General features: G+C 40.3%; 4 protein-coding genes across 10 annotated transcripts; 3 read left to right on the top strand and 1 right to left on the bottom strand.

Moving 5' to 3' along the window:
- Positions 1–4,730: 4,730 nt before the first annotated feature.
- LOC124170936 (protein transport protein sft2) lies at positions 4,731–81,291 on the top strand. Of its 3 annotated transcripts, none has more exons than XM_046550005.1 (4): positions 4,731–5,081; positions 5,152–5,303; positions 5,373–5,532; positions 81,224–81,291. In XM_046550005.1, the coding sequence occupies exons 1-4, from the start codon at positions 4,899–4,901 to the stop codon at positions 81,242–81,244; spliced, it is 516 nt and encodes a 171-aa protein (XP_046405961.1). In that variant the 5' UTR covers positions 4,731–4,898; the 3' UTR covers positions 81,245–81,291. The 3 variants fall into 3 exon arrangements, with proteins under 3 accessions (XP_046405961.1, XP_046405962.1, XP_046405960.1); XM_046550004.1 differs by lacking the exon at positions 81,224–81,291 and adding an exon at positions 22,875–23,301 and having other exon boundaries at positions 4,742–5,081; XM_046550006.1 differs by lacking the exons at positions 5,152–5,303; positions 5,373–5,532; positions 81,224–81,291 and adding an exon at positions 22,875–23,301 and having other exon boundaries at positions 4,733–5,081.
- Positions 81,262–97,018, top strand: LOC124170934 (5-hydroxytryptamine receptor 1A). Of its 2 annotated transcripts, none has more exons than XM_046550002.1 (3): positions 81,262–81,341; positions 88,960–89,149; positions 95,348–97,018. In XM_046550002.1, exons 1-3 carry the CDS (start codon positions 81,315–81,317, stop codon positions 96,265–96,267), a joined length of 1,137 nt encoding a protein of 378 aa, XP_046405958.1. In that variant the 5' UTR covers positions 81,262–81,314; the 3' UTR covers positions 96,268–97,018. The 2 variants fall into 2 exon arrangements, with proteins under 2 accessions (XP_046405958.1, XP_046405959.1); XM_046550003.1 differs by lacking the exon at positions 81,262–81,341 and adding an exon at positions 88,144–88,744.
- LOC124170932 (SET domain-containing protein SmydA-8-like) lies at positions 96,853–108,556 on the bottom strand. Of its 2 annotated transcripts, none has more exons than XM_046549996.1 (4): positions 108,354–108,556; positions 107,783–107,941; positions 104,772–105,098; positions 96,853–98,279 (listed from the first exon to the last, which is right to left on the bottom strand). In XM_046549996.1, the coding sequence occupies exons 1-4, from the start codon at positions 108,549–108,551 to the stop codon at positions 97,080–97,082; spliced, it is 1,884 nt and encodes a 627-aa protein (XP_046405952.1). In that variant the 5' UTR covers positions 108,552–108,556; the 3' UTR covers positions 96,853–97,079. The 2 variants fall into 2 exon arrangements, with proteins under 2 accessions (XP_046405952.1, XP_046405953.1); XM_046549997.1 differs by lacking the exon at positions 108,354–108,556 and adding an exon at positions 108,030–108,323.
- On the top strand, positions 108,524–207,330 carry LOC124170933 (SET domain-containing protein SmydA-8-like). 3 transcript variants are annotated; one of them, XM_046550000.1, is made up of 6 exons: positions 108,524–108,606; positions 173,544–174,341; positions 188,011–188,245; positions 189,205–189,531; positions 201,968–202,152; positions 205,169–207,330. In XM_046550000.1, exons 1-6 carry the CDS (start codon positions 108,604–108,606, stop codon positions 205,253–205,255), a joined length of 1,635 nt encoding a protein of 544 aa, XP_046405956.1. In that variant the 5' UTR covers positions 108,524–108,603; the 3' UTR covers positions 205,256–207,330. The 3 variants fall into 3 exon arrangements, with proteins under 3 accessions (XP_046405956.1, XP_046405954.1, XP_046405957.1); XM_046549998.1 differs by having other exon boundaries at positions 189,202–189,531; XM_046550001.1 differs by lacking the exon at positions 108,524–108,606 and adding an exon at positions 170,424–170,499 and having other exon boundaries at positions 189,202–189,531.
- Positions 207,331–207,533: the final 203 nt, after the last annotated feature.

The raw sequence follows: 207,533 nt of genomic DNA, 5'->3' as shown, positions 1-207,533 counted from the left end.
GAAAATGGGCGCAACCTTTAAAATTTTGACTGGTGTTTTGTGTTTGCATAGGGTGTTTACACGACTATATTGTGCTTCTATTATCGTAGGAAAGAGTTTAAGGAGTTATAGATATTAGTTTTTGAAATAATTAGTCCATATAAAATTGAAAATGGGAAAATGTATATCCGTTGCGTTGAAGTGTGCGTGTATGTAACTTGTTTACAACCGTTATTAATTTAATTGGTGGTAAAAAATGCAAAATACGATCTATAATTTCACACATTAATATGCAGGCGTGGTAGTTTTAACGGTATTTTTGCTTCTGTACACTAACTTGTGGAAATTTTCGACACTCTAACGTTATATGGTGAAAAGATAAGTTGAAAAGCTACATCAGGGAGTGTTTATAGCATAGAGACTGTGGTTTATAGTATAATAGTATCTAAGACTTTGTTCGTCGGAATATTAGAATTGCTTACTCTTTGCATAATCTCACTGGTCTATCATTTTAAGGCATATATGTTGCAAATTATTGCCATTTTGCCAAACGTTTATTAGCTATTTAATGTGCGAAACTATACATTCATTGCAAGTGAATTTGCTCGGTAGGTACTAAAATTATTTTCCCCTGCTAAAGAGATCAGTTCACGTTATGGTACCACAAGTAAAGGGACATTCAGGGTAGTGATGCCGTGATAAATAACATCATCAATTAATTAATTTATGCAAGGATCATGGATGTGTGCTTGATTTACATGTACACTGCAGTGCTGTGTGCTTGAAGAACCCCATCGAGTTGATTGAGTATTCAGTGCAATTGTTTTGTTCATACCGTGTGATTTGGTAAGCCCGGATAAATACGTATTGCAGTACTGCAGTTAGTTTATAAATTGGCTCCAAATACTCTTTAATCGACGCATTGATGACGCGGCCAACTTATTTTCAGTGTCCTCCTAAATGCTATCCAACTAAAGGCACACTTCTATCAATGTTTTCAAAAGTAATGGGTTTCCAAAATGGTTCTCAGTTGAACTTGGGTATTTGTCTTAAGAAGCTGAATCATATGATATCAAACATTGAAAAGTAAACAAAAACATTGAAAATCGGAAATCGCCATAATTATAGTGATTACCGGTTTTCAATGTTTACGTTCAATTTTCAGTCATAATTACACCGTATAAAATTTTGTAAAATCAGGAGGAAATGCTAAATTCTATTTGATGAATGCCACTCTAAGTAAATGGACAATGCCCAACTATCCAATCCCCAAAATGTACTTAATTTTATTGTGATTTAGGCTTTTTATGCACTCGGAACAGTAAAATATGTACCTATGTTGAAAAATGAGACATTGACCTACACTCCAAGAACTATTTTAACATGTTGTAGCTATTTATTTCTTAACTTTGCAACTAGGTTACAAGCACAAAAACCTCCCTTCAACCAGTTGCTTCCAACAGCTAAAAAATTCTATTCATTAATGCAGTTCAAATGCTTACCATTGTTAAGCCCATTTGGAAGCACATTTGCTACCATATTTTGTAAACATGTAATCAGCAATTATTTTTTCCTTTGGCAACAGAGTTTTTAACAAAATGATGTCTAACCTCTGTTCTTTGACCTTCCATGCAGTGCCAAGTTTTTTTTTGCTCCAGCTGCCTAACTTACATACTCGCCTTCTATTGTATACATAGCCACTGCACAGCACTGCTTTTTGTTTTCCCAAGCTACTGCTCCATTAACTAACTTAAGTGATTAACTAACTTAAGTGACATAAACTAACAATTGTCATCTGTTCAATCTATTTTGTCAATGGCAAAGTCAGCATTTTTGTATCCCTCCAGAAACTTTCCTGACTAAGAATAAGATAATTTATAGTTCCCATTAAAATATCTTAATATACTCTTTGCATATGCCCAGTATTGCATTGTAAAATCATCAATAAACCTTCTTAAGTTTGACACTGCAAAGACGCGATCTGGCCTTGTACAAATCATTGCATACATAAGAAAACCAATCAAAATTAGAAATGGAGCATCAGGAAAAGTTTTTGGGTCACTGCAGGAGCTACATTCAAACCTGCTTCTATGAGACAAAGGTTGATTGCAGGTCAAGTTAGTAGATGACAAGGAGATTATGTGATCTGGTAATTTTCGAGCCATTCCATTTTTTAAAGAAAACGTCTCTTCTGCTTCCTCGCTTCCGAACACTGACTCATTTTCTTGATTACTCTCAAAACTACTGTCTACATTAGTTGGAACTTTGTCATTACCCTCACAACTTGATTCAGGGATGGAGTCTTCATTACTTGATATTCTGATATTCCCCTCACTACTTGGGTACCTTTGTGAGTTCAGCTCTGCCATTCTCTCCACTGCCAGGTTGAGGCTAGTACCTAATTATCCCTTATCCCCTAAGAGCCTAGGTAGAATGAAAGAGTTACCAAGAGATATTTGGACTGGTTTAAGCTCCCTAAACATATTTACAAAGAATACTATATCACATGCTTCAATGAATCTTCCCGCAATATCAGGGTCAGTCAAAAAATACCATTTTTGACTCCTCACAATTGCCAATACTTTTTGCATTTGGCATCCAGCATCTTTCATTGCTCTGTAGCCACATAAGCATAGAAAATACATCCAAATACTTTTAGATGTCTTCGATTAAATTTTCGTTCAGACCATCTCTCCTCAGGTAATGCATTCCCTCCTGCTTTGGATGTTACTGTTTCGAGATATACAGCTTCTCAACAAGCTTCAACCCAATAATATTTTAGTAAATTGATGCCAGAGAGTTTGTACCTAGCTTTCTATTTGCTCAGCGAATCATTTCTGCTTGAAGATTATAAGATTTTGTAGTTTAATCTTTTATCACACATGCCCTTAACCTCCCCTGTTATGCCTGTCCCATATATTCACCCCCATAATCTGTATGCAGGCATTTCATATTGTCCCCTGTCTCATTCTCCATGCTTGCCTCAAAAATTGTATAGCATTGAAGGAGTAAATGAGACTCCTTACTTTTAATAAAGAAAACAAAAACCTTTCTTGTGCAGTCATCAGTTAAGGTGAGCATACATTGTCCTCGTCCTTTTTCTATTCCATGTTCCTATCCCTTTCTTTCCTTACCCCTGAATTTATATGTATATTTTGCATAAATAATATAAATATATTTTCACCTATAATACCATCAGACCACACAATTCTGAGAGGATCAGACTTAATGTATTACATACAGCTTCCATTCTAGCACTTATCTCGAATCATTTCTTTGCTAACATGCCATAAACATATGCTATACAAGGCTGCAATTTATTAAATATTAGGGGGACAATCCACACCACTGACAACCACATTATAACCTGCATGTTACTCTGTCACAAGTCTGCTACTCTTGTGCCACAGACTTAGTAAACAGTCCTCTACTGCTTTGACAGTCAATCCTACGTAACAAGTTGCATAACTTTTACTTTATGAATTATATTGTTTCAAATCTTGACAACATATGCCATTTTCTTCATAACTAGTGGCTAGATCACTCCTTTTACTTCCAAAGATCTGGCATCAAATAAGCTGTACCCAGATTCATTAAACAAGACAGCTGTGTCTTTTTAACTAGCTTGCTTACAGACAGTACATTGGTTGATAAATTTGTAACATTTTGATCTGGAGTATAGCACTTTACAGTGTGGGAACATGGGCACTTAGGGAGGAGAATGGGAGAGGCTGGAGGTGTTCGAGATGTGGGTAAGGAGAAAGTGAAGTGGACTGAGAGAAGAAGGAAAGACAAAGTGCGAGACATGTTGTGTGAGGAGAGGCAGCTTCTGGATGGAATTCGAAGGAGACAGGAGGTATGGATTAGGCAAGTACTGAGCTGGGAGTGGATGTTGAAAACACTATTAGGGGATAGAATGTTGGGTAAACAAAGGAGAGAATAGGATTTTTAGATAGCATGAAAAGGGTGAAGTTGTGAATTCAGGAGGGAAGTCAATGAGGGCAAGGGGGACTTTTGGAATGCTCCATGCAAACCTACCTTAATACCAAGCGGTAGAATACGTAAATAAAAATATCTTGGAGTTAATTTTTAAGCATTATATATGCAGTATGACAAAGTGTTTGTGAAAATTTTATCGAGGTATTAAGTATTCCTTCCCGATTTTTATGAAAAAAATTTGTTTTCAAGTCGTATATCTTGTCGGAAAGCCATAAATTGATGTCTAGCAGCTAAATCTGCGTACTATTGATCGTAAAAATCGTCTCTTCAAAACGATTTGACCCGTAAAACTCACTGATGGCTGAGATATACTATACACTACGCTTCCTTATTGACCGTTTTTCGAGTTAGCTGCAAAAATTCCCGTCAATTCACTCAGTCTATCACTATTTTAAGTAAATATGAGTGGCAAGTTACGGCTTGGAACTTTCGATCGACCGTAATGAATATAATTAAGTTTTAACATACGCATCAATAAACGTTTTTCGTCATCATAAGTACTATGCACATTAAATTTCGGCATATCAATCATTGTGTTATCGCTTAACCCGAACTATCTTCCAGCACGGGTGCCTGCGGGTATTTTGAACGGGGAATACTTCCCGCTCATATCGCATCAAGCCGTTCCGAATCACGCATCAGCATAAGCGCATCAATGCCTTGATGCAATTTCGGAACGGCTGCATCAAGGTCATGCGTTGATGCGCATGATGCGTGATTCGGAACGCACCCCCGCTCAGTGAGCGGAGCTCCCCTGGATGCACCCAATCTCGGAGACCCTGGTCACATGATTCGATCGTTCATGACCGACCCATCACTAGATCGTAGGGCGGTTGGGCCCTGGCTGAATATTTTGCGAATGTTGGAGCTGGTGGTTGTTGAAATTTAGTCATATAGTGTATTAATATTAGTGTGTAAATATGGCAAGTTTGAAGAAAGAACTAGACGAATATTTGTCAGCAAAAGATAAGTCATCTGTTGAAATAAACATTCCATTCAAACTGAATGCTCTTCCACTGGAGAGGTGGTACAAATCGAAAGGCTCGGGAACTACAACAAATGGTCTCGATTCAGCTGTTCAAAGTAGTTGGTTTCCGGCAATGGTAGGTGTTAATTATTCAGAATCAGCTCTGCCACGCAATAGCAGCGCACTAATAGATGCTTTTTTTCCAGAGTCGTTTACAGCGCCTAATAGCATTTTGTGTGTTTATCTGCTTGGGTATATTTTGCTTCACTGTTGCGTCGTTTTATATACCTGTATTAATCTTCAAAGCAAGGAAGTTCGCTCTGCTCTATACTCTCGGTAGCTTCTTCATGGTGTGTAGGTAAGGACTCACTTCTTGTGAATATATTGTCAAGTTGAATAGCTCATTTACTGTTAACCATTACTTTAGTTTCGTAGTTCTGTGGGGGCCAATGGCTTGCGTGCAGCAAATGTTCTCCACTGAAAGACTGCCATTTACGTCGGCCTACCTGGGAACTTTGTTGGCGACCTTATATTCAGCATTGTCCTTACAGAGCACATTTTTAACATGCATTTCAGCATCTGGTCAGGTATGTTCATCTACCTTGGCATCGTGTACTCCATTGAATGAAGTAGTGTTAGTTTATGGTTTGAGTCATGTCATTCTCTATTTTACATAATATTTATATTGTAGTGTGTTGTAATCGGGACGTTCCATGTCAAATCAACACGCGCGATTTACCTCACCACTTTAGATTTTACTAAAATTCGGTGTACTCATAGTATGTGTTGAGGTTACCAAAAGTATAAAATTTTAATCTTATTAATTTCAAGCCCTTTCCGAAGTATGATTAGATTTGATTAAAAATGGTCGTAAAAGCATAAAAGGAACTTTTCCAAATTGCCCTTATGGCTTTCCTTATATAGTATGAGCTGGGTAAGGTATTTTGCAGAGTTTGAAATGCTCTTTGGGTTAATATACCACAAAACATCAGTTCTTAAGAGAACTTTTTTAAAGAAAATGAACGTTTAAACTTTAATTTAGTATTTTTCCAAAGTTTACATGATTTTAACATTTCCATTACCAATTAGTTATATAAGAAATCAAATGGTAAGATATGAAAATGGAATGATTGTGGGTTTGTTGTAAAAAAATATTCCTGATGTTCTGTTTTCAATAACAACTACTTCCCATTACCTTATTGCTATTTCATCAAATTATCCAGATAGGTTACAAAAAAATATAGTTGAAATATCATTTTCTTGAAGCACAAGTATTGAGCGCAGGACCTATAATTACAAATTTCACGGTGAATTACAAGGTATTGAGAATAAGTGATGCTAAGACCGGACATACTAGGTACAAAAAGTGTACATATTCCTGATGCTTGTTTTTTAAAAATAATATGCATCAATATACCGTTAAATGTTAAAAATTATGGCACTATTGATCATTTCAAACAACTATCCATAAAATATAAATTGGCATTAACATATCTGAGGAAAAGTTAACATTTAAGCATGAAGCAGTTTCCCAAAATATTATCTTGAACTTACACAGATACGTTAAAAAAAAACAATTTGGCTTGGGATACATGGTTTTCCAAGTTTCCCTCAGTCAGAGTAAAATGAATGACGTATGTGATAACATTTACAATCGGCACCCAAAGAACACGTGGATTTGTAGGGTTGGAGAATGATGCAACTGGTCCACCCTGGTTATTGTCTCTTCATCAAGTTCTGCATTTTTTGGTAAAATGCATCCAAGGTATCAATTTTAGTCCTTCACTGTGGAGATTTCACGTAATTTTGTCCTGATGCAATTTTCTTTCTGTCTCCCATATTTCTCTCTCCTAACCCTGCACATCATCTGGAAAGTGTTTCTCTCTGGACTTTAATTCATTTTTTGGAATAAATAAGTGAAAATGGTGTATTCATTTCATTTTTATGCTGTTTCAAGGGACATTTCAAACAATTCGGAGCCATAGTAATCTTAATGAGTGGAGTAGGAAAAGTCAATTTTTATTATCCATTGTCCACTCAAATAGATCATGTTAGATTTGGATCTGGATGCAAAATGTCTTCTGCATACTTGCATGAGCTGTCAGCCTGTAAATAGAATCCATTGCAAGGACTTCCCCATTAGCTTCAGCTGATAAATGCCGCATAACTTTCAAGCTGGTATGTTTCTTACAGAGACAAAACCTCAGGAAGTGTTTCTTAATTTTAAATATAGCATTAGAACCACATGAATAATAGTTTTACCATAATCGTGAAATTCTTTCTGCATATTTGTTACCATGTATTCATAAAACTAACAGAATAGAGGTGGGTTCGTTGAGATGAACCATTCCTTTTCATCCTGTTCAATAGAGAAAACACTCCTAAATGTCTGTTCTTGATGAGCAGTGAGGGTATATCGCTACTGCTTGGTGATGGACGTTGATTCTATTGTGATATTTTATTGTGATGTGGAGTATGATAATGTTCCTCCCTGAATGTTTTCCATATTTTGTTCTGGAAATTTAAAGTCCAGTTCCTATTGCTCTAAATAGTATATGCCTCTCAAATTCGTGGTTCTTACATGTTCCACGATGTCGAGTTCTACATTTTTTCATAGCATCAATTTTGCAAAGAAAATGAATTTTCATTACTCTGTGGGGTATAATATAATTTCCTTTAAACTGCATTGCGAAGGTTGGTGTGTAAGAACGGCATAAGTCTGAAGGTGTCGTTAAAATTCCTAAATAACTGACATAATGTTAGACCAATACTAAGTTGAGCTTTGAAACATTATTTTGTAATAAGGTGCTGTGAGAGCATAAGGGTATATGGTGGTTTGATATATGCCAGCGAAAAACAATGGTTGGGAATATTTTTTTAACGATGAACCCATCCTGATGCTATGTTCACATTTTGTCATTTGATTTCCAACAATGTGTACTTAATATCTATGGAAACAATTTGAAGATTTTAAAGATTTACTTTTGGAAAAATATTCATTACTTAAAGTTTTGATAAAAAATTTCTTGTTAGAATCTAGAATATGTTGCATATCAATCCTAAGAGAATTTCAAATTCTGCTAAGTGATACCTTTCCCATATCTATAGCTCAATGAGGACAGCTCGTAGGGGGATTTGAAAAAAGTGCTGTTCATCTTTTGTTTTGAAAATTTTACTTGGCCATATTTGGGAAATGCCTGGAAATGAAAAGTTAAAGTTTGTTTCTTTTCTTTGTCAACACACACTATAAGTGTGCCAAATTTTAGCAAAATCTAAAATAGTGAGAGATAATTTTAATTCCAACTGTGCTGTTTTGAAATGGGAACACTCAATCTTGCTCATTTTTCTGGAGACCCTAAATTTGAAGAGAAAATACTGATTTACAACAGCATTGGAATTAAGATGCAATTTCATGGGTCATTTTCAAGGGTATGTTTATTTATTTAAAGGAACAGTTAAGAATTGTTTTAATTGTAAATTTTCTATTACATAGTTTAATGTGCTGGAAATTTATCAAATCTGTGGGGCTATTGTGAAAAAAGGGCCCTATATATGGCTGGCCGTAGGTTTTGTACCTGAAATTACAGCCTATATCGATTCGTCTCTCTAGGGGCCATATCATATGGCCTGGCCATAAATCTTAATGCCCTTTCTACTGGGGAGTATGAAATTATAATTGGTACTATAAGTTCAGTTCTCTTTTTTAAAACTCTGGTAAATTTTTGAGATGCTTGTTTGTTCCAATGTGGAGAAAACAATTAATTGTCTGGTCCATAGTTGAAATGGATTTATACTAAGAATAAAATTGGATTTTATTTAAACACTAGTGTTGAAGCAGATGCTGGAAATATAGAAAATATTAACAGTGAAAATCACGGGCGAGAAGAAGCAGAATAACCATTTATTCCTTACAGTAATTAAAATATTCGCAAATTGTACCTACATGTAATTAAAAAAATGAGAACATGAAAACCCCATGTAGTTCTATCCTCCTTCCTCTCCTTTCAATTATGTATGTCACTATTGTCTCATAGGAACAATATATGCCTCTAAAACCCTGGAAATCCAACCATTGCATGTAATATAAAGATATAGTTAAAACTTTGAGGTTCATTTAAGGATTTAATTGTCAGAGGCTTAAGCTAAGGTATGTAGCTGTGTAAAATTATAACCTAAATATAAAATTATCATTCTTTTCTTGATTTGTAGATGGCATATTTACCCATAATTTGTACAAGTGGCTACAAATGGCCCTAGTGACATTATTTACATATGGACGTACTTAAGGTTGTCTTACTGCCAAAATATGTCTTGCCCTACAAGTCTGAGACATTTGTTAGTAAATACAGTCAGCAAGAATTCAAAGTCCGTTTCTCCATTCACTTCAAAAGAGCATTCATTTAAAAAGAATTGTTAATGTTTTCTTCAAATATTGGCAATGTAATCGATGGCACTTTGTGAATTCCTTTTATAAATCATTGGATTTGGAATGCTATTTTGTATGGCCCGTCTTATGATGGTCTGGTCATAATGTTACGGCCTTGAGGCCTTAGCTACCTCCCAACTTATGGCTTTTTGCTCAGATGAGAATAACTTGTAGCCATACGTATGTCCCGAGGCCTTAGTTATGGTTGATTTTGACTTATGGCCCGGCCATACGATTGGTAGAATAATACTGCAAAGGTTCATTATTAAGAAGTCCAGTAAATCAAGAAAATATGTTTAATTTTATCCTTTAATTTGGTTTCTATCATTATGGATATGAGATACCATGTTTGAAACATAAATAATGACCTCTAAGAGTATTCCCTAGTGTCATCTGATTAGACCAAAGTTGTTGGTCATGTGGTAACCAAAGTACAGTGGTCTATGGAAGACACAGAAATTATCTTTTTTAATTAGAGTATCCTTATGTATATTTGTATGTTTTTATGTACATCACAAATTGAGAAATTAACTGAAAAGTGCACGATTAATGCATCATCTGGGATATAAGATTAATTATGACCTTGGTTGATGCATTTTACTTTTGAATTAGTAGTTCTTATCAAATGAACTTGTACAAATGGTAATCTAGTATGTATAATGAAACAAATTTGTGCAGGTTCTATTTTTTGTTCATGCTCATTCTATTATGGCCATTTTATGTGGTGAATGAACATTCACAAGATCATTCAAATGAAATTCATTGGTCTGATCATTTGAAATGCCTGTTTTACTTGGTGAATGATTTCAGCAAATTTTCAGCACAGAAACGATGCGCACTGGTATGACTATCAATAGTATATATTGATTCTAATGATATTTCCAATAGCATAGTTGTTTTGAAAGTCGCAGGTAACGCAATGCTTCATAGCATGTGAGCTTGAATAATAATTTGTATTATCATGACCAATTTGGTGGGGCATGACATACAAAGTAATGAGAGGGATTTGTATACACTGATAGTTTTTTATTGTACAAATGATATGTTGTTTCTCACTCAGAAAAATCCTACTCTTGGGAGACAATATTTTTCTTTTTGAAGTCCCGGATTGACACTGAAGTGTCCACACTGAAAGTCTTAAGTAAAAAAGATGCTGATAATAAGCATAGAGCAAAGGCTGTGAACGGGTCAAGGCCAATCAACAAGGAGTTTTGTATGTCTGGGGTGTATATCAGGTGCATGGCCTCTACAAAGCTGTTGAGCAAAGGTCATTCCTATGCAAGAGGAGACAGGTACTGAGAAGATGAAAAAGAGAGGGGCGTGCTCTATTTCGGAAGTAGTCGGCTTCAGCATCCTTACCCTTTCTACCATGATGGTTGCTCAATGTTATCTCAATGCTTAAAAATTCCTAGTTTCCTAGCAAAAAGTTAAGTATGCAAGGCCCTAAATGCTCTTAAGTTGGGATGTGCGAGTAGTACTTTTTGATCTCGAGTCGAGTTGAAAACAACACGCAAGTATCGATTTAAGTATGGTAATTTCTGGACCAAGCAATTTAACGATGCATGATCCAACATAATCTCATTTTACAAATCCCCTTATGATGTTTCTCTTCTGAATGATTGGCTTTCTATAAAAAGGAAAAGATAATGAGGAACGTTGATGGTAATTGTGTCAGAATTAGGATATGAATGAAAATTAATGTCTTCAACAGTTTCATTAGGAGAATTGAAATGAATTAACTTCTGGTAATGTGTAATCAATTTAATATATGTATATCATGCATGTATCCAAACAGCTTGGAAGAGCCCTGAGTAAAGGCATTTGCACAATTTTAATAATACAGTAAAACTTCTTTACATCGTAATGGAGGGGACCAAAATTTGGGCAATTTGATGTATGGAGGTTCACTATAGAGAGGTTTTTGAGATAGGCACCATTTTATTAATAAACCATAATATTAATATATTTAAACATGTATGCATGCATTAGTGAACATATATTTACAATTTAATGATTACACAAAGGTAAAAGTAACTTGTTCAAGAGGGCTTTTTAGGAAAGAAATTAGTTATTGGGTTTGCTTAAACCTTTTTTGAAACTCTTTCGGAATAATTTTATTGAATACAATCATCTTATGATCGCATTCCTCCATGCTTAATAAAAACCATTCAATTACGTTCAATGAATCCTCAACCTTTTTTTTGGTCGGAACTGTAACTGATTCCTCATTACCAACATCTTCCTCTAAATCCATCTCTTCCTGTATCCTGCAATATATATATATATATGCATCTCCTTCACCTCTATCTTCCAACTCATGTGGGGAACATATGAATAAATCATTATCAACATTTACAAAGTCTTCAAATGTTGAATTTGTGTCAACTATTTTGTTGATTTTATCGTACTCTGTAGGTTCATTCTCAAATATCTCACTTTCCTCCTGTTTGCTACCACCCGTAATCCCAGCCTTGATGAAGCATTTCTCAAAAATTGAAGATATTAATTCCTTCCACGAAAGGCACAGCCTGTGCATGGTCTGAAGGATGTTCCATGAGCACTTTTAATGTCGTTTTCACTATTCACTCTCCATAAAAAATAAATCACTAGCTGTTTTCGATAATGCCTTTTGACCAAAGAAATAATTCCCTGGTCTAAGGGTTGTATTTTACTAGTAGTGTTTGGAGGGGAGTACACAACTTTTATATTTCTTTATAGTTCACAACTTTTATATGGCTCGGAAAATTCCTCAGAATGTGGTAATGTCAAGCAGCCACCTTGTTTCATTTGTCGAATCCATCATCAGCTTATAATTAATTAAGTAATTTTCGTATGTTTTCATATTTTATGGCAAATAATTGAAAATACTCCTTATTATATATTTTAGAAAATTAATTTATCATTCTTATAACGTATGACTTGTTATAGATTATAAAAAATAAATAAACACGTGACTATTGGAAAAAATAAACAAAAAATTGAGCGTAATTTTGAAAGTTTCGTCGAATTCCCTTTCTCTAAAATACAATGCTCGTAGAGTTCCATAGAAAAGCCCAGTCGAGGGCACAAGTAAACGTTAGGTCTGCAAAACGACGTGATTTTCCAGGGAGAATGCTGGGCGAACTACTTCAGAATGCGGCGGCGACGGTAAAAAATTTCATTGCTCTACCGCGTATCAGCTAATTAGCTGTCCCCTTCACCTAACATTGTCACGCATGGAGTGATGTTCGTTCAGTATTGCTAGAAATTGACGCCCCGGACTCCCGATGGAAGAGTTAGATTTCGCGGCATAAATACGCACGCAAGACATATGACTGTCGCTAAGCGCAATAAATTGTAAACTATGATCGTTCACGAAAGCATCGAAAAAATTACCAAGGTGGCAGTGAGAAAGTGCTACACCGGGAAGTATGGGAATAAAATAATTGCAAAACTGTATTTGATTTATTTCGAGTCGCAGTAAATTCATGAAATATTTTCATTTTAGAAACAGAATTAGCAATGCGGTTGAGTAATTCTGTCTCCATGAATGGGAGTGAAGTTAGTTGAAATATTTCCGCGGGCAAGGGATTATAGGCTGCGCTGGTCGCCTCTTTTATTAACTGAACATAGTATGTAAGCACTTACAGGAAAATAAAGCCATAAGTAACAGAAAGCGAGTGCTATCACGCAATTTTTACCATGATTCGAGAGAAAACGATGCGTTCTGTCATCATTTACTATCACTTAAAATGATTAGGATAGTTCGTTGCCTTTTTCTTATTAACTGTTAGGTATGCTCTCATATGGAAAAAAATGGCCCAAGCTAATGGTTAACGTGAAAATTACAGTATAGTAAAGGTGTAAAAGAAAAGAATAAGCGTGATACATTTATCGCTGAAAATGTCATTCCATGTTCGTTATCGTGGCTGCATTAATGGTCTCTAGTTGTCTCGGTACGAAATGCGGAGGTAGTTAGGCCGTCTCGGGGGTGTCTCGTTGCTATGATATATAGAGGTTTTACGATATAATGAGGTTCACTATAGAGAGGTTTGCCTATAAATTTACATGTAAATCTGACGGGACCAGAGGGTTGGTACGATGTATAGAGGTTTACGATGTAAAGAGGTTCACTACATAGAGGTTTTACTGTATATGTAAATGAATCATTCGATTCGTGTCCAATATGGCGTCGTGCACCAACGCATTATCGTGTCGATCCTGCAATATTAAGGTCGATTCGCGTGAAAAAGTTGTCTCGTGCCACTCCTGCGCATTTATTTTACATTATAAATGCTCAAATCTTAGTGAGATTGTATTAAAAGCCCTGAGTGAATCCAGGGAAATATTCTGGGCGTGTTTTTCCTGCCGCTCGGGTCAATCTCTTGTCAGCAAGTTGGCGGCGGACATTGAAGTTCTTAAAAGAGAAGTGAACGCGCTAAAATGCAACAATATTGTTACTGATATTCATACTGATACTTGTGCTACCAGTCTGTCCAACGGGATTACGTTACATGCTGACCAAACCAATAATCGAGTGAAAATGTACGCCAAGTCTGTTTCCGCCTCCGTGCAACCCCAAATAGTCGAAACTGAGAATACATTCGGCCCCGGGATACAACGGGCAAACTCACCCACAAAGGAGTCCCAACGTCAGCGAGTGAAAGATTCTACGGATTCTCGTCGCCCAAGTCATCACCCTGATCACCCGGCGGAAGCTGAGAGGAGTTCTAGCACTACGAGCTCGTCAAGTATGCCCCAAAACAACGCTGTTGACGACGCCTATCGCACAGTCATCAACAAGCCTCGAGGAAAGAAGCCCATCACCGGCACTGCGGATTCATCCGACGACTCGATCATCGGAATTCCGAAAAAGGTACATCTACACGTGTGGCGGTTCAAGAAAGGCGTCACTACCGATGATCTATCGTGTTATTTGAAAAATAAAACATCTATTGTGGCCGAAGTAGTTGAACTTGAAGCCAAAGGAGATTACGCGTCCTTTCGTGTGTCTGCCGATGCAGTTCATCTGCAGAAGCTTTCAGATCCCGCAACATGGCCAAAAAATGTTTCTGTGAACAAATTTATTTTTTTGAATAAGAAACTCATACATAGTGCTAATCGCACCAATCAACAAACCATGGTCGACGGGGTGATACCCAGCAATGATGTGTCGTGCACATCCTTGGAGCAGGAAGGTAACAATGGTAATGTTGGTTCTCAGGCATCCCCTATACTAACGAGGGCTAGAAACGGTGTAATGAAAGGGAAACAAAAATGACTACATGGTAGTCATCCCAGAGAATCGAGTGTTAACTCACTAACTGTATACAGCCATAATGTGCAGTGCTTACGAAACAAAGTACATTTACTACCTCTCGTGACAGAACGATCACTTTCCGTGCTGCATTTAAATATACAGTGCCTACGAAACAAACTTCTCGAACTTGAAGCCTTATTAGATACCTTTCATCCTGATGTGCTGTGTCTTTGTGAACATTGGCTGACCTTACAAGAACTTCCTACTATCTCACTTCATGGGTATATCGTTGCAGATGCGTATGCCCGTACTCATCATAAAAACGGCGGCGTCATCATATTCGTCAAAACTAATCTAACAATTGTGTCAAACCAATTTTCTAGTCTGCAACTAAATGAAGAGCGAACTTTTGAGTGCTGTGTTACTTGTTTAGCTTTAAATAATCATAAGAAGCTGTATATATTAAGTGTGTACAGATCTCCACTTGGTAACTTCACAGTGTTTCTAGATAAACTTGGCTATTTATTAGATGAACTTTATAATGTTGGTAACAACGTCCACATCATTCTAACCGGTGATTTTAATTGCAATTTACTAGTTGATGATAATTCATCTAAAGATTTTTTGAGATTGCTTAAATCCTATAATTTAATGCCTACGATTACAGCTACACCCACCAGAATTACACCAAATTCGCAATCACTGTTGGATAATATTGTTTCTAATATACACTTAAATAATGTAAATACTAAAGTTCTCAACTCCACCATATCTGATCACTTTCCCGTATTATCTTATTTAAACGTAGACCCACGTACACATTGTCAACATTCACATCTCACCAGAGTTTATTCGCAAGAAAACATTGACACATTTATATCCCTATTGGAATCCTCTGACTGGTCTGTTATATATAATAGCCATTCATTTGAAGCAAGTTTTCAATACTTTCATGACTGTCTTCAACACTCATTCGATGTTGCCTTCCCCCTCCGTCCTATGAGAAGAGCTGCTTTATCGCATAAAAAACCTTGGGTTACTGACCAAATTCGCCACTTTTCTGTCATGCTCAAAAATCTTTCTGCCAGAGTTAAATGCTCAAATTGTCCTCTCCTTCATGATGAATACAGGGCCAAAAAAAAGAATTATCGGAGATTATTGGAACTTTCCAAAAAATCCTATAACAATGAGAGGGTAATTTCATCTAGTAATAAGTCCAAAACATCTTGGGATATTATTCGAGAGTCAACGGGAAAGTTGCATCAGCACATTCTCCCTAGAATAGCTCAATCCAGTGATAATGCACACATTGATATCACAAATTTAGCAAATGAATTCAGTAACCTTTTTACAATTACACCACCATTACCCACCTCTCTTACCTCTTCTGCAAACTTGCTCCATAGTCCAGAGTCTAGTGCTTTTTCAATTTTTATTCATCCTTGTACGGAATCGGATTTACAAGCTATAATTTCAACCCTAGCTAACAAAAACTTTTCGGGCCCTGATCACATCCCAGGGAGAATATTATATCTCTCTTATAGATGCATAAAGGAACCTCTTCTATTTCTGATTAATGAATCCCTTACTCAAGGGATTTTCCCATCTTCTCTCAAGCATTCCATTATTAACCCTTTATATAAAAATAAAGGCTGCCCCAATAATTTGGATAACTATAGGCCAATTGCTAAACAAAATGTCTTATCTAAAGTATTTGAAAAAGTATTCTACAACCAATTAATGTCTTTTCTGGATAAATATGCCTTAATCTCCTCAAATCAACACGGCTTCCGTAAAAATCGCTCTACTACATCTGCTCTATTCCATGCCACCGACTTTATTTTGTCATCACTTGACAACAATCAAAAAACTGTAGGAATCTTTTATGATTTCTCCAAGGCATTCGATTTTGTGGATCACTCTCGGCTACTTCGTAAACTTAATTATTTTGGAGTGAGAGGCATTGCCAATAAATGGCTTCAGTCATACCTCAGCAATCGGACACAGGCTGTCTCACTGTCTGTAAATGGCAGTATATACTCCTCCAAAAGTACTTCTACCACCGTAGGAGTTCCTCAGGGTTCAATCTTAGGCCCAATCTTATTTTTAATCTACATAAATGATTTAGCTCATTCCCTCAGTAATATTCCAGCTTCTAAAGTCATATTATATGCTGATGATACGAATATTTTACTTTCTTCTCCAACTCAAAATGACATTATTATGAGCTCTAAAAATGCAAATGATAGTATTTTAAGCTGGTGTACAGCTAACAAATTGATTTTAAACACACAAAAGACACACACTGTTCAATTTTGTGGTAATAGCAATGTTCTCGAGAGCATCCTAATTAGATTGGATAAAAAGTCTATTGAGAATGTGTCCCACACAAAATTCCTTGGTGCATACTTATGTAGTAATATGTCCTATGAGATGAACATTGACTTCTTAGCCAACAAACTAAGTTCAATCTGCTATCTATTAAGACACCTTAGGAACTCTGTTGATTTAAATATTCTTCTTACATTGTATTACGGTATCTTTTATTCTCGAATGTCATACAATATAATTTTTTGGGGCTCATCCCCTCATGCCTCCAAGGTGTTCACATTACAAAAACGTGCAATTAGAATCATTGCAAAAAAACCTTTTGATGCTCCCTCCAAGCCTATTTTTAAAGCACTTAACATTCTTCCACTCCCGTGTGTATATTTATTATCAATTTTAATTTTTGTACGTTATAATCTTGATTTGTTTATGCTCAATTGTGATGTTCACAAATATGAAACTAGGAATTGTAATAACCTTCATTATCATTCCATTAGGACTAACAGATCAAAGCTGGGCCCACGCGAGCTAGGCCTCAGAATTTATAATAAACTTCCTGCGCATTTGAAATCAATTCAGTCGATGGAGTCATTCAAAAGGAAGTTAAAATCTTTTCTTCACGAGAAGAATTATTATTCTGTTAACGAATACCTATTTCATTCCTCCTGTTAAGCATTAATATCCTGTGAGCATACAATTATTTATAATCTATTATATATATATATATGCATTTTTTTCCTTTTATGACGTGTCTTATATCTTTTGCTGTAAGGTCTCTAGACAAAATAAATTATTATTATTATTATTATCATACAATATTTAATCTTTTCAAATTCTCGTGCAGAAAACCAATTATTTTACATGCTCTGGCAGCAGGTTTTGATGTCTCCATGTTACAGTAGTGCTGCCTACAGAAAGTTAAGACAAAAAATGGCTGGAATATCACTTTGCTGTAAAGTGCTCAACCGGAGCTCGCTTTAAGAATAAAGTCTGCTTTACAGATAAATGAATTTGGCTGCACAGGCTGTTATTGAAGTTGAAATATGATTTGAATGTTGTAAATCGCCCTGAATATGGCTGTAGTTGTGGGAAATGACACCACTTGAAGATATTTTGGTCCCCTGAAAGTAGAGCTCGTAGCAGGATGGAGAATCCTGTCCAGATCCGATGACTCTGCATCAGTGGTAACCATGAGGGGTGGAGAATCTGTTGGGAGTGAGATGAGGGACACCTTAGGAATTGGAGGCTTCTAAGGGAGAGGCCACAGGAAGTAAAGGAGGAGAACAATACCTCCTACAGATGTATACATATATGTTGAAGAAAATCCTGCACAATTTTAATGAGGGATCATTTGAGTTAATCACACTCACTTGAGTAACAGGACACACCAAAATGAGGAAAAACACTGCTGATAAAGTAGAAACTATTGGGGCGCTATAAACATGTGTTCTGTCACTGGCAGCCATCTTGCCTTACAATGCCCTCATATGTCAGTAGAACAGGCCCCTCTGCAACTCTTCTTGAGTGGATGATTTGCAGATGAGGACTCCCAAGTGAACCACTCATCATATGAAGCGTTCCACATTTACTTGACTATAGTGGCGGTACAGGACTTACAGGAAACAGTGTTGCCAAATCTCAACCCTATCCTGGTGATTTAGGCCGCTATACAACACATGGCTCCTTAACAAAATAAATTTCAGTAAGCCGTTGGTTCGCATTGTTATGTTTGTATGGCGTTGTAAATGGCGTACAGTAAACTCAAAAATTCAATGATTAAAAGGAATGATCACAATTTTAATGTCTTCACGCTATTATTATTATTATAGTATTCTACCGATTTAGGTAGGTTTTCATGGAGTATCTCCTTTTCCTTCCAGCACTGCCTTCTTTAATTCACTGTAAGGCCTACTCTCCTTCAATCTATCCAAAAATCCTATTCTTTTCCTTCCCCTCCCTCGTTTACCTAACATTCTACTCTCTAACACCATTTTCAACATCCCCTCCCCGCTAAGCTCTAACTCCATCCATACCTTCTGTCTCCTGCGTATCTCATCTAAAAGCTGCCTCTCCTCACCCACCATATCCAGCACTTCGTCGTTCCTTTTCCTCTCCGTCCATTTCACCCTCTCCATTCTTCTCCATACCCACATCTCGAATGCCTCCAATCTCCTCTCGTCTTCTTTCCTCAGTGTCCACGTTTCCGCACCGTAGAGAGTTACGCTCCAAATCAAACTCTTCACTAACCTTTTCTTTGAACTCTTACACAACGATCCTCTCAGAAGCTCCTTCCTGTTCATGAACGCCTCCTTCGCTAATGCTATTCTCTTCCTGATGTCCTTACTACTGTATCCGTTTTCCTCTAACGTACTGCCTAAATAGTTGAATTGTTCAACCTGCTCAAGTTTTTCACCACCCACCTTTATCTTGAGTCTCACATTCCTCGCTCGTGATGCTTTACAAAACCGCATAACTTTAGTTTTCTTGTGATTAATCCTCATCCCATACTCCTCGCAACGTTCGTATAACGCATCCACTAGAGCCTGAAGCCCCCTCGCTGACTGGCTGATCAACGCTTGGTCATCCGCGAATCTCACTGATTTGAACATCACTCCTTCCACTTTTATCCCAGCTTCTAACTCATCCCACGCTTCCCTTACCATCTCCTCAGCGTACACATTAAAGAGCAGCGGCGATAGAGGACAGCCTTGCCTCACACCTCGGCCAATGCTTGCCCACCCAGATTCTCCGTCCGCTACCCTCACTTGCGCCATCTGGGCCATATAAAGATTACGAATCAGTCGTCTATCCCTCCAATCTACACCTATTCTCTTGAGAATATCCATCAACTTTACCCAGTTCACCCTATCAAACGCTTTCTCAAAATCCACGAAACACGCATATACGTCCTGGTCATATTCTAGGTTCCCCTCCACGAGGGACCACATTATTGCTATTGCATCACGAGTTGACTTCCCTTTTCTGAAACCAAATTGATCTTCGCCCAAATACTCGTTTGCCCTCGCCTCCATTCGTCTGTTCAATATCCTCAGCACCACTTTCGCCGCATGCAATATTAAGCTGATAGTCCTATAATCTCCGCATTCCACAGCTTTCGTCTTTTTCGGAAGCGGAATTAAAACCGTCTTCACGAAATCTTCCGGCCAACATCCCTCCTCATAGATCCTGCGCACTAGTTCGAAAAACCTTTTCTTACTATCCTTACCTAGATTCTTCAAAAGCTCACACGGGATATTGTCCACGCCTACTGCTTTCCTAGCCTTCATATCACAAAGTGCTCTCTCTATTTCCGAATCTAATATCTCTGGCCCAAGATTATCCTCCTCCACTGCCCTTTCCTCCTCTAGAGGCAATCTCTCTGGTCTGTTCATTCCGTCATACAGGTCCTCCACGTATTCCTCCCATCTTCTCGGTACCTCTTCCCGCTCGGTTAGCATCCTCCCATCTTTAGCCTTAATTTTAGACATGGCTTGTCCTCTTATGCCACCCGATAGCGATTTAACTTTGGCGTACAACGTACCTTATTATAACTTCTCCATCCTTCTGGAACTTTTCCATTTCCTCGCACTGTCCTTCCCACCAAGCCTCCCTTGCCCTCTTAGTTTCACGTCGTAATCGATTATTCAGTTCCCTGTACATTCTTTTTCCCTGTTCTGTGTCCACGTTCTTCCACTTCCTCCTCTCCTCCATTTCCCTTATCATGTTCTCCGTTATCCACAGCTTCTTTATCCTTCTACTCTCAACATAACCAATTGACTTCTCCGCCGCTTTGACTATTCCCGTTTTAATTTTTTCCCGTCTTTCCTCAACAGTCTTAGTACTTTCAATCTCTCGTATACTAATGTCCACTAGTTCCTGATATTCTCTCTTCATACTCCCCCTCAGGGCTTCTGCGTTCCATTTCTTCGCCTTTCTAACTTTCATGAGTCTTTTGAATCTTACGTTGCATTTCATGAGCACTAGATTGTGGTCCGAATCCGCATCCGCTGCGGGGAAGCTGCGCGAGTTTTTCACACTATTCCTAAACCTCTGTCTCACCATAATGTAGTCTATTTGATATCTCCCCACATCCCCTGGACTTTTCTATGTGTAATTTCGCCCTTTATGATGATTGAACCACGTGTTTGTGATGTATAATTTGTTTCTCCTACAAAATTCTGCTGCTTTCTCACCCCTGTGGTTTCGTGTTCCTAGACCAAAATCTCCTATTTCGTGCCCATCCCTCCCTTCCCCGACAGAGGCATTCCAGTCCCCCATCACTACCAGATTTTTCTTACCCGGCGTGTCTCTAATTATTTCCTCGAGCTGTTCATACACCTCATCTACTTCTTCTTCCCAATGATTGCTTGTGGGCATGTAAACTTGGACCACCACAAGGTTGAAGGCCGCGCCTCAATTTCTACCACCAGAATCCTATCGCTTACCTGGTCTATACCTACCACCTTTACCCATCTTCCCGTTTAGTACTAAAGCTACCCGCTGGCTTTCTTCCCCTCCACTATATATAACCCTATACCCATCACTCCAATAGTCCCCGCCATCCCTCCACCTCACCTCACATAATCCTAAGATATCTATCCTCCCTTTATCCATTTCCCTTTTGATATTTTCTAACTTCCCCGCCCTCATCATAGTTTTCACATTCCGTGTCCCTATATTCATCGATGCCTTATTCTTCTCCATCCTCTTGGTCTTCTTGTCCTGCTCCTGGGATGCTACTGCTGATGCTGAAAAAGATGATGATGATGATATGTCTCTGCAAGGATTTCGCATTATACGGACCCCGAGGACCTTGCCGATCTCGTTGCCACCTACGACACCCGCCCTTAAGGGCTGGGTCTCGCGATTCCATCCGAGGCTAGTTTGATCAAACTCCATGTTTTCAGGGAAGAGATAGTTGGTAGGGTTTCCCACTTCCATTCCAACAGTGTTTTTTACGTGACACCATCACGTGGACTACCTTTCGTCTGGCTCCTACCCTTAGACCTCTCTGGCATGGGTGGCCCTACAGGGAATAATTGCGAATTAATCCCGCCAGCGCAGCTCTTAGGGTCATAGGAACGCACACGCCTTTCCACCGCGACAAGGTTGTAGCCCAAAGGAAAGGGTCACGCTATTAGTTACTGAAAAAAGGAATAATAACAATGCGGGAATCAACCATTCAGCCTCTGCTATATAGTTGACAATATATCTCTCTTTCAAGTTGTTTTGACTCATATTGCACATCCTCGGCATGCATCTCTGATGTCAATCGGGAATTGGGCTCCTTGATTGATAGTAAAGAGGAATGAAGAATAATGACTTTTTTGAATCATTCATGAATATCATATTTTATTTATATGCAACATGTTTACACTTGGTCGTGAAATTAAAAAAAAAAATTTTATTCAGTTTCATTACTAGAATTTAATGAGCCTTAATCGATGGACAGGTTTATGTAGTGGACCTCCTATCATTTGTGCATTTTCATGAACCATTGGAAATATTTATTGAAGCTTGAGGAGTACTTTCTCGTGAATCATAGAATACCTACTCTCAAACTCTTTCATCAGAAACCACAGGTCTTGGTAGTCTATATTTTTTGATTGCAGCTTATGCACTATTACATATTTCCTTCCTAATTTTATGCACTTGTTAGCGCTGAGGATGATGAGTGTGTTCTTCTTGTACTGCTAATCTTTTTCATTCTCTTGAGTGCTGATTTCACTTTTATTATGTGTGTAGATTCTTCTTTAGATTTAACTAACTGCTCTGTGTTCCCTCATAATGCATTTATAATCCTTGATTTTACCATTTACTTGCTGTATTTATGCTTGAACCTCGCTTTCAGCTTTCATCTTTCTTTCCTATTCAAACGTTTCATTTAATGAATTTGTACTTAAGAATTTATTTTTATTCCATTTTCTAATGCCTAGATTTTGGTGTTAATATGGTTCCTCAGCCGTAACCTTCCTGGAGGCCAGGCAGGAATGAGGTTCTTGAGTCAGTTATGCTGTTGGGCATCATCAAATTCTGCCTCCCTGTTGTCATCTATGTCAGGATCTTCTACCTCACTGGTATCATCTTCAGTATCATCAGCAGCAAATGCAGTCTCCAAAACATTGCCGGTTTGAAGTGGACTTGAGTATTTGTGACCACCAAATGTGATATTAAAAAACAGCCCACAAGTCATGGACACACCTCAGCATGTGTGGTTGGTGTGGTGTTGTTGATGGTGTTGGATTCATCCATTAACAGAGACAAATAGAAGGTAGCTTTTACTATTTTATTCCTTATTGTAATTATGTAGATGTTTTGAACATATTATTTATTGTTTTTAATAAAATTTTATTTCTAATTTTATTTGTTCATGGTCTTACAGTGTGTCTGATGTTGTGTGTTTTTTGAGGTGAATGAATAGTCAGTCTAAATTGATATTGCAATGTATGAAATTATGAAGGCATATATTTAGGCTTTGAAGTTTTCCTAATACATAGTGCTAAAGGTTTTTGTTGAGTTGGGAGTACATAGTGTGAACATTTATTTACTAGAAAATGACTGTCAAAAAGCATTTATTTGGTGCAGAATGAAATTTTTATATGTGGTAAGCAGAGAAGGTGCCATACTAATGGTTGTTCCTGTGACTGAAGATCTAATGTCTTGCAATTTCCTTTTTTCATTAAGTACTGCGAAAATGAACTGAAGTATGTGGATTGAACTTCTTTTTTTACTGGCTGTCTAACAAGGTGGTGGTTTAGTGTGTAGTAATGAGGATTAGGATAGGTGTTAACCTGATGTTGCTGAGTTTGGTTTTTCCTCTTTAGCATTTGACTTGCATTCCAAAAAATCCTCTTTTATTCATCCTCACATATGTTTGGCAAGAATAAAGTGTGTGTGGATTAAAATCTAGTGTGGAAGCTGTGTTGAAATTGGTACTTAAACCTGATCATCATCATCATCACTGGTCAACAATCCTAGGATTAGTTTGACGCAGCTCTCCACTCAGTTCTCCTATCAGCTAATCTTTTCACTCCTACGTATTTCTTCTCTTTCACATCTCTCTTTACTTGTTCCATATATTTTGTTCGAGGTCTTCCTTTTCCATTCTTGCCTTCCACCTGTCCTTTGACGATTGTCTTCATCAGGCCATCATGTCTCAAGATGTGGCCTATAAGCTTGTTCCGTCTTCTTATTAAGGTTTTCATGAGGCTTCTCTTCTCTCCTACCCTTCTTAGGACTTCCTCGTTACTAACTTGGTCGATCCATTTGATTTTCATCATTCTTCTGTAGTACCACATTTCAAAGGCCTCTATCCTTGCTTTCTCCGCTGCGGTCATTGTCCATGCCTCACTTCCGTATAGGAGCATACTCCAGATGTAGGTTCTTATAAATTGTTTCTTTACTTCTATATTTAAGTTTCCCGGTGTAAGCAGGTCTCTCTTTTGGTGGAATGCTCTCTTTGCCTGGGCTATTCTGCTGATAATTTCTTTCTTGCTTCTCCCGTCACTAGTTATCTTGCTTCCCAAATAACAGAATTCATCCACCTCTATCAGTTTTTGCCTCCCTATTTTAATGTTGGTCTTGACTTCTTCTCTTCTGCTGCATACTAAGATCTTGGTTTTCTTCGTACTTATTTTCAGTTGATATCTACTCATTACCCTACCCATATTAACCAGAATATTTTTCAAATCCTTCTCTGTTTCTGCTATAACGGCTATGTCATCGGCAAATCTTAGCATGCTAATTTTTTCTCCATGGATATTCACTCCCAATTCCTTTTCTTTGATTTCATTAATGGCTTTTTCAATGTAAACGTTGAAAATTACGGGTGACAATGTACAGCCTTGTCGCACTCCTTTCTTAATTCTTGCTTCTTCACAGCTGGGCCCTGATTTTATCACGGCTACTTGGTTTTTGTATAAACTGTGGATGATTCTTCTGTCATTATAAAGAACCCCAATTTCCTTTAGGACTCCAAGCATTGTGCTCCAATCCACGTTGTCAAATGCTTTCTCTAAGTCCACAAACGCAAACCTGGTTTGTGAAATACAGAGTTTCTTTTTTAATTTTGTCTGTGTTTTTTGAATGCGAAGAAACTGTAGTCACTAGAGTATGATCAGAGAATTTCAACCAGGTGAATGATGGTATCATAGGTGGAAGTCATTGGCTTACTTTAGTTATTTCTCTGGTTTGGCTGAAAAAGTTACTTGAATACTTAAAAAAATAGTTTGCCATAGTGTTTAATTTGAAAATTAGTGCCTCCTAAAGAGAGATATGCCAACCCAATTATGTGTCTAGTAGGATTATACTTTTTTCCGAAATTGTTTCACACAGTGATGAACCTAATTCTGGTAATTGTCAATACTTACTAGGGGAGACCATGTACCTTGCTCTGCCTTTTCCAGTGCCATATCTATTGTGGCATTCAGGATGGCGAACACATCTTTGGACTGGTAGTGGTTCCATTGAATGGACCTTAGTTTGGCTGTAATTAATTTTCATGTGCGCAGTTTTCATTTTTCGTATAACAAGCCATATATATTTCCAAAATAGCACACTTTCCTGCAGATCAGTCAGTTGGGGTAATAGTTAGCATAGTCGACTCTCACCTTGGGGGCCAGGGTTCGAGCCTGTGTCATGGCGGTATATTTTGTAGTCTTCAAGCTAGAAGCTACTAACAAGCAGCAATACCTTCACTACAATAGCTGCCATTCGCCACAACCCAGCGTTCCATTCCTTATTCTCTCTCCATCCATGGACATAGCATTTGCAACAACTCGGATGATCTTCAGAAGTTCCTCTCCAAACTATACTCCAATCTTCTTTGCCATGGGTTCCCCGAAAAACTTTTAACTAATATAATAAGAAAGAAACCATCCTTTAACACATTCCGTATAGAAGACTTCTTAAGCAGTCTTACCACCTTCCAGCCCATGGCAAAACACTGCTTATACCATCACCTTATGTGATGGTCATTTCGATTCCACTGCCATGGCTGTCATTGCTGGGTCCTTTCGGTCCCTCGTCATCAATTGAACTAGTGTCGTTCTTGGATCCATCACTTTTTTGTTGCACACTTAAAAAATTTGAAGGAAATATTTCTCAGCAATTTTCGAAGTGCTCTAAAATACTCAGTTTTTCAATTTTAATTTTGTGTGTGTTTTTTAATTTCAAATTGTAGTGCTGTTAATATAAGTTCGTTATTAAATCTGAAATCGTCATATTTAAACCGACTTTGGCACCCTCTAAAACCTATGGTTGGACACGTTGGTTGTCTTGATGGCCCGACGTTTAACTCTATGACCTTTGACCCCCATTATGACTTTCGGAGGTCAAAAAAATTTGTTATATGGATTTATGAACTGAAAAACCGACTTTGGCACCCTTCAAAACCTATGGTTCGACACGTTTGCTGTCACGATGGCCGGATGTTTACCTCTATGACCTTTGACCTCCATATTAGCCTTGGAGGTCAATTAGTGAATAATACGGGTATTTGGGAAATACCAATGACTTGGGCACCCAATAAAACCCATAGATCGACACCTTTGTTGGAATGCTATTCTTTTTGCCACCCTTATGACCTTGACGGTGACCTTACTGGGTCAACGGGTGAATTTTCGTAAATAAAAGTGCTATTTTCGGGTTTCTCGTGTCCAAAAACCTAAGAATTGACTTCTTGGTCAATGAAATGTAGACTTTTTTCTATCTTGATTTTTTTTAACATTGAAACCCCATTTTGGTTTGGACCCACATTGTGAGGTCAAAATTGTAAAAATTTTCTTTCACTCAACAAAACTTAGGACCTTTCCCGATAAGTGTGCCAATTTTCATGAATATTGCTCACTGCAAAGATACTAAAATTACAGATAAAAAATGACGTACAACCCTTGGGACAGTCTGTATAATTAGAGTCCATTGTAATTAAAGCTGGCTTAAAATATTTATTGGTTGCCCTCAAAAACTTTTTTGTGATCGAAATCAATAATATTTTGCAAAAAATAACTTGAGAGCAAGACATCTAATGAAATAAACTATTCTTGTTGCCTGTTGCCTAAGTAATCATATAAGCTATGGCGAATGACTGCTTAACACGTTGCATAGTGGGGTATTTAAATTCATTTTAACCCTCTGTTCCGGCGGTTTTTTAAACATCACTCACTGAGCAAACCTTCCATTCGAAAAAATGCCATAACTTATTTAAAAATTAAAATTTTTTCATGCAATTTTGAATGTAATACTCACAAATAATTTCAGAATCTTTTTCTGGTGTGATTCTCCATCAAACATTTTCCCTTGTGGAGTGGAATGCCGCAAGTTGAGCACACATACCTTGTTTCTTTTCTAATTTTTCTCGTAGCGCACATTTTGCATCTTCTTGTGTGATATTTTTTCGTCCCCTTCCCCACAATAGGAACGAGGTGGTGTTTGCTAAGGTCTCTCAATAAGCGCTGTGGGTGATCTCTTGAAGGGGCCCATCCTGTTGGCTTATCATCGCAGTCATCGTCCGAGGATGATTCACTCGACTCCTGCCTACTCGCTGCCCACTCTTTGGCGGTCTGGAGCAAAAAGCCTTTGAATCGAATGCCATTATTTTTGTTTAGAGTTTTATAAACTCTGAAAGCATTAAAAAGAGCGCAATTTATTAGCCAAAGCACGACTTTCTTCGACCACTTCATTGTTTTTCTCATGATGGAGTAATAGGATAAGTACCTATCCGCCCTGTCAACACCTTTAATGCACTCATTGTATTTTAGAATACAAGTGGGTTTTTTTGATTGCATGTCCTGTAACCCAATCTTTTACCTTTGAGTTACCCATGCTGGCGTTATGAACAGTGCTAATCATTCTTACTTCCCTCTTGTCTTTCCAAACCACTAGTAACACCTCACCTTTACGAGAGAACGTGTTCTATCCCTTTTTCAAAGTTTTTGCCTCGCTCTTCAACGCGAGAGGGAGTCCCCGATTTAGTCTTATGGTTCCACACACTCTTACTTTGTTATCTAAGAGCATTTCTGCAATTTTCACACTATTATAATAGTTGTCTTGGTAGACATGATGCCAAAGATTGAGATGTGGCTTCAAAAGAGACAAGATGGTTTGTTCTAATTTTTTCCCCTCGGCTGAATAAATTTCTAAATTACTAATGTAGCCAGAATCACTTTCACAAACCATTCGAACTAGTGACCCATATTTTACAATTTTTGCAGGATTATAGGTCTTGATGTTCAATCTTCCTCTCCATGGAATCATGGCTTCATCAAGTGACAATTCCTGATTTGGTTTATACACATTTTGAAAATTTTCAACTAAGTATTCCACGGTGGGTCTTATTTTATATAGTCTATCCAAAGTATCTAAGAATGCTTCGTTATCACTAAAATGCCACGCTTTCCATATCTGCTCAAATCTGTTTCGCGTCAGTAGCTCTCTAAATATTTTTGTTTCGATGAAAGGATCTGTACTCCAATACTCCTTCAGTGTATCTTTCCTCACTTGACCCATCAGAATCAAAATAGAAAAGAATTTTTCATTTCAGCCATGGTTATGTTTGACCACTTCCCTGTTTTTGGCGATTCTTTGTATTTATGCTTATTTTGACAGTAATTCAAATTGGATTGATGGCACATCATTTCAAAAAAATCATTACCAAGAAATAATGAGGCTACGTCAAGGATGTTAGTGGAATTTTCTGGTAATCACTTCACTCCAGGTTGGCCCAAAAATTGCTCTAAATGTCTCTCAAAATCTATTTTTTCCCATGAAGTAGAACTTCCTGCCAAAGCATTGTCTTCATTTTCACTGGCATCGGAGTCACTTTCACTGATAACTAGGGGAATAGGTTTTCTAGTTTTCATATTCACCACAACATCAGAATCGCTTTCACTTTTGTCATTATATTCGTCATACCCTAATGGTACATCTGACAAATCATCAGCACACAAGTCTAACAAAATTTCTTCTTCATCCAAAGTGTTGTCCTTCCGATGTGATGCCATAGTATGGAATATTCTTATGAGTGGTTTTTAGAGCACAAATGCGAGCAAACCTTCAAGCGATAAAAACTTGACACCAAATGTTCTATTCACTTGGACTCAGGGAAACACCAACTGCTCTAGACACATTGGGAGAGGAAACTAACCCAGAGGCAAGAAACAAGTAAGAGAGCATCATCTTCCTCCATGGCATGGACGAAAAGAACTGGGGGCCTCATTGTGAGTCTCCCAGTTCCTTTTGTCGAGAATGTTTATGTTGACGGAGCAGAGCAGTCCACTTGCTGAGAGTGCATCTCGAAGAAGCAGCGATGAAGATAAGGGTCAAACTCGCTAGATAAAACAAGGCCATGTGGATAAACTCTTTGGAAATAATGAGCCAAGTGTGTGGGGTAACTCAAGGAAAAAGATAAATAAGATGCTAACTCTGGTAAGAAGAGGAACTACGATTCTGGGTGGAGGTGTTGAGAATGGAAATATGTGCCTATTCGGGCGTAATGCCTTTGGTTTAAACATGATTAAAAAGCTAATGTTTAGAATATAACTTTACCCAATCAAACGTTATGATGCATCAATTCGTTATGAATAACGAACAACAACTGAAAACCTACTAACGAATACAGATTGCACGCTTTAAAATTGTTTTGGTTGACGCGCCTAGATGACGAGAATCTTCGTCATCCGTCCGGAACGTTCGGGAAAAAAATGACGAGAATTCTCGCCATCCGTACGCAACGTGTTAAGAAGTCAAGAAATTATTTTTAAGAAAAATTTTTTTTTCGTAGAAATATTGTAGTATGACATAATTGTATGGTAATCAATCTTATAAACATGAAATTAGCGAACTAATAGATTCGCTATTAACATGAACTCCAAATTTAAACCCGCAAGTGCCTTTAAGCCTTCATTTATAACTAAAAACCATCAGTCACGTTTGGCAAAGTTTTTCGCCATTTAGTCAGATTTTGGAATTGATGGGAAACATTTCTTGGACCTTCTATTCCAAAAATTGCACCCCATTTGTCTCAAAAGTAGGGATGTGCGAATAGTATCCGCGAATACTCTAATACTAGATAGTATTCGATATTCGAGATCTCGAATAGTTATGCCAAAGGTGCCGTCTCGAATACCTCGAATACTTTGAATTTCGCGTCATACACTCGCTCGCACGTCGTTGGTAGTTGACTCGGAAAAATGAGGAGAACTCTAGTCGTTTACAGAGTCCTCTAGATTGCTCTCTCAACACTACTCTCTCATCATGTCGAGTCGTCGCATAGGCTTCCACTATGGCAACCACGACGTCCGCCATTTTCAGTGTAAATACTCCGTTTTCCCATAAGGAGATGTGGTAAAATTTCTTCGTTTTTTTGGTAAGCGAAGAATGTTGGTAATTTTCGGATAGGTGATATTGATTTTCGAAACCTTCAGTAACATAAGTACAAATTTTCTAGGCATGACAACAATGTAAACGGCGAAAATAAAGGTAAAACCAGGGCAAAGGCTAAACGTATTACGACCTGATCGAACCCTTGTTTTAATGGGTTGACACCCAATGGCGCTAAATAATCACTGAAAATATTATTAACGGAAACTCTTACCCTCAATAAAAAGGCTCTTTGCAAAATATGTACTGACACAAGCAATTCCGCCGCGAGTTTAATGACTGAAATCTGATAGTAGGACAGCGGGTAGATGGGCGTAACCAGCTGGAGACGGCCTTTCAGCGGCGTAGTGCGGTGGGATAGGACCCCCCTGTCCCCCGGAGAATATGAAAACACAGTTACTTTGATTAATTTAAAAAACAAAATATTGAGAAATGACGAGTTTACAAAAGATTTCTTTGACAAATAGTTTTTTCGATCATCAACCCGAACGAAATTCCTGGCTACCCCCCCCCCCCCCCCCCTTAGAAGGGAAAAGAAATTAAGCTCGTAACGAAAATTTTAAAGAAATTATTTAAAAACTTATATTCGCATAAGACATGTAACAAATTTAAGTCATTCTCTTCATTGTATAGACCAATGAAACGCTGTCATAATTTACTTACAATTTTGACTTCTTCATTCTTTGCAAAAATGTTACTACTTGAAAGACCACGACATGTCCTCCTTGCTTTGATCCTGGGTACCAATGGAGCAGCGAGGGTGGTTATGGGGGATAAATTCCTCCCCCAGAGATCAGAGAAATTTTTAATTTTAATCCATTTTACTTAATTAGATTAATATTACTAATAGAATAGTGTAAGGACTAATAAAATATCCCTCAGAAAGCCATAAAACTCACCATTTATCTTAAAATTCGCCAATTTACTAATCTCGCACTGACCGCTTATCCTGGAGGGTATTCCGTTCCCCCACACACCCTGGTATTAGTTGCACCTAAACCCACCCCCCCAGTCTTAAGTACTACCTGGGCCCCTGCAGGGTACTCACATGGATGGATCTGCTCAATACCAAATGCCAATGATAGAAACAGACAAGAGGGCATATCTGTTCCAATGATAGTAGTATCCAGCGGTCTGGGGTCCTGATGGGGGGAATTCAGAGGTCTTCCTTGGAAAATTTTAGGGAACTGCGTGCCCGAAAATGGATTTTGACAATTTTCTCGCTCTTAAATAGTAGATAAAGTTAATAAAAAATACTATGAAAATTGAGAAAACTAATAATTTATTATGGAGCTGGTATCTCTTTAATGAATTTGTCCCAGAAACAGCACTGAAATCTAAAAAAAAGAAACTAAATACAATCTTTCCAAATGACCATTCCAAATAAGCACTTGCAGTTTTTTTTTTTACCTTCTGGACACCTAACTCACTTCATTTAATTTACAATGAGTATGCAGTAAAGAAAGCAACCAATGAACACAAAACTTTTTATAATTACAAAAAATATTGGTGCAAGTAACCTAAGTAATGAATATCTTTTTTTAATTACACCTTTAATATCCCCTCAAGATGGAGCAGGGCCCCCCTAAGCTTGGGTGACTCAGAGATTGCCAACCTGGCCAGTCCGCCCTTGTACCCAAATAGCAATGCGAGCCGGAATCAGGCTTGCAGCAACCTAGAAAAAACAAACTTGAATCACGGTTTAACAACTTGCTTATTATCATCCCTATGCAAGCCCTTCCACTGTTTACTGCATTACTAATTGAAAAAAAAATTAATAACTACAAGCCTAGGTGAACCACTGGGGTCTTTTCCTGGGAAATACACCCATGTCTCGTATAGCGCAAGGGATGCGTTCCTTGGGGTCTTTGCGCTATACGAATTTGCGTTATACGAGAGCGTTTTAACATAGGGAAGATAGGGATGCGTTCCTGGTAGCATAGGTCTTGGGTATTGAATTTCCTCTAAAACATCTATATTCCCATAAAAAGCCTTAGAAAACATTATTTCTATAAATATTTATAGTTTAAAACATCTTTAAAGATAGTATTCACGCATTCAAAGACTTTTATTCACGTTAAAAAAAATTCTTACGTGCTTTCGAAATTCCGTCCTGTCGTGCGGGTGGGCTAACATCTGCTATCTCAGGGGATCGTAATGCGTTGCCGGCAGTTGATGATTTTTCAAACTAGTCTAAAAACAACTATTGTGTCACCCAGGCCCTTTTGTCGCTCATCGAAATGACAGGAAAATGCTACTTTAAATGCCATTTCATAGCTAGCGGAGTTTATGAATGATAAATCATTTTAATTTGAAGTCCTCCGAGTCATTAGCAGCTACGTGAAACAGTCTTTAAATGCCTTGAAACCTGACCCAGGTTTTCCTTCCCTGAAAATGAATGAACGAGAATGCATTCTTTTCCAAAAGAATATCGTCTCATCAACACTAAAAACTAGTTGAGGGGGAAAGGAGCCACTTTCAATAACAGCTTGGAGTTCATCAGAAAATGTTGTGGTGACTGCGCTATCAACACTTGCAGATTCACCTGATATCGCCGCACTGAAAATACCTGCTTGCCGTTTAAATTCTGGAACCAACCGGAGCTTCCACTTAATGTCTCGGAGCGATTACCACTCTCGTCTTTTTGTACTGATTCACCATGAACTTTCCGTATGTGTAGACCGCTTGGTTGAAGTTGGTGCGGCTGAGGTCACTGATATTTTAGCTTCGTCTTTATTCAGAATAAGGCATCGTGAGTTTAAACTTCCGCGCAATATCGCTTTGACGCTCTCCACTTTCAAAGCAATTGACCTCTCTCAAGTCCTCTTCCAGGTTAATGGTTTTTCTTGATAAATTCTTGATTTTTCTACACGCATTCCTATTTTTTGCCATATTCTCTTGGTGTTTACCCTGTATGGCTCTATCTAAATCACCTTCTTCTGCTGAACTGTATTCCTGAGACGCAGAAGGGCTATGACTGCGGGGAGGGAACGAAGCCATTGTGTTTAAGACTCTATAGCGGACCCTTTTATGTGTTGATGCTATTCATGCTCAACTCGGTCACCGCTCCATTTCTCCCCCGTGAATACCGATGACCTTGAAGGCTTTAGCGTAGACTCTCTACCTGGAAGTCAATCGCCCGGTAACCTACGACGGCAAAAATACGTCTCAAACCGTATTGCTGAAAAAAACTCATATCCACTAGCCCCACGCTTAATTAACGATCTAAATTATTTATTATCATTCTGTTAAGGAGACGAGATAAATCTTCGGTAGGCCGGCTATCTAGACCCAATGACGAGTAATACTTTTGGCAATTGCGCAGCAATGAATTTCGATTAATATATGTATAAACAAAAAAGAAGATTTGAGGCAAGAAATAATATTAATATGCGTAAATTGATAGAAATTTCGTGTGTACTTAGCGCAAGTTCACGTTTTATCACGAGAGCGTTTAAGATTTTTGATTAGGCTACACTGCGTTGCAATGTTTCCCCGAGGAACGAATTTGCGCTATATCGAAATTGCGCTAATCGAAATTGCGCTATACGAGACATGGGTGTAGGTCCTTGGAATAGAGAACACATAGCAAAAGAAAACAATTCTAAAATGAACATCCATACAATTCCTTGAAAAGTAAAAGTAGAACAAAATCTAACAGGGGATCATGTCAGACCATTCTCAAAAAACCTAGTACGTACACTAAGACGCACTCCTGCAATTAAATCAACATAAAAAATTTGTGGGATACAATGAATGAACGCCTAATAACACAACATAGCTCCGTGAACAGTTAATTGTGATTAATAACAGCAGTAGGTAATACTTAACTAGACATATAAAATTAACTTCTACAATCTGAGTTGACACAAGGGTACTAACTTTCAAATTCCAAGCAGACGCATTTGGTAAAACATTTATTTATGACTGAAAAAGAGATCATTTCTCCCATAATATCCCAATCCCAGATAATATATTCGTGATTATAAGCAATTCCCATCTCTGCTTAAGGTGAAATGAAGTGAAACATAAGATAAATAAAGAAGAACCAAAGTGCTCATATTAAGGCCAAAATGCCTAATTTATACCGGGGCACTAATGTAGGAATAAAATTCAATCTATATATGACATGAACTATTTTGCTATTAATCCAAAAAAGATTACTGAAGTCTTTTATGACCAGGACACAACTCCTGTAATGGCATGCCCATGCATTTTGTAACAAAACACTCAAAAGTATATGATAAGAAATGGAAATAAGTCTTCCTTCTTAGTTAGCTTCAAGTCAGCTAGATTGATGTGACTTTTGTCAACAGCAGGCTCCTCATTTAGTCCACTCTTGTCTCAATTCAATTCCGTGAAAGATTTAAAACAGGACATCTCTGTTAGCCTACTGAAATATGCCATGGAATAAAATACAATTTCCATACACTTAGGTATCAATATCCTTAAATTGGAGATTAATGTGAATGACATCCATATCTTAGTAGTCATTTTTTACATCCTCATCATATGCTTAGGATAATTAACATAATTATAGAATGATTTCCATACGTCTGCATAATAGTTACAAAAATTTAACATGCATGAATCACCTAAGTTTATTCATGAGTCCTTTGATGTGATCTCATGTGTTCTCTCTAAACAAGTGGACTAGTAGTAGTACTATATGGGAATAAATGTGAAAAATGGCTCTTAATCTTGACAATATCCCACACAGCACACTCAAAATTTATACCGTATAAAAGTTGCATAAATGGATAGGTATAATATGCAAATAATATTCCGTCGATTATGCACATAATATGCGAATAATATGCACATTATATTTAAATATTATGCCGCCGTAAACTATTACTATAATATTGACATAATATGTATATTATTACATTGTTAGTAACATTTCATCGTTAATTATGATTCATATAAGAATCATAAATCAGCAGCCACCCAGCAAACTCAAAAATCCTCTTCAGTATAAAAGTTACATAAATGGATAGGCATAATATGCAAATAATATTCCGTCGATTATGCACATAATATGCGAATAATATGCACATTATATTTAAATATTATGCCGCCGTAAACTATTAATAATATTGACATTGTATGCATATTATTTCGTTGTTAGTAACATTTTATCATTAATTATGATTCTAATAAGAATCATTAGTTAACGGCCACCCAGCAAACTCAAAATCTATTCAGTATAAAAGTTGCATAAATGGATACGCATAAAATGCAAATAATATTCCGTCGATTATGCACATAATATGCGAATAATATGCACATTATATTTAAATATTATGCCGCCGTAAACTATTAATAATATTGACATAATATGTATATTATTTCGTTGTTAGTAACATTTCATCGTTAATTATGATTCTTATAAGAATCATTAATTAACGGCCACCCAGCAAACTCAAAATTCTTTTCAGTATAAAAGTTGCATAAATGGATACGCATAAAATGCAAATAATATTCCGTCGATTATGCACATAATATGCGAATAATATGCACATAATATTTAAATATTATGCCGTCGTAAACTGTGATTGTATCCGTAAAAATCGATGATCATACATCCTCTGTATAAAAAAATGTGAAAAATTATGTTTTAATATATCACTAACAATTTCGTATCGTTCGCAGAATACTCCGCAATTATTATTATTGTTTTATTTTCCACACCGGCATACTCCGGTCTGGCGAGGTAGGCAGCTTGGTAGCCATATTGCCGTTGCGTCACGTTGCGTCGTTGTTAGCCTTAGTCGTTGTTGTTCGCATTGTTAACAGTTGTTAGTCATTGTTAGTTGTTGCCGTAGCCATATTGCCGTAGTTGGGTGAATTGAACGTATGTATATTGAAAAATCTAAGATTAATGAGGAAAAGATGGGTTTACGGAGCTATTTTATGTCACAGTACTATTCTGGTAACGCATGTACGATAAGGAAAAATAAACTTCATGGTATGAAGAACAGGACTTTATTTAAAATCAAAGTAAGTACACGTGAGTCGTTGTCGTTTGTCATAGGGTTTGCAAGCAAATCTGAAATTATTACGCTCCTAATTTTGAGAGTTATTCCCAGTTTTTAATTACCTAAATGTATATATTATGACGGTACTTTTTCAGTCAGAGTCCCAGCTTGAAAAGTGAAGGAAGGCTATTCCAAGGAAAGACGATGTTTTGGCACTTAGGTACTGATCCAGGTTGTGAGCTGCACTTTCGCCCTGAAGATATCACATACTTGATGATACATGCATATAATTATTTTAATTTGTGATTATTAGTGACAATGTCATCTTTATTGTTTCCGAGTGTATTTTCAAGAACGGCTTGCTTACATCGTTTGCGTGATTGCTCGCCACAACTCTATGACTTACAGAGACAATTATGCGATTAGAAGACCTTTTTGTGGTTTGGAATCACATTTTGGACCATTTATAATACATTCGTTAAGAAAAGACCGTAGATGTTCAACCATGCGGATGTCATGGAAGGAATCATCGCGAGTGTTGTGATTGTGAATTCGTGTGACATACTTCGTGCTTTTTAATCTCAATTTCATGAGTAACGATTATGGAAGGGTGAATGTTTGCCTTTAGATATCATTTATATGTTATTTCAACCAAATTTGCGATGATATAGGACTCCTAACTGAATGTTTGAAAATTTGTGATACAACGCTGAAGGTATGAGGATTGTGCCCTGTTTTAGTGCAATGTACCTATGGTGTCTCTAGATGAATGATTATTAAATTTCTCCTCGTTTCCAGAAATCACTTTTTATTTATGTAATTTTCGAATATAATGTAACTGCATATTATCACACATCAACGGTATAAAATGTGCATAAAAGGTACGTAGATATGGTATATATGTGCATAATATGCAACTATATGGCAGCCCACATCAATGGTATAAATCATGCATAAAATGTACATAAAAGGAGCATATAAATGGTATATATGGGTATAATATGTGCATATATATAGCCACATCAACGGTATAAATTGTGCATAATATGTACATAATATGTGCATATAAATGGTATAATGTCCGCATAAATTGCGATATATGCGCATAATATGCGGAATATATGCACTGATGGAATGGCATAATGTTTGCATATATACGGAATATATGCACCTTTTATGTACATAAAAGGTGCATATAAATGGTATAATGTCTTCATATATTCCGTATATATGCAAACATTATGCCATTCCATCAGTGCATATATTCCGCATATTATGCGCATATATCGCAATTTATGCGGACATTATACCATTTATATGCACATATTATGTACATATTATGCACGTTTTATACCATTGTGGTGGCATAATATTCGCATAATATTTGAATATTATGTGCATATTATTCACTTTGTGCTGTGTGGGATGTTAAGCAAAGGTAAATAAATTTTTTAAAGACCGAACCATGCACCTTTTAGAAGTGATGTAAGAATCTTTCTCTTACTTGAAAATTCATTAAAATCTTAGGTAAGAAGTGTTCTTGGAAATCACTCCTGCAAATTAAGGACTTCTAAGGATATTTAAACCAGAAAGCTCTGATACTAGGTGGTAAATTATAATAAACTTTGCTCTTTTTATGCCAAAATAATGAAATATCTGATATAACAGTTGATTTTATATCTCTATATAAGACAACTTAATGCAAACATGTTTCACTAGAATGTGTAAAGCCGTCAACAATCCACATTAACCACGACTCAACTGGTAGATAACCAAGTATTCATGGTATAAACATTATACATATTGGTAATGATAAAATGTGTATATGCCAAAGAGGGATATATGCAATAAGAACTGATTAGTCATCGTATCAACACACAAACAAACAAAGAGGGAAAAACCACTTAACCAGGCCAAATATACCTATGTCAGAGCATTAGAATAAAGGTGCTTCCATGCTATTGAATAGATTGAGAATTCCATATCAGCAACTCATCTTCAAATTTGATGTAAAGAACTCAAAAATGTAACCACTTATTTGAATTACCAGAGTAAAGCAATGGAATAGGTAGTTAAGAGGTAATCATATAAAAAATTACTCTTGTATAAAATACATCAAGGCCAGGTAAACACTGACAGAGGTGATGCTCTAATAACTAGCTATGTGGAGCAACATCAAACACTTGCTCATAAATAAATAATATAGATGACACCCTATGGAATCAGTTTTAACATAATAGAAGTTCAATATGATTTATACTGAGCGTTGAACTTGAATATAGAAAAAACAGACAACAAGTTAGAAAATTTATGAAAAAATACATTTTGCTACTCCAGATATATTCTCTCATTAAGCAAAATACATGGTGACACCACAATGCCAATGCAGAAGATGATTGCTGTGAATATAACGCTGCACATGCTTCTTCTGCTTAGGTTATTTGGACATGAAATGCAGTAATTGTATCTTATCGTTGTAGAAGTCGTTCCATTATATAGCCATCAATTCATAACAAACATGATACAACAGGCAGCATTGAATCTGGAACAAAGGAATAATCTTGGTGACATCAACTGAGTGAACTTGAGTAACATATAAGAATAAAACAAATCACCACTGGTATTCACATAACATGCATTTCAATTTAATGCACAATATATGCACTGCAGAACACCTTGGTAAGAGGACTATCCACTTAGAAAATAAAAAAAGCTAATCCATACAATATTATGGGCCAAATTCAGTACCAAAATATTCTTAAGCACTCTATTTAGGAGGATCTGAATTCAAGATATTGCCCACCCTGTTCTCTAAATGATGCAACAAGATGATGAGCCCAGATATGAAGAAACATTTATGCACATTATTGAATAAGACACTCAAGTTAAATGCAATAGAAGCATAATTATAATAGCATCCAAAGTATATTAATCAAGAAACGATACTGAATTTCAAAGTGTCAGAATGACTTTAGCAAACACGATGGTAGTTCTCAAATCAGACAGTCACCAAAACAGCTTAACATAAGAGCAACCAGTGACTCCATTTAATTACTCCAGAAGTATTTTGAAAACACTTTTTCAATGTAAAGAAGCAATTTGGATGCTATGGAAGTAATGAAAAATGGTATAACTGAAAAATTGTCCCAATATAAGCAAAGGCAATGTGAAAAAGAACTTGCAATAGATATAGTTTAATCTTACATTCAAGAAAACTTGTCAATTTGAGAAGCTACCTTATTTGATAGATGATAAGCATTAGCAAAGACTGCATGCTTATTTTACAATAAATGTGCTGATTTCTCAAAATATAATAGATGAATGAGAATGTTAACAAATACGTCATTTAAAAATATACACATGTAGTCATATCTCAGCAAAATACCAAGTCCAGGTGACATGTATGGAAGATAGGAAAGAATTGACTTACACCACCTAAAGACAATAAAATGAGGCATAATAGAAACAGACAAACTATGTACAAGAGATTTTAGAAGTCCATGACTCAGGGTAATATATGTGCTTATGACATGAATAAACACACAAATAAAGACATGCTCATTATCTCCAGCTCATAAGAATGCATGTAGTCTTTAAAAAACACATAACCTATCCTAGAAACAAGACCTTGGATTCATCCAGCCTTTGACTATGCCAAACATGAATTACACACATGTGATTTTTTCCAAGGAAAACTATTGAGAAACCACTGGTCAATGATTTTGGTGTCAAACAAAAAATTTGCATCATTTCACATTTTAATATAGCATTGAAGTACTCTCTCAAAGAAGTAAACAAATGGGACTTTAACAATGAAAATAGCAATGAGGTACTTCTTAATTAATTACTAAAAAGTCCTCTTTATTTTCTTCCTTTAGCCGCAGTAAGTTCAAATATGGTATCACAAAATGAAGGTAGATTCAAAATCATTTGAATTGTCAATATCAGCAATGTTTTTGATTTGTAAATTAGTTCACAGACCCCAAGAATACAATGAAGCTACGAAGGGAAAGTAGAGATATCACTTGCTTGTGCATGCTTGCCACTTCTTACTTTGTACAAAAGTGAACCAATAATTAAAGAGTATGTTTAATTACCACTTCCTTTTAATAATAATACTTCAGGCAGCGCCTGACACTGAGAACCTAAACTATTGAATGGACGATGAGGATACATAAATGCTTTGTTGATGCCATTCCCTAATAAATGCCCTGGCATCACTATCAATCCACCAGTTGTTTGTAAGAAACATTTCCAATGAACCCATTTATAAAGGGATCGATAGTACTTGTACAATCATATTTTTACAGCCTAGAGCTAATCGGTAATTGTCTCTCAGGCTGGTTAATAATCTAAACAGGACAGCCGTTAGCGCTACTTTTGAATAATTTCATAATTTAATCGTCATAAGAAGAGATAAGTGGGCAGTGAAACTTGTGCTATCTGTTGAGCGTAGGTATGTGGGTGACAGCGAAGGACGATGGAATTGAAAATGCTACTCAAGATGAACAAAAGAAAACAAAGCCCAACAACCAGATGACTGATAGACAATAACCCAATTGAACGGTGCCACAATACTTCGTTATCACCAATAATAATACCATTCATCACAATGCACTGACACTGATAACATCATAAACACACTCTCTCAGCAAATGCCAATAGCATGAATAACAGAACAACCTTAATACGTACATACCACACTCGATGGCTCTTCAACTTCAGCATAGGAAAAGACTTTCAATTCAAGACCGGCAATCGAATATTAGAGGTCTCCTCTTGGTGTAATAGGCTTCGGACGATTCGCGACGTCGAAAATCGTCGGAACATCATTGGGCTTTTAATATTTTCCAGCCTCTCTTCCGAGCGGATTCAAATTTTGATTCGTATAAGTGCACCTGTGGCAAGGAAAACTCGCAGGAAAATGTTTTCATAATGATTAAATGGCTAAATAAATACATGCATGTAATATATGTTGACTATAGTATTAATTAAGGAAGGTTTCGCGGCTTATAAATCGCATGTAATTACAAGGTGTAAAATCCAACATGGATTCGAATGCAATTACCTACAAACATACGTTACCAACAACATAGTTTCAAAAGGGAAATGAATATTACATGATTTCAGTAAGTCTTTAATAAAAACTGGTATCATTGATTGTATCACACGTGAATTTCCTCATGATATTTCAAACGTGAAAGCACTTATATGTTACAGGTATAACTTTCAAGGACACAAGTACAACTTTCACGCGACGAAATAATAACAACTTACCACATTCCATCATGTGAATAAGTTGCGTATTCTAGTTTATTGTTTAAATTAATCAATTGAATGTAGCACCGGTTACTTGTATCAGTATTACGACACTATCAAAGTTTAAAAACCATTGACACAAATAACCTTATACCTATACATGAAAAATCTCAACAATAGCAGGAATTATCATTCAATCTTTTCTGTTTACATTACGCACAACGTTTAACTGATTGGCAAAGGTATTAATATTTGAAGTAAATCACAGCCTTTCATCAAATTAAGCCGAAACTAAGTCAGAATTTGATCTACATATGAATACTTACCCAATACATTGAATTACATCAACTTCTAACTCACCTCACAAATAGTGGAAGACGGCTATGGTTGCCACTAATCCATCCCCCACATTTGTAGCCATTTAGCCCTTACCTGAGGATTACCAGGAAAAATAAAAGCGCGGAACACATCCCTACAACTAATGGAACAGTTTGGTGCAGAAGAACCGCCCATCTCTCTTATTTATCAATTACAAAAATGGAAAAAACTGCACCAACTCGACGTTACGCCTATGCTACAACACAGACCGCCATTAATGATGAGAGTGAAGATGGCCGACTGCGACGACTCAACTTCGTAGTTATTATATGGCAATATCTATAGTCTGGTCGTTTAGTGCATGCAGCGCCGTTTTAGGCAAGCTGACGAACTACATCAAATTCGCGGGTTAGAGCGGTGAAAAGAGTTCGACGTGGGGAACCGAAATTGATCGGGTGAAAAAAATCCGAAAATCCCAGGTGTACCTCAGGAGATCAGGAGAACCTCAGTGCCGTGGGATAGTGACATTGGCGGATTTCCCACGATCTGCTATTCCCTCCATTCAGCATTCACCCCACCCAATCTGACGATTTCCTCTTCTCCGAAATCAAACATAAGGTCCCAGCTCGTGCAGGGATCGTATTACGAAGACCTTAGCTTCGAAAAAATATGAAGTTACCGGAAAATAATAGAATCGCGTTTCACCCTTCCCTCTTTCTCCCTCACTGACCATTTTCCCGCATCCATTTTTTGATAAAAATAAGACGAGGTGTTTGCCATGTGTCCTTTGTGGCTAATAACGACAGGCACTTATTTTGAATCTTCCTCAGGCGATGAAACCACCATAGTGAGAAACTCAGTGCTGTGGGATAGTGACATTGGCCCATTTCCCACGATCCGCTATCCCCCTCCATTCAGCGTTCGCTCCACCCCCTCCGACGATTTCCTCTTCTCCGAAATCAAACAAAAGGTCCCGGCTCGCGCAGGGATCGTATTACGAAGACCTCAGCTTCGAAAAAAATATCAAGTTACACGAGAACCATAAAACGCCCCCCCCCCCTCTACTCACCCACTGGCCTTTTTCTGCTTACCTGCTTCGAAGTTCCCCATTTCTGGAGGTCAACTGCTGCATGAGTCATCTACTAGCCCAAAAGTTGTCTAACAATGACTTTCGGCAATTGATATTACACTTTTATTGGATTGAAATATTGGTAATATGCGCGTAATTTAAGAAAGAATAAGACCAAACACGACATATTTCTGACTTTATTTAAGCATTTTACGCAGGAAAATAAATGCCGGAAAGACGAAGAAATACGACGGAGGCTTAGCATTTTGGCGTAATGCTCAAATAGGGTGCTTACTTATTTTTTTTTGGCCTAAATCGAAATATTAATACTCCTGGAGTACGTATTTCACGCTTTTAGACTATTACATGACGATATCTATTTTTCGCGATTAAATGAAAAGTGAACATTTTCAAGCGCGCGAAAACGCGACGGGTTAGTATGAAAAGTTAGCCGGGAAAAACTCCGCGTGACGTCGTTCTGCTTCCCGCTGCCGCGAGTGAGGTGACCTTGGGGCGAGGCTCTGAGCGCTAATACGACGCAGGATGCTAGCGCTTGGCTAAAATAAGGATTATTAATACCTTATCAAGCGAAGAAAACTTTCTGACCTTAGCCAGTTTTAATAAGTGATTATTAAGACATGTTTTCCTGAGCTTCGTGCCTCATGCATGCATTGGTAACCTCAGACGATGTAAAACTCCTATCCTCTCGTGTCGAAACTTGGTCCCTGTTGTCGCGTGGTTGGCGGTCGCAACATTATTTTGGTGTCAGGTGTTTTGGGGAGTTAAAAAAAAATATTGTAGTCTCGAGCCCGTACTAAAATTTATCATTTAAAACAGTGGTTAATTTAGAGACAATTTTGAAATTTATTTCCATTCAATAATGCTTGCATTGAACTAGTCGTGATGTCTAAACCTTCGCGTTGTTTGATTTTCGCATTCAGTCTCACTGGAATCTTGTTGCTTCCGCTTAACTTTCATGAACTAATTTTGCCATAGTTTGGGGCCCTTCCGAAATTTTGTTATTTTTTTACCGTTTGCCTCAATTTTCCGCCATGGCTTGGCCTAGTTATTCTTCCTCAAACCCCTTTTCCCCCTATTTTGAATCATCGTGCATGAGGGAATCCACTAACCTACTAGAATTTGACCCTTTTGTGAATACGATTAATCCTGCTCCCTCCTATGTTCCCCCTTCCCTTCAGTTTGCATCTGCTCCAAACACTTTAGGGAGTCATGTTTATTTCGTTCGATGATGACGTGTCTGTCGAAACATTTTTAGAAAGGTTAAAAATAACAAGCCACCTTAGTTCTTGGAATGAAACTCAAACCCTTTGCGTAGCCCGTTTGCGACTACATGGTTCCGCAGCAGAGTATGCTTTTGCTAATCCACATATGTTAGAAAATTTTGAAAGCTTTTCCAGCTGCTTACGCAAGAGATTCGCGTCTCACACCTCTCCCTAGAACGGATGTTTTCAAATTGCATTCAATTACCGCTTGAATCTGTAACTACTTACTCAACCAGGTTAAGAAAAATTGCGCGCCAATTGCGAGAATCTATGAAGGAACCAAATTCTGAGGCCGTAAAAGCAATGATAGAAACTAGGGTTTTGAGTCAGTTTCTCTTGGGCTTGAGAGAAGAGATTGGGCGTTTCGTGCTAGTCCGTCATCCCAAAAGCTTACTAGAAGCAGAAGAGCAGGCGTTAGAAGAGGAATCTAATGTAAGAAATTATGCTAGTAAGGTTGCTCAAATGTCATCCTTGCAAATGAATTCTCAACCCCCATGGTACCCCCCTCATGAAATTTCCGGAAGAACGCAGGGCGCGGGTTTCAATACTCTCCTATCACAGGGTAGCCACGTTAATGCAGTACAGAATTCTAGAAGCAGTGGCGTATCGCCGAATAGTAATTCCACGAATGTCCACACTCCTCCTCCAATTGGACCCAGATGGTCGCAAGCTAGAGCGGGAATAGCAAATCCCCGAAATTCCGAAAATTGCTTTTCTTGTGGGAGAGCGGGCCACTTAGCACGTAATTGCCGCACTAAGATTCGAACCTGTTTTCACTGCGGAGAGAAGGGACATATTTCACGTGACTGCTCTCTCCTGTGTTGTGGCATATGTAAAGACGTTGGTCACCGTCCTATCGACTGCCCACAGCGCGAAAACCGTACTCAATCGGGAAATGGGATAACCCCGACCATCGGGTCGGGGAAGACTTCATCCTAGCCGTCACACCGGCTAAGGGAATGACGATTAGCATGCAGATAATGTGAAGATCGCATCAATTTCTAGTGGAAACGGGTGCTGCAGTTACAATAATACACGAGCGAATCTTCCCTTTCGGAGAATTGGGCGTCTCTCCGTATCATCACGTAGTAAAAAGCGCGTCAGGTCACGCTTTACCAATCATTGGTCAGAGTAACATACCTTTTTGCATGGATAATCTTATATATTATCATGATGGGTTAATTATAAACTTAGGAAAAACGGACTATGACGGCATTCTCGGATTAGATTTCATGAAAAAGTACGGAAGTAAAATCTCCTTAGCAGATAACACCATGACGGTAGGAGCAGATCACAGGTTGCCTTTGGAACCTAAGGTCCTCGAACCATCCGAAATTGATTTGATTTCTTTTGATGATCCCGAGCTAGAATCAAGCGAAGAGGTCGGGAGACCGATGCAGTATGACACCTCATCTCATACCTTGAATGACGTTGTAGAGAATAGTGAGAGTGCTAGTCTTGAACAAACCGAAATTGATTTGATTTCTTTTGACGACCCCGAACTAGAATCAAGCGAAGAGGTCGAGAGACCGGTGCGGTACAATACTGCACTTCATAACTTGAATGACTTTGTAGAGAATAGTGAGGGAGTCAGTCAGCTAACTTCATGTGATCTTCGATTTGACCGAGTTGAGGGCGCGGAGACGCCGGTGCATCCCGTAGATGCATCCCATAACTTGAATGGCCTCGTAACTCAGGAAATATCCAGTGATCTCTCGTGCGTTAGCCATAGCGAAAGCAAATGGTCGAGCGAGGTTTCATCTGGCCTTAAAGAGAAAAACGAAAGTTTAACGAAGATTTCAGAGCCTGCATTTAAGGAAGATTGCGATATTAGTAGAGATGCAACAGTGCGTTTAATGACTAAAGTAAAGATACCTTCCTTATCCTACACTCTGGCCCTTGCTCAGCAGAAAGACTTAAGTGGCAAAGACGTTTTGATAGAATGGGAAAACGGGGATGCAATTATACCTCGAATGCTAGCAAGAGTAAGAGAGAACGGAGAGATTCCGTTAATGTTGTGTAATATAGGAAACAGCGAGCAAGTACTTAGCAGGGCTAAGGAAATCAAAGTAGAGTTAGTGGAGGAGTGCATGATTCCGACAGTGAATAATATTTCGGGCGAGGACATAGAATTGTGGCCAGAAGAACCTCAACAGGTGGATCTATTGTCCCTGTTTAACTTTCAAGCCGTGCCACCAGAAGCACTAAAACCCTTAAAAAATTTAATCCTTGAATTTTGTGACATATTTATGCATGGAAACGCTTCCTTAGGCTGTACTAGTTTAGTTCGGCATACGATAGAAGTAGAAAATACCAAGCCCATTAAAAAACGGCCGTATCGTGTTCCATTTTTTCAGAGGGAGTTTCTCGATCAGGCGATAAAGGAAATGCTGCAGGCAGGAATAATATCACCCTCAAAAAGCCCCTGGTCTGCACCAATTATACTAGTCGGAAAGAAATCCGCGGACGGAGGTCCTATTAAGTAAAGACCTTGTATCGATTATCGCGCACTAAATAGCGTGACCAAGAAAGAAGTATTTCCTATGCCGAACATAGACGAGATATTGGGTGAACTGGGCGGTGCCCGTTATTTCTCCACTATGGATCTTTGCAGCGGATACTGGCAGATTGAGATGGATGACCGTAGCAAAGAGTACACAGCTTTCAGTACATTAGATGGCCATTTCCACTGCAATCGCCTGGCATTTGGCTTGGCGAACGCCCCATCCACCTTCATGCGCCTAATGTCAACGGTTTTAGACGGATTGACTCACCGTGGCTGTGTGTGCTATCTAGATGATATTCTTCGGTACGATTCGACTCTTAAAGAACACATAGCGGGTATTCGTGAGGTTTTCTCCCGACTCCGGGGTACAAGATTAAAACTGAAGCCACAAAAATGCAATTTCTTTCAGAAAGAAGTAAATTTCTTAGGCCATCTTGTCACTTGCGATGGGGTCAAACCAGACAAAGAAATAATTTCCTCTATTAGTAATTTCCCAATAACGGAGACTGTAAAGGCTGTGCAATCATTCCTCGGTTTAGTAGGGTATTATAGGCGGTTCATTCCAAACTTCGCCATGATTAGTTGCGTCCTAACACGACTAGTGAAGAAAGGAGAGAAATTTTTTTGGGGTACTGAGCAGCAAAATGCTTTCCAAAAATTAAAGCTGTGCTTAACAACGACACCTGTACTTAAATTTCCAGACTTCGAAAAGCCCTTCATCCTAACGACAGATGCATCTCAAACCGCCCTCGGAGGCATACTCTCGCAAGAGTTCGAGGACGGAGAACACCCAATTGCCTATGCGAGCCGACAACTGAGAAAGGGTGAAAACTCCTACTCTGCTACAGAGCTTGAGTGCCTTGCAGTAGTAGAAATGGTAAAAAAATTTAGAATCTACCTACTCGGACGTCAATTTACCTTGTACGTGGACCACAAACCCTTGCGTTGGCTATTAACTCTGAAAGAACCTAAACCCCGACTCTCAAGATGGATCATGGAGCTCAGCGAATTTACCTATACTATCATGCACAAACCAGGACCTAAAATACCACATGCAGATGCGCTTTCTAGAATGCCTCCCACCGTTAATTCTTTAAATTCAGAAATTATGGACTATGAACCCACATGGGATAAAGAGAGAATAGCACAGGAACAGTCCGATTGCCCTGATCTACAGCCATTGCACGCTTTGGCCCGGCAGAATGATCCACTCTATTTTTACGATGGAGACAACGTCCTATATTAGATTCAACCCGCGGAGATAGACCCAAAATTCACAATTTGTGCACCCAGAAGTATGCGGAAATCTATTCTGACTCGTTGCCACGATAATCCCTTATCGGGACATCGAGGGATCGAAAAAACATTTGAAATAGTTCAACGACATTTCAACTGGAAGGGTTGCTATTCAGACACCCTCACATATGTGCAGCATTGCATCGCGTGCCAGAAGAAAAAATTACGCTCGGCTAAGATTCCAATACAGATAGACACCTATCCGATAGAAAAATTAGCTTTAGACATTGTCGGTCCTTTTCGTGTCTCCTCACGAGGTAATAGATATATTCTAACTTGCCAAGACTATTTCACTAGATATCCCGAAGCTTTTGCAATCCCGGACCAATCAGCCAAAACAGTAGCGGAAATTTTTGTGGAACTTATAATTTGCCGTCACGGTGTACCAAAATATTTATTAACAGATAGAGGTGCAAATTTCACCTCCGAACTCATGAAAAATGTTTGCCAGAAACTGAATATAAAATCTATATTTACTTCTCCGTACAATCCCGCCGCAAACGGTCGCCTAGAGCGGGCACACCATTCCTTTGCCTCTGTGATCTCACACTATGTAGCTCAAGATCCCTCCGATTGGGACGAACAACTTGGCTTTGCGTTGTTTACTTATCGGAATAACCGACACAGAATCACGGGATTCTCCCCAGCTTACCTAATGCACGGTAGGGAACTAAATATGCCTTGGGATACTATTCTCTCCCCAATTCCCGTTTCCTACGCGGAAGACCCTCCCTATGAGTACGAAATACAGAGAAGGTTGCAATTCGCACACGAACTTGCCAATGAGTCTAATAAAATTTCCACAGAGTTGGAACATCATAAACATAACTTAGGCTTGACTCTTCCCACACTAGCTGAAGGACAACTCGTTCTTTTACGTAATCAGACTCTAGCGCGCGGACAAGTGCGAAAGTTAGCCTCTCACTGGCTAGGACCCTATAAAATAGTGAGGGTAAGAAGCCCTGTTACTGCAGACATACAGGACCTGAAGGATGGTAGACGACTTCTGGCTCATTCACGAAACCTTTTACCTCTCCCTGCAGATCCTGATCCTCCTTTACCCGTGTTCGTGGGAGACGGCTCCAACCAACAAAACGCTGAAAAATCTACTGCCCCCTCCCCTGCAGAAGAACCCACTCAAGCATCCCTACCGCCTTCCACAGCCAAGGATTTAGAAAAATCCGACAATCCCTCCCCTCCGTATAACCTCCGACCTCTCCCTGGAAGAATCCTCCCTTCCCAACCTACACCCCGCCCGTAAGCAGCGGCAGGGTAAGCTGTCTATAGGATGGCATCACTGAAGAGGCGGTTAATTGCTATCTTTGGGAGCGACCTCGCGGACTTGGATTGCGGGGACTCGCAGGAATGCAGTTCAGCCGCCGACGCGGAATGGAGTACCCCCGTCACGCCCGAGCGACCGCCCACCCCGGGAGGAGACTTGCATTTGGGACTGCCCATGTGTGTAGCCTCTATGGCTACAACCACATGTGCTTGGGAAGACGATGACCGGTTCCTGGACGGCGAAGACAGCAATTGGCGGCCTCGGACACCGGGTAGAGACATCGATTGGGCCTTGGTGACCCGCAATGGACCGGACCCTAACCGCCAAAATCCCCCTTCCGCAATCTATACTCACTCATACAATCCCATTTCCGCATTTCCTACCCCCTTGGACAACTCCCGGAAATCCAGAACCCTTTCCGGTCATCGCCGCCGCCGCGAGCACAATCGCCGGCGGAGGGCCATGAATGTCGCACGGCGCGCCCAGAAAACACAAGGACACCTTCTATGATTCCTTCTTCCCATCCTCTTATCTAAAAGTAACAGCCATGGCGAGTTTACAGTTGCAAGATCTCATGAAGACTTTCATTTCAGCCACCATGTTTCACTTGGCTTCAAGCATCCTGCGCTGCACCCTACTGGCCTTCGCAATTCCGCCGCTGGCCCACGCGCTCCTGTTTGTGCCGAAGCACCAGCTGCTCTTCACCCAAGGAGAGTGGCTAGTGCACATCGACCTACGGACCGGAAACCTGCGAGAGGCGCTGAACGACGTGCGAAACCAAGTTCTCCAATTCCATATGTTAGGGAACAAAATACTCCATTCCTCACCGTATGTGCAAGTGGAAGTTGAAAATATTCTACTCGAATACCTAAGTAGTTTAAATCTAAGTTTGTCACAGACATTGCTCAGACATGACAACCTTAATTTTCCTAAAGTTTCGCGATCCAATAGAGGGCTTTTTGATGCGCTAGGATATGGTCTGCACTACCTGGCCGGAACGGCCACCAATGATCAGATAAAAAAAATTCACGCCGAGATCAACAACGTCGCGCGAGATTCAATTACCCAATCGAATGCCAAGGTCACTCTCCTCAATGAAATATCCGGCACCCTAAAAAGGCACGATGAGATGCTCTCCCAAACGGTAAGGTCCTTAGATCTATTACAAAATAGGATTATCCATAGTAACAACGCCACAAGTAAATTAATTAACGATACCCGACATGATATGGATGTTTATTGGGCCATTCACCATGCATTTATTGTTGTTTCTCGTCATATTACTGAATTATCAAATGAAATATCTAGAGTTGACGAAATGTTGACGTTGGCAGAGCAAAACCACCTCTCTCCTTCGATCCTCCCCCCAAACCTTCTGTCCCAAATCGTGGCGGAGGCCCGACCGAAATTACCCCCAGGCCTGGATTTCGTCCGAACCCGAGAGAACAATGTCCACTCTCTCTATCGGTTCGCGGACGTTCGCGCAATTCGGCACGCAGAGAGTATCACCCTTTTGGTGATTTTGCCACTGTACCGCCCGAGACTGGTCTATCGACTGTATGAAGCGCACGCCTTTCCATCAAGGAGTGGCAAAGAAAAGCATGCAGTGATTCTGCAGCCTGATTCCCCCTACTTGGCGGTGGCCGAAAACGGAGGAACATTTGTCCCGCTTCAAGGCACGTACTGGCGAGCGTGTAAAAGAGGTGACGTTGAGGCCTGCCCCCCACCTTCCCCATACACAATAATTCCTCCAGCTCGTGCAACGTTGCAGCATTTCTTAATGATAGTTCGTCCATTCAAACAAACTGTAATATTCATCTCACAAACCCCAATTACGAAATATTTCTTGACGGAAGCAAACCGGGAAAATGGTATTACGCCGTAAGTCATGCTACTAAACTAACGATATGGTGTACGAGCGAACACTCTCACCTTACGTTAAGGGGCCGCGGGCTTCTCAGCGTGCCGGCAGGATGCTCGGCGGAGACTGACCACGTTTCACTCAAAGCGCCTTTGGACGGTTTTTTCAGCAATTTATCAATAGACGTTAAGGTGGCGATAGACCCACTCCCTGATATCCAATTACCGGTTCACTTAACGAATGACACTGATGTACTACAGTTCGCGGACGATCTCGTGCAGACAATTTCATCCATTAAAAAGATCAATACGCACGTTGTGCCGACCATATCCTTGCAGGAAGTCACCCGGCACATCAAGCTTCTGTCCCCCCTTCGTGAGCATGTTCGCCTCATCCAGTACTCAGCAATGCCTGTAGCAATTCTTTTTATCTTTATAATTTGTGTAGTGTGCCTGTGCCTAAAGTGTCACAAGAAAAACTTGTGTTTATGTAAAAACATGGCTGAAGATCCCACAATTCCAAATGAAATTTACCCTATCCAAATCGTCAACGCTCCACAAACGATAAATCAAAACTCGACGGCAGTGACCTTGAGTGAAACCCCCTTATTCCCGTCGCTAGCCGACTGTGTTTAAATATAGGAGTGCTGCGATACCTAAACCTGATTGCTTGTGTTAAAAAGACTGAATTACTATGCAGTGCAAAAAAAACATTATAGCAAGCTCTCAATTTTCCCAAATTGGGATTATGTGGTTTATGTGCATTTAACCCTTTAGGAAGTGATGACAATCTTATTTCATCTCTACATGTGTATATAAAGTGCTCAGGTTCTATCATGTATTTATAATTTTGGTGTATTCTATGTCTTTGAAATATTTCGGTCATGGCACAGCCCCTCCCTGTAGATATCATTAACGGCTTACGCATTCAGCACCCCGGGTCTGATTTGTCGCGAGGGAGATGTCGGAGTGACTCGCGGAACTTCGGTTTCGCGGAAAAGGGTGTCACCATTATCGCGAGCCAGCTATTCTCCTCCCCCTGTGACGAGGCCGACTAGTCACTCACTCAACCCCTCCCCCACCCCGGGCAATGACCTTCCTATCAATCCGAGCGGTACCTGCAACCTTTGCTCCTCAGGATTGACTTATATTGAGGCGCCGTCCTCCGGCCAGAACCTTGTTCCTTCCTTCCCTTACTCGGTCGCGGGTCGTCATCAGACTTCCTCCGAGCATCCTCCCTTCCTCGGTCGCGGGTCGCTATACCGACCTCCTCCGGGCATCCTCCCTTCCTCGGTCGCGGGTCGCTGTCCGACCTCCTCCGGACTTCCTTCCTGCCTTCGCAGCCTCGCCAGGAGCCGTCGTACCGTCCGCACCCGAGTCGCCGTCCGTCACAGGTCTCGTCTGCCGCTGAATTCATGTGAGTCCTCATTTCCCCGTCATCCGCTGTGCCTGATCGTCCAGTGTATCTGACTATTAAAAACCCATGAATTAATCCACTGTCTATTTATTGAGAATACGCTCCCCACCAATAATGTTGCGACCGCCAACCACGCGACATTATTTCCGCGAGTCACTCCGACACTGTGATGTCACGTGGAGTGGCATCGCATGGGCGCCAATCTGGCCTTTTTCAAATGAGGATAAAATTGGCCATTGCCATTGGTCTAAACCGGTATTTCTAGAACCAAATAATTTGTGTATTATGTATACAACAATGGTGGGTAACAAATCACAATCAATGCCTTTCGTTTTCTTTAATGAAGGAAACTACCCTATTGTTTACATAAAATTAAAATATTCCATTAATCAGCCAAATTCCTGTTTGAATCCTTTGAAGGCAATTGCAATTACTCGCCAAAATCTTAGGTTTCCTGCTGCATAGGCGACCTAGTCAAACATTTTCACATTCATCGTTTAGTATTCGAGGTATTCTAATATTCGAGCAATGATTTGATATTCGAATTCGAGAAATCTACTATTCGACCCATCCCTACTCAAAAGTTTGAATCTGTTTGACAGATCCGTTGGCCAGATTCTCGTCGTAGGCTAGAACTGCATCTCTTAGTCGACCACCCTCGCGAAGCATTCCAACCGTTTGTGGGAATTCGTTTTTCCCCCGAACCATAAAGGACTTTAATAAACGCTCGTCCCCACTTCGTTAGAGCGCTTCATTTTTTGTGTGTATATGGCTGGTGTCCTAATACCCCCTGCCACACGCCTTTTAGGCGGCTTGCGGGGTATTATGTAGACGCAGGTGAACTGCATCATAGAAAGGTCGAAGAGGTAGCAGGGATGAGGACCGCTTCAGTCATTTCCCAGGCATCACGGCTGCAAGTTCGTCTCGGAAGACTCGAATGTGCGCTCCTGATTACAGCTGTTGGGCACGTTCCTCGGGGGAGACGAACCCTTTGTGGCTCTTATTGTGAAATTGTGGCGCCATCTTAGACAAATGGACATGGCGTGTGACAGGCGCAGGAACGATGAAAATCTTTGGAATACCTCACCTGAGTTATGAAAGGAAGTTGCAGATTTGCTTACGGCAATCCGCATCGCCGATTCCGCATCACCTGATGCTTCGGGTTTCCCGCGACTCAACTCCACTCCGCTCTCGGCAGCACGTCAGGGCTGTCCACCAGGGTGGATCAGAAAATACGATTTTTTTCCAAATCCATCTGGCCCAATAAAAAAAAGTTGTGGGACTGATAAAAAATAAGGCCTGAAAAATTTGAGACCTCTAGGTGAACCCATAACCCTCGTTCAAATGCCATTCAAATGGGGGAGCGTCAAAAATCGAAAAATTTAATATTTTGTGGTCATTCCCTGTAGATTTTGCCGAGTTACTGCCCTCTTGGGCGAAAATTCTGTGCGTTTTGACGTATATGCCACGGTTAAGCCACAAAATGCTAAATTTGAGTGCGCGTCCGCGAAGAAAAAATTCCAACGCCCACGCAGCGTCGCGGATAGAGGCGCGGCAGGCTGCTCCCGTCCCCTCCCCGCACGCCACGGAGGAACAATCACGAAAGTATTACACAATTATCTGCTTTCCAGTCTTTTCTGTATTTCTTATGCCAGTGTCGTTCCTCGTCTTTCGCTGCCGTCAGCAAAGTTTCGGAGAACTTTTTCACGAATCTTTCGACCGCATGGGTTATGTAAGGAATATTTAGCTTCGAAGTTGAATCTTGCTCAAACGAATTTTGAATTTCCACAACGGTAAGGTCAGATATAGCTGAAGGTACCGTGGTCTCTCTCTAATTTATCATCAGCGGATAGCCCGTCGGAATTAAAAACTAGCATTTAAAACAATCTAGGGTTCGTAGCGAAACGCATGTTCTTGCGTACCTCTAATATTTTTACCTTCCAACCCGTCTCACTTACTCGCGCTCATCAGCTATTATATAGCAAGCAGCATTTTGTCAGGGTGACCGAAAAATCCGTCCCTTCGAATGACCGAATATACGCCTGCTTTCAGCTCTTCCGCCAGGGTTCTCAACCAGTTAAAGAGCCTCCTCAAATTTACAAACCATCGTGCATGAAATGATCCTGCTTTACTAAAAACCAGACGGGCGTATAAACATTTTGAATGAAAGTTATCATATGAATTTAATTGGTGCTTGGCTTTCTGATAGACACTTAGAGCCTCAGTTGCCCATTGGCCATTGTTAGACAGCGGGAATGGGCCTCTTCTCTCGGAGTTTTTTTTGCCAAATTTGTGGAGATATTCCTATGCACACAACATCGAAATTTTCCGAAAGATACTGCTTATCAGTTCTAAACGTATTTATGTCAATTTTGGGAGACATTTTGATGGTATGGGTTAAAACCTTTCAGCACCGTGGTTTGGTCATTCTTGGAGCTTTGGTCATAAGCATATAGGTCCTCGAATGCAGCCCAATTTTTATGTCGCAATGCAACTTAGTGCAATTAGCAAATTGACCATGGCAAGGGATGTTGGAATTGTGCATGTTGCAGAGGGATGATGCCTCCTTTCAGGGCGGTATTCACTTGGTACCATCATATCCAATTCATTTTGAATTTGATGTGTATACTTTATCTTTCGCAAAGAAACCGAGAATCACTGATTTTATAACGTTTGCTAAGCCTCTGACGGGGAGGCAATCCCCAAAAAGTGGGACCCCGGTCCTCAGCTAAACCACATGTTCCTCTCTAGACTTGGATTGTTAAGTCCTCTCGTCTGTTTTCGTCAGTATAAGAGTATAGTCTTACATTCCATATAAATGGAGCCCTTTGATGACACTCTTTGATTCCTTCCTTTTCGTTTTCACAGTAATTAGCATCTTTTTCTATCTACGTAAGTAATTCTGGTACACTACCGTGGATGTGTCTTACGAAGTTTCGATTTTTGCGGCAGCTTAAGTTGCGGGGACGATCATTGCTGATTTTTGGAGTGACACCCCGGTTCTTGCGTATACTATAAATATTGTTATATTTGGTGATTTCAATGCTGACCTCATACGAAATAATTATGATGGTAAATACATGCATAACTTTGTGCATTGCAACAATCTCCATCTTGTACCATATGCTGCAACGCATCACACAGGAAAAAGTCTTACCCTGTTAGATCTCTGTATCGTCGACGATCTGGAAAAAGTTTCAAAATACTCTCAGACTTCTGTCCCCTTCCTGTCGTCTCATGACTTGATTGAAATTACCTACAACTTCAGTTTATCTATGTCTGTCACACCCACCTCTTTCAGATTCCGTGACTTTCAAAACATTGATTCCCGGTGCCTTCATGATGCGCTTCTAGCGATGGATTGGAATGGTGTTTTTAACTCTAGTTCTATCGATGGAAAACTTGGTTGTTTCACGTCAAACATAGCTAGTTGCTCTGACACTTTTTTTCCCTTACGGGTATGTCGGCCTAAACGCCGAACACCTCCTTGGCTGAATGAGACGATAAAACTCATGATTAAAGAACGCAACCAAGCGCGATGTGCCTTTCGACGCATTGGTTGTTCCACTCTGCGACAAAAATACAAGGAACTTAGAAATCGCGTTAAATCAGCCATCAATGACAGTAAACGCCAGTTTTATTCCTCGAAGCTTTCCTCGCAGAGAGACCCGAAATTGATTTGGCGTGAGCTTCGAAATCTTGGGCTGGTTCGAAGACGGGACTCTTCTCTACCCCCAAATATAACTCTCGATCAGCTAAACTCCTACTTTTTGTCAACTACGATTAGTCATAATGATGCCCCAGCTAACTCCAGACTTGAGCGAGTTATACCATTCAGTGATAACAACTTTTACTTTAAGCACGTAACTCCTGAGACTCTGATCGAAGTATTGGAGTTCTCCAAGTCAAATGCCACTGGAGTTGACGACATTCCAGTAAAGATTATTCAACTTGCCAAATATGCCCTATTACCTTACATCCTTGAAATTTTCAACCATTCTCTCGATAATTCAGTATTTCCATCGGAGTGGAAAAAAGCACTTATTCGTCCGATAAAGAAGACAAAAAATGCAAAATTACCTTCTGACTTCCGGCCAATCTCTATTCTGTGCGCCCTGTCGAAAATGTTGGAGAGAATTGTTTTCAAGCAAGTTACAGAGTACCTAAATAACAATAACAAACTTGACGCTATGCAATCAGGTTTTCGGCATGGATACAGTACGCAGACGGCACTACTAAAGATAACCGATGACATTCGACTTCATATTGATAAGCGTATGGTTACAATACTAGTTCTTTTTGATTTCAGTAAAGCATTCGATCGAGTTGATCATAATCTACTAATCCATAAGATGGTGAAGCTTGGTTTCTCTTGTTCAGCTTTAAACTGGTTCTGCTCCTACCTATGCAATAGATTTCAAGCAGTCTTAGGACCTGAAAATAACTTATCCGCATGGGCTCCAGTATCTTTCGGAGTTCCTCAAGGATCTGTCCTGGGACCTCTGCTATTTTCTATATTTGTCAATGACATTTCAATTGCGATTAAAAATTGTAAATATATGATATATGCAGATGACCTTCAAATATACATCCATACTTCGATTAAAAACATAGCTGATAGTATTAATCTAGTGAATCATGACGTGAGAGAAATCACAAAATGGGTGGGTAAAAACCACCTCATACTGAACTGTTTGAAGACGAAAGCAATAATCATCGGTAGCTCAAGGATCCTAAACAAAATAGATTATAATCACCTTCCTCCAGTTGTAGTTGGTGACCATCAAATACCGTTCAGCGACTCTGTTCGCACTCTTGGACTAACCCTCACAAAAAATTTGTCTTGGAACCAACATGTGAACGAAATCTGTAATAAAGTCAATATCACACTGTATCAACTAAAACTGCACAAGCACTTACTTCCTATATCCACCCGAAAAATGTTAATTTCTACCCTGGTATTCCCTTCCTTTGACTATTGTAGTCTTGTTTATAATGACATGCCTAAAGAGCTGGATAAAAAGTTACAAAGGCTACTTAATTCATGTGTAAGATATGTATTCAATTTAAGAAAGGATGTTCATGTATCACAGTACAGAATCAGCCTTGGTTGGCTAAATCTTTGTAATCGAAGGAAATATCTACTCGGTGCTCTTCTTTTTAAGATTTTCAGAGAGAGAATCCCTAATTATCTCCGGGAAATCTTTATGAACAGATCAGTAACCACCCATATGTCATCTCGCAAAAATGACTATTTATGTTATCCTACTCCACGTACTAATATCTACCAGAAATCATTTCTGATAACGGGATCAAAATTCTGGAATTCTCTCCCTGAGGATCTTAGACAGAGGGGCTCCATCCATGCTTTTAAAATTAAATTGTACATGGACTTACTCAGTGGAGAGCTAAAATAAACTCCCACGAAAATACAGCCTATTATGTATCATTATTATGTATTATGTACTATATTCCGTCTGCCTATGATGTCAAATTTCAATCCTTGTTACGTGTTATTTCTTTTTTATAGGTGCGTATCAAACAACTTTACTTGACATTTTTCATGAACTTTTTGCTTTGATGAGCCATTATTTTTGTAAATTGTGTTTTTTGCTCCAAGGGTTTTTTTCCCAGAGCATAATAAATATCTATTCTATTCTATTCTATTCTATTCTATACCTCTACCAGAGTTGGCAGACGCATTTTCCCTGCAGAAGGCCCAGGCTTACTTCAGTCCGTAATGTTCATTTCATGATGAACGCAGAGAAGCAAATCGGCTGATTTCTCGTCAGTGTAATTTTCTTCGGATGAGTTGATGTTGATGATTCGAAAGAAAATTGTTGATAGTATATTCCCTTACAAGGATTGACGATGATGACTCTCCGACCAAAGCCATTACATCTCGTATATATTTCGTTTCGATCGCAGGTCTCTCTAAATGCTACTTCATTAGGGGGAACCTTGTGCTCCTTGCCCTTACACGCGCAAATATCGCATAATATCAAATATACCTTTAAAAGTGTTTGAGTTTTGTATTTTAATGTTACCTTTTTTACCTTTTCACATTTTTCCGTAGTACTTCCTATGGTACCGCAAAATCCATTTAGTCACAGCTCTCGGACGTTACCGGAAGAGAAGCGCGTCTTCATAGTTCGCACACCTTTCTAGCTACTCTAAGAGGCCTCTTCATAGACCGTAGGCTCCTTGCCTGCGTTCTTGGATCTAAAAATATCTTGGGCATTACCAGAATATTTCATCACTTCTCGAAAATTTGGAGACGTCGATTATTCACTTTCAGCCCCAAGGTAACAATTTTAACTTTGCCGTGATCCCAAAACTTTTATTTCGTTATTTTTGCTTAGAAGCGTTACATGTTATAAAAAATAAACGAAATAAGTCGTTATGCAAAAAAATGTTTATATTATTTAAGATTTTTTTGTCGTCATCTACAGCCGTATAAAACATATTCTTTGAAAACCCTCCGAATGGAAGAAAAAGAAGTGTTAATTGAGATTCTATAGCAGTTTTGTCAATGTAACTATTCATGAAACCACCGCACGAGGATAAAGTTGGCATTTTCAGAAAATATCGAAGATGGTCGTTTTTCTATAAAGTTGTTCAACTTTGACCTCAAATACATTGTAAACGTGAAGACACAGAAAGAAATAATCTGGTAAGTTATGGAAAATTTATTTGAAAATTTATGCGAAGTTCCAACTTTCTAGCTCAAAAAAATCGATTTTGAGGTTTTGGCCAGCTTTTTTCGATTCTAGCCCACTGTGCGACGGGTGGTGCGCTTCATTCTAAAATTAAAATACCCTGAATTTTAATTGCACGAGATAGCGAGTAAAATGTAGTTTAATTTTTAATCAATGAATAAATATTCGTTGCAAACAATAAAAAATATTATTGTAAAAAATTTGAAGCTCAAGGTAATAGAACTCACTTGTATTTAAAAAAATTCCTATCCAACTGTCCGGAGTTCAAAATAATAAAAAATTATTAGAAATTTTTTCCACTGCCTATTGAAATAGAGGATGATTTGCAATGAGTTAATAGATCAATATTGAAATCAAGAGAATAGAGAAATTATTTACTGCCCCAATAACACATTTAAGTGAAATTTACCTTGTAAAAAGTGCTCGAACTTGCCGAGGGCGCTCGAGACAAAGGAAAGGTCGAAACTAGAACATACGCGAACTGTAGATGCTTGATTACCTACTGCCGACGCACAGTGGGCTGAAGTCGAAAAATGCTGGCCAAAAATATAGACTTTTTCATTTCGAACCAATAATAGTATAACATCATTTTAGAATTTCCAGGGCATGTAAAACTGGAGTTAATTTTTTTTTTCAGAATAATTTGTTTAGTTTTTATAGCTGGCCTAAAATCAATTAAAATCTACGAAAACTCGATTGCGTGATTTTTGCGAAAAAGTTCGATGTTTTTTCCCCAAGCAATGGAATACAAGTATTAATTCGGAATTTACAGGATATTTATTTATAGTACTATTCCTTTGATTAATTAAAAGCGAACTTTTGTTGCAGCCAATTGTTTTTTATTGACTTCATGGTTTGTTTAAAATATCACCGTTTTTCGTAAATCTTGTACGTAATGTTAGGATTAAAGTAGTTACCGCCGCTTGCCGCTCCTGAGATATTTATAACAGGAGTTAGACTGAAGTCTATATTATTAGACAGAAAAGAAAAATCTTGCTCCAACTGGCACTCCTCGGAATTTTTTTTAGGCAAAGCACAAGGATGTCGGGCGGTTTCTCGCCCCGTGACCTGTTGGCACACGGGGAATTAGCGTGACATGCGTAGCAGTCTGTTTCAGAGACAGGATTTTCCCTGAAGCTTGAAGGCATTGCACTCAACTACTTGTTATTTGCGGTGTATGTATAGTTGGTACCCTCTTCTGACGGTTTTATCCTTGGGTCTTAGTGCGCAAGCTGCGTGCGTACGGCAATAAACCTAAGGGTTCGCGCGACCCACAAGCCCTTTTTTCTTGCTACCACTTTATGCACCCAGATTTTCTCTTTTAATATGAACACGTGCAAGTGTTTCCATTCTACAAATCATGTTTTCCCAAAATATACAGTCTGTGCGATTGGCACGCTCTTTTCTAGCCGAGAGCTCAATATTTATCTTCCTTCAGTATTCCTTGTTGAAGTGTGTTCCGAAGGACGTTTACAGTGATGTGTGATCTTGGCGAATAGAGCTGACAAAATCATTCGTTTTGGAGTTTTACGCAAAAACCATTTTTGGAAGGAGATGAGAAATAAAAAACAATTGCTTTAATTAAAAAACGTTTTTCATCAATAATTTCGAAAGTGGGATGAATGCTCCAGAATAAATAGTTGTTTTCTGACAAATTGTCAACTCAGTGGGTTTGTTATCGCTTGATTTGGTAAACCATTCGAAAATCCTAATAGATTGCCATTTACAATCCTTTTCTAGCGATTTCGGACGACCTAATTACCCGCTTCTCAGTAATTTTGAGAATTGTATCGGCTGGACTTTGAGTAAATGATACGGTTTTCTTAGCTTACTAACTTAAACCTAATAAACTGTATATTAAAATTTACCCATGGTGACATATTCAACCAACTATTCATAAATTTTTAATGCATGGAGCGGAAATTTTGAAAAATGTCATTTCCGAAGATGCGTTGGAAGCCCGCCACAAGGATACAAGAAGATATCGTGAGAAGCACAGCAGGGAAGTGATTTCTATGATTGCCCCTTCTGTCCACTCCATCAAAGAGGGGAGCACGTCAGTTCTTGAGGGGCTGTCATCCCACTAATAGCGGTATCAGCTGCGTTGACCTTGGTGCTGACGTAGAGCCCTCGGGCGCAACCTCTCCATCAATGAATGCTATGGGATTATTTCTATGGGCTTCATGTGAGATCATTTGAGTCTTTATCAAAGCTGAATAAAATTGTGAAACGAAAATTTTCATGAGTTATTGCAGGCATGGGAAACAAAATATTAATGCTGGTAATTTTTCCTGGTAAATTCTAACTCGTACTTTGTAATTGGATTCGCACGAAGGCCACAGAAATATAAATGCTTCTCCCAACTCGGAGTACAAAAATTAATTATCGCCCATATCTTACGAACGTCAACATACTTCAGAACATCAGTTCGTAAAAATAAAATAATATAGACTTAAAACAGATACGTTTAGAATGGCGAATGTTATTTCCGCAATAAGAACGGTCCACTAAATGCCCGTAATTCGATTCCAGGTCAGGGGAATTTTTTCTCATGGCAATTCATTATTATTTCACCGCCGTTTACGCGGCAGACTGCAAAATATTACATGACGTGAAAGATCTAATGATAAGGCTTTCTTTAAATGGTAACAAAGATGCCAAAAATATTTTAATGCGCTGCATACGGAGAACATATTTAAGAGATTTATTACTACGCGGAGAATTATTACCTAGTAAAACTCTTTGAGGCTCAGAAAATGGTCGGAATTTTAGTTTTTTGAAAAAATATTTATTTATTCGACTACAATGATGTTTGCGCCTTCAAAATAGTCCCCAATTTATTTATGTATTTGTGCCGATGCTTCTTCCAATCCTTGAAGCACTTCTCAAACACTATATTTGGATAGGCTTAACCTCTGTCAGCGATTTATTTTAATGCCATCTATGCATGTAAACCTTAAAGGTTGTCTTTATTTTTGGAAATGGGAATGAGTCACACAGAGCTGGCGAATATGGAGGCTGGGAAATTGTTACAGCATTGAATTTGGCCAAAAAATCACGACCGAGCAATGAAGTATGAGCCGCTCATAAAATATGTCTACTAACCTTAGGTGCTACTACAGGCAAATCAAACTATGAATAGAGCTGAAAATTTTATCATACTTAAGGGGCATGTACACGAACATATTAAAAAACACATTTTTGACGATCTCCAAACTCGCGAGAAATGTAAAGATTTAGTTCCCGTCATTTCCTGAGCACACCTCGTAATTATACTGCATCGTATCAAATCGTTATCTGCCGTCGAAAGACTTGATGATGCGTTTCCGGCGTCACAGCTAATTGAGGAGCGTGTGTGCGGGGCGGAGCGGTCCAACAAAAACATCCCCCTCTCCTCATCGATCCCTCCACTGATTAGCGCCACTCACCTCACCGACGGCGTCGCAGAGTGCTATGGCCGCCACGGGGCAAGTGTCGAGGGGTAGCGGCGGCACGGCGGTGCTGGAGCGCGACGCCACCAAGCTGAGCGCGGAGCAGCGGGCCGCGCTCGCCGCCCTCTTCGGCCTGGTGCTCGTGGGCGCCGTCGCGGGCAACCTGGCCTCCGTGAGGCGCGCCATGACGAGGTGCGTGCCATTCCAACCGTGGGAGACTCGAGCGATCGCTTTGACGTGTTATTGGGTGGGGGGAGCAATTGGCTGTTGATGAAGGGGTGCCGGGGTTATATCCCTTCGGACACCCCGAATCATAATCTTCAAAGTGCTTGGTGGCCCAGGGAAAGGAGCTGGCCCTCAAACGGTGAATGTATGATGTTCACTCGGCTGCGGTCTAGTCCTGGGTGAGCTGTATCCTCACCTAACCAAACCAACCTTTGAGTTGAATCATTGAGAGGGTGAGTGAGGCGTGTCGTTTTCGTTTGAAATTAAGAAGAGCTCCGCGTGGACGGTCCCTCACAACGTGTGAGAAATGCGTGTTTGGGAATTTCATTCAATTTGGAATTTTCAATGTTGAATTATGCTCACGAGTAATTTTCACCAATTGAAGTGACGATATATTTAAAAATATTATTGGTACTGTCTGTCTTGCTTTTTAGGTTTACAATTAGTACACTGGAAATTCACTTGTGTGGTGTTATAACTTCGTAAATGTAATTTATTTGTAAATAGTTAAGCATTAATTGAATTTATAAGTATGGGTGAGATTTTTAATGCGTAAGTCAAGCCCCTTAAACTACACTTCAGGGAAGTTCGTAAGGTAGCTAGAGCATTCCACTGAGGAAAATAGGGGCTTGATGTCAAAATCTGCGCACATTCTTATCGAAAATATCGTCATGGTGTAATTGTTGTCTCAGAGGAGTGAAGCGATTGGCCTGCGGGAAGGGATTGTCGACGAGCCTGAATATTGGCATGAGTGCATGAATGCCGATTAAATTATCCATTGGGTCAATTCACTCAATTAATAACTGATTTTTATGGATAACGGACAAACAAAAACTAATATAATATTGCCAACGTTACCACGAAAATTTGGCAGGTGCTTTGATGCATTTGGTCGCCATACGGAAATAAAATTATTGTACGTGCATCACAACAGTTTTTCCAAAAAAATATCGAGCTGAATCAGAAATCAAACAAAGCAGCCTCACCATTCCGTGTCGATGCTTTGGCTACCATGATTCCTGGCTGCTTAGTTGTCGCAATTTTTCAAGGAACTAATTGCTTACAGTAGTGGATCTTAAGGGTCAATTTTTGAAGCAAAATAGAAGCTTTAAAAGGAATAAAAGTGTTTGGCGTAGAATTCGTAATTCTCGAGCCAGAAAAATTAATATTTTTGAAATGCATTTCATTTTCACGCCCTATAAATAGCGCTGTTATTATCACGTTGGACTTTATGCGCTGAAAAATGAGTAATTATTACTTTTGGAATAAAAGTAACATTCCTACAGTTTAAAAACTGTAGGAATGTTACTTTATTCCAATAGAAACTGTAAATTTCACTTATGGTGAGGCAATCGTTAGGTAAAAAAGTTATTGACGCCAAAGGAGAGGCGGAGGAAATTTATGCTTGCTAAACTGGGAAAGCAATCGTCTTACAAGAGTATCATTCAATCCGCAAATCCGCTCTCTTCCAAGGTGACGTCCATTTCCCAATATTTCTGCACCTGAGTGAAGGACCAGGAATCTTTTTAACTTTTTACTCTGGACACATAAGTTTCCTTAGAGACTCATGCACACAAATATTGGTTATTCCGTTTTAGAAATAGTTGAAAGACCATTAATGCGATTTTTTACAAAAAGGATACACTTAATGGAATACATCCTACAGTTAGCTTCAGCGCTGGTGTACGCACATAAAACTGTCTGAAAAACGCGAATAATTCTTTAATAAAAAATCACTCTCAAATCCAGGTATAAATTCTGTCTTTAATTTGCTCTAGACAACCAGTTGTCTTAGTGAGCCGAGCAGTCGATAGATAGTGTGAAGAGTCGAGAATAGGGGAAAACCGCCGAAAGAGCACGTTATAACTGATTGAGTTAATTTTTAATTTACTTTAATTTTTTGCGTGAGAAATAATTTTGTGTTTTCTGGATGATATTGAAAAGAGAGTCACACCCATAGTCCATTCTTCAAGAAATTCTTCAAAAAGATGTTAACATTACCCTTGGGACAGTAAATTCGTTTACTATGAGGCGTCTTCTTCCTTCTTTTCCTGTAAACCTATCGTAGAACCGTTCATCTCCTACCTAGCGTCCTCATGTAAACTCTCATAGGTTGAAGGCTGGCAGTATTGGGAGGAAAAAGGAAATCTATTCACTATCTCCATTAGTAATTGAGAGCATCTAGTAATTTAAATTATCTGTATTTGAAAGTTAGGCCAATCGAAGATCGACAGTTCCAAATTCCGGGTCAGCAATTTACGATGCCATTTTTGCATTAACAGATTGAGGTTTACAAAACTCTCGCAAAAATTAAATAAGACCGATAGAAGAGCATGTATAAGACATACACCAGTGGTTCCCAAAGTGGGCGCTACCGCCCCCTGGGGGCGTTGCTGTAATCTATGGGGTAGAAAAGTGCAAAGGGGGCGGCAGGGGGGCGCCGGAGGGTACTGACAATGTGACAAATGCGAAGGTTCCCTAACCTTCCTTTTGTCTTCGTTTCTAAAGTTTACTTTATTTCCCGCATCTGGAAGTAATTTAATCCATATGTTTTACTTCATTTTAAAGTAAGAACGGTTGAAAAATATTTCCAAGCCTTTCTTGCACAAGAGAAACGTTTGAAGGGGTTTATTCCGATTTGGTTTATCGATGGTATAACTTCATGACACAGAGAACTTCGGCAGTAAAGTTCAGTGTGAATAAAACAGTTGTGAATGCGGAGAGGAATCAGGTCATCTGATAGCTAGATTCGGTAGTTTTACACCAAATATTTACCAGAATAATCAAGGTGGTAGGACAAAAGTGCATGTGATAATTGAAACAGCAATAGTATTTTTCTACACTTTTTTATTCTTCCTCGACCGGTTTCAATGCTTACGCATCATTATCAAGAGATGTCTTGATAATATGTAATTAATTTTAGCAATAGAATCTTCTTAAATGACTTCTCGGCCATGGATAACTATACTTAAAAAAATTGTTAAACTCTAAAAAGCTTTCTTAAAATTAATTACTTTTATGTCAAAAGTATATTCTTAGTTAAGTTCCTTAGTTAGTTCCCTTAATTGTGTGTTAAATAATTTGCATAAATGATTTAAAAAACATTACATCCATTTGATTCTAAATAAACATTTAATTAGTCATTGTTTTAAATTTAATTATTACAATGTTCCTCATTTGGTTAATTAGTATATGATTCTGATTATTATTTTAAAGATACCGATTAGGGGGGCGTTGAGTATAGGTTTATGAATCCAAGGGGGCGGTGACTCGAAAAAGTTTGGGAAACACTGACATACACGGTCTTACGTCTAAGAAGAATGTGACAACGCTATCGGTTGGAAAAACCGAAAAATCTCTCTACGCCGCTGAAAAGTCCTGTGACTGTTCTAAGAGAAGGGGAAATGAATCTTTCATCAGTCACTGTGGACAACTTTATGTTGCTAGAAAGAGCTGCCTGTCCTAACAGTAGGAAAAACAAATCTTTCATTAGTCACTGCAGGTAACTTTACATCGCTGGAATTCCATGTGGCTGCCTAATGGGAAGGGCTTGGCCTCGCATGGCTTCCTAATAAGAAGGAAAAATGAATCGTTCATCGCTGTAGGCATCTTTACGACGCTTAAAAGGCCTGTGACTTCCATAAGAGGAGGAAAAATGTATCAATCATCGGTCGATGTGGGCAACTTGGCATCGCTGAAAAGTCCTGTGACTGCCTTAAGAGAAGGTGAACTGAATCTTTCATCGGTCGCTGTGGGAAACTGACGTCGTTGCAAAGCCCTGTGACTGCCTTTACAGTAAGAAAAACAAATCTTTCATCCGTCGCTGTAGGCAACCTTACGTCGCTGGAATTCCATGTGGCTGCCTAAACAGAAGGGAAAATGAATCTTTCATTAGTCGCTGTAGGCAAATTAACGTCGCTGGACAGCCCTGTGACTGCCATAAGAGAAAGGGAATTGAACCTTTTATCAGTCGTTGTAGGCAAATTTACTTCGCTGGAATTCCCTTTTACTAAGGCTAGCTAACCAATTTTTTACCGACTCCGAACATAGTAGGAAGTAAACAATTTATAAAAATCTTATGCTTATCTGTAGTGATTATGTCGTTACGTACACTTAAATTCATCTTAAATGTATAATGCGTCGGTTTTTTCCAATGTTATTGAGAGCGCAGGTGAAATTATTTGAGGTAAATAAGTTTTTCGGGGAATATAGAGATTTTGTGGCGCATAGGTGTGTTCCAAATGTAATGGAAGACGTAGGTGACATAGCTGTTGAAAATTGGAGCAAAAATCATGGATCTCATAGTTGACGTCAGTATCTATGGCGGTATTTGTGTGTTATTAATATTTTTCTGCCTGTATTTTTTTGTCGGTTACATATTCAACGAGCGTTGCTCCATTTTTCGATGTAATCTATTCTGTTCAAGCGTGTATGTAAATATAAAACTAAGAAATGTTTCTATTAAATTATAAGTACCGTAAATCTGCTTTTGAAGTTTTATTATATTATCAAGTTCAACTTTTTATAATACATTCAGTGAAGCTGTATATTTTGCCCCATATGTGCTTAGTAATTCAATTGTGTATTCATAAAGCTCATGTCGTGAGCAAAGACGAAGGTATGTCAACATGACCGAACGGAATTCTCATTGCAGAATTGCTCCAATTTTCAAAGATGTTTGAAAGGGAATTCGAAAAATATTGCTTCAATGCTGCTGTTTGGCTGCATGCTGTATACTCAAGTCGCTCTAGATAATTATGCTTTGAGGGAGACTCATCGCTTCTGCTGTTTCGTTACAAATTTAAGTCATTTGAAACTTAAGTGAACACATTGAAATTTTTTTGTTGTAAAGTTGATATAATCCGTTTTTCACACGTTTTCTTTTAGCTGAAGATTTAACAATGGAAAAGGTAAAAAAATCTTTGGAAAATACGGACGAAGTTTTCTTTTACATTCCCAGAAAATTTCGTAGCAAGAGGTGGCGGGAGTTCCGTCCAAGTGCTTGGTGGCCGTTTCAAGGGGCGAGTGATTGAGAGGGTGGAGGGGTTTGGCGAGAGGAGATATTGCCTCGGGATTAGCCTCAGCGGAGCACACTAGGTATCCATGGGTTCGGAGATAAACGCGCTATCCCACGGATGAGTGTGCTGCTCATCGTGTGTGGAGTGGAGATTGGGCTCCACGATGATGTTGTCCCCACCAATACTAACTGCTTATGTTGGTCGAGTGGATACTCACTGGGTATTGCTCAGAAGTAAAATTTGCATAAATATATGCCGATGGCCAGGTTAGCTATTTACCAAAAATGAGGCTGTATATGGTGATTAGAGATTTCCTATTATTGTATTTTTTAAGGTTTAGCTGATGCATAGATTGAGGAATTTAAATATGCAAAGGATAATTTTATGTATAACTTTTTTCTACTTTGCTAAAGAAGCAAAAGTATGTTACGAAGTAAAACTGCAATTAAATATCAAGAATGCTACCCGCAATGCGTTACCTCTAGCCGATAAATGTATAGCAGTGGTCCATCATGGGGCATAATGATCGCGTTATTCTCAAATAACCGGATAATTATGCATTAAGAGTATTCATAATACTTATTAGCTCTGTATATCTGAAATCTGAATGGTTAACCTAATTTTGAAACTTTTGGTGTCCTGACTGCATGGCAGTGGAAGGAAGCGCGGAGGTTTCTTTGGTATTGAGACGCCCAGTAGCTTAAACGCGATGTAGAAATAAACGCCCGAAAAACGCCGAAACGCCCGAACGCAGCTGCTGAAAGACCATATTGGAGCTTAGGATAACTACAGGCATCCCCCGAGTTACGTATGTCTCGACTTACGTAAATCCGTACTTACGTAAGTGATAACCGTATTTCAAATGATTACGTTAATTTTCGAATGCGAGCGCGAAGAAGTAGATATTCGCTGGTACAACCTATGGTAGAAAAAATATCGAAAGGTTATCGAGTTTTTTACGTGCTAAAAATAACAAAGTGACCCATATTTGTCATTCCTCGAAGGAATTTTCATTAATTTCTGTAGAAAAATCGCTCATAAATCCCAAGTCAGCAATCAACGTGAAAATTTGCAGTTCTAGCGATGGATGTGGTTGCGCTCATTCCTGTACGATACAACATGTTATACAGCATGCACACCCGAACTCCGACTTTCACTTATTTAAAAATTGTATCCTTAAGTTTGGACATTTCCATCTGTGGAATTATAAGAAAATGAAGTTCAAGCAGAAATCTTTAATGCGGAAAAGAATTGTTTAGTACCCACGTAACGGCATTGAAATTTTGAGTGTTAGCAATGAACGCCGCGAAAAAGTTGAGAAAAAGTTGACACACGATGTTAATTGCGTAGTTGTTTACATGTTTCTGGCGGAAGATTTTATAGCTGCATTTTCTCGTTCTCTCATACTGTGTGCAGCTGTAAATGAATACTGCGTCATTGAAAGCTTTTCCCCACTAACTTTGTTGCACGTTAATGACGGAGTTGGCTGAATAAATTCTCACTTTTAATTAGTTTCGTGCTTCAGAAATACTCTTCGATGTTTCCAGCGAAGTAAATATTCAAATGATGATATTTTCACGTTATTTTATTGAGATATGAGAGAATGAAAGTATGTTTCCGTGCGTGAAAGATTGAGTGTATGTGTGTGTGAATGTATCTAAGAATATAGTAATTTACGGGTATTTTTTTGTGTGTCATTTGCTCGTAATCCTTGACAATCCTACGTGTATTAACTGTGACAGTGAAACCACCCGATTCGTCGATCAACGTAATATATAAAAGGCAGAAGATATAATGATTATAGGTAGGTAGACAATGCATTCTTCGGGCCCTTAGATCGCAGTATAACAAAGTGAATCAATTTAAGTATTCAGTTTAGTAATGCAGCGTTGAGATACCATACTTTCCCGAATCCACGCGATCGGTCAACTCTGAGATTAATATTACGCATTTTGATTGGCATTGCTCGAGATGCAACTCTTAACAGACTATATTAATGTTTATCGATTTTATATCTAATAACGTAAGAATACGCGGTAGAGTTCATGAATATCGCAGTGAATTGAATGAAACTTCACCGAGAATTTACAGCACATTTCTCCGCTGAGAATTTCACCATGCCGATTGAAATCTCTGAAGCACTAACGCAAATGTTCGACTTACGTAAATTTCGACTTACGCAGAGTCTGCCGGAACGCATCTCTTACGTAACTCGGGGGATGCCTGTATTTAAAAATTATATCTTGTCAAAATAACAAACCTTAGGATATATAAATCGATATTCATGCCTATATTATTATATGGCTCTGAAGTGTGGGCTTTTACAACAGAACCTCATAACTTTTGACAACAAAGTTTTGAGGAGAAAATTCGGTCCGATGATGGAAGGAGCATTAGGAAAAACAGAGATTTCAGAGACTTATACAAAGAACCAGATACCGTGGGAATCAATATAAGCAAGAGAATGAGAGGGCTGGGCCACCTCCATGGAAGAAGTGAGGATACAATTCGGAAAAAAAATTTTGGAAGAAAAACTCGAAGGCAAAGGACTGGTAGGAAGAGCGAGACTGCGATGAAATGGAGAAGGATGTGAGGAAGATGGGAGGCCAGCTGAGGGGCTGGTCGGCAATCTCCGAGGGCTCCCAACAACTCTCGAGTCTATCGTGAAGCGAATATAAAAGGTGTGATAAAATAGATTCAGATTACTTTACCCAAATTTTTTTCGCAATGATAAAATTATCAGTGTTCATTAATTTCCTTATTTACAACATACTTAGAGCAATCCATTTCCGGGTATGCAATGTCCAAACGTTTTCTGGGGAAGGACCCCCGCATCCCCTTGTAAGGAGGGCTGTGACCTGAGCCCCAGCCGAGGGTTCCCATTCGCCCCAGACCGCCCCTGGCCCAGCTGGATAAGACAGGTCACCGTAAAATGTGGAGGCGCTTCTAAAATAGTACCTTCTAGGTTTCGAGTGGCCACAGGAGTAAGGGTGAGTAAGTTTGTATCATGTTAATCTACCGAAACATATAAAAGATTATCCTACGCACTTCGTTTCCCATTCTTATTCTACTTTACCTGCACCTCGATTATGTAAATGTGACAGCGACGACGGCAATAGTTGACCATCACGTTCTCCTACCACGTCCCTCTGTATCGCGCGATCATGTAAGCCACCGTCATCGCGCGTATCATATAGGTACGAGCGCGTGAGGTTGGTATCATTGAGAAATCTGAAGAGCCAATGAAATCCTTCGACACATCTCTGTCCAAGAATGCGTCGTCTGCGGAGTCTTTGAAATAACAATAACAAACAACGAAAACATAAAATGGATGCAGTTCAAAGCTAAGTACTTCGCTTCGCCAATAGATAATAAAGTGCTCGTATTATGGTAAAGTTATGGGGAAAGTGTAGTATTACTTTTCGATGTGTGATAACGAAATCCATTATGCTAATGCTCGCCGGGAGATGCTGCAGTCATTATATTTACTATATCGTAGAGAATGGCCGAAAAGTCGTGACCTTAGATTGAAACTAATTAATGTTGAAATGATAATGGAAGTGTAATCGCGCTAGCGATTTGAATGTAAGTAGTTAATAGTTGATTTATGATGATTAAAAAATCGAAAAGGAGTTTAAAGATGTTCATGGCGAAACAAAACTCAGTACTATTCCACAAACTTTTATTTTAACAGTCTACTAGTTTCGACGTTTACACCGTCATTATCAAGTCTAACCTGACTGTTAAAATAAAAGTTTGTGGAATAGTTCTGAGTTTTGTTTCACCATGAACATTTCATCGTTCAAACAAGTAACGCCCAAATCAGTTGAGTTTAACGATGTTGACATGTTGGAAAACGTACTTGGCAAATGTTGATAATTAAACTTCGAAGTTTGAATTAATTGACGTTTGAATCACGGATGTACTTCAATTAGCAGTACTTTCCAATTTGCTGTGTGGAAATAAAGCAGCTCAATAGAATTCACTACCGTGCGCATATAACAATTGAACAACGTAGACAGCTAATAATGTCAAGAGAGCACTCAAGTAGAAATAATTAAGAGTTTTATTGGTTTTTAATCGATTATAGGGCATTTTTAAATTAAATAAACAATAATTTTTTGCTAATGTATGCATTTAGTGCTCGTTTTTATGTCAGCATATGCTTGTCACCATCGATTTCGAACGTGATAGGCCGATGACGCTCGCAACGTGATAAAGAGCGCGATCACGGTTTCATAATCGCTGCTATCACCTTCCGTCGTGGGAATCGCGTTGCCCCTAGCTACGACATCGCTCTCACCCTTCTCACAGTTACATAATCAGGGTGCTGGGATTGTACGTTTTCAAACGCATAATTTCTCCATTACAAGGTCTGACTTATCCTAGTGAAGGAGATGAAACCTCTTATTAAAAAAATCAAGTAACCAAGAATCACATTGGTATCTCTCTTACAAATTCTCACCTTGGAAATGTCGTTTTCGTCACTGTTGCTGTGAACGCTGACGTTCTACGATCAAATAGAAGTTTCTCTTTGTTCTTCGGCTCAACTAATTCTCTCCAAGTGGGCTGCCACGGGTGTCATTCGTGGGGAGTTCTTTCGACGGAATTGGACTGCACTCGGGCTTTCGTTTGCAAAAATCCTGAAAATATGAATTTTTAAAACATAGAAGCACTAATTTTTAGCATCAGTAATGGCTTTTTCTGTGCAGTTATTTTGTCGTATGGCAATTGTATTTTTAACTTTAAACGATAGTATTGGAATGAGGAGTAGATAGGATAGAAATGTTAACGTTACACTGGAAATTGGATCTTTGGCTTAGATCCTTTGCCTTATGCCTTTGAAAAATGAGCAATTTTCATAATGGGAAAGACTTTTGATTGTTATATATCCAAAAAATTGACGCTAAATTGTCGCCCTAATTAATATCAATTATCTTCATCATACCATAGGGTCTTTTCTGTTTATTTTTCTGTATTTCATGTGAAAATACATTTACCTTGATGCGCTATGCTCAGTGTACAGAATGTAGAAAACATTTTAAGGGAGTGGGAATCGTGTTACTTCTTGCGTTTGCATTATTCCGTTAGCGTTTCCTTTGGGTCATCAATAAAAAATGGTTGCTCAGAGTTCCAATATATGAGATATTTCTATTTGATATTTGTGTAGAATTTCATTCATTCTGCATATGCCAATGTTCAATTCCATAGTCTCGCGGGAAAAAAGGATATCTTGGGTACAAAATAAATCCATATTTCGGGCACAAGCCAAGAAGTTTGGATGGTCTTTCGATTCCGATAGTGAGCATCATAAACTATGCAACTTGTGTATTTTAAATTTCATGCATATATTAATTCATCGTTGATTTCCACAAAGCTTTCCGTTTTTGGAGTGATTACGGCTTATGTATTATCTTTATTTATGTCAAACATTTTTCCTTGCCTTTGGAAATTTCGCTCAAAGATTTGGGGCTCGAAAAACAATGGAAAATGTTCGTTAATATTGAAGAAAATGACAAATAAGGTGAAAATCAGTCATCTCTCAACTCAACTTCACAAGGAAAAGGGGGGAACCATTAATTACATGAGGCGTTTAGGGGGTGAGGTGGATTCTCACCATTCTCTCGAGAAGGAGGCAAGTATTAAAATTTTTTCCGCAAGAAACTGTTTAAAATGTGATTCTAGGCAACGATTTTAAATCTTAAATACCATTCTTAACTTATCTAAAAATAAAATAATTAAAGAATTTTATTATAAATCCGACGTAATGAAACATTAATTAACGTATGTTCACAGAAAATACGCATTTTGAACTATCTCATGTGAGATTGAAGGGAAGGTATCGAGCCGATCCTCACTAAATCTCACTAAGAGAGGGGGGATCCAAAAATCGCCAAAATCATCTCGCGTAATTAATGGACGATTCGAAAAAAGGCCTTTTCCGCATCAATGTTCATTTTTCTAGGTCAATGGGATGATGATGCGATTTTATACCAGCCATTTTATTTGATTCTCGTAATAATTACAGCGATAATATCAAGTAAAATATTTACACTCTCATTATTAATGTATGGTATACCACACTTCAGCAATTTTATTTTGTGACTTTATTATATGAAATAGATGGGGAAAATGTCATTTATCTTCTCACCACTGATATAAAGGTTTTTGTGAGAGTCAGTGTGTGTCAATGGTGAAAGTTTTCTCCACCCGAGGAGATGACATTTGAGCTGTAATGGTGGTGAATATAGATTCGGACTGCGTGTATTTCATCCATATTACTCTGCTTCCCCTCGTATCGTAAGGTGCTGCTGGGACGGATACTGAAATTCTAATTTCAACTCAGTGGAACAAATGAAAAAAATATTTGAGCAGTTTGAAGGAGCAAATACTAAGATGGATGACGTATTATAATGAATTTTCCAACTTCATCAAATCTAGTACCATGCTAAAATTGCTAAAATTTCCGTTGGAAACCAGAAACCTGGATAGTGAAGTGCAATAGCATAGTTCAATTGCTTGTACGCATGTTTGTGCTCCTTTCGGTTTAGGACGAACTTCGAAGCTTTGTAGCACTTAATAAGAATTAGAATTGGTACCTCAAGCAAATTAACGATGTTCAGGGGTTGAAAATACTTAGACTAAAACCGTTGGCTACCGAAGAGTGTTCCTATAGTTTTACGTCCTTTTACGCCAGCTGCCGACAGGGATTGAGCAGAAAATTATGATCTGAATGAGGGAATGACCTGCCTCTGTATCAGGTGCATCGGAATTCTAGCATTCTTTCTCGAAAGGTTGCCATTTTTTACTATGTAATTTTTTTGTGTAGAGTACCATACTGTATGGCGTTACTGCTCTCAATAAGATACCTAATTATTCCATCTGGAAATATTATTTCAAGACGTCTCCGCTGCTGCGATGTTGTTTCAAGGGCTGGTTGATGCCTTTTCCTTATCCATCTTGGGTTCCTCTCTCCTGTTCGGCCTTAGTCTCCCCGAAATATGCCTTGTCCGGAGGTTCTTTGTACGTGAATAAATTACATCGTTTTACAATTAGCTAATCTCGCGAAAATTAATTTTATAACTTCAACGCATTGCGAATAGAAATCGAGGGGAATAAAGACAGGGAGGCGTTGTAGAAAAGACATTTTTGATTGCATGAAGAAACGGTCAAGAATATACGTGCTCTTTATTACGCTAAAATTACAATATTGCGTATGATTTTAAGTATCCTGCGATAACCCTGTTAAAGGGTGATGAAGACGACCTTGCATTCTACCACTATTTCCATAAACGCTCCCTGAACATTGGAATTCATGCTTGATGGCAGTTAAATGCTTTTTCATCATGAATAAATTGCACTTAGAAGTAAAATGTGTTCATGCCGCTCAATAATTCACATCTAGCCGCATTTTAGGCTTTATGGCCGTTGATATTCTCTTCGTGGCTCTAAGAAATATGAATTGTGTGTCAATTAATTAATTACGTAGTATTCATCAAATTAATTTTCCGTTGCCAAGTCAATGCATGAGAAAATATGATTACGTGAAATTTTCCATGGCATTGTTATAGTGGATAGAATCTTAGAATCATTGCATAAATGAATCAGAAATTGTTGGAAACAATAATATATTTTCCCTCCAAAGCTCAAAGAAAAGTCAAAATTACTCCTTGTTATGTCATGGAAATAGGCAATTGAACATAAAGAATTTCCTGAGGGAGTTGAAACGATTTCGCTATTTAATAATTAAGCCAGGATATCTATCAAGGGAGCGTGTTTGAGCGTAAATCTTTGGATGGAGATGATTCGAGATCTTTTAGGCATCCCCTATTCCGTTCATAGGATCGAATTTTATTGTTAGATAGAGGTAATCGTTGCGCTTATTCTATCTGGCCTGAATATGATCAGGTGAGATCTTGAAGAGGCCATCTGCGGAAGTGAAGCGTTTGGAATCGTTTTCCTTTCTTAGAATTCAAATCCCACCCGGAAATTATCATCAGATCATTGATACAGTATTCAGAATTCAATTTAAATGATAGGCTTATAAAAAATATATGGATGAAGAGGGTGATTGAATAGCCTCGATTTCTGTATGTATCATACATTTTCGCGTGCAATAAAACAATTTTATGGAACTCGATATGACCGAAATGCCACACGTCGTGAGTGATGCACAATACGACATAACAGTGCTTCATGGGCTACTCCTAATCGATGGTACCCAGTTGCTATGACTTATGCGAAAGCAGAAGAAAAATTTCTCCTCAGACAATTATTTACCATCACGATTGGGTGAATCAGGTTCTGTCGTTACTTATGGAATTTTTCCATCATGAAGGCTGAGGAAATGAAACGTTGCCATTACATGTAAATATTTTTTGCATTACCCAGGTTTCACGACAGCCTATCAAAATGAGGTAATCATCTGATGATGCTGTGCTGCAGTGAAGCCCAATGATTGCAGCGTTTAATTTATTCTATCTCTATTATGTGATGCGGTTCAACAGGATGCGGTGGGAAAAACTGTAATTGCTAACACGGAATTTCTATTGACATGTGTTGATGGCATTTGATAAAAATATTCGTGTCAGGATATGATTGCTGACTCGCAGTTTCACTCATCCCTTCCCTAAATTCTCCATGTGTTAGCGTTCGTGGGGGGAGAGTTTGGTGGGCTTCAGTGCCATCATCATCATCCTCGGAGGGCAGTTGTGTCGAAGCTTCTGTCCGCTCTTTTCTCTTCTCCTCTCTCCTTCTCAAGTTTCAGTGGGGCTGGCGAGGCAGCTCAAGTGGCGCCCTCGTCAACGGACGTCAGCCGCCAATACTGCTCACACTCCTTCAAGCACCTACCAACCTCCATTTTTGAAGCATTTTTTAAGATGAGAATGACAGCTGGGGTCACATCGTCGTCCTCTGATTTTGAGCATATTTTACTAATCTCATGACTTGAGCTCTTGCTCTTCATCTACATACTACCCCGCAAGCCGCCTAAAAGGCGTGTGGCAGGGGGTGTTAGGACACCAGCCATTTGTACATAAAAAGAAAATGCTCTAACAAATTACGACTTGCACTTAATAAAGTCCTTTATGGTTCGAGTAAAAAGGAATTTGCATATCTATCCGTTCGGCATAATATCTCTCTTAATTTATCGCTTCTTTCGGACCTAGAAATATAGTGGGTCTCTAATATTATGTTCTCTATGTCGCTCTTAAAGAAATCCATTCTCAATTGTTCGAGCAATATAAGCCTAGCGCGCAGCCTCCGAGTCTCTAGCGGCTCCCAGCCTAATTCGCTTAAAATCTGAGTAACGCTGTCTGTTCGCCCGTGGCAGTTTTTGACGGACCGCGCAGCCTTCCTTAGCATTTTATTCAGTTCGCGGATTAATTCTTTCTGCACCGGGTCCCATACACTCGCTGCTAATTCAAGGTTCGGTCGGACGAGTGCGTAATAGCACCTTTCTTTTACTTTCTCATCCGAAAATCTTCCGACAATACGCTTGACGAATCCTGATTTCTTCTAGGCTATGCTGCAAATATTCCTTACATGCGTTCCCCATGAGAAGTTCGAGGTTATCGTAACTCCTAGGTACTTCACTTCGTCTGATGCCTTTATGTTAATACCATCCACAGCACAAACATGGTTATAGTTGGACGAACTCTACAAAAAATACACCGACATGCATTTGCTCTGATTCAGTTTGAGTCCCCACTCTTGGCTCCATAAATAAACGTTGTTTAAATCCGATGATAGAATTTCATAGCTGGAGTATTCACTAATTTCGCGATAGATGACAGCGTCGTCAGCAAATAAACGTATTTTACTACTACATAATTCGGGAGAAATTCTTATTGCAAGGCTCCCCCGAGCGCAACAGGCACCACACTTGCGAGGGCTTCCTTTCCAGATCTTCCGTAGGTGCTCGTGTGGCAGGTTGCCTTCGCCGCTCATGTCCGGCAATCGATCGACGGCCGAGAGAGATATCGAGGCGGGCGGGTGCGCCTTGCAAGTGCGTGGGCGAGCGCTCAGTGGAGCGAGCGGGGTTGGTTCCGCTCGGTTCACCCGATTTTGCCGGCCTCGGTGGCGCCGGGGTAAAGTCCCCGACTGCTAACCTAGAGGTCGCGGGTTCGAATCCCGCCTGGGTGGTTTGACCACCATCCAGGGCATGGATGTATGTGATTGTCAAACAAGTTAATTGTAAGAGAGGACTATTTAGTCCTAAATTCGCTTGTTAAATAAAAGACGACATTGTTATTATTATTATTATTATTTTATGACATTCGATGGCTTCCATGGAAGAGGACGAGGGGAGGAGAGCAGTTTTCTATCCTGAGCGCTTGGCTCGGCTTTTCACCGCGAGGGTCTGCGTTCCTGGTATCGTCTTACATATTCGTCTTCCATCCTGGTCAATTATTTGGTGCTGTTTGAGGGCTACTTGAGGGTCATCACTCCGCCTGTCGGATAGGACGTAAAGCTGTGAGAAGTTCCCTGAGAAGTTTTAGGCAAAATACTTACCAGGGCAAACTAACGTTGTGTCGTTCCCCTACTGAAGGGTTTCGTATGGAATAAACTCCAATTAAACGGTGGCTCGGGGAATCTTCCAAGGAATTTTTTAACTTTAAAATAGTGAGTTTTGAGTTACTGAGAAAGTGTGTTTACCATCACCTTTTTTGCATTCATTACAGTGTATGTTTTTCGTTAAAAAAAGTTATCGGAAAGTATTTCCCTGGGTTAAATGAAGGTTTTAATCCAAGTAGTTTAACGTAGACTTATATTTTACAAAAGCAAACTTATTACTGGTGACAGTGTTGTATGTTTAATGTATACATAGATAATAGCTATGATACTTAAAATGAAACTCATTTTCCGCAGTCTTCGATGATAGTCGTCCCTCTAGTAACGTCGCCCGGGTTCCCCGGCCCTTAAGCCGGCCCTGTCCCCAAGCGTCTGATTTTTAGAACATGTTGAGGTCGACGCCGGATTTCTCTCTACTATTTCTTGGCTACCCTTCCTTATATCACTAGCGACTTAAGTTTTCAGTCAACTGGAGTTCCCACATCGCTGAGTTGTGGGCTGAGCTTTACGTTGAACGCTCCCACTTAATGTGCACAAGAGCATTTGTTTTGACTCTGATCATGCGGACAAGATTGAAATGGAGGAAAGGCGATGAGCAGACCGTGGTCCACCGCCCTCCCACCTTTCTTGTATCCATCTGTGATTGGCCGATTCCGACGATTTCATTGATTGACTTGTAGCAGTGTGTTTGCTTACTTGCTATTCCGTTTGAAATTTTTGTTCCCATAAATCGGACAACGGCGCAGGAGGGTCATCGGGATTTTAATGTTAACTAGTTATGAATATTTGATTTACTAAATGTTAGTAAGTATTAGTATTGAGAGTTAGAATGTTGCGTATTGGATTGGTATGCTGCGCTTTGAGCAATCTGCTTCCATTGAATGCTTGGTTCCCTCGATTCCTATTGACCAAAATGGTCGGAACTTTATCCTAGGACTCCAAACAACGTGCGAGATGTCAAGTTGAGGAGAGCGTGTATACGCTCAGTTCGGTCAAAGTCAATTTTAGGTGACTGATAGCTCTTTCCCGTTTCCTCCAACCATTCTTTTGCTGAATTAGTACGAAATTACCAAACAGCCCAAAGTGAGTGCTACCAAAATTCTCTTTCCCACAGGAAGTCAACCAAACAGTCGGTATTCGTGTTTTCAAGAGCTCTGTCTTATGGGATAGTGGAAGAGTGTGGTGGGAATATTGGTTTTAGGATTACTTCATTGAAAAGACGTTTTTTTAACGGCACTATATCCTGCCAGATATAGCTATCGCTAACTTTCTAGCTTTCTCAAAATATTCTACTTGATGCGCCAAGCTAACCGTCTTAGAAATTAATATCAATAAAATTTATATGCTTAATATTCGTCACACGATGGAGTTGTGAGTGATGTGGTAGCATGAGGTGGCGGGGTGAGAGGGACGGACGGACGGAGTGGCACTCGGCCCTCGCCTGGAGGATCATGGCTGCTAAGAAAACCATGCGTTGATATTCCCTGAAACCGACTTGCCATTTGAGTCCTTACCGATTCCTTTTTGAAATAAAATTTTCCAATTCCTTATGCCTGGTAATACGTGACATTATTACACAAGGATTAATGTATCAAAATTGACATGATAACACAGTGTATCGTCAATGGGGGTGGTTAGGTACCACATAAAGGGTAATATATCTGTGTCTTAATGAAACAGAAAAAAGAAATAAAAATTATCAGTGCAACCAACAACACAAATACATGATCAGTAAAACGAACCTATTTTTACTTAGCTCTCCCGTTCATTTCTGTTCCATTCCGGTCCAACAAAATGGTTAATGTCGCACATGAGCTCCTGCATTTCAATGTATCGTGTTACCAAGACAGAAAACGACGAGTTTCATCAGGTGGGAAAGGAATGCTTGATCAGTTTATATGATGTTATGTTGAAATATCCTACTTTTTGTCAAAATTACTTTTGATCGTAGGCTGATGATCAATTCCTGCAAAAACGCCATATTGTTCAATTCTCGACGAAATAAAAATCTTGTATGGTAAATCATCATTTGACTTTCAATCCTCAACTTCCCGAAGGAGGACTTTGAGATGGACTCTGAGACGTTGAAGGCAGTCGGGTGCGAGGGCTGGAAGGTCAACACAATGTGCGGAGCGACCCACGTGATGGGAAATCTTTTATTTCTTTAGATAGCGGATCCAAACCAGTTTTATTTATTTCTTTATTTACGGGCTAACCCTATCAACTTATTCTTCCATTAAACTTCACAGATGATAGTAAGTAACAAAAACGCGCATATAATAAACCTATTAAAGTCGTTATATATAGGTTATATTTAAATTTACTGAACGAGAGTTTGTCTAAAAAGCTTACCTTTGACAACGCTCGAGTGCCCGGCATACGGGCCAAGAGTGAATGCATGTGAGAGTGGATTCTGATTTTGTGGTGAAAATTCTTATTAGTATAAGTTAGAAATTCCAGCTTATTGATTTATCTACTAAAATACTATTTCTATTTATTTACTAATTTATCTACTCTTTGGATATTTTCTCATTTCCCATTGAATGGAAGCACATGTGCTAAATGTTTCCTCTTGCGTTAGTTGGGACTGAACGGGTCAATGGTTGGACATGAGTCGTATCCAGCTTGTTAATCACTATTCTGTTTTTAAGCGTTAAACTCTTTCTTTTCAGGAAACAACGCCTATTTTATAGATGCTGCGTTGTGTCCCTGGCTTTTAGTGATCTTCTCCTGGCGGTGTCCACATGTACTTACTCCCTTTCAATGTTTTCACATCCTTGGGTTAATTGGGTACGTAACAATCTTGCATATTGCCTCTTATATTTTTTAGTCCATTTATCGAATTTATGGCTAGAGTTCACATGGCCCTGTGCATTGCTCGTTCATGAGAGCAACTTTCTTTGGATGGGCGACTTAGTGGCTGAAATGCTGAGAATATGACTTCCATGTGAGCGGTCTGGAGTTGCAGCTGGCCCTCGGCTCAAGCAACTCTCATCTTTTTAATGGCATCGATCAGAGGTGTCTCAACGGCCCTATTGGACCATAAACCTTAGATATAGTCAATGGAGCTTCTTGTCAAAGCTCGACGACGGTTGGTCGGTAAAGGCAGCGTGAGCCGCGCTGCAAAAGAACCTTGCCTTGCCTTGCTGCGCCTTGAGTCCGAGGTGCTCGCTTCGTCACGGGTCGTGGAGTGCACAAACTGAGAGCAAAAAACGCAAGTAATAAAGCCACCATACCACATGGCTACCTTCACTTCGACTCAAAGAACGTCCCGTCCCTTATAAAATTAGATTTTGACAAATATTTCCGCATGGGTTCGAAGCTACCTCAAACTCATATGTTCAGATTTTACGGATCCCAGAATGATAAAAACTAAAAATATTTCCAGCTGAGTCGATAGATTCATGAAAACTTGTTTTCCTATTTGAATATGAATCTTAGATTAGTTTTTTCTTAATCTTCGTCGCATAAAATTATCATTAGAGCGAACCTGGTAATGTTTTTGTAATGTCTGTTTTGATTCCTTTTAAGCCTACGAATATTTTCAGAAAAAATTAATATCAATAACCTCTATCTATGCCCTGCAAAGCCACTATAAGAAAATTGATGTTTAATATCACGACCCTAAGATAAACGCCTAAATTCCACTTTGCCTCGAGTATAAAGGATCCCTTGTATCGATAAACGATATCATCATTTGTTGTTGAATCTGAATTCAGGACCGATGAAAAGAACGCTAAAAAGATTTTCTGAAGGAGCTCTGGGATCCAATATATGGGGTCAACTCAATGCTAGAGCAATAAATGTTCCTAATGGCAACGCCAAAATTTAGACAATAATTTTAAGCCATTAAGACTAACATTTTATATACATTCGATATTCGTATTTCAATCAGTGTTGGGGCCATTCCTTTTACGAGATTTGAATAACTTCCCTGAATCCGTTGAAATTCGATGGGACTTCAAGGAATATTTTGGAGAGAAATAAAATGTAATAAACTTTGGAAATAAAAAGGGTTAATTTTAAACGAAATATTGACAACATTAATCTATGTCGGACATGAAACCAATCGCGATCAAAATCCTGCACGTAACGTTTTTGCTTTCTATCGTCGTTTTTTAAAATGGAGGTTATTTGAAACATTGGCTCCTATGGCAGGTCATGATCACATTCGACCGCCTGAAATGAGCAACATGGAATGGACGGATCGGAAAAATCGATTGTTTTCAAATCCATCTGGCTGAATGAAAAAAGTTGTGAGACTGATCAAAAATAAGGCCTAAAAATTTAAGACCTCAAGGTGAAACCCTGACCCTCGCTCAAATTCCATTAATGGGGGGGGGGGGGGTAGGCAGGGAGGTTCAAAAATCGGGAAACGTAAAACTTAATGATCATTCCCCTTCGATTTTTCCGAGTGGATAGAAAGTTGTGCGAACTTTGGAGACGCGCTTCTCTTTCGATGATGTCGGTCCCCCCCCCCCGCTCGCCTCTCCCCGCTCGCCTCTCCCCGCTCGCCTCTATCCGCTCGCCTCTCCCCGCTCGCCTCTCCCCGCTCGCCTCTCCCCGCTCGCCTCTATCCGCTCGCCTCTCCCCGCTCGCCTCTCCCCGCTCGCCTCTATCCGCTCGCCTCTCCCCGCTCGCCTCTATCCGCTCGCCTCTCCCCGCTCGCCTCTCCCCGCTCGCCTCTATCCGCTCGCCTCTCCCCGCTCGCCTCTCCCCGCTCGCCTCTCCCCGCTCGCCTCTATCCGCTCGCCTCTCCCCGCTCGCCTCTATCCGCTCGCCTCTCCCCGCTCGCCTCTATCCGCTCGCCTCTCCCCGCTCGCCTCTCCCCGCTCGCCTCTCCCCGCTCGCCTCTATCCGCTCGCCTCTCCCCGCTCGCCTCTATCCGCTCGCCTCTCCCCGCTCGCCTCTCCCCGCTCGCCTCTATCCGCTCGCCTCTCCCCGCTCGCCTCTCCCCGCTCGCCTCTCCCCGCTCGCCTCTATCCGCTCGCCTCTCCCCGCTCGCCTCTATCCGCTCGCCTCTCCCCGCTCGCCTCTCCCCGCTCGCCTCTCCCCGCTCGCCTCTATCCGCTCGCCTCTCCCCGCTCGCCTCTATCCGCTCGCCTCTCCCCGCTCGCCTCTCCCCGCTCGCCTCTATCCGCTCGCCTCTCCCCGCTCGCCTCTCCCCGCTCGCCTCTCCCCGCTCGCCTCTATCCGCTCGCCTCTCCCCGCTCGCCTCTCCCCGCTCGCCTCTCCCCGCTCGCCTCTATCCGCTCGCCTCTCCCCGCTCGCCTCTATCCGCTCGCCTCTCCCCGCTCGCCTCTCCCCGCTCGCCTCTATCCGCTCGCCTCTCCCCGCTCGCCTCTCCCCGCTCGCCTCTCCCCGCTCGCCTCTATCCGCTCGCCTCTCCCCGCTCGCCTCTATCCGCTCGCCTCTCCCCGCTCGCCTCTCCCCGCTCGCCTCTCCCCGCTCGCCTCTATCCGCTCGCCTCTCCCCGCTCGCCTCTATCCGCTCGCCTCTCCCCGCTCGCCTCTCCCCGCTCGCCTCTATCCGCTCGCCTCTCCCCGCTCGCCTCTCCCCGCTCGCCTCTCCCCGCTCGCCTCTATCCGCTCGCCTCTCCCCGCTCGCCTCTCCCCGCTCGCCTCTATCCGCTCGCCTCTCCCCGCTCGCCTCTATCCGCTCGCCTCTCCCCGCTCGCCTCTCCCCGCTCGCCTCTATCCGCTCGCCTCTCCCCGCTCGCCTCTCCCCGCTCGCCTCTCCCCGCTCGCCTCTATCCGCTCGCCTCTCCCCGCTCGCCTCTATCCGCTCGCCTCTCCCCGCTCGCCTCTATCCGCTCGCCTCTCCCCGCTCGCCTCTATCCGCTCGCCTCTCCCCGCTCGCCTCTATCCGCTCGCCTCTCCCCGCTCGCCTCTCCCCGCTCGCCTCTATCCGCTCGCCTCTCCCCGCTCGCCTCTATCCGCTCGCCTCTCCCCCTCCGACGCCCCAAACGCACCAAAATTCACACCGAGTGCGTCTTTCGTTGTTAGTGTAACTAATATTTGATATTTCAGCATCGTCTGCGGAGGAAAAATCTCAAAAGAATTATTCTTTTAGATGAATGTTAAAAACCATAATCAAAACCAAAGTAGGGAAAAAATTCCCTGATTGAGCGGAATTTAGCCTTTTTTTACAATTTCTCTCTTATAAGCAAAATAATGCAAAAATGGGTGTCGGAGATCACCACGTGGAAGTACCTGCATTTTGAGCTGCCCCACCTTCCTACCCATTGGTAAATAAAATTGAGGAACGCATTGCCTCTATCAGGTTAAAATATTTTCTAAAAAATTATCAAACGCTCATGATATGGTAGCAATGGGTTGAAAATAAAATAAGCTCATCTTTACGAGCGATTTATATTGGTGTATAAGGGTAATTTCCTATTTATTTATCATTTAAGCCAGGCATATTAATTAAAAACTTACTCACCGTACAACATTGAAGCATTAACTGAGACTTGGTTTCGAAGGTCGGCATTTTTTCTCTGCTTTCCTGTCTTTTCTGTATTTCTTACATTGGTTTCATTCCTCGTCTTTTGCTGCTGTTTATAAAGTTTGGGTGACCTCTATCACGAATCTTTCGACCGCTTGGGTAATGTAAGGAATATTTAACTTCAAAATTGAACGCTACCCAAACGATTTTTGAACTTCCACTGCGGTAAGGCTAGATATAACCTGAGGTATCGCGGTCTCTCCCCAGTTTATCATCAGCGGGTAGGCCTCTGTGTCGAAATTAAAATTTCGTGAGCAAAAAATTCTCCGGTCGTGCCACTAATGTTTTTCTGTCCATCCCGTCTCACTTCCTCGCGCTCATTAGCAATTATAGCTAGCAGTAAATTGTCAGGGTGGCCGGAAAATCTGTTCATTTGAATAATCGGATATATGACTGCGTTCAGCTCTTCCAGCAGCAGCAGGGATCTGAACCAGTTGATGAGCCTACACAAATTTACAAGACCATCGAGCATAAAATTATCGTAATTAATCTTACTATCGTAATTTGAAGCAGACTGACGATGCCTCCTTTCTGAGCGGTATTCACTTGGTGGTATCCAATTTCTTTTGAATTAGGAGTATCTACTTTTTTCGCAAAAAAAATCGATAATCACAGATTTTATAACTTTTCTTATTCTCCTGCGGGGTAGGAAAACCCCCAAAAGCGGGACACCGGTTCTTATACTAACACCACATGTTCCTCTCTAACCATTGATTGATAAGTCCTCTTCCTTGTATTCATCAGTTTAAGTCTTTCTTTCCAACAAAATGGGGCCCTTTGGTGACACTTTTTGATTCCTCTCTTTTTGTTTTCACAGTATCTACTCTCTTTTCTACGTAAATAAACCCAATTCACTGCCTTGGATATGTCTTACGATTTTTACGTCATTTTATGACGTTTGCATGAAAGCTAAAGTTGCGCGGACGATCATTGCTGCTGCTCGGAGTTACACGCCGTTTCTTACTTATACTTCAACCATAGGCGGATCCAGGGGGGGGCACGAGGGCACGTGCCCCCCCCCATACCCTCAATGATATGCATGATTTTTAATACAGTCCCGTTATGATTGCGTTCGTTTTGTATTACGAGGTATCGTTGTGCCCCACCCAGAACAAAATCCTGGATCCGCCCCTGACTTCAACCATAGTTGGCAGACCCATTTTCCCCACAGAAGGTCTAGGTTGCTTTTAGTTCCTAATGTTCATTTAATGAGGAACGCATAGATATAAACCGGCTGCTTTCTCGACTGTTTAATTTTCTTCGGATGAATTGACGAAGAAAATTCTTCTTACTATTTACCAACACAAATATTGAGGATGTTGACGCAACGCTCTCCGACGATTCCCTTTTTAGTTTTTTCCTCAATTATCATATTTCTGTAGGATTAAATCCAGCAGCCATCGTCTTTCGTTTCGTGCGGTGGTCTCTCAAAAATGCTTCTTCTTTGAGGGTAACTTAATGCTCCTTCTTGCACTTGTACGCGCAAATATCGCACGATATCAAAGGTACATTTAAAAATTATTAATTTTGTTTGCCAATGTTACCCTTCTTTTGGTCTATTCGTATTTTTCCGTAAGTTTTAGTACTTCCTATGATACCGCAAAATCCATTTGCTCACAGTCACTATGGAAGGGAAGCGCGTCTCCAAGGTTCGCTCACCTTTCTAGCCACTCGGGTGGTCATATAGACCGTAGGCTCCTTGTCTGCGTTCTCGGATCTAAAAATATCGTAAGCAGTACACTCAAGTACTTATTACTCCGGGAGCACTTATGACGAAGTTGAAATTGTAATTGGTATATTACTTCACCTCTGCATAACACTACTTTGTGTCTAACTTGGACTGAGAAATCTTGTAACTATTTCCTTGTAGCTATTTTTCTAATTCCAATGTTCAGCTCAGGTTTATCATAAGGCTCGTCCAAAGTATTTTTGAAGTGTATGGTTACAAATATTGGCGTCTCTGATGGTTTGTCATTGAAGGTATTAGTCATATTGCAATGGTCTGAAGCTAAATGCAAGCAGACACTGATTTTGCTTAATCAATTTTGCAATATTCGTTTCTTACGCACTTATAACCATTAAAATAAGCCATTAGTCGTGTCTCAACGACAAAAATTGAGATAAAGTTCTTTTGAAAAATGAGACAAACGTTTGTTGAATTGAAATGAAACGAGCACCTCGTATGCCACTTTTAAGAGCCAGTTTTATGACGTGTGACTCACAATCAGTTGTTGTGACTTGTTGCCGTGGCTTTTTGCCGTGCTCCCGGCCCACCGCCCTTCCCATTGTCGGCCTTTTATGCATATGCTCATGTTCCCTTAGGCTGGGCACCCTCTCATATTGCCCAACCGCACCTGCACGGGCGTACAAACAGTGTTACCCAGATGTTAAGCGAATTAGGCTGGGAGCCGTTGGAGACTTGGAGGCTGCGCGCTAGGCTTAGATTGCTTGAACAATTGAGAATGAATATCTTTAAGAGCGACACAGAGAACATAATATTAGAGCCACACTATATTTCCAGATCCGATAGAAGTGATAAATTAATAGATATGTTTTGCCGAACGGATATATATGGGAATTCGTTTTTCCCCTGAACCATAAAGGACTTTAATAAACGCTAGTCCCAACCATAGATCTTTTATATAGGATATCTTCTGTATAAAAGATCTATGGTCCCAACCTCGTTAGAGCCCTTCATTTTTTTAAAAGCTGTAAACGGCTGGTGTCCTAACACCCCCTGCCACACGCCTTTTAGGCGGCTTGCGGGGTATTATGTAGATGTAGATGCATGGTTTCAATGCTCATCCCACCATTCATGTGCCCGCGTACAATTTCGAAGGAATTGTAGCACGGCGTTTAAAGATATTCAGTTTCAATCACGTTTATTTTACTGTTTGATTTTGTTCTTGTTGCTTTTATTGGGATCACACACACTTATATTAACATAATTACTAATAGAATTTGAAAGAAAGGGACAGAAACATAAACATAGGGCGATGACACAGCGTGGCGAGGAGATGGAATGAAGGCCGAAAATACATGGAAAAATTTCACCTGGACCGGGAATCGAACCACGGACCTTCTGCTTTCCGGGAAGATGCTCAGACCACCAATATATCCATGCTAGTCTTATCTCCAGTGTTTTCGGCGGGGGTTTTATGCAACCATTTTCCCCAAGATGTAGCCCAATGAGTCGGCCAAGAGGTGGCTCTGGGCGTAGGTCCCGCCACGAAGGAAGAATTCAACGCACACAGAAGAAGAAATGGAATTGAAGATGGTCAAAGTCACACAAACAGTACGATGCACATAGCACATGCGTATTTCTGATTGATCCTTCCTTTGGAATAATCTCTGGGGTGAGGAAAACTGCGAAAGCTATAATAATAAAAAACATTGATTCATCCAAAATTACGCTTTAAGCCAGCAAGGGTACATAATTCCTTCATGAATTTGCGTCTCATGCAATCACAATGGCTTAATGTCTACTGAAGCAGAGTTCATAATGTGACCAAATGGTGGGCAAGTAACGCATCTGTTATGTTTGAGTGCTTGTAGTCCCTCCGAAACACGCAAAGATTAGTAAGCATCAGAGCGCTGGCGTAGGGTCTTTATTTATATGCCACCCTTATCCTGCGCGATGGCAATTAAAAGCCAAAGGCTTTCAATAGGGTGGGGAGTAATTGCATGTAAACATTTTGTCAAGTTTTTACTCAAGTTTAATGTTTATGATTTTCTAAAATGAGATTTGAAAATATTTTAATGCCTTATTTCAATTATCGTATTGTATTAGAGGATTCACTGCTGTAAAAGCAGAAAGATGATATTATAACTCAGTCCCGCTAATCAAACCCGCGGCGGGTTGAGAGTTCTAGGCTTTTAATGTGTTTGCATTTTTCCTTAGGTCCTTGGAGAGCTGCTGTGCCAGTTGATACCATACGCCCAGACCGTGGGCGTGCTAGCCAATTCGTTCACACTATCTGCCATTGCTCTGGATCGATACCATGGGATTATCAACGCTACAAGTTGTCGTTGGGAACCCAACCTACGGACCAGCTTAATAATGATTGGTGTCATCTGGATGGTTGCTAATGGTGAGACTCTTAATGATAGAGAACTCCGTCATTTCATTTCTTTTTTCTAATGCACCATGAATTTATCGTGATTCCTCTCCACTGGATAAAAGTAGAGACTCTTCTTTGCTGCATGTTGACCAGCAAAGTGAAGCCAGTTTACAGGCTAGCCAATAATGAAATTTCTATTATAATCGATGCATTTATAATTTGTCCAGAGGAGAAAGCAACGCACGGTAATATTTGAAAGTTGCAGAAGAGGATAACTTCGTACCAAAAGATGTACAGTCATTTTTAAAAGTCGGTCCACATACCGGGCGTAGCCGTCTCCGTTATTCTCAAAAGTCGAGCGTCGCGTATTGCTTGCTCGTTCCTTGGCATTGATTTGACATGATCGGGTCGAGAAAATGGTGCAACCTTACTACTTAAACCCTCGCTAAGAGCGACAAGCTAGATTTGAGAGGTAGGAAGGTCCCGTGAACCCTCCCAACAGCCAAACAATTCCATCATCGAAGAAAGCGGAGAAGAATCAAAGGATTTATCAAAGGCGGGTAACTCATCGCGCGACGCAGTGAGGGGCGCATTTGGCGTCGTTTGGCACAGCGCTTAAGGCGCAAAGAAAATTTTCGGCATAGTACTCCAATATTTTTTCTCCGTACCATTTTGTGAAAAATACTTAAATATATACGCCAATGTCAATATTGCCGTTTGCGTCACGGTTATCGCCAATGATCGCGTTCACCTGTGTAGGCGGCGAAGAGTTTTCAGTCATTTTTCAATGGTTACAAGTGAAATAGCGTTACTATCCAAGTTTAAGCTTATTCGGAATATAAGTGGTGCCTACAATTTGAATACTGCTACTTATTACCATCTTGTAAATAGAAAATAAGAAGAAGAATTCGAATTTTTTACCTGGCAAAAACTACCGGTATGGCAATTGTTTTATGAGAGAGGATAATTCATAAAGCATTATTTTTTTCAGATGAAAATTCGGATTGCCTTGAATTGTTTTTAAAAGTAATATAATTTTCACTAAAAGAAGTAGCGAAATATTTATGGCCATTGATTAAATGGCAGGCTTTTAGACCATAATGCGTTGTAGGAAGTGTTGTCCTTTTTTTTCTGAGGAACAATCGTAAATATTATTGTTCAGCATTTTTTAAGAAAAATAGTGCAAGTAACATAAGTGTGGCATGATGATTATAATACAACTATTTATTGTGGTTCTGGAATAAAATAATTTACCTGTCCTTCTGAAATGAAAAACGGAACATATTTGATTATTACTACAGGTATCCTGATACTCTTGAATTACATGGAAAATATAAGACACGGTCTCCGACGTTACTTTGTGGAACCGATTCATCATAAAATAAAAATACTTTGTTCTATTCCAGGCTTTATTTTAAATAGTACGACCCGGGTGTCTGCATCGAATGCTATCATCAGGCACCTTATGATAGCATGATATGCAGAAATCCGGGTCGTACTATTTAAAATAAAGTGTGGAATAGAACAAAGTATTTTTATTTTATGATACATGGAAAATTTTGCGAGTCACCCCACCTGAGCCTCTCCCGACTTTAATTTACCACTTTAATTAACATAAACGCCCATTTGCATTAGAACCTTTCATTCTATCCATATCCTTACTTTCGCATCTCCCCTCTCCCTTACCTCAAATCTCTCCACTGTGGATAGCAGTTCTTCATTTTTTTCTCACCTTTACCCTTCTTTCTCTTTTGTACTCCCATTTCGGATGCCTCCATTCTTTTTATCTCCCATTCTTTTGGTCATCTAAATTTCCTCGCCATGAAGCACTGTATCTAAAGCAGTATATGTGGTAGCTAATAAATATAGTTTGTATTAATTGCGCAGATATAGTCATCAGTTACCCAACACGTTATATTTTTATCGGATGAAAATTATGTATGCGTAGTTTTGTGTTGGTAGGAATATGATCAGTATTTGTTCACCCGTATGACTGACTAAAGGTGTTTATTACGTGAGTGTAAGCTCTATTATTACTGTGAAACCACTTGTATATATTAAAGAGAAGGATATTTCCATGCATGCTATCACCAGGCGTCAATTACGACTGACTCAAGCAGAAAAAAGAAACAAAAAAGAGGTAAGACTTAGTTTGACCTCTCAATGAAAGGGCGAAGATAGAAGATGTACTGTATGTATCTTAAATGGCAAGAAATAGGCAAGCAAGTCATATATTTAATGCTTTCGATGATTATTTTAACTATCGAAAATACATTTATGATAACTATCGTATTAATACATTCGAACTTTCGATGAATATGAAGAAGTGGGTTAATTACTTACTGATACCTGTAACATTTTGGGAGTTATTTAAATATTTGTTTAGGGACTTGTTAGTAACGACTGGAATAAATAAAATGCCGAATTAAACATAAACATTTATCGCACATTAGTATTTTTGATTTCTCGTTCCATTAGGCGCATAAAAAACTGTAGGATATTTTATATCCCAAGAAAATGCTTAGAAATAATGAATTCGCCTATCAGAGTGCCGTTAAAGAGTGTCCAAATTACTTCAAAATATAGCAATATGCATTGACGGTGTATGATAATCATGTGTTAAAAGCATAATCTAGTAGGCTGTTTTGTAAACAACTTTTATAATCCTCTTTCGGATGTAAACTCCGATTTTCGTTTCTTCCTAATATGTGCGCTGCGATGCAAACACGTCCGTGTATTTTTTAGTAGAAGCCAGACTACTCAGACCATCTATCTTAGCAAACTATCAGGGTGAGAATCGTATGACTAAGAACTTATGCTTCGCCTTGTGTTCTGGCACCGGGAGTCGGAAGTAGCGAAGAATTAGGGAATGGAGAAGAATGCCTCGGTAAGACTTTCGCGGACGGTGGAAGTAGGTCAAACTAGCCCTTTCAAGGCACAGTATACATAGGTAATACCTGAAGTTTAAGCTTAGTGGAAAACGTAGTTTCTCGCGCTGGCCGTGCGGAACGACTTTTGAAAGTGACTGTACCTTGGCACTTTGTATATTTCATAGAAATATTTTAAATAATATGGAGTAGTGGTGATATTTTTTTTTTTTTGCAAGTACCCTAAAGAGACGTTTACAGAGCCACAGTAAAAACTCGTTTGATTCTATAGTCTGTTGAAGTTGTGTTCATAATACAACTAAATTGTGGGCAAGAAACACATCTGTTACACATATTTAAGTGCTTGTAGTCCCTCCGAAACACGCAAAGATTGGTAAGCATCAGAGCGCTGGCGTAGGGTCATCATTTATCTGCCACCCTTATCCTGCGCAATGGCTATCAAAAGCCAAAGGCTCTCAATAGGGTGGGGAGTAATTGTACGTAATCATTTTGTCAAGTTTTTGCTCAAGTTCTGTCTTTTACAATCAAAACGTCTAAGTCACAGATTCGAATTTCCATTTCTTTCCCAATCATCGATAAACAAAAAGTTTCATTGCTCGTATCCTTCGACTCTTCGAGTGGACACTTTTCTGCTGTCTTTTTTTGGGAATAAAAATGGCGTCTTTCTCAAAGTCATCCGGTACATTTTATGGTAAGTAAATTTTACAGTCAGTTTTGTTGAGCTTGGTTGAAGTCGTCTTTCCGGCATTTTAAGTTTACTCGGCTGGAATTTCATCTATTAGCGGTGCCTTATTCCTTCGTATATCTTTTATTCCTGCGTCCAATTCCGATTTTAAGATGATGGCTCCAATGTCAACCTCATTTACTTCACTTTCTTCCTCCATTATTTTTGCTCCCAGTTTTCTTCCGCTGTATTACTCAACCTGATATTCTTTCCATCTCGTATTGTTCTGTGTACTTAGTGAAGGATATTCGAGGGCAGAGTGATGTCATTCGGTGTGCACGACAAAAATATATCTCTTCCATGTACTAATTACATTGTGAAATTAGTCTCAGAACTCAAAGTCACGTATTGTCCCAGATTAATTAAAAAAGGTAACATTATTTCTAGAGATGGGCAACTTGAAGGGTCATGGACACGAGTACTTAACATTTTTTATTTATCGATGATTGAGGAAGAAATGGAAATGTTGCGTCGAATCTGTGACTTTGAAACTTTGATAGTTATAGACATCACTTGATGAGCTAGAATTTATACGCAGCTATTGATGAAATTTCATGTTTCCACAAAATGTACTCAGGTGATATAACAAGACTTAAGTATTCATCCAAATCATACTATAAAAGGTTTATCATCATCGATCGTAAGATTGGTTTGACGCCGCTGTCCTCTCATCGCCTCCCAGCTGCTCCTGCTTCACATCCTCCCTCCCTCCCTTTGAATCCACGTGCCTCCCTCTGCCCTTCCATCTCTCCCCCAAAGATAATTTTTCATGAGACCCTGGTGTCTCATGCTGTGGCCGATTTCCCCGTCTTCTGCCCAGGGTTTTCAAAAGACCATTTCCGTTCTATCCTAATCTTCTAATAGCTTTGGATGGATGAGGCAGATACTTTGTGGAGATCCATTATGAGATATGAAGTGAAACACTTTGCACTTTCCACATAAACATTTTTTTAATGTGGAAAGTGCAAAGGCTGACACCGGGCTGACTTCATCCCAGAAATGCTGCAACGGGTTAATAAAGGGAAAAAAATGGATATTTGGGAACAGTTGTGCATCGTTTCTGCCATTAGTAGGTAAGATGTTGTTACTAATGACCATGTTTTTCCCTTCCATTCTCCGAACCTTGATTTCTCCGCGACTGTCATCGTTCATGCCTCTCTACCATGCGAAAAGGATGCTCCAAAATTTAGGAACAAATAAAATACTTACTCGCTTCAACGTTTATATTTCCAGCAGTAAGACGACTCCTCTTTTTGGAGAATTCTGTCTTCTTTTGGGCCATCCAGACTTTTTCCTTCTTGCTTCCTCATTTGCTGGCCACTCGACTAGCACATCTCCTTCACCTCCTCAAGTTTATGGTTTTCTAGTTTCATGCTGCTCTTCACCTCTTCCATCCCACTGCAGACCAATGCCTTTGTTTTCTGTGCTTTGGTTTTCAACTTGTATCTTCACATTATGTTTTCAATAAGTGATAGGATTTTTTTTCAGATCTCTCTGTCTCTACCATGACATGTTGCTAAATATTTCTCTCATTTCATGATTTTCACCCCTGGCAGCGTTAATGGCTTTCTCAATGAACACATTGAAAATGACGAGGGCTACAGCACACCCTCTCACTCTTTTCCTTATCTTGCCTCTTCGCGGCTGCATCTGAATTTAATCATGAATATTTGTTTTTTATAAATGGTGGATAATTCTCCGGTCATTATTGAACAATTTTTATCAGGATCGCAAGCATTGTTTTTCAATCCACGCTATCACTTTTCTAAGTCCAAAAACTCGATAAATGTAGGTTCTTCTCCATTTTATTCTGTACGATTAGCAATATAAAGGCCAATATGGCTTCCCTTCTGGCTTAATTTTTCCAAAATCCGAATTTGTCTTTGTCCAGGTTTACTCAGCTTCCCGTATAAAAGATTACCGAGAGTAAATTCATCCTTATGGACCTCATTGTTTCAGCTCATTTCAGTTGAACAAACATTAGATTTGTCATATTTTATCCACTCCATTAATGCGTATAAATAGATTGGTGTACGGAAGGATGTAATTCGATAAAAAATGGGGAATATATTTGTGCCAAGAGTTTTGAGGTGAAGCATTAAATTATTCGATATTCGATTATGATATTTGAGGTAAAATGTTGTATCCCAGATAAATAGTTGACACCTGAGATAATAGTATTCGACTCATCTCTACTTCATACTCTAATTCATCGCAATGCTGCGTGGTTTCAGTGCATGTAGTAACAATATATTGCATGCAATCGTGGTTACGAAATAATTTCCTTGGACTTCCAAATGATTTATATACGATTAGTATCTATATAGAGCAGGGATTTGTCAAAATCTATCATTGATATTCGGGAAAGATAGAAAAAAAAATTTGAAATTTAGGTGTACAGTAATCGTAGAATTGGATTGAGCCTTTAGAATAGTTGGCAGAGGTTCCGTGATATATAAGAAAAAGAGCTTAAAATTTCGTTCCTTTGCAATCGAATGTGAAATAACACCGACCAGATATCTGATCCCCTCTGGCGTGGTATTCAGTGTTCGTAGTATTGCATTGATGGATTCCTCCACATCCCATGTGATTCGCTATTTTTTCTTTGCCTTTAAGGATCGTCAATACCTATGCTCTTCGAATATCACATCAATCAAATGGAAGTCGTCCAGATTGGCAGAGATGAGAACGAGGTCATATCCTGGACGAAGGCGGATTTCTGTGCCATCCGTTCCCACCAATCAATGACAACCTATGTCTCTCTCATCTTCACCCTCATTTTCCTGCCGCTCATGTTGGCCTTCTTGACACTCTACGGCATCATCGGTTGCTACCTCTGGAGGAGGTACCCCAACGGTCGCCGCTCCGCGGTCCAAAGATACCGCGAGATCTTGGCGCTGAAAAGGGCGGCGTCGCGGCGTCGCGGCCTTTCCCTTCACACGGACTCGACGTTGGTGGGAGCGAGTGTGTTGGGGGCAGCGGCGCCGCCTCCGCTGCCCCCGAGGCCAGTGGCACCGCGAGTGAGCCCCTTGCGTTTACTCGCGAGGAAGCGGTTGGCGTGCGCCGTCAACAAGCCCACCAGGCGTCGCATGGAGACCATCCTGGAACACGAGAGCCTTAGCGAGATGGCAGTGACCAATCCCTCGACACCTCAATGCTCTAGCAATCAGGATGCTCCTCCGCTGCCGTCGCGAGGAATAAGGGTCATGGAGAGGCAGAAGAAAAGAGTCCTCAAGATAATCTTTGTCCTCATGGTCACCTTCATAATCACCCGCATGCCTATCTGGTGTTTGAACGTGATTCACGCGAGCACGACCGAAGTAGCAAACTATTGGTGGATGATGCAGTACCTTTTATCTGCTCTTTCTCTTCTGGGCACCGTCTTGAACCCCTATCTCTACGGTTTCATGCAAGAGAGGCAAACGAATGGTGAAACGTGTTTTCCCTGCCGGTTGATCAATAGGACAAGAGAACATCTGCGGGGAGAAGTGGAAATGAATCCTCGTGGAGGTGATGCTGGAGAAAATGTGCACTAATAACTCTCACATTGTGATATCTCTGTAAAAATAAGTTAAAATATCGTTTTACCTAAGTAGCGATTTTACCCATTGGGAGAATTCAAACGTTGAATATGCCTCGGTGTTTCAACTGTATACTTGCAAAAATACCTCTGCCACGGTCATGTTATCGAGGTGTAATTAATTTAACATATCCGGTAAACAGGTACTTTGGTAATGGGGAAATGATGCCCTTCCGGAATGAAAATATTTAGCTGCATGTGTCATTAAGCAAATTACTGTATGACTCAAGAATTTCTTTTACTTATTCATCTCCATGGCAATTTTAATTGCCTCTAGGTTGATAATTGAAAGCGCGAACGATCCCTATTTTAATTATGATAAAATGCTTATATACCCAAATTTGTGTTCCTTTAATATTTCCATGCACATTTTTTTGTTGAGAAATGGTTACCATTACATATAGTTATCTGATATGTACAAGTTGAGGGACGCTGCCAGGAATAGCAGACTTAGGAAACAATTTAATAAAAAAGATCGCATTGGACAAATTATAATGGAATATAAGGTTCGGGGTTGACTCAGCGCTGAGAAAAAATTAGGTTTGGAAAAGAACGGTTACTTTATTCGATAAAAAGTTAATTTACGCTGTTTTTTATGGAATCAGGTAGCATATATTGATGGTACAGTTAAAGTGGGAACACGGCGAGAATAATGCAATGTAATGGTATTCTGTGGATTAAAGATGTTATGTAAGCGTTGAAAAGTATTAAGCACAATTTTCTTCATTTCATCCACACATTGTCTGCTGTCACATCTGCCTGAAACATTCATGATTCTTTTTCTGCGTCAAGCCAGCGTCCTATATCTTCGAGGGCACTCTTAGCCACTCCCATTAGCCGACCTTCAGGCAAATTTTTATTTTCCTCCTGCAGCAGTTTCACCGTTTCCTCAAGGCAAAATTTAGCTTCAGTCAACTTCTTCCTCGCTTCGTTGGACTCTGGACTGGACAATTTTTTCCGCCATAGTTCCACCAACGTAGAATGCAGCTCAAAGTAGGCCACGGCCGCATAGACCCCGACCCTGGCAAGGGTAGGGTCCAAGGCCCGGTACACTCCCAAGAGGTCCCTGCACATGGTCTCCTTACGCCGCAGCTCGTCATGGTGACCACTGCGGCCGAGCATCTGCAGTAGGGAGTGCTTGACAGCGAGACAGTGGGAGTTGTGCGGGTGCAGGAGGGTTTCCAGCTTTTGGAGCAGGTCCTGGAGTGCCGTACTGGACGGAGGCCGCTCCTCCAGCGCCCTCTCCACTTCCGACCCCAACCCCAGCACCAGACTCCGCACCTGCTCGCCGCTCAGCATGGCCGCCTGTCCCGAGCGGGTGCAGTCGCTGCACTCCCACTCCGTGTGGATGCCGAGGAGTGGACTCTTGGGGAGCAGCACGCCGCCGTTGCATCCGAGACAGCGCAGTCCCGCGATAAACGTGCCCATCTCGGTAGGGTCGGCGCATCGCTGGCACGTGCACTCGAAGTACTTGGTCACCTTGAGGTGGTCCCGCCTCTGCTGCGTGGCCCACAGCACGTGGGTATACATGGTGGTGAGGTGCTCTCCCGCCTCGATGGCCCGCGTGGCGCTCACTTGAATCCTCTGCCGCTCGTCAAAGGAATGCCTCGTGTTGGGCACGCAGCTGTGCTCGAGCAGGCACGTGTCTGCGTAGAGGGCGACCGCGTCCGAGGGCCCGGGCAGACGGATGTCGAGGGCGTTCACGTCGAGGACGGAGCAGACGCGGGCGATGGTGGCCGGCGAGAAGTCCCATCGCCTCGCGGTCTTCTCGTCCATGCGGCTGCCGTCCATGCGGCCCAGGTTGAGCACCTCCCTCAGGAACCGCGTCACTTTGGGGATGTCCTCGGAGTGCGGCTGGCCTGGATGCGACTCCATCGACCTCAGCGTCTTCCACTGCTCGGGCCGCACTCGCTGCAGCAAGAGGCAACGCAGAGGCGTGATGGACCCATAGGCCGTTTGGATTTGCTCCTATGGGAAAGATTAGTTTTTCTTAATTTTTATATTAAATGACCAATGACCTTGGCCTGTCTGAATATATCCACGGTAGCATTTGGATTCATTTTCCCCAAAATTTTCTATTTAAGGCCATAATGATTTTCTTACATATTCTAAATAGAGTTGCATTCATATAAAAATTAAAACCATTCGGACACAGACGAAACGAATGATGGAAACCGATTTTTACTAACGGCCGTCTTCACCTGGAGTGATCCTAGACGTGTTTATCGTGCTTATTTGGAATCTGAGCTCAGATTTTTTCTTAGGATTTTCTCGCATATTTAGCATCTGGAAGGTCCGTATTCAATGTCTAGAAGTAATCTACTAACATGTTGCTGAACTTCCCTTGGTGTCATTTTTCCGTGGGTAAAATATCCTGGTGGAAACGCTCACACTGTTCATCACTAACAGCGCCGAGGTTTGGTGGAAAAAGTCAAGCTTTCGAGTCGAGAAAGTGAATTTTTAAATTCATATTGTTGCTCATTTGTGGTACGATTTGGTCAGATTAGCTCCAGATTGCGATAATTTTCACCCATCATATTTCTTAAAAAAATTTTAAATACATTTTTGAATGCGCCCCACGCGCTTTTTTCCATTGAACTCAATTTCTGTTGAATATCCGAATCCTTCATAACTTCCCTAATCTGTGGCCTAATACAAATTCCTTCTATGATCTTTGCCTCTCTGATTTTAGGGAAATTTGTATCAAATGCGTGAAATCAGAATCATTTTTGCCCATGGCTTTCACAAAATTTTAAAAAGTCCTCTTTTAATATTTAAAGGTGGTAAAAGAATATTTTTCGGATCGACCAAAGGCTGAAAATGAATATTTTTGGATCCAGGAACGAGTGCTTTACGTTCCGACCAATTTTTCTCATTTCATGATTTTTTGTCTTTGCTATCCCACTCGCTGATAAAGCAACAATATTTTGCGTAGCTAAGCTGTAAGCCTAGTAGATTGCCACTACTTTTGTTTCGCCACAAATTTTCACCACTTATATTTTTCGTAGTGATTTTTTTCTAAATGTAACTGGATATTCTCTTAACATTCTATAGCGTCAGTTCCATGAGTTAGCAGTATCTATGGGAGATTATTGCCATTTTTTAAGAGAACAGCCTTTAAAATAACCTTGAAGGAATCAATGAACAAACGCCAATCTGTGTTGAATTCAAAATTAAGAGTATCCATAACAAAGAGAGTACTACAGCAAAAAGTAAAGTTGTTTTCTCGAGAAAAAATAATTTAAATTCGCCATGGCGAGATCGAGGCATAGAAATTTTTGTATTTGGATCCAGTTATTTCCAACCCTGTAATCGTGATCCTAAGATTTCACTCTGATTTTTGAATAAATTTAAATCGCGCATTGGGTCATTTGAATCCTCTTGCGTTACAAAATGAGGTCCATCAGAGGTACTCGGTCCAAAATTGAGGTCCTTTGAGTTTTCGAATCCTTCGTTCTCACGTACTTGATTACTTTCCGAATCTTCGCTAACATTAATAGATTCCATTGTTGGTGACACAGATGAATTTTTGGAGTGAGGGACCGGTAGTATCGCTGACTCCACATTGTTTGGATATTTTACTGTGTGTTTAGATTTCCGTGTAGTTCCTTTAATTTTTCAATCAAAAATATCAATCTGAAAAATTATTCTTTGGTTCCAGCCAAATCATAGGGACGGAAAATATTTTTATGACCTTTTCCCTCAGTCCGACCAGTCATAAGGCTGACAAAGGTTCCACATATCACATGGGGAGCCCATTCTTAATCTTGTCCACCCAACAGGCAGTCAAAAGATAGCTAGTAATCATGTATCAAAAAGGTAGTAAAGTTACACCTTTGAGCCGTAAAAGTAATTTACCGCACACATAAGAAAAGTTATCGGGATTGTTCATGCACTATCTAGGCCCGATGAAAGTTAACAATTTCTAAGTGATTACAATGTAATAAGCTGTAATTTCCTGCGACTAAAAAATTCGCCAACCATCTTCTGAGAAAAAAAGACGTCTTCACGTGCGACAGTTGGTCACATACTGGTGTAAAGCGGCAGCTAATTCAACACAGCTTTAAGCAAAACGATAAGATAATGCAAGCAAACAAGCATAATAATGCAAGTTTAAACATTTTTGACAGGATAGGAAGGCATGAAATCGTAGGATAACATATTTTGGCTGGGAAGTTTTTATTTTCACCTGCTCATGCCACCACGATATATCAATGAAATGTATTACTACTTTCGCAAAAGCAAAAACATGCATAAAGCTGTTCTTTGGAAACTCGACGTGATAGAAAGAATGTAAGCACAGATTTGGAATCAGCGAAATTGAAAAATGCGAAAGATCACCCAACAATGTCTCTAGAACAAAATGTGTGGAGGCAAAATCGAGTAAAAATTAACAACGGTTTAGCTCTGCCTTCGTCTGTAGTAGCAACCATTTTTATTAATTTCATTGGAGTAGTGAATACTCAGTTACCCTACAATAACATTTCAAGGGCAGCGTCTGATAACCTATCTAGAATTGGAAAATTTTATGCAAAAAGAGGGCATGTATTTCACTCCCGTGTCAACCCGACGGCTGAGGACGCATATAATTTGTATCGAGTGATATTCAAACTGTTGAAACCGACTTTTCACCTATCCCTGGACTTGTTTTATCCGGTGTAAATCGTTGCTGTGCTTTCTTCGACTTTTCTGTCTTCAACTTCAAGGAGTACTGAGGTTGCGACAAGACAATTCGTTGAAGGTTACCTTAAATTAGACGAGGAGGTTCTCATAAAAAAACTCGATTGAAGTTGTAGAAATATCCGTCAATATAAATACAAATGTATGTACAGTGGCGGAAAAAATTAACGCAAAGCTCGTTGGCGTCTGAGAGCGGCCAGTTCAGGAACTACTTGTCTTCCAAAATTTTGCCCTCGTAATGCTCTCATACAACCGGGAGTTTTAAAAGCAATATATCCCTTATACCGTGGAAATAATCATACCCGTCGCATTATGACAAGGCGCAAAAGATCCAGCTACGAATGCTTCGCCATATTCTCCGAAGTATGCTTCGCCCTCGATTAACCTAGAATGGAATCTACTCTCGTCGGGACATCATTGGACTCAGCCGACATATTGGGCATTGAGACTGCCTTATAACCTAATCGTTCCCGTGGTGTAGTGGGTAAAGTATCATGCTTCGAATCAGAGGTTCCACGGATCAAGTCCCACGGTCGGATGACTTGATGCTGCACACACACACAGTAAACATTTTTCTGATCTTAAAACTTCGCCATACCTATCAATAGGTCCAAAGGATGTTGCATGTCTATTGAATTCTTACTCGCTTATTAATTTGTTGAAATTAAACCACCATATTGCATAGACATTTGGGCAGTTGACTGAGGAGTGAATTTTGACTACCATTTCCGCGTCGTCCACCCCAGCTTCAAGGCCCCTAACATTAGCTGTATGTGCAATGTGTCACGGCCTACTACTCCTCCCTCATTTCAAGGGAAAATTCCCCAGATGTTCTGCAGAGCTGACCGAAGGCAGAACATAAAGCCGCCCAAACTCAGTAATTCTCAATCGGGTAATTTTGGGCGTCTGCGTATGTATTTCATCAGAAACATTGAACAAATGGTTAAGTTAATAGAGGTTAGACTTACCCTTAAATTTTCCAACAAAAAGAGCATCACGCATACATTTAAAAAATATTTCATCATTATTATGGAACTAATGTTGTTTCGAAGTCATAGAAATACTGGACTGTTCGCGTTTTCCGCTATTTATTTAATCCCTACTTCGAACTTCTGATTACTTTTAGCACTCAACATAGGTTAAGGAATAGAATAAATCTCACAATCAATTATTCGAGGTAATTTCGCGGCAGAAATGCGGTTGTAAGACATTTATGTTAATTTACAAACTAACTTTTTCATAAATTAAAATGATTTTTCATCACCTTTACCTATCAATGAAGAAATTTTATTGTTGTAATTACATGAATTACCATTCATTGCGACATCTTCATTTTATGGACGAAGTTCCAGTATTCTCTATTCATTGAGGAGGGCTATAGAGTTTTTTCGACCATCCCGTGAATTATAGTGTGCGGTCGAAAATTCCCATTGTCTTAGAAAAAAATATATTTCCAGTAAGCCACGTAATGCTTACAAAAAATTTACCTCATATACAGCAGACATTTTCTTTTCACTTTCTTGCGAAGGATTTACTCCCATGATTGCTGCATAATTGAAATATGCATCAAAGATGGACTTCTGAAGCAGTCTACGTAGCAAAATAAAAGTAAATGAGTTTAATTGTGGACATTAAATATTTTGCGGAAAACGATTCGGACACAAAAACGGAGTAGACAGGTAAATGACTGCAATATACAGCATGTGTGTTTCAGAAAAGAGGAGAATTATGCAGGAATTGATAAAGAAAGCTAGCACCAGCTAGCTAGTATTTGAACAAAAGAAATATTCACTAGAATTAGAAGAAATAAATTCGAGAATCAATTGATTGATTATACCTGAACAAGAAATTCACGAGGAAAAATATATCAGTCCATGAGATGTATCAACTTATAGCAAGGAAATATTAATAATAATTCGATTACCACGGAAACAAATTCTATATAAAATTCATTCCCTTCTATAAACTCAAAAATAGAGTCGAATTCCATTAAGTTCCTTTCCACCCATTCAAATTTCCGTAATCTTTCCAGTTTCCTAAATAACTTTTCAACAAGTGAAAATTATAATACTTTTCTGATTCTCATTTTATGTCAGCATATAAAATTGAAAAACATTCAACGCTTAGTTCAGATACATATATTTTAATAAAGATTCAATTTTTAATTGACGTTTTTAATCAAATATGCGTCCATATCCATCATCTTTGTGATTGAAAATCAAGTTTTAAAGACATTATGAAGTTCAAAAAAATCGAAAGAAATCGTTTACGGACCAAATTAATCAATTTCTTCGGATAACTAGATGAAAGAAATTATTGAACCTTAAAATGGCCATAACATATTCCGTTACCTAAATCAATTCGTCTTCGCATTTCTTTTCAATTGCAGTATGTTACAAGTTGTTTCAATAAAATCCTCAAAAAACTGTTATTGGGCGGAGAATATTGAGTAATGCATTCCAAAAGTGAAATGAAAACATACAACTGATTTCTCGGAGGTGGCTCAAAAAAGTGCTTTCATTCTGCTATAGGAGTTTTCCCTTGAAGGGGAGAAGAAGCGTAGGCCGTGACACATCGCACATGCAGCTAATGATTAGGGGCCTTGAAGCGGTGCTGGACGACGCGGAAATGGTAGTCAAAATTCACTCCACAGTCAACTGCCCAAATGGTAATGCAATATTGGGTGCTTTCCATTCATGCGACTCATGAGTCGACTTGTGTCGGCTCGCGGCATTTGTTTATAACTCTCCTATTCCTGTGCGTTACCGTTTGTTGACTTGTGTCAAAACAGTCGGCGACACACACCGAATGGAACACGAAAACCGCGACGCAAGTCGACTTGTGTCGACGTGTGTCAATGAATGGAAAGCACCCATTGTGGTTGAATTTCAACGAATAAATAAGCGAGTAAGAATTCAATAGACATGCAACGTCCAATGGACCTATTATTAGGATTTGCGAAGTTTTAAGATCAGAAAAGTGTTTACTGTGTGTGTGTGTGCAGCATCAAGTCATCCGACCGTGGGACTTGATCCATGGAACCTCTGATTCGAAGCATGATACTTTACCCACTACACCACGGGAACGATTGGGTTATAAGGCAGTCTCAATGCCCAATATGTCGGCTGAGTCCAATGATGTCCCGACGAGAGTAGATTCCATTCTAGGTTAATCGAGGGCGAAGCATACTTCGGAGAATATGGCGAAGCATTCGTAGCTGGATCTTTTGCGCCTTGTCATAATGCGACGGGTATGATTATTTCCACGGTATAAGGGATATATTGCTTTTAAAACTCCCGGTTGTATGAGAGCATTACGAGGGCAAAATTTTGGAAGACAAGTAGTTCCTGAACTGGCCGCTCTCAGACGCCAACGAGCTTTGCGTTAATTTTTTCCGCCACTGTACTTACTGACGTAATCAGCAAATTCATTATAGGGACGGTGACCATATTTGGATTGCAGTGCCACGTGAAACGGAACTCTCACATTTTGAAAAATCGAAATCAGCTTTTTTCTGCTAAATAATCGAAATGGAAGCTTATTAGTAACAGCTGTGTATATAGAAAGAATTCAATTTTAGTTGCAATATTGTCAAGTCGGTGTTTCGCCGCCATCCGCTCAAAACGGATAAATTTCTTTACAACTGATAAAAAATGAATATGCGATTGTTAAAGGAAGTTAGGTCGAAAAAACGTGGAATTGGGCAATGGAATGCAGGATCTAATTTTTTTCATCACCGGTATTTAGTTGTTGAAATGGAAACTGGATGAGTGTGCGTACCTCGGTGACTTGGTGACCGGTAAGTGCTTCAATGGTCCGCTCCCGTGACGTGCTGAGGATGACGCACTCGGCCGCGTGGCTGCGGCTCGTTCCGGAGGAGCAGCTGTCGGCGCCGCACGTGGGCCACAAGCAGCGTGGACAACGGGGCGCCGACATGGAGGAGGCGAGCGCCGCGGGGATGGGCGCGCCGCAAGGCAGGCAGACGGGTGCCGAGGGCCGCCCGAACGGTGGCCCCACCACGAGCGGAGCCTCGCTCACCACCACGTCCCGCGGCGCGATCCGACGCGCAGCCACCAGGTGGCGACCGAGCTCCGGCGTCGACTGCACCTGTGAAAGGGACGCTTCTAGGAGGAGCCTTGCAATGCAGAGCCGGGGAATGACACGCGAGCCGATACAATATTCTCTTATTTGATCAACTTCGTCACCCAATCGCCTCGAGATTTGTTAGTCCTGGCTCTGGTCATGTGCGCTAGGAAGGCTAGGTGAGAGGAAGGGCCGACCGCGAATGGCCAGGGGTCGACGGCCCTTCCGGTGGATCAGATTCACCTTACCATCCAGCAAGTGAATGCAGGAGAGTCGAATGTCTCGACAGTTTGACTAGCGACGGATTCCTTCGCGGGCACGAGACAACCTATCTTCTGCGCCTGCTATCATCTCTCCCACGCGTGTACTGATCTTTTTTTCATCACCCCTTGACATTTGCGGTGTTGCACTTCCGTAGTATATATGAGGGCCATCATAAGTAAAAAATTACTCCCTTACTGTTTGACGCTTTAGTATTATCCATTAACTAATTTTCGCAATCGCTTTGCTTTGTCACTTATTTGCTATTTGTAGTTATTTCCAAGCCATGGTTGTGGTAATTATAGAGGATATAGTTTACTCTTTATGAATATTATCTATTGCATTTGGAGAAGAAGAGTCATTGTTTTGTGAGCGTGGGATTGTAGAATGGCCTTAATTATATTATGAATTGCCTCGTTTTTGCTAATCATGTAAAGTCTGATGGGATCGTCATCTTAAATGATTAAAAAATCAATGAACCATCAAATAATAAATCATGTTAATAAAGATTCATGGGAAAAAAACTTTCCATGTTCCCAGCCAAATGGATATAAAACATGGTTCTCCTGGTAATATTACAAGTAGCCGCATGGCGTAGGCAACCACATTGGTTAAGGAGGAAGATTGGAAACCCCGTTGGAATAAACGTCAGTTTTGAGAGCTCAGAAGTTTTATTTTAAGCACTGCTTTCTTTAATTCACAATTTAGCGAGCAGCATCAGAAAAGTAAGTAGGCTTGGGGTTCGCAAAAAAATATTACCCAAGCAGTGGCAGGTAAATTTTCTTGATTGAAAAACTGTTGGATAATCGTTTACTGCATTATAGCGTGATTCACAATACACCGCATTGTTTGATATAGTGTTGAAGTGGGATCAACTCCCGGTTGATAGGTACCTTCGGAGACACCTAAATAAAATCCTCGAAGTGCGAGGTGGCCCAGGGAAAGGAACTAGCCCTCATACCCTGAATGTGTGGTATTCAAATAACTGTGGCTAGTCCGGGGTGAGCTTTAGCCTCACTTATCCAAACCAACCTTCGGGTTAAATCGCTGAGTGAGTAAGATGCAAGAAAAGAAGCAAACGATCGAAAGAACAGAGAAAAACTTAATTATCATGCGTTTTTAATAATTCAAAGATATGACGCTTATGAGCTCCGCTAACTCGGTAAAATTAACCTTTCTCTTGGTTAAATAGCCTATAAATGGAGTGAATAACTTTTGCTATGCGTATACATCTCACGAAAGAAGAATAGCATGATCTTGGAAACACTTGAATGCCAAAAAGGATATTAAAATGAGAGGCAAGTGCTGCTCAACGTTGTTCAATGTATTCAGTGAAAACGAAAGAACTTGGGGTACCAACTCACTTTACGAGGTGAATGTGTATTCTTCTTTACCATTGCTTTGCTTGAGCGTGCACGAAATGAGCTTTTCTTACAGCTCAAATCGAGAGTATTTTCTATTTTTTAATATATGAATTTTTTTAGAAACTCTAGTATTTCATTGGAAAACGTATGCGAAGACTGAAAACAATTATTCTGGTCACCATTGCTTTATTAGAAACGTTTATTAAGGAAAACCCTAAGGATTAATTCTCGAAAGGAAATTAGAACCGCTGAAAGTGAGATATTCTACGGTTCTGTTGCTCAAGTTGTGAGAGATTGGGATTGAAATGGATTCGTTTGAACATTCGTTTGAGCATACTAATAGTTATCATGAGAATGTTACTCGCTCATCTTGAGGAAGAATTATAAAGCAATGAACGACATTGCGAGGCAGGATAGTTATTAATTCTCTATGCATTACGCAGCTTTGGTCAATTATTCACTGGCATTTTTTATTTGTATTAAAACGAACTAACCACTCAACTCCTTTCTGATGATTAAGTATGAAGGCCTAAATAAAATGGTGTGTTGGTCCTCATTGTGGCTACTCACGTACTGAAAAGAAATCTATTCCTTATAATAGAGGAATGATATGAATGATGATTTTGGCAAGGGAGATTGGATGTTCACTTGCCCTTGCTCCTCATTGCCATCACAAATCTTAAAGATTTTATTTCTCATCCGTACCGTTTTGTTTTAATTGACCATTTCCCATTTTGGGTATTAAACAAGAAAAAATTGAGTTGGTGAAACTGTGCGCCTGATTTTCGCTCCGTAATTGACGGGTTGAAATGCTTTACTTTTTCATCTCTAAAATTAGGTCGATTGTACTGCAAAAATGCAAGGGGCTACATTCATTGGGTTTATTTCTGCAGTCTGTTCCGCACGTGCTTGGAAATCACGTCCTGAGCAGATTGCGTCGTGTGGACTTGAAAGAAATGGATTCCATCTTGCCGAACTGTGTGGATGCTGTAGAAGAGGAGGAGGAGGAGATGGTTGGGAGCAGTACATTCCAACGCGGCACGAGCGAAGAGTGCAGTCACAGTGCGGGTGGCTCATCCTCACCTGGAATGCACGCTGGCATGCTCCTTTATGCTCCTTCCAGTGGGACTTCTGGTGCTCCTTGTCGCAGTAGTACGTGAGCCGGCATCCACTGCACTTCAAGGTGGCTTCGAGGCCGCACATGGCGCACTTCCCGACCGCCTCCCCGCCGCCATCCGCAGACTAAACAAACGGCAACACGCCAAATCAATTAATTCTATACTCCACACCAAAACCACTCACGTGAAGATAAATCAATTGCAAACTCAACAGTCTGAATCACACGTGCTGAAATACACATGATCAGTTGAAATTGAATTGCAATCGTGCACGGAGAAAGTAATGCCTAGCTATCCGGCGGGAAAGCTTAATTTATTTCGGCATTCGTCATATGATCGAAGTGCACTCTCAATGAAACCCATCAATCCTAAGCTGGGCACTCAAGTGCGTTGGTGCAGTGATTGAACTCCCAGAGCCATGCGCTCCCTGCTCGTGCTTGGAACGCAGCCAAGCTCTCGGCTTCCGAGCCACCTAGCAATATAATACCCGACCTCGCGCTTTTGCACAAACCACTCAACCACAAAATGTTGCGTACCATTGCGTCGCCGCCAATCCGTCCGTTGCGACGAGCAAAGCCGGCCGACTGGTCCGCTGCCGACGTGACCGCTCGACCCGCCGCCGCTCGGTGCGCTCTCACACCCCCACGCGCACGCGGCGGCCCTTGGGGCGGGGGAGGGGGCGGGCATTCTAATTCTGGTGGCAGCTCCGGTCGGGAGCGGTGTCTAGGCCTCATTCGGAGGCCACGCGATCGTGAAGAGACGGTGTTTGAGACAAATTAGGCCGAAATGGTATGTACTTGTCCGTTTGCCGGAGAAGCACTTGTGAGCATGCGATCTGGTTGAGAATCTTTTGACGGCTTTGTAAATCTGCCTTTCGCCCTCTGCGGCGGGTGAGAAGGAACTGCTGCTCATGTGCTCGCATGTGGCATGGCGCCCGACGCATGTGTCGCTGCAAATAGCACGCGCCTCCGCTTCTGCGATCGCGGGCCTGGCGACACATTACTGCTGATAACATTTGACAAGGATGACATGCCCCTGGCGGGAAAACGATGACATTGATTGCACTTGCACCTTCTCCACGGGTCTGACTTTGAGACTTTTCGTGACTTATTTCTTGCCGGCCTCAATGCAACATGCAACGTTTTCAACATTCAGCGCTTGGTTGCATGGGCATGTGTAAACTAGTGAAGTAGATAGAGGACTCCGCCGGCCTAATTTTGCCCGAGGGTGAAAATGAGGACGCGATTACTATTGTTGTAACTCGTTTTAAACATACGTTATTTTAGCCAAATAATCACAGTGAAGATGGAGACAAATGTTGGCTCTCCAATGAAGCGCTCGCAGTGAGAGTTGGAAGTCGAGTGAGGAGGGAGAGAGGCGGGGCTGGCGCGCGATCCCTCTTCACTCTCAACGGACGATATTTGCTCTGCTACGCCATCTGTTTGCCCTGATAAAATTAGAGATACCTTTTAGGAAGAATCTCTAAACGAAATTAATGCAATTTATGAGTGTCTATATTTCTTCCGAGTTCCATATCGGCTTTCAGATTCTAATGTGGAATGAAGAAGTGACTGTGAATTAAATTCATTCAAATAACACATAACCTTTGACAACTCTATGGCGTTTTAAAATATACGCTAAACGCTAACATTATGCGCAAAAAATTCTTTCCTGCCGTCTAAAATTAAATAAGGACCTGCCCAATTCGCATGAATAAAAATGATTTTTAAATCTTTTCACGTCCGTTTCTGATTACTGGACTTGTGGAGTGTTGTGAGGGATTATTTCCTTCGGTCTTCTACTACATGCTTTGATCACCCTGCTCTTCCTTGCGTGTGGGACCCGAGAGGTAGTGCAAACAGCTTCGTAGATTCGTTTGTATTCCTCTGCTCATGAAGAGAGGGTTCTCCTCAGTCGCAAATCTCACTGACATCCACCACCGAGAGAAACAAGGACATGCTATTTATGGCGTTCACCGGAAGGCTATGAATGGAGGCATGTCTCAGGAAAAGAATCATCTTTTGTTGCTTCTCGGGGGTAAAATACTATATTTTCTTCATTTTCGTCGGAAAATTTCCTTTGACACATATTTTTATCGATTGTTTATCTAAATTTGGGTGGGAATTGAAAAAACTTAATAATATTTTTTTTTTTTTTTTAATAATATATAATTTATTCCATTTACAATCAAATATTACATTTTAGAACATACTTAAATATTTTGGAATATATAGGTACCCCTTTTAGTAGTTTTGGGGCTACCATCATAAACTTTTTACATAGGTCTGGTGCTAGCACACATGAGAATTAAAATTTCTTTGTATTCAGTTATTTGTTCTATTGCCGATTGCATTCATTATTACAAAACGTATTTCAAATATTTGGACAAGGATAACTATTTTTCTTATTTTTCTTATATAAATGCATAATTACATACATAGAATATACAATATACCTTTTATTGTAAACTTTTTAACCCACCTTTCTTAGTAGAAACTCTACTTCCTCACACATCATAAGCCATTTTTTAACTGCGGATTTAAATCCCCATCTTTTTTCCGAGTTTGCTACATTACTCGGCAACATGCTAAACAATTTAGGCCCTAAGTAATTGTATGACTGTCGATAAATTTCGGTCGTCGGCCTAGGTATATGGAAGTTTCTCCAAGCTCTAATGTCATAGTTTTGTGGTCGGGCCTTTTCACCACTACGGTTATAGAATATTCTAAGGACTTTATAAATGAATAAATGCCTTAGTGGGAGGACATCTAATTTTTTGAATAGAGGAAATGAGTGGCTTTTCCTATACGATCGTGTTATAACCCTGATAACCCTTTTTTGCGCCACTATCAATGGTTTAATGTTGATAAAATATGCTCCACCCCAGCAGGCTATTCCGTATTGCAATCTTGAATTAACGAGAGCATAATATACCATTTTTAACACTGATTCAGGGCATATGTATCTGAGGAAGTAGAATTTTCTTACAATAGTAATCATTTCTGATTTTAATTTATTTATGTGAGACTTCCATTTACAATTTTGGTCAAAATATATACCTAAATATTTTATGTGACTAACCTGTTCGATCAAAATACATTTATCACAGGAAGTAACATTATCTTTTATACAATTTGCACATTGATAGTATAGTTTACTTTTGTTTGAGGTAGATTTACACATGCTAAACATAATATATTTCGTTTTTTCACTTAACAACATATAATTAGCCGAAAACCACATATTGAGTGTTAATAGATCACTTTGTATGTGTTCATATAGATCATCAACACTATTAACAGAGTAACTTAGTGCAGTGTCATCTGCGAATGACGTTAATTGACCTTTAAACCTGCCAGCACATAAATTGTTTACATATATTAAAAACAGTATGGGTCCCAACACAGAACCCTGTGGGACACCACAGGTGAGTCGAATCTTTTCACTGTAGCAATTTTTGAGACGCACACATTGATCTCGATCACAAAGATAACTTTGAAACCAATCATATGCGGTTCCACGTATACCCGCTTCCCATAATCGATTCATTAGTATGTTATGATTAATGGAGTCGAAGGCTTTGGTAATGTCTACAAATAAGCCAGCAACTCTACAGTTCTTATTCAGTCCGTCGTTCAGCTCTGAACAGAATTTTAATAATGCATCCTCTGTACTCTTACCACTCATAAATCCAAATTGGTTTTTATTGAAAAAACTATGCTGATTTAGAAATTTAAGAAGTCTGACTATAACAACTTTTTCTATTATTTTAGCAAATACAGATAATAGGGATATTGGTCTGTAATTATTTACGTTCATTTTATCACCTTTTTTAAAAATTGGTATCACTATTGCAGTTTTTAATTGTTTAGGAAATATTCCAGTATACATACTTAGATTAGCAATATGGGCAAGGACCTCCGAAATATTTGCATTTACTTCTTTTATAACTTGTGTGGAAATATTATCAACACCTTTAGATTTTTTAGACTTTAATTCCTTAATAATGCTGCTAATTTCTTTCGCATCAGTAGGAACAAAAAACAGTGAGTCAATTGAATTGGAGGTTGGGAATATTTCTTTGTATTTATTCGTATTACTTTCAAAATAATTGTTCTGGGTCAATTCTTGAATTACTTTACCATAATGTGAACTAAATTCGTTTACAATGTCCTGGCACTTAGTGACAACGATACCATTACTAGTTCTAATTTTTACACAATTCTCATTTCCTTGCTTTCCTCCCGTGAGTGAATCTAAAATGCGCCATTGAGCAGCGGTATTATTGACATTACTATCAAATAGGTCCCTGTAATACTTTTCTTTGCGCTTTTTAATATCATATTCTAATCTTTGCGTGTACGATACGTAGTACCTATTTAGCTTTTCATTTTCAGGGTGTTTCCTCATTTTTTTATACAGAAAATTTCGCCTAGAAATTCTCCCGCACAAAGCGTAAGTCATCCATGGCCTCTTCATTCCTCCCGATCTGTTACTGTCTGACACGTATTCAGCTTTTTCAATGCAGCATTTCAATTTATTTATAAATATTTCATAGGCTTCATTGACATTTTGTTGTGAATAAACATCATTCCAGTCACATCTTAGCAAACTATTATTTAGATGGTTAAAGTTTATCCGGCAATGGCTTCGATAAACTCGTTCGTATATATTAATGGGTACATTAATATTTAAAGAACATGATACAGCATGATGGTCTGTTAAACCCCAATCGTCCGCTCTTCCCTCATACTTATAGTTATCTCTACTTCTGCAAAAAATGTGATCTATACATGTACTACCCGTTTTGCTAATTCTAGTTGGTACTCGAATAAGCTGGTCCAGTCCATGACTAGCCATAAGGGTTTGATATTCAAAGGAAATATCGTTGGGTTGTAATATACATAAATTAATATCACCAATTACAATTAAATTCCTCTCACTAGAGATGGTTAATACATTCTCCAATTCACTCAAAAAATGTTCAACAGGATTAAAATTAAGTCTATATACACCAATAATGCTTATCCAAGAAGAATCATTTATCCCTACTGATATTTTAACCATATCAGCAGTTTTTAATTCACCCAGATTAATAGAAGAACACTCATAAGTATCTGCTACATATGCAATAACTCCTCCAGCCCTATAGTTATTGTTACACACATCAAAACTCCGATAGCCAGTTATTTGATACATAGATACTTCAGTGTCATTGACCCAAATTTCTGTCAAAACAATTACAGCGGGTTTTATATCGAGATTCATTAGTTGAAATACAAATTTATCAAAATTAGCTCTTAGACTTCTTATATTTTGATGCAAGACAAGGAACCTGCCACCATTAAATTCACTATCATTAACAGTACTCTGCATTTTGTTAGTAAAGATAGGTTGAAGACATACATAACTCACTCACAGAATGCTTACAGTTTCTCCAGGTCATCAGAGGATTTCAGAGTGATTACTTGATCATTCTCCTTCTTCCTCATGAGTATTGTCCCATGCCTTAGCCATAAATATTTGTATCCCTTTTCTTTCTTCGCAAGACGCGCAGCAGCGAAGAGTCTCCTCCGACCTGGACTCAGGCTCTCGTTTATGTACACCGGGGTATCGGTCGCCAAGCCCAGGTGCCGTGTGGAGAAGGTCCTTTTCACTCGCCTCTTTTGAAGAATTTCTTCTTTTGTATACCTACGGACGAATTTGACTATGATACCTCTCGTTCCGCCTTCGTGTCCCTTCTTTCCCAATCGGTGGCATGTGTTCACCATATCGTCGGTTATTTTAACACCAAGGGCGTCCCCCACACTTTTCACGATTTCTAAGGTATTTTCATTTGGTTGCTGGGGAATGCCGTGTATTTCAAGGTCATTAACGCGAGAATATTGCTCTTGGTCGTCTAACCTCTTTTCTAATTCACTCACTCGAGATTTTAAGCCAACATTTTCTTGCCTAAGTAAGTCTATTGTCGCTAAATATTCAGCAATCTGCGTTGAGTTTTCTTGAAGCACTTTAGTATTTTCATCTAATCTATTGTGCACAAACTCAATAGCCTTGTTCAAGTCCAATTCCATGCGTTTCCTGTCCTCTTTAGCTTCTTCTAGAAGGTTTATAATATGAGAGATACTAGCAGTGTCCGTATCCGCCAGTGGAACTACTGACATGCTCTTACGTTTTTCCGCAGCACAGGTAGGACAACGCCAACTTTGCTTTTCAGCGCCAATATACTCGATATCCTCTTTGGACAAGTGAACACAAGTAGCGTGACACTGAGTTTGACATTCACTGCAGGTAATCCTTAGCTGGCGCTTAAGAACATTCACATTACATACACTGCAATTAGCCATTTTAAACTGCGGTTTCCACTTAATATTAGTAACTCGAGCTTCTAAATTGAGTAGGAAGTTATCCTCGTAATTGAATGCACTTATACTCTGGACGCAACTGAACACATCACTAAGGCACCTGCCTGTCTCGAGCGAAGCACCAGCCCACGTCTGTCTCGCGTGGAAGCTCAACCATGACTTTAAAATGCATATTTTGATGATATGCTTCGGCTTCACCGATTTTGTGTGCCGTATAAATTCATTCCTTTCTGTGAATGCCTATTCCTATTTCTCTAATATGAACTTCTTCTAGTGTATGATTGTAATTAATTATGTCATTTGTACACTAATAATTTGAGAATTTATCAATTGATATTTATATTTTTATCGGATTAAAGTTTAAAAATTGTTCATGCATTTATATTTTATAATAATAGAATTTTTTTTGATTAATTTGTTCTTGTTTCCTTTAGAAAATATATACATAATTTTAAAACAAGCTGTAAATCATGGTTACATGACAACTGGGAGCAATGCTAATAAGAACAGCTTGATTCTTGGTGCGGTGCATTTTTTTCTGGTATGAATCAAAATACCCATCAATAGAAATACTATGAATCACATTGTTCTAAAAAACCTCTGGTTCCGTTGTAGTACAAACATTACTCTATGTTTGCTTAAGATACTTTATGTAAATTTTGTCAAGAATGCATTATACGCATGAAATATGCGTTATAACTATTATTGCATACATATTTCTAGTACATTACATGCTTGTTATAATTATTATATTAATGCAATTAATTAACGTTTCCAGACGGTAATAATACATATTAAAGAGGAAAACAGTTTTTTCTTTCTGGGATGGAGGAACATCATCCCAAATTTTTATGCAATTTCCTGATTACAAGAAAGTATTACATTAAAATATTATTTTTTCCAATTGGAAATCATTAAAATATTAAAATTTTCATTGCTTGAAATATAGTTTAAAACAAAAAAACACAACATACACACAAAAAAACACAAAAACGTCATCTTTAAAATTCCCGTCATTCAGCTGCTGAACCAAACACGTTTCAAGTTGTATTTCAGGAGGCAAATATAATTGCCAATTGTCATGAATATGGGTGAAGTCTGAGTGGGCGAGGAATGTGCGAATTCGAACCCTAATCCTGACCTGATCATTGACGTTGATTCATTTATATACGCGCTGTCGCTGAGGAGATATACTCTCTTCTTTCTCAACTTCTAGTCCTACAAAACGAAACATGATTGCTCCGTGAACCGAAACATGTTCTTGTTCGTGTAACACAGTACACCGACAAGAACACGCATTACGCCATATCATACAATTACAATGGCATATTGAATGAGAAACACGAACTAATTCAATATGCAGTATATTACATCACTGACACAATTTCATCGCAAGACACTATCCAAATCCATGTTTATTGATTGATAGATATTCCAAAATGATGTCCAAATCAATATTTTTACACTCAACATTTTAACGTTTATAGATTGGACCGTATCACGAGGGGAGGTGGAGTAGCAGATCTTGTCACAAAATTCTGCCCCACTCCTAAATTCCCCAAAACACTTCTACATTCCCCAAATCTCGAAGTTTTTGGAGCTCTTGGTATCGCAATCAGCACTAAAGCTGGCCCCGAATCTCATCACATTCCCAAAAAATGGTTTACTATTGAGTGCCTCAGGCGCTCGTTTTCCAACAACCCAAACGGCACACTAAGCATATGGAACAGTGACGGAATGAACGCTGACGGCAAATTACTTTCTTCATTCATCTGTAATGAACGATTTTCTATCCTAGCAACGGTGCGACCAACTCATGACGCTCCAGTGACCTCATCGATTTCGTTCGCTCTCTCCACCTCGCGTGCATTTTCAATCACCTTCAACTGCTTATTCACTCACGTCTTCCTCTCAGTATTGCGATCCCTCTTCTCTCAATCCATCCTTCCGTTGCTGTTACCCATTGGGAAAAACCCTCCGCATTATTAGATCATATAAATGACTCATAACTGTCACTCCATCGCTGTCATCAATGGACCACGAGGCGGAGATCATCACCGCCGCTGCGCAAGAGGGCAGCCTCTTTCCCCTCCCGTTTGCAGGAGTTCCCCGTCTTCCTTTTTGACACTGATCATGGACCGCAACCTCCTCTGTCGTCAATGGCAAAGTTCAAGATGCAAATCTGATAAATATATTTATAATAACTTTATTACTGTCATGCATGTGTGTGAAGTCCGAGTCGGCGAAGTGTGTGCGATTTCGAACCCTAATCCTGAACCCGGTCATTGGGACGGTGATTAATTTATATACGCGCTGTCGCGGGGGAGATCTCCTCTCTTCTTTCTCAACTGCTACTCCTACAAAACGAAACAGTTTTTATTAACCCTGTCTAACTAGGGGCGGCCTGGGTGATTGGGGGCCATCGACTGGAGCTCATGATTGGGCCCTCCATAATCCCCCGGGAAAATTTTAGGAATTTGCATGCCCGGAAATGGATTTTGACGCTGTTTTGGCTCTTATAAATAAGATTAAGTTAAAAAATAAAACTCTCGAAGAAAAAATACTATGAAAAGTGAGAACTTCACAGCTCATCAAATTTAATTACGTATTATGAATCCTTTATCTATTTAGTGAATTTGTTCCTTGAAAATGCCTTGAAATTTATAAACATCTAAAATAACCTTTTCGAATAATCCATTCAAAATGCAAAAGAAACAATGTAAAATATTACGAAGCACATTTTTTTGGGCCAGATAAAGACTTCTATTTGTAATGAATTAATTATGACTTATCAATTTTTGCTTGGCATTTAGATATTTTCACAAGTATGTAGCATTTATCCATACTAGTTGGTTATTGTTTTAAAGTGTAATTAAAACTTGAGCAAAAAATTAGGTTCTAATTTTGTAGAAAAAATTAAGCCTAAACTAACTAACACATCTCAAACAATTTTTTAAAAGATAATTTTTAACAATTTGTTTCGTTCATATAAATCATTTGATCAATTAAAAATGGTGGACAGAGAAGAAAATTACAGGCGAAATCTTAACAAATATCTTTATTTGCTTTTTTTGATCTTTATATTAGAGAGGATGTAGTTAAAAAGTATTTTCATTAGTAGCTGCCAAATATTCATGGACAAAATTAATAATGCAATTATTTTTTGTGCTTTTCTTCAAAGTTATTATGTGTTCAGGGTTTCCTATACATACTCACAACATAAAAACTTTACTTATAATACTAACGTCTACAAACTTACGGTAACAAATACAAAATAAGCAATTAAGGTCAACTCTATGCTATTGAAGTTCATTAAATATTGCTGATATTTGACGCGAAGCCGAACTTGAATTTACAAGTCTATCCGAAAAGTCCTTTCCCTTGGGCTACAACCTTGTCGCGGTGGAAAGGCTTGCGCGTTCCTATGACCCCTAGAGCTGCACTGGCGGGATTAATTCTAAATTACTCCCGGTAGGGACACCCATGCCAGATAGGTCGAAGGGTAGGAGCCAGACGAAAGGAAGTCCACGTGATGGTGTCACGTAAAACACACTGTTAGAATGGAAGTGGGAAACCCTACCAACTATCTCTTCCATGAAAACATGGAGTTTGATCAAACTAGCCTCGGAATCTCATCGCCCGGGACCCGTCCGCAAAGGGCGGGTGTCGGGCACGTCAGCGAGGTCGGCAAGGTCCTCGGGGTCGCCAACATGCGAAATCCTTGCAGAGACTTATCATCATCATCAGCTGCAGCAGCAATAAAGAAGGAAGAAAAGAAGACCAAGAAGATGGAAAAGAAGAAGTCGGCTATAAATGTAGGGACGTGGAATGTGAGGACTATGATGAGGGCGGGGAAGTTAGAAAATATCAAAATGGAAATGGATAAAGGGAGGATAGATATCTTAGGATTATGCGAGGTGAGGTGGAGGGATGGCGGGGACTATTGGAGTGATGGGTATAGGGTTATATATAGTGGAGGGGAAGAAAGCCAGCGGGGGGTAGCTTTAGTACTAAACGGGAAGATGGGTAAGCGTGTGGTAGGTATAGACCAGGTAAGCGATAGGATTCTGGTGGTAGAAATTGAGGCGCGGCCCACCAACCTTGTGTTGGTCCAAGTTTACATGCCCACTAGCAATCATAGGGAGGAAGAAGTAGATGAGGTGTATGAACAGCCCGAGGAAATAACTAGAGACACACCGGGTAAGAAATATCTGGTAGTGATGGGGAACTGGAATGCCTCAGTCGGGGAAGGGAGGGATGGGCACGAAATAGGAGATTTTGGTCTAGGAATACGAAACGACAGGAGAGAGAAAGCAGCAGAATTTTGTAGGAGAAACAAATTATTCATCACAAACACGTAGTTCAATCATCATAAAGGGCGAAGGTAAACATGGAAAAGTCCAGGGGATGTGGGGAGATATCAAATAGACTACATTATGGTAAGACAGAGGTTTAGGAATAGTGTGAAAAGCTCGCGCAGCTTCCCTGCAGCGGATGCGGATTCGGACCACAATCTAGTGCTCATGAAATGCAACGTAAGATTCAAAAGACTTATGAAAGTTAGGAAGGCGAAGAAATGGAACGTAGAAGCCCTGAAGGGGAGTATGAGGAGAGAATATCAGGAACTAGTGGACATTAGTATACGGGATGTTGAAAGTACTAAGACGGTAGAGGAAAGATGGGATAATATTAAAACGGGAATAGTCAAAGCGGCGGAGAAGTCAATTGGTTACGATGACAGTAGAAGGATAAAGAAGCCATGTATAGCGGAGAACATGATAAGGGAAATGGAGGAAGTGGAAGAACGTGGACACAGAACACGGAAAAAGAATGTATAGGGAACTGAATAATCGATTACGACGTGAAACTAAGAGGGCAAGGGAGGCTTGGTGGAAAAGATAGTGTGAGGAAATGGAAAAGTTCCAGAAGGATGGATAAGTAGGCGCGTTGTACGCCAAAGTGGAGTCGCTATCTGGCGGCAAAAGAGGACAATTCATGTCTAAAATGAAGGCTAAAGATGGGAGGATGCTAACCGAGCGAAAAGAGGTACAGAGTAGATGGAAGGAATACGTGGAGGACCTGTATGACGGAATGAACAGTCCAGAGAAATTGACTCTTGAGGAGGAAAGTGCAGTGGAGGAGGATAATCTTGTGCCGGGGATATTAGATTCGGAAATAGAGAGAGCACTTCGTGATATGAAGGCTAGGAAAGCAGTAGGCGTATATCCCGTATATATATATATATATATAGGTTTTTCGAACTAGTGCGCAGGATCTATGAGGAGGGATGTTGGCCGGAAGATTTCGTGAAGACGGTTTTAATTCCGCTTCCGAAAAAGACGAAAGCTGTGGAATGCGGACATTATAGGACTATCAGCTTAATATCGCATGCGGCGAAGGTGGTGCTGAGGATATTGAACAGACGAATGGAGGCGAGGGCAAACGAGTATTTGGGCGAAGATCAATTTGGTTTCAGAAAAGGGAAGTCAACTCGTGATGTAATAGCAATAATGTGGTCCCTCGTGGAGGGGAACCTAGAATATGACCAGGACGTATATGCGTGTTTCGTGGATTTTGAGAAAGCGTTTGATAGGGTGGACTGGGTAAAGTTAATGGATATTCTCAAGAGAATAGGTGGAGATTCGAGGGATAGACTACTGATTCGTAATCTGTATATGGCCCAGACTGCGCAAGTGAGGGTGGCGGACGGAGAATCTGGGTGGGCAAGCATTGGCCGAGGTGTGAGGCAAGGCTGTCCTCTATCGCCGCTGCTCTTTAACGTGTACGCTGAGGAGATGGTAAGGGAAGTGTGGGATGTGATAGAAGCTGGAATAAAAGTGGGAGGAAAGATGTTCAAATCAGTGAGATTCGCGGATGATCAGGCGCTGATTAGCCAGTCAGCGAGGGGGCTTCAGGCTCTAGTGGATGCGTTATACGAGCGTTGCGAGGAGTATGGGATGAGGATTAATCACAAGAAAACTAAAGTAATGCGGTTTTGTAAAGCATCACGAGCGAGGAATGTGAGACTTAAGGTAAAGTAGGGTGAAAAACTTGAGCAGGTTGAGCAAGTCAACTATTTAGGCAGTACGTTAGAGGAAAACGGATACAGTAGTAAGGACATCAGGAAGAGAATTGCATTAGCGAAGGGGATGTTCATGAACAGGAAGGAGTTTCTAAGTGGATCGTTATGTAAGAGTTTAAAGAAAAGGTTAGTGAGGAGTTTGATCTGGAGTGTAGCTCTCTACGGTGCGGAAACGTGGACACTGAGGAAAGAAGACGAGAGAAGATTGGAGGCATTCGAGATTTGGGTATGGAGAAGAATGTAGAGGGTGAAATGGACGGAGAGGAAAAGGAACGACGAAGTGCTGGATATGGTTGGCGAGGAGTGGCAGCTTTTAGATGAGATACGGAGGAGACAGAAGGTATGGATGGAGTTCGTGCTTAGCGGTGAGGGGATGTTGAAAATGGTGTTAGAGGGTAGAATGTTAGGGAAACGAGGGAGGGGAAGGAAAAGAATAGGTTTTTTTTAGACAGATTGAAAGAGAGTAGGCCTTACAGTGAGTTAAAGAAGGCAGTGCTGGAAGGAAAGGAAGGCTCCCAGATCACTTCTTGCGTACTCCATGGAAACCTTCATTAATCGGCAGAATACTGTAATAATAAATAATCCGAAAACTCCTCTCAAGTGACAAATGAACTGGGATAAAATAAAATATCCTATATCCCCGAACGGGGATATAGGATATTTGGGATTTTCCCCCCTTCAGCACGGGGGAATTCCTCAGACCCCTGAACCCCTTTGGTTCAAACTTAGATCCGACTGAGGTATCAGGCATATCACTGCAGGTTTATTATTTGCGTTTGGCGCAATATATTGAAAATAGAAGCTAAGCGCACAACAAATTAAAATATGTGTGCAAAAGAAACTTAAAAAATCAACGTAATTATTGAGAGAAGAAAGAACCGCACGGAAAGTTCACTCGAAGCGCGTCACAAGACGGTATTTTTAAACTATTAAAATGAAAATAAAAATATTCCAACGTACTTTAATCTGTATATAAACTCTCATTTTGTAGTGAATAGGTGCGGGAATCACTGTTCTTGTTCAGCCAAGCACTCAAGTTTTTTGAGAAATTATTAACATAAAAGAGTTTTTTTCTTCTTCTCAATTCTTCTCTGTTCACCGCTTTTGTAAACACGTTTAATATTATCAAATTAAAGACTATGAAACTCTCTCACTATCCAAACCTGCATTCACTAAACGACTTAAGGTTTCGCGGTCTGCGTGAGGAAAAATAGAGAATATTTGTGCTGTGCGAGCGTTACTTCCCCCCTCCAGCAACGCCTCCTTCCCTATTTCCCGTGCGTGGCACTAAGTCCCATGGTAATAAATACCCCTAAGCTGATAGAACTGAGTGGAGAGCTGGGTCAAACCAATCCTAGGATTGTTGACCGGTGATGATGATGATGATGAAGCCAAAAATTAAGACAAGTGACATGTATAACTATACCCAAACATTGTAATCCGATATTTTTTCTCAATGAATTAATCGACTGATGTGTGGAACACCAGCGGGGATATCGGGTTTCGCTACGGAACTGGAGACTTTGGGAAGAATGGACGAGGTAGAAGATGGAATATTACATTATCCATTGTAGTTCACCAAAATATGCTGATATGCACACGCTCGCACTTGCGGTTGCCACCATGGTCACTTCTCACGAGGGAGAATCGCACGAACTCGTCGTCGCATTTTGCCTAAGCGACATGAGAGAGAGAGAGAGAGACAAGAGACGCGACCAGCGCCCCTGCGCATGCCGGCCGCTTTATGGTATATGCGAGCGTTGTGGGGGGCCCCCCGAAGCCCCGAAGAAGTAGAGAACTGTCATTCAGAGGACTGCTGGGCCCCCGAAGCTCGGGGCCCCCACAGTCCTCTGAATGGCAGTTCTCTACACTACTTCCTCATAGGGTTGAGAGGGCTATGAACTATGTTGTGTCGAAAATCCAGAAGACTCTGCCCCCCCCCCCTGAGCTCAGGATCCTCGGTGACCGCCGATCAGCCGACCTGGCCAGACCGCCCCTGTGTCTAACCTAGAGTTGCTTCTGAGAGAAATTAAATTTCAAGACCTCTCATTTAAAAAAATGTGAACATTTTCTACTCAATCGCCATTTTTTTTGGCAGCTACATGTTTCGAAATTAAACTTTACAGAACAAAAGAACACGTCGCGTTAGATCATAGGAAGATTTAAACGACGCGTCGTTTAAATGGTTCCTGAATAGAGCTGAAAATACAGTTTTGATGTTGCTTAGAAGTAACATTGGGTTATTATTAGTTGCAAAGAGAATTAAGCAAAATAAGTCACGCCTAAAGAGAAAACACGCCCAAAACTTTTATTCTGAAAACAACTCTGAATTTTTCCTTATATATGTACTACCCTAATGTGGCGGACAATAGAAGCACAAAATTTGTACGAATATTTTGCCCCTTCCTCCAAATTCAGATTCCGGCTTTGTTTTTGATCTCTCAATGAAAGTCCAAATCCAGCTGATCAACCGAAAAAATGCCTTTGTAATCCTTCTTGCTTGCCAAAATATGACGTCATAAACTCATTCTTTGCCCAACTCCCCCGAATCCTTTTCCTGTTTCAACTCCTCCTTGTGTCTGTGACAACAAACTTTTATAGGCAAGATGCTTGAGCATATCGTCGTTAGCAGTATCATGACTTTCTTGGACAGAACTCAACACGCATGTTAAACAACTCAAGAACCAAACTCAACACGCATGTTAAACAACTACACACATGGGCAAAGGCGAGGAGCATAGTAATACGTCTAAAAGTACACACACTTTTCACAACGCAGTTAACTCACTCCAAAAATGTCACCACGCATTAACAAACAAATGATACCAAGACCAACCACGCACAAAATCCTCTGCCTGATTCAGAACAGAAAATTGTCGTTCACGGATCACCTAAACTATTGTCTTTCAAAATCAATGGCAATCCATAAAGCAGTTTCCTCCCCCCTCATCGCTAACCTCTCAACTCTGCTACAGCCCAAGGATTCGCTTGTACGAAAGCATCATTCGGCTGACTGAGCTCATGTAATATTTTCGCCAAAGATATAACTATAAATTACAGTTAGAATCCTTTCAAAAGAAATTAAATCGTTACCTTCTTCTTTTTCAAATGATCAGAATTGAAGATGACATAAACGCCCTCAAACTCCCAGTCATGAATCACTTCATTTCACATCTGGTAAGTAATTTCAAATCCAGGCTACAGGTCTCTAATAACAGTTTTCCTACATACCTACTCTCCCTGCAGACACTTGGGACTACAACACAGGGTGGTTTCCTATTATTTTTTTTATTGCCTAAATCGAAATACTCCTAGAGTACGTATTTCACGCCTTTAGATTTTGGAATGACGATACCCATTTTTCGCTATTAAATGAAAAGTGAAAATTTTCAAGCGCGCGAAAACGCGACGGCAAAGTATTAATGCTGGGAAAAGCACGTGTGACGTCATTATGGTTCCGGCTGCCGCCGTGTGAGGCCACCATGGTGCGAGGGTATGAGCGCCGCTACAATGCAGGGTGTTAGCAGGTAGCAGAGTACCCTGCTAGCAGGTAGCGCTCGGCTTAAATAAGGATTATAGGTACCCTATTAAACGAAGGAAACTTTGCGACTTTAGGCAATATTAATAGGTGATTATTAAAAGATATTTCCCCGAGTTCTGCGCCTCATGCATACATTGGTAATCTCAGACGATGTAAAACCCCTGACAACTCGTTTAGCATCTAAGTCCCTGTGAGGTCACGTGGGGTGGCATCGCATGGGCGCCAATCTGGCCTTTTTCAAATGTGGTTAAAATTTACCATTAATATTCGTCTAAACTGGGATATCTAAAACCAAATAATTTGTATATTATGGACATACTAATGGTGGGTTACGAATCGCAATAAAAGCCTTTCGTTTTCTTTGATGAAGGAGACTACCCAATTGGTCACTCTTCTACGAGTCTTACGTGTGTCTCAATCTCCGTTTAATCATAGGTTATCAATTTAGCAATTTTAATGTTTCAATTTTCAGATAAGGAAAAATGAAAAATTGAGAAGAAAATCAAATGAAAATACCATTTTGGTGCAAAATATTTATTACAATCAAAATAAAATTTAAAAATCATTTCTTCAATCTACAATATTTTTGTTGTATTCCATTATTTTTCGTTTAGGTTGAATTACTAGTTTTAGGCATCCTCTTCATACTACCCACTGTTCACTCTGACAACGCCAACATATTTGCCAAATAAAGTCTTGGCTTTGGTCAACTGTGTGAAGTGCTGAAGTGAGGGGATGGTCTCGCCGGTGCTCAAACGCGCCTTCCAATGAATCGAAGCCATTTATGCTAATCATGAATTTATAATGCGTGATTAATTTCAACGCATAAATTATTAGATGTAACCAGATGAATTATTACATTTGATGCAGGATGGCCTATAGTATCTTCCCAATTAAGTAGGCATCTCCTACCGCGCAGGAAATATTCTTTTCATAATCATGTTCATGAAACATAACAAAAAGTTCTCCTTCCTAAATCAATTGTGTGTGTAAGTGTATATGTTACCTTATAGCTAAAAACTTGGTAAATTTTAATCCTGAACAAGTCAAATATCAATATTTTCTTTCGCTAAATCATCAGTTATTACAATATAGTTGCTGATGGTTTATGAGAGATTTCTCTCATTTGTTTCAAACGAGGCTACTAAAACATTGATGGAAAAGTTATAAAAATGTTCATTAAATGACTTTGACTTCCACTCATGTCTATTTTTTCCTTTAAACTTATTTACAGCCAAGTATTACTAAATCATCCATTCCGTTATTGACTACGGTGTCTGTAATAACTGCGATTACCTTCCGAAAATGCCTGTGGTCTGTATTTTCCTTAATCATGTGACTTATGCTCATCCTTTTCAAGGATTTAAAAGTAAGGGAAGTTATTTAAGGGATGGTTTACAATGGCTGAATTTTTCTCCACTGGGTGTTATTTAAATCGTAGTTTGTGAATCGTGAAAATTAATTGCGTTTGTAGCCCATGTTAATCTATTGAATCGTAGTGAACGCAATGGTTGCGCACGATCTCATTCATTTTAGACCGACCTAATACATGAAAAGAACTGTAAATACTTTGACTTATCATTTACGTAGCTGACCCATCTGATCAAGATAATGTAAATGCGAGTAAGGAAGAGCATAAAAGCGAAACACATGTAACAATTTCAATGGAAACGTTGGCATCGAATGCGGCTTTTTGACAACTCATTACCATCCCAATGACGATACCGCTCCCCAACGTACAAGATTATTTGTGCGGTGAATCAAACTTTTCAATTCATGAACATCATAAGATCAAATTTACCTTCGCTTTTATAACCACATCGTAACTTACAATTTTGAGGGTGAATACTGAATTTTAATGCAGAGCAAACGGACTTCTCTGGGTAGAATATTTTAATAGATAAGCCTGGAAGTAGAAAAAGTCGCATTCTGTCTGCAACATAACATAGGTCTTAGTTACAACGATTATGGAGGTAGTTAACAGGCTTGACTTACTCAATAGCTTGGTTGATGCGGCATGACATGCTGGACCTGAACGACGACTCAGAATAGGTTTTAAGGTCTATTCTTTGTAAATTTGAGACATAGGTTAGTGAACACCTTTTCGGTCGTAACAAGTCACATGGATATGAATATGGCAATGTGTATTACATTTATTAATATTTAAAATGAACGTATTTGAAGCCTAGTCTCAATGATTCAAAAGCGAAATTAGCTCTAACGTACCATACAAACAATACAAACTAAAATTATCTCTTCTTAATTTGGCACTTCTCTTCTTCTTGATGCCGTACCTTATTCAGTCCGTTGGCTGCTCAGTAGGCCGGCCCTTATTTTTCAGAATTGCGAAAAGTTATGTTTTCCTAGTCTCAAAATGATCCAAATGAGGTTTATATTCACATGTTAAAATTTGGTTACTTTAAAATAACGGCAACCCGTGCCCCAAGGGCCCCAAGAGCAAGTACTTAGGACCCTCTATTGAATTTTTTGGAGCAGAAAAAGTGCTATTTCTATGTAAAACGTTAAAGTAAATGCCTTTAGGCCCGATTTTCAGTTTGTTTTGACCTATCTCTAAGTGTTTAGGATATATCGTCCGTCGTAATGTAATCCACTCCCCACGGCGCCACCCCGCACCGCGGCGCCGCTGAGACGGGGCCCGCACCACTCACTAGAGACTTCCCCTCCACCCCCTCTCCTCCCTCGACAAAGACTTTCCTCCTGGTGACAATATTTACATGTTAGTGGTACAGAATTGAACAGGTTGTTCCTCTTGTGTCATGATTAATGTTGTTTAAGCCTACAATGTCAATTTTAACACTTCAGTGCCATCCTATGCACTGGGTACCGACCCCTTAAACCTTAATTTGGTGCCAGCATACAGCCGCGAACCATTCCAGCAAGTTCCAAAATGCTCTTTAAATACAAAATGTTATAAGCATGTGATACATTTGTGCCTATGAATTATAAAGGAATGAAGGTGATGAGCAGGGCTTCCAAGGCTCCAACAGTAGATAGAAATATCCAAGGAAGAAGAAACGAGGCAGTCAGTTCACGGACAGTGAAGAGATAGTTCTAGTATATAGAGTGCAAACGATACGAAGTGCTAAGTTTTTTTAGGGTGTAAGGAGAAAAATGGTGAAATAACTAGTTTAATATGAATACACGTGAGGTTCATTTTAATTTCATAGGCCAACAAAGAAAGGCATGAAATCAAGATTAAAAGTAGGCATTGAATTAGTTGGAAAAGAAAGTGAAGGAAAACTTGGTTGAAAGTTACCTATAGTGAGAGTAGTACTGTATGTTTTCTCTATCTCCAAATGGGTTCGAAATGCATGAGACTTAGTGCGAGAAAAACCGTAAGAAATGCGTTTCATCCATGGTAAGAAAACGAGAATTCCTATTATTACGGAAAATAAGGCGATTGAAAAGTTAGAAAAATTACACAAAGAATGGATGAACGTGCGACGAAGTAAAGAGTGAGCGCGAAATACAGTGGATATGAAGAGAAGAGAATCTGTCGTAACACAACTTGATGATTTGTTTGACATTGCAAGGAGCGGTACCATTGAGTTTTTGACGCACGAGGAGGAAAGTGCAGTTAATCTTTCGGATTAATGTGCTTGGGCTGAAGAAGTAAAATTCTTACGCAATCAAAGAGGAGCACGAAATGCGGTTATTAGTGGAATAGATTTTAATATATTCAAGAAGAAAGAAAAAGATATGGTTCTCCGCTCCTTGTGGTGCATCTGCTCCCAACAGTGACCCGCAGTTCCTAAAAAGATTTGTAAATTACGAAAGTTTTAACCTGGAGATAGCGAAAGCAGTAAAAATAGGTTTTCAAACCACTTGTGGTACCTTAGTGAGGAGTTGTAGGCCTGTCATTCTTTGACGGATCCTTTTCTAGGTATGAAAAGGAAAACGTGATACGCCGTATGAGGACTTGTGAGGGAAAAAATGATCGAAGAAGGCATTCTATATGCATAAAGACATGACTAAGGTATGTATATAAAAATTTTTCACTACTAATTCGAGAAAGCGATTTGATACACTGTAAATATGCACTCCATTCTTTGATACGCGCATGCGGGGATGGGATGAATATCCAAGAACGATTTACAAATTATTCGGGGTCCTAAATTGGTAAATGATTGTGCAGAGAGAGGGGTGAAACAAATTCAAGGTTTTAAGTCAGTCACGTAGGAGGAAGAGAGCTTTCATAATGTATTACTAAGTGTGAATTTTCATCGTAGCACAACCCCTAACGTGCGCAAAGACACTTTAATTGCCAAATATGGGGTGTCAGTGAAAGATTAGAAGAACACTGAAAATGTTTTTTATTTTGGTTGATATGTACTGAAATTCATGTACAGCGTGAAAATAAATTGATATCTTGGATTAGAAATATTGTCATGGCAATTAAATTCTTTCTAACATAAATACATTTCTTCAGAGGCTAGATCTTGCCAGTGGGAGCAAAGACTGTCGAGGGAGGATATATCCTAGGACGATATATCCTAAACGCTTAGAGATAGGTCAAAACAAACTGAAAATCGGGCCTAAAGGCATTTACTTTAACGTTTTACATAGAAATAGCACTTTTTCTGCTCCAAAAAACTCAATAGAGGGTCCTAAGTACTTGGGGCCCTTGGGGCACGGGTTGCCGTTATTTTGAACTAACCAAATTTTAACACGTGAATATAATCCTCATTTGGATCATTTTGAGACTAGGAAAACATAACTTTTCGCAATTCTGAAAAATAAGGGCCGGCCAACTGCTCAGCCATCGCTCTCTTGTCCCTTGAATCAGGTCCCAAGTATCTCTAATCGCGCTCCAGTCTTTGATGTTTTCTGCCCATATACATTTCCTTCTCCCTTTTGGGGGCTCTCCTTCAACTCCCCCTTCCATGGTCACACAGAGGATTTCGTTCTTATTCCCTCTCAGAATGTGACCAACATATGACATTTTCCTCTTCTTAATTAACTTCCGTAAAAAGCGATCGAGATCTGTTCTTCGCAAAACCTCAGTGATTGACAGCCTCTTTATCCATGAAATTTTACGAGGAAATCTTGAGAACCACATCTCAGTTGCTTCTAGTCTTTTAATTGATGTTCATTTTTTATGTTTACTTTCTATGCAACAAGGAAGCTGTTGAAAGGGGTTTTGTCTCTCATTTTGTAGCACATGACATGAGATGACATCCGTATTAATACTTGTCTGCTTGGCAAATGTAAGACTCCATGTTCTTCTCCGTTCAAATAGTGATCAACATGTATTTTTGCCATGGCAAATATTCCGTTTTGAGAAAATTTGCCGCTCTGTGTTCATGATTTTTGTTGCGGTGCAACTGGAATGCAATGTATTGGACACCTGTGGTACGCACATAATTTTCATCTATTAATCACTCCGTTATCCTTCAGGGAAAGGATTTGAAAATGGATCGCTGAGGCGTGAGCCATCGCAGGCATTCGACAGGTGCAATGGTTATTCGCCGAGAGCTCACTCCCATCCGTCCCCTTCACAATGGACCGCGTGGCTTGGCAACCGTGTTGGCAGGGGGCCACACCAACTCCCTCCTCCGCAGGGTACGCCCATATCAATGAGCGAGCCTTCAGAAATGATACAAAGTCGCTGCTATTATAAGAGGGGCTTGGTGCTCTCTTCTCACCAAGGGCTCCCCGTATTTCGATTTCTTAACTCAGTCCTGCATCTCTTGAGATGGAGTTATTAAGTAGGTTGTTATGTCATGACAAATGACATAAGATGAAGTTCATTTTTGCCATAAAATTTCCCCATTTTATCTTCTCACAAGGAGTGCATCGTTTGAAATGTATTCAGATTTGGCAATTCATGAACATTATCCAATCAAATTTTCCTTAGCCTTTATTTTCACATCGGAACTTACAATTGTGACTCTAAATAGCGAATTTCGAGACAAAACAAACGGAATTCCTTGTGTGGAATATTTTAATTAAATTATCCTGGAATTGGGAAAAGTCGCATTCTGTCCGCAAGATAAAGTAGGTTATAGTTGAAACGAATTTGGAGGTTGTGAATTAAAAATAATTAACATCTATCCCTCCAAATATAATAATGTGATCACATATGTTGCTTCTTATTAATAATAACCACTAGTTTGATTTCTACCATTACAGAAAATATGGTCAATTGTAGTTTTACACAATCTGTCATTATTAAAATACTCACTAGTTCCACGAGTTATAATATTGTAAAGCCCATTTTCAGCCATTTTAACGCTATAATAAATAACATCGTGGTTCTATTTATGCATAGTTGATATCACCAATGAAAAAAATTCACACTTTCTTTTAGCACTGACCACCTTTCCCACAAATTTAACAAAATCTTTCACTCTTAGTTTAGGTCTATGTATTTTCCTTTATCTTTTCTTCGGAGAGCACTATTATATATACTCTAATATGCTTTACAATATGACAAATTATCAGCTTAATTTCCACCCAGTTAATTTAATTATCAGCTTGATTTCCTCAAGGATATAATATTTAGATGCAACAATCCTAAGGTAAATTTATAATAATGGTTTATGGGTAAATCAATTGCGTCTCAAGGAATTTTGATCTCTGAAATCCATTTCATAATCGTCCCTGGAAAATTTTAGAGTAATTAGTAAGAATAAGGTAAACTTTTTAACAGTTAAATCAACTTGTCTAGATCCCCTAAGTTTTTTTATTCTTTTTACGACACCATTATCATTTTTAGCTAAAATTTTACATTCCTTTATCCATGCATATTTATAACGTATTTCTTAAAATTTTAACTTTGCGTTCAAATAAAGGTTTTGATTGTGTCAAGTAAGCCTTTCATTGTACACTCGAACCAAAATTAGTCTTAAAGTTATTTTCTTTAAATAGTGTCTTATTTTCCATAATACTCTGTTTAGAGGTAGAGAATTAAACTGAACTACTAGTTTCTTTGGTTTTATTAAATTACTGTGTTTTATCTCGTACACGTCATCAATATCATTAATTGTATTTTCCTCAGCCATTAACTTATGACAAATATTAGAATCACGCAATGGTGCACATTCGAAGCGTAAAAATTCCCAACATACCGCCCGCCTCGTCCATGACGAAACAATACATTTGGTTATGATAGATAGAAGTCCAGAATTAGATCTCAGATGCATCAGAAGAAAAATTAATACCCTGAAAAAAACTAGAAAGCTAACAAACGACATCTGAGACCCGCCGTGAAAGAAGAGCAATTTTTAACAGAACTTTTAGAAAAAAAACGTTCATATGAGGTAAAAATACATAGTTTAGTGATGGACCTAACGATTTCCCAATTAAATGTCTTTAACTTTATTACTCTCACCAATCCGTCTTCACCCGGGTACAATTTTATTATTTTGCCATTAGCATTATTAGTATCTTTTACTGCCACAAGAATACCCTCTACTAAATTTTGGGAAGCCTTCTTCCACTTGGGCAAGGGATGAAGTTGCTTTAGATATTCTAGAGACCACCTTTCCATAAATTATTTGTCATTAGAGTGAGAAGTTTATATTTGTTAGAGAGCGAATAGGAATCTGATTTTGAAAAAGGTTCAGGTAGGGTAATTGAGGGTTGGGCAGGGTAATCCAGCTAAAAAATGTCTTGGCGTTAATGGAACAACATCGTTGGGGTCATTACTCAGCGGAGAGAGAGGGCCAGAGTTGAGGCAGGCTTCTACTTGGCAGAGAAGCGTCGAAACTTCTTCAAAAGTCAGCTTCTGGTCTCTGGAAGCGGCTTTAAATATGCTTCTCAGTTCCCTGTTAGCTCTTCAAAGTTGGTGGCCTGTCGCTGAAAAGTTTCAAACAACGGCCTCTCCTCGAAATAAATCTGCGAAAAGCAAGAGTGAAAGCATTAGAGGACAGATAAGAGACGCATTCCAAATGAACTACCTTGGTAAACATACAAATAACTAGACAAATATAGCTCTTATAACACTTATGTCCTCGTCCCTTCATGGTTCTCGGAAGTACAGGGCCTACAAAATCCACACCGAAGTAGAAAAGGCTTTTTGGGGCTTCAGTCGTACCATAGGCAGGTCTCCCATCAAGTGATGCGCAGTTATAGTGCGGAATTTGGTACAGACAACTCACTCTCATATTACTTGTTTTACTGGAACCCGTTTACGAATGATCCAATACTTTTGAACAAGGTAGTAACGGGTGAGTGGAATTCAAATGAGTGGCGTTAGTAATTCTCTATATATATTTTTATGTCACTATCCAGCCGTTTATTATACGATACTAACAGACCTGCCGGCGTTACTCGGGTAAGGTAGTAACCAGAGAAGTGGAAAACTTGGACCAATCCCAATGGATTCCACGGTTGACTCAGAATTGCAGTGAGACGGTGAGCGGAAGACGATGAACAGAATCCGGACAGAACCCAGATTCTCTGTTCGCTACCCTCACTTGCGCAGTCTGGGCCATATACAGATAACGAATCAGTCGTTTATCCCTCCAATCTACTCCTATTTTCTTGAGAATATCCATTAACTTTACCCAGTTCACCCTATCAAACGCTTTCTCAAAATCCACGAATCAGGCATATACGTCCTTGTCATATTCTAGGTTCCTCTCGACGAGGGACCTCATTATTGCTATTGCATCACGAGTTGACTTCCCTTTTCGGAAACCAAATTGATCTTCGCCCAAATACGCGTTTGCCCTCGCCTCAATTCGTCTGTTAAATATCCTCAGTACCACCTTCGCCGCATGCGATATTAGGCTGATAGTTCTATAATCTCCGCATTCCACAGCTTTCGTCTTTTTCGGAAGCGGAATTAGAACCGTCTTCACGAAATCTTCCGGCCAACACCCCTCCTCATAGATGCTGCGAACTAGTTCGAAAAACCTTTTCTTACTATCCTTCCCTATATTCTTCAAAAGCTCACACGGGATATTGTCCACGCCTACTGCTTTCCTAACCTTCATATCACGAAGTGCTCTCTCTATTTCCGAATCTAATATCCCCGGCCCAAGATTATCCTCCTCCACTGCACTTTCCTCCTCAAGAGTCAATTTCTCTGGTCTGTTCATTCCATCATACAGGTCCTCCACGTATTCCTTCCATCTACTCTGTACCTCTTTTCGCTCGGTTAGCATCCTCCCATCTTTAGCCTTCATTTTAGACATGGCTTGTCCTCTTTTGCCGCCAGATAGCGACTTAACTTTGGCGTACAACGCGCCTACTTATCCATCCTTCTGAAACTTTTCCATTTCCTCACACTGTCTTTTCCACCAAGCCTCCCTTGCCCTCTTAGTTTCACGTCGTAATCGATTATTCAGTTCCCTATACATTCTTTTGCCCTGCTCTGTATCCACGTTCTTCCACTTCCTTCTCACCTCCATTTGTTTTACCATTGCCTCCGTAATCCAAGGTTTCTTTATCCTTCTGCTGTCAACGTAGCCAATTGACTTCTCCGCCGCATTGGCTATTCCAGTTTTAATATTATCCCATTTTTCCTCAACAGTATTCGTACCTTTAATCTCCCGTATACTAATATCCACTAGTTCCTGATATTCTCTCCTCGTACTCCTCTTCACTGCTTCTGCATTCCATTTCCTCACCCTCCTGCTTTTCATGAGTCTTTTGAATCTTACATTGCATTTCATAAGTACTAAATTGTGGTCTGAATCCGCATCTGCTGCTGGGAAGCTGCGCGAGTTTTTCACACTATTCCTAAACCTCTGTTTTACCATAATGTAGTCTGTTTGATATCTCTCTACATCTCAAGGACTTTTCCATGTGTACCTTGGCCCTTAATGATGATTGAAGCACGTGTTTGTGATGAATAACTTGTTTCTCTTGCAAAATTCTGCTGCTTTCTCACTCCTGTCGTTTCGTATTCCTAATCCAAATGCTCCTATATCGTTTCCATCCCTCCCTTCCCCGACTGACGCGTTCCAGTCCCCCATCAGTACCAGATTTTTCTTACCCGGTGTGTCTCTAATTATTTCCTCGAGCTGTTCATACACGTCATCAACTTCTTCCTCCCTATGATTGCTGGTGGGCATGTAAACTTGGACCACCACAAGGTTGGTGGGCCACGCCTCAATTTCTACCACCAGAATCCTATCGCTCACCTGGGTCTACACCTACCACACGCTTACCCATCTTCCCGTTTAATACTAAAGCTACCCCTCGCTGGCTCTCTTTCCCTCCACTATATATAACCCTATACCCAGTGGCGGTTTGCCCATAAGGACTCTCGGACGCCGCCCCTCCTAAATATTTAAAAAGTAAAAAAAATAAATATCCATTAATTTATAATTATACATCTGATTAATCAAAGCGTTTTTTCAGTCCCATACATCGAAAGTGTTGGAAAAACACGAAAAGAAATAGCGCGAGAAGTTCGTATTTGTAGCCGTGGGGCGCTGGCCAGAACGTCCCAATCCATCCCCATGCTGTTATATGGAGAGTGGTAGTGGTGGGGGCCGCTGGTGCTATGACGCGTCTAACGTTGTGTCTTATGGAAGTCTTGGGACGTCGTCCGAAAATGCGCAGAGCGACGTGTGAGTTGACATCGCTGCTCAGGCCGGCGGGCGTATAATCTGGCGTCTACTTGGTGCTGCCACAGAAAAGGGACCTACGGAATCAGAATGGTCACTGTACTGGGTGTAGTTATACGATTTTAATTTTTAATTACTGGTAGGAATTGCTACAGTAAATAAATTATATTATTATGATTGCGTTTTTTGGTGTTTGAATTCCGGAACACATAAAATCCAACCAGTTAAAGGCCGTATTGACGAAGGAAAACTATTCTCGAGTATTTGACACAGTTATGTTATGATTACGAATTTCAAGAACCTTGGGGAAACTAATATTTTAATATTTAGGCCTGAACAATGTATTCATATCTTCCCGATGATTAGAAATGCGGTACCTATTTTTCAGATAAACTTATCAAAAGACCTGCAGTATTAGGAAAAATCAGTTAACATTCCCCACTGATTTATAATTTAAGAAATAGTTGCGTGCGTGATAGGGTGAAGGATTAAATATGATTTAAATCGCTAAGCGCGACTTTAAATAGAGTCATTCAATTAATGTCATGAAGTGCCGCGTACAATGCACCTTTTGTGTGTAGGTTCATCATTTTTCTAGCCATCCTTGTTGTATTAGTTCATGTTCACCTAATTCCTCAGCGGCAGAGCGGTAGCTGTCTGACGGAAAATGCCCACTTGGGTCTGATTTAATCTGATTTGGGCCTCAAAGAGTTCATATCAGTGCGGAAATCCTTACAGCTCCCATCTGTGGTTCAGTCGAGTCGTCTTCTTTTACGATCTAGAACTTATTTTCTATTATATCATGGCAATGATTTCGAAGACACGGTTATTCCAAATGCGACCCGTTGGCGTCTCGTGTGTTTACCACATATGAATCTTAGACTCCAGGAGATGGTCCGTGACGTCCTTTGTTTGCTTGAATGCCTTTGCTGACCTTAAATTCGTCCCTCAGCTGAATCAGCATTAGTGGACCACGACTTCTATCTCCCTTGAGTCGTCCTTATAGTAACGGCAAGACTCTCGGAAAGAACGGAGTGAAATGAGTTCAGACATCATTTTCGAGGAGTTAATTGTGCGTAATTGCCGACTAAGAAGTTTCTTAGCGCTGTGTGTACATTAGGGCGGATCGCAAAAATCGATTTTTTTCAAATCCATCTGGCCCAATGAAAAAAAGTTGTGGGACCGATCAAAAATAAGGCCTGAAAAATTTGAGACCTGTACGTGAACCCCTGACCCTCGCTCAAATGCAATTTAGGGGGGGAGGGTCAAAATTCGAAAAATATAATATTTTATGGTCATTCCATATAGATTTTGCCGAGTTACTGTTCTTCTAGGGCAAAAAGTTCGTGCATTTTGACGTATCTGCCACCGTTTAGCCACAAAATGCCTAATTTGAGTCCGCGTCCGCGAAGAAAATATTCCAACGCCCACGCAGCGTCGCGGATACCAGAGCCGCAGGCCGATCCCTTCCCCTCCACGCTCGCTTCTCCCCCTCCCACGCCTCTAATGCAGCAAAATTCATCCCGCGCATGCTGCTAGGAGGTAGTTTATCTTTGATAATATAAATCAGAAGATGGTAGAAGGTAAAAAACGATGCGTAGTGAGACTACTTGTCCCTTATTTGGCGCCTCGTCGGCGTTAAACAAATCGATGTTACCAACTTTTAGAGAATCGATGAAATATTTTTAGATCTGCGCACGCAGGAAAGGAGACTACGGTCTATGAAGACGCCTCTCGAGTGGCTATGAAGGTTTGGGAACTTAGGTTATGCACTTATATTCCGGTATTGTCCGACAGCTGTGACTTAATGGATTAATAAGGGTTAAGGCCGCCGGCGTACCCTCCCCGCTACCCTCTCGAACGCCCCGGAGGCACCAAAATTCACACCAAGTGCGTCTTTCTTCGTTAGTCTTACTAATATTTGATGTATCAGCATCGTCCAGTGAGGAACAATCACGAAGGAATTACTCAATTACCTGCTATATATGCGATATTTTTGCGTGTAAGTGCATGGAGGAGCATAAGGTTCCCCCAATGAAGAAGTATTTTGAGAGACAATCTGACGAAAAGAAAGATGATGGCTGCTGGATTGAACCCTAAATTAACTCGACAACTGAGGAAAAAAGGGAATTGTAGGACAGTGTAAGTCGTCTTCGCCGACGATAAAGGGGTTCGGGGGAAACAAAGCAGTGAACAAGTCCAAATTCTGTCACACAAGCAACTTCCTTTATTCAGTCCCAAGCCATACACCTTGTTTCGCTACACAACACCAACTGCCGACCCTAGCAGCCACAAGCCCACGCCCTGGAGTCACCGAAAGGATCGTTTGTCAGACGACTCTTCCGATGACAGCAGGAACGTGCCTAATGGCTGGGTCTCAGAGGAAGTCCGTTCGAGGCGACCCTCGTCGTCTCGCACCTTATAATAATCTAAATGAAACTGCTCTTACATCCACATCCCCCCCAAAGTGAGTTGCTAACACTCCCGAAGCAATTAAACCAAAGAAATCAACCCATCCAGAATATAATAAGTACATGTCCCAAACCCAAAATAATCCAAATTAAAAGAAATTACAAAAAATAAAACAAATGAGAGACATAAACCAGGCACAGCGATAGCTCTTGGGTTCTACGTTTCCTCCAGCCACCACCCTCTTCCATCATCACTGCCCAAATTACACCCCCTCCACCGACGGTTGAGCTGCCCGTGGACGAAGGAAATAAGGGGAGCGTCCCAACGGCGAAGGCTGTGGGGGCGGAGGGGACACTGAGGGGTCTCCCGCCGACTCAGGAAGGGGGGAGGGAGGAGGGTCAACACTTGGCTCCGACGATCTGAGGTAGTAGGGAGAACGTTCGGCCGGCAATGGATGCACTTGGGGGGGAGGGATGTAGGGAGGCTCCGTGCTGCACGATGATTCCTCCTCAGCTGTGTCCCACCCATCGTCGGACCCGACGGCCGGGGCGACCACGCCCACTCCCTCGCACTCCCATTCGGCCTCAGAAGTAACAGCGGCGTCTTCGGACGGCTGGGAGGGCGGCGATGCCCGCTCCTTCCTCGGCCTGCCTGGCCTGCGATCAGCTGTTCCTAAACTAGGAGGGGGAATGGGGCCAAAATAGGGTTTAATGCGATTCCTGTGTACCAATACGCTGCGGAATGGGAGCTCCAGCACTAGGTTGCATGTCGACAACACTTTTGATATGCGGTATGGGCCCTTCCATGGTTTGTGAAATTTCTTCACTTGCCCTACCTTCATACAGGGATCACTTAGAAATACGTAATCTCCTTCCTTGTATTGCCAACGCTTACCCTTCCCCTTCACGGCCTCTCTCCGTTTCCTTTCTGCTATGCGATCATTGTTCGCACACTTTAACCACATTTCCTTTAATCTATCCCTTAACCCAGACACCCCAGGGTGCTCTTTTTCTAACACGCCATCTTCGACGCATTGGAAAGGCGATACCATTTGACGTCCAAATACCAATTCATGAGGGGTGAAACCTGTGCTACGATGATAACTACAGTTGTAGCTCGCGACGGCAAAGTCAATATGGCGCCCCCAATCGTTGTTTCTTACATTGACATAATGACTGAGGATCTGCGCAATAGTTCTATGAACTCTCTCCACTCGCCCGTTGCATTCTGGGTGGAAGGGTGACGTCCTCAACTGATTTATTCGTAACAACTTACAGACCTGTCTAAAAAGTTCTGACATGAAATTAGTTCCCTGATCAGTAAGAAGTGTTTCCGGCACTCCGAACCTCAGTATCCACTGCTTCACTAGTGCCACTGAAACGGATTCAGATTTCTGATCTGTTAATGGTACCATCACTAAATATCTCGAGAAATGATCAAGTATCGACAAGATATACTTATAACCCTCCTCTGTCTTCGGAAGGGGACCCACAATGTCTATTGCAATAAACTCGAAAGGCCTATTCGCTGCTGGTAGTGCTTGTAATGGGGCCTTGCACCTACCATAAGGGCTCCTCTGACTACAGGCAATGCAGCCCTTTACATACTTCTTGACATCTCGCGAATAGGATGGCCACCAAAAGTCCCTTTTAACCCTACTTCCTGTTGCCTGTACACCTAAATGTCCTGACAGTATATGGTCGTGGCACTGACGGAGCACTTTCTCCCGGCAGCTGCGAGGCACTACTACTCTTTTTCCCATTATAGTTTCCTTCCATAGTATACCCCCATCGACCACGAATCCCTCTCTTCCCTTCCATTCAATACACTCGGAATCTTTTTCCTGCTCCTTCCGAAAATCTATAACCTCTTCCACGGATACTTGGTGAATCTTCCTGCTTAAGGCATCCGCATTTGCATGGGTCTTACCAGGTTTATGAATTACTTCGTAATCGTACTCGCTCAATTTCAAAGTCCATCTCATTAACCTGCTACTGGGGTCCTTTAATCCAAAAAGCCAAGTGAGCGCGGCGTGGTCTGTCAAAATGGTAAATTTCCGGCCGTAGATGTAACACCGGAAGTGTCCCACCGCCCACGTAATGGCCAAAAGTTCCTTCTCCGTCGTCGTATAATTCACTTCCGGTTTCTTTAATTGCCTCGATGCGAATGCGACCGGGTGCTCCTCGTTATTGACCACCTGTGATAGGACGGCACCTATCGCGAAATTACTTGCATCCGTCGCTATGATGAAAGGCAAGGAGAAATCTGGATATACCAACACTGGGCTGCTCGTCAACGCTCGTTTTAGCCCTTCCACTGCTTCGTCGCACTCCGGAGCCCAAACGAATGCAGTTCCCTTTTTCAGTAACATTGTAAGCGGGCGAGTGAGAATGGCATAATCTTTAATAAATCGACGGTAATAATTAGTCATTCCTAAAAACGATTGTGTCTCCTTTACCGTCTTGGGAGTGGGGAAGTCCATTACCGCCGAAATCTTACTTGGGTCCGGTTGAATTCCCTTTCCGCTGATAATGTGGCCTAGATAGCTTACTTGAGAAAGGGCAAAGTGACATTTTGTCAATTTCAAGGACAACCTGGCCGACTCGAGCCTCTCAAACACTCGGCCCAGCCGCGCTGCATGCTCTTCAATCGACCCGCCAAATACAATAACGTCATCGAGATACACCAAGCACTCTGTGGGGGTCATTCCCCTGAAGACTCCGTCCATCATACGTTGGAATACACTTGGCGCGTTTCTTAGTCCCATTGGCATACGTTGGTATTCGTATAATCCGCTATTTACAATAAAGGCAGTCTTCTCGCGTGACTCAGGGGCCATGGGAATTTGGTGATAACCTGCCGTTAGATCGAGGGTCGAGAAATACCTACACCCCCCCAAATAGTCCAAGGTTTCCGTAATGTTTGGAAGTGGGTATACATCCGGTTTAGTAATTGCATTTAAAGCACGGTAGTCTATGCAGAACCGGTACTTAGGCTTTCCGTCCTCAGATTTCTTTGGCACGATCACAACGGGTGAGGCCCAAGGGCTGTGACTAGGCGATATTATTCCCCCTTCCAACTGTTCCTTCACAAAATTTTCCACTAAAGGCTTTAAATGATGCGGAGTGCGATAGGGTCTCCGATAAATGGGACGGGCGTCACCTGTAGGAATATGATGCTCTACCAAGTGGGTCGCAGGGGGTGTAACCGTTAATGAGAACAAATGCCTGTACCTTCCTATTAGGGGATGCATAACAGCTTTTTCCCCCACATTCAGGTGCGTCAATTTCCCTTCAATGTCACTATCCGAAAGCTCGCACAGACTCGTACTCTCCACAGAGCGCACATTCCTATCGCATGCACCCTCAACATCATCCCCGCAGAATCTTTCATTTGAAACAAAATCTACATCGCTCACTGTCGCCACCACTGTGCCCTTGCATAGATTTACTGCCGACTCCCCATAATTACTCACGCGCACCTTCGCGCTTCCTCCCCCGTCCACTCGACACAAACACCGGGCAACTAAACACTCCTCCATCTCGAGAGCCGGCTCCAACACGCACTCTTCTCCCTCCGTCCACTCCCGCCCGGGTAAGGGGAGGGATACGAGCTTCGATGAACGGGCTGGGATTACTTCCGCCGCTGGGAGTCGAACCGGCACATCCACACGTGGCCGGCGGCTCCAAGGTCCCTCATGACCCACGAAATCAGGCCCCTCCAGCCCCTCCGACCCCTCCGCCTGTCCCACCGAAGAGTCCGTCGGCAGGATAGCCATTCCGCCCGCCCTCCGCCGCTTCCTTCCGCGCTGCCGCCTTACTCTCCTCCTTGGTTTTCCCGCCCGAGAGCTGTCGAAATTTCTCTCGGCGACCTCTGGCTTCCCTCCCGGGCCGGCCGTCGACGCGTCCCTCGGTCGTTCCCATGACATGATTCTTGGCCCGCCCCCTCTGGCGGTGGAAGCCACGCCCCCCGTCGTAAATCCCCCCACAGATGTCACCGCACATCGCGGCCCCTTTCCAAATGCCTCCTCCGACTGCGGTGCGAATTCCCCGGATTTCGCTCTTCCTCTCTCGGTCAAGGGAATTATTGACCCCCCAATTGAGAGTTCCCCCTTTTTCACGTCAATAACGGCCCCCGTTTCACGAAGGAAGTCAATACCAATAAGGCCTTCATACCCGCCCAAGGTGTCCACTACTTGGGCCCGAAGATTATGCACATCGCTTCCGAACCATACCGGAAGCACTACCTCTCCATAATTCCAAATACATCTACCCGTCAGACCCTTTATCCTAAAACGAGACCTACGTAGAACTTGCCCCCCACAGCACTCCTTAGTCACTAGGCTCACCTGGGCCCCAGTGTCCACTAACATACGCCGCCTCTTATATTCACACGTGACAATCACCGCTAAGTCCTCCATTCCCCCTACACGGTGCACACATGGAACCAAAGTCTTTACCGGGGGCCTTGGCGGGCGGCCTGCTCGGCCCCGGAAACGTTTAAAGACGGCTCAACGCGCCCCCCGACGCGCATCCGCCCCCCCACTCGGCAATTCCTCGCCCAATGTCCTTGTCCACCGCAGTTAAAACACCGCATTCCACCCCTGTTTGCACACTCTCTCGCAAAGTGTCCGGGTTGCCCACAAGCATGACAGACTCCCTCACGCATCGTGAAAACGTTTCTCTCTTCCGTCTCCGGATGAGCCCTCCTCTCTGCCTCGCGTATACGCACGGCCACATTAACGGCTGCATCGAAGGTTTCCGGCATTGCGAGACGCGTATGTTCCCCCACTCTGCCCGGCAGGCCGTTTAAAAACGCGTCCAAAGCTCTTTCATCCGCTTCGGATTGGCGTATCGCGGCCGCTGCGGCATCTTCCTCCTCCCTCCACGTGTGGCTGTTCAATTCACGAATGCGGTCCGCAAATTCCTCGATCCGCTCCCTGGGTGCCATGCGGACGCCAGCAAGCATCTGTCTGTAAAACCGTCGGTTTTTAACCCCCCGGTACCTTTCTAACAGAGACTTCCGAGCGTCATCATATGTTTTAACAGCCCCTGCTCTCTCCTTCGCCCGCAGGTGCTCTAGTGCCCCCCCGCGGGTACGTAGGGTGACCACACTTAACTTGTCGTCGTCGCTCCAACCACTAAGTTTCGCCACCTGCTCCACTTGAGAGAAGAACGTCTCCACGTTCTCCCCCGCGGCGCCAGAGAAATAATCAATGGAGGATACCATCGAGAATGACTTCCCCGTGATTTGTCCTTCCCCCTTCGTGTTATCCGCGCGGGCCCGAAAACCTTCGTTCTCTTCCTTGAGAATCCTCAGTTGCGCGGATAGCTCATCCACCGCCTGCTGGAGGTCCATCTCGCGGCCCGATAAGCTGATCCGACCCGTCATCCTTGATTTATTTGTGACTTGATTTGCAGTTGCTTCCCCTAGAATTTAGCAAAGATCCCCCACTTCGGACACCAGATGTAAGTCGTCTTCGCCGACGATAAAGGGGTTCGGGGGAAACAAAGCAGTGAACAAGTCCAAATTCTGTCACACAAGCAACTTCCTTTATTCAGTCCCAAGCCATACACCTTGTTTCGCTGCACAACACCAACTGCCGACCCTAGCAGCCACAAGCCCACGCCCTGGAGTCACCGAAAGGATCGTTTGTCAGGCGACTCTTCCGATGACAGCAGGAACGTGCCTAATGGCTGGGTCTCAGAGGAAGTCCGTTCGAGGCGACCCTCGTCGTCTCGCACCTTATAATAATCTAAATGAAACTGCTCTTACATCTGCGTTGAGTCATCATCGTCAATTCTTGTACGGGAAAATAGTATCAAAAATTTTCTTCATCAATTCATCCGAAGAAAATTAAACTGGCGAGAAATAAGCCGATTTGTATCTCTACTTTCCTCATGAAATAAACATTAAGGACTATAACCTCAAATTGGAACTTCTTCGGGGAAAATGCGTCTGCCAACTGTGATAGAGGTATATGCAAGAACCAAACAACAGCAATGATCGTTCCCGCAACTTTAGCTGACGCAAAAGTCATAACCTCGTAAGATACATCAAAGCTAGTGTACCAGAATTACTTACGTAGACAGAAAAAGATGCTAATTACAGTGAATAAGAAAAGAGAGGTGTCATCAAAGGGCCTTATTTTATTGGAATGAAAGACTATACTCTTGTCTGATGCAAAAATGGAAGAGGACTTATCAATACAAGTTTAGAGGGGAATGTGTGGTGTTAGCTGAAGAAACAGGGTCCTACTTTTGGAGGTTTGCCTCCCCCATCTGAGGATTAGAAAAAGTTATAAAATCTGCGGTTATCGATTCCTTTCCGAGTGAAAATTAGATACACAGAATTAAAAAGGATTTGATTGTGATGGTACCAAGCGAATACCGCCCAAAAAGGAGGCATCATCCCTTTGCTAAAAGCATAATATCAACATCCCTTCCAGTGTGGGTAGACTCTTCTCGGGATTCCCACCGGGTTAATTTTTCCATAATGGCCAACATTTCAAGCTCCGACTGGGGGCTCATCCTAAGGGATAAATTTTGTTGAACCCCGAAAAGAGTTTACCCATATCATTCACCGGGAAAGCATTAAATCGTATTTCATCCCTTACAGTGGTCTATTTGCTGATTGCACTATGTTGAGTTGGATTTGCGACATAAACGTTGGGAGGGTAATCTAGGGACCCAATTTGCGTTTCCTGAAAGGATGCGTTTGGTGATCAATCCGAGATTTTTTTAAATACATGATTTTAATATCGACGTAAAGGACTACACGCTGATGATATATAGGAGAGAGACTCCGGTTCCTTGGGCTATATCTGAGCTTAGCGCTGTGGTGTTTAAAAATCTATTGATGAAAGCTCAAATTTGAATTTCAATATTCCTTTAATTATACATACGTACGAGAGATTCGCGAAAGAATTTACCGAAACTTTGTTGACAGCAGCAAAAGACGAGGAATTACACTAACATAAGAAATACAGACTGGAAAGCAGGTAATTGAGTAATTCCTTCATGATTGTTCCTCACTGGACGCTGCTGATACATCAAATATTAGTAAGACTAACGAAGAAAGACGCACTTGGTGTGAATTTTGGTGCCTCCGGGGCGTTCGAGAGGGTAGCGGGGAGGGTACGCCGGCGGCCTTAACCCTTATTAATCCATTAAGTCACAGCTGTCGGACAATACCGGAATATAAGTGCATAACCTAAGTTCCCAAACCTTCATAGCCACTCGAGAGGCGTCTTCATAGACCGTAGTCTCCTTTCCTGCGTGCGCAGATCTAAAAATATTTCATCGATTCTCTAAAAGTTGGTAACATCGATTTGTTTAACGCCGACGAGGCGCCAAATAAGGGACAAGTAGTCTCACTACGCATCGTTTTTTACCTTCTACCATCTTCTGATTTATATTATCAAAGATAAACTACCTCCTAGCAGCATGCGCGGGATGAATTTTGCTGCATTAGAGGCGTGGGAGGGGGAGAAGCGAGCGTGGAGGGGAAGGGATCGGCCTGCGGCTCTGGTATCCGCGACGCTGCGTGGGCGTTGGAATATTTTCTTCGCGGACGCGGACTCAAATTAGGCATTTTGTGGCTAAACGGTGGCAGATACGTCAAAATGCACGAACTTTTTGTCCTAGAAGGGCAGTAACTCGGCAAAATCTATATGGAATGACCATAAAATATTATATTTTTCGAATTTTGACCCTCCCCCCCTAAATTGCATTTGAGCGAGGGTCAGGGGTTCACGTACAGGTCTCAAATTTTTCAGGCCTTATTTTTGATCGGTCCCACAACTTTTTTTCATTGGGCCAGATGGATTTGAAAAAAATCGATTTTTACGATCCGCCCTAGTGTACGTACATTCAAGAAGACAATTTTGAATTAATCAACAGTGCTCGTTTTTTTAAGGGAAATATAGGGAAAAATTGTCCCAATTCTGTGTCCAGGCACCTTGTTCTTTTTGGTCGTATTTTTCGTCGGCCTATTTTGTGTCGTCCCTTCTTTATTTATAGACTAGTGCCCTTGCCATGTGTTCTCTCAGAAAGAAATTGTTGTCCAGCGCTGATTTCAACGAACGTGTAATTGATCACTTTGCTGGACAAAATGAAAGAAGGATGGACTTTTGCAATATAACTAAAGGCCTGTGAGTATTTCATATTTTGTTGAAAATGTGTGAGAAATGTTTAATTGTTGATTTTAAATCATACTGTATTCAAGAAGCAACGCGAACCCCGCCATCAAAGTTTACATCTGCAATAGCAAAGCGCGCGCATTCTAGTAGTGTTTGCTGCCTAGTGGAAGTCAGTGACACTCTCCTCCCTCCTCAGGTGTTACAAGTGTCATTGCTACCTAAATCATTGCAAATGTTGTATAGCTTTGACAAATAACGCATTATGATTGCAAAACGAACAACAGAAATGCATTGCGGGCATATCCGCACGAAGAATGTAGACGCTAAAACCTAAAGTTACGTATTTTCGTTTGTATTTGCAAAATATCGCAGCAAATATATTTTTATTCTTCAAGATCATTGATCAGTATCATCGAGAGTCCGGACTAAGCCGATCCGTATGACCGAGAGTATACTGCATTTAGTATTTATTAATGAAGCATTATTAGGAAAGCTAGATATTTTTGTTGAAAAAACGGAACGTATGGCATCACAGAATTTAATGCCTAGATTGCCGTGAAAACTTCATAAAATACACGAAATATTAAAAAATTATGACCCCCCGGTGGAGTGCGCCCCCCCCCCCTAGCATTTGACTCAGGAGCCGCCACTGCCTATACCCATCACTCCAATAATACCCCCCTCCCTCCACCTCACCTCGCATAATCCTAAGATATCTATCCTCCCTTTATCCATTTTCCTTTTGATATTTTCTAACTTTCCCGCCCTCATCATAGTCCTCAGATTCCATGTCCCTATATTTATCGATGCCTTCTTCTTCTCCATCCTCTTGGTCTTCCTGTCCTGCTCCTGGGATGCTACTGCTGATGCTGAAAAAGATGATGATGATATGTCTCTGCAAGGATTTCGCATGATACGGACCCCGAGGACCTTGCCGATTTCGTTGCCACCTACGACACCCGCCCTTAAGGGCTGGGTCTCGCGATTAGACCATCCGAGGCTAGTTTGATCAAACTCCATGTTTTCAGGGAATAGATAGTTGGTAGGGTTTCCCACTTCCATTCCAACAGTGTTTTTTACGTGACACCATCACGTGGACTACCTTTCGTCTGGCTCCTACCCTTAGACCTCTCTGGCATGGGTGGCCCTACAGGGAATAATTGCGAATTAATCCCGCCAACGCAGCTCTAAGGGTCATAGGAACGCGCAAGCCTTTCCACCGCGACAAGGTTGTAGCCCAAGGGAAAGGAAATTATTGATTATTTCACCAAAAATAACTTTTTAATTTTCTTCCCATTTGATACGCAGCATATAGGGACCTACGATGTAAGAAACGTAAGTTAGTAAGCAACTACTTTTTACCTTGCAAAAATCAAAATTTTCTTGTCCTAAAGGGTGTTTCGTCGGCATAACAACATTTAAACTCAATCGTTGTACAATTGGTGAAGACTTTAAAAGAGAAAATGGTGTGAAGAATTATGTGCAGAAGATTCAATTCAATACAGACAACGGTCAGGCATCAATTGCGAGAAGTAGATAAAGTAAAAAAATACACGTTCCTGACGGAAATTTAATGAAATGTTTTTATTGCTTTTTTATAGTTTATATCGAAAAACTAATAGAACTAATGAATGCAGCATCTCATTCTACATAGGAATGCAATTTTTAATCGGTGCAGAGCGCAAAATTAATTTTCTTGCTGTTATTGACAACACCGCGCTCCCGGCCTTATGGAGAATAAAATGGGAAACGATTCTCCGTAAGAGCCCGTACTGTCAACTAAATGTGGAACGCTCTATAGTCTCATTCAATGAGCAAAACATGGCACAATACATTTTAGAAATATGATTTGAACTTACCAACGTGCTTCGCGCTCTTCAATGGTTTCGCACTGCGGAGGCAGTGTACTGATCGCTAAAATTATCTTGTGCCCATTGAATTGTGGGTCATTCGTCATTGCTTTCGTCACAGCATTTTGCCAAGAGAACGAAGTTACCCGAACTGAAGCGATAGGCGGGGCGAAAAGAACGAGAATAATCGAGTTGCCGTGGCGAAGCGAAGACCCAGGCGAAAGGAGAACGAGAATCACCGCCCAGGAGACCTTAGAAGATACCAAATCGACTACATTCTAGTGAAACAAAGATACAGGAACCAGGTGAAGGGCTGCAAAAGATACCCTGGGGCAGACATCGACAGTAACCATGACTTAGCTATGATGAAATGCCACCTAAAATTTAAAAAATTGAAGGAAGTCTAGAAAAACATATGGCAGGTTGATAAATTGAAGGAGTCTCATCACCAACTGGCTTTTAGAGAAGCTGTAGAAAAGAGAATAGAGGAGGATATGACCAGTAAATCAGTGAAAGAGGGCTGGAAAACATTAGAAGTGGACTAACGTTATCAACCGAAGAAGTTCTTGGTAGAAGAAAAGCTATTTTGAAAGAAATCACTGGTATCACTGGAAGCTTCAGATGTTATTGAAGAAAGAAAGAAGTAGAAGAATGTGAAAACAGAGGAGAGGTAGAATTGCTGCAAGAAAATAAGAAACGAAATATGCCATAAAACGAGGAAGGCTAGAGAAGCGTGGATGAAAAAATATCTGTGAAGACGTAGACAACAATCTTGTGCATGGACAAGTAGAGGCCGCTTATAGGATGGTGAGGAACCACTTTAAGGGAATTATCCTATCTATATACAGCCGGTCCTATCTATATATACAGCCGGTCCTATCTATGTACAGTAGGGCGGATCGCAAAAATCGATTTTTTTCAAATCCATCTGGCCTAATGAAAAAAAGTTGTGGGACCGATCAAAAATAAGGCCTGAAAAATTTGAGACCTCTACGTGAACCCCTGACCCTCGCTCAAATGCGATTTAGGGGGGGAAGGTCAAAATTCGAAAAATATAAAATTTTATGGTCATTTCCTATAGATTTTGCCGAGTTACTGCCCTTCTTGGACAAAACTTTCGTGCATTTTGACGTATCTGCCATCGTTTAGCCACAAAATGCCTAATTTGAGTCCGCGCCCGCGAAGAAAATATTACAACGCCCGCGCAGCGTCGCGGATACAAGAGCTGCTAGCCGATCCCGTCCCCTCCCCGCTCGCTTCTCCCCCTCCCATGCCTCGAATGCAGCAAAATTCATCTCGCGTGTGCTGCTAGGAGGGCGTTTATCTTTGATAATATAAATCGGAAGATGGTAGAAGGTAAAAAACGGTGCGTAGTGAGACGACTTGTCCCTTATTAGGAGCCTCGTCGGCGTTAAACAAATCGATGTTACCAACTTATAGAGAAGTGATGAAATATTTTTAGATCTGCGAACGCAGGAAAGGAGCCTGCGGTCTATGAAGACGCCTCTCGAGCGGCTATAAGGTGTGGGAACTTAGGATATACACTTCTATTCCGGTATTGTCCGACAGCTGTGTCTAAATGGATTTTGGGTGAAGGCCGCTCGCGTCCCCTCCCCGCTCGCCTCTTCCACGCCCAAAATGCACCAAAATTCACACCAAGTGCGTCTTTTTTCGTTGGTCTTACTAATATTTGATGTTTCAGCATCGTCCGGTGAGGAACAATCACGAAAGAATTACTCAATTATCTTCTTTCCAGTCTATATTTCTTATATCAGTGTCATTCCTCGTCTTTCGCTGCTGTCAACAAAGTTTTGGTGAATTCTTTCACGAATATCTCGTCCGCATGTATAATAAAAAGAATATTCAACTTCAATTTTGAACGTTCACTAATAGATTTTTCATTTCCACAGTGCTAATGTCAGATATAGCCGAAGGAACCGGAGTCTTTCTCCAATATATCATCAGCGTGTAGTCCTTTACGTCGATATTAAAACCCAGCAATTAAAAAAATCTCGGATTTGTTGCCAAACGCATCCTTGCAGCAACGCAAATTGGGTCCCTAGATTACCCTCCCAATGTCTATGTCGCAAATCCAAGTCAGCATAGTGCCTCGATTTCCGGCCGAGTGCTTTAGCACGCCTATTCGCCTTGACAGGGATCCGGGTTCGAATCCCGGTCAAGGCGAATGATTTTTCCTCTGTGGATTTTTCGCACTATTTGTGCATTGCGGGTGACTCCGTAAAAAGTTATCACCGTGGCTAGTCCCGGTATACTTAAATAAGTCCAGAGCGAACACCGCTAGTGTTCAAAGTTCGGGCTTTGCTCTCCGGCTGTGGCGCCATGCGCACGACCTGGACTGCTAGTCGCATAATATGCTCAGCAGTCCATGCCACCTTGTCCGGTAAAGTCCACAAATTTCCACAGGGGAGAATGATGCCTAGGTAGCTTAACTGGCTAAAGCACTCGGCCGGAAATCGAGGGATCCGGGTTCGAATCCCGGTCAAGGCGAATGATTTTTCCTCTGTGGATTTTTCGCTCTATTTGTGCATTGCGGGTGACTCTGTAAAAAGTTATCACCGTGGCTAGTCCCGGTATACTTAAATAACATTATGGAAAAATTAACCCGGTGGGAATCCCGAGTTGAGTTTACTCTTTTAGGGATGTTGGAATTATGCTTATAGCAAAGGGATGATGCCTCCTTTTTTAATTTTGTGTATCTACTTTTCACTCCGAAAGGAATCGATAATCGCATAATAATAATTTTATAACTTTTGCTAATCCTCTGACGGGCGAAGCAAACCTCCAAAAGTGGGACCTTGTTTCTTCAATTAACACCACACATTCCCCTCTAAACTTTAATTGATAAGTCCTCTTGCCTTTTTTCATCAGACAAGAGTATAGTCTTTCGTTCCAATAAAATGGAGCTCTTTGATGAAATCTCTCTTTTCTTATCCACAGTAGGCAGGGCTGGGCAAAATACAGGCCGAGGAGTATTTGAAATACAAAATACTGCACAAAATGTATTTGAAATGCAAAATACCAAATACTTTGGACTTCGGTATTTGAAATACAAAATACAAAATAGTATTTTAAATACTTTTTAAAATACAAAATACACTTGTAAGGAAACTAAGACATCTTTTAAAAAGTTCTAACACATAAATAAACATAAAAATTCTAACATACACATATACATTTGAGATTTTTCAAAATAAAAATTATCAAATGTTGCTCTCTATGAATGAATTATTCCCCTTGAGGAATACAAGTTTTTCAAAAAGTTTGTCTGACAGAGCTCCCCTCACAGGGAAATGGATAAACCCAGCAAGTGAAAATAAGTCTTTCCACTGGTGAAGATGAGCATAGGCTTGTATTAAATCTGATGAACATTTTCTTAATATTCGGATAATTTTGTAAACTCGACAGCGATTTGTCAGTATGTAGCATCTTTTTCTGTGTAAGTGATTCTGGTACACTAGCTTTGATGTATCTTACGAAGTTATGACTTTTGCGTCGGATAAAGTTGCGGGAACGATCATTGCTGTTGTTTGGTTCTTGCATATACCTCTATCACAGTTGGCAGACGCATTTTCCCCGAAGAAGTTCCAATTTGAGTTTATAGTCCTTAATGTTTATTTTATGAGGAAAGTAGAGATACAAATCGGCTAATTTCATTTTCTTCGAATGAATTGATGAAGAAAATTTTTGATACTATTTTACCGTACAAGAATTGACGATGTTGACTCATCGATCACCGATTATTCCCTTTTTTCCTCAGTTGTCGAGTTTCTTTAGGATTCAATCCAGCAGCTATCATCTTTCTTTTCGTCAGCTTGTCTTTCAAACTACTTCTTCATTGGGGGAAACTTATGCTCCTTCTTGCACTTACACGCAAAAATATCGCATTATTAAACATATTCCTTTAAAATTGTTTGAGCTTTATACTTCAATAAAACCCTACTTTTTGTCTATTCTAATTTTCCGTAAGTTATAGTACTTCCTGTGGTACCGCTAAATCCATTTAGTCACATTCACAATGGAAGAGAAGCGCGTCACCATAGTTCACACACCTTTATAGCCACTCGAGAGGCCGCTTCGTAGACCGCAGTCTCCTTTCCTGCGTTCGCAGATCTAAAAATATTTCATCACTTCTCTATAAGTTGGTAACATCGATTTGTTTAACGCCGACGAGGCTCCTAATAAGGGACAAGTCGTCTCACTACGCACCGTTTTTTACCTTCTACCATCTTCCGATTTATATTATCAAAGATAAACGCCCTCCTAGCAGCACACGCGAGATGAATTTTGCTGCATTCGAGGCATGGGAGGGGGAGAAGCGAGCGGGGAGGGGACGGGATCGGCTAGCAGCTCTTGTATCCGCGACGCTGCGCGGGCGTTGTAATATTTTCTTCGCGGGCGCGGACTCAGATTAGGCATTTTGTGGCTAAACGATGGCAGATACGTCAAAATGCACGAAAGTTTTGTCCAAGAAGGCCAGTAACTCGGCAAAATCTACAGGAAATGACCATAAAATTTTATATTTTTCGAATTTTGACCTTCCCCCCCTAAATCGCATTTGAGCGAGGGTCAGGGGTTCACGTAGAGGTCTCAAATTTTTCAGGCCTTATTTTTGATCGGTCCCACAACTTTTTTTCATTGGGCCAGATGGATTTGAAAAAAATCGATTTTTGTGATCCGCCCTAATGTACAGCCGGATGTGTGCCTCACTCACTCACTCATGGATACAAACTCTAGACCACTTCTAGGCATGTTGGAGAGCTGAAATTTGGTACACGTGCGGGGAACCCAAAATGATTTTGAGAAAAAAATCCGAAAACCGAAAGTTTCCGCCACGTGTCGTCGCTAGGACGACAAAATGGCCGCAATCGCCCTTTTTCCGGGGACCTGCTTTTGGTTTTTATTTTACTGCGCGCAAACCTTGCATGCTACACGGATCATTGTTGTACATTCAGAAAGCCAATGAACGCTGTCACGTACTTATGTATTGTTTTAGGTAATCGTTATGTAAAAAATCGCAAAAATGTCGTCCAAAAATGATTTTTCGGAAACATTTTCATACTTTCCGCTGCCATCGACCTAATTTTGAGTGTTGCACAACGAAAATGATTATTATATATGCTTATGTGATTCTCCACGTAACCTTGGCAACAATTTGTTTTGTCACCATTGGTTGCCGAGAAAAAAATTAAAATATGCCCAAAATCACCAAAAAGTACAATTTCCAAAACATTAACACAAGATTTCGTCCAGTTTTACGCGATCGATTTCGTAAAAGCTTTGTATTAACATAAAACTATGCATTTAGTTTCAGAAAATTTAAACCTTTTTACAATATTGCCATCGATAAGCCAGCAAAAAATAAAAAATGGCGGACACTTCCTATTTTATCCCGGGAGTTTGTATACTATTTATCGTTATACAGGCGATAAATTTCCGTCACACGGACCGTTTTTGTATATTATGAAAGCCAATAAATGTGGCCACCTATTTATGTAATTTTTGAAGTGAATTTCCAACTTAAACGCTTTCAAAATGGCGTCCAAATATCTATTTCTCGGAAAATATTTAATATTTTCCACTGCCGCCGGTCTAATTTTATGAGTTGGACAGCAAAAATGATAATTAAGTATATTCATATCATCAGCTACGAAAATTTGGCAACAATTTTCTTTCGTCGTCCTTGGTTACTCAGAAAAAATGAAAATATTCCGAAAATCGCCGAAAATTACGATTTCAAAAAGATTAACATAGGATTTTGTCAATTTATTCCTCTCCGATTTCTTTCAAACTATGTAGTTACATACAGCTATGCACTATCTTTCAGAAAATTAAATATTTAAAAAAAATTAAATGGAAATAACCGCGAAAAAATAAAAATGGCGGGCACTACTAATTTTTTTCCGGGGAGGGATTTACTTTTTATTGTTTTACTCTCGAAATATGGATGTTATAGGTGCAATTTCTCTTAGATATGATAGTAAATGAATGTGACCATATAACATCGTCATTTTTAAACCCCCTGAAAACCCATAAAAAATTAAAATTGGCATATTATGACATAATGTCATATAATGACATAATCACATATAATGGCATAATATTGGCGTTTTCGGGTACTTTTCGTCACAATTCCGCCGCATTTCCAAGCCTTACCACTCATCGCTACGGAATTGATGTGGACGATTGATAACCCCTGGCTGTAAAAACCTATAAACCCCCGGTAAACCCACATACACCCCCCCAAAAAATAAAATTTAGCATATAATTCTACATTCTTGGGTACTTTTCGTGACTATTCCACCGCTGGTTCTTACCCCAACGACTCATCCCCACGGAATTTATGTGAGCGGATGGTGACCGCCAGGGGTACACACATATAAACCCCCGGTATCCCCTGAAATCCCCCCAAATGTAAAATGTGCCATTAAGTCTCCAATTTGGAACTTCTCGCAAACATTACGCCGCACTACCCGTCCCCTCTGAGCTCTAGATCCAGAATGTTTGGTGAAGGCGGGCAACCGTAAACTATTCGGGAAAAAATACCAGAAAACCCCCGATCACCTCCTGGACCTCGCCGAAAAAAGAAATTTTAAGTTCGCCTTTCCGAGTAGTTTTCGTCACAATTTAGCCGGGCCACTACTACTTATTAAAACACCCGATAACCCCGTGAAACCTCCCAAAAAATTTCTAATAAAACGCCTCTCCGGGTAAAAGAATCGTCAGAATTCCGCCTCTATTTCGGACCCCTAGGACTTATCAGCACGGAATTTATGAGAACGATTTGTGACCACTGGTTTAACATAAGTATAAAACCCCCGGTATTCCGTTGTAACCCCCTGCAAAAAATGAAATACTTCCCATTAAGTCTTCTTTTATGCGTACTTGTCGCAACTATTACGCCGCATTGCACTACACTTACAATCATCGCTACATAATCACTGTGGAAGATTGGTGACCGCATGTATAACACATTGAAACCACGAATCCCCCTGGGCACCCCTCTCGGTGGAGAAGACCATTTATGAGGACTAAGCCGAGTAGCCGCGGGAGGCTCTTCATCCCCAAGGCGGAGAAGACGTTCCGAGGAGTAACTGGCGTAGGCGAGGGGGAGCTTCAGTAACCCCCGGGGGGCGAAGCCACCCCGATGTTCAAGCGGCGCAGCCGCCGTGGGCTCCATCCACCCCTGGGCGGCGAAGCCGCCCCTTAAACGAATGACGGTGAAAAAGTTCCGAAATGCCCTCGCCCTCTGGGTGGCTATGTCGACCCCAGACGAGGAACGGCGAAGCGGGGTAGCCCCGGGGGGCACACTCAACCCCTGGGCGGCGAAGCCGCCTCTCAACGAGGAACGGCGAAGCCGTTCCGAGGAATGAATAGGGCGCTTCCCTACCCCCTGGCCGGCGAAGCCGGCCCCTAGCTGAGGTGAGATTATTCAAACTAAAATTCTTCGAACGATCACAACTGTTGACGGCGAAGCCGGAACCGGGGTTTTTAAGGGGCGGAGCCCCTTAACGAGCGCGCGCAGCGCAGCGAGTCTATGTTATATTATATACAACCCGATGTGTGTCAGATACCTCATTGACCACTCATCTATTCTATATCTATTCTATATTATATACAACCCGATGTGTGACAGATACCTCAATGACCACTCACTGACTGATTCACGTATACAAATTCCCGACCACTTCCGAACGTGCTGGGAAGACGAAATTTTCACCGTGGGTGGAGAAAAAATATTGATCGGGGGGGAAAATCCGAAAACTCGAAAAAGTCGATCGGTTTTCGAGATATATCGATCCGAATTAACATTGGTGACTTATGGGACTAAAATTTTTTCCTTTCATTGCCTACTTGCAAATGTCTTAGGAACATGAAATTTCTTTGACGGAAACTAAATTTTGGGCTGATTTTTTGATGTGAAATTTTTTGCCATATTTTGATTATAAGTATTTTTTATAATTTTTTTTAAATTTCCAATGCTTTTCTTATGGGCCTATCTTTGGATTTTTTTAAAACCAACTTTTAATAGTTGTAGGAATAAGTCCTTAACGTATGAGATACTAGATTTTTTGGTTGATTTTTTGGTGTGGTTGTCTTTGCAATGTTTTTATTTTATGTATTTTTTTAACTTTTTAAAATTTCCAATGCTTTTCTTATGGGCCGAACTTCGGAATTTTTTTGACCTATTTGCAATAATCGTAGGACAAATTCCTTTAAGTTCAAGGTACTAGATTTTTTACTTAATGTTTTTGCTACCTTTAAATTTCCATAAGTCGAAAGAATTACGAGTAATTAAATCTAATCGATTTTCCATTGAATTCGCGACTCCTACAACGTTTGGTAACCTACAACACATCCGCCGTGAAGTTTGCATTCCCTCAACACACGACTTTAAATTTTTCGGAATTTTTTTTCGCCACTTCCCGACGACGTACGGACACCAAATTAACGTGAGTAACGTCTTTTTCGTGCCCCTACGTGCCGCTACCAGGAGAACGTAGAATATTTAATTTAAACGGGTGACACCGTCGAAAAACCATGCTTGCACTACAGCTATAGAGCCGAAATCGAAGGTAAACGATGCCGCGTTACACGGGAAAAGCACTCTAAGTACCCCGAAAACCCCCTGGGACTCCCCCTAAAAAATAAAAATTACCTAATAAGTCGTATATTTCGTGTACCATTCATCCCAGTTGTATCGTTTTTATTGATTCGGAATGGGAATTGTGTCGGCTATATTTACCCGTCATGCTCGATCATGCATGCCCGTTTAAACACCCGCAATAAAACTTCAAATTTTTAAATGTACATTTCTTAATAAAATAGTAGAGTAGAAATGATAGTCCTGGTGCATGGACACCTAAACGCGATTTTTAAAAACCACTTCCCCATAAGTTACGGCCACGAAATTCGCGTGAGTAATGCCTTATTACAGCGCCTATGTACCGCTATGTGGAGAACTCAGAATTTGTTATCTATATGTGAGTAATAAAAAGATCCATGAACTACTTTAGCAGCAAGCTAAACTTATATGTGGACGTTAATGCAAAAATCATCCTAATGAGCTTTGTGGAAAAGTGTTAAATTTTTTCCCAGTGCATGCGGTAAGTATATGATGCTGGATTCGTGATGAGTTAAGAGTTATATCCACATTCTCACTTCAATATGTAAATACAAACGCTCCTTTTGAAGGTTAAACAGAGTTAGCTGAAAATAGCGATGCAAAAACTATTTGAGGAGTGCATTGAAAGGACTAAGAAAAAGGAAAATGATACATCGACAGCCATCGCCAAAGAAGCTGCCCTTCCTTTTGGCCGAGGAAGCAATGGAGGCGAGGGTTTGCCTGATAGTGATTTCGAGTGCATTTACAATTATTTCTTAGCAATAACTGTGAAAGATAAGGAAAATATTTGATTTATTTCTGTGACGGTTAAATAAAACCAAATGAACGGAAAATCCCATTAAATTATCGCACCAAATGATATGATCCCCCATGGTAATTTGATCCCCCATCGCGAAAAAAGCTTATTGCAACGGGAGCATTAAATTTGACGTTAAACTTGAGTTCATAGGAGTTATGAGATATTGTTTACGACATTTCAATGCTTTTCATAATGCCTAAATTGAAAATTGTGAAAAAAAGACCCAGTTTAAAAGTGCTTCTAAATCCATTGGCTCGTGTCAAAGAACTATAAAATTGACTGCGTCTGTTTCATTATAATTAGTTATTTTATTTTTTTAACAAAATATTAAAGTCAGTGCTTTAATATTTATCATAGATTTATAACATGAAATTCCAAATATAATTAACTCAGTATTAAATACAATCATACATATGGGATAGTTGAAAATGTTTTCTTGGCTCATTCGCAATCATTTGTTCAAAGATTGTCCAAAAATAAACGATAAAATTCATTAAATATATGCTTTTAAATATGAAATTCAGTTTTATAACACACATCATTTGTATTAACTAAGGCGGAAATTATCTTAAATTTGAATTGACAGTTGTTTAAACAAAATGTGTAACAACAATGAAAGCATTGCAAATGCATAAAAATGTTGAAAATTCTTAATAAGAGGAGCAAAAAGGATGGAAATTAATCTTTGTATGAAATATATATGTAATAATAAGAGCGTTATTGAATTTTGCCTGCTTTTTTCGATTTGCGACCACTGTGCGATGGGAGAAACAAAAAAGAAATCATGAGTAGAATAGCGCAAGTGAAGAGAACAGTCCACCGAAAGAGGGACCTGCTTACCGCGGGAAACTCAAATGTGGAAGTAAAGAAACAACTTACATGAACGCACATTTGGAGTATGCTTCCATACGGAAGTGAGGCATATTTGATAGTGTAATTTCCTCCCAGTGAATGAAATGTGTTTCAAAATAGATGTGCTAACTTACGCAGAGTCATTGTTTTAATAAATCTAATTGGCTTAGCATAATTATTATAATTACAAAATTTTTATCGGTATTAATACATGTTGAGTCAACTTTGTCCAATATGCTGGTACTAAGCTTGCATCTTTTGAAGAATGAATACAAAACATGATAACATAGATTTTGAACCCCTCCAAAACCTCAACTACTGCGCATGGAAACAACTTTATCGGCTGCGGAGCCGCGTCTTTGGAATTCCTTAAGGTGAGACCAAATATGGATCTAAAGGGAGAATTTACCTTGCCACAGAGGCCGAAAGAAAGCACTCCGACGGCCCAATGCGCGCCTGGACGTGAGTTTCCTCAGCGCATTCCATCCACTATGGCTTTTAAAGTTTTTCTCCAGTGTCGCTAGCCCGGTCGCATCCGCGTCCGTTCTCGTCGGCTTTAAAAGCAAAGGTTGCAGGTTTCCCTGTGTGGCAACCCTCCAAGCTTTTACCGACCCGTTCCCGAAGGGAAAATGGGAATGTGGGTGTCTACTTACTGTTGAAAGCGACAGTAAATTGACGTTCCGCCTCACCTCATGATCCCATATTTATGAAGAGTCCACAAAGATGTGCAAATATCCTCCAGGCCATGACCAGAGCCCTAGAGGGCACTGCCGGTGCTTGTCTATCGCTTAATTATATGCATTTTAATGAAACCAGTAGAAATTATGCACTAAATTTTGTAAAGTGTTGCGTGTGGATATCTTGCTATTGGCAGGAAAATAGGGTGCCCAAAATCTTTCTTTTTTATTACATGCCTGTGAAGAGGAGATTGGTGTCGTAGATAAGTAACCCTTTAATCCATACTCATTAATTTAAACCTGTTTTAATGTAAAAAATCCTTTCTGAAGATTTTATGAAAATGTAAGATGCCAAGTGGTGATAATAATTCAACCGCAAAACAGGGAAATACAAAAATTGAATACCACTAATACATCGAGTAATGCTCCACATAGTGCCTTGGAAATAACTTGGTTGTCTGCTTAAGACTAAAAGACATCTAGAGGGTCAGTCTCATAATGTGCTACTGTAGCAATCCAGAATGTGACCAAGTACGGGACTCGAGTATTTCAATGGTGGCTAAATTGAATAGGAGCTTAGCGTTTTTTTCATGATAGTGAACTTCAATGGTAGGCATTTGGTTTTTGCATAGATCATCATTACCATAAAGTTTTCAGTTTTGATTAATAATTTATATATCATTAAAAAATTGCTTGCCGTCCTCTTCGGGTATGCTGAAAGCTAAATTAATCTATTCTTTAAGAGTGTAGTATGATGTGGTTTTTCATATATGTAATGTGTTTTTCATGTAAATAACAAATAATTCGACTATTTCTATGATGATGAGAGCCAGTATATATGACATTCATAGTTTTAAATCCTAAGTCTCAAAGAGAATTTATTTGAAATGCGCACAAAATCCATTGGTTTGCTAAGGGTGGTAAACAAACATTATGGCAGCTGTAACTGCGGATGAATTTTTTGGTGCAGTTTCGTTCGAAATAAAACTAAAAAAATCAGCTTTTCTGCACAATCTTTGACCTTGCCGAATCGCATTTGAAAATATTTTCCTGCATTCATCGGACATCGTTTCATTACATGGACGACGATGGTTATCTATCACCAAAATAGCTATTTGTGATACATTTTACCGTTCCTAATGACAGTATTCAATTTGAATTGTACGAAGGTTGTTCATTGTAACTTTAACTTCAAGAAAACCATAAAATCTCAATTATCGAGAGAACTTTTCGCATGATTTTTTAAATGGATTGGTACCGTGCAGTGCGAAAACAATCAAGTTGTATAAAAATATTTTAGTTATTTATTTGTGGTACATTCTGTTTTTATGAATAAAATTGGAGTTAACTCTGAAGTTATGTGACAAAAATATAATCTCTCCAATACAGTATTGATTTTTTCTAAAGCACATTGTGAGATTGAATGACAGAAAATTAAAATACGATTCCCCAAAAAAGTAGTACCATATAAAATCGACATATCCCATGATCTCACTGTTACAAATTAGCAAATAGACAAATTGCTACAGATACTACTCAGAAAATTGAAACGTTGCGCCTTGAAACTTAGATCACGTGAATTGCATCGTAACTAGGGCAGCTTATAAAAAAGTTATTTTGGGTGCAGCTCTCAAAAGATAACTAAATCTTGGAATGGAATTTATTATATTAATGTAAACAAGAGTCGGCTGAGGAGTTAAGGAAACATTTTACTGCTGTATATTCAAACGGCTGTTTCAATGTTGGATCTACGGCTGAACACGTGAAAATTTTTCACCTTTATCGGGAATCGAACCACAGACCTTTTGCTTTCCGGGCAGATGCCACCACCACCGAGATCTCCAAGCTTCTAACTGAAGGCATTGAAGAATTTGAATACCATCATTGCATTTTGATGCCGTACATGGCAAGTACAAACCCTTATGGATTATATAAAAGATTATACTCTTTCATTCTAATGTAATCTTTCAGTATTTACCTCATTTACCAAATCGTTTACTCCTCAGATGGATTAGTTAGATGAAGTGGTGTATTGATTTTCATCTACTATGATATATAGCAATTTTATTATTCCTATCTTTACCAGATACTTAGTGGCACCAAATTTTGTGTAGTGAGGTATTGATGTGACTGAATTCATAGAGGGACTATTTATATACTCACTTTGTAGTTGAGGAGCTAAGAAGTCGGCGTCGCCCTTTGGATAATACAGTCAAAATAACTATCAAGATATTTTTGAGGTAGGTAATAATAAAAAAGCATTGTTTATAATTACTGTAAAAATTAGCTGTTCTAGTAAAATTATTGAGCTCTTCAAATTGCTAGATGATATCAGAAACATAATATGAGACAGTGCTTTGCTAATGTTTACCTAAATTCATAACTAAGGAGTAGCACGAACAATGTTATCTTCCATTTACGTCTGAGTAAAGTTTGGAATGAAAAATCGATCAATTTCATTGTCACTTTATCCACAGGCTTGCTAATAGTGACACAAATTTGGAGTGCGTTCATCTAAAGATTGCAGAAGGACGTGTTCAGCATCTAAACATACAGCGCTGATAGGAGGAGGGTAGTAGTGACTCCGGTGGAGCCTAAAATGTTGAATGCGGATGGAAAAGAACTGAACCGTGGGCTATTTTTCTTCATCTTGCTGAGAATATGATAGAAATACGAAAATGGGGAATTCCTATCGGAAGAAAATTTTTATTTCCCGCAATCTGAATGAGGAGTGGTAAACAAAACCTCATGCAACTAAAAAGGGTAGAATGCGAAGGCGTAATATTTTGCGTCATATCCTGTGCGCCGTGCGGAATTTTTATTCTGCCTTCTGCTCTTTTGCTAATTTTGCGTCCTAACGTCTTTGATGTTGTTAGAAAATGTACCACCATTGAAAGGCATAAGCTTTGTAGAATGAAGAAAATGACTCTGAAATAAATAAGGTTCTGGGATTGCTAATATCCATCGTTTTTACAAGTCAAAAATGAAAATGTTTCACAACTTTGGAGTAAACTAGACGGGCAACCAATATTCAACAGTATTATAGAGTCAAAATAATACTGCGGGTTATTCGATTTGATAATGCGACTGAAATGAGGAAAAATAGAGGCGAAGATAAGTTGCAGACTATTAGAGAGGTATTTGATGGGCAGAATGAATATTTGAAATATGCATTCGTGCCAGGATCCTGCATGGCAGTTGACGAATAGTTATTGATGTTCCGTGGGTGCTGTACCTTTACACATTTTGTTTCATCAAAACCATGAAAGAATGGAATTAAAATTTTGAATAAAATTAAAATTTCGGCTGCAAGTGGTAGTAGTGATTCATACAAGTGGAATATCCAAGTCTGCACAGGTAGATACTCTGATAAAAGGTGAGAGGTCAATCAAGGGAAAAGATTAGTTACAGGTATGGTTGAGGGACTAATCAGCCAGAAACATAATATGTGAAAGTAGACGCCTAATACTTTCCAAAGGTTTAGCGATTGTAGAGATCATGAGGTAAAATAAACGAGGGATTCCACTGGAACTCACGTCTGTAAATGCCACACAGCCTATAGGGTTTCCTAACAAAGTGGTATCTCATGGAATCCAAGAGAATATCAATATCGGAAGAATTTAAATCGCTAAAAAGAAGATGTCACACACTCCTTGACAACCTTAGCATAATTACCAAGGAAAATAAGTGTCGTAAGTTCAACAACAAAAAGGATAGAAAGACGCGAACATCCTCTTCACGATGTGCGAAAAATATATGTCAAGAGCATTCAGAAATTTTATGCAATCAAGGCTTGTTGTAGCATAGCAGTTTTTAAAACATTTGTAAATGCAAAATACTTTTGTTTCATTTAATTTGTTACATACCTTATTTATCATTGACAAAAAATCAATTTTGTAATTTGTAATAATGTAATTGTGCTAATGAATATTCATAAAAATGGGGTAGGTGAAGTGATATTTCTGGTAGAGGGAATAATATGCTTCCCTGCAGTACTAGCTTCCAACAAAATAATTGAATAATAATAAATACGTGAAGAAATATGTTGAGGAAGTAAATAAGATGGAAACCATCACCTAACTCAGTCTAAATTCATCATAAACTGGTAATATTGTGGAAATAATATTTAAGGGTCCATTGGACCCAGTCAGGCTACTACGCGATAGTTTTTTTTTCAGTCTTCCTAGGGTTAAGTTCTTGCTGGCGCTAACCAAGAATAAATATTTCACCGAGTAGGTAATATAACGTGCACATCTTCATTTCGTGTCTAAATATTTTCAAAAGTAACCGTTATATCATCAAAACACGATATGTAAATTATCACGTTGTTTTATTTGTCTCGCATTTCCGACATATATGTTTCTCGATAACTTGCAACCGAGGGAGAAAACTTCGAAAAGTTATTTCCTTATAAAAATATTCTTATTTATTAAAATTAGTATTATTAATCGTTACGTGAGTCACCCAAAAGAAAGAATTTGAACTTGAACCACCATATCACTAAGCAAGGGTTGATGTTTGGTCGATGTAATACAGCGATGACGTCTAGATGACCGAATTTAATCGTTAACTATCTCCTATTTGCGTAAATATGCTTGTGGTATGCAAAAAATAGATACACGAGATCCAATTAACCGGCGAACCAGTTTTACAAGTATAAGACAAGAATTTTACTTGTGTAGCAGGAGTGACGAGAAAACAAACAATACACACGGATAAAACTTGAATGTGGGATATTTATTTCTCTCGAGTGAAGTTATGCAAACTAACTTCGCGGTATATCTCTCACCAACAACCTGTTTCACGTGCTGCTTACACTCTTCTGAGCGATTGATTCTCTCAATGAATGGTTCTCACTACAGGTCGTAATGAACCGAAACTCTGATGATGAATGCAACATTTCTCGGAAGAGGGCGGCAACTTCCGCGATTTTTCAATTCTAATTTTTGTGAGAATGACTGAACGAGGTAGTTAGTTTTTTTTGCCCATCCATCGACCGAATTATTAACTAAAATTACGATTTCGTGTCAGAGTAAACGACCACATTGCGATATAAATATGCGAGACTTCATATAAAATACTAGTGCACAGGATCAGGTAGACTCATTATATTTAACTGTTGAAATTCTTCGGCATAATAATGCGTCTAGAAATTTATGACAAATAAATGTAATTTCATTAAAAATTCTTCAGTTTAGAATGATACTAACATCACCGCAGCGCGGTTGTAGTCTTTGGGATGAAACTAAAATTTCTCAGGAGCATTACCCGATCAATTTTTCTCTACCCCTCAGTACACTGTATGACCCTTCCGGGATGGAACCCTGCATTGAAGTTAGGTCTTCTACTTGATAAGTTTCCCATTTTATTAATTCCGAAGGGAATTTTAGTTCTTATACTCCACTATTATTTAACATGAATGAGAATTCATATATACCAAGACTGTTATTTGCCACGAATAAAACATTTCGCTTAGCCGCGATTCAAACCCAGATCCTCCCGATTTCCGGTCAGCTACATTACCAAGTAATTTTTTTCTAGGCGAATCTTAGACACAAGTAAAAGGAGAATTTCATATTCAAGGAAAAAGGTTGCTTCGAGGTATAATTGGTAGCATATTTTACCGGCCATCGGGGATATCCGGGTTCGAATCCCAGGTTAGTCAAATGATTTTTTCATGTAGATTATCATACTTATTTAACTATGCACTCGTGCGCGTGGCTGCGTACAAAGTTGCTTTTGCGACGCAGTACTTTGTATGAATGAGAGCACAAAACCTTTTGCATGTGACGCAGGAGTATCCTCTTTCACAAATAACTGTAACCACTGTACGATAGATAATATTTAGTTGCCGTTCCATGCTTAACAACTTTATTTGGTAGAATGATTAATGATTTTTAAACGCTCTACATAAAAACATATACTTAATTCAACTTACAAATAAAATCCGAAGATTCAAACGTTATGGAGCGGAATTTTTCCATATTGAAACAATCACTTGCAATTTTCCACGATTATAAGAAAAGTTATTGTGACCCAGATTTCAATGATATAACAACATCTTCAACGTACAAATGGCGTGTTATTCATTCAATGTATCTTCTTGGGACTAAGTTATGTCCGATTCCGAACTAATGGATTCGACTTTGCCAATATTTGGCCCGCTTTAATTTCGTAGGGGATAAATTATTTCTAATGCCTTTACTAATTTACTTTGAAAAATTGCGAGAAATATTCCTCCTTCCGTTAATTATGTAAAAGATAAGGAGCATACGATAGAAATTCAGGGAAAAAGGTTCTGCCCAAAATAAAAGGATAATTATGGTAAAGCTAGAGACTAAGCCGGTAGATACCGTAGTGGTACATGTTAACATACCTACGACGGACTACTAGGATGAAGAAGTTTAAGGCGTCTATGAAGATATCACCGCAGTAATCAAACAGGTAAGACGTGAAGAAAACCTTATAATTTTAGGTGATTGGAAGGAGAAGGGTTTGGGTGTCAATATTGACTGAGAAAAATAGTATTCTATGATTCGCTGACGACATAGCAATCATAGCCAAGACAGAGAAGAATTTTAAGAAGATTTTGACAAATATAGAAAGGAAAATGGCCAGATATCAGTTGAAAATCAACAAAAGGAAGACTAAGATATTAGTATGTAGTAAAAGAGAGGAGGCTAGGACAAACATTAAGGTAAGAAATCAAAAGCTAGAAGAGATTTTCTTACCTGGGAAGCCGAATTACCAACGATGGACGAAGCAAGAAAGAAATAGTCAGTAGAATAGCGCTGGCGAAGAGGGCTTACTACAAAAAGATGAATCTTCTCACATATGAGAATACAAGCATAGAAGTAAGGAAGCAATTCATCATACGCTACATATGGAGTGTGATTCTCTAGGGAAGTGAGGCTTGGACGTTGATAGCAGCAGAGAAGTCTATGATTGGAAGCATTCGAAATGTGGTGCCACCGAAGAATGATGAAGATAAAATTGATCGAATGAGTAAGTAATGAAGGAGTGCTAAGAAAGTGGGAATTAAAATAAGTCTTCTAAAAACCTAAAAGAATTTCTTCCTTGGTTTTAGCCTCACTAAGACAAGGAATATTAGTTAAAAATTGAAATTCAGCTCCTGTCTTGTCGATTGCTTTCACAAAGTATTTCATCTGTCCTAGTTTTATGTGAAATGATGGCAAGTGAATATTTTCTGTCGGAACCAGGGAAACATGGGCGACATTTTCATAACCATGAGTGAAGCTTTCTCGCAGAGGCCATTTCCGTAAGATGTAATGTTTTCTCGGGCGCGGCTGTTGTATTCAAGGGAGCAGCAGTATTTCGTGAAGCCTGATTGCAGTCCCGTGAGTAGAGCGACAACTTTCAGATTAGCGCAAACTTACCAATTATAATCACGATAATTAGTACTCTCAAGGATTCAACTGATATATCGGTACGTCTCCTTCATATCAGCAGAGTATGCAGATAGGATAGAAGGTAACTCATTCCCATTGGCCAACAGGACCACTTCAAAGCTTGTCTTTGACGAATCCATAAACAGTCTCCATTTTTCTGGGTCACATGGCATCATAATTTCTATCAACAATGCATTTAATTACAGTAAAAAAACCAAGCCTTCATCTTACGTAGAAATTAATTTCAGTGTTGGCGCTCTTGTCCTACTGGAAAAGATTTTTATGCCCTTTTGTAAGAGATTGGCATCCATATAGACGCAACTTCGTACCATATGTTACATTAGTTTCTCCAAGTATTTCAAATTACTGTAACAAGTGGTGCAGCAAACACTTGGAGCTTAATCCTAGCCCTGACCGCCAATTTGGCAGCCAGAGAAAAATTTATAAGCAGTTTAAAGAATTAAAGAAAGAGATTATTGTTGCGATGTTTTAGTCAATTCACCGCAAACATAGCAGAAGCGATGACGATGATTTTACACACGTGTAATTTAATTACATATTAAATCACGGTAATATTCACAACTCAAGCCCACATACTGACATTCACCTGGAAAAAGCCGGAGTAAAACATTTTTTACTGTTTTGCACTATTTAAATTACTTGGAAAAAAAGGATCCTTGTCCAGAACACCGAAAGAGTTGACTCTGCGATCGCTAGAGGTATACCGAGGGAAGATGATGACAGCTTCAATATACATAATTGATTTTAGAGGCTGATACTTTGCGGAATTCCATGATTAAGGAGAAAGAATACTTTTTTAATCCAATGAAATCATAAAATCTCAGTTTTACATTCTTCGTGGAACTAGAAAGTAGGTATTACTTTTCTTTTTTTAGCTGCGAAATCAAAACAATTGCCGTCCAAGCCTGAGCGGGAGAGGCACTGCGAGGGCCAGAGTAGTAAAGTGAATCTTCCGAGCTATTGCTACATATTTTAATTATTGCTGCTATGCTAAACAGCAAAATATTTTTATTAATACTGCTGTTTCTTGCTGGTTTGTATTATTATCTTTCGGGGAGGATGATGTGAAATAGAAGCTGGAAATATTTTTAAATACGTGAAAATTTGCGAAAAAATGGCAAAATTGGTCATTATCAATGCGTTTTTACACAATTGACGGAGACTAATTCCCCTAAAATCTACATCTTTACCATTAATATTATTTTTTCAGAATTTTGCACCCCTCAAAACCCCTAGAAAAAATTTAAATGCTAAAATAATCCTTTTAATTTCTCCAAATGACCGAAAAGTGGTAAAAATTGGAGGCTCTTCCGAAAATAGTGGGTGATGGAGAAAAACAGAGTTAATATTCGGATTTAGGAGGTCATTTTAAAAACTAAATAGCAGGAATGGTGTCAGGGCCGATTTTCATGCCGTCCAGCGATAATTTAAGCAAAGATGATCATTTGAATCCACACCCCCTTGATAGTATTGTAAAATGATATAAAGCCAGGAAGCATTTTGTTACCACTTGAGGCAGTAATACTTGCGTCATGGATAATCGCAGAAATAAATACTACATGGATTTTATTGAAACGTAGGTATTACAACGCGGAAATGTCGGGAGTAAAGCAAAAAGGGAAGGATGTAAGACAAGGGCATACCCAGGGTCATAACTAGGGGGGGTAAGCCATTGTCTAGAAGTGGGCGCAAGCCAAGTTGTGACATTTTAGCATAAAAAGGTGAATGAAAAAAATATTTTAAGAAAATTATAACAGCGCATTATTAGTTTCTGATATCATTTCATAGAAAAAATATTTTTATTTTAGTTAAGTACATATCTTATACCTACTAATGCATATCATTTTTCGTGGGTTTAAAGGAAATTTGTTGAATACTTTCGTTTCAATTCAGTACCGATTTTGCTTAAGGACTTCTGCGATTTTTGCTTCTGGAGGGGGTGCAATTGCCCCCCCCCTGCCCCTCGCCTATGTTGTAAGGTTCTATTTTTTCTTGGGGGAGATTCAGGAGGAACGTCTGCTTTGTTCTTACTCATCGTCCTTACCATATTCAATCTTTTTTTGATAAAGGTCTACTGTTAAAGGCATGCTGGTACACCAACTGTCACTGGTAATATTTCTTCCTCTGCAGTCAATGTGCTCTGCTAAGCGTTTGACAATTTCATGAGGTGAATTGGATCCTTTGAAAGGGCATCTGGCTACGTGCCCATATAAATTTCAATTTTTAGGTAAAATTTCCTAGCATCCACCGCAGCAATGACTTCAATACCATATTTCTTTGGCTTTTGGATAGATACTGCGTTAGAGGACATCGTCCTCGAAATGATATAAGTTGCTCAAGGATCGTGATGTACTCTGATGGTGTTTTTGAAAATTCAACTTTGTTGGATATTTTATTAATGAACTCAGTAACTGCAGCTTACTAGTCAATTTTCTTACTTTCTAGTCTAGTGCTGAGGTCATAAAAACTAATGCACCGTAGAAAAAAAATCCGATAGCTCAGTGTACGGGAAAAAATTTGATAGACTTCTTTGCTCCAAATCTCCCTAATATCAACATGGGAAATTTCATACGCACCTGAGAGAAAAAGGAGACTAATAAGAGCCAGTTATTCATCTTCACTCAACTGCCAAGTATCACGATCCTTTGCATAATTTCCAGAAACAGAATTAAAGTAGAAATTAGTGATTTTAACAATTATGTAATAATGCTGTGCAAAAAGAGGCGAAATGCTGATGATTCTTCACACAAACTTTTAGCACATGGGTGTATTCCAGGAAGATGAGTCATCGGCGATTTCATTAAGCCAAATGCGATGGAATGAATTTTAATCGCCTTCACGATGGATCGGAAGCGAGAATAAATTGTAACACTTTTGATCGCATCGGGTCAAAACTTCGGTTGCAGCAAAACTAGGGAACACTTTGAATATTAAACGTAACTTATGGTTAGAATTACAAGAAATTAGAGACCAGAAAAACTCTAGTTCGAACGGCATCATTTTATTAAAAAAACATCGAAGAAAAAGTCAATATGACCCGATGCGATCTATTCAGATTTATTGGCCTTATTAAAGCTGTATGTGATGTCTGATGCAATATGCAATTTATGATGTTCTTACCATATAAATCAATAAATATTAAAGATGATAGAAAATCAATTTTCGTTCATTCATTATTTGTCATATGTCTCATTAGTGTTCTCCCTGCAGCGCTATGATTACTGAATAAACATGTTTCGGAAAGTAACTGTATTGAATACAAGTTTTCAAATGGACGTGGGTGATTACTATTTCATTCATACTGAAGAATAACGTAAGAATGTAAAGTTGTACTTTTAAAAAAAGTTTCACGAAGTACGCGCATTTCGGCTAGCGTAATTGACTTTTACGATGCTTTAATTTTGTGATATGAACGTTGACCAGCTCTCCCCTTCGAGGAGAGTCGAATAAGGAGAGAACGATACAAGTAATCGTCTTTCTTCATAGAAGCCGGCCGTACTTCCCAGCCTCGTCGAGAGCGTGCGTATTTGGATTCTTCCAAGAAACGGCAACCGAGTGGCTGAGGTGGGACTAATGCCGCCAGAGAGCAAAAATCAACCTCCGAATCCTGACCACTCTCAATATCGACCCTCCGCAGTGAAACTTGATACAGCGACGGGTGTTTTTTTCGGTCGGAGCGAAGCTTTCCTTTCCTTTTTTTTCCTTCGATCAGCGAATACTCCCCTCCGCCCAAGGAGGCTTCCCATTCCACTGGCCGTAGCGGCCGACTTCGCAACTAAAATCCGGCGACGGTTGAATTTGGATTTTTGAATTAGGATAGAACACCCTTAAGGGAGTCTGGATTATTACATATTCTGTGACCACGGATGGGAAGAGAAAAAGGGAGGGAGCGTTTTGTATGTGTCCGGCCCATCAGAAGCGTGCTACATTTTAAGCATCTCTCTCCAAATCCGTTGTCATGGTTTCCTAGCCATAACTATCCACGGTTCAGACGCCGACAAATATGATAGATATACCTACATTGCGATACTTTTAGACAAAAGGAAATGATGTTTTCGGATTTTTGTAATATAAACGGAAGCACATTCCATCGGTCATCATTGAGCGAAATTTCCACTCTGCAGCACATTTACGAAGAGTAAGAAAAATATTTTTCCAAAGTATGTCACTCGGATTGCATACCCATAAAGGTTTCCATGCACCCGTTAAAGTCTCCGAAGAACTTTTCTGTCCAAATTATTTGCCGCATAATTTTACTGTATGAGTGACAGCAAAGGCGACGGCTCAGAACTTTGGGACGGACATTGTCAACATTTATCGTATTTGTGCACATCATGGTTACACTATTTCCTCATGATGTGGAGTTGAATTGATAGTCGTAGTAATGAGCTCTGAAACCATAGGTCATACTGTTGAGTTTGACAAATATCTTTTTTCTCTGAATTAAAAAAAAATTCTTTATTACTCATAAAGCTTGATTTATTTCAAATATATTTTCCATTTCACAACTTTTAGAAATTTGAAATAACCGTCTAACCAGAGAATTATGGCTAGGAATTCCTACAAAACATTTAAAAGAATTCCGTCGAACTCTACAGAAAATGCTTGGGAATTCCGTTGAATGAGAACGGAAACTGTAATGAATGTTGTATGCATTTCTTAAAAAGCGTTTCAATACTTTTAAGTCCGCCGCCGGAAGGTTCGTCTTCAAATTCCGTTTACTAGTATACAAGTTTTCAGTCATGCCAGTGCCTGAGAAAAAATTGAGACATAACCACCTCAAATGGAAATCGTTAATGCACAGGGAACATACTTTAATGGTGTTTTGTGTCTTTAATCTCTGTAAAGATCAATCTGTTTCTGAAAAACTGGAACAGTACTCCTGCAGCGGGGATTCCTTATTCCGCATTCCCAGTATTAGTCAAGGTTGAGATGTTCGATACCGTTATAGAACTTTCAAATGACCAACCCATTTTGGAATTCCCTCATTTAATATCGATTATTTAAGGTTTTGTGAATTCAGTGCTCAATACGGACTCAGATATCGGGTCTCTTGAGACCCTCGACCCTCGCGGCTACTAATAGCGGAGCACGAAACATCAGAATATAGATGCCTTTGTGCAAGATTCTGCCGCCCCACGTGCGGTCCCTCCCACCACACTTATTCAGGGCACCTCACAAAGGGAGTGCTGCTGGCAGCCTCTCCGCCCCCCTCCCCTCCGCACCCATTCCAGACCCATTCCAGAGCCTCCCTCCCCTATTCCTATTCATGTAGAGTCGCTCAGACACTCATTCGCATCGCAGCCGGACGGACTATTCGCGCCCGCCGCCGTCAACTCACATCAGGTTGGTACTTGTGTGTGACCTTGAGCAGCTGCAATCGACACCTCGAATGCACGCAGGCGTTATCGAAGTGATGCCACGCGTCACGATCTCAGCGGTGGAGCGGGAAATTTGAATATACTTATTACTAAGTGGATAATTGAATCACCATCGTAAACCACGAGTTCCTTGTTAACATCTGCTATTTTTTCTGCAGTGTACATTTACGGAGTTTCCCGCGAGTTAGTTTGACTAAATGTATGATAACTCCGCCGTGGAAAAACCACGTGGTGTGGAGGAAATGTATGCTTGTGAGTGAGGGAGGATTTGGAGCAATGTGGTTGAGGCAGGTGACGTGTGTGGCGCGGCGAGTGCCGATTAGTGTCAGCGGATGCGGCCACGCGTCAGTGTCCGACCGCGATATTTCCAAGCATCGTCTATTCGCTGCACTGCACCTGGGAAGGTGCGCTAAAATGTCTTCCGAGCATGGGATATGTTTTGAATGGATTTCCTGTGCTCATAGCAGTGCGGAGTGTTTTGATATTGTTTTGAATAAAGCTCGTATAATGTAAATAGCATATAGAATATGCAGTTATTGCTTGTCATCTGGGGGTCGGCGAAGGATGGGCCAAAAAAACTCATGAAACGTTTTGCTGGCGTCTTTTAGAGGTCATGATAGCAGTGCGATTCTCTAATTCTTTTGAATATCTAGAGCGAGAATCATTGAGATGCCAAGTAGCTCAACCGCTGTGGTGCTATTTCTGTGAAATGTGAGAGGAGAGCCATCAGGGGTTAAACTGGAGGCAATTCTTTCCAACGGAATGTATATAGTTATAGAATGAACGAATTGCAGGTGAGGAAGAGAAATTGTAAGGCCTGGAATTATAGACAATGATTGGTAATGGTATGATTGGCCAATGATCGACGGCCAGTAAAAGTGGATAGCATTGCTGTGACGTGTGCTCGGAGTAGGCATGGCATTCAACAGTACATGAGAAGGGTTCTCTTGCCATCGAAGGGGTTGTTTGCGTGCTCGCTGAGTGATTGTTTGAGACTTCGAAGAGCCCTACGCAGTGCACGCAGGTGATTACTACTTCCACGAGACTTCATGCTCATCTTTTTTCTGTCAAAATGCTACTCACAATGTTGCAACGCAATCTGGTCATGGACCTATCCGTTACTAGTTCCGCCAAGTTATTCGTTTGTAGAGAATGTGGCTCGTGAAAAACTCAGAGTTAAGAATTTCGTTAAATTAATACCATTTCTTATTGGAAAGTTTTACATGGGATTCAATTAGTGAATGCACATTAAAGCATGCGATGGTTTGAAACTGTTCGATTGTTTTCATCTTAAAATAATTGTGTAATCAGTATCAAAAGTTGAGAATTACCTATTGAAGAAAGCATCTGCTGGAGAAACCTTGTTTATTCAATTTCTTGCATCTACTGAATATTTCATAATATTTTAACTGTTGGTAGGAGCACATATCTGATAAGCATATAATAAATATTTCAAACGCTAATTATACCATGTTATACTTTTTAATGATATTGACTTGGTTTGACGCATGCGTAAGGTAGGTACTCATTGCTCTTGGGGTCCTAATTGCAAGGTTGGGGAATTGCGTTGGTCTCGTGGCTAATGTAGGCTTGCGATGACGTGGGCCTGTGTAGTGGAGGTGAGGATTTTTCAAAAGTTTCCCGGTCCCTGCTTGAGTGCCGTGTAGAGGGTATTTCAAGTGGAGCACTCCGTTCGTCTCGACATGTGCTTGCTCTCCTCGACTCCTTTTATTAACCGCTTCGCTCTCACTCACGTAATTTACGTTCTCACTCCCGGAGAGCTGAAACCCGGTTTCAGAACGCTTCAGAATTTTTTAAATTTAGTGATCTAGACAAACAAATTCTCTTAGTTTTATAGAAAACTAAATACTTTAGAAGAAATTCTACTTCATCAGGTTTAGTAAACATTTATTTTCACCCTAGTAAAAAAAGTGAAAGTAACTCAAAATGTATAAAAAACAATTTTACATGTGAATGCGCCGATTCATGGGTACCTTGGGCGTTCTAAGGTGAAAAGCGATGCGTTGGCACTTTGAGTACCTCAGGGTGTCTCAGTGAGCAAACAAATGCCCGCTCCGGTCCTCTCTCTACCCTTTCTTACGCGCCTTTCCCTTATGGCGCAAATGACCCCACCTGTTCATCTCCTCCTATAAATGCCGTACTATCGCAAGGTTGGTTTTGATGAGTGCAAGAGCTCCAAAAGTTCGAGGTCTTTGGCGAGTAATTTATGTTCATTTTCGTTCCTTAAAATTAAATTTTAAACACCTCCCCCCTTATTCATCTCACTGCATAAAGCTTTATGTGGAAACTAATGGGAAAACTACATCCATTTCATATTTTAAGCCACCGTAATTTTCGGTTGTGGGCAATAGTACTCACAGGAAAAATAATAGCTCACTGTCTTTGTAAATATTTTCAAGGAGTTGATCAAGTGATTTCCTGATTTGCCTTTGAGAGACTTTACGAGATGCGTTACGAAGTCAAACAAACAGTGTTTTCGATTATTAATCTCAAATCATAATGACCCATGACATACGATAAGGAATTCCCTCGGAATTCTTTATCGTATATCATGTTAACGGAAATGACCCAGTGGCAGAAATGTATTCACCAACACACTTCTCAATTGTCATGCTCGTCGGAGTGTGTTAAAGCAAAAACATGTTCTGGTGTGCAATACCTTTATCTCCTTGAGGTTTTATCGGTGAATTCATTCTGACAAACTTTAGACTATTTGGATATTGTTTTCACTGCTCACTGAGAACAAAATATGAATTAGATGATGTTCATGATGCCTTATATTTAAGAAATTTATTTTTCACAAATTTCACCTCTTTTAAGTACAGTATTAACAGCTGTGAATGAATTCTATTATTTTAACGAATATTCAGAAATTATTCCCTCCTCCCAAAACTGACTCGTACTCGGACAATTCAACTCGCATGGCTGCAATTCTACACCCCCCAGGTTTCCCGTTCGTTTCTTTACTAAGGCGTCTTATATCCTCAGGAGGCAATGAGCTGCGTCGTCTGCTCCGGGCCAACATCCCTCCGTTGCTCGGGATGCAGGTCCGTCTTCTACTGCAGCCGTGGCCATCAGAAGCAGCACTGGTCCGAGCACAAGCGCGAATGCAAGCAGTCTTATGCGCTGAGCCAGTCGGAGCGGCTAGGCCGCCACCTGGTAGCCGCTAGGGACCTCGAGGCGGGCGAGCTGCTGCTGCGGGAGGTGGCCCTGGTAGTAGGTCCCAAAGCTGCCTCGAGCTGCGTCTGCCTCGGCTGTCACCAGGAGCTGACGCCGCCAGCCCACTCCTGTCCCGGCTGCGGCTGGCCACTCTGCTCGGCCGACTGCCGCGCCTCGCCCCACCACGCCTCCGAGTGCAGCCTGCTCGAGAAGGCCGGCATCGGCGCCTCTGCTCTGCTGCACGCTGCGCTCTCGGCGCAGGTCGCCGCCTACTCTTTCGTCACGCCCCTTCGCTGCTTGCTGGTCAAGCGCGCCTCGACTCGCTCCTGGGACACCTTGAACAGCCTTCAGAGTCACGTGGAAGAGAGGTTGTCCACGCCGGCGTACGTTGCTTATCGACAGAACGTTGCCAAGTTCATTGGGGATGTGCTTGGGTTGTATGGTGATGGATTTGACGAGAATGCAATTCTCAAGATGTGCGGCATCCTGGACACGAATTCTTTTGAGGTGAAGTGGGTGCCAAAGAAATATCCAAGTGCAAGGCTCGCCAAAGTGAGGGCGTTGTTTCCGTTGACTTCAATGATTGCCCATGACTGCAGGCCAAACACCCGGCATACCTTCGAGCAAGTGAGTGTTTTTTAAATAGTTCATATATATATACCACAAATATAACCCAGGTTAGGTAAGACACAGTATAAAAGACAATGAAAGATACAATGCAAAACACTCACACGACTAAATATTCAATAGCACTACCGCCTTCCTTGGAGTTAGGAACAAGAACCATGAAAGTTGATGATGATTCTTATTTTTCTTGGCCTGTTCAATGACAGCCTCCTAAAAGATTGCCCTCTAAAACTTCTTTGGTTTAGATACATAGACGAAATCTTCCTTCCCTGGTCTCTTGATATCAACTCTCTTAACACCTCTGCCTCTTCACTAAACTCAAATGCACCTTTCTAGCAATCACAAATCCAATAACTCGGGTCACATCAAAGCCGTCATCAAACAGAAATCCTCCACTGCAATAGCTGCCATTCACTCGCACCATCCCTTATTCTCTCTCCATTCGTGGACACATGATTTGCAGTAATGCGGACGATCTTCAGAAGTTCCTATCTAAATTACACACCTCTCTTCTTCGCTGCGGGTACCCCAAAAAACTTTTAAACAATAAAATTTAAAAAAAAACGTATGTTCCGAATAAACCCTGCGCGGATGAAAAATGTTCCCCCTCTTTTCTCACATGTTCCTGGCGCTCATGCCCTACAGGATGGACGAGATCACCATTCTGTCAAACCACAAATACTCCTCCTTGATTTTCCTTACTACTCCACGAATCACCTATAAAAGACCGTCAAATTTGAGTCACCGGTCCACTTCAAAAATCTCTGCCAGTAACCACCACTCCACCCTCACCTTGCTACCGTTCCAGATGAAGAACCTGTAAGGTATTTTCTCCAAACTCAGCCTCTTTACTTCCCAAACTTAAATGCCTCCCGATGTGACGTTACGTCGTAAAATCTGGTTGATTTTTCACGTAAGTCCAGACAAGGGAAATACTCCAACCGTCGGTCACATGCTGGATCAGGGAAAGACTCCACAAACAAGAAAAACAGCTCACAAGAAAAAGGTAGCCAAAAACAATTTACGAGTTCTTACCGTACGATATCTATTCAAAGTAGAGTATTCAAAAAATCAGAAGTATTACAGAAAACAATGATAGTAAATTCATGATCCCAAAGGAAACATTACCAGCTAAATACCAGCAGAAAATTGCTCTAAAAATCTCATGCCTCACAAGACATGTGACTCCCAGCAGGTCACGATCAGAAAGAGGGCTCTCCTATTCAGGAAAAGCCAGGATTTGAGGGGAGGGATTCTTCCAGGGAGTGGAGGGGTAGCCAGGCGAATTCAACTACTGCGCCACTCATGCATAGAACGGCCGCTCCACAAAATCAGCATTCCCTGGTTTTGAGACAACAGCACAGCACCCAGAATTTTCCCCTCAACTTCTGGGTTGGAGACATCAGAGGAATCAGAGGGATAGTTCATTGGAACACATGGAGGGGAGGGAGATACTGGGGTGAGGTGTTGGAGGGAGAGAGAGTTGTGATAGGACAATGGTAAAACTTCTCACTCCAAGTACAATACTAAGGCCTTAGCACCGATTTCCCCTTGCTTGCCAAGGAGTAAGTATTCCTCCGCAGTAGTCCTATATAAGTCTTGGATTGCAGGTAGGCTGGGTTCGGTGCTGGGTTCGGTGCTGGCTTCGGTGCTGGCTTCCGGTGCTGGCTTTCGGATGCTGCTTTCCGGAGGCAGCATTTTCCGGAGACAGGATTTTGCGAGACAGGGTTTTGCTACAGGCGTTTTGCGCGAAAAATCCTTTGCGCGAAAAAACCTTAGCGCGAAAAGTTCTTGGCGGGAGAAGTTCTGCGGATAAGTTCGGAGGAAGTTCGAGGAATTTCTGGGGGGGGAGGGGTACCAGAAATTTTGGGGGGGGGGAACACTAAAAAATGCCACATCCTCTGTGGGAAAATGACCACAAAAATTGCTTGAACTTGTGGACAAAGACACGTCCACCAAGAACTGATTAATGCCAGGAAAACTTATCGAGGCATCACAGGTCCACTGGTTTTCACTGGATGAACCCCCACTGTTTAACCCCCCATGAATTTTACTAAAAACCATTATTCAGTGGTTAGAATTGAAATGAATATAAAAAAAGTTTATTGATTGAGACGATAGTTTGCAAGAAATATCACTCAAAAATAGTTTTAACAAGAACATACATTTTATCACTCTGTAAATGATAACTTCAAGAGTGAAGTTTGGAATTCAACAGAATTCTTGAGTAACATGACATAATTACAAGAGTGAGACAAGAAATAATGCTGAATGATATAGAGTAAATTATTTAGTATTACATAGCAAGAAAATAAAATTAATAATCAATATGTCATAATGTGATGCTTGTTTCGGTGTACAGTGAATCAAAATTACAAATAATTATCACCAGCGACTAGAAGGAACTGGGAAGATTATATTTGGTATAACACCAGGATATCTTTACCAAACTCAAATGTTCCTTCTCTCATCAGAGATATTTTGTGGTTTCTAAAACCAAGTAAAGCAATACAATAACCAACCACTTAGTAAATGGGCAAGATTGGGTTGGTAAAGCAGTTGGGTTCATGAGAACCCTGGGTTGTCCCATTAGTTGGGTTCAACCACCTTATCAAAAATCAACGATTGACAAAAATGAGTTTTAACTTCTACCCAAAATTCATATTACAACCCAAGAGAAAGTTAGGGTCGACCAACAAAATATATATCACAATTTATATAAACAATAAATACAAGGTTATTCAAATATACGGTTATTCACTAAATAATTATTAGTTATCAAAATAGCAGCAAAAATATTCAGCATAATATGTGTCTCACTTAATTGATATACTTTGGCATTATTAATTCTCCATTTAAACCCTCCATGTTTGTAAATATTATCAGTCCATAATTAATTATCAATAAAGAATCCTCCAAAATTCAACAAGCTTTACATAAATGACAATAGATTGCACTAATTTCCTCGATTTTCCAATAATTATTAACAATTTACAAGGCATATGGTATTCATGTCAGATATTGATCAAGTACTGACTAAATTTAATCAAGATGTGTATATATATCTCTCAGTATTAATTAAACAAGTCAAAAAAGAAGCATAGGCGATGCTAACAAAATGACAACTGCATATTGCATCAACAAAAGAAATCACTCTAAATTTCACTCTTCAATTAACAATAGAAATGGCTTGAAAAGCTACGTGCTGTTTGCGACAAAATGAAAGTTCATACTTGTCGGGCGATGAAGGTCGCAACTCAACGCCAAAGCCACACTAAAACACAGTAGGCAGTCTTAAGATCAGCTGATCAATTCAATCACTCAGCCATCGATAGAATATCGAACACTGCAAAATCACGACACTTATCACTGTCAAGAATTGTGAGAATGTCCATAAAGTCTTGGTGGAGGAAAGGTGACACAAAACACAATTGAATCTTAATAACTGGGGCCACCTCCACAGCTTATCTGGAAACGAGCCATCTCGGGGATTTCCCCCCAAGTTATTCTCCCGTCCTCTCCCTCCAAGCACCCATAATTCCACCACCTTACCTCATCTCACAATCACAGTAGACCAACACTAAATTACATGAGTGAATTAAGCAGATGAGAATAAGCAAGTACAATACAATATTTCAGAACAATTTCAATTACAAACATAGAAATAGACTTATTATTCATTATTCAAAACAATATTATTAGGAATCAAGAGAAATTCAACACCGAAATCAAGCATCAAATAGTATTTGAGAAAGCAAACATTAGCATTCATTGAGAAAAATAAAAAAAATAAAAAAAATCAATGATATTTCTCTCCTTTTAATTACTGGAATTAGCAATGCCACCATGATATGCCTTTCAATGAGAAACATGACAAATTTTCTCTTTCCCAGGAGAAACTTCCAGAATAACTGTTACAGGAGAGAGATACTTTTTAAGGACGAAAGGTCCGTTCCACAGAGGTTCCAGTTTTGCCATTTTCTGTTCACCTTTAGAACTGACAGGATGGTTTTTGCAGAGAACAAGATCTCCCACACAGAAAGTGATTTGGGAGTGAGATTTATCATAGAATTCTTTATGCCTATTTCTGGCCTTTTTTAAATTAGCAATAACATGATTCAGACATGCTTGTCTGTCATTATCGCTGAGATCATTCTCGAATAAAGATTTTGGAATGTCCCACTGATTAATTAAAGGATGCTTAAGTTCTCTGCCGAAAATTATTTTGGCAGGAGAATATCCACTGCTCTCATGTAAGGCAGTGTTCAGGGCAAAATTTAAGTCAGCCAGCATAGTGTCCCACATATGGTGAGCATTATTGCACAAAATAGCAAGTGCAGATTTTAGATTTCTATGCAATCTCTCTACCTGATTAGAACAGGGATAGTATGGAGAAACAAAAATTTGCTTAACCCCCAGTTGCAAACACATCTCCTTAACGGCATGAGATTTAAAAACTTGTGCATTATCAGACACCAAATATTTAGGAAAACCGAATTTCGGGAATACTCTTTGAGTGAGTATTGAAACAACCGAACCAGCCGTAGCCTTACGAACTGGCTCAAGAAAACAGAATTTAGAAAAACCATCAATAAGAGAAAGTATATATTGGTGTCCACCTTTAGTCAAAGGTAAAGGTCCCACAAAATCAATATAAAGTCTTTCCCAAACTTCAGAAGGATTGTGCGACGATAGCATGCCAGGAGGTGGAGCATTTCTGGGTTTACAAGTTTGACACAGATGGCATTTTCTGACCATGTCATAAACCTCTTTTTTCATGTCCTTCCACCAAAAGTGTCTGCTAATCTTATCATAAGTTTTAGCCATGCCCAAGTGAGCAGACATACTAGAGCAGTGAAAATATTGAAAAATCATAGGCCTCAAGACCGTAGGCAAAACAGCTCTTCCTCGCTTAATTTTAGAATTCCCATAACATAATAGCTGTCCCTTCAGAAAATAGTTTTTGTCGTTCAAGGAATTATTATTAATCTGATTGAAAATATCCTTTAGAACGAGATCAGTTTCTTGGTGTTTTCGAATGTCGACAAATGACAAAGGCAATTTATGTAACACACAAGAATAAGGAACAGCTGACTCCTTATGAGTGTTAGATTCCACATCTAAATGACTATTTGTAGATGAGGATGGCTCAATGCGAGAAAGACAATCTGCGACAGAATTAGATGATCCTCGAACATGATGCACAGTGAATTTATAAGAGGATAATTTAAGCACCATCCTGCCTAATTTGCCCAACTGCTTAGGATGAGAGAAAAGCCATGTCAAGGCACCATTATCAGTGTACAAGTGAAATGGTTTTACTTGTAAGTAAACACTGAATTTTTGAATTCCAAAATGAATTGCGTGACACTCCAATTTATAAGAAGAAAATTTACGTTCATGTTCCAAGAGTGCCTTACTAGCGAAAGCCACAGGGACAAAATCAACATTTACTTTGTGATTCAGAACGGCACCAACCGCCAAATTACTGGCATCGACAAATAAATGAAATTCCTCGTCAAATCGAGGGAAAGATAATACTGGTGGATTGGTGAGAGCTTTCTTCAACTGGCAGAAAGCCTCATTTTCAACGGCTGTCCATTGAAAAGGAACATTTTTACGTTTCAAGCGAGTCAGTGGCATAGAAATTTCAGAATACCTTGGAATAAACTTGCAGTAAAACCCACAAAGTCCAATGAATCTGGCCACTTCCTTCACGTTTCTGGGAACTGGGAATTGTTCAATTGGTCTCACTCTCTCAGGATCAACTTGCAAGGTTCCATTTGTGATGAGATGGCCCAGAAAAGTGAGTGATTCCACACCAAGCTTAACCTTGTCCTCGCACACCGTCAAACCGGCACTGCGTAGTTTGTTGAGGACAGCATTAACATGAGATACATGGTCTTCAGCAGACTTGGAATAGATACACAAGTCATCAATATATGGATAGACACATGAATATTTCAAATCGCCCAATACTTCATTAATGAGACGAGTGAATATTTGAGGAGAATTTACAAAACCAAATGGCAATCTATTATACTGGTACACTCCGAACGGCGTCACAAAAGCAGTTAATTTCTTAGAATTCTCAGATAATGGTATTTGATGAAAGGCAGAATTGAGATCAAGAACAGTGAAATATTTTGCATCAGCAAGATATTGGAATGCATGTTCAACAGAAGGTGTTGGATAACCGTCTGATTTAACAACTTTGTTTAACTTACGGTAATCAACCACTAGTCTTTCAGATCCATCCTTTTTAGGCACTAGAAAAGCTGGCGAACACCAGTTTGAATTGGAAACCTCAATCACTTTCTTATCAAGTAAAGATTGGATGTGTTTCTTCATTAAATTTGCCTTTGGAGGTGACAACGAATAAGGATGGGATCGAATCGGAGTAGAATCTAGCAGTTCAATTTCGTAGGTCATAACAGATGTGACCCCCAATTCTTGAGAAATCACATCAGGAAACTTTGCCAATAAACCCTTCAACTTATCACACAACGTAATTTCAGTGGACGACAGAACATGTGATTTGGAGGAGTTACTAACTGGCGCCGATTTAAACGCTTCGCAATTGTCCGTAAAAGAAAAAAGAGAATTCGGGGCAATTTCAAAACTGACGTTCGCCGGACGAATGATCATCTTTGAATTATAAATGAAATCCACACCCAGTAACACGGGAAACGGGATTTTAGCTAGATAAAACACGTGGTTCCAAGAAAACTTGCCTATTTGAACCTTGAGTGAGACAGAGGAATTAATATGAAAAGGCTGCCCCGACACAGTGATTAAATCGACGTCAACATTCTTACGAATAACCTTTCTCCGGCAACATTTCAGAGAAGCAAAGAAATCTTCATCACACAGTGAAACTGAACACCCAGTGTCAATTAAAGCCTGGCATGGCATAGAATGAAGATTAATAGATAATATTGGCAATCGAGTCGAACACTTGTCACGGACACTCATCAAACTCACGGCAGGCTGAGTAAATCGTCGTCTTTTGCGACACTCGTTCACTTTGTGGCCAGGTTTATGACAGTAAGAACAATTAATAGGAAAAGAAACTTCCCTAGGCGCACTGGAAGAGGCAACAGAAGACGTATTCCTAGAGATACGATGGAAAGTGTTGGAATATTCAGCACAGTCCATTAAATGTTTAGAAGCCTGCGTGATAACAGAGTCCAATTCTACAAATGTGTTAGGCTGATTTGAGAACATAATTGCAGATTTTGTTAAAGGATTTAACCCTTGAATAATGAGTCGTACAATAGAAGACTCGGAATACTGCAAACCCAGCACCTGAGTGGCATTACGCACAGAACACACGAAATCGTGGGGCGTTTCGCGAGGGAACTGAAATCTCTTAACTTTCGTAGTGATCAAGCGATCAAACTCTCTGTCACTAACAATTCTAGCCCAAACTTTTTCTGTGATTTGAGACCATGCGAGATTCAAGTTTAACATAGACAACCAAAAATGACGAGAGCTGGCAGGTAGTTTAGATACTACAAGGTACAATAACGTTGACAGAGGAACCAAAGAAAGAAACGATTTCATTAACTTTTAACATGAAATTAAACCAATTCTCACTGTTTGACACTTCAAATGGCGGAAAATCACTGAGTAATTGTTTGACAATTACTAACCCTTCAGAAACTGGCAATGTCTGAGAAGCAGACATTTCGTGAGAGACGTGAACATCACTGCTTTCCTCGTGCGTTGGGCGAGGTGGAACCACTTCTAAAGAAGATTCCCGTTCATTATTAGAAACTTCACTTCCTACGGACACATTAGCCGTACCCCTGGCCTTACGATCCTCGCCCGTGGTTAAATAAGTTTTTTCGTACGGGTTGTCAGTACCTCCAGGCATTTTGAAAAGTGAAGTGACGACAACGAGAAAAAGAGAGAGAAAGAGCGAGAAATAAAACTATCTCTCATTATTGGAAGAGTCCAATAAGACAAAAGGGGTGCGAGAATAACTAGCTGCTATCCAAACTATCAAGAACATTACGAGCATTACGAACATTAATGTCAAATGGCATATGACCACGAGGAAAAGTCGGCAACACTAGTCACGTAATCCCACACGAACCAAAAAGCACTTAATGGAACATAAAATAACTCACTTTTAAGAGAAGAAACAACCAGAAACTGCAAAAAGTGGAGAAATAGTGGAGAAATGTCACCATTGTCCAGCACTCGGAGACCTCGACGAGAGGACAGGAAATCGAACCACGCTCTGCTACCAAAATGTGACGTTACGTCGTAAAATCTGGTTGATTTTTCACGTAAGTCCAGACAAGGGAAATACTCCAACCGTCGGTCACATGCTGGATCAGGGAAAGACTCCACAAACAAGAAAAACAGCTCACAAGAAAAAGGTAGCCAAAAACAATTTACGAGTTCTTACCGTACGATATCTATTCAAAGTAGAGTATTCAAAAAATCAGAAGTATTACAGAAAACAATGATAGTAAATTCATGATCCCAAAGGAAACATTACCAGCTAAATACCAGCAGAAAATTGCTCTAAAAATCTCATGCCTCACAAGACATGTGACTCCCAGCAGGTCACGATCAGAAAGAGGGCTCTCCTATTCAGGAAAAGCCAGGATTTGAGGGGAGGGATTCTTCCAGGGAGTGGAGGGGTAGCCAGGCGAATTCAACTACTGCGCCACTCATGCATAGAACGGCCGCTCCACAAAATCAGCATTCCCTGGTTTTGAGACTACAGCACAGCACCCAGAATTTCCCCTCAACTTCTGGGTTGGAGACATCAGAGGAATCAGAGGGATAGTTCATTGGAACACATGGAGGGGAGGGAGATACTGGGGTGAGGTGTTGGAGGGAGAGAGAGTTGTGATAGGACAATGGTAAAACTTCTCACTCCAAGTACAATACTAAGGCCTTAGCACCGATTTCCCCTTGCTTGCCAAGGAGTAAGTATTCCTCCGCAGTAGTCCTATATAAGTCTTGGATTGCAGGTAGGCTGGGTTCGGTGCTGGGTTCGGTGCTGGCTTCGGTGCTGGCTTCCGGTGCTGGCTTCGGTGCTGGCTTCCGGTGCTGGCTTTCGGATGCTGCTTTCCGGAGGCAGCATTTTCCGGAGACAGGATTTTGCGAGACAGGGTTTTGCTACAGGCGTTTTGCGCGAAAAATCCTTTGCGCGAAAAAACCTTAGCGCGAAAAGTTCTTGGCGGGAGAAGTTCTGCGGATAAGTTCGGAGGAAGTTCGAGGAATTTCTGGGGGGGGAGGGGTACCAGAAATTTTGGGGGGGGGGAACACTAAAAAATGCCACACCGATATACCCATCCACCCTCTGTACTTCCACCACTATCATCTATTTTCTTCACTATAACTTTTGCCCCGCTTTCTATGTAGGTGTTTCTTCTTTCTAAGCATGAACTACCCCCCTTACCCACTGAATAATCATCGCACCTCCTGCTGTCCGTTATCCCACCACGCATCACTCCTAGCACCCACACATTCCTTGTCTCACGACTCGCTCTTCAATGATTGTTTCAAGGTTTCAGTTATTTCATCCCTCCCCTCCACTGACTCCGCCCTCCACTGACTCCACACCCTCTAATTAGCTTGCATTTGGCGCCTGCAAGCGTGTAACCCGTCCTAGTTTTGAACGCGGCCTGTGAACCCCCTCCCCCTTACCCTTTTTCTCCCTCCCTTTCCCTCGTCCAACGTATTTCTTGCTCCCGCTCCCCGCATGCCCAACCAGTGTTTCCTTTGATGCTGAGAAAGGAGCTATTGGCTTCGAAAGCTCCACCAAACTTTCCCGTGTGAGTGTTTCTTTTTTATGTTTTTTATATGTTTCTTAGTTTAGTGCAAGTGACTCGCTAATATGCAATTATTATGTGCTACACGTATGATTTTTCGACTAAAAGATGGGGCGGGGGTCATTACATACATTAGAGGCTCGGGTCAGTCACCACTTATCTCCTTCCCGAGGTAGGTCGACAAATGGTCGAAACATTGAATCTACCTGTTTGAGAGTTCAGGTTATTTGTGTCTTCGTTTTTGTGGTATCTCCCATTAATTCAAAGTTAAATTCCAGTATACTGTTTAACTTGCTCGCGGCTGAGCTAAAAGCCACCGAGTGCGTCCACCGGGTTGCGGATGGTGGGTCGACCTTAAGATATAGAGGTTAGCTGCGAGATAAGCGAGTTCTCTCGTCGAATAAGTAGTCGTGGACAAAAAGCGGCGGTATTCTGAGGGGGTATTGGGCTACCCTTGGGTAAGGTAGGCCATTTAAAAGATACCAAAACCTGTGAAGATACCGTGACTTGGCGACTGGGGGCCGCCAATAATTATGCCTCCCATCACCCGGGGGAGAGGGCAGCAGCTCTTCTTCACATGTGCGAAGGTGGAGACCATACTGGTCGGTACAGCGACACACATTCCACTACGGGCGTGGTAACATTTACTTTAACGGCTGTAGTACTGCGATGTGGAAGGCAAGAGGAAACCACCACATTATCATCCCGAGGAGTCACAGCTACTCCACTCAATTTATATAATGACATGATGGAATTCTCTCGGGTAAAATATTCCGGAGGTAAACTAGTCCCCCATTCGGATCTCCGGGCGGGGACTACTCGAGAGGGTACATCGGTCAAACGAGATAGAATGTTGCGGATAGGAACATGGAACGTCAGATCACTTCGTACCTATGGTAAGCTAGAGAACTTGAAGGTGGAGATGCGAAGAATGAACCTCGATGTATTAGGCATCAGCGAAATGAAGTGGCCCCAGCGAGGAGACTTTTGGAGTGGAAGCTACAGAATGATACACACGGGATCGCTAAATGGTAATGCTGGAGTAGGCATAATGCTTAGAAAGAGCGCCGGGATGCGTGTTGAAAGCTACCTGCAGTTTAATGAAAGGATAGCAATGGTGAAGATAGATACTAAACCCGTAGCTACTGTAGTGGTACAGGTTTACATGCCTACGTCAGATTATGAAGACGAAGAAGTAGAAGATGTCTACCAAGATATAGCGGAAGTTATCAAGCAGGTAAGAGGGGAAGAAAATCTTATTATTTTAGGGGACTGGAACGCTGTCGTCGGCGAAGGTCAAGACGGAATAATAACTGGGAAATATGGGTTGGGTAACCGAAATGAAAGAGGAGAAAGGCTACTTGAATTCTGCACGGAGCACAGGCTAGTGGTTGCCAACACTTTATTCAAAAATCCCCTGCGAAGAAGATACACGTGGAAGATGCCAGGAGACCGTAGAAGATTCCAAATCGACTACATTCTTGTGAAACAAAGATTCAGGAACCAGGTGAAGGACTGCAAAAGCTATCCAGGGGCAGATATCGATAGTGACCATAACCTAGTTATGATGAAATGCCACCTTAAATTTAAAAAGTTGAAGAAAGCCGTGAAAAACATATGGCAGGTTGAAAAATTGAGGGAGGTTCAGCATCAACTGGCTATTAAAGAGGCTGTAGAAATAAAATAGGGGAGGATCCGACCAACAAACCAATGGAAGAGAGTTGGAAAACCATTAGAAGTGGTCTGCAGGCGGCAGCTGAGGAATTTCTTGGTAAAAGAAGAGTCGTGATGAAAAAACCATGGATCACGCAGGAAGTATTAGATCTCATTGAAGAAAGAAGAAAATACAAGGCTGCGAAAACAGAGGAAGGACAGAATCGTTACAAGAGGATAAGGAACGAAATATGTCGTAAAGCCCGGAAGGCTAGAGAAATGTGGATGAAAAGCATTTGCGAAGACGTGCAAAACAATCTTAAACATGGAAAAGTAGAGACCGCTTATAGGATAGTGAGGAACAACTTTAAGGAAAGGGGCGTAAGATGTAATACCCTTAGGGATAAAAACGGAGAACTATTGATTGAAAACGAAGAAAAAGGGAATAGATGGAAGAAATATCTGGAAGATTTGTACAAAGGAAGTCGCCTCAGAACCAATGCTATCGAAAACAAGAGGGAAGTGGATGCCGATGACATGGGAGCCCCAATTTTAAGATCGGAATTTGATGCGGCTGTAAGAGACCTCAGGATAAATAAAGCGTCTGGCATTGATGACATTCCTGCAGAACTAATCAAAAATTCAGGAGAGAAGAAGTTGAACCAGCTATACAAAATCATTAGTGAAATGTATACGACAGGTGAGATACCAAAGGATTTCGATAGGAACATTATAATCCCTATTCCTAAGAAGAAACGAGCGGAGAAGTGCGAAGATTTTAGGACCATAAGCCTTACTACACATGCATCAAAGATACTGACAAGGATCATCTATAGAAGAATAGAACGAAAAGCAGAAGAGTACTTGGATGAGGACCAATTAGGATTCAGAAAAAACAAAGGCACAAGGGAAGCAATATTGGCCCTAAGACTGCTCATAGAAAAGAGAATGGAAAAGAACAAGCCAACATTCGTTGCGTTTGTGGAGTTAGAGAAAGCATTTGATAACGTGGATTGGAGCACAATGCTTGGAATCCTAAAGGAAATTGGGGTTCTTTATAATGACAGAAGAATCATCCACAGTTTATACAAAAACCAAGTAGCCGTAATAAAATCAGGGCCCAGCTGTGAAGAAGCAAGAATTAAGAAAGGAGTGCGACAAGGCTGTACATTGTCACCCGTAATTTTCAACGTTTACATTGAGAAAGCCATAAAGGAAATCAAAGAAAAGGCATTGGGAGTGAATATCCATGGAGAAAAAATAAGCATGCTAAGATTTGCCGATGACATAGCCGTTATAGCAGAAACAGAGAAGGATTTGAAAAATATTCTGGTTAATATGGGTAGGGTAATGAGTAGATATCAACTGAAAATAAGCACGAAGAAAACCAAGATCTTAGTATGCAGCAGTAGAGAAGAATTCAAGACCAACATTAAAATAGGGAGGCAAAAACTAATAGAGGTGGATGAATTCTGTTATTTGGGAAGCAAGATAACTAGTGACGGGAGAAGCAAGAAAGAAATTATCAGCAGAATAGCCCAGGCGAAGAGAGCATTCCACCAAAAGAGAGACCTGCTTACAGCGGGAAACTTAAATATAGAAGTAAAGAAACAATTTATAAGAACCTACATCTGGAGTATGCTCCTATACGGAAGTGAGGCATGGACAATGACCGCAGCGGAGAAAGCAAGGATAGAGGCCTTTGAAATGTGGTGCTACAGAAGAGGATGAAAATCAAATGGATCGACCGAGTTAGTAACGAGGAAGTCCTAAGAAGGGTAGGAGAGAAGAGAAGCCTCATGAAAACCTTAATAAGAAGACGGAACAACCTTATAGGCCACATCTTGAGACATGATGGCCTGATGAAGACAATCGTCGAAGGACAGGTGGAAGGCAAGAATGGAAAAGGAAGACCTCGAACAAAATATATGGAACAAGTAAAGAGAGATGTGAAAGAGAAGAAATACGTAGGAGTGAAAAGATTAGCTGATAGGAGAACTGAGTGGAGAGCTGCGTCAAACCAATCCTAGGATTGTTGACCAGTGATGATGTTTAACTTGACTGAGAATGAAATCGAGTGTTAAGTTCTGTTCAGAGATATTGCAAAACCCTGGGATACACAATTCATCGTGCTAACCCAAGAGAACTATTTCAGTTTGATCACATTGTACTGTTAGTGCCTATTAGAAGAAGGTTGAGTTGCCTCTCATTCTTGGCAGGAAGATGACGGGGCCGTGCCTTGGGGTCGACTGGTCATGTCTGTGTACACGAGCGTGCCGGTTCGCAAAGGCGAAGTCCTCACGGCCACGTACACGCAGAGCCTGTGGCCCACCAAGCGTCGCCGCGCCCACCTAAAAATGGCCAAGTGCTTCTCCTGTGAATGCCAACGGTGCTGTGACCCCACTGAACTTGGAACTAACTTTGGCGCCATTAGGTGTTTCGGTGCCACTAAAGGTAGGCAAATTCTCTTGTCTTCATGTAAAGTTATTTTAATTGATTGGAGAAAATATTTTTTCTTTAATCTCTTTTTGACAGATATTGTGCCTTAATGACATTTGCTTTTCTTTCTCCGCTAAATTTCACTCTTGGTGGACATAAGAGGCTGATATTTTTCAGACAAGAAATTATTTTCCTAAATTAGAGTTATAAAATGTGTCTTGCCTAGTTATATTCTCAACAAGGCTTAAAACCGAAAACAGGATATGGCTAACAACTGTATTAGCGGTGGAGATAGCTAAAGAAGTAATTAGTCAATTATTAGGTCGATTCTAACTCTAACATTGTAAAGAGAAATATTTGATGTTTTTGACGTAATCATTAGGATGTTTTGACAAGAAATTATCATTTTTTTAAGCATATTATATTTAAGCCTTGATGACCGCATTTAAGAAAGAATTATCTATGAAAATAATGACTTTTCAAGTCTACAAAGGTTAAAAAATAAATGATTTTTGCATGTGAATTACAGTATCTTTTGGAACTACAGTATCTTATACATTTCTCAATTGAGGTATCTGATCGGGCCTATAATCGGTATCCAGTGAATTAAATTTAATAAATAATGGTTACTACCTTATAAAAGGGATCGTTTAGGAAATTTACTCCTTAATTTGATATTTGTGATGACTTGAAAGAGAATCGGAATTAAATTGATCAGAGCTTCATGGCCATCAACTGCGGAGCTAATTCTTATCAGATATCATTCCATCACGCCATATATGGTGCTCTAGTCTCTCAAAATTAAGTGGACCATGTTTTATTCCGCTCCAAACTTTGGGCCAGTATGAGTGAAAATCATTTCTTCTTGATTAACTGCTAAGTAAAGTTTATGACTCTAGAATATTTATTAAGTATGATTGTAGAATAAATCCCTAGCATTATCCTAAAACTCTATGAAATTTCTGGTGCAGAAGGCTGTGAAGGTCTTCTGGTACCACTGAATCCATTGGAGGAGACCAGTAAATGGAAATGTACTGTCTGCCGTAAGGAAATCCCATCAACATCAATGGATAGCTTGAACAGTAAATTGCATGATGAAATCTTAGAGAGAGCATCTAAAGTTAATCAGAAACTAGCCGAAAATGGAAGGATGAAAAACATTCCAAAGACGGATCCCGAGATTCTGGAGGAGTTTTTGGTGAAGTACAGGAAGGAGCTGCACCCCTTGAACCATCACGCGATTCAAGTTAAATATGCCTTGAATCAAATATATGGAAAAATTCCTGGACACCCACTGAAGAGTGAGTACATGCATATTGTGGATGTTTTTTCATTCTTATTAATATCGTTGATGTGCGCACTCACGAGTTGTTCGTTCTCCGTTGAAACAGTTTGATTTGTTATCAATAATCTGAGAACATATCTTAAAATACGAATTTTTTTCATACGGGACACCGATGTTTTGATGCTTTGAGCTTCCTTTCGATTTAATTATGGCCATTTTTTCTGCCGAAAATTGTTATTTAACCTAATAATGACTTTTTGTTTTGATACCACCAATTTAAGGGCCTAAAAATAAATTCTCGTCTTCACGCTATCAAAAGTATTTCTTGTGGTACAGATATATCGCTTCAGTTTATTTTTAATGTATTAAATTTGATTTAATGTCATGATACATGCTTAAATAAAAATTATCCGAAGAATCATAACATGGGGAGTTTTAACAATTTTGGTAATTTTATGTGGTTGTTACTGTAATGGTCCGCCGAGATTAAACTTTGGGTCGGGAGAAGCATGAACATAAAGAAAATATTTTCGCGGATCCCTCCCGCACAGGACACTCTACGGGACAAACATACGCCACCTGAGACAAAATACTACAAAAATAGGACTCTTGAGGAGAGAAATAAGCGGGTGTGGGGTGTCACAATTTTTCATGGGAACATTTCACAAGCATTCATCTCCGGGAAAGAACGTGCTGAGGGTGGAAAAGGATAAGGCAGGGAAAAGGATAAGGAGCCTTTACCCGGAAATACCCGATGAAACTCACACCAACTGTCCCATTCATTTAACCAGATATTAACACTTCAGGAACTGGCCTATTTTTACACAATATGAGAACCCTTTTAAAACGTGAAAACTGAACCAATGAATGATTTTTGCATCTTAAATCAAAAATAGTGACAAAAAAGACCCAAAAAATTAAACAAGAAATAAAAGTAACACTGTCAAAGGCGGTGAGCAAGCAGCAAAATTTTGAATTGTTTCACCGATTAGAGAGAGGTCATTATTAGTGCTTCCCGTTTTTTTCTTTGTGCACTTAACCGTAGCCAGCGATATCGATGATTTAGTTCGCACGTTCGTAATTAAAGGCTAGTGCTGAAACAGGGGAGGGGTAGTGTTGTAGTGAATGGGCGACAATCTGCTCGTGATCGCACGTCGACAGGCGCGACTACACACAGCGCCTACGCACGAAGGGGCGTCGGGCGCTTCCATTTCATAGCTGAGAAAGAAGAAGGGGCAGTGTAGAGTTGGATTAGAATTTGGAGCCACATTCTCCGAAATTGTCTCATTGATTCAAATAGATCAGCAGTTAGGCATGCAAACCACTACCTCACTGCGTCAAGTTATCGAAATGATCGATGGATTTCACCGTGTAAGCGGCCTATATACTGCTGGTAGTAAAGGAAACTAGAAATAATTTTTTTCGAAGGCAGTTATTTCAAAGGAATCAGTTTTTCACAATACAGTCAAATTAATACAGAGTCGATATCAAGACTCGAGACTTCTTCTGATAACCTAACACTACAGTCAAAATGATATCGCAAAATTCGTGAGAATCACAAAACATTCATCATGTCTAACCAAAAAAAGCCTCAGACTAAGATCGTGGATTCGATACCTGGGCAATGGGCATATATATACCAACATATAGGCATATATACATACATACCGACAAAGCGAATACAAATGCTATGGTATGCTAAGACCATGTTAACCCGAATGGTCTAGCAGGGAAAAAGTACTAAGGGACATCATTTGTAGTCTCTGTTACGTATTTTGACTTTTTTTAATGAACCATGTATTTAAAGGTATTGCATTCCTGATTTATCAAAGAAAGCTGAAAAGACAATATCCTATTTTTCTAAGTTTTATGTCTAATTTTGTAAACCATGCCCAGAGTGTGAGCCAATATCCAAAAATCAATTTAGAGGTTAAAACATGAAAACCAATGAGTATTTAAATAAAGGAGAAGTAAATGGTATCGAAAGCCCCAAAATTTTATCTTGATGTCAGTGCAGATCATATACAAGAGAATAAAACGTTGTAATGGCTGTAAAGACATCTGAAATGTCGAGGATGACCTTTTCCATAAATAAATAAATAAATAAATAAATAAATATATATATATATTAAATCTTGATGAAAGCGCACTAAGCGATAATATAAATATGTGGCCGATCGAGGCGAACGAACAAAAATTGTACTACTAAAACATAGACACACGTAAAAAAAGGGACACTCACAAATAAACGTTCAGACGTTTCAGCGGATTGATCAGCTATCCTCAATGCTGAAGGTGAACTGCTGCAGGCAGGGTAAGTTCCTCCAGTCGCCCTCCTTGGTGAGGTAGTGGGGGTGGAAGAAGGGGAAGGGGAGAGGGGGGGAAAAGGGAGGGTAGGGTTTGTTTTGGCTTTTTAGTGGGCGATGTTTAGCCCGGGCGTTTCAAACGCCTTTTCAACCCAGATGTGGGCCATCTCCCTCGTCCTCACCTCGATGATAGTAGCCCTCTCTGGCAAAACTTCAATGAAGGTTAGGGAAAAACATTGGTCGAAGGTACTGTTGTGTGAGGAAGTGTGAATGGGGATGGGTTCATTAAAGGGGGGAGTTTTGCAGGAGTGCCTGTGGTTATTCATACGGATGGATATGGGTGTGGTACATTCTCCTATGTAGTACGCGGGGCAAAAATTACAAAATAGCCTGTATACAACGTTGAAGGAAGTGCAAGACGGTGTGGAGGAGGATCTATTGATGACAGGTGAAGTGGTGGGGCGTAGCAGGGGGCAGCATTTGCAACGGGGGCGGTTGCATGGAGTCAGGGAGGAAGGTGGGGGCAGAGCGTGCCGTAGGAGGGGGCGGGTGGATTTTAAAATATTACCTAAGTTAGGTGCTCTTCTGTAGGCAATGGAGGGGCAGGATGGAAGAAGAGCAGCCGTGATTTTGTTTTTTCTGATGATAGGGTACAGATCTTTTAATATTTTTTTAATTTTTTGAGAGCCCGGGAAGAATGTGGTGGTGAGATTCAGTTTCCTGGTTTGTTCTTTTTTGGTGCGTGGGGTGTACTGTTCGGAGGGAGAGAGTATTTTCTTTTTAAGCAGGGGTTCTGGATACTTTCGTTTGAGGAGAGCATGATGGAGGTTCTGTGTGGCTCTTTGAAGAGATGGTGAATTGTTGCAGAGGCGATGGGCACGGACTGATAGGGAGTAGGGGATTGCGTGTTTGGTGTGAGGTGGATGGCAACTGGTGTAGTGCAAGTATTGTTCATGGTTGGTGGGTTTTTTGTGGATGGAGGTGCTGAAGGTATTGTTTTCAAGGCGGATGTTTATGTCAAGGAAGGTAAGGGAGGAAGCAGAAATTGATGAAGTGAAAGAAACGGATGAGGTGGAGTTGAGGGATGCAATGAAAGTGTCTAGCGAGTCACGCCCATGGGTCCATAGTAAAAAAATATCTATAGTAATAATTATAATAATTTTGGAATCATCTGGGATCACCAGCCCGTCGGGAAACCTGTTTGGCGCCTTATGACCGAAATGGGCTTCGATCGGCGTGAGATTAGTAGATTCATGGACCACTTCGTTAAACCATCTGTTTATGAAAGGAACAAGTTCAACCCAAGTCCTGTGATTTTCACTACAGTACACCCTAAAAACTCGAGACAACTCTTTCATGACTCTCTCACTTGGATTGGACTGGGGATGGCGTATGGATGAATATATGACTTTTATACCCAGCCCTGTTAATTCATTCCTCCATCTATCGCTAGTTAACATAGTCCCGTGGTCCGATAAAATCGCAATGGGTGTTCCCGCTAATGGGAAAAATTTATTTTTTAAGCAGGTTAAACAATCTTTTGCCTTCGTCCTGTTCAGAGGATACACTTGGACAAATTTTGAGAACACGTCCACGCAAACGAATATAAAACGATTGCCCCCCTTTTCTTTAGGAAGCGGACCATAGATATCCACAGCTATGAGTTCATTTGGTCTGGTGGGAATAATGTTGGCCATAGGGCCTTGAAAATTTTTTGACTTAAATTTTGTTCTTTGGCAGATATCACATTTCGATACAAGTTTTCTGATTTCTCTCTCCATGTTAGGCCAATAATACCTAGTTTTTAAAGCCGCCGTGGTTTTTGTACCACCGAAATGTGCATACATTTGGTGGGCAAAGACTATAACATTCTCCCTGATACCTCGTGGTAACCAAATCCGATATCGTATTTGATCATCGGGCGATTTGAGTTTTTTAAACAGTATTCCCTGACGTAAGGTTGCGGATTCCGCTAGCTTTCTTATACGTCTGCTCCGTGCGTCGTCCGTTAAAGCGCTTCCACGAAGACACTCTATTATGGGACGCAAATTTTGATCCTCAAATTGGAGGCGTGAAATGTCTCTGCATTCACCTTCGGGAAAAGGTGCTATGTGAAGGTCGATTTCGGCAATCAGGTATTGCCCCGGAAGGCATTCAGTCCTCGGCAATAGATTCGACGAGTACCTGCTGAGCCAATCGGCCACTACATTATTCTTACCCGGACAATATTCTACCGTAAAAACAAATTCTTGAATCAGAAGAGCCCACCGGGTCAAACGGCTGTTATTAAAGTGACACTTGTTTAAAAAAGAAAGGGCCTTGTGATCCGTGAGAATAATAAATTCCCTTCCTAACAAGAAGACTCGGAATTTCGTTAAGGTCCAGACAATTGCAAGGGCTTCTTTCTCGGTGGTTGAATAAGCTAATTCCGGACCTTTTAAAGAACGACTTGCAAACGAAACGACCTGATCATCACCGCTATCTCCTTTCTGAAATATGACAGCTCCGATACCTACATCGCTACTGTCCGTTTGAACGTAAATTTTCTTAGAGAAATCCGGAAAGATTAGCATAACTGTTTCCAAGAAACATTCTTTTACCCTATTAAAAGCTTCGTCATGAACCTTCTCCCATTTCCAAGGATTGTTCTTTTTCAATAACCTTAATAAAGGAATGGTCAAAGAGGCATACCTCTGTGCAAATTTGGCATAAAAATTACAGAGACCTAGAAATCCTCTCAGTTGTTTTAAATTAACAGGGGGTGGAGCGGATTTAATGGCCATTATCTTTTCGGGGTCTGGTTTGACACCCTTTTCGGACAGGACATGTCCTAAGAATTTAATTTGCTTTTGAAAAAACTGTGATTTATTCAAATTTAGGGAAATATTGGCTTTTAAGAGCTTATCAAAAAGCATAGCTAATTGCTTTAAATGATCGTCTACATTGGATGTCGTGACTAGTATGTCATCGACATACACGGTCAAACAATGATTATTTTCATGGCATAAAACATCATGCAAACACCGTATTAGAGCAGAACTACTTGTCTTTAGTCCGAATGGGACGCGTTGAAAAACATAACTACACGAATTAAACAAAAAACCGGTATATTTCTGATCCTCTGGGTGTAGCATGATTTGCCAATACGACGCGGTGAAGTCGAGGCTGGAGAAATGCTTAGTTCCATGAAAACTCAGCAAAACTTCGTCCATGCGCGGCGGAATATCGTTTTCTGGAACGGTTACGCTGTTTAGTCGCCTAGCGTCCAAACATAATCGCACCGTACCGTCCTTTTTTTTTACTACCAAAAGTGGGTTGATATAGGCCGTTTTTGCTTTGCTAATTATCCCTTGGGCAAGCATCTCATCAATTTTTTTTTTTGAACGGCTGGTCTGTAAGCTAAAGGAACGGGATATGACCGCTGCACAAATGGCCGATCATCCTTAAGTTTAATCCGATGGATGACTCCCGTGATCGGGTTCGGGATAGAGGAAAATAACGCCTTATATTTCATTAAGAGACCCCGCAAAGCGTCCTTTTCTTCATCATGTAAATGCTTTACATTTTCTATCGCCAATTCTATCTCCGCCTCCCCTACCCTTTCCTCTAAGGCTAAAACAGTAGGAATCTCCCGGGTCCCACGAGCGTTTATCGGGATACTAACAAGTGCCGTTTCCGAACTCCTTAGCAAGATATGCTTTTTCTCTAAATCAATGATGACCTTGTTATACATAAGAAAATCTATTCCCAGTATTAATGGTTTAACTAGATTCTTTACAACCAGGCAAATTACCTCGAACTCAATGCATTCTATAGTGATCGTAAGTAAGACCTGACGAGTGATGGGAGGAGACTTCCGACTATCAGCACATATGATACAAGATCGGTTCAGAGGAAAGCAAGGTATCATAGTTTTGATATCTAATTCTTTGAAATATTCCTCCGAGATTGCGGAAATTTCGCTGCCCGTGTCTAACAGCGCTTTACTCTGAACGCCGTTCGCGGAACAATTCACGATCGGACAGCAACGCCTCTCGGCATAAATACTTCCTTTCCTTTCGTCCCCTGCGCCTTCTACCTCAATTTCGTAAGTCGCGATGATCTGACATAAAACCTCCGCTTTTTCCGCGTCGGCTGGACACCGGAGGGAGTCTAGACCAGCCGGCGCGAGTTTAAACCTTCCTCCTGGTTTAATGGGGACCCACTACGAGGCGGTTGAAAGGAGGATTGTTTTTCTGATGGCAAGTTGCCTCGCCCGCGTCCCCCTTTGAATGTGACTGAGTTCACTCGGTACTCGTGATCAGCTGTCGACGGCCTCGTGTTACTCGACCCGTGCTGCGAACCTTGGGGATTAGCATTACCCACTGGTGGCGCGCTTGACTGATACGTTTGATCATATAACCCAAGCAGCATTATTAACCGATCGACCGTCAGCTGTTCTACAGATTTTAGCATATTTTGCACATTTATGGGAAATTGTCGGATTAATGAATAAATAATTTCCCCTTCAGACATAGGTGGAGAACACAATCTCGCTAACGCTACTTTCTCTGTCGCGAATTGTTTCATCGTGTTCATCTTCGTTCTTACATACTTGCCTGTGATTACTTGCATACGAAAATTGTATTGAGTATCGGCATCCCAGAAATTCGACAAAAACTTTTCTTTACATTCCGCAAGTGTGGCCGGAAGCGGAAATAAGGACTTCCCCCACGTTTTGGCATCTCCTTCTAACATTTGAAAGAAAAATTGCGGTTGTAATGCGTGCGGAATATTTACCACCGAGAAGTAATCATGAACTTCCTTTATGAAGGCAATGGGATGTTCGTGACTGAGGGCAGAGAAGCTTGGCTTTGTGAAAGACTGGGCAGGCACAGAAACTACCTGCGAGGTTATGCCCTTTTCTTTAAGAGTGACAATTTTATTTTCAAGCGATTTAATTTTTTCGTCGCGTGCTTTGAAACTATCCTGCTCGCTTTTCTGTGTCGCTACCACTTCCTCAACGTTCTTTTCCAACACCTCGGTACGAACCTTCACATACCCTACTTCGGAAATTACCACCTCTCGACATTGTTCGCGCACCTTCCTGGCGGCTTCATCTATTTTCATTTCACAAAGAGTTTCTACCTCACCTATATTTCTATTCATTTGAGACACCTCCTGAGAGAGAGTCTCCTTCCAAGTTTGAATCTCGACTTGTATTCTCTCATTATTGAGTTTAAACTCTTCGCGTAACGCAGCATTGTCAGCCTTTAGCTCATCATGCATCGACTTAGTTTTAAGTTCGATGCCGGTAATTTTACTTGTTAAATCATTATGCATCGACTCAGTTTTACTTGTTAAATCATCATGCATCGACTCGTTTTTCAGTTGGCTGGCGTTAATTTTACTTGTTAAATCGTGGATCAAGGACACGAGGGTCTTAAGAGTGCCATCCCTCGAATCTTCCGGTAATAACTCCCCCATATGGTCACTAATACGGGCGGTCGATGATGCTACCTCACGCTCGTTTGGGGTACGCAACACCATGCCTGCTAAACCAGTTGTTATGCAATTGGTTTCCGACCGACCGCTGCCCGCATCAGACTCGTCATCTTCGCTTTCCTTCTCCCGATACTTTGAAAATGCCGATTCTTTATTCCCAAGTTCTGCCATAGTGGCATGCGAAAAATAACCTCGATAAAACAAAATATCCCTTAAAAATACAAAACAATGCCAACCTTGTGAAGGTGTTCCTTGCCAGGGTTAAGACGCTTTTTATTTATTTTGCGTACTATACGCATTACCAATCGTGCCGCGAGTTGGGCGCCATTTATATGTGGCGGAACATGAAAACGCCACCTATTTTACTGGGTGGGGAGGGCATCAATGGTCCCGAGTACGGAATGATCGAACGATTATTAAGTACTTTGAAACATAAAAAAAATATATTTTCCACTTCAGACATAGCATACACACACACTTATTGAAATTAAATACCCTGATGAGAATGAGGTGAACGAATAGTGCACAAGATGATATGGTTGAATTGCCCCCCTCCAAAAGAAATACAAAAAAAGCAACAATTTGTGATTGGTAGAATTCGTGGGCCGAGTTTACAATTTGCCCAAATTAAGTTTTTAGGCTGCTCTAGTGGTAACACTGAATCAGATTTCTGACAAGGAGTCAACAGTTTGATGAATACATACGGCGCACCGGGATAGAGAGAAAAAACCCAAATATTTTGGATACACAGTTTGGGGATTAAATCGGGTCTGGGCGAACGAGCACGGGGACGGGTCGCTGACTGCGACGTTCTTACGGTTTCTCGCAGCCTTGAGCAGTAGGAGCCGTCGATGATGCGACACGTTGGACCCCAAATGTCCGTGGGATCGGGGGCTGTCTTCCTCCCGACCTCTGGGCGTTGGTCCTGCCTGTCGCTCGTCTGCAATCTTGCTCTCCGCTGCTGGCTACCTCCGTAGACAATCTCGTCCCGCTAACTGCACTCTTTGGGTACACCCAGAAAAATGACGACCAATCTGGCACGTCATCCATCCCTTTCTGCGTCGATCAGGATAGCGTTTCTCGCCCGTCGACCAAACTAGCCTTTCTCGCCCGGAGGCTCTCTCCGTCCGCCGCTTTATAGTGATATTGGAGGGGGATGATACACAGGGGATGGGTTTTTTTGGGACAAGAGGGGTTACACTTGGGCCTCACTGTTGGGTGGGGCAACCACCGGTCCGAGCTGACCAAACACTGAACATTTGTGAGTCACTTTTACCTCATGCCCGGGGCATGACACACACACTCACGCACACACTCAGACATACCCACGCTCATCCACACATATGTGATCATCCCCTACTCGAGTCATTACATAACGAGAGAAAATACGTGACATATGGTCGGTATGTCACAATATATATATATATATATATGACGAAGAAGCCGGAAGGGCTTCGATAGCTTCAAGTTTATTTATCCAATGTGAGTGTTTCTTTTTTGTGTCTCTGTGTGTACTGACATTAACTTAAATTATTTATATATATATATATATATATATATATACAAATAAATTCACAGGTAAGGAAAGAAAGGGATAGGAACAGGTAATAGAAAAAGGACGAGGACAACGGTGCTGTGGTAGATGGAAAAAAGCGAGAAATCAGAGGGTAAAAATGCGGCCTGACTGGGACTCGAACCCAGAACCTTTCCTGCTATCGTGTGAGTGTGTACCTTTCCTTTCATCCTTGTGTCCTCGTCCATTCCTTCTGTTGGTGAGTGGTGAGCTGCCCCAGTGCCATCTATTGGTTACTCTTGTGGGCCAAAGCAAAGGGAGTTTACTGTGTATAAACCCCCGCCGAAATCATGGTAAATCTAAGCGTCCTGGTAGCGCAACTGGTAGAGCACCTTGCCGGCAACCAGGAGGTTCTGGGTTCGAGTCCCAGTCAGGTCGCATTTTTACCCTCTGATTTCTGGCTTTTTTCCATCTACCACAGCACCGTTGTCCTCGTCCTTTTTCTATTACCTGTTCCTATCCCTTTCTTTCCTTACCTGTGAATTTATTTGTATGTTTGCCCTTAAGGCGTCATGTGAATGAATGAAGTAGTATGTATATATATATATATATATATATATATATATATATATATAAATGCCATGATAGGCCACAAAAACACAGACACAAATAAAAGAGGACTCACACGTTAGTTTCTTTCAAATTTTCGACCTCTTAGGGTCTTCGTCGGGAGGGAGGCAAGAAGAGACTGAGGAGAAGGACAGAGGATGCCTAAAGGCTGAGGAGATTAGGATAAGATAGGGGAAGGGAGAGGATGGGGAATGGGGGGTGGGAAAGAGGAGAAGGCTATGGAGATCAGTGGGCCCTGTTAAGGCCAGGCGGGTTGAATGCTTGGTGTAGCCAAATGGAAGACAATTCAAGAGTTTTTAATTCTAGCGGTGAGGCGGAGGGTGGGAGAGAGGCAAGTATTCCTATGTGAAAGCAGTCATCAAATTCTAAATTATGGGAAAAGGCGTGGGTAGGGACAGGAAGCGAAGCAGATTGGGAAGTGGGTTTGCAAGAAGCTCGATGGTTGTTAATCCGTAGGTTGAGTGAGGTGGTGGTTAAACCAATGTAGAAGGCGGGGCAGGAATTACATAAAAGGATATAAATTACATTACTGGTTGTACAGGTGGGGGATGGAGTGGAAGGAAGCGGAAAAGTGAGAAATTTGTTAGGAAGTGACTGGGTAATGAGGATAGCACACGTTTTGCACCGGGGTCGTTGGCAAGGGATAGGTAAAGAGCTAGTACGGGTGGTGAACCTTGAGAGTGGTTTAGTCGTTTTGAGAATGGAAGATAGATTTGGCGGCCGACGGAAGGATAAGGATGGACAGCTAGAGAAGATTTTTCCAGTAGTGACATTGTTAGAAAGAATCGGAAAAAGGCTTTTGATGATTCTGTTTAAAGCCTGCACACCCGGGAAGTAAGTGGTGGAGAGGGAGAGATGTGTGGTTTGTTTCTTGGTATGAATTTTGGGTTTGTAAGTATTGTGTAGGATTTTCTTACGCAGAAGGTTCTCAGGATATCCTCTACGAAGAAGGGAGTGGTGAAGATTATTAAGAAAAATGTCCAAGGATTCGGGATTATTGCAAATTCTGTGGCCTCTTACTGAGTCTGCCGCCTGGCCTTAACAGGGCCCACTGATCTCCATGGCCTTCTCCTCTTTCCCACCCCCCATTCCCCATCCTCTCCCTTCCCCTATCTTATCCTAATCTCCTCAGCCTTTAGGCATCCTCTGTCCTTCTCCTCAGTCTCTTCTTGCCTCCCTCCCGACGAAGACCCTAAGAGGTCGAAAATTTGAAAGAAACTAACGTGTGAGTCCTCTTTTATTTGTGTCTGTGTTTTTGTGGCCTATCATGGCATTTATTTATATTCATATCACCTGTGGTGTCTTTCATAAGTAACATATATATATATATATATATATATGTACGTATAGTAATGAGGTAATTTCATTACCCAAGGATTTAAGACGTCATTTAGAGAAATCCTGGATGGGAATAAATTTGTGAGGTTGAATACATTTTATTGTGGACCAATATTGTGTACCAAAAACCCGTAGTATATTTCTAGTCGACAACTGTGGTGGTGGGGTTTGCTTTCGATTGCCAATCTTGGGATTAGAGTTTTGATGCCCTCGTTGGTGAGAATTTCATCGCCCAAGTATATCAAGTTCTCTAGCCCAGGAATGCCTGAAAAACAGAGAATCGTATGAAATGCAACATATTATCTATTTTAAGTACCTCTTGTGAAATTTTCAGTACCGACTTAGACTGCTTATTTCTTCATTTTTAATGCACAGCACGAAAAACGTGGCTTTGCTCGCGCTTGGGTGCAAATTTATATGTTCCAAGGTTGAAGTTCGCCATGAAAAAATGTTTGACTTAAAAGGGTGGTCACAAAAGTGGGTCTCAGATTTCAATCAAACTTTGTAGTGTTCGATTCCATCGGGAGCTATCCACGAATCGCAAACCCAGCTAAATGGCGTTCATTAACCAATTGTTTCAATAAAAAAACCCGAAACGTGAAAAAACATTTACAGGCCTAATATATACCCTTAGAAAAAATCCTTCCTAAAGAATGAAACGTAGTCCGGTGGTTACGGTGTACGACTCGTGACTGGATATCCCAGTATCGATTATCGGTGTCGACAATTTTTTTCATAATTTGTTTTTCCTTTTTATCTTATAGAAGCCTGCTATTCATCATTATTTCCATGATTTTCCCTGAAATTTTTTTTCTGCTTGGAAATCTTTTTCTGCAATGCGGCAGCGTCTGCTGTTTTTCCATTTTTTCCAAACAGAAGCCTACTTTCAATAATTTAATTTTCGTGTCGCAAAACGAAGCGTGTTCGAATATTCTACATTTTAATTATTTGACTATAAAAATATAATACTCAAGGAAGCGCAAATATATTTCACTGGGACCATATGGGCATAAAGTAGGCCTGGTTAGAATCCGGATCTTCCGATTGCCGGTTCCGTTCTAAAAGAAAAATTTTAAGTATAATCATTTCTCTTGCGTGATTGATTAAATCGAATATGAGTGCCGATAGCCTATGATTATTTGTGTATAAATACTGTATGATTGTAAATTTTCCATCCACAGCACTCAGCAATGAAAAGATTAAGAGAAAGGAGGAGCTATGTCACCAATTACTAGAAGCGGCCAATATTTTGGAACCTGGACTCACAAGGCTACGGGCAGATTTGCTCATTGATCTGCACGAAACAGCACAAGAAATATCAAGAAGAAATATTTCTTCCACAAGAAAATCAAAAAAATCCTCAAAGGTTTGTTTTTCATAAATATAAAATTGATATTTGGATCATTATATGTTTATGAAGTTCTGTAAGAAAGGGATTGGGTTGAACTTTCTACATTGATATCTAGGACCAAGGAGTAAGTGCTTATTAATACTTTCAGTTAGCAGCTGGAGCTTCTAGATTTGTGAGGATTTGGGAAGGAATAGAATGAAAGGAATCCAACTAAATTGAACTCCAAAATTTGAAGGAATCATCGTCGCATTGAAAATTCATACCACACATTGCCTTTCCTCCCCACCATTCACATCGTTGTGTCTTCTTCTGATGCTTTTGGTGGTATTTTTCAAATGTGCATTGATCGGAAATTGAAAGGAAGGAAACATTCTGAAGATGAAGCCCAGGAATAGTTTTAGGGAAAGTTCGAAAAAGGAGAAAATGAAGCAATGACCACAGCGAAACAGAGTTTTACGAACTATACTTTGCCTGGACTCATGTGAGGAGAATAAGCTGCCTACTTTACGAGGTGATTCTGGAAGGCATTTCGATTAACTAATAACACCCGAAAATAATATCTGTCAAAGTTTAGAAAAGTAGTTACGCTGTTAGTTTAAGCAATTGACGGACAAAATAGTCTAAAGGCTGTTAGTTTCAGCAATTAACAGACGAAATGACCTAAAGGCGCTAGGGAAAGGGGTTAGCATTGTATGAGTTCTTGAAAAAATCTTGACTAATTTTTGCTCTTCGGATTCAATATTAACCTGAAGAATTCATCAACAAATATTTTTACCACCACTCTGTTGCATCTAGTCTTGGGGTGCAACCCATGTTAACTTTAAACAATGTTTTGTTTTAATTGATCAAAAATTGATCAAAAATTTCATAATCATAAGTCAAAAATCGTAAGATTGGTTTGACGCAGCAGACCATTCATCCCTCCTATCCCCTTTTTCCTTATTCCTACCTTTTCATAGTGACGTATTCCTTCCCTTCCACATCCTTTATAATCTGTCCTATTTGACTTATTCGGGGCCGTCCCTTGCCCTTCTTCATTTCCACCTGCCCTTCTACAATTGTGTTCATCAGGCCGTCATGTCTCAGAATGTGGCCAACTAAGTAGTCCTGCTTCTTCTGCTTAGGGGTTTTAGAAGACTCCTCTTTTCTCCCACTCTACTTAGCACTTCCTCCTTACTTACACGGCTGATCGATTTTATCTTCATGATTCTGCGGTAGCAACACATTTCCGGCTGCTGCTTCCACTCCTGACTTCTCTGCTGCTATCAACGTCCAAGCCTCGCTTCCGTAGGGAAACATACTCCATAAGTAGCATCTGATAAATTGTTTCCTTACTTCTTTGCTTGTATTCTCAGATGTAAGGATATTCTTCTTTTTGTACAAAACACTCTTGGCCTGCGCTATTCTACTGACTATTTCTTCCTTGCTTCGTCCACGGTTGGTAATTCGGCTTCCGAGGTAAGAAAACTGTTTCACCTCTTCGAGCCTATGCTTCCCTGGGTTAATGTTTGTCCTACCCTTCTCGTTTTTTGCTGTACACTAATAGCTTAGCCTTCCTTTTGTTGTTTTTCAGCTGATATCTGGCCATTGTCTATTCTATGTTTGTCAAAATCTTCTTCAAATCATTTTCTATCTCGGCTATGACTGCTATGTCGTCAGAAAATTGCCGCATACAAATTTTTTATCCGTGGATATTGACACTGAAAGCGTTTTTCTTGATTTCATCGATGGCTTTCTCGTAGTAAACATTAAAATTTACGGGGACAGTGTACATTTTTACCTAAATTCTTTTCCTATTTCTTCTTCTGCACAGTTGGGCCCACAGTTTAACACTAACATTAGGTTTTAATACAAACTGTGCGCAATTCTTAGAGCATTGTAGAGCATTACAATTTCTTTCGGTATTCCAAGAGTTGTATTACTCTACTCGTTATCAAGTGCCTTCTCTAAATCGACAAATACTATTAAAGTCGGTTTGTATTGATCCATTCTCTCTATGGGTAGCGTAAGAGCCGAAATTGCTTCTGTTGTGCCCTTGCTTCTCCTAAATCCGAATTGGTCCTCATCCAGGAATTCTTCTGCTCTTCGTTCTATTCTCTTGTAAATGATTCCTCTCAGAATCTTCGACGTATGTGTCGTCACGCTATTGGTTCTAAAATCTTCACACTTCTCTGCTATCTTCTTTTTGGGTATACTAGTGATGATGATTTTGTCGAAGTCACTAGGCATATCTCCTTTTGAGTAAATATCGCCGATAGTTTGATGTAACTTGAATTACATTGCATTGCATTTTTGATGAGCTCTGATTTAGTATCATCTATTCCTGGGGCGTTATTCTTCCGCAGGTCTCTTCCTATAGCGTCAAATTCCGATCTTAAGATGTTCGCTCCCATGTCATCCTTTTCTACTTCGCTGTCCTCTTCGATCATTCGACCATGAGCTGAGTCTCTCCGTTTTATAACTCGTGGTATTCTCTCCATCTCTCGCCTTTATCTTCGTTTTCAATCAAAAAAATTCCATACTTGTCCCTTACGGTTTTGTATCACGTTATCGGGTCCTTGAAATGGTTCCTCACTATTCCATAGGCCGCTTACTCTTTCACTTGTTCGAGGTTATTTTGCACATCCTCGCAATTGTTCATAATCCACGCTTCTGTATCTTTCCTCGTTTTGCGACAAATCTCGTTCCTTATTCTCCTGTAGCAGTCCTGTCCTTCCTCAGTATTCATATGCTTTCTCCGTTCTTCAATGAGGTCTCCGACTTCACTAGTGATCCATGGCTTTTTCTTAACAAATTATCTTCTCCCTAGAACTTCCCAGCGGTCTCCTGAAGCCCTTTTTCGATATTTTTCTAGCTACGCTCCACTGATTTCTCACGATAAAAACACTGTTTAACGACTGCCCTATTTCTTAAGATTGGTTGTTTTAAAGACTTGTTTTTTCTTGTTGTAAAACATTTTCACCTGATATCAATGAAGTTTCTAATATCATATTCTTCAACCTTATTTCTACTCTTCTTTTTATTCCACCAGGTTGAGGAAGAAGATGCTGAAAAATTGCTGAAAGACGCTTTGAAGGTGCTAGCTACGGAGAAGCAAGGGGGAAGTATCCCAGTGTAGGATATTGGAAAGACGAAAAACTCAGTGTATAAATATTCATTGGAAAGTAAATATGAGGCATATTTCATTTAACTAAGTGAATAAGATGGTCAACGTCAAATGGGATGTCAAATGATTAATACCATGCACAACCTGGTGTGAAATCATTTTTACAGTGTGACAGTCAGCCTTTTTAAAGACACATAATGATTCTGTTTTCTACCTGTCGGTTAATGATTACGTGTTTTATTTGTCTGGCAGGCATAAGTAAAACAAAAAATTACCATCAAATATCATAATGGACTTCATTTGTAGGAATTGTTTTAAACGTTTATTATCCTTTCATAATGTTTAAAATAACTTCGCCTTCGTCACTTTGTGCCATGCCTATGTGCACAAGAGACCGCCATTTGAGAATATCCAACTTAGCAAAAAAATATTTTACAGCTGGTCGTAACTCCTTGCTACGGGCAAAGAAGGTATTATATGTACCAACACAATTTCGCCCTCAGTTCACAAACGCATTCTTCTGCTAGCTTCTCCAATTCATACGTACAATTAGGATATTTTCTTTCCTATCTGACACTGATACGAAAAACAGGAAAAGACGAAAAATTTTATTTGTTTGTAATGTCTATAGTACTAGTAGGAGGGAAATTTGAACAGCATTGCCACCTCTCGAAATATTGTAATAGCTACATCATTAACTATGTATCAGCAATGTATGCGGTATATGTGCAATGTTTAATGCCACAGATAGAAAATAAATACACCTCTAGATCTTCAATTTATTTTCTCTCAAAATTGACCGATCCATCGAAGTATATTTCCATGCAATTAACGTAGTCGCCTTAAAATGAGAGTTAACGAGCGTAAATTATGTCAGAAGAACCGCCTCAATGCCACTGTAAATAAAACCACACAAAAGTCTCTACAGCAAAATTCAGTTTGATTTGGTGACACTAGAACACTGGTTCGTTCCCGTGCAAGACTGAAGAAAACACGTAACGAGACACCTTTCAACTCAGTGAGGGAGTTGGCATAGTGGCAAAGCAGCGGATTTTCATTGCAGTTATATGAATGCGATGGTTCGACCCCCATGCATTGCGGCAAAGCCTACCCTTGCGAGCAATTCTTTCACCCACCTCTTCCTTGTTTCGCTACTTACTCCTCTCAATTTATGATGAAACGAGGCCTCTTTTTTACCCTTCCATTTTCTTTTCTGCTTTTCTCCCCTGCCTTGGCCTTCCCATTTATTTGGCTCTTTCCTCATTGCCGTTACTCCATAGTTATGACTAAAGTCCTCCATCCGTCGAATGGGTTTTCCCGTATCTCGTAAGTTGAATGATTCTCAGTCTCTCCACTGTGCGTCTGTTTCCAACCCCTTCCTCAAACCTGTCGAACGGCACTCCATCCCATCCTGACCCCATAGGAATTAGTTGAAGTAGACTTTCTAGACCAAATTTCGCCCAATGATGACGCATTATTATTTATTTTACTATCCTCAAAGATATAAATGCCGTATTCTTAGGTATTACAGCTTATTGTATCATGATGGCTCCGTGACCCAAAATGCGTTGTACGAATTAAATTGTTGCCGAAAAGTGCAAATTCATACATTAAGAAATACATTGGATAAAAATATCTATAGGTAGCCCATGATGTAATCTCACTTATAAAAACTAAACACAACATTTTATGAGGGTTCATGGAATAATACAAGTATTATGTCCCCTCATATTCAGTTGAATTCGCCATTATTTCATTATAAAAAATAGAAATCACTTAATGGGATTTCTCGTAAAAGACCGAAATTTTAGTACCTAATGCAACGTTTCATTTGCAAACTAAACACTAAATATTATGATTACGCAGTAAATGCTACAAGAATTATGTCCCCTCATATCCAATTGAAATTCTAAAATTTACCAGTTAAAAATCACACTTTACTTAACAGAGTGTCTTGTAAGAATGCAAAATAATAACGGATCATGTATTTTTTACTTGCAAACTGGAAAATAAATTTCATGATATGCGCAAATAATGATAGAGGAATTATTTCCCCGCATATACTTCGAAATAGGGAAGTATTTAATTTTGCCCATTAAAAATCCATCCTAACTTTAAAAAGTTCCTTATTAGAATGCGAAATTTTAAGTGAAGATGTTACTTTTCATTTGTTAATTTATTTAGTATTTAGGTTGATATATAAGGTTTCATCTTCAGATTAACTTTTGCATTTGTACGAGGAATATTTTAGTTAAAGAATGATTTGTAATGTGTAAATTTAACATATTGG

This window comes from Ischnura elegans, chromosome X, assembly GCF_921293095.1.
Source record: "Ischnura elegans chromosome X, ioIscEleg1.1, whole genome shotgun sequence".
Taxonomy (NCBI): Eukaryota; Metazoa; Arthropoda; class Insecta; order Odonata; family Coenagrionidae; genus Ischnura; species Ischnura elegans.
Note: the sequence above shows the minus strand (reverse complement) of the source record. Positions and strands in the feature narration are given on the sequence as shown.

Coding starts and splice junctions, on each gene's coding strand:
- LOC124170932 (XM_046549996.1), bottom strand. CDS start 108,551: ATGAGGCCTAGACACCGCTCCCGACCGGAGCTGCCACCAGAATTAGAA. Junction 107,942..108,353: donor GGATTGGCGGCGACGCAATG/GTACGCAACATT, acceptor CCGTTTGTTTAG/TCTGCGGATGGCGGCGGGGA. Junction 98,280..104,771: donor CCGGTCACCAAGTCACCGAG/GTACGCACACTC, acceptor TCTTTCCCATAG/GAGCAAATCCAAACGGCCTA.
- LOC124170936 (XM_046550004.1), top strand. CDS start 4,899: ATGGCAAGTTTGAAGAAAGAACTAGACGAATATTTGTCAGCAAAAGAT. Junction 5,082..5,151: donor GTAGTTGGTTTCCGGCAATG/GTAGGTGTTAAT, acceptor CTTTTTTTCCAG/AGTCGTTTACAGCGCCTAAT. Junction 5,533..22,874: donor GCATTTCAGCATCTGGTCAG/GTATGTTCATCT, acceptor TCTAATGCCTAG/ATTTTGGTGTTAATATGGTT.
- LOC124170934 (XM_046550002.1), top strand. CDS start 81,315: ATGTTTTCACATCCTTGGGTTAATTGG. Junction 81,342..88,959: donor CACATCCTTGGGTTAATTGG/GTACGTAACAAT, acceptor ATTTTTCCTTAG/GTCCTTGGAGAGCTGCTGTG. Junction 89,150..95,347: donor CATCTGGATGGTTGCTAATG/GTGAGACTCTTA, acceptor TTTGCCTTTAAG/GATCGTCAATACCTATGCTC.
- LOC124170933 (XM_046549998.1), top strand. Junction 174,342..188,010: donor CCCGGCATACCTTCGAGCAA/GTGAGTGTTTTT, acceptor CATTCTTGGCAG/GAAGATGACGGGGCCGTGCC. Junction 188,246..189,201: donor GTGTTTCGGTGCCACTAAAG/GTAGGCAAATTC, acceptor TTTCTGGTGCAG/AAGGCTGTGAAGGTCTTCTG.